Below are 288,358 nucleotides of genomic sequence, written 5' to 3'. Positions count from 1 at the left end.
TACTCGTCAGTGTTCAGCACAACAGAACAGAAAAGTGTAGCAATATCTGTTGTTTCTATTTGAACAAATCTAATACCACTATCTGTCTAATACGCCAGTCTTTGGGCAGCTTCATCGCCTCTAAGCACTTAAGTAAGTCATTTCAGTTCACGAAACGTCTTTCCTTTCATACTGGGCATGAGTTGCTAGCTTTGCTGCAACAGCTAGTTCTAAGTTTCTGTTTTCCAGACGCTCCTGTCTCTCATTTCCACTGGCTCTCGAAGAAGAAACTAACGAAAGGCACTTTGGACAGTTATGCAGAATCGATGATGTGGCTCCTGGTTTAAGGCGAGGTTTCGAAAGAGACAGACAATATTTCTTACCTGTGGAGCTGTCGAAATATTCACCACGTCTCAGAAGGAGGTCCTCAGTGAAGTGGAGCCTGAAGACCTTGAAATTGAAAAACTTTTATCAACTACATACGATAATGCACGAGGGAAATGATGCCACGAAGGAAACACGGGATTAGCGTCGGTTGCGTTCAGAGCAAATATACAGGGTGATTCAAAAAGAATACCACAACTTTAAAAATGTGTGTTTAATGAAAGAAACATAATATAACCTTCTGTTATACATCATTACAAAGAGTATTTAAAAAGGTTTTTTTTTCACTCAAAAACAAGTTCAGAGATGTTCAATATGGCCCCCTCCAGACACTCGAGCAATATCAACCCGATACTCCAACTAGTTCCACACTCTCTGTAGCATATCAGGCGTAACAGTTTGGATAGCTGCTGTTATTTCTCGTTTCAAATCATCAATGGTGGCTGGGAGAGGTGGCCGAAACACCATATCCTTAACATACCCCCATAAGAAAAAATCGCAGGGGGTAAGATCAGGGCTTCTTGGAGGCCAGTGATGAAGTGCTCTGTTACGGGCTGCCTGGCGGCCGATCCATCACCTCGGGTAGTTGACGTTCAGGTAGTTACGGACAGATAAGTGCCAATGTGGTGGCGCTCCATCCTGCTGAAATATGAATTGTTGTGCTTCTTGTTCGAGCTGAGGGAACAGCCAATTCTCTAACATCTCCAGATACTGTAGTCCAGTTACAGTAGCACCTTCGAAGAAGAAGGGACCAAAAACTTTATTGGCTGAAATGGCACAGTAAACGTTCACCTTAGGCGAGTCACGTTCATACTGAGTTGTTTCCCGCGGATTCTCAGTGCCCCATATACAGACATTGTGACGGTTGACTTTCCCGTTAGTGTGGAAAGTTGCTTCATCACTAAACACAATCTTTGAAACGAAAGATTCATCTGTTTCCATTTGAGCAAAGATAAAATCACAGAAATCGATTCTTTTAATCTTATCAGCTGCAGACAGTGCTTGAACCAATTTCAGACGATAAGGTTTCATAACTAACCTTTTTCGTAGGGCTCTCCATACAGTTGATTGTGGAATTTGCAGCTCTCTGCTAGCTCTGCGAGTCGATTTTCCTGGGCTGCGAACAAATGCTTGCTGGATGCGTGCTACATTTTCATCACTCGTTCTCGGCAGTCCAGAACTTTTCCCTTTGCACAAACACCCATTCTCTGTAAACTGTTTATACCAACGTTTAATACACCATACTTCGTTCGAAATGCACGCTGAACAACTATCGTCGATTCACTTCTGCCGTACTCAATACCACAAAAAGCTTTCTGTTGAGTGGTCGCCATCTTAGCATCAACTGACGCTGACGCCTAGTCAGCAGCGCCTCAAGCGAACAAATGTACAACTAAATGAAACTTAATAGCTCCCTTAATTCGCCGACAGATAGTGCTTAGCTCTGCCTTTTGTCGTTGCAGAGTTTTAAATTCCTAAAGTTGTGGTATTCTTTTTGAATCACCCTGTATTAATACTGACTCGATATTTTAAACTACAAAACTGTTGCTGCACATGTAAATCAGTGTGCCAGTGATTCAGTACTGTATAAAGCCAACTTGCTCTGCTATAGAAAGGCTTCACGTCAACCGAAATCACGTTGTTACCGAACAACTAGACTTTATCCTAACTTAAACAGACGACACGTTGCTCATGCTCTCTGTATTGAAGCACACGTACTCCGAGACAATCTCACTGAACGGTAAAGACGTTGAACTTGCCTTTGAATTCTGTGTAAGCTGGAAACTTTCGCGGTTTGTTGCAGTCAGCTATCCATTTCTGTTGGAGTTCTGTGCTTTTAGGAAACGAAAACACCGCCACCCGTAGCCCATTTTCATAATTTCCTCTTCCACGTGGCACGCAATACTTGTAAACCATTTCGAATAACGACATCGAAACTTCAGAATTGAAAACAGACGTATTTCTGTAGATCAAGTCTCACGATGAAACAGTATATTTTGAAATCAACGTAAACGGTAAACAAAGGTTTGTTTTACTGGGTAGGTTAGCCAATATAGAGACTAGGTTCCGAATTGCTTGTACAGATAAATCTACAGAAATTAACCACACTATTATGCACTGCAGATTTTTCACCGCATATTACCCTATAACCTTCGTTTCTTTTTCTTGCAGTGCTTCATATGTTAAGCTGGGTTTACACTAGCAAGTCGCTTGCAGAAGTTATTGCTGCAAGTTATTGCTAGCCTCTTGCAGCTGTGTTTACACAGCAGTGCAAGAATTAAGCAAGATTCTTCCACAAGTTCTTTGGCAAGAAACTTGCGTCAACAACTTGCTGATACTGTTTACATATGCTTTCAGTACCACTACAAGTGTGAGCCGAAGTGTAAAATGACAAGTAGGCGGGTGAGATATGCTGCAGCTCTTGTAATTGTAACGCAAAACGTGAAAAAGAAAAAGAGAAGTATTTGGGTTAGAGAGTAGATAATGAGAACATCGCAAATTGGTGCCTTTTGCAAGAACTTAGTATCGAGAACATGGATACTTTTGAAAACTTTTGCAGAATGTCCTCAAATGATCTGGAATATTTGTTGGTGTTAACAGCGCCCATCATATCAAAACGAGACACAAACTTCGGTACTGCTATTTCAGCAAAAGAACGTTTGCTAGTCACTCTGATTTATAGCTACCGGTGAGCTAGGAATAAAATAGGGATTTCATTTATTTATGTGAAACATACAACCAAAAATAGTTTGAATTTTGAAATCTTTTCTTTGTAGGAGACTCATACAAGTCCCTAATGTGCTTGTTTCATATTCCCGTCAGCACGATTTCTCTGATCGTACCCGATGTATGTAGATCCATTTTTAACGTCTTGAAAAGGGAAAATTATTTGAAGGTATGTGAAAACACAACAATGAATTTAAATTTGTATTGAAATAAACTGCATTTTACAGAATGATATGCTTATAAAAATGTTTTTTTTTATTCTAATGCTCATAAAATGGAAAGTGACAAGCTAAGTAAATAGAACATGTAATAATTACACATCGTCTTTTTCTAGACTCCTAAAACAACAAGCGAGTGGAGGCAGGTGGCAAAGGGGTTGTGTCTTCAAGTTATGCTACTTTCTATGTACTTCTTTTATAGATGTGTCGAAATCGACGAAATTTCATTTAATGCACTCATCTTCTTCACTCTATCCTTAAAGTCTCGGTTATGCACGTTCCGTATTTCGGGGTAGCTCTCCACGGCTTCAATAAAATGTTCTGTATCCTGCTTCATCCATTCCCGTTTCTTCCCCCTTTCTGAAATTTGTTTGCATATAATACATAAGATGGTTGCATAAAATTAAGTCACCACATTAGGTAAAATGTTAAATATGAGTGTTATGCAGACGACATGCTTACTATAACTTGCGCTTCCTACTTGCAGGAAATAGAAATAAATCCTAAAAGCTGCAAGTTACTTGCAGATACTTCTTGCGTGGTGTTTACACTGGAAACGGAAAACGTGTGCAAGTCACTTCCGCAATAAATTGCTACGGTCGCAAGTCGTCTTGGCGATATGTTTACACTCGCAAATCGCGCGGCAAGTTCCTCCGCGAATGTAAATTGCTGCAAAAACTTGTGAACAGCCTGCTCAATCGGTGTGCTTAGTTGCACTGTACGTACGGCCACCATTGGCAGTAGTAGTAATACACAAACTGCTTTATCACACATCTCCGTACTGTATCACGACGGCCAACATCGCTCACGCGATGTACTGCCTCCAAAAATTGCAGTAATCATAAGTATCATACAATATAAAATGTTAAAAGTCGAGCTGCGACTAATGAAACACACGTTGTAAAATGTTTGACTGAGCAAGAAGCATGCCCACGGAAAAGATTTAAGTATTAGAGTCACATATATGAAGCGTACAAATGAAAAGAGAGCAAGTAATGGACGCTACTGCGAAAACTTCAGTCGGTTGAGATATTTTCCTGTAAAAGTAGAAAAAACAAAATTAAGTCCGCTACGGCTGGTGGTGACATCTAACGGCGCGTTACGCAACTAACGCCCTGTTGCGAGCTATTGCCACGAGATGGCAGCACACTAGGCAGCTTTACAATTGTGCGCGATCGTTACTCGACGAAAGTTTCGACGTAGAGCGCGACGTCGTCAGGTTCCGGACTCTCAGAACTCTGACGCCTGTAATTCGCACAGCTTGGGACCGCGCCGCGGCCCCACCACTGCCGGTACTCCACGCAGCGCCGCGACTGGCGCCACAGCTCTGCGGAGGATGCTAAGTTCACCCCACCTGGATATAATGTGACGTCATTATGACGTATATATGCTTTACTCGATTAACACACCTATCGAATTCTACGAACGTTCGAGATTCTAAACTGTCGTCAGCTAGTGGTTTGTTTTGACACGTGCGATTCTGAAAACAGCTGTGTGGCAGCGTATATGTATTTCGCCAAAACAAAAGTAAATTAATAGAAATATTCCCGACCGTGGCCTTGAAAACACCATGGACAACACGTTTCGTAAAAAAGTGAAGTCTTCTTATGTCCCGACCAGATTAGATTGTGTGATTGTTGTATTGAATGCTTACGCCGAAAATAATATTTATTTATTATCAACATTTTAGTATGGTTTCATACAATTGGTCATGTCAGTACATATTAGATTGTAGCAGCATACTCTTGCTGACTTCTTTTTCTTAAATAATATAGCTGAAAGTGCAAGTTTGTTAGCTAAGTAATTTACATGTCCATCCCAAGATAGTCTTTTATCAAACATAATTCCAAGTAATTTTACACTCGGACCGCAGAGATAGGTACCTTAGTGTCCAGTAATAGAATGATTGAATTTCGAACTTAAAAATAAAAATATGAGGCATTGTTGAAGAAAAATCGTCGACCGGAGATGAAATACGAGGGGAAGTGGATTTCTCAATGTAATCTTAACCAAAGGTTAGTGTCTAGTACTGATTGACGTATGAAATGATTGAATGCAGTGTCAAAGCATTCCATGGTGGTATGATAAACCAGATGTACTGTATATTATGTCATGTATACAACCACAATAGTTTTAGCATTTACCTGGCCATGTCAATGTGGTTTATGTCAGCAGTATAATTTGCTAAGACAAGATTATGCAAAATACGAATTGTATTACAACATGAGCGGATAGCCACAATAATTAGAGACGATCAAACGAAAAACAACGCACAGGACACAAACACAGTGCAATACACGATTTAACCGCAAGGAACGCAAAACACATCTAAACGAATGGCGCAGAGCACAGCGCTACCCTGTCACAACCTCTCGAAAGTTCACAAAAGTCGAATAGTCGATATACGGTTTCTATCGTTTTCGATGTAGCGTGTATACGTCATAATGACGTCACATCGTATCCAAGTCCGGTGAACTTAGCATCCTCCCAGCTCTGCAGGCTGCGTGGCTGAGCGGTCGGCGTCTCCGTCACCCAGGCCTCCGCCTGCAACCAACCCACCAATGTTTAGGACTAAACGCCGACAGAATACTAACATGGAACACACACCTCGTCATCGCTCATCAGAAATCACTGCCATCGCTGGCAAATCCCTCCTAAGTCGCTGTCCCACAAAACTGAGCGGAGCTGATCCTGTCTGTGCCCTTGGCTGAACTGCTAAAGCTGCGCCGCCTCCACTCCCTCCTACCGAAAACTACTTCTCTTCAAATGGATGTATTTATGGACCTTTTTAAGTTGTAAGGTATCTTTAATAAAAAAGAAGCGTTATTGAAAAGTATTACTTGAATGCGCTTCATAAATGAAAAATTATGTATAATTCGTGCAAATAAAAAAACAAAATGTATAATAAATTTCCTAAAACAATTGCAAGCGAAACAAAGACTATTTATATTGTTGATGGAGCTATTACTGTATTTCGATATGATGTATTGTAGATAATTGGCCCTCATAAATTATAACTGGCCACGAATTATTAATCCATGCATATTATAAAATATATATATGTATGTTCCACATCTCGTAAACCGCTGGACCAATTTCAACCAAACTCGGTACACGTATCACACACCTATTGTCTCGAAATAAGGAGGAAGACTCCTTTCTTTTCCGTTCCTACACATCATTTGCAGTTCTCTTTAGTTAGGTAAACTATTCACGCATCGATTACTGTGGTCATCCCACACTTTTCTTTTTAAATTTTACGTGTATTGTCGCAGTTATTAAAAATTCACATGCAGAACTTTCAGAAAATTTACGAATGTATATGCGGCTAAGGGAAGTAATTTTATACATTTTAGTCCGTTTTAAAAACGTGTTAAATGAAGCGTTTCCTTAATTTTTAAATTTTTCTGATAAGAAATGGGAACTGGGTGAGCTGAATCACTCACGCCCCGCTTCTCTTCGTTGTTTGTCCGTTCCGTTGTGTTTCACTGTGCGGAACCATGAATGTAGAAAGCTGCAGGAGGCAATCGCAGGGATTTCACACTCTGACCGCTCCACATAGTGTACGGGCGCGATGCGAGGTAGCAGCAGCTCTTGGCCTCGGCTAACAGTCTGCACAACATAGTGAGAACTGCCACCGACAGGTGACAGAATAGACTCTTTGCCACCTCCTGAAAGTTCCTGGCCACCTGGTACTCCACAGCAAAACGCGATCTCACCAGCAAAAATGGATCCTTTTTTTTTTAATTCTTTTTTGGTTGGAGACTACAATTATTTGCTCAAAGTGAAACAAACACACACACACACGACCGCAGCTCGTGGTCGTGCGGTAGCGTTCTCGCTTACCACGCCCGGGTTCCCGGGTTCGATTCCCGGCGGGGTCAAGGATTTTCTCTGCCTCGTGATGACTGGGTGTTGTGTGTAGGTTAGTTAGGTTTAAGTACTTCTAAGTTCTAGGGGACTGATGACCATAGATGTTAAGTCCCATAGTGCTCAGAGCCATTTGAACCATTCACACACACACACAGATACCATGATTTTTTATTGTAAATTTTTGTTGTGAACAGGCAGAATACGGCCCAGCGGTCGGCAACGTCTATATAAGACAACAAGCGTCTGGCGCAGATGTTATATGGATTACTGCTGCTGCAGTGATGATGATGATGATGTTTAGTTTGTGGGACGCTCAACTGTGTGGTTATCAGCGCCCGTACAATTTCCCAACCTTTGCTCAGTCCAATTTCGCCACTTTCCTGGATGATGATGAAATGATGAGGACAACACAAACAGTCATCTCGAGGCAGGTGAAAATCCCTGACCCCGCCGGGAATCGAACCCGGGACCCCGTGCTCGGGAAGCGAGAACGCTACCGCGATACCACGAGCGGCGGACTGCTGCTGCTGCAGTGGTTGATTATCAAGATTTAAACGAGTTTGAAAGTGGTGTTAGAGTCGGCACACGAGCCATGGATGGATGGGACGCATCATCTGTGGGGTAGCGATGAAGTGGGGATTTTCCCATACGAACATTTGAGGAGGGTACCGTGAATATCAGGAATCCGGTAAAACATCAAGTCTCCGACGTCGCTGCGGCCGGGAAGACATTGCCCTGTGCGTCAGTGGGAGAGTGTTCCAGCTGGTGGAGGATGCTCTGGAGCGGTGTGGGGCGTGTGCAGCTGGAGTGGTATGGGACCCTGATTCGTCTAGATACGACTCTGACAGGTGACACGTACGTAAGTGTCCTGTGTCATCACCTACATCCATTCATGTCCGTTGTGCATTCCGACGAACTTGGGCAATTCCAGCAGGACAATGGGACACCCCTCACGTCCAGAATTGCTACAGAGTTTGTCGACGAACACTTTTCTGAGTTTAAACACTTCCGCTGGCCGCCTAACTGCCCAGACGTGAGCATAATTGAGCATATCTGGGATGACTTGCAACGTGCTGTTCAGAAGGATCTCCAGCCGCTCGTAATCTTACGGATTTATGGACAGCCCTGCAGGATTCATGGCGTCAGTTTCGTGCAACATTATTTCAGACACTAATCGAGTCCATGCGATTCGTATTGCGGCACTTCTGCATGCTCGCTGGTCTCTGCACGATATTAGGCAGGTGTACCAGTTTCTCTGGCTCTTACAGTGTGCTTGTGCAGTTGCAGTAACTGATGTTTACATTCCGTACTGCCACCTCAGGGTTCTCGGAAGAAGGACGAACGCATGAGCTGTGGCAAGCGTGCATCGTACATTATACCACAGGCGGGAAAAGGTTCAGCTGCGTACGGACGCGGTAGCTCGCCACTGGAGAGGCTGCAACCACGTTGCCGGAGACGGCCTCAGAGCCTTCTGTTGGCGACGCGAAGCTACAGCTGTGTAGCCCTCGCTCGGTAGCAGTCGATCGGTTGCAGTCGTTTCTGTTTCTCGCGTTTTGACGTTCTGTGGAACAGTAAATCAAGTTAGTGCACGGCAACTTTTGCACATTCCTTGTTCTTTAATGTTGCTGATATAAGTGAACACAGATTTGCAATGCTTTAGCCCAGAATGTTTCATACTCATTCTATTGATTCGTTGCGAATGCTATATACCCACACCTGCTCCGTTGTACGCACACCCCCACCCTCACCTACCTTGGCCTCACCATTGACCGTCACCTCACCTGGATCCCTCATCTCCGCTCCATCCAATCCAAAGCCCACAACCGCCTCCGACTCCTCAAACTCCTCTCTGGCCGGACGTGGGGGTTGCACCCCTCTACCATCCTCCACACCTACAAATCCTTAATCTGTCCCATCCTCTGTTATGCCAGTCCTGCCTGGATATCTGCCCCCCCCCCCAAATTCTATAAGTCCCTCCAAATCCTCGAGCGTCATGCACTCCGCCTCGCCTTCCGTATACGCCTCCCGTCCCCCACGCGGATCCTCTATGATCTCATTCCTTTCCCCCACCTGCTACTATTCCTCGAACATATCTGCATCCTCTACACATCCCGCCGTCTTGAACCCCCTCACCCCCTGGTTGCTCCTCTCCTCTCCCATCCCCGCCCCCTGCCACGTCTTCACCGTTGTGTCCCCCCTACCCTCCATCTCTACACCCTACATCTCCTTTCCCAAGGTGGCTTCCATCAACTCCCCATCCCAGATGATGCCCTCTCTCCCTCCATTTATCCCTCCTATGAACTCTGATCTTCACTCCCCCTCCTTTCCTCTGTCCTTTTCCCGGGCTCCCTCGCCCCCCCCCCTTCCATCCTCTTTCTTCCCCACCTCCCCTCTCTTTGCCCCCTTCTCACCCCCGCATCCTTTTACATTTCCCTCCTCTGCCTCCTCTCATTCCCTCTTGCGTCTGCCCTTCTCCCCCTTTATTGGTCCTCTCCCTCCTTGGTTTCCCCCCCTTTCCGTTTTTCCTCTCCTCCCTCCTTGTTTTTCCCCCTACTCCAGGTCCCCCCCCCCATCTGCCTTGGGTCGGGAGTGCCATCTTTGTGCCGCCTTTTTCGTGCAGTGTTTTACAGTGTGTTTTTCCAGTGCGTGCTCCGTGTTGTGTCTTTTGGGACGTGTAGCGAACAGCCATCATACTGTCGCCGGGTGTGCCTTTATTACTTGCGAACAGAAACCAGACTGTCGCCATGTTTTTTTAACTGTGTGTCTACTGTGTTACTTGTCTGATTCCTGTGTCTTTTATCTACATTGCCACCCCCTTTGCTTTCTGTTTTAACTTTCCGCAATTTTACGCCATTTTTCACTTTAAATCGCCATTTTATCGCCTGTTTTTTCTTGTTTCTTTCTCCTTCCTTTATTTTAAAAAAGTCTGTAGGCTGTAGAGCAGCGTAGTAAGCTGCTGCCGGCCCGCCCCCTTCGGGAGGAATTGAAAACCAATAAAGAAAAAAAAAGTTGTACCCACTTTCTTATGGATCGTGTGATAACTACTGGCGGTGCAGGACGGCAATGCAATCGTATGAGTAGTAAGGGACTTGTTGTTCTGTAACTGTGCACTTCGCCGTGCATCACAAGTGTTTGATAGTGACTCTCTGCAACTTTGCAGAGTTCAGTCCTAGGACTTCTCCTAAAAGTAATGGATCCGGCTTTAAATCAGCTACAGGCCTTTTTAAATAATAACTTACTTCCGTAGGTATATTGGTTTCACATTGTTCAACCATAACTCAGTAACAACTTTATAGTTATCACTTTCTGTGTCTGTGGCTTTTACTTGTGTTGTGGAATTCTCGGCAACCTTCGTTTTCAGTTTTTTTATGCAGCACAATTTCTGAAATCACCTCCTTGAAACTCTTAATGGTGCGTAAAGAGGCAAGTGCATCTCGGCAATGTGTAGTCTTGAACTGAGGAGCCGAGAGAGTGGCAACAGCAAGGATATTAAAATTATCAGTGTGTACCAATCGTTTTTTAATTTCGGCAGTTACATTATTTTTAACACTCTCTGCCATTTTTTCGGTTGAAAGTCAGGTACTTTTATAGTAAGTAATCTGGTAAGTGGTATTACTTTACTACAGGTTATAAATCATTTCCCAATGATTTTACGAGTCGTTATCTCAATTGGTCATAATATCTCGTACACTTCGGTTAAATCAATTATTTCTTTTACGTTTCTGGTGCACTTGTGTGGCAACTAATAATCTTGTTGATGTAATGTGGCAGTTTTAAACCTAGCATTACCAATGCGTTTTCCATAACCCGCAAAACCGTGGTTGCAATGGACTGGGGGGGGGGGGCACTTTAGGTTCACCAACAATAAAAAAATTACTTAGCAACACCAACGCATTTTTCATAACGCTTACGTCAAGTGGTGGGGTACTTTACAGTCACCAGAATAGATTCTAAAAACGTGAAAGTTTGTTCATTGGTTCATTGTATTTTTCGTTCAGTTATGCAGATGTGTAAGAAATTTTCTGAATCTGAAAATAAGAATAAGAAATTTATTGCATAATGCACATTAACTACTATTAAGAGAAATTGCCAGACGACGTTTTACTGAAAAATTTAAAACGGTTTCGGAATTTGATACAATAAACCAACAAAAGTAATAAATATGATTTTTTCAAAATTTTAGAATATAAGGTGCCAGATTAGATTACGATATTTTCAAAAGGTGCCCATGGAATTGTGAGGGAAAAATCTTTCAGTCATATGAAATGTTGAATTCCAAAGTGTGGGGACATCGTGAATAAACTTCAAATCGGATTCCTACCTCAACTCGTCATTAGCGGTAATACATTGTTTGAACCATTGTTGTTGTTTAACTGCTGCTACTGAGTGAAGCAAATTAGACGTTTCATCAACTGAGTCTTGTCGCACCAAATTCAACGTGTGTGTATAGCAGCGTATGTGGCGATTTCTACTATAAACAATATCTACTGCTTTTAAGGTGTTGACGCCAGTGTCATTAATTACCGGCTGAATTCTACTGATTTCAGTATTCCACTGTTCACTGGTCTTCAATAACGTATGTGCTAATTATTCCACACTATGGGATTTAGTTATTACGTTTGTGCATAAGTTTGTTAAGTTTTTGATTTTCATGTTGGTGTTCCGGTTGCTATGGGTTTATTTATCGTTTGTCATTTTTATCTTCAAATGGTTGTAAATTAAAAATAAATCATTAGCTGTAATTATTTACCACCTGAGAAAAGAAAGAAACTAAAAAACTGCTTTAAATAATTTAATTTACTGAAAAACGAGTAAATATTTAGTCTGTGCCAATTGAGGCAATGTAATCTAAAGAAGTAACAAGAAGTAATACAGTAATCAAACTGATGGCAAAATGTTTGATTTGTGCAAAACAATGATTTTAGTGGGCAAGGTAACAGAATGCAATACAGATTTATGTGTACCTATTTCGTTTGTGGCTTCATTTCCCAGAGTGTACGAAAGTTTTATTAGACTGTCAAATTGAGTGTGAAGGTATCGATGCTCCATTTATACTGTATTCTCATGCCATCAATGCGTCGATGTTTTATAGGGCTTAACAGCGATGTAAAGGCATTGATGTTTTCCTACTAAACATCGATGTATATCTAAGATAGATGGTTGACGATCATCCCTAGTTTGTGAGTGCTGCTACATGTTGGCGTACTGTCATGGATAACAAGCACTGATGAAGGTGAATGATGCCACAGTGTAACGCTGATGCCAGATGACATATGAAATAACTATCATGATGAGGGTGCGCTTATGTGGCCCTGCAGAACCGCATGTAGCGACTAGAAGTCAGCAGTGTGGGTGAAGGGGGAAGGAGAAAATAAGGGGGATGGTGTGAGGTGCAGCATTGTGATGAGGGTTGGAAGCGGGGTATATCTCCAGACGAATTCCATTGTTGGGGGGGTGGGGGAAGTTGGTTAAAATTCCGGCTGGAGAGGGTGGGTAAGGCATGGATGTGCATGGAAGCTGTAACATGGGTCTAGTGTCGCAACAGGATACCAGGATGGGTTATTAGTGGATGGGAAATCGTGTTCCGAGAATGGGTTTTGCGATTGATGTATCGCATCCGAAGATGCTCTAGGAAGAGAAATGTTGCGGGAAGTGGATGAGCTGCTAGGAATAAAGAAGGTTGCGACAACCTTTCATGTGTGGATAACAGACAGTTAAGTGCTGCCACTGATCAGCTTGATGTCAGGTGGTACAAGACATCCATTCTGGACCTGAGAGTAAGTGAGTGAATATGAAGATTAGCCGGTATCTTAGTATATAGGGGTGTTTGAAGCATACAGATTCATTTATACAAATTTAAGAGCCTGACAAAACATGACAACTGTTTTGTAGTGAAGAATGCTGCAGTTTTGTGCAGGAAACTGCTGTTCGAAAGCAGAGGGTGGTGGCAGTTCTTTCCAAAGGCGGAAGGACTGCCGAAATATGAAAGAGATGGCTGCATCGAATTTAGAGGAAAGATAGTTATCCGTACGAGTCTGATGGACCATGTAAAACAAATAAACATTTCTCTCTATGTGCAGTGCTTAACAATGAGCGTATGTATTCACTTACACGAAACTCACAATGTGTAAACACGTGTAGCGCAGTTATTAGCGTGCTGCAGCGCCACTGCACTATTCGCAAAACGGATACTCCGTTACACTAACCTTTTTTTAAATTTTGCTTTCCTGTCCTCTTCACTTAATACTGTCTCCTTAAGTTTACTTCTTTCGTTATACAGCTACGCAAGTGCTTTAAATTAGTTATCTATTACATTTTAATACCTATTTTAATTTATTAGCTTCATATTACACCTGATCTGTTTGAGGCGAATCACAAGGATGGTTCTGAGGAATTGTATTTCACGCCCGATGTAGCACTTTCTCCGAAGAATGTTGGAAACCATTTAACAATTTCTGACCACATTTATCTTCCCAAACAAGTAGTTGAAGACCACAAGTTGCCACATCCTACTGTCCCCACTCATCCTGTGGTAAAGCTGTATCATTTCCACAAAAGAGAAACAAACTGGTCATTGCTTGGAACCTATGAGAAATATCTAAGAAGACCAGGGCATTACGATCAAACGAAAGTTGGTCCCGCTTAAGCACTTTTTAATCGCAGTGTTTCGGCAGCACTTAAGTACGCAGTAGGGGAACAGGTAGTTCAAGACTCTACTGTGTCAACTGCGTGTTTTATAGACGTAGTTTAAGTTAATCACCCGGAGGAACACGACACTTGTAACGTGTCAAGGTATTAAACGAAAACGCCATGATGCTCTGCAGCTACACACGAATGTTATTAAGCTGTTTGCGAATTTAAAAATCTGGGAAAGAGGTACCTGGAAAACAGTAGCAGTTCTGGCAAAAACCACACCAATTAAAAATCACAATTAACTCTAGAATGAGAAAGGTTTGGACTGTATTTTATTGTGCATCTTTCGCAAGATGCATTGGAGCAGCTACTAGGCTTGTTTTGAGCATATAATGCAGTATTAAGACAATTGTGCAGTTTATTGATGTCATGGTAATTTCGTTCTAGTCACCATGGCAGTTATCAGACAAAGAATGCACAGTTCCTCATCGAGTGCCTAGAACACGTGCGCACTTGCGAGGTGTCACAAAGCAACAATGATGCCGCCGTGCCCGTAGGTGAAAATTTACACACAAGTGACGTAGATGACATTCCAGTCGAGGAAAAACTGTGGTGTCACCGCCAGACACCACACTTGCTAGGTGGTAGCCTTTAAATCGGCCGCGGTCCGTTAGTATACGACGGACCCGCGTGTCGCCACTGTCAGTGATTGCAGACCGAGCACCGCCACACGGCAGGTCTAGAGACACGTCCTAGCACTCGCCCCAGTTGTACAGCCGACTTTGCTAGAGATGGTTCACTGACAAATTACGCTCTCATTTGCCGAGACGATAGTTAGCATAGCCTTCAGCTACGTCATTTGCTACAACCTAGCAAGGCGCCATTATCATTTGCTATTTATCTTGTGATGCATGTACCGTCAGACCGATGTTCACCAATTATGAATTAAAGTTAAGTATTCCAGTAGTTACTTACGTTCTTTGCTACTATAAATTCCCTTAACTGTTCCAGACCTCACGCCAGCCTGCGTGAGCTTAAACGCGTGCCTTTCGGCTTCCTCTCATAGTGGCTTGGCTGTCTTGCCAAGTCACAACAGTTTGGCGACGAGAACTTTGCGTTCGTATTGATTTAGCCCTGATTTACTTGTGTCATGGCTTCGACACAATCTCCAGATGTACTGTCCGAATTTTAACACTTGCAGAATCAGCAGATGCAGGCCTTATTGGATGCCCTTGGACAGCTCGTCCAGGGTCAACGTGCACTGCAAAAAGATGCGGCAGCCGCCGCTTAACCACTACCGTGGCCACAAAACGCATTTGCGCCACCTTTTCATCCTTTTGATGAGGCACTGGAAAGCTGGTCAGAGTGGTCATGTCAATTTGGATTCCATCTCGCCGCCTACAGAATTCAAGGTAACGAGTGGCAGCCTTTCTTATTATCGTGTGTCGGCGTGTCCACGTACTGTGTGATAGTCAAATTGTTTCCCCAACACGACATAGCAACTCTGTCCTACGAAGAAATTTTGTCTGCATTAGATGCATATTTCAAAGAATCAGTCAATGTAGTTGTGAAAAGGTATACCTTCTTTCGTACAAAACGTACGGCCGGTCAGACTAATAGGGAGTGGGTTGCAACCTTGCAAGGCCTTACTAGGGATTGTGCTTTTGTGTGTCAATGTGGACTCCCTTATTCAGATACTATGGTGAATGATGCAATTGCACAGAACGTTTCTGATGTTCGTATACGGGAACAGATTTTGAAACTAATCAATCCCTCCCTTCAACAAGTGATGGACATATTGTATCAGCAGAACACACTTGACTTTGCTCAGGAATCATTTGAAACTTCGCCACCTGTGTGTCACGTTAACCGGCCTGCCGGGCGAGCTGCATGGAACAGTAAACAGTCCTCGCGCCCGACCGTGCCAAAGCCGCCTGGCTCTCAGCCACGAGTCCCGCGCCAGCATGCAAATGCAGTGAAATCATGCCCGCGGTGTGCTACTAGACATTCGCGTGAGAATAGCCCATCACGCCAAGCTATTTGCTTTTTCTGCAATAAAAAAGGACATGTTCAGAGTGTTTGCCAGAGAAAGCTCAAATCGGAAGCTCAAAACCATTCCAGGCCCTTTGCTTCGCGCCGGAATCGGAATCGAACCAAAAATACTCAGGCTCGTGACACTTCGCCCATGGAAATTCTTGTAGTTCATGCCACTCCGCCCAGTGCTACTCTCTCTAACAATGACTGTGTTCGTTCCACAACTAGTGTGCGTCGACATCGCCGGAAATCCCGCCAAGTTGCAAGTGATTCTGCACCTGTGTCAGTTCACGTTGCACGAGACAGTCGCTCTTGTCGTCAGCAGGACAATAAACTTTTGGGACATTAACGGCAAAGTGATACCGTTCCAGCTCGATACCAGAGCTGCAGTTTCACTACTCAATCACGACACGTACAAACAGCTGGACATACCTCTGTTGCGTGCCGCAAATGTTAAGCAGACTAGTTATTCCGGACAGGCGATCCCTGTGTTAGGACAGTGCAGCCTTCTTGCAACATACAAGGGACAAACAAAACTTGTTTCATTTTACGTCCTTCATTCTTCTTCTGCAGTGAACTTGTTTGGTTTCGAATTATTTCAGGTGTTTAACTTGTCTATAGTAAATCAGGTCCTATCAGTGAACCAGACTGTGCCTTCAGCCAGTGTTTCTCGTCTATGTGAAACTTTGCATACATTTTTGCACCGGGCCCGGTTGCGCAAAGAACTATAAAGCACATTTGGAACTGAAAGTCAACGCGCAACCGAAATTTTTCAGAGCGCGCAATGTTCCCCACGCATTGCGTGATGAGGTCGCAAAAACGTTACACGATTTGGAATCACAAGGTGTAATTAAATGTGTGCAGGCTTCTCTCTGGGCTTCACTCTTAGTAATTTTGCAAAAACCTTCCGGCAAATTCAGACTTTGTGTGGACTTCAAGGCAACAGTGAATCCACAACTAGTGACTGCAACTTTTCCTTTACCCCGCCCGGAAGATCTTTTTGACAAACTGTGCCCGGGTAACTATTTTTCGAAGTTGGACCTAGCAGACGCGCTCTTGCAAATAGCGATAGACGAAGAATCCCAGCGCGTATTGGTGGTTAACACGCATCTTGGTTTGTATCGATTCAAACGACTGCCATTCGGGTGTGCATCCGCCCCTGCATTGTTTCAGCACTATCTACAAACTGTTTGTGCGTCGGTCCCTACTGCAGCAAACTACCTGGACGATATTGTGATCTACGGAAAGACGGAAGAAGAACATTTGGACAATCTCAGAACATTATTTCAGGTCTTGCGACAAAATGGTCTTCGCTTGCGGAAGGACAAATGTGTGTTTTTTGCTCGTGACTTACCCTATCTGGGACACGTAATCAATGCCCAAGGCATACATCCCAGTCCAGAGCACCTCCGTGCCATACAAGAATTGCCTTCGCCGCAGAATTTGAAGCAGCTACAGAGTGTGCTGGGAAAAATAAATTACTATCATCGCTATGTGCGCCACGCCTCTTCCATTTCAGCTCCGCTTCATCGCTTACGCCGTAAAGCTGTTCCGTTCGTCTGGACGACGGAATGCGAACGCGCCTTTCGCCAGTTGAAATCGCCGTTGCTTTCCAATACCTGCCTTACGCCATTCGATCCCCAGAAACCCCTTTTGTTGATGGTGGATGCATCGGATTTCGGGATCGGTGCTGTGCTTGCGCACAAAGATGGTTCGCACGATCGCCCTATTGCCTTTGCGTCCAAACTGCTCTCGTCAGCGCTACGAAATTATTCACAGATCGGGAAGAAGCATTGGCTCTCGTATTTGGTGTTACAAAGTTTCATGATTTCTTGTATGGTCGTCACTTTACCACCATCACAGACCATAAACCTTTGACATCGCTTTTTCATCCGAACAAGCCTGTACCTCCACGTACAGTGCAGAAATTCATTCGCTGGTCTATTTTCCACTCACAGTACCGCTACGATAGCTTGTATCGGTCCACTGCTATGCACGGAAACGCCGATGCGTTGTCCCGTTTGCCTGTTGCTGAGGATAGAGCATTCGATTCCTCCGAACTTGCTTGCATGTTCATTGATTCGGAAACCAATGACGTGGTCGAATCGTTTCCGATTGATTTTCGTCGTGTAGCTACAGCTACAGCTGCCGACCCTGACCTTGCTACCGTTCTGCGTTTTGCTGCTACGCAATGGCCCTTGTCAAAGTCACGGATCGAGGATCCGTTGGTTCGCCGATTTTTTGCTCACAAGGAGAGACTTTTTGTACGACGTGGTGTTTTGCTGTTGCGTTCTGATAATGATCAGTCCAGGGTCGTGGTCCCACGTTCGTTACAGTCCTTTGTCTTACGTCTTCTCCACCAAGGACATTGGGGTATAGTGCGAACGAAACAACTTGCTCGTCAGCACTGTACTTGGTTCGGACTCGATTCTGCGATAACGAAAATGTGCTCTTCTTGCATGGTGTGTGCCGAACAACAATCAGCACCACCGCGGAAATTCTTTGTGTGGCCAAAAGCCACTTCCCCTTGGCAACGCTTACACATCGATTTTGCTGGTCCATTCTGGAATGCCCGATGGTTGGTTGTGGTAGATTCATTCAGTAATTTTCCTTTTGTTGTCCGGATGTCTTCCACAACGTCTTCTGCCACCATTCAAACGTTGTCCGCTATCTTTTGCATTGAAGGTCTTCCGCAGACTATTGTTTGCGACAATGGCCCACAATTCGTGTCCGCAGAATTTCAGTCATTCTGCGAGGCCAATGGTATTCAACATCTTCCGTCCGCGCCGTCTTCGCAACAGTCAAACGGTGCCGCTGAACGAGTGGTCCGGACTTTCAAGTCACAGATGTTGAAGTTGAAAGAGTCGCATTCTTGGGAAGACGCGTTATTGTTCTTTTTGTCCTCGAATCGCTCTCAGCCCCGAGATGGTCGCTCGCCGGCTGAGTTGCTCCATGGTCGTCCTCATCGAACCTTGATGTCTTTGCTACATCCGCCGCATCAGGTTCCTGTGCAGCGGCAGCCACCTGCATTTGCTTCAGGCGACGTTGTCTATTATCGCAACTATCGAGGTTCATGGCGTTGTCTCGCAGGGCGCATTCTTCGCTGCCTCGGCCGCGCGATGTATCTGGTTTTGGGGGCCTCTGGTGAGGTGCGTCGGCATCCCAATCAGCTGCGCCTCTGTCGTCGCACGGGATCTTCCGCTCCCCGTCTGCTTTCAGCGACGGTGCCATCCGGTCAGCGCCCTGGGGACCCATCTACTGGCTCGCCTCAGCCCCAGGTGTTACCGACGATGCCTTCCATTTTGCCCCATGGCGACGCGCCGCCGCCGCCGCCGCCTGTTCTCCCGCCGGCGACGCCCGCAGTGGACGCGTCGCTGCAACCGCCGGGCGCCTCCCTGGGCCGATTGCTTCCCGTGACCAGTTGTCCTCCGCCATGGAACTCTTGCCCGCTCCGGACCATCTGTCGTCTTCGCCCGTCGGGTGCTCCGACCCGATGGAGGTCGACCCTTCGCCCCCTCCTGACTATCTACTGGCACGTACACCGCATGTTGGCGTGCACCCTTGACTAGGTTTTCAGGCGCTTCCTAGCTCCTCTCGAACCGAATGGCAGGGTGCGGGTGGCACAGCCTCGCCTGTTGTTAGGCTCCCCACCTCGTCGCATACGTCGACATGGGGTACTCCCCACGGCGGGCGGAAGCCTTATAACACAACCGTTCGCCGATTTGCGGGGGAGGAATGTGGTGTCACCGCCAGACACCACACTTGCTAGGTGGTAGCCTTTAAATCGGTCTGTTAGTATACGACGGACCCGCGTGTCGCCACTGTCAGTGATTGCAGACCGGGCGCCGCCACACGGCAGGTCTAGAGACACGTCCTAGCATTCGCCCCAGTTGTACAGCCGACTCTGCTAGAGATGGTTCACTGACAAATTACGCTCTCATTTGCCGAGACGATAGTTAGCATAGCCTTCAGCTACGTCATTTGCTACGACCTAGCATTTCGCCATTATCATTTGCTATTTACCTTGTGATGCATGTACCGTCAGACCGATGTTCACCAATTATGAATTAAAGTTAAGTATACCAGAAGTTACGTACTTATATTTACTAGACTCAATTCCCCTAACTGTTCCAGACCTCACGCCAGCCTGCGTGAGCTTAGACGCGTGCCTTTCGGCTACCGGTCATAGTGGCTTGGCTGTCTTGCCAAGTCACAACAAAAACAGTCTCCAATATTATCTGCGTAGGAGAATGGTAAAACAAGTTAAGCTGAAATACGTGTTACTGATGTGTACCGTGCACCACTTTCAGTGTGAGTGAGAAAGAGTGCCGAGATTAACCGAACTCAAAATTATGTGACCGACAACAGCTTAGAACATGTATGAGAACTAGGGGTGGTGGTTGTCGCTGGAACAAGCGGTCCTCGGTTATTTGGCTTTCGTTTTTCCAGGTCTGTTTAACCTGATTGTTAAAAATGCTCAAAGTAACCGATTTCTGAAATAACCGATTTTCGATTTTTATTCTTATTTTTCTCCTGTAATGAACGTGAGGACTGACCAAATATTGAAAAAAAACTTTTGAACGTCTCAATTTGAAGATATGTAGAATCAAAACATTAAATGAGACAGGCAAATAAAAGAAAACATCCGTCCATCGTTCGCTCCTTTTCTCGAAAAGTGAGAAGCGCTTGAATCCTACAAAAAAATCAGGAGTGTTCTATTGTTTATTCCAATTTTTTGAAACTCTGCTCAAAAATCGAGTTGTAATCGGGGATCATAGCATTATTTCGGCGTCATGCGTAGTCAATGCTGAAGGATGAAAACTGAGGTCGACTCTGTTCTTTTTTTGTGCTAATTCGTCTGTTTTCGGGGGCTACAAGTAGATGAAGGTATGTTATGTAGACACGGGCAGTAGATTAGCTACTCCCTATATTTATTGTGTACCATGGATAAACTGTCGATAAGTTATTAATTTATTACTGTTACCATAATTTCCTTCCTCTTTTATTATTACATAGAAGTGACAGACAAATCATTGATGTTTTAAAGCAAATGAAGCATTGCACTTCAGTTGTACGTCATATCGTAAAAACATCTCCAGACTAGCGTCGACGCCATTCTGCGCTACAGCGGATGTCCACGGGCGGCAGCGAGGAACTGCCGCACAGAGCGCGTGTGGCTGAAGTCCTGCCCGCTGCACGCACAGCGACACAGGGCGACAGGGGTAGGCGGGCAGCACTGCCTCAGCGACGCCGTGCCAGTCCTTATGCAATGCGTTTGTTGCTCCTTCCTGTCGGCATTGTTAATAAAATAGTACTGATCGTTTTCCCGGTTTTCTACAATAGCGCAATATTTCTTACCACTGCCAGTTTTTCAAGTAAAACTTATTTCTTTCTTTTTTTTAAAAAAAATAATGTTTGTTTAAAACCGAAAAAAACTGTTTCACTGCTGGTCAGGGTAATTGATATTTCATTTATTTTGCTCGGTCATTAATAAAAAATAAAAAGCTCTGTGATTACCGAGACCAAACATATTCCGAAAAATACTGGTTATTCAGGTCTCAAATAACGGCATCGGGTTTAACTGATCGGTTTTTCCCATCCCTGAAAGTAAGCCTCAAAACAGGATAGATAAAATCATGACGACCAGGTCTCAGAAAAGGATTAAAAATCGAGAAATGAAATACTCAGGCGCTGCTACATAGAATATACATTCATGGAATAATAAAGGACAGGAAATTTTTGTGGAAATGGAAGAACATAAAATAAGCGTATGCACACTGACCGAGATGAAAAGAAACGGGAAAGGCTCAACCGTAAGAGGAAGTTACACACACTATTCTACTCCGGTGCTGACAAACATCTAGCAGCACATGCAGGAGTGGGAATTCTAATTCACAAGAAATTTAATATACCGAGCGAGGTGGCGCAGTGGTTAGCACGCTGGACTCGCATTCGGGAGGACGACGGTTCAATCCCGTCTCCGGCCATCCTGATTTAGGTTTTCCGTGATTTCCCTAAATCGCTTCAGGCAAATGCCGGGATGGTTCCTTTGAAAGGGCACGGCCGATTTCCTTCCCCATCCTTCCCTCACCCGAGCTTGCGCTCCGTCTCTAATGACCTCGTTGTCGACGGGATGTTAAACACTAAGAAATTTAATAATAACTTTACTGGCGTCAGCTGTGTCAATAAAAGGATAACCAAGATCACAATAAAGGAAAATAAATCTGTATGTGCAGATGATGTGGGAAGACGTAAACAAGAGACAATGAGCTATAATAATCTTCAAGCTGTAATTGACAGCCGGCGGGTGTGACCGAGCGGTTCTAGGCGCTTCAGTCTAGAACCGCGCCACCGCTACGGTCGCAGGTTCGAATCTTGCCTGAGTCATGGATGTGTGTGATGTCCTTAGGTTAGTTAGGTTTAAGTACTTCTAAGTTCTAGGGGACTGATGACCTCAGACGTTAATTCCCATAGTGCTCAGAGCCTTTTTTTTTTTTTTTTTTTTTTTTAAACTGTTCCCTGAACAGGGAAAGTTTTCCTCGTCGGAAATCTCAATGGACAAACTGCTGATTCGGTTATCCAAACCCCAAATAAAGATTTAACGTAACAGAAATAAATGAAAGTGGAGGAGAGCTGATTAATTTTTCATCGTCGAACTAACTGTGTATTAATATAGTAGAATGTAAATGATGTAGTAGAAAGCTTCGTGTGCCGTGTATGTCGCTTCCCTGCCAACGTTTACGTATTACATTTTTGTTGGTATGTTTTATTGCGAGGTATAGGAGGATTTTGCTACGGGAGGCTGGCGAGTTGGTAGGATCACCAGGCAGACCCGTCAGACAACGCGCCAGATGGTCGCATAGCGTGGGGAGGGCCGGGCGAGCGACAGCCGTGTAGCAGCCTACAGGGGCAGTGGGACAGGGGGAAGGGGGGGGGGGGGGGGGGACTCGGCCACCACGCTGGGCGCCAAGAAGCGGGTCTTTCATCAACTATATTTACTATTTAAACAGCCGTGCTGATGACGTTACTTGCACTGAAAACTTGTTAGTAATAATTTCAGTATCACTCCATTAGAAAATGATAGTTATAAATTTCAGTTACTGTCAGCGCTTATTGATGGAAAGGATGGACCAGGCGCCAAACTGTTAAGATAGCTCTCGACTAGTGGACGATCGGTTTCCAAAGTAGCAGCACGTGAACCGAAATGCGAAGTGCAATTCCGGATAAACATAGAGTAAACTGTTGCTATTGTCTCGGAAAATATATTTGTGCGATTTCATGTTGATTCTAAGATCGCGTGAAGCATTTTTGAGACTTTGTCGGTGTTTGGGAACTAATGAATAATGAGCGGGAAACTAATTTTTGTTATTAACGATAGACTGGCTCTAGAAATCATCTTACTAATTTTGTGTTTGATGAAATAAAACATAATTAGTTGGCATCCTAACATTTTACTACTCTTATTATGCTTACCATTTCAACCTACTCACTCGTCACATTATTATGGACTGTTTGTGGTAGAAACGTTACAGATCGCGACCGAAGGAGAAGAAACCTACTGGGGCAACGTCTATGAGACGCCAGGTAAGCAAGTCGACTACAAATGAGTTGCGAGAACTGTGGGGTGGACGTAAATCACTCGTAGCGTCACCGTGCGTCCCCGTGAAGGTATTGTGGCAGAACATTCACTCCCCTGTCTGCCGTGCGTGGGTGTGTGACCAAAGTGGCAGACTAAGTTGTGAACAAGCGCATCTGGAGCTCTCTGTCACATGAGAGCTCCAGAAGCGCTTGTTGCAGCTGGAAGCTCTTCAACACTGTTCGCGCACGATGTGGCTGCGCATAAGGAAGTAGTGACGCGAGGAGACAGCATCACTTAGCTGGAGGACCTGCAGAGGACTGACGAATGGTGCAGGCTCTGCCAGTTGACCCTGATCGTAGGTAAATGTAACATACTGCGAATACGTAGGAAAAGAAATCTACTACTGTACAACTACACTATTGATGACAAATTGCTGGAAACAATCTCTACCATAAAATATCTAGGACTATCTATCCAGAGCGATCTTATGTGGAACTACCATATAATCCAGTCAGTAGGAAAGCTGGACACGAGACAGATTAATAGGGAGAATGTTAAGCACATGTAACTCACCCACGCAAGACGTGGCTTACAAGGCGCTTGTGTGACCGATTCTTGAGTATTGTTCATCAGTCTGGGGCACGTACCAGGTAGGACTGACGAGTGGCTACCGTCCGCCACACGCTGTTACGTGGCTTGCGGAATGTGATGTAACTCCGTCCGAACAGGCATTGGAAGGCCCAACGGTACCGACCGGCCGCCGTGTCGTCGACAACCCACAGGGGTCACTGGATGCGGATATGGAGGGGCATGTGGCCAGTCATCAGACTGGGAATGTCTGAGCAGGACACTAAATCACCTTCTTGTTCAAAACATTTGGAAAGTTGCTGCTCTCTCTTTCTATACATTTATATACTGGTTCCAACTGGCAATAAGTTCTTCTCTTTTAATCTAGAGCCAAGCAATTCAGCTTTCCCGACTGTATGTCAGTTTACAAGACCCGAGCCGCTTCTTCTCAATCGAGTAGCTCCTCAGTTTGCCTCACAAGGGCTGGGAGCACCCCCCACTTGCCAACAGCGCTCGGCAGACCGGATGGTCACCCATCCAAATGCTAGCCCAGCCCAACAGCGCTTAACTTCGGTGATCTGACGGGAACAGGTGACACCACTGCAGCAAGGCCGTTGTCGGAGTATGACGTAGATGCAGATTAAATTTATGTGGTCGTTCCAGTTCGTATCGCTCTGTAAGCATACTCCGAGATGTTTTACGGAAGTAACTGCCTCCAGTGGTTGTTGTTTAACTTTGCAATCATACACTAAAGGTTTTCCCTGTGTCTGTATTCGTAATACGTCATTTTTGTTTGTGTTCAGGGTTAACTGCCACTTAACGCACCATACGTCGATGCTTTGCGGGCCTTCCTGCATTTCGCTACAGTTTTCTAGCATTTTGACGTCTCTGTCTATATCATCACCTGCAAAAAGCCTCAGTGAACTTCCGGCTTCATATACTAGGGCACGTATACGTGTATTGTGAAAAGTGACGGTCCTGTAACATTTCTCTGGGTAACACCCGAAGCTTGTTTTACGTGTGAAGACTTCTTTCCGTTCAGACTGATGTGTTGTGTTCTTTTGGTAACAACTCTTCAGTCCAGTCACACAGCTGGACTGATATTCCGTGCTCTCGTTATTTTGGTGATTACACGGCCGTACGAAACTGTACCGAATGAGTTTCGGAAGTCGAGGAAAATTTTTGAGTTAAAGCAGATGCTTTTCACCCATACTGGGCAATGATTTTGAAAGAAGAAGTAGATGTACGAGTCGCACCTGTATGCTTTTATTTAAATAGTTTCCTTCAGAATGTTACTATGTGCTTTGACGTATTCGTGGCAAAGTTACTGCAAAACTGACACATGCATTGTGATTTGCATTTTACATACACAATCATGCTCTTATTTTATAATTTGTATTTCTTATCATGATAATAATATACCTATTTTATTATTTGAATTGTAACTATGCATGTTTATGTGCACAAATATCGATTATTCTGGCAATATCTGATTGGCGCCAACAAGCACACACAGTTTTGATGTCTTCAAATGGTGACAGGCAAGCTTGAGCGTCTTTCAATATTTTTGTATTTTACATTTTCAATATGAAAAGTTACATTTATAATCAGGATGTAAAGACTTACGATCACTTTTTAACAAACATAATATCTATCGTTATCTTCTGCACTGACATATTTATTTATTTATTGTATGATGGAAACAAATAAGTGTATACAACATCTGCAAACAAATGTGCACAGTCACTAACTTGCACAGTCTTACATCTCCAGATCTAGCTGTCTTATCTATTAGTTTGCTTCATGTGATGCATGGTAAATGTCCATTATAGTTCCTTTGTTGGCTCGAAGACAATGGTCAGTTGCAATATGGTGGATTTACTGTTTGGAGGTACCACAGATGTAATGTGCATAAGTGGCTCATCCCCAATTGTCAGTTAGATAATAGAGGAGAGGTGCTCTTTTAAAGACAATTCAAGGTTCGTTTCTAATTACGCCAGTTGCAGTACTCTCAATACTGTCATAGCAACAACAAGGTCACACAATGACACAACTCTGCAAAGTGGTGAGACCTCTGGATCCTCAGATGTTTTGGTTCGATTACCTGCATTTTTAATTATCAAATTATGTTGTTACCCTCCTACTATGATGAATCCTGAAATATGTGTCATCAATTCATCAGGTAATTATGTAAGATATTACGCAGGCCAACGAAAAACTTTAAAAAAAACATTTTTTACTTTGATAGCTGATCTTTATAGATTTCCAAGAATTGAATCCCAATCTAGCCTTAGTTTTTCTGTATCTCCCGTAGTTTTCGAGCAATATGCTTTTTACTATATAGTATAAAAATCTTATGCTGTATGGTAAACAGAGAAATTAATTAAATGCTTTGTTACAACATAAGCATGGTCTGTATTTACAGTAAGCTACATAAAACAATGTTATGAGTTACTAGAGGTTTCACTTGTCAGCTGGTATTGGTTTCTATTTTCTTTCTCTTTTTCCTTTGAAGCTTCTTGTGCAGCTTTTTCTACGATGAGTGGCTTACTGAACTTCTCGGTAAAGTGGCCAACAGTAGTCCCCCTATCATGTTGGTGTTCCAGCGGCCTTGGTAGCATTCTTCCATCACTTTAAGGTCCTGGTGAAAACCAAACTCATTCATCAGACTGGGAATGTCTGAGCAGTACACTAAATCACTTTCTTGTTTAAAAAATTCGGAAAAATTGCTGCTCTCTCTTTTTATACATGTATATGCTGGTTCCAGCTTCTAATAAGTTCTTTTCTTTTAATCTAGAGCCAAGCAATTCAGCATTTCCTTTTGTTAACCCCAGATCCCTAACCAAATCGTTAAGCTGGGTCTAAGTAAATAATTTGGGCTCTAGACTTTCTGTGTTACAATGGAATTCATCATCGTTTGGTACATCTAAATCAGATTGTACATCAGAAAATACTTCTGTTGGAATAGAGTTTAAATCACCTGTTGGTTCAGGAACTGGCAAATGTACAGCACACCCTATTGGTCGGATGGCTGACGGAATGTTATGGTAGCTTATACCTTCATTTTTTCGAATTATGACCTGTAATATCAACAGTGCTAAGGTAGCAATCATTGGAATGATTTCTTGGCTCCCTCCATATCATAGGAACAGCAAATCTAAAGGCTTTTTTTTCCTTTTTGGACAATTTTCTCAGAACTTCTACACACATATAACATACCTTATGTGGCGCCTAACATTTTTTTGATCACTAAGTTTAGATTCAAAGTATGACAGACAAACCTTTTTCACTAAGTCTGTAATGTTTCTTTGTTGTTTTTTAATCACAAATTCACTACAAATATAACAAAAACTGTCAGCAGAGTTTTTACAACCACGATTAGACATTGTACTTAGCACATGTACAGGAAAGGGGAAAGTGAGGTTAGGTTGACAGTAAACAAGACACTATCTGTTAACAAAAAATAGAATCGGCCTTTTTTGCCAGCAAATGTTTTTCAGCAGTGCTACCAACGTCATCTCCATTCATTACACCTCTTTTTTAATTATTTTAACTGTATAAAATCTGTTAAATTCTTTAAAAATCGCTTAATTTTATAAATTTAGCTGTAAAACGTGAAGAAATGGTGGGTAATACAGTATCATATTTGGATTTCCCTCCCTAAAAACATAAGAATGAGGTATTTTCAGCAAAAGAGTTATTCCATCGTTGGGCTGTGAATTATCAGACAATTATGTTGCTCCTTGGGTGCTGGGATTGCGTCCTGAGATGTATGTCATAAGTTTGTCAGATAACTATGCTGTCCATAATGTGATATTTCCCTTTATACTCTTTGAAAATGAAATGCATTTTTCAGGTTCTTGGCTGTAACATTAACCGAATAATCAGGCAAACGTAATTCACTCAAGTTTTCAGTGAGGAAATGAACATGTTATCTGCTCAAATTGTATGTGCCAGGGAAGTTTATAACTCAAATTACACAAGTGTGTGCTGCACCACACAATTTAATAATTAAATAACAGTGATCTCTAACAACTTTTTCAGTTGTTTTGGTTCAAATGGTTCAAATGGCTCTGAGCACTATGGGACTCAACTGCTGTGGTCATAAGTCCCCTAGAACTTACAACTACTTAAACCTAACTAACCTAAGGACATCACACACATCCATGCCCGAGGCAGGATTCGAACCTGCAACTGTAGCGGTCGTGCGGTTCCAGACTGTAGCGCCTTTAACCGCTCGGCCACTCCGGCTGGCTCAGTTGTTTTATCTTACAGTTGACTGCAAACGCATTCTCATATAATGAATCACTTTCAGGTGTTTCGAGTATATGAACAGAGGTGTTATAAAGATCATCAGTCTCACAACAAGTCCTTCCAGCTCAGAGAGCAACCATCTTGCAGGACCTGTACCAATGTACAATTCGATATGGTGAAGAGATGGATCGTATGAACGTATGGCTTGCTATGCCACTATAAAGAGTACATGTTGGTCTGTGATAGCGGTTTGTGAAATATTGGGATCTTCTTCAGATTGCACTACAGGTGTGAGTACAAATTACAAGTCTGAGTAGACGGTGAATGGTAGTCGCTGTTTGAGGAGAAAATTTTTAAATTCTGTGTATTTATCATCACCTGTCTATACAAGGGGAAGCTTTTATAGAACTGTCGTGCTACTGCTCAGAAAAAGTTTCGCTCTTGTCAAGTGTACTGAAATATCTACTGTAGATGGTCTGTACACCATGACGTTTATTCAGTTGTGATGAAATAAGATGTGATAACAGGTTTTTCATGAAACAGTAATGCTGCTTTGTATTTTTTTCATCAGAAATGATCGGCAAATCTGTATGTTTTTCACGCTGCCTGACAAATTCTGAAAAATGCAGGGAGCCAACAACTTTATGAGCAATCTTACCATCATTATCCTTGGATGCTTCCAAGGTGTATACATGAACAGAGATATACATATTCTGCTCTTCAAATTTATCGATGTCCTGAATTTTCATAGGATAACCAATGCTTTCATGTTTATAATGACTGGGAACATCTTACATGCCATATTTACCAGGACATTCCAGATGGTCTCCAAATTATTCTCACAGCCCACACTATGCAAAACAGAATTCATCTTTATTTATTACTTTAATGGCCATATGTTTTGACACAGTATCTCCTGGAAGTTTTATGTACGAAGAACTCTCATTATGTTGATAATGGATGTATGCAAAAACGTCCAAAAACAACCTAAGCGGTCATAGACATACCTCTCTTACCATTCGGTGAGCGAGGTGCTTTGCAATACTACATTTATTCTGCTCTACAAATGTATGATTGCCATCTTGGTCACATTGTGAAGTGTAGGAATTGCAAACTCATAGCATAGCATAGCATTGCTTTAACTTAATTGAAGAATACTGAGAGTTCTTTAAATCTGAGACATCCTTGGCCTCCAAACAGGTTTACATGCACCAGAAATATAAGGGGGGGGGGGTTCCATATATCCAACAGCCCTCCTAATACGAGTTTGTGCAATTCTGTTTCTAATAGAATACCAGATCACTGAATAATTTAGGTTTGCGGTCTGGCTGATTGCAAGCAACTGGTCTTTATTACTGAAACTGCTGCTGGTACTTCTGTACTCACCACTGATGGAACTCTACTGCAGTCGCATCATTTGCACCGATTGTGCACCTCCAGCATGGGTGAGAGGTGGGTGTGTTTCCCAGAGTGAACATCCAGGTTGAGGTGATGTCACGCTGCTTCTGCCACTGCTATGTCACGTAGGTGTTGGAGTGAGAATAGCAGCGGACTTCCTACTGACATCATGCTGCAGCACTCACCATGGCCACCTCCTCGCCTATGTTGATGTAACGAGTTTACACACAGAAGTCTTGCTCTGCAATGTGCATATACCACATTTATAGCATATCCCCATCACTTTTTTTCAAATGTAATTGTAAAATTATTTCTTCTCCGCAGAAGTTGCAAGTTGACCGTCTCGGTCAACAACATTCACCTCAAGAATATGCAAAGTTTGAACAGTTACAGGGAGACACATAACATTAGACAGAGTCTCTAATATTTTGTATACAGCACAAACTGCAGGAAAAGAAAATAAAAACAGAAATTGTATGTAGCAGCTTATCCTTTAAATACATATCTCTTGCGACATTGCATTAAACATGAATTTTTATGAATATATTTACAGGCAGGTCATATTTGTAAACCTTTTCAGCATCTAATGCTAGATGTTCTCCTCTCAAAAAGCCTAAAGGTAGTGTTACTGAACCTTCATTCGCAAAGTCAATACCCTCTTTAGTTGCTCATATCTCTGCTTTAGGTGTCTTGGTATTTGCAAGTAACTTGAACCCTTTTTATGCTGTTTTAAATGTGTGTGTATATTGTCGAAACTTATTGACTCTCTGGCATACTCAAACTATTCACTCAGTGAGTGAGTACATTTGTGTATGTATGTTTGAATTTTTGCACAATAGTATGTCCTGTTTATCATATATGCAAGTATCTTGCATAATATTTGTTTCCCAATGCTTTTGTTGCAATAGAAACAAATATACATTGTAAATAATTATGTTTATTAACGTTTTTACATACAGAAAATAAAAAGACTGTTGTTGACACATTTCTTATTATTCATTCTGCCTTACATCTCTACATCATTGTTGAAATAGCATTTTTATACCCTATAAATGCTGCTTGCATTGTGTTCAAACAAACAGGATGAAGGATATATTTCGGTTCTCCATCTGTAAACCAAGTTCTACAGATTTAATATTTATAGGAGTTATGGTAGGATACTACGGTACTGCAAGCATACATACACTTATGCATTGGTCTAAATGATTTCGTATGGTACATTTCGTGTACATAACTTATAACATCGTTAAATAACGCTTTCACATATCGTTGCCACCGACTTTGCTGTTGCAATCCATATTGCATTTTATTGCCAATACAATTTCATAACACTTCAAAGTTTTGAATAAATACATTGTGAAGCCCTGTGATGATGATGAGAACTTCAATACAGGATTATCATACAGGTTGATGATGGTTGCTTATATCTACAGATGTTCATGTCAGGAGGAATTTGAGATAGAACATAGTCTGTTGTCATCGACTTCTCAGTGTGCTTCATCGGTTACATTGTTCTCCCTACTTCAACTCTGTAAATTATGTTTTAGCATTATGACGAACATTCTCAATTTCTACTATAATTTCACGAAGATATACTAATCTTACATTTGCATGTTTGGAACCATATGCTGTTAACATACATATCCTAATGATTAAACATGGAGATAATAGAATCTTTTTGAGGATAAAGGGATCTCTGGATTAGCACAATTGGATCATCATGTGATGTCATGACAGGGGGCAGGGCATGCACCAGCCTCAGAGGGTGTTGCAACATGTGACCTTTTTGTTGTTATGATAATATTGAGGCTAGGGCAAATGGAATATTTAGAAAGTGACATAGAATTCTCTATAAAAGAACACTGACTCACTACTTTAGATAAGCACATCTGCCTTGTCCAGTGCTAATCCATTTCATAATCCTCTACTGACGTCTTGGAAGACCGAATCCGTCTATCTGCATGAAAGGGTCCTTGACTAGATGTTTGTTGACTACTGATGACTGCTCTTACTGAATTTTCCATCAATGATTGACAATGAAAGAGGATACAACAAGGTTTCCTAGATTTCAAGCGTTGGTGTTCTGCTTGTGCAATGTCTCGATGAATGGATAGCTGAGAATTCTTGTGAATGTTCTTCCAGACCTTTAGGAGAGCTGATCTTCTTACAGCTGGAGGTGGAGTGATGCTGAGAACGTGAAGTTTTAAAGTGTTTGTGCGCTGAATACATCTCGTAATGCCTGATTGAGTTGCACATCTACCTTCTTAGTGTGAGCACTATTGATCCTGGTCGAAGATGAAAGAGAATTTGAAGTAGTAATTAAATTTCAGGGAGAAGAAATGAAAGCTTTGACGTTTTCTGATTAATTGTAATTCTGTGAGATATAGTAAAGGACTTAGAAGAACAGTTGAACGGAATGGACAGTGTCTTGAAAGGAGGATATAAGATGAAAATCAACAAAAGCAAAACGAGGATGATGGAGTGTAATCGAAGAAATCAGATAATTCATTAATTAAAACTTCCGGGATTAATTGCCGTGGTCCATACATAAAACTTCTTCTCCCTCCTGACGGTTCGTTGCCGGCTGCGGGCAACATCTTCTGAGGTGAGTCGGCGACTGGCTGCTAGGCGTTGGTGGTCCCGCTCATAGAGAGCGCTTAGCTGGCGCCACCACTCGTCACGTGCTTTCGACTTTAAAACTCTCTCTGGCTGGTGCCATCTCTGTCGATTACATGCAATTGATTGTCTCTTCGTTGGTACAAAGTCGACTGCCATATCTTGTCTAGTTTTAATCCTTCTTCTTTTCTATTAAATTTTTTTCCGTGCTTGTAGATCTCTATAGCTTCTCTATACATACGGGTATAACAATGTGAGGTCCTAGCTATTACGTTTGTCTCACTAAATTTTATTTCATGATCACCGTCTTTGAAAACGTGTTCTGCTACAGCTGATTTGTAAATCTGTCCCAATCTACAGTTCCTTTTGTGTTCCGTTAGACGGGTATTAACATTCCTTTTAGTTGTTCCAATATAAACTATACCACAGCTACACGGAATTTTATACACACCTGGGGTAGCTAAGGGGTGTCGTGCGTCTTTCACCAATCTTAAACTTTCACTGATTTCCTTGGTAGGTCGAAAGATTGTCTGCACTTGAAACTTGGCCAAAACTTTACCAATACGGTCCGTGATGTTAATTATAAATGGAAGAAAAACTTTTCCAGCCGACAGTTGTTGTTGTCGTGTATTTTCGGACACTTTTCTTCTAGGGTGGAGTGCACGATCTATTTCCTTGTCAGTGTATCCATTTCTCTTGAAAGCTGTTTGCAAGTGACTTAATTCGTCTTGCAAGTAAATTGGCTCACAGATGTTATTAGCTCTGTCCACTAAAGTTTTTATGACTCCTCTCTTCTGCCTAGGATGATGATTCGAATCCTTATGTAGGTAACGATCGGTGTGTGTGTCTTTCCTATATACCTTGTGCCCTAAAGTCCCATCTGCCCGTTTAATAACAAATACATCCAAAAAATTTAGTTGCCCATTACTCTCTTTCTCCATGGAGAATTGTATCTTTGGATTTAAACTGTTTATGTGCACCAAAAAATCACTCAGTTCCTCTTCAGCATGATTCCGTATCACAAAGATGTCATCCACGTATCGATACCATTTCAAAGGGCTTTTTTTGGCCGACTGCAGCACCTGTTCGAAAAATTCCATAAATAGATTAGCAATAGCGGGGCTTAGAGGACTACCCATGGCCACCCCATCAATTTGTTCATAAAACACGTTGTTATATTGAAAATAAGTCGAGGATGGACAATGTCGAAACAAAGCTATTATATCAGTAGGAAACATATCAGCTATGTAAGAATGAGCTTCGTCAACAGGGAACATGGTGAACAGGGATACTACATCGAAACTGACAGGGATGTCACTTGGACTAACTGTGATCTCCCTCAGTTTGTCGATAAAATGCATGGAATTTATGATATGAGTGTCAGTTTTACCTATATACGGTTGCAACAAAGAAGAAAGATGTCTAGCCATCTCTTGAGTAGGAGCCCCAGTGGCACTTACTATTGGTCTCAATGGGACATTGGGCTGGTGTATCTTAGGTAACCCATACAATCTAGGAGGGTAAGTTTCAGCTTTGCAAAGGTATCTTTTATCTTCTGTAGGAATGGAAGAGCTTTTTATTAATCGCTGGGTAGCATTTAACACTTTCGTTGTAGGTTCCTTTTTCAGTTTCTCATAGGTGGTAGGATTCAAGAGGTCACTGATCTTTCTATGATAATCCTCACTCTTCAGCACGACAGTAGCAGTAAAAAAAAGAAAAAAAATGAATGAGTGTGAGAATGTGTTACTGTAATATGTATGTGTGTGTACAATGTATATATTGTGCGAATGTGTGAGCGAATGGAAAAAAAAGAATAAAATAGAAAAAAAAGAAAAAAGATACAAAAAAATCTACCATACAGCTAATGTATTTCTAAATCATTCAAAAGCAGAAAAAATATGACAAACAAAAAGCTATCGTTTTAATGTCAATTTTTATTATAGAAAGCGTAGCCGCATGGCTTGAACTTCTATTCTCAGACTGGGCAATCCTTGATGCCCCAATATATTCTTCAGCGGCCTAGCAGCCAGTCGCCGACTCACCTCAGAAGATGCTGCCCGCAGTAGGCAACGAAACGTCAGGAAGGAGAAGAAGTTTTATGTATGGACAACGGCAATTCAGCCCAGAAGTTTTAATTAATGAAGACGCCGGCTGTGAAAGCTTACATGTTAAAATCAGATGATGTTAAGGAAATTAGATTAGGCAATGAAGCACTGAAAGTAGCAGATGAGTTTTGATGTTTGGGCAGCGAAATAGCTGGTGGTGGCCAAAGTAGAGAGGATATAAAATGTAGACTGGCAATGGCAAGAAAAGAATTTTTGAGAAAGAAAAATTTTTTAATTACAAATATAGACTTAAGTCTTTGGAAGTCTTTCCTGAAGCTATTTTTATGGGCTGTAGCCATGTATGGAAATGAAACGTGGATGATAACCAGTTTAGACAAAAAGAAAATAGCAGTTTTTCAGATGGGGTGCTATAGAAGAATTTTGAAGAGTAGATGGGTGAATCACGTAACTAGTGAGGATATACTGAGTAGAATTCTAGGGACAAGAAATCTGTGGCACAACTTGAAATAGAGGGATCGGTTGGTAGGACAGGTTCTCAAACATCAAGAGATAACCAATTTAGTCTTGAAGTGAAGTGTATGTGTGTGGGTGGGGTTAAAATCGTAGTGGAAGACAAAGTGGTGAATACAGTAAGCAGATTCAGGACATAGGGTGCAGTAGTTATTTGGAGATGAAGAGGCTTGCAAAGGATACAGTAGAATGGAGAGCTGTGTTTAAAACCAGCAGTCAGACTGAAGGCCACAACAACATCTTCCTCTGTTAAAATAACTTATTTCCCAGTTGGTGTATTTCTTCATTGTTTATAACTGACTGGCAGAATATGTCTGATGTAACTTCAAGGATGGTGTGTGGGAAATACAAATGTATTTAAAATATGGGTGGTTGAAGGTCCCAGGTTGGTGCTGAAGAATAGATTTCGTTGATCCAGTGTATTTTAATCTATTGAGCTTATATTTGCGTCTTTCCCTTTTTGGTATTGAGTGTGTCGTTAGAGATGCACTGGGAAAGTCATATGCTAGATTCTGAGTTACTCACAGGATCATCTTGTTGTTAGATACGATTTTCTTAGTTTGATTGCTTGTCATTAGCCATGCCTATATTGCATGTTCAAGTTCTGAGTGAACGAGAATTTGATTTGTAAACAATGACACTGGTTCAACATTGTATGTTTCACGAGTCATAATAGCATGAGTGTATTCTCTGCTTTTTTGGTCTGTTTTGTTTTTCACCCCATTTAATAGTTCGTCTAAGTGCATTCCAAGGGCTTTACATGGGTTTGTGGGGTGATCTTGGACAGAGAGTAGAATATTTAGCTTGTTTGGTTTCTGTGCTTGCAAATTAATATGGTGTCGGTGCTAGAACAATGTTAACTGACTTTTTGTGGGGTTGGCTCTTAACATCGACTTGCTTAGCGAAGGCTCCTGCTTGTTTGTGAAGGGCTGACTTGCTCGTTAATTCTGCCACATGTTGGGCCGTGACACCAGTATGCAGTGTCGTCTGTGTACAGGGCTGTTCTCTCATTCCTCGACCGAGCTTTAGCGTTGTCGTTTGTGTGTAGCAGTGGAGATGTGGCTGTTCCACGTGGCATCGCTGCGGCTGGCGTAATACTTATCGAATGATGATCGCCAAGCAGCGCTTATACTTACCTTGTTTCGAACAACATTTTTAATAAACTGCACAGTTTGGCATGGGAATTTCAAAATTAACGTCTCAGAGAGCAGCCCAGCATGCCACAACCAATGGAACGCGCGCTCGCTGTCCACCAGGAAGCGTGCTGCCGTTGCTTCTGCCGTGCTGCGTTGAGCCTGTGTCGCTTAGCTGCTCAGTCCTAGGACCGGGTTACCTGTGCTGTGGTTGCTGCTGAATCCGGCCTGTTCTTGGGGATTATATTGCTTTATTCCTTGAATTTTTTTAGTCTGTCTCGAAAGTTTTCCCTAAGAGCACGGTAATCTATGAGTTGAGGTCGTTTTTTGGTCTATCAGGTTTGGAATCCCCTTCATTTTAGCTTGCTTCTATTTCAGAGATACTGTTTTCAGTTTCATGGCCGGGATGAAGAAACTTTTTAATGTGTTTGAGGCAGGTGTCTTGTGAAAGGTGTGATTTACGTAGTTATCTTCCAGTTCCTCAGCTGCTTTTCTTCCACTTCAGATTCCTTATTCTTACGAAGTAGTGGATGTTAAGCGGTTGCATTCGGTGTTGGAGTGTCGTTTCTTCGTGAGTTTTGTCGAATTTTGGATACTACGGATGATCGCGACTCTTTTTTTCTAGCTCTTTGAGGAACTTTCTTGTGGTGGTCGGTAATGGTACGCCATGGTTCGTTTGAAATTTTTTCCGAAAAACGACTGCATTATGGGGCCTACGTCTTGTGATTTCCTCGCCCAGCACTTGGTGCGTTTCTCTTCTTATTAGGTCATTGAGACTAATCAAGCCAATCTTAGCACGTCTGTTTGGTTAGTGCTGTATTGTCTGGAGAATTTTCTTTCTATTTAATTTTGTTTATTATGCATGTGAGGTGTGTTTCTCTGTGTTATGTTTTTTTCTTTTTAGGGCCGTCATCAGATATACCAGGTTATATTGCTTGCACTATTTGTTGTTGTAATTGTTATAATAAGTGGTTTCAATAGTTGATACGTTAGGTTTTGTGCTGAACCTTCCCAATCTGAATTTTTCGATGATCCGATTTCGTGAGTCTATGGTTGTTTATTTTTTTCCTCTTTTTGTGGCTAATAGCTGAAGTTCATACAACAAATGGCAGGTACTCATTAGCTACATGTCGCCAAATTCAGTCTCGCTTCAGCACCTTGGTACTTATGGTGTACATATCATGTGATCTAAGATAGATGTGCCATAGTGATTGATAGTAGCTGGGGGCGAGTCATCTCTGAGTTTGGCGAGATTCAAAATGGCTACAAGAAGTTTACCATTTTTATTGTTCGATTCTGTCAGCAAATATCGTGTATTTAGCACTGAGTCTCCCGTGACTTTAGAGGGGCCGAGTGAGGGAATATAAATAATGAGGCAATAGGCAGTTCCTCGATACCAGCTACATATAGACTGCGCTCTAATTTTTAGGCCGGCCGGAGTAGCCGAGCGGTTCTAGGTGCTTCAGTCTGGAACCGCGCGACCGCTACGGTCACAGGTTCGAATCCTGTCTTGGGCATGGATGTGTGTGATGTCCTTAGGTTAGTTATTTCTAGTTAGTAGTTCTAAGTTCTAGTTAGTAGTTCTAAGTTCTAGGGGACTGATGACCTCAGATGTTAAGTCCCATAGTGCTTGGAGCCATTTCATTTTTTTTTCTAATTTTTAACTCGATTGCGTGGTGAATGCTTAGATTCTACTGCCGGTTGAATTGTATTGCAGCTAGGTGTTTAATATGAAACACCACAACGCATCTATTTCAACTTCTACCACGGACTGGTTTGGTTACGTCAAGTCGGTGACAGAAGTAGCTATGTAGATTGATTTCTTTGCCTGGGCATCAGGTATGTGCTACGACTATAATGCTAACTTCTTTTTCTCTTACTAAATGTTCAAGCGGTTTGTTTTCCGCACAGAAACCCAATGCATTGACAAAGCAGACAATGGCAATATCTTTCCTAGGCTTGATTGTGAGGGTTGAATCGTGTTTCCTGGTGTCTCATGCAAGGATAGGTCCGTCGCCTTGGCGATATAGATGTGGATCCGTGTTCGCCAAAGAACGTCGTAGGAACTTTTTAGAAACTGTTGTTATTCTTTTCCTCCTTTCAGATATAACGTTAAGAAGGGCTGTAGTGAAGGCTCAGAGAAAGTTTTCCGTTTGATTGCTTCCTTATGCTCTGGGTCAAAGATTATAGTGGTTTCGTCAATCCACTGAACATTCTCAGTTTCGTTATTGAGAAAGGCTTTTTTGGTCCTTCTTTGCAACTCTCATCGTTATTAAAGTTATCAGTGTAGCCGCTGCTGCATTTTGATGCTTCTTTTTTCGGGTATAACTTTCAATTAAAAATTCGGTGTGGTCTACTTCATTTTCCTCATTTCGCTCTATTATGGCTGTTTTTTGTGGCGTATTGGAAAGTGTTGCATCTTGGACCTTGCTGTTATTGAGGAGGTAGTGTTTTCGATGGTTTAAGCTTGTGAGGTGTACAGTGCATTCTGAAATGGTGAGCAAGTTGGCTGTTTCTTCTTGTACGTGACACGAATTTCTTAATAAATCTTGGAATGATGTCTGAAATGATGGCACGAAATTCTGATTTAGTCTCCTGGTACTTCTAGTTTCTCTTCAGTTTTCTCGTTTGTTATATCACAGTGAACCTCGGTTATCACAATGGTGAGCATGAGTCCGTGTGGTTTCTCTTTTGCTTGCTGTTTGGCGTGCTGTGTGATCACTGTTATGGTTGCCTCAGACCAGTAAGTAACTCAGTCTCTTTTCTGGGGTTTCGAAAAGTGATGGGTGTGCTGTGATGGTGGCAAAGTTTTTTCGGAATTTTTGGTGACGACTTGGAGGACGGCATCTGTTTTAGTGTAGGTTACAGCGATTTTGCGATTTCTTTACCACCTTCTTCGTTTATTGTTTATTTTAACGTTTGTTAAATTGCCATAAGGTGTGTTAGATGTGCAGGAATTCTAGCTGCAGCTAATCAGTTGTAAACCTTGTTCTTAGAGTAGGAGGTTAATGTAGTGGGAAGTTTGACAGGTTGTAGATCAATGAGTGTGAACGTTTTGTAATTCGAGTGTCACGTTTGTGGCTGCTTTGGCTGTTTACTTAGGATTTCGTGTTTGGGCTCTCGGCTGGTTCGCGTAGTTTTACGTTTTTGCAGATCTGGTGCACACGGAGTTCTTTGCTTTAGTTTGGTTTGTGGAAAGTTGATGTTGCATATCGGAAACAGGACGAGCCATACTCCTTACGCCCTACTTGCGAACCCTCGCACTCAGCCTTGAGTTGTACGTCCTTAGCCTCGCCAGATGCGGGTTGGTCGTCCCTCCCTGCCTGTGGCCGAGTGTGGCAGCTGTGCAGACTGCTGATCCCAAATCTGAAGGGCTCTGGCAATGCACGAGGCGGCGCCGCATTTGACGGCAATGGAACGAGTTACGCACGGTGTAGTTGGTAGCAGTCCTGTCTGTGATTCGTGTGTTGTGGAACAACTAGGTACATGTAACAACAGTTCAAGCATTTTCGGCTGCGAGAATGCTTGTCTCCAGGTATATTAGAGAAAAGGCCTTAATAGGTATATTGGTTGCAGAAGTTATGTTTGATACGCCACGAGTGAATGCGTTGTGACAGGTGATTCCCTGACCACCCGTGTCTGCTAGCTGGTTCGCCTTTTTGAAGATCAGAACGTGACAGAAGCGGCTGTAAGCAGCAGCTGGGAGTGGCCAGGGGTGCGGCTTCCAGACCTCTCCTGGTCCTGACTGGCTGAGAGGCCCACGTGTAGAATGATTTCGTGCAGAGGCTCGGAGCTCGGGAAGTCGACAAGTTGGCCGTCGGCACCCGTGTGGCTGACGTGGCGGGTCGCGGCTTCTCTGGAGCGGAGTTTTGTGGCGCGACGCGGTTACCACACCAGAGTTCTGGACTTTCAGGACGCGTTCTCGTTTGCGCGCATCGATTACCGCTTAAGGACTTTGCTGTCGTTCTCTGCGAATATTGTAGAGCAATGAGTGCGGGTATTTTCGGCGAGTTGTAGCTCAGGGAAAACTTGGTGATAATAGCTAAGTGGCAGTGATGGTTCGGTTCAAAGTGCCTGGCGTAATTTGATAGCTATAATCTCATCCAAATCATTCAAACCTGGGAGTGATGTTCTTTGACTGACAGACTTCCTATTGAGTTCGATCTGTATATTCCGTACAGCCAGTCGAAAGGAATTTCCTGAACTTAGCTGCGAATGTTACCAGTACTGTGGTCGGAACTCGTGCCGGGAGGTAAGTAGGTAGCATGAGGGCTGTCAATTACTGGCTTTTGAGCGATGAAGCTCGATCCTGTCCCGCGGGTCAAGACTTGGCTGGCGACCACTGTGTCGGGCTGACTTTACGCCTGTATCGGTGCAGGACACTTGTCTGGGTCCTCCAGTGCGCCACGTGACCAGGTGAGGGGGGGGGGGGGGTTGGGCAGCCCTGCAGCCTGCAGCCGGCACCTGCCTCGTGACGTGTCAGGGCGGCGGGTCACGCTGCAGCCTCTGGTTCCACTGCGTCCAATACGGCAACTGTCCCTTCACGAAATTCGCTGTTGACACTGCGCATGCTTACTAAATGAGTGATGACGGCTTTCCGAAAATCAGTCCACGTGATATTATTTGTTGCAGGATTTTCAGTTGGGCTGGATATTACATTCACACAGACAGTCCTTCACTTTCCTCACTCAGGTTTCATTTGAACAAATGCGAGATCGTCTATTGATTACGAATCACTATAACTAGAGTGTACTGTGTCCCTCTAGTTAAGCTACTATGGCACATGTGTTCCAAGACTCACACTACTGGGACATGTACTGTTTCTATAAATGCGCCTTTAGGTAATGTCTTCCTTGTGTAAGAGTAACGCAAGGAACACTAACTTTTAAAATATGCTACAGTACCCTTACAAACCTCTAGCTTAACAAATCACCATCTTGTCTCAGATCTCATATAACTCCGTCATTCGACACTGTGCGTTCACTTGAAGCCACATTTCACACAAGAAGTTATTGTTTACTTTTTTACTATACCTGTTTGAGCCACTCTATGGAATCGAACCACTAATAAGCTCAACAAACCCATTTACACGTTCGTCCACACACTACTTCAGCCATTGGATTCTCTTTCGATTTTATAAGGATATGACTGTCTCTTCTCATGGTACTTACATTACAAATCATATAAAAGTACAAGTTTCACGCACATATAGAAAATTTCCTTGTTTCAGACAACATATGTTATATACATACACACACACATATATATATATATATATATATAATGTTTGGGTACACAAAGCGTTTCCCAATAATTTTAGTAAGTAATATCAGTGCATTAGACAGAGGTTACCATTTGCAAGCAAGCACACAGTTATAAATGAAGAACATATTAGGAAACAGAAGTACTGGATGTACTATATCACATTTAATGACATTTAACATTCTCATATCAGGTAGATTCAATTTTTGTTCCTGGCTTTAATGCAGTCTACTGTGCAGACAGTTATTTGAGAAAAATACTGAACAGAGAGGATTCTGTAACCAGAGACTGTTCATTGTTTCTCCTGGCCAGATTCCCCTCAGCTGCTGAGCAGAGGTGCCCCCTGCAGGGATGTTAGTTGGGTTAAACCACGCTAGTATCCTGTTCTTCACTATGGGGAGCGTCGTTCCATTGCAAACGAAACAGACGAAAAGCACTGGTCCTTGCACCATTGTAGCTAGATGTACATAATACACAAACTGCGCTATCCCTTGAGCCTGGTGGAACCCAATTCTAATAATAATACCTAATCCACTTAAGATAACTGTCTTAACTGACATAAAAAGACATTCCTTCATTGAGGCAAATTTATTGTTATCAACAATTTTGAGTTGCTGCATTGAATACCGAGTACATAGGTACATGTATCCAACCAGGCCGAGACAAACCAAATTGAAAGCCACTGACAGTGAAATGCGCACAAGGACTAGCATACGATTGTGGATCAGGTAATATTTACTCGTCTTTTCGAAAGCAACAGCTGCCACACTTACTATACTCCACGGTATTAACACATACAACAACTGACGACGGAATAACTTGCTTGCTTCAGCAGGTAGCAGGTCGTTAGGAAGCCTGAGATGACGAACACAGGCATACATGTGGTAGCAGAATGAGTTCAGCCAGATACAGCTGAGAAGTGTGAGGGCGCTATCTACCAGCACTGCTGTAGGTAAGTCAGGGACGCCTGCCATACGATACACGACCTCAGAACACAGGATCTGGATTGTGCACGTGATCTGAAAGGACAAGAGTATCTTTCCAGGCAATTTACGTAACTGGGGAAGGTACATGTACACTCCGGCTGTCGAAAAGTGGAAAATAATATTTACCATTATAAATGACATTTCTAAAGGCTTAAAGCTGTCGATTTTGAAATCCTTGTATTTTAAGGTTGCGTTATTTAAACTGCTTTTGTAGTTCAGTGTGTCTTCTGTTACCTTTTGATGCAGTATGCTGTTAGTGCGATTGCTCGATAGAAATTGGAAATAAATGAGCGTACAATTATGGAAATGCTTAAAGGAGGAAAAATCGCGACACTTCAGCAAGAGAATAGCTCTGGAAACAAAGCAGATGGCATCTGTAACGTTCGATTGCAGACAAGATTGATCGTCAGGTCTATCGAAATAGCAACGAGCATCATGCACGGACTGTATCATACTGCATGGGACACCCTGACAAATGCTGTACGAGTTGACTGCCATCCAGGCCAGCAGACAGAGGTTGACGTTCACCCTCTGCGTGTAGGTCAGGTAGCTGGTCACGGGTATGTGGGGCGACCTCTGCACCATGTCGTCCCACAGCTGCACACAGCACTGCTCGCGATGCTTAACGGCTTCCAGAGGCAGGTCTTCCAGCGGACACGTGGGGTGGTCCAGGGCGTTCGCCAACAGCTACACGCAGTCAGTGTCCAATGAGAGCGTAGTGTGGCTTCTGTCCTCCAACTGCCACTCCTCGTCTGCAAAAAAAAAAAAAAATTACAGCAGGTAAGTGGTGCCCATACACTGCAGGTATGGAATGATCATATAATGTTGATTGTCGGTAAAGCAGATGCCAGACTGAGATTCATTGGAAGAATCCTAAGGAAATGCAATCCGAAAACAAAGGAAGTAGGTTACAGTACGCTTGTTCGCCCACTGCTTGAATACTGCTCAGCAGTGTGGGATCCGTACCAGATATGGTTGATACAAGACATAGAGAAGATCCAACGGAGAGCAGCGCGCTTCGTTACAGGATCATTTAGTAATCGCGAAAGCGTTACGGAGATGATAGATAAACTCCAGTGGAAGACTCTGCAGGAGAGACGCTCAATAGCTCGGTACGGGCTTTTGTCAAAGTTTCGAGAACATACCTTCACCGAAGAGTCAAGCAGTATATTGCTCCCTCCTACGTATATCTCGCAAAGAGACCATGAGGATAAAATCAGAGAGATTAGAGCCCACACAGAAGCATACCGACAATCCTTCTTTCCACGAACAATACGAGACTGGAATAGAAGGGAGAACCGATAGAGGTACTGAAGGTACCCTCCGCCACACACCGTCAGGTGGCTTGCGGAGTATGGATGTAGATGTAGATGTAGCTGAATCCAAGGCCTTCTCTGGATCAGAAAAAATTGGGCGTTGTTTTACTACATTATCCTGGAGCATTTACCCAGAATTATGTAAGGCGACAAGCCAACACAAGTTAAGAGTACTGACAAAGACAGACATCATTATTAATATGAAAGTCTATTTCATCTACAGGGTGTCCAAAAAGTCCTTGTAAGGCTCTTAATAAAAATGAGGAAGTAAATAGGTTTTATTGATATTCCTGCTTTGAAGATGGCCAAAAAAACAATGTTATCAGAGTTATATTTTTGTTTCAGCACTGCAGTCTTTGAGTTCCGAATCCATGGAGCAGCAGTTATATTGTAAAGGAGAGATTAGTGGCGGAGTTGTGGGTGCATGAACACCTGCATTAGTAAACACTACGACCGAGCGAGGTGGCGCAGTGGTTAGCACACTGGACTCGCATTCGGGAGGAAGACGGTTCAATCCCGTCTCCGGCCATCCTGATTTAGGTTTTCCGTGATTTCCCTAAATCGCTTCAGGCAAATGCCGGGATGGTTCCTTTGAATGGGCACGGCCGATTTCCTTCCCCATCCTTCCCTCACCCGAGCTTGCGCTCCGTCTCTAATGACCTCGTTGTCGACGGGACGTTAAACACTAATTCCCCCCCCCCCCCCCCCAGTAAACACTACGAAAGGCACGACGAGACCATTTGCCGCGGTCCACCTCGTAAAGCAGCCCCTCCTGATTGAGATAAATGTGCTGTATTTTCAGGCTGTCTCAAAGACAGGCCACGTATTGGAAGCAATAAAAAGTGAGAGGAAACGTGTGTCACGTCTCTTAATCAGATGAGCAGTCTCCAATGAAATACATTTGCGAAAGAGCAGTTCGACTTCAGTCATCTTGCTGAACAATGCACGACCACACTGAAAAAATTTGAATACGAAAGGATTTAGGGCGGTGATTGTTACGGAATTATCTGACAAAAATATGGAGCAACTATTTGTAGCCTACGGTGCTTCGTTGTGACAACTTCTGCCATGCCTCGCTCAAGAGTGTTGCATATTGATAAATGTGCCATATATAACAGTTTGCTCAGGAAAAATATTGTTTTCTTGTGTAAGGGAAATACCCATTATCAGCAAGAGCTGGTAAGGAACCCACCTCATCTTATGTGGGCCATTGTGTGATTACAATACCTGTTAGGACCACATTGTTTTGAAGCTTACATGAATGGGAACTTCCATTTCTCTGTACAACAGAAAAGCCCGGTACCTCAGCTCCATGACAATGCAGTCACGGATCGTGTGTGGTTGTAGTAGGAAGGAGCTTGAGTAACGTTTTGTTATTGAGGTGTGTGAGTTCCTTAATCAACAATGTGGCCTCGGATTGTGTACGGTTCTGCAACATTTGAAGCACATGAAACAGGTGAGCACGATATCCCAATATTACCACCTCAACAACCCTTGGAAATGGGCATGACAGATTTCAGATCTTACCACGCCAGAAACTCAATGATGATTAATTAAGTCCGATGTGGCTCAGCGTTAAGAGATAAATGGAAAATTGACGCAAGTGTTGAGGAAGTCTTCCTAAGCAGAAATACAAGGACGATCCACAATAAAGCAAAGGGGACAGCGAGACACATAGATCTCTGTGGAAAGTGTGACCGTCCATATACCGATCCGCTGGATACGTATTTTTTTATATCTAAGTACGTCAATATAGAACACACTCATTTGACATAACTCTATGGGCATGCTGTACACAGAAAGACGATGCAGGCTGAATTCTCGTCTTTCTGATATTTCGCTTTCCTCCATGAACTTTGTGACCCCATCACGCAGCGTAAAGAAAGGTGATGGAGCAGATTTGTCACCAGTTTGTTTCGCTAACGCGAGAATGTCGAGGAAAAGCACTACAAAATACAGTAGCTGACGATTTAGGGAGTACCTTTACCACAATGAACGGTTTACTCTTAGTATTCTGTTAGCATAAATTCAAAGACACGCAGAAAAATGCAATTACGTCGTCTCACCCGTCTCTTGTGTGATGATAATAATGCAGCAATAAACGCAATTGGGACATATATGCCTCGGATGCTGAGTGGATGAATGGGGGATAACAACTCCAGAGACTTGGGATTCAGGCATTGGTCCCGAGATTCCTTCTGTCACTTATCACTTCTTTCACCTCTGACACTGCTTTATCGAAATCGTAAATGTTGGAACTGCAGAATTGTTCGGAGACCCAATAATTAACTGTGTCCCACAATTATTAACTGGGATAGTTAGTTCAAAAGTAGGAAGACGGCGAGAGACCACAGCCTGCAGTAGAACAATGGCTCGCGAAGCACTGTGGTGACCAAACCAGGCCTCAGCTTGAGGACAGCTTTATCGACTGCAATCTGGGAAGTCCTGATAGTTGTTTTCCTCGAGCACTATTCATGTTCAGAGTACAAATCAAAGAAGAATGATACAGATACGGTATACATCATCCCATGTATATAGTTCATTGGAATGTTGAGCGCAAATGTAGATCCAGTAAGACGAAGAAATTCGGAAAGATTCTTATACACAGGCAGATTCTGTGAAAGGCGGAATATACGACTTTGATATAGACACTAATTTTTTTTTACTTATTTCACTCCCACCACATGATTGGGAGGTGGGCAAGCTGCAGACACGTTGTATAGTTTTTACGGTTAGAATGAATAAAATGATAGGTTAAAAAAAGGCATAGCGTCTCTAAAAAAAAAAGCACGTACATTGAAGTTGATGATGGTGCTGTGGTGAGGATAAAGCTAGTGCATCTGGCAAGTCATTGCGAGTCAGTTCCCAATAACTACTACGAGGGCAATACAGTATGAGGCTGGTGCAGGTCAGAAAGGGTGTATGTATTTCAAGGTGTTGGAGTGGGCTGGGAAGTATGATTGAGAAGTTGACGTGGGTACAGTGAGGTGTGAGGGAGAGATTACGGTAGTCAGGAGGCTGGAAACGGGAAAGTCTACATATTGAAGAGACATAGACGCTAGGATTATAGCTGGTTGGATGAATAAGTGTGTACATACTGTTCTGGTACAGGAAGAAACAGCCAGCTGACGTTTCGCTGGAATAGGATAAAGAAGGGGGGCAAATGGAGAGTAGGTATGACACGTTGGTATAGGCGCAGCAGAAGCCTAGGAATGCAGAGGATAGGCGAGAAAAAATCTGCTTTTGATCCCCACGTTTATGGAAGGTATACAATTTGTGACAAAGTTTGAGGAACTTCAGAAGAGAGGACAATCTAATCAGCTAGTAGAGGTTGCGTGTGAGACGCAAAAGACAATACAGAATGCAAAGGTGTTCCAAGACTGTAAGGAATGGTAAAATTTTGAGAGTGCTGAGATCGAAGCTATATTGGTGGAAGTAACACTGGGGCAGTTAAGGCTTTTGGAAAGACGAAGCAAGAAACAAGATAAGGGGTTAACATCCTGTTGATGAAACAGGTATTAGAGACAGAGCATAACCCGGAATTGGGAAGAATGGGGAAGGAGGACAGCTGTTTCCATCCATAGGAACCGTCGTATCATTCACCTTAAGCTGTGGAGGGACATCACAGAGAAACTAAATTTGGTCGAAAACCAAGTTTGGAGACACCTGCTAACCACAGTATTGCCTCAACCAGTGGGTTTTTCCAAGTACAGAGCATGGTTGAACGATGGAATCCCCACATTGTCGAGTTTGCTGTTTTCTTGATTTGAGTTTGTTGTAGGCTGGGGATGCATGATTACTCCAAGATATGAGAAAGAAAGTGAGAGTCCTCTCCCATGTCCGCAAAGAGAACGGGAGCAGCAGGTCCGCCGCCTTACTGTAAACGCTTATCTTCCTCCACGTAATTCGGCACTATCCTTGTATTGTGAGAGAACTGTGACACTAATTAATCTGTTGAGTGTAGGTGTGGATGCGTTAATAGCTTAATATCCACATCTGACACGCATGTTGTTGTGTATGCTTTTAATAAATTTACAAGTAGATAAATGAGACAGTCAATGAACAGAACGCCTTATTGTTTGGAAAGTAATACACGTATCTCTATCTCCTTGTGGTTGTGGCTGTATGAGCATGTGTGGTATTAACTGGGGTTCAAATACATAGGAGCTGCTGAAAACATTGAGCGGCATTACAGCACAAGTCTGCAGATGATGAACACTGAACGTTTACTGCAGCTGTGACAAGTATGTGTCTGTTGTTGGGCCTCGACACTCTGTACATGCATGCCTGGTCTAGGCTTGCCTGAGTGACGTTACACCAACACTGCACTCTGAAGGCAGAAGTGGAACTTTGTCACTTCTCTGCTGTCATCATGGAACTGTTGATACTCTCACCGACAGAACTCAGGCTGGTCTCTGACAGAACTCGTACCAGGCGCTGGCAGAGCTGGAAAAACTTGTCGTGTGTGATGCCTCAAAAGTACAGGAGGAGTGGCTTACTGTTTCTCTCTCACTGGTGCCTGGTGATGCTGCTTAGGCGTACAGCAACTCTGTGATGATCGATTGACGATTAGCTGCAGGCGATTATCGTGGATACCACAGGTGTCACCTTCAACAGTGTCTCAGGCACACATGCCATGATACACTGAGGAGAGGTAATTTAATGTAGAACACTGACGCAAGGCCCGGTGATGTGAAACTTTATGCTTGCATCCCCCCTCCCATTACTGGTGTTAGACCGTCAGCGAGAGCGCCCCTGAGTTCCTGCTACTAATAAGGCAAGTGCACCATCCGCTTGTTACATATTTTTTACGAGCTTCAAACAGGAGCGACTTATTTTCAGTTATCTGTGTAGTTACTAGTTTATTTTTGTAATTTCTTGTGTGTTCGAGTGCTTACAAGGTGCAGCCTTTTATTTCAATCACAGTGTAGTGTACAGTACCGCCGTTGCTATCGACCCTTGTATCGTACAGGATTTTGTTTCTTTGGTTATAGCAGCTGAGTGTCAGTTAGACTGTCAGTGAGAGAGCACTTCGATTTCCCTCTGCTAATAAGGCGAGTACACCGTCCGTCTGTTGCATATTTTTACGAGCTTCAAACAGGAGTCACTGCAGTAATGGATAGGAACCGTGACTGTTGTGTAGAGATGCGAGTTGAGTTGGCAACCCTTTGCTCACAACTCCAGGCTGCATCGGCTTCGATCACACAGCTTGAGGCTGCTGCCAAGGGGCGCCACTGTGGGGGACTGAACGCGGGGATGCGAGGGACGTCGAGCACATCTTACATGTCCTCCGATCGGTCCACTGCTGTGACCACCCTGGGTACTGCCTGCACTGAGGTTGATCCCTCACCCATGGTCGAGTGGAAGATCATTCCAAAGTCTGGCAGGCAGCGAAAAACATTCCGAGGGGCCGATCGTAGGGCTCCCCGGTTCATTTGAGGAGCAGGTTTCGGGTATTATCTGTGGCTGACCATGTCTGGGCATTCACAGAGGGTGGGTTTGCTGGTAGTTGGGGGCTCCAATGTTAGGCGAGTAATGGGGCCCCTTAGAAACATGGCTGCCAAGGAGGGGAAGGAATCCAGTGTGCACTTCGTGTGTGTGCATTCTGGGGTGGATTCATTTAGGATGTGGAAAGGGTGCTTCCGGATGCCATGAAGAGTACAGGGTGCTGCCAACTGCAGGTGATGGCTCATGTCGGTAGCAATGACGTGTGTCGCTTTGGATTGGAGAAGATTCTGTCTGGTTTCAGGCAGCTAGCTGAAATGGTAAAGACTGCCAGTCTTGCTTCCGAGATTAAGGATGAGCTCACCATATGCAGCATCGTCGATAGAACCGACTGTGGTCCTTTGGTACAGAGCCAAGTGGAGGGCCTGACTCAGAGGCTCAGGCGGTTCTCTGACTGTGTAGGCTGCGGATTCCTTGACTTGCGCCATTGGGTGGGTGGTTTCCGGGTTCCGCTTAATAGGTCAGGAGTTCACTAAACACAGGAGGTGGCTACACGGGTAGCGGGGGCTGTGTGGAAGAGACTGGGCGTTTTTTTTTTAGGTTATAATGTCTCAGGGAACCACGGAAGGGGCATCCATGTAAAAGTGAGCAGGTAAAACAAACTAAGGTAGGTGCAGAAACGATTGGTATTGTAGTTGTAAATTATCGTAGCTGTGTTGGGGAAGGAACCACAGCTCCAAGCCCTAAAAGAAGCACTGAAGCTCAAATAGTTGTAGGTACAGAGAGCTGGCTAAAGCCGGAAATAACTTCAGCCGAATTTTTTTCAAATGATCTAACAGTGTTCGGCAAAGGTAGATTGAATACAGTTGGTGGTGGAGTATTTATTGTTATCAGAGGTAGTTGGCCTTGAACGCAATTGAAGTAGATATCTCATGTGAAATAGTATGGGTAGAGGTTATACTTGACAATCAGATTAAACTATTAATTGGATCGTTTTACCGTCCCCCCGACTCAGAAAATATAGTTACTGAACAGTTCAAAGAAAATGTGAGTCTCATTTCAAATAAGTACTCCGCTCATACAGTTATAGTCTGTGGTGACTTCAATCTACCCTCGATATGCTGGAAAAATTACACGATTAAAGCCGGCGGCAGGCATAAAACATCCGAAATTGTACTGAATGCGTTCTCAGAAAATTATTTTGAACAATTAGTTCATGAGCCCACTCGAAGCGTAAATAGTTGCGAATGCATACTTGACCTTTTAGCAACACCTACAACCATAAAAAATAAACGCAAAGTATATCTATTTAAAGAAGCTGATAAAAATGCTCTTAACGCCTTTTTAAGAGACAGTCTTCACTCCTTCAGATCTGATCATGTAAGTGCAGAAAAGTTGTGGAATGTTTTCAAAGAGATAGTATCGACAGCAATTGAGAGATATAAACCACATATTTAATAAGTGATGGTACTGATCCCCCATGGTATACAATATGGGTTTGATCGTTGTTGCAGAAGCAACGAAAAAAGCATGCACAATTTAAAAGAACGCAAAATCTTCAAGACTGGCAAAGTTTTGCCGAAGTTCGAAATATAGCGCATAATTCAGTGCGATATGCATTTAATAATTTCGACAACGAAATTCTGTCTCGAAATCTGGCAGAAAACCCATAGAGATTCTGGTCATACATAAAGCACACCAGTGGCAAGACGCAATCAATACCTTCACTGCGCGATAACAACGGTGAAGTCCCTGATGACAGTGCCACTAAAGCAGAGTTATTAAGCACGGTTTTGCCGAAACTCTTTTCACCAAAGAAGACGAAGTAAATATTCCTGACTTCCAATCAAGAACAACTGCGAAGATGAGAAACATAGAAGTAGATATCCTCGGTATAACAAAGCAGCTTAAATCACTTAATAAAGGCAAGGCCTCTGGTCCAGATTGTATACAGTCAATTACAGGCCTATATCACTAACGTCGATTTGCAGTAGGGTTTTGCAACATATACTGTATTCGAACATTATGAAGTACCTCGAAGAAAACGATTTATTGACACATAGCACGGATACAGAAAATATCGTTCTTGTGAAACACAACTAGCTCTTTAGACTCATGAAATAATCAGTGCTATCGTCAGGGGATGTCAAATTAATTCCATATTTTTAGATTTCCAGAAGGCTTTCGACACCGTTCCTCACAAGCGTTTTCTAACCAAACTGCGTGCCTACGGAGTATCGCCTCAGTTGTGCGACTGGATTAGTGATTTCTATCAGAAAGGCCACAGTTCGTAGTAAAAGACGGAAAGTAATCGAGTAAAACAGAAGTAATATCCGGCGTTCCCCAAGGAAGGGTTATAGGCCCTCTATTGTTCCTGACCTATATTAACGACATAGGAGACAATCTGAGTAGCCGTCTTAGATTGTTTGCAGATGATGCTGTCATTTACCGTCTTGTAAAGTTATCAGATGATCAAAACGACTTGCAAAACGAATTAGATAAGATATCTGTATATTACGAAAAGTGCCAATTGCCCCTGAATAAAGAAAAGTGTGAAGTTATTCATATGAGTACTAAAAGAAATCAGCTCAATTTCGATTACGTGATAAGTAACACCAACGTGAAGGCTGTAAATTCAGCTAAATACAATTACAAATAACCTATATGGAAACGATGACGTAGATAGTATTGTGGGTAGAGCAGACCAAAGACTGCGATTCATTAGCAGAACAGTTAGAAGGTGCAACAGGTCTTCTAAAGAGACCGCTTACACCACGCTTGTCCGCCCTATTCTGTGGAGTAGTGCTGTGCGGTGTGGGATCCACGTCAGGTGGGACTGAGGGATGACATGGAAAAAGTTCAAAGAAGGGCAGCTCGTTTTGTATTATCGCGAAATAGGGGAGATAATGTCACAGACATGATACGCGAATTGGAGTGGCAATCATTAAAACAAAGGCGTTTTTCGTTGCGACGGGATCTTCTCATGAAATTTCAATCATCAGTTTTCTCCTTCGACTGTGAAAACACTCTGTTGGTACCCACCTACATAGGGAGAAATGATCACCACGATAAAATAAATCAGGGCTCGCACAGAAAAATTTAAGTGCTCGTTTTTCCCGCGTGCCGTTCGAGAGTGGAACGGTAGAGAGACAGCTTGAAGGTGGTTCACTGAACCCTCTGCCCGCCACTTTATTGTGAATAGCAGAGTAATCACGTAGATGTAGATGTAGATAAAATACTAGGGACGGAAATTTCTTCCATCACCTGGATTGGAGCCATCTTACCTCCGATGCGAGTGCCACCACACAACCATGTTTATGTGTGCCATGGTGGAAGTTAACGTAACTGATTTTGATGTAGCAGAGGCTACACCATGAGGTGAAGTTATTGAAGCAGATGAAGATATGCTGTTGAGTAAGATTTACAGTGACAAAAGAAGCGTGATGTGTAGGACAAACATAATTCATTGGGACACCTGCCCCTTGGCAATTTCCTCCCACAGTTCCGAATGGGGGACTAGTCTGGAATATTTCGCCAATGGAGGGGTCATCACAACACTTTTCAATTACAGGCCACATGCCCTGTGGATACAGATCAGTGGTTCCCATTACCTTCTGCATGCTCGTGCCTTTGAACACTGCTGACTCTTCAGGCTTTTAGGAGCAGTTACCCATGCTAAGGGCAAAAGAGCGTCCTGGAGCTCTGTCCGCCCCTGCACCACAACTGATTTACTGATGATTCTTTTCTAAATTTAAGCAGTAGCAATGTTCGAATCTGGCTTGATTAGTGTTCAGACACGCTACCCTTAAGTCATACGGATAGAAACTTGCATACAGTATGACACACACCTTTACTAGAGCTGGTAGGAAATAAAAGTTTTTTTTCAGATGGTTGAAAGTAATGTAATCACGAGCAGCGTCTCATCAGCATTTTCTGGAATGTGTCGTTTTAGTCTTGTGTTGTAAATGCTATATTTAATTCGCTTTGTGGCGTTATAGACAGGTATTTTAAACTGCGAGCAAAAGATGTGGTCGTCGTATTTGTGCGACACTGTATGTACCGAATTGTCGAGCAGTCATTAGGAACAATGAGGATCAATGAAGATTTCTTTAAGATATGAGGAACTGAGTCTCGCTTGTTGAGGTTGTTTCGCAACATGTGGTTGTCATGGACAAGAGGATAATGAACAGAATGAATCCTTTTTAATGCGTTGTTCAGATTATGCAAAATGTGGTAGTGGTTTTCTTCATGTGTGTCACCAATCCCAGGGATTTTTTGGTCTGTAGAACGAGAGGCTGGTATCAAGATATCTCACAAGCACCCATTCGCAACATCATCTGATGGTATGTTGTAGCAATTACCTGTGCTTTGTAGAGTGTAGGGTGACAATGGGATTGTGTTATGTGATTGTAACAATTTTCATTAAGGTATAGTTGTAGCATTGAGATAACATGTGAGTGATGATCATCTCGCTGGAGCTGATGAAACAGACATATGAATGGAATGCTACGCTACTGCTTTGTCTTGATGTGTTATGTGGCGAAATAAGGTTAGGTATAGGTTTTAAGCTCATGTTTTGGGGTGGCTGAAGATAAAGTAGGATTCGTTTTTGGAGTAGGTGAGTTAGATGTTAAAATGAAAGGTGAATGGGGATGTTATTATTATCTGTTGGACTATGTGTGGACGCTCAAAGAGACTGAATGTTGTGGAGAACAGTGGTTCTAAACTGAATGTCTTTCATGTTAGGGATGCGACACAAGAACCTGTTGGGATGATGACGGTGAGTTCGACTGATGGTGTGGAAAACTGTGGTTATGAACTCGATATTTTTGATGGTGGGGATGCAATGCATGGAGTTGTTGGGACGAGGATGGTAAGTTTAGTGTAGTGAATAATGCCCTTACTTTGCGTTTATTAGATCATGCGAGTTAAGGCTGTGTAGATGATGCAGTTGTGCAAGGATTGTACATTTGGGCACAGTCAACACGGGTGGTGTTACGAACTTCCACGATGCTGTAGTAGTTGGGTCAGCAACTCCTGTTAAGCAGTGAACGAAAAACAGGTCCAAGTTTTTATTCATTAGATGAGTTATCTGTATGCGCTGTAAATGTTCATTGCAAGTTTTTGACATCGTAAATGCCATTTTCGACTATGTTATGACGATTTGAAATGGGTCTCAGTCCGAAACATGCCATCGAATGAATAAAAAATAAAAAATTTGCAACTTGGACAGGTTTTCCGTTATACTGACGGGTGGTCCTGTTTGTAATTGGGATAGGTCAGGTGGTTCTGCGATTCTGGGACAGATAGTCGTCACACTGGAAGTATTTTTGACATCTGTAGGCTTGGATGTGCAATTTAGTTGATTCTACACAATGGCAGCGACAGCAAATCAGGGCGTTACATTGGTCAGTTGTGAGCGAGGTTCTAGTTCTGCTGGACACCATATGCGTAAAGAAGCCGACGTTAAAGCGCCGCGGTCTTAATGGTGGCGAGGGCAACTCATTCAGACAGGGGCGTTGTAGCAGCCTGCTGGACGGTGCAAGGCGCCTCCAACATCGCCACGTGCTCGGGAGAGATTCGCACCCGTTCCTTCTTCCCCCACCCCCCTCGTTTGCTATCTCGACGGAACTGCTACAGTCTCTCTGCATTATCATGACAACTTTCCCCTGACGATAACTTCAATATCGGGCTTAAAGTTAGCTTCCAGACAAACGGCTAGTTGTCCACAAGTCTGTAAGCTCTTGTCGCTGCTCACTCATTAATATCTTGTCGCCACTAGCTAGTAGCTCTGGCCCTGAGCACTATGGGACTTAACATCTGAGGTCATCAGTCCCCTAGAACTTAGAACTACTTGAACCCAACCAACCGAAGGACATCACACGCATCCATGCCCGAGACAGGATTCGAACCTGCGACCGTAGCGGTAGCGCGGTTCCAGACTGAAGCGCCTAGAACCGCTCGGCCACACCGGCCGGCCACTCGCTAGTATTTTAAGGAATTGAAACATTAACTTCAGCTAACACGTTTGTCTCCGCGTCCATTACAATTTCAGTCATAATTATAGACACGCTGCAGAGAGCAGCACAGTCTAGCAACAGATGGCGTAAGGGTCTCTCATTCGCCAAACGTCTACTAGTTTACTAACTTGCTAACAATGCCTATTTCCCTTTATGTGCCAGTACTATGCTTATAAGTGTCTGCAGAAAATTATTGGCAACAGCCGAAATTTTGTAAAGGCCCTTCTTTGAAGTATTAGATCTCTGGGTTCTAATATACGCATATTCTTATGATAACTTACTTCTTTATCTGTTGTAACTCATTTCGACCATCTTGGTTTCTTAATTAGTCGCTTTACTACCAATTAAAACCCTGCAAGTTCGATTGTCTGAAGCGGTCAAGAGGGACATTCTCACTCACTCACTCACTCACTGGTCATACTGAACTCGGGAGTCCATTACCGCAGCAACGTATTTTCGCCATCTGTCCCTGTCTTGGGCTATTTCCTTCCATTCACCTTCAATACCTAGGTTCCTCAAATCAGCCTTCACATTGTCCTCCCATCTACGCCTCAGTCTCCCCACAGGACATATTCCCTCTAAGTGCCCTACCAGTACTCTGTCTGCTGCCCTGCCCTCATCCATTCGAGCTACGTGACCTGCCCATCGCAGCCTACGTGATTTCATTACACTGATTACGTCAGGGCTTGAATAGAGTTCGTGAACCTCTTCGTTATGCAGTTTTCGTCACTCTCCGCTAATGTCATCCCTTTTTGCTCCGAAAATTTTCCTCAAAGTTTTGTTTTCAAATACTCGAAACGGCTTTTCATTTTGCACAGTGAGAGACCAAGTCTCACATCCATACAGCATAACTGGTAGAATAATAGTTTTGTATATTCTAATCTTTAAATTCCTAGACAATATCCGTGATCAAAGTAATCTATTCAGTGAGAAGTAGCACGCATTTCCCGCCCGTAATCTCTTCTTCAGTTCGGATTCAATCTCATTTCTCGAACTGATGTCCACGCCTAGATACTTAAATGTGTTCACTTTTTCAAACTGAATGTCTCCAACTCTTAACATATCCTGATCTACTGCTGTTGGCATTCTAGTAGTAACCAGGTATTTAGTTTTGTCTTCACTTATCCTTAGACCTATATCTTCACTAGCCTTGATTAACGCATTCGCATTTGCTGTTACAGATTCTTTCCTATAGCTAATGATGTTTAGATCATCTGCATACCCTAATATCTTAATATTTCGATTTAACTCCGCACCCTCTCAATTATCTGCTGCCATTCGTACAATATATTCTACGGCTAAATTAAAAAGTAGCGGAGACAGGGCATCTCCTTGCTTAAGCCCATTCTTTATTACAAATTCTTCTGACTCCAATTTCCCCACACGTTCTCTACCTTTTGTTTTTTTCAAACTCGCTTGTATAAGTCTAACATACTGCTTTGGTATTCCAAGTTCCAAAAGAATTCTGTACAATTTTGATTGCAATACTGAATCATATGCTTTTGTAAAATCTATGAAAAGATTATGAACTGGTTTATTGTATTCCCATTTCTTTTCCAAAATTTGACGCAGGGTGAATATTAGGTCTATAGTTGATCTGTCCCTCCGAAAGCCAGCTTGGTAATCCCCCACAATTTCATCTGCATATGGCGTAAGCCTGCTTAGCAGAATATTCGAGAAAATTTTGGAACAATCTGGTAATAGTGATATCCCTCTATAATTACTACAATCCATTTTGTCGCCCTTCTTAAAAATTGGGATCACAATCGACTCCTGCCACTCTTCAGGTATCATCTCTGAGTTCCATACTTTAGTTATCATTTTGTGAACTACTTCCACCAATTTCTGTCCCCCATTTTTAACTAATTCTGCAGTTATGCAGTGGAGGTTTATAGTTTTTCAATTTGTTGATTGTATCTCTTACTTCCTTTAACGTTGGCTTAGGTATCTGGGGTTCTGCTCATTTCCTGCTTCCTGGTGTACATTTAATAGATGCTCAAAATAAGCCCTCCATTTACTTAATATAACACTGGGGTCTGTCAGTATTCCCCCGGCATCCCCTTGAAGTGCATTTATCCTAGCCTTGAACCCCTTCCTATACCCATTTATGTCTAGGTAAAATTCCCTAATGTTTTTTGTTTTACTGTTTGTTTCCATTTTTTTTAATTTGGTTGTTCAAATAATCCCTCTTCTTTGCCCGTAGCCTACGACCAACTTCCCTTCTCATGTTCAAGAACGCTCGTTTCCTGTCTCCAATTCTATCCCAATCTAATCGCGCTTTTCTCCTTTCCTCTACAAATTTCTTGCATTCCTCATCAAACCACGGTTTGCTCCTGTTCTTCTTAATTGTACCTATTGTGACCTTCGCTGCCTCTTTGATATTATTCCTCACAGTGATCCACTGTTTAGTTACATCCTCGTCTTGATCTTCGTGTGTCCTGAGAGCATCAAACCTATTTGAAATTTCTATCATGTACCTTCTTCTAAAGTTTTCATCATGTAGCTTGTCAGTGTCGAACCTAACAAGTTCTGCATTGTGACACCTCGATGTTGCTGTAGATAGCCGTTGGTGAACTTTGGCAACTACAACAAAATGATCAGAATCGCAGTCTGCTCCCCTGAAAGTCCTAACATTTTCTATACTAGTGTGCCATCTCCGATCTACAAGAACATAATCAATTTGGTTTCGGGTGTGTTCATCTGGAGAGACCAAAGGTGCTTTATGAATGTCCTTCCTTTTGAAATATGTGCGCTCAACAATCATTTCTTTTGAAACAGCAAAATTAACCACCCTTGTGCCATCATCATTCGAAATTTTATGCAAACTTTCACTCCCAATTGTAGGCCGGAATACTTCCTCCTTCCCTATCTTTACATTAAAATCACCTATGATTAATTTTGTATCATACGAGGAGAACTCATCCCACAGTTGATCTAGTTCTTCATAAAAGCCGTCTTTAACAACCTCTTCTGTGTCCTCAGTTGGTGCGTGTACATTAATTACTACTAGTCTATTCCACTTGCCGGACAACACTATAACTGATAGTCGGCCACTAATGAACCTTATATCTCTGATTGCGTGAAGCATTTTTCTCTGTACTGCGAAACTCCTTCCGCACCTCCATAGGAAAACGTATAGTTACCCCCTCATTATGCTACCCTCCCTCTGCCACTGTGTTTCTTGAATAGCTGTAATGTCTACATCGTATGTATCTAATTCGTTTAATAATGTCTGGAATGTTCCTGGCCTGTTCAAACTTTTAACGTCCCATGTTCCCAACCTGAAAGTTCCTTTTGGCCTGAATCTCTTCGAAGCAGGTTCCACCCGGAGATCCGAATGGGAACCTAGTTTACCTCCAGAATATTTTACTTGAATGGGACCCATGCCCATTCGTGTTTCTGATTCTTGATGAATAGATTTGATAGTAAGAGAAGAAGAAACAGGGATGGTTCATCACGCCATCGCCTGCTCCCCACCGGTTATCCGCGACTGCTTATTTCTTGTATTCGCAGCTACCCTTCATATCTGAAGGCCGTATCCCCTATCTGCAACCTGGGACGCGCTGTGCCGCGGTGGTAGGGGCCCGCGACACAGCAAGAGCGACACTGGCAGGCATAATTAATTTTCCCGCGGAGAGAGCATAAGCTCCCTGTCCTCCCCTTTTCTCGTTTAAATGTAGTTACTCCCTACCGAGCAGGAAGCTATCAGGCAGTTACAAAGTGAGAAATGAACGATTGAAACTCCTTTAAAATCTGGTGCACGACAGATAGATGGAATGATCGAGTAAGAGATAAAGTCCAGCAACGAGAATAAAATAATGAATTAAAATATATAATGATTCGAACAAATAGAATTGTTTAACAGACATGTGCAACTGCTGAAATTAGTACTTAAGAGCTGATGGAAAAAGTAAATCACAGACGCAACTTCCCGAAATCGATTTACAAAATTTGCGTCGTGCTTCAGGCATATTTTCTGAGTGTTTTGTGGAGCGGACACTGTCTCCTGGGGCTTCTGTTGCTCACTGCTCGTCTCCGTAAACTAGAAAGTTGTCTACAAATGCTTCAAGCTCTGTCTCGACAGTACACGCGTAAATTATAGCTTTTGAATCTCGTAGATGTTACGAATTTTCTTGTTCCGTAACATCACCGATGTAGGGAAAAATGGAGGAAGACAGTGTGAGTGGATAGGTCACATATTGCACCACAACGGGACCCTTGTGAAATTCTAGAAGAAGCTGTACAAGCAAGCAAAGGGCGAGGAAGACTTGGAACAGAACGGCAACTAGATAATGTAATACAAGTAATATCAACTACATCAGTGTTCTGTACCGAAATCGTCGTTCGGAATTTTTTTAACTTTTACTTATGCATGTTATATGGTTTTCTAGTAGCTCTTAAAATGTGAATGATTGATCAGGACAGAGTAACTATGTGTTGTAATTGGTTAGTGTGTACTCTCAAAGTAGAACTGGTTTTATATTTATACACACATCAAAAAGAGTTTTGCATCACCTCGGTTCCGAGAGTTCCGGAACCTGTACAGAAAATTGGAATAGAGACCAACATTGCAACATGTTATTGCTCATGAAAACCACACATTGCATCTTGTACCACCATGCAGCGGGCCCTTCAGAGGTGGTGGTCCAGACTGCTGTACACACCGGTACCTCTAATACCCAACAGCACGGTCTCTCGCATTGATGCATACCTGTAGTCGTCATGGAATATTATCCACAAGTTCATCGAGGCACTCTTGGTCCAGATTGACCCACCCCTTAACGGCGATTCGGCGTAGATCCCTTAGAGTGGTTGATGGGTCACGTGTCCATAAACAGCCCTTTTCAATGTATCCCAGGCCTGTTCGATAGGGTTCATGTCTGGAGAGCATGCTGGCCACTCTATTCGAGCGATGTCGTTATCCTGAAGGAAGTTATTCACAAGATGTGGGCGCGAGCTGTCGTCCATGAAGACGAATGCCTCGCCAATATTATTGCACTATCGGTAGGAGGATGGCATTCACGTATCGACAACCATTACGGCGCCTTCCGTGAATACCAGCGTAGTACGTCGGCCCCACATAATGCCACACCAAAACATCAGGGAACCTCCACTTTCAAGCACTCGCTGGAGAGTGTCTCTATGGCGTTCAGCCTGACCAGGTTGCCTCCAAACACGTCTCCAAAGATTGTCCGGCTGAAGGCATATGCGACACTCATTAGTGAAGAGAATGTGATGCCAATCCTGAGCAATACATTCGGCATGTTGCTGGGTCCATGTGTACCATGCTGCATGGTGTCGTGGTTGCAGAGATGGACCTCACCATGGACGTCGGGAGTGAAGTTGCGCAGCATGCAGCCTATTGCGCACAGTTTGAGTCGTAACACGATGTCCTGTGGCTGCACGAAAAGCATTATTCAACATGGTGGCGTTGCTGTCAGGGTTACCCCGAGCCATAATCTGTAGGTAGCGGTCATCCGCTGCAGGAGTAACCCTTGTGCGGCCTGAGTGAGGCGTGTCATCGACAGTTTCTGACTCTCTGTATCTCCTCTATGTCTGAACAACATCGCTTTGGTTCACTCCAAGACGCCTGGACACTTCCCTTGTTGAGAGACCTTCCTGGCGCAAAGTAATGCGGACGCGATCGAACCGCGATATTGACTGTCTAGGCAGGGTTGAACTACAGGAAACACAAACTGTGTACCTCCTTCCAGGTGGGATGACTGGAACTGATGGGCTGTCGAGCCCCCTCCGTCTAGTAGGTACTGCTCATGCATGGTAGTTTACATCTTTGGGTGGGTTTAGTGACGTCTGTGAACAGCTAAATGGACTGTGTCCGTGATCCAATATCCACAGTCAACGTCTTTCTTCAGGAGTTCTGGGAACTGGGATGATGCAACACTTTTTTTGATGTGTGTATTTTACCTTATATACAGTGTGGTCCATTGAGAGTGACTGGGCCAAATACCTCACGAAATAAGCATCAAACGAAAAAACTACAAAGAACGAAACTCGTCTAGCTTGAAGGGGGAAACCAGATGTCGCTATTGTCGGCACGCTAGATGGCGCTGCCATAGGTCAAACGGATATCAACTGCGATTTTTAAAGTAGGAACCCCCATTTTTTATTACATATTCGTGTAGTACGCCAAGAAATATGAATGTTTTAGTTGTACCACTTTTTTCGCTTTGCGATAGATGGGCTGTAATAGTCACAGACGTGAAGTACGTGGTATCACGCAATATTCCGCCAGTGCGGACGGTATTTGCTTCGTGATACATTACCCGTGTTAAAATGGACCATTTACCAATTGCGGAAAAGGTCGATATCGTGGTGATGTATGGCTATTGTGATGAAAATGACCAACAGGCGTGTGCTATGTATGGTGCTCGGTATCCTGGACGACATCATCCAAGTGTCCGGACCGTTCGCCGGATAGTTACGTTATTTAAGGAAACAGGAAGTGTTCAGCCACATGTGAAACGTCAACCACGACCTGCAACAAACGATGATACCCAAGTAGGTGTTTTAGCTGTTGTCGCGGCTAATCCGCACATCAGTAGCAGACAAATTGCGCGAGAATCAGGAATCTCAAAAACGTCGGTGTTGAGAATGCTACACCAACATCGATTGCACCCATACCATATTTCTATGCACCAGTAATTGCATGGTTACGACTTTGAACGTCGTATACCGTTCTGCCACTAAGCGCAAGAGAAATTACGGGACGATGACAGATTTTTTGCACGCGTTCTATTTAGCGACGAAGCGTCATTCACCAGCAGCGGTAACGTAAACCGGCATAATATGCACTATTGGGGAACGGAAAATCCACGATGGCTGCGTCAAGTGGAACATCACCGACCTTGGTGGGTTAACGTATGGTGAGGCATTATGGGAGGAAGGATAATTGGCCCCCATTTTATCGATGGCAATCTAAATGGTGCCATGTATGCTGATTTCCTACGTAATGTTTTACCGATGTTACTACAAAATGTTTCACTGCATGACAGAATGGCGATGTACTTCCAACATGATGGATGTCCGGCACATAGCTTGCATGCGGTTGAAGCGGTATGGAATAGCATATTTCATGACCGGTAGATTGGTCGTTGAAGCACTATAGCACGGCCCGCACGTTCACCGGATCTGACGTCCCCAGATTTCTTTATGTGGGGAAAGTTGAAGGATATTTGCTATAGCAATGCACCGAATATGCCTGACAACATGCGTCAGCGCGTTGTCAATGCAGGAAGGTGAACTATTCGCTGTTGAGAGGAATGTCGTTACACGTAGTGCCAAATGCATTGAGGTTGGCGGACACCATTTTGAGCATTTATTGCATTAATGTGGTATGTACAGGTAATCACGCTGTAACAGCATGCGTTCTTGGAAATGATAAGTTCACATGTATCACATTGGAAAAACCGAAATAAAATGTTCAAACGTACCTACGTTCTGTATTTTAATTTAAAAAACGTACCTGTTACGAACCGTTCGTCTAAAATTGTGAGCCATATGTTTGTGACTATTACAGTGGCATCTATCACAAAGCGAAAAAAGTGCTCCAACTAAAACATTCATATTTCTTGACGCACTACATGAATATGTTATAAAAAATAGGGGTTTACGAATATCGCCATCTGGTTTCCCCCTTCAAGCTAGACAACTTTCGTTTTTTCTATTTTTTTTTTCATTTGACGCTAATTTCGTGAGATATTGGGCCCGGTCACGATCAATGGACCAGCCTGTATATATGTTTCAGCCTTTGTGAACGAGATGAGTGACCAAGTTTACAATTCAAATCTTATCATTGTAGTGGGACCAGTTCGGGGAGGGCACATCAGCGGAATGTTGGATTGAGGAAACCATACAGTCAGATTCGTTGAATGTGTGCCAACCTCTGCCTCCTCACATCCCCACCTCCACCTGACTGACTTCGCCCATGCCGGCCCCCTCCACCCGCCTCTCCCCCCTCCAGGCAGCCGAGCAGACAAGTCAGCAGCATGCACTGCACTCCCTCCCCCCCCCGCCCCCCCGCCCTACGCTGTGGGCGCGACCACAGCGCCGACCCCCCTCCCCCCTCCCTCCCCCTTCCACCCGTGAGTGCTCACTGTAGCGACTCGCGCCCGACTATCTCACTGGGCCGGCTGGTGTGGCCGAGCAGTTCTAGGCGCTTCAGTCTGGAACCGCGCGACCGCTACGTCGCAGGTTCGAATCCTGCTTCGGGCATGGATGTTTGTGATGTCCTTAGGTTAGTTAGGTTTAAGTACTTCTAAGTTCTAGGGGACTGATGACCTCAGATGTTTAAGTCCCATAGTGTTCAGAGCCATATCTCGCTGGTGCGCAACGCTTTAAGAGGAACTTCTTAAAACGATTCTCCATCACGATTACACATTCGTACAGAGTTTTCTCAGATCTACTACACATCCTAGTGTTAACATATGCAAGAATAATACTAACACCTGATCTTGTCTAATTAACTGTTCAATTACAAATCGAAATATTATTCGCCAAAGAAAATTAGTAAATACGAACAGTATCATACCATTATCATACATAAGAAATTTAGAACAATAAAACAGTTACAGCATTGACAAAAAATTAGTTTGTTTAGAATCCAGTCGCCATTTTTAAAACAAGCCTTATACTGGGTCTGAAAAAAACTACATGTACAGAATTTTAGAGTGTTTATAGAGGATAAAGAGGAACACTTTTTTATATGAAGCAAATGTCGCAGATGTATGAAGGTCTTACCTCCACTGATGTTCAGAGACGGTGTTCATAGTGCTGTGGGATGGACACCCTTTCAGAGATGTTGCGGGCCTCCTACGAGAGGGAGACGAGTTGTTCGGTGTACCAGACACTGGCAGACACCCCATTTGTGCCGGTTGCCTGTTAGGCTGAGGCTACAACCATTATTTGTGGAACATCCACTTATTTCGAGTGTGTCAGACAATCATTAGCGCCCAGCTCGCACTTGAGTAACGTCCCTAAAACATCACACAGTCTCTGTACATCACTGACGTCAGAACCTTCACGGACCACTACCAGGTAGAGGGTGCACCTGTGAAATGTGTGTTACATATAAATTGGTTCTTTTTTAATCTTCCCTAAACACTCGAAAATCTTGTTTACGTAGTCTTCTTTACTCCCTGTATAATTAAAGAGTCAATAATACATCTAAATGAAGTAGTTTGGTTGTAAGAGGTCCAGATGCAGAGTTGCGAAGCAGTCGGAAAACTGAATTTGGAAAGAGCACCAGTGATTATCTTGCGTAGCAACCAGAATCATGTAAGATCTAGAAGTAGATATTCAGAACGGTATTTGAACCTCTTTCCTCAAATAATTGGACAGTCGTCAGCGCATAACCGTAAAGTGGACGGGTCCCGGTATGAAACTTACCTACAGTCTTGAAATCATCTTCGTAGAACATATCGATGTACACAGCTACAGTGTACCAGTTGAAACGATAGGCGGCGTACAGTGAGGCAGCGACGCTGAACACCTGCGACGCCTCCGGCTGCCGCTCCTCGCACAGCACACTGAAGTCGTCGTGACAGGACAGGTTCCACGGCTGGTAGCACAGTAGGCGTTCACTCAACAGCGGCCGCCTGTAACACACAATTTGCGAGGATAAAAGTTAAAAACCAACTACTTACAGCGTATGCAAGAATGTAAAAGTATCCAGACTGGATTTCCACTCAGCAGTGGACTCGAAACTTCCTGCCAGACTGGCACTCAAATCGCTCAAATGGCTCTGAGCACTGTGGGACTTAACTTCTGAGGTCATCAGTCCCCTAGAACTTAGAACTACTTAAACCTAAGTAACCTAAGGACACCACATACATCCACGACCGAGGCAGGATTCGAAACTGCGACCATAGCGGTCGCGCGGTTCCAGACTGAAGCGCCTAGAACCGCTCGGTCACACAGGCCGGCACTGGAATTCAAACCTGGAACTTTTGAATTCTTTAAAGGAGGCATAAAAACACAGCAAACAATCGCTAACCCATTGGTTTTTTAGTATTCCAGCATATCGACATTTCAGCTTTAGATTCCAGAGCATTTGAGTGAGATACTGATTTTAACTATTTCTTGCACAACATTCGCTCCGTTCTGTGCTGTTATATCGTTATCGTTAAACAGCAGAACCGAAGCGCTGCTGCAGCATACGTCTTTCCTTTAAAGAAAAATTTCGCATGCATTCCACTTCTCCATTCCCTTTCAGCTAATCCAAGGCTTAAGGACAGCACGATATGAGGATTTAAGGTATTTCAAATCCATCTTTGCAACTACCAAAAGTGTGTGTTTATTTTACAATACGTTTTTTGTTTTACTCATTGAAAACAGTATGAATCGTGGCACTTTTATAATGTTTCTGCGTACGTCCGAAAGTGCGCAGTCGAGCGTGTCACACTGCTACGTCTGATCTACGCGCAGCTTGACGTGTAGAAGTACAGGGCTATTACAAATGATTGAAGCGATTTCATAAATTCACTGTAGCTCCATTCATTGACATATGGTCACGATACACTACAGATACGTAGAAAAACTCATAAAGTTTTGTTCGGCTGAAGCCACACTTCAGGTTTCTGCCGCCAGAGCGCTCGAGAGCGCAGTGAGACAAAATGGCGACAGGAGCCGAGAAAGCGTATGTCGTGCTTGAAATGCACTCACATCAGTCAGTCATAACAGTGCAGCGACACTTCAGGACGAAGTTCAACAAAGATCCACCAACTGCTAACTCCATTCGGCGATGGTATGCGCAGTTTAAAACTTCTGGATGCCTCTGTAAGGGGAAATCAATGGGTTGGCCTGCAGTGAGCGAAGAAACAGTTGAACGCGTGCGGGCAAGTTTCACGCATAGTGATGTGAAAGATTCAGTGTTTAAACCTCCTCTACCAAGAAACGTGCCAGAACTGCGAGCTCACATCAACAATGCTTTCGAACTCATTGATGGGGACATGCTGCGCCGAGTGTGGGAGGAACTCGATTAACTGCTTGATGTCTGCAGAATCACTAAAGGGGCACATATCGAACATTTGTGAATGCCTAAAAAAACTTTTTGAGTTTTTGTATGTGTGTGCAAAGCATTGTGAAAATATCTCAAATGATAAAGTTATTGTAGAGCTGTGAAATCGCTTCAATCATTTGTAATAACCCTGTACATGTTTTCTGACGTTAGTCGACAAAAGTTTGTTTACTTGGTTCTGCGCTATTCGCTGGGTCCCACTTCGTGAGTGGTTGGTGTCTCTTTTGACAGAGCGAGTTATCATACGGCAACCGTTGGCCGTAAAACGTGGTCCTAAAGTCAGAGTTCTGTACATCGTTTCGAAGCATCTGTATCAGGTACACAATCGATCTTGGCGTATGAGACTTTTTTTCCTAAATAAGCTGCGACTTCATTCCTTATAGCCCCATTAAGGATGGAACGTTTACATACAAAGCAAAAGAACCTGTACTCCTTGTATCATGGTCCTTGGTTATCACTGTTACTTGAGAACAACACTGTCAATTAAAGCACGAAGCTGCATGATGATGAGTTCCGTGTGACGTCTGGGTCCCCAGTTTCACCGTAAAGCAGTCCCTCCCAAGAAATGTGGTGCCATGCTGCTAAGGCTCGCAAATCATTTCCGTGCGAAGTATCTCAGCACGTTGTTCTGCTTGGATGTACTGTAGCACACCGACTCCAGTAACAAGTTGGGACTCAGAATCCGTGGAGTAATGAAGTTCATCATCTGCACACCACAAATGGAGGAAGTAGTGCATACCGACAATGGTCTGAATAATTATTATTCCATAAGGCAACGAAAGAACGGATTTAAGTGCAGGAAGGAGGTGAACGTACAATCTCCACTAAAACAAAGTGAAATGAAAGCCTCGAAACTTCTGGAGGATTTTCCAGTGTACCACACAGCAGGAACGATAAAATACAGACTACCATATTCAGTTTATGGTCGCGTGCATTGGCACACAAAGTGGCAAATCAACAGATGACGCAATAAATACTCGCCACATGGAGCTGGAGTGTCGACAAGCGAGGCAAACTACTATCATGGAAGACATCGTCGTCAATTTGTGTACAGATGCAGGGGTCAATGTGCGATCCACGGTTTTGGCTCGTAGTGCTGGAGCCATTACTGAAGGTGTCATGCGACTCCTGTAATTAAGTGGACTGGCGGAATTCAGAGATGACCCACTATAAATGGTGATATGTGAACTATAGATACACGAAATGATACGCTACCCAAACTAGAAGCGCGGTATCAAATCTCCACCACGGCCATTGGAGCTCTGTGGCCCCTGAAGCATCTCTGGTTTTCGACTTTGTACTGCTGACACCCAACAAACAATAAACAAGCTGGGTCGTATGAATAAACAAGAGGTCTTTCTCTGGAGAGGATTCTCAGAAGAAAAGAACATTCTCCGAGCAAGTTCGTATGAGTAAAAAATTCGAAACCATATACTCTGATGTTGTTCCTTCTCACTGCGCCGCGTCGGGTAGCCACGCTGTCTAGGGCGCCTCGCCACGGTTCGCTCGGCTCACCCCATCGGAGGTTCGACTCCTTCCCCGGGCAAGGGTGTGTGGGTTTTGTCCTTAGCCTAAGTTAGTTTAAGTTGGATTAAGTAGTGTGTAAGCCTTGGGACCTGTGATCTCAGCAGTTTGGTCCCATAAGAGTTTACCACCACCCCTTCTCTCTGCGTCCTCCCCCTCCCCCACTCCTTATTGAGTTCTCGGTGTGTGTCGTCTGTTGTGTCCGGCACAGAAAGCACGCGTAATGTTACATTTCATTCGGCTCGCTCAAACAGTCAAGCTATTCGGTGTACATATATGGAACTGGCATCAATTTGTTCTGGAAGATTTGCACTCAATTTTAAACAGTTTATGTACAACAGCAAATTGATGTTACAGAATTTTCATCATGCGGAAATCTTTTCTATTACTGAAATTAGGTGAACACATTATGCGAACTAAATGTGAAGATTACATGACATTTTATCTACTCCAAACCGGAACTCTGTCAGCGTTTCCTAACATGCGATAATTTTGGTTAATTACTGTGCACAATGGTCTGCTTGCGTGCTAAGTACATAAGCGGTCGCCCATGCAGTGCGTTACGAGAAACAGGCCCCTATGTTTGCAATGAACCAGTTACTAATTTTTCTGATCCTCCTACTTATTTCTAAGATAACAAATTATAAGACTTATGCTGTGAGAAGGCATTACGATGAACATCTGGAAATGTCAGTGATACGGTTGTCTGCTGTAGGCCTACACCTAAATCTTCTCGTACATCAGTCTGAAAACATGGGTCTACTAAATAGCAACACATATGTTTTGATTTTCACTTCGTATGAAAGGTCGCCCCCTCTTCTTTTGCGATTTTCTAGAAGGAAGTTCGTCCAGCAAATAATGTTCCTGTTGCCAAACCTGTATAAACTTCTACACTTTCTCTCTTCAGCATTTCGTTGAGCTACATATATATTTTTTTGCCTTCCAAGCAACATGAACTGCTGTTACGGCCAAAAAGTCAGTAAAACTTAACCTCAACAGAACTTACTCAGCTCGAGAATGCTACTCCAATGTTTTCCGGTTGTGAGAAGCTCCTCTAGTTTTTCTTTTTCGTACGAAATCGGGGAAAGTTCTTTGTTTTGAGCAAAATCCGTCACCCTATTACTGACGTTGAGAACATTATTGGGTGAAGTATATTCTCCTACTCGCTTTACTCATGCGAACCTGAGCATGTTCTCTCAATATTTCCAGTATAAAATACTGGGGATAGGCAAAATAATGTCGAGACCTGTACTTACTTTGGGATGGTTTATTAATAAAGTGTGGGCTGCTCATTCGCCCGTAATACAGCTATGATTCTTCTTGGAATACTGACATATAACGATTGTATAATCTCCAGTGTTATGCCAATTTTCAACCAGAACCCACAAGGGTTCGACGATGTTGAAGTCTGGAGTCTGTGCTAGCCAGGGAACGCGCTGCAGTTCAGCTGCATGTTCCTCACACGACGACTGTACTGTCCTGGCTGTGTGAATGGATGCATAATGGTCCTAAAATATGGCATCACTGTTGGGGAACGACACTGAATCATAGAGTGCACCTGTTCACCTAAAATGTTCACATAATAGTTGGCTGTAACACGGTATTCGAGAGTAACGATGGGACCAGCAGATTATCATGATATGGGTGCCCACAACATCACACTTCCGCCTCCATGCTTAACCACTGGAATCAAGCAATCAGGATTGTAGGCTTCTTTTGGCGTTCTCCAGACATAAACGTGGCCCATTGCAGGAAATAACGAAAACGTTGACTCGTCGGACCATATGACACTTTTCCACTGATATGGTTCCTGAAGAGGGGCAGCAACCTTTTCAGTAGTTGCAGGGGCAACAGTCTGGATGATTGACTGATCTGGCCTGGTAACAGTAACCAAAACGGCCTTGCTGTGCTGGTACTGCGAACGGCTGAAAGCAACGGGAAACTACGGCCGTAATTTTTCCCGAGGGAATGCAGCTTTACTGTATGGTTAAATGATGGCGTCCTCTTGGGTAAAATATTCCGGAGGTAAAATAGTCCCCCATTCGGATCTCTGGGCGGGGACTACTCCGGAGGACGTCGTTATCAGGAGAAAGAAAACTGGCGTGCTACGGACCGGAGTGTGGAATGTCAGATCCCTTAATCTGCCAGGTAGATTAGAAAATTTAAAAAGGGAAATGGATAGGTTAAAGTTAGATATAGTGGGAATTAGCGAAGTTCGGTGGCAGGAGGAACAAGACATTTGGTCAGGTGAATACAGGGTTATAAATACAAAATCAAGTAGGGGTAATGCAGGAGTAGGTTTAATAATGAATAAAAAATAGGAGTGCGGGTAAGCTACTACAAACAACATAGTGAACGCATTACTGTGGCGAAGATAAGACACGAAGCCCACGCCTACAATAGTAGTACAAGTTTATATGCCAACTAGCTCTGCAGATGACGAAGAAATTGATGAAATGTATGATGAGATAAAAGCAGTTATTCAGGTAGTGAAGGGAGACGAAAATTTAATAGTCATGGGTGATTGGAATTCGAGAGTAGGAAAAGGGAGAGAAGAAAACATAGTAGGTGAATATGGATTGGGGCTAAGAAATGAAACAGGAAGCCGCCTGGTAGAATTTTGCGCAGAGCATAACTTAATCATAGCTAACGCTTGGTTCAAGAATCATGAAAGAAGGTTTCACATCCATACATTTCTACACTCCATACAAATACTTTCAGAAACGACTTCCTGACACTTAAATATACACTCGATGTTAACAAATTTTTCTTTTTCATAATCGCTTTCCTTGCCATTGCCAGTCTACATTTTATATCCTCTCTACTTCGACCATCATCAGTTATTTTGCTCCCAAAATAGCAAAACTCATTTACTACTTTAAGTGTCTCATTTCCCAATCTAAATCCCTCAGCATCACTCGACTTAATTAGACTACATTCCATTATCCTAGTTTTGCTTTTGTTAATGTTCATCTTATACCCACCTTTCAAGACACCGTCCATTCCGTTAAACTGCTCTTCCAAGTCCTTTGCTGTCTCTGACAGAATTACAATGTCATCGGCAAACCTCAAAATTTTTCACAATGAGATTTTCACTCTGCAGCGGAGTGTACGCTAATATGGAACTTCCTGGCAGATTAAAACTGTGTGCCCGACCGAGACTCGAACTCGGGACCTTTGCCTTTCGCGGGCAAGTGCTCTACCATCTGAGCTACCGAACACGACTCACGTCCGGTACTCACAGCTTTACTTCTGCCATATCAGCGCACACTCCGTTGCAGAGTGAAAATCTCATTCTGGAAACATCCCCCAGGCTGTGGCTAAGCCATGTCTCCGCAATATCCTTTCTTTCAGGAGTGATAGTTCTGCAAGGTTCGCAGGAGAGCTTCTGTAAAGTTTGGAAGGTAGGAGACGAGGTACTGGCAGAAGTAAAGCTGTGAGTACCGGACGTGAGTCGCGCTTCGGTAGCTCAAATGGTAGAGCACTTGCCTGCGAAAGGCAAAGTACCCGAGTTCGAGTCTCGGTCGGGCACACAGTTTTAATCTGCCAGGAAGTTTCATATCAGCGCACACTCCGCTGCAGAGTGAAAATCTCATTCTGGAAACATCCCCCAGGCTGTGGCTAAGCCATGTCTCCGCAATATCCTTTCTTTCAGGAGTGATAGTTCTGCAAGGTTCGCAGGAGAGCTTCTGTAAAGTTTGGAAGGTAGGAGACGAGGTACTGGCAGAAGTACAGCTGTGAGTACCGGACGTGAGTCGTGCTTCGGTAGCTCAGATGGTTGAGCACTTGCCCGCGAAAGGCAAAGGTCCCGAGTTCGAGTCTCGGTCGGGCACACAGTTTTAATCTGCCAGGAAGTTTCATATCAGCGCACACTCCGCTGCAGAGTGAATATCTCATTCTGGAAACATCCCCCAGGCTGTGGCTAAGCCATGTCTCCGCAATATCCTTCTTTTCAGGAGTGCTGGTTCTGCAGGGTTCGCAGGAGAGCTTCTGTAAATTTTGGAAGGTAGGAGACGAGGTACTGGCAGAAGTAAAGCTGTGAGTACCGAACGTGAGTCGTGCTTCGGTAGCTCAGATGGTAGAGCACTTGCCCGCGAAAGGCAAAGGTCCCGAGTTCGAGTCTCTGTCTGGCACACAGTTTTAATCTGCCAGGAAGTTTCACTCAAAGTTTTGATTTCTTCTCCATGGATTTTAATTCCTACTCTGAACTTTTCTTTTGTCTCCTTTACTGCTTGCTCAATATACAGATTGAATAACATCGGGGATAGGCTACAACCCTGTCTCACTCCCTTCCCAACCACTGCTTCCCTTTCATACCCCTCGACTCTTATAACTGCCATCTGGTTTCTGTACAAATGGTAAATAGCCTTTCGCTCCCTGTATTTTACTCCTGCCACCTTAAGAATTTGAAAGAGATTATTCCAATCAACATTGTCAAAACTTTCTCTAAGTCTACAAATGCTAGAAACGTAGGTTTGCCTTTCCTGAATCTTTTTTCTAAGAGAAGTCGTAGGGTCAGTATTGCCTCAAGTGTTCCAACATTTCTATGAAATCCAAACTGATCTTCCCTGAGGTCGGCTTCTATCACTTTCTCCATTCGTCTATAAAGAATTCGCGTTAGTATTTTGCAGCTGTGACTTTTTAAATTGATAGTTTGGTAATTTTCACATCTGTCAACACCTGCTTTCTTTGGGATTGGAATTATTATATTCTTCTTGAAGTCTGAGGGTATTTTGCCTGTCTCATACATCTTGCTCACCAGATGGTAGTTTTGTCAGGACTGGCTCTCCCAAGGCTGTCAGTAGTTCTAATGGAATGTTGTCTACTCCGAGGGCCTTGTTTCGACTCAGGTCTTTCAGTGCTCTGTCAAACTCTTCACGCAGTATCATATCTCCCATTTCATTTTCATCTACATCCTCTTCCATTTCCATAATATTGTCCTCAAGAACATTGCCCTTGTATAGTCCCTCTACATACTCCTTCCAGCTTTCTGCTTTCCCTTATTTGGTTAGAACTGGGTTTCCATCTGAGCTCTTGATATTCATACAAGTGGTTCTCTTTTCTCCAAAGATCTCTTTAATTTTCCTATACACAGTATCTATCTTACCCCTAGTGAGATAATCCTCTACATCCTTACATTTGTCTTCTAGCCATCCCTGCTTAGCCATTTTGCACTACCTGTCGATCTCATTTTTGAGACGTTTGTATTCCTTTTTGCCTGCTTCATTTACTGCATTTTTATACTTTCTCCTTTCATCAATTAAATTCAGTATATCTTCTTTTACCCAGGGATTTCTACTAGCCCTCGTCTTTTTACCTACTTGTTCCTCTGCTGCCTTCACCACTTCATCCCTCAAAGCTACCCATTCTTCTTCTACTGTATTTCTTTCCCCCACTCCTGCCAACTGTTCCCTTATGCTGTCCCTGAAACTCTGTACAACCTCTGGTTTAATCAGTTTATCCAGGTCCCATCTCGTCAAATTCCCACCTTTTTGCAGTTTCTTCAGTTTTAATCTACAGTTCATAACCAATAGATTGTGGTCAGAGTCCACATCTGCCCCAGGAAATGTCTTAAAATTTAAATCCTGGTTCCTAAATCTCATGATCTGTATATGTATTAAATGTACAGATATCTCCGTTCATAACTTGAAGCAGTTGCAAGCACCTTCCCTTTACCAGTCGCCTGGGCAGCTGCTTTTGATTGTGTTTGGCAAACAAAGGATATCCTGATTGTTAGCAAGGATCATCAAACAGGATCTGTCATGTAGCTCGAGTTTCAACTGTGCATTCCACTAATTATTTCATTGTCCTACCTTATTACTCTGCAGCACTGTTGTGAATTGTGAAACTGCATTTTTTACAGGAAACTAAAGCATTCCCTTACTCTCACGCAGCCAATTGCAGAAGCTGTTCTTTGTTATGACCATGCATTTATGTCACAAACTAATTGGGTTTCTCTGATGGTGGACTTTAATTAAACAGTTCTTATTATGATGTATCATACCCACCATTACGTTATCTGCTCACTTAGCTTACAACATAATAGCTTTTAACCTTTTCTGCTATATTTACCTCAGACACCTTTTGTGCTGGCCCCAATTGACAGCTTGCCCACACAACCAAATAAATTGGACACTCGTCTTCTGCATCCATTGATGAATTATGAACACTCCACACATCACTGAATGGAATAAGCTGGAATACCTGCATGGAGTGGTTTTCCCCAGTGTTGTCTCTCGTCCAGTAACTGTAGCTGTCCTCAGAATCATTAAATGAACCATGTGTAATCAAGGAAACTATGAACTATTGAAATCACCAAACGTAGCTATGCTTGAACAGCAGCTGTTGGGATTATCATATTTACTGGCAATTTGGAACCTGGTGCAATTCAGTCATGGCTCTTCCTTATGACTAAGCATTAGGAGATGAGATGCTAGCATACATCAGTTTGATTTTGCTGTATAATTTTTTCTTTCTGCGTATTTTGTGATATTAAAGAGCATTTTATTCTACTTCGTTAAGGACCAAACCAATGACTTACGATTTAACAATCAATATTACTAGGTCTACAACTTTGCTTCTGCCGTATTTGGTCAAAGTTCGAGGCTTTATTGTGAAAAACGAAAAAAAAATGTACGATTCAAAGTATTGGCCATCGTTGGCCACTGTTTTCTCCTAGATTTAGGGCAGCATACGAATCCCACAGTTTATAAACTGGGCATCTTTTGAGGGGAGGCATGAATCGATCCAATTTTGCACTTGTTCGTATGGCTGCAAGTGCTAGTCAGCTAGGTCGTGTGTCATAGATCGAGAAATGTGGCAGTCAGAGGAAGGAATATCTGGAGAATACAGCAGGTGGGGTATAGCTTCTCATTTAAACGTTTCCAAGTTTGTTTTGACGGGATTTTCGACATGCGGTCGTCCACTGTCATGCAGCAAAATCATTTTTTCATGTCTATCGCTGTAGCGTGGCCGTTTGTTATTCAGTGCTCGGCTCAAACAAATCAATTGCTTTCGATAACGATCTCCTGTGATTTTTCCCGATGGTTGCATTAGCATCTAAACCGTTCTCTCGTTCACAACCATGCCGGTCTTCTTCTTGAAGCATGGAAACTATTTTCTGTGAAGTTCTGTCACTAACAGGCGTCTCATCATAGGTCTTACCCAGCATTTTATGAGACTCAGCCGCAGATATATTCAAATCAAAGCAGAAAATTAAAACCTCCCGCAGATGACAAGAATTGGGCTTATAAGTTGACGTTTTCAGTCGAGAATAACTTTATGATGCAATCAAAAATCGACTGATATTTTGATGGCGTTATGTTCTCAAATGCCTAAGTTTACTGTATGACACTTATGGCGAACGATTTGCACCACATCTTTCTACTGCCGTCTATTGCAAAACGGCGGAAGCAAAGTTGTAGACCTAATAGTTTTACTGAGACGCATATGAATCAAAATTTAATAAAACAATTATATAGTATTACTGCAGACAGCTGTAAATAGTCACATGGGTCCCCACAGCAAAACTAGAACCAATCTGACTTGCTCTTGGTTACGAGGTTTCAAATTGATGTGACATGCCTTCCATCCCTCTCTCGGGCAGTATGCCTCTCAGTGTGTTAGTGGCCTCCCAGGCAGGTCGATTACAAAAGTAAACACCAGTCAGTTGTCTTGAATAACAATCCTTCGTTCTCTTTTAAAGAATATGCTCGATTTTGATGCATTTCTGGATCCCACATCCTAAATTCTCTTGTCTGTGACAGTTATTATACAATGGGTTGTTCATCAGTTAGCATGCATTTCGTTTATGATTTCATTAGGTGCAGATACACTCACGAACTTATGAGTAACTATTTTGTTTCCTCAGGTCAAATTCTTTGAACTGTTTTCGACACAACCACAAAATATGATGTACATTTTCTGTTTACACTCCACATACCAGATAAACACTATATCACCAATCTTTAACTAACACAGATGGATATTCAGTACTTACTGTGATGCCTTTTTTATGTCACTACAAATTTGATTGTTTTTCTTGCACATTCATAATGTATAGTCGCCACATTTAGTAGGACATTTGCAGTTGCAACTGAAGAAGGGCCTGTTATCCTTAAACCTTGTTGTGCTTTCCTTTTATCGAAAAATAAAATTGAATAGAAATGTATGTGGTGTTAACAATTACGAATAATCTACACAGCAGTTGTGGATGTCCTACCAACAGAAAGACGGGATAAAACACAATCACTTCACTACCAAGTGTCACAGATGAAGCGTAGCAAATCTGATCAATACCAATCACTTAATGATAACTATCTCAAGTTGTTACACGTATGATGAAATACGCCAAACCATTTTCACTAATAACAAATACATAGTATATGAAAAACAAAAATAATCATTCTGAATTTAAAAACAAAGCTCAACACTTTCGCTGCAGCATCGGTGCAGGCGCGCAGCTCACCAGCGCGGCCCCAGCAGCGTGTGAGTGCGGGCCGGCGACGCCCGAGTGTGGGCCAGTGACACAAGAACTTGTAAGATCTGCAGGATCATGTTCTCTACTGACTTCATGATGACACCTTAGATGCGTTACTTCCAATGAACTTCGATTGTATTGTGGACATGTTTTAAAGTCAGTCTGCTGTCTGACACCTATAGGGGTCACAGGCGTCACTCAAATGTTCGTGATTTGTTGGTAATGTAACAAAAAATACAATTCAACCAAGCAACAAATCCACTGCATTCCGGAAAAATTTGGATTCCAAAACGCAAATTCTTAAGAAGGAAAGAAAAGAAAAAGGAAGATGGATTCATTTGAAATTATATTTACTTTAAATGGGCATTTTTAAGATTGACTCTGATAGAGGTCGTCAATTTAGTAGCATGTTTGCTCCTTGTATGAGAGAATTAGCCATCTACAATTTATCACAGACGCCCAGGGGATGCCAGGAAACGTGAAAATTAGTAAGCGAAACACACCCTATGTAGAGGCTTCTCTCGTGTCCCCTATCACTTCAACTGTGGTGCTATTAAAACAAATTTAGCACAACAAATTATTTCGCAAAAAACTGAAGTGAACGCTTTACAACGCAATAAGAAATAAGTCGACTTAACACAAAAGGAAACCTCATTTATGAGTACTCGAGGAAAAAAGTTCTAACCTTTCACGTCATAAAAAGAATCCATGAAATGTCAAAAGAAATAAAAGAAGTTGTCTTTGATAACCGGCATTTCCGCGATATTATGGCGCTTTTGGTACTTATGGAAAATTATACAGCAGTTCAAACAGTATCCAGGTTTGTCTGGGCAGGTTGTACACTCGTATAATGTATCAGTGCGCTTGCCTTGTTCCGCGCACTTCTTACACCACTTCCTCATAACTTGCTTCTTCCCTGCAGTAGCTTCCCGCTTTTGCACAACGTGTGTTTGTTTGTGATGCTTCTTGCTCACACTTCGCGGAACGTCCATTGGTGGAAGGAAGGCCTTTATAATGTTCAGTCTGTAATCGTACAACGTCATTTTATTTCCTGATACTTGTGTACAGATATAGAAAATGGAAAACTAGCATGTCAATGACATGAAAAAATAGTTTTTCGGCCAGAGAATAGTCTTTCGTTCACATAAATAATACAATAACATCTGATCTTTTTTATCAGTCGTAGACATACACGCATTGTGCCTAATAATAGGCACAGGTTTCGTGACTATTTGCTGGCGCACATTCATCACTTGCTCCATAACATTTAGATATTCTGTGGAAATGTAGGAAATCTCTCGTCGATCCTTCCATTTTCCAATCATAACTCCATTAGAATACTGCGCAATTGTCTCTCCTATACCAACTTTTGCCGATACAATGTCTTCAGGGGTGAATTTCCTATTTAATTTTAAAGTGCCATGGAAAGTGTTTTTTGGTTCAATAGAGTTGTAGCTAAATGAAAACTGAAACTTCCTGGCAGATTAAAACTGTGTGCCCGACCGAGACTCGAACTCGGGACCTTTGCCTTTCGCGGGCAAGTGCTCTACCATCTGAGCTACCGAAGCACGACTCACGCCCGGTACTCACAGCTTTACTTCTGCCAGTATCTCGTGTCCTACCTTCCAAACTTTACAGAAGCTCTCCTGCGAACCTTGCAGAACTAGCACTCCTGAAAGAAAGGATATAGCGGAGACATGGCTTAGCCACAGCCTGGGGGATGTTTCCAGAATGAGATTTTCACTCTGTAGTGGAGTGTGCGCTGATATGAAACCGGGCGTGAGTCGTGCTTCGGTAGCTCAGATGGTAGAGCACTTGCCCGCGAAAGGCAAAGGTCCCGAGTTCGAGTCTCGGTCGGGCACACAGTTTTAATCTGCCAGGAAGTTTCATACCAGCGCACACTCCGCTGCAGAGTGAAAATCTCATTCTGGAAACATCCCCCAGGCTGTGGCTAAGCCATGTCTCCGCTATATCCTTTCTTCCAGGAGTGCTAGTTCAGCAAGGTTCGCAGGAGAGCTTCTGTAAAGTTTGGAAGGTAGGAGACGAGATACTGGCAGAAGTAAAGCTGTGAGTACCGGGCGTGAGTCGTGCTTCGGTAGCTCAGAAGGTAGAGCACTTGCCCGCGAAAGGCAAAGGTCCCGAATTCGAGTGTCGGTCGGGCACACTGTTTTAATCTGCCAGGAAGTTTCATATCAGCGCACACTCCACTGCAGAGTGAAAATCTCATTCTGGTAAATGAAAACTGTTATAATAATTATCCAAGTAAATGTGATGACCAACATGCAGCTTTTCTGCCATCAAATGCATAACTACCTTTTCAGCGTGACCTTCGACCTTCCCCCCCCCCCCCCGAAATCTCCGCTACTTCCCGTGTACACAGCACACTTATTTCAGAAACCGTCTGGATTGTTGAGCATGTAGATCTTAATGCCATATTTATTATGTTTGCTTTTTATGTATTGTCTAAATGACAATCTTCCCCTCCAAAGAATCATTGATTCATCTATTAATAAATCTATTCCCGGGTAATACACTTTAGACATTCTCGTGTTAAAATAATCCAATGTAGGTCATATCTTATACAAACGATCGTCTGGTTTCGGGTTTCCTGGAAGTGGATTTTTTGCAAAATGCAGAGATCGTAATATGATCAGATACCAGTCTCTGCTTATACTTATCACTATTACTCCATACTCAAACAGCAGTTATTCCTTCCAGTAGTCTTTCAATCGCCGATATTTAACGTTGGTAACGAAAGACCCAGGAAAACTAGTAATTTGCCTATACTTAGTGATTTCCATTTATCCTAGTTCCCTCTTTTGTATTTTCGCTCAGCAATATGTTGACTGCGTTATCATTCATTTCGTCAACTACAAGTTGCAGTTTTTCGTCTGTTACCGATAATCTGAAGAAATCCACCGGAGAATTGCCAGCAGGACGAATTTTCAAAACTTCTTCCCTTGTAAATAGGTGATATGGCATATTATGTGGTTCTATATGCCAGGACTCACCTGGATTATCTCCGTGTGACAGGTCAGGCTCTTTTTTGTCGTCGATTTCCACACAATCGTCGTGATCCGTATCGTCAGATTCGGAACTGCCACGAAACAGATTCGAAAGCTGTGCTTCCACGCTATCACCACCCTGCAATTCTTCTGCAGCCTCTAAATGACAATCTCCGTGGTATGCCTCGTTCTCACTATACAGAAAATCACTGTTTTTTGTACACTAAGTAACTGTTCCTCTGTCAATTTAACACTTTTCCTACTCCTTTTCACATTGGAAGGTCCAGGTGTCGGTTCATTAGCCGCCACTACGAAAAATATAGTTCGATAACTGACCACACAAAACAAAAGTTTACACGCTTTGATGCTAGCTTAGATGCTACAACCAGACTGAGTAATACGACAGTGAGCGCAGACTCTTATAAGCGTCAGCCGCAGCGAAAGTGTTAAGTACAGAACTCCAAAAACATCATGTTTACATGTTTATTTACAGAAAGTATAAAAATAACCACAATGAAAAATTTTTAAACAACACAAGAAAAAACAAAAAAAATGCTCATTTGAAGCATTTATTTACTAGCATAAATATTATCCACTTGGATTAAATTCATGTAATTAATAATCACATTCTGAGCTGTCTAAAGTGTTGTTCTTATGTATACCAATACCTGGAACCAAACTGTATCATTAAACATTTACCTGTTTAATTTTGTATAGTGCTTACACAGTATTAAATGCTTAATATGTAATTAAGAGCTTTGGTGCATAACACATGTCTATGTTATATCTTAATCACGTACAAAGCTTTGTGAAACCCAAAAAGTATTTCACAGAAAATGTAGCTACTCTGCATTGGTGTGAAGGGCAACCAAAGATGACGAATTTGTTAGACTACACATTTTACCAACTGCCTCATTTATTTGATTATGCATGAATGAACAAAACGTTTATGAACACTGTCCACCAGGGGACTGAATGCCACATGTTGCAGGCACAAGACACTGTAAGCAGAGTGTGAGTATATAAGCAGACCACAGATCAACAAGGAATTATTCTAGCAATGATATGGGTTGCCAACATGCAACATTAATGATATAAGTGACTTTAACAAGGAGCAAATTGTTCCAGCTTGGCAGCTGGGAACTAGTGTCAAAGTGAAGCTGGCTGGTCTGATGGTATTATGCTACCACTGCAAACGTCTGTGGAAAGTTGTTGAAGGCTGATAAATCCAAAACCTGATGAAAAGGTGAAGAACACAACACCTGATAACAAAACATAGAGGTCAGGAGATGAAGATGGACAGGTGGCAATATGTGGCATATATAATGACAATAAGCAATGATGGTGCGGGCACACACATTTTGCAACACAACATTCAGAGCACATTGTTCAACATGGGTCTCCACAACATATGGCCACTGTGTATTCAATACTGATAAAACAGAATTTTCAATCACAATTGCATTTGGCAAGGGATCATTAAGACTGGAATGTAAGTCAATGTAAATGTCACCCACCAGAATGAGTGACATTTCGTCTTACACCAGGTCAGCAGTCACATTTAGATATGTCATCATCCAGGTGAACGGCACCACTTGCAGGCATTCACTTGGGCCCCTATGGGACACCTGTTAGCAAACGAATGCACCATTGTAGCTGCAGAGTAGATGACTGTTATTGCAACTGATTATATTCTTTCATGCATGAAGTGCTCTCAGATGGTGAAGGCATCTTACAGTAGAGTAACTGCCTATGTCAAGTGACTATGATCGCTCCACAGTGATGTCTCGCCCACGTAATGTATCCAAACTGAAGCTGATAGAATACATCTACAATACTGTCAGGCAATAGGTCTGCACTCACAAACGACCTGATGGAAATTTACAAGAAGTAAGAAAACTATGTACAGCCATCTCGTGCAACATACTTCCAGAAACCTGTCAACAACTGGTCAAGTTCATGCCATGCAGAATTGTTGTTGTATTGTATTCCAAAAGTGGACCAACGTGCTATTAAGCAAGTGCTCATAATATTTTGGCTTATAAGCATATATATGTCATTATAAGATTATTATTAATGGAGAATTAGTATTAAAACAACACAGATTGCACATACTATTAATTACATTAAACTTACATCTCTTGACAAAGCATACATGAATAGAATAATTGCCACAATCATCTTTGGTTGGCTGGTTTAAGGAGTAAAGGGAGCAAACTACAGTCATGAGTCCTAATTATCTACCTCCACCGTTTAGTTTACTAGCCTGAATTTAGGATGTGCCATAAATATATTTCGGCTGTCACTGTATCTAAATGCAGAACTGCATGTATTATATGATGACTATCTTTCGACTAATAAGAAGGAAACCATCACACTTCCTTACCCATACACTGAATACTGCATGGTGCTTCCGATTACTGACAAAGGTGAAGGATTAATCCAATACAAAAAATAGCAGCGTAAGTGACAAAAACACATTTGATTCACTTTTCAGTACAATTTAGTACTACAATTTCATGACGTTTCACAATATATATTTTTGTATTGTCACAATATCTATGAATCCTTTATAATACACATTTTTGCGTCTTTTTTCAAAATTCTGGCATATTTTAATGTTATTTCACAAGCAGCACCAATTTAATGTCTCTCTGAAATATCCATTATTCTATAGAATTTATGGGTACCAACTGGACAAACCTAATAGCTTTAAGTAACACTTCTTTGTGGCTTGTTCCTGATGTGAAGTAATGAATGTGTCTTGAGAGTACACAACACAGCAAAAGATTTGCCACAGATATCTCATCTGTATGATTCTGTTCTGGTGTGAATTAATGTGTGTCTGTTGAGAGTCGCCATCACACCAAAAGATTTGCCACAAATATAACATCTGTGAGATTTCTTTCCAGTGTGAATTAATGCATGTCTCTTGAGATTACCCACCTCAGTAAAACATTTGCCACAAATATCACACCTGTGAGATTTCGTTCCTGTGTGAATTAAAACATGTTTCTTGAGATTACCCAGCACAGCAAAAGATTTGCCACAAATATCACATCTGTGAGATTTCTTTCCTGTGTGAAATAATATGTGTGTCTTGAGATAACGTGACCAAGCAAAAGATTTGCCACAAATATTACATTTGTGTGGTCTCTCTGTAGTGTGTATTAATTCATGATTCTTCAGATAACCTGCACTACGAAACGATTTGCCACATATCTCACATTTGTGAGTTTTCTTTCCAGTATGAATTAATGTGTGTTGCTTGAGATATTCTGGCCTAGCAAAAGATTTATCACAAGTATCACATTTGTGAGATTTCTGTGCAGTGTGAATTACTGAAGCAAAAGATTTGTCACAAGTATCACATTTGTGAGATTTCTGTGCAGTGTGAATTACTGAATGTCTCTTGAGATAACCCAATACAGCAAACGATTTGTCACAAATACCACATTTGTGGGATCTGTTTGCTGTAAATAGAACAGTATGGGAACCAACTGTCAGTAAAGTTCCATGACCACCTGGTTTCTCAAGATCATGTCGTGTATGAGCGTTACATGTGTCATTACAGGACTTTTTAGAAGGTTTCCAAGTTTCCTTATGTGAAGATTGTTCAGCGTCTTCTGTGAGAGAACGTTCTATCTCGCTATCTAAGAGGATACTGTTCTCGTGATTGCCAGCAGTAAGGACTCGATAATTCTCACTCATTCTCAAATGTTTTTTCAAGCTAAAATTACTGTAAAATACCTCACCACACCATTTACAAACATACATAGGAGGTTTCGTGCCATCAATGTGCATGAACACATGCATTATGAGTCTGTATTTTGAAGGAAAGCTCTGTAGGCAGAAATTACAACTAAATACATTCAATTCCTTTTCCGTCATACTACATTCATATCTGGTGCTAAGCGAGCTATCCTCATCCATAGTTAATTCTTGTGTATGAGTACCACACTCATGTGTTGACTTCTCTCTCCCTCTCTCCAGCTCATTCTTGACCAGTCCATGGTGAACAGTTTCTTCAAACGAAATGCCACAGCTCCCACTAGTACATTGAATCAATCTGAGGAGTGAGGAGGAGAATGTTAAATATTGATATGTACAAACTATAGAAACTATACTTCAGTGTCCAGAAATCCAGGACCATAGGCCACAACTCATAGATATACTTACATACAAAATCAGACATTCAATAAATGTTAGCGATTTAAAATTATAATATTCTACCAGAAGGAAGGAAAGGTGAATCAAAGGCGGTTTAAAGAGAAAATAACCAGAGGTAATTCAATAATAATCAATATGATTCATTGATGATATGATTTGGAATTTTTAGGTAGAATTAAAATAATTAACTTTCAAGTGTTACAATTTTTTTAGTGTTCCTCTTCCATCATTATAGCTCTGCAAGTGCCTTTGATTTCTAAAGAAATTGATACAACCACCAATGATTAATTTATTTCACCAAGTAAAAAATAATTCTTTACTGTTTGATTCCTAGTGAGTCAACAACTAGCGCAATCTGGCTATCTAGTATAACTGCCAATCAGTTGGGTAATGACTGCCATAATTAAAAAAAAATTTAAAAAAGCAATTTGCATACTCATGAATGAGCGTGAAGACACATTTGTGGATCATTCAGTCTGTGTTTTTGGCACTGCTGCTTATGTGAAGCCTTGAGCAAATACAAATACTATTTGGAAAGGTGGAAACGATTGTAAATTTGCCAGTACACTTAGAGCTAGCCATTTTGAAACATATGTACATCTTCCCAACAGCTGGTCATGTGGCATTCGAGTAGAACCTTGAATGAATCAGACCCACATATCAATGGCCACATCACCACCCATCAGACACAGTGCAGGCTAACATACTCTACTGACTGTCAGCGATGGCTACTGGTGCACAAGCTACCCCTATAGTATTCAGGTGCAACCATTTTTCAGGTTCACATCATGTGCATCATGTTGGGAATTGAAGATTGCAAACTTGTGAGGGCATGCATGCTCCAGTGTTTTTCCATGTATTCTGATTGTAACTTGTGACTATTCTACATTGTATTGGATATATATACTTTTGTTTGGCATGGTATACAGTAAATTTAGGATGTTTTTTTAAACTATTACCTGGTATCATACGAATTTTTACTGTATCTGGCATCATTTTTGTCAGATTCTAGACGTTAACAAATGAATCAGTACATACTGTCTTAAATTTTTGGATTGTTTTCATTCAACTAGTTACAACATGTATTTTCATACACATGGAAGTGAAGCAACTGAATATTACACATGGAAGTGAAGCAACTGAATATTAATAACGAACAAGAAAATTAAAAAAATGCAAATAAGGTTCCAAATAAGTACTCCCCTATGCTTCTTAAGATACCAGAAATACAGTTTATAATCATAATTTTTATGCTATGCCAGTCTTTGATAAACAACCGAAAACAAGGAACAGAATTTCTGGAAAACTTTAAGAATAAACAAATTTTGATGTTAATTACCAATTTTTTAAGCAGTCAGAATGTAGATATTATGTAAGTACTGGGTCGTGGTGTCTGTCATACACTTAACCTTTACTCCGCTTTTCAGAAGTTTTCTTGGCAGGTACATCCATTAACTAATCATACATTAATCTGGAAATGTACAAGCACTTTATCAACATATATAGTACAGCCTGGAAAGTGATATTGCTGATAGTTTACAGTACTTCTATCAAAAAGTTTAACACTATGGCAGCTGCCTTTATTTCATTCCTTTATTTCTTTCCTTTCTCCTTCTCTCTATTCTCAAATTGAAGAGCTGTTGCTATGAACAAATACAGTTACTTTCCAATACTGTGTAAAATATTATATCTCATTCCACCTACTAAGAAAGGATTATCTATGTATTTGATTCCAGATTTGAAGACTGCTGTGAATACAAGGAATCCTATAAATGCTTAGAAACATCAATACCATGCATAAAAAATATATCCTTTTAAACGTGTTCTTATATTATCAAAATTTTGTTTCACCATTGTTAAATGTCATCTAAAATATCTTGAGTGGAAAGTATACCCATTTACTTGTTGAACATCGGGATTCCTATCTAATGCTTTACCACTAATTCACAGGCCAGGAATTGACAAGAGCAACAAATGGCTTGGCTCTGAGCACTATGGGACTTAACAGCTGAGGTCATCAGTCCCCTAGAACTTAGAACAACTTAAACCTAACTAACCTAAGGACATCACACACATCCATGCCCGAGGTAGGATTCGAAGCTGTGACAGTAGCGATCACGCAGTTCCAGACCGTAGCACCTAGAACTGCTCGGCCACTTCGGCTGGCCAAGAACAACATCATGCTGTCTTATGTCAGCATTGCAGCATTGGTTGGTGGTTGTACATTTCTCCATTTCAAAGTGTATCCCTGACCATAAAAGCACTCATTACTGTGATACGTCTTTGTTCTCTGTTCCTCTGTGGTCATCGTCATCATTATCATCCAGTTTGTGTTATGAATTGGTATCACCACCAATTTCTATTACATAGCCTTGATGAATATCACTGTCTTCAAGAACTTCATTTATCCTACATATATGTTGACGTAGGTTCACTTACTCTCACAGCTCATGGACAATAGTAAGCCTTTTCAGGCTGTTTTGAATGGTGAGACAGACGTGACACACACTCCAATATCGCGCAATTTAATTACAAGAGACTGACAGAGGTCACAATTATTACACTGTAATATTCAAGAAAACACGAACTGCTGATAAAAACGCCTGGTGAATGATAATCACAGAACTTGTATAATATGTTCCTGACATATCACAGCGCCTTTATTCTGAATTTACTAAAGGTAAAATTGTATGAAATGCACCCTACTCTCATAGCAAGAAGTCGATATTAAGCATACCAAGTGGTTGTAATTAAACTGACAGTGTTTCAAGCACTGCAGTGTGGGTTGTATACATGGCACAATGCTGAAACATCACAGAATGTTCAATAATTGGCGTCCTTGCAGAGTATGCTGAAAAATTGTAGTTACGCTACTGCCACAAGATGGAAATATGGCGCTGTAAGTAGTCAGAATGTGGAGTCGGTCCAGAAAAAGAGGAGAAACAATCAAACAAATGATAACAGAGGTTCTAGTATGTTTGTCAGGATATGGTCAGAAGTTGTGTGTTCAAAGTAGTCAGTGACTCAGCAACATGCTGCATACATAACATCGTATGGTCAACAGCTATGTGCAGCATATACAGTGTAATCAGACTGATATGTCATCATATACTATCCATCAGATCAAGAGTAATCTGAATACATCCCCAATAGATAGTTCAGATATCTCAACATCCACGTCACATGGATTTAGGTCGGGGATCTCTTGAAATTGCCTGGATATAATGTGACTGATACTGAAGGTTCTGCAAAGCATATATTTTACTTGGCAACTAACATGTGGTGTCACCCCATGGTGCAGACACTGCTGTGTCCCTGAAAAGGTGGAATCGTGTTTCATAGCAAAGTCATACAAAGCAGATGTCACTATATACCAAAAAGGCCTGTGAGGTCTCATCATCTCTAAGAAACAGATACTGAGAATTAAGACACTTGTGAAACCACACCACATGGTCGCATAAGCTGAGTGCAGTGTTCCTGTACAACATGTAGTAGAAGAGAAACCTGTATGTGACAGTTCTGTGCATTCACCGCCCCATGTGGCGTAAAATGTGCCTTGTCGTTTGAAAGAATATTTCCCAGCCACACGTCATCGATTTCTATTCACGCCACAAAAACGAAGGGCGAAGTCACAGCATTGTAGACTCTCTTGGGGCTTCGTTTGTAGCACATTCTGAATCTTGTAGAGATATGTCTAAAGTATCCCACAAACTCTTCTGAACTGATTAGCAGGGGTGAGAGCTATTTCCATGACGGAACTCTAGCCATTACTGCAGAATTTGAGTCATCTGCTGCATGGTCAGCCACAGCTAAAAGCAACTTCAACAACTGCCATGGGAGTGGGACACCTTCCTCTCCCTGCTGCATCACGTAATTCAATTGTTTCTCCAAATGTCTTGATCGTTCGTACTCCTTAGCACATATACTGACATGTGACCTCTTCACTGAGGTTTCTTCCAGCGAAATCCCTTCAATGTGGAGCTACCGCTCTGATAAAACAACTTTGCCAGCAGTGCACAGCCTTTTTTCTTCACAGCCACTGCATTTCACGTGGAAGACTTATACCTTCTTAACCAGGTTGTGTATGTGAAGAAGAAAAACAAATTCCCAGATTTTTCAAGATTTCCCAGTCAAAAACACACTTTCTCAGGCGAACAAACTTTTCACTTGGTGAAAGTACACTTTCCATGAAAAGTGATGATGTATTTTCATCAGAGCTGTAAAACTGATCACTCATTTAAATGGTGAAGGATTTATACACTAGTATACAACCTTCTGGCACTTCAGCAAACGCAATCTAGCAAAAAACAACGAGTTTTTGAAAGCTCTTTGATACACAGCATCACGTACACTGCATAATTTCATATTATGAAAGTATAAACAGGAATCCCAACAAATACACCGTGGCAGCTTCCAAAGCACTGAAATCAAGATTTTGATGCGCTTCTGTCTGCCTATCATAGCTTACGTAATGCGATATCTCCAGCCAATGACAGCAGATATTCAGAGCATATGAAATGTGATGTAGTCAGCCAACAACAACATCATTGTTAAGCAGTGCAAACACACAAATAAAAAAAGTTGATGACTTTAATTAATGTACATACAGCATCCTCCCTCCCCCCCCTCCATGAACCATGGTCCTTGCCATTGGTGGGAAGGCTTGCGTGTCTCAGTGATACAGATAGCCGTAATGTAGGTGCAGCCACAATGGACGGGTATCTGTTGAGAGGCCAGACAAACATGTGGTTCCTGAAGAGGGGCAGCAGCCTTTTCAGTAGTTGCATGGGCTATAGTCTGCATGATTGACTGATCTACCCTTGTAACACTAACCAAAATGGCCTTGCTCTGCTGGTACTGTGAACAGCTGAAAGCAAATACAGCTGTAATTTTTTCGAGGGAATACAGCTTTACTGTATGGTTAAATGATGATGGCGTCCTCTTGGGTAAAATATTCCAGAGGTAAAGCAGTCCCCCATGTGGATCTCCAGGCGGGGACTACTCAGGACGACATTGTTATCAGGAGAAAGAAAACTGCCATTCTACGGATTGGAGTGGGGAATGTCAGATCCCTTAATCAGGCAGGTAGGTTAGAAAATTTGAAAAGAGAAACTGATAGGTTAAAGTTACATATAGTGGGAATTAGTGAAGTTCAGTGGCAGGAAGAACAAGACTTCTGGTCAGGTGAATACAGGGCTATAAATACAAAATCAAATAGGGGTAATGCAGGAGTAGGTTTTATAATGAATACAAAAATAGGAATGCGGGTAAGCTACTACTAACAGCATAGTGAATGAATTACTGTGGCCAAGATAGATACGAAGCCCACGCCTACCACAGTAGTAAAAGTTTATATGCCAACTAGCTCCGCAGATGATAAAGAGATTGATGAAATGTATGATGAGATAAAAGAAATTATTCAGACAGTGAAGGGAGACGAAAATTTAATATTCATGGGTGACTGGAACTCGATAGTAGGAAAAGGAGGAGAAGGAAACGTAGTAGGTGAATATGGAATGGGAGTAAGGAATGAAGGAGGAAGCTGCCTGGTAGAATTTTGCACAGAGCATAGCTGAATCACAGCCAACACTTGGTTCAAGAATCATAAAAGAAGGTTGTATACATGGAAGAGGCCTGGAGATACTACGAGGTGCATTCAAGTTGTAAGGCCTCCGATTTTTTTTCTCTGGACTGGAAAGAGAGAGAAACATGCGCATTGTTTTAAAATGAGGCCGCATTAATTGTCAATACATCCCAGAGATGGCAGCACCATATGGCAGATGGAATTTTACCACCAGCGGCGAGAATGAGAACTGTTTTAAATACTTAAATTGGCGACGTTTTCCTTACTTGAACAGCGTGCAATCATTCGTTTTCTGCATTTTCGTGGTGTGAAACCAATTGAAATTAATCGACAGTTGAAGGAGACATGTGGTGATGAAGTTATGGATGTGTCGAAAGTGCGTTCGTGGGTGGAACAGTTTAATGAAGGCAGAACATCATGTGACAACAAACCGAAACAACGTTGGGCTCGCACAAGCTGGTCTGATGACATGATCGAGAAAGTGGAGAGAATTGTTTTGGGGGATCGCCGAATGACTGTTGAACAGAATGCCTCCAGAGTTGGCATTTCTGTAGGTTCTGTGCACACAATCCTGCATGACGACCTGAAAATGCGAAAAGTGTCATCCAGGTGGGTGCCACGAATGCTGACGGACGACCACATGGCTGCCTGTGTGGCATGTTGCCAAGCAATGTTGACACGCAATGACAGCATCAATGGGACTTTCTTTTCGTCGGTTGTGACAATGGATGAGACGTGGACGCCATTTTTCAATCCTGAAACAAAGCGCCAGTCAGCTCAATGGAAGCACACAGATTCACCGCCACCAAAAAAATTTCGGGTACCCGTCAGTGCTGAGAAAATGATGGTGTCCATGTTCTGGGACAGCGAGGGCGTAATCCTTACCCATTACGTTCCAAAAGGCACTACGGTAACAGGTGCATCCTACGAAAATGTTTTGAAGAACAAATTCCTTCCTGCACTGCAACGAAAACGTCCGGGAAGGGCTGCGCGTGTGCTGTTTCACCAAGACAACGCACCCATACATCGAGCTAACGTTACGCAACAGTTTCTTCGTGATAACAACTTTGAAGTGATTCCTCATGCTCCCTACACACCTGACCTGGCTCCTAGTGACTTTTGGCTTTTTCCAACAATGAAAGACACTCTCCGTGGCCGCACATTCACCAGCCGTGCTGCTATTGCCTCAGCAAATTTCCAGTGGTCAATACAGGCTCCTAAAGAAGCCTACGCCGCTGCCATGGAATCATGGCGTCAGCGTTGTGAAAAATGTGTACGTCTGCAGGGCGATTACGTCGAGAAGTAGGGCCAGTTTCATCGATTTCGGGTGAGTAGTTAACTAGAAAAAAATCGGAGGCCTTAGAACTTGAATGCACTTCGTAGGTCTCAGATGGATTATATAATGGTAAGACAGAGATTCAGGAACCCGTTTTAAATTGTAAGACATTTCCAGGGGCAGATGTGGACTCTGACCACAATCTATAGTTTATGAACTGTAGATTAAAACTGAAGAAACTGCAAAAAGGTGGGAACTTGAGGAGATGGGACCTGGATAAACTGAATGAACCAGAGGCTGTAGAGAGCTTCAGGGAGAGCATTAGGAAACGACAGACAAGAATGGGGGGAAAGAAAAACAGTAGAAGCAGAATGTGTAGCTTTGAGAGATGAAATAGTGAAGGTAGCAGAGGATCAAGTAGGTAAAAAGACGAGGGCAAAAAGAAATCCTTGGGTAACAGAAGAAATATTTAATTTAATTAATGAAAGGAGAAGATATAAAAATGCAGTAACTGAAGCAGACAAAATGGATTACAAACGTCTCAAAAATAAGATCGACAGGAAGTGCAAAATGGCTAAGCAGGGATGGCTAGAGGACAAATGTAAGGGTGTAGAGGCACATATCACTAGGGGTAAGATAGATACTGCCTACAGGAAAATTAAAGAGAATTTTGGAGAAAAGAGAACCACTTGCATGAATATCAAGAGCTCAGATGGAAACCCAGTTCTAAGCAAAGAAGAGAAGGCAAAAAGGTGGAAGGAGTATATAGAGGGTCTATACAGGGACGATGTTCTTGAGGACAATATTATAGAAATGGAAGAGAATGTAGATGAAGATGAAATAGGAGATATGATACTGCGTGATGAGTTTGATAGAGAACTGAAAGACGTAAGTCGAAACAAGGCCCAGGGAGTAGACAACATTCCATAAGAACTACTGACAGCCTTGGGAGAGCCAGCCTTAACAAAACTTTACCATCCAGTGAGCAAGATGTATCAGGCAGGCGAAATACCCTCAGACTTCAAGAAGAATATAATAATTCCAATCCCAAAGAAAGCAGATGTTGACAGATGTGAAAATTACCGAACTATCAGTTTAACACGCCACGGCTGCAAAATACTATCGCAAATTCTTTACAGACGAATGGAAAAACTGGAAGAAGCCGAACTTGGGGAAGATCAATTTGGATTCCACAGATATGTTGGAACATGTGAGAGGCAATACTGACCCTACGATTTATCTTAGAAGAGAGATTAAGGAAAGGTAAACCTACGTTTCTAGCATTTGTAGACTTAGAGAAATCTTTTCACAATGTTGACTGGAATACTCTCTTATAAATTCTGAAGGTGGCAGGGGTAAAATACAGGGAGAGAAAGGCTATTTACAGTTTGTAAAGAAACCAGATGGCAGCTACAAAAGTCGAGGAGCATGAAAGGGAAGCAGTGGTTGGGAAGGGAGTAAGACACAGTTGTAGCCTATCCCTGATGTTATTCAATGTGTATATTGAGCAAGCAGTAAAGGAAACAAAAGAAAAATTCGGAGGAGGAATTAAAATCCATGGAGCAGAAATAAAAACTTTGAGGTTCTCCGACGACATTGTAATTCTGTCAGAGATAGCAAAGGACCTGGAAGAGCAGCTGAATGGAATGGACAGTGTCTTGAAAGGAGGATATAAGATGAACATCAACAAAAACAAAACGAGGATAATCGAGTGATGCTGCGAGTATTAGATTAGGAAATGAGACACTTAAAGTAGTAAATGAGTTTTGCTATTTGGGGAGCAAAATAAATGATGATGGTCGAAGTAGAGAGGATATAAAATGTAGACTGGCAATGGCAAGGAAAGGGTTTCGGAAGAAGAGAAATTTGTTAACATCGAGTATAGACTGAGGTGTCAGGAAGTCATTTCTGGAAGTATTTGTATGGAGCGTAGCCATGTATGGAAGTGAAACGTGGATGATAAATAGTTTAGACAAGAAGAGAATAGAAGCTTTCGAAATGTGGTGCTACAGAAGAATGCTGAAGATTAGATGGGTACAGCACACAACTAATGAGGAGGTATTGAATAGAATTGGAGAGATGTTTGTGGCGCAACATGACTAGAAGAAGGGATCGGTTGGTAGGGCATATTCTGAGGAATGAAGGGATCACCAATTTAGTATTGGAGGGCAGTGTGGAGGGTAAAAATCGTAGAGAGAGACAAAGAGATGGATACACTGAACAGGGGGAGATGAAAAAGCTTGCACAAGATAGAGTAGCATGGAGAGCTGCATCAAACCAGTCTCTGGACTGAAGACAACAACAACAACAACAACAACAACAACAACAACAACAACAACACACAGCATAAGCACAAGGAAAACTTTCACATATAATACTGACTGTAAAAATTGTTTTGCTGTTTCTCTCTGAGGGTATGGTTAAGCTTATATTGCAGCAGATGAATACTTCTGACAAATAAGATTGTAAATTTCACTACTGTGAACCAGACACTTTGTGGGTTACAAGGCTGAATATATGTTCTATCGAGCACTTCGACTTTTTCCATAGTAATGCCAGTTACACATGAAATCGCTGAAGATCTCACTTCGCACGTTTTTTGAAAGATAGCGAAACTTTTTGCTGGAATTTTTGCTTAGTTTGTAATCTATGAAGCAACTTAAATAAAAGGGACAGACTAATCTTGAAACAGTGTCTTTTTTAGCATGTGTTACCTTTTATGACACATCAGATGGAAATGTGATAGTCAAATTCAACATAATTCAGAAAATCTTTTAATTTGATTAAATGTTGGTTGGCTAACTGTCATACTGTAAATGCTATTTAGGAAATGATCAAAGACTTCAGTCGCAGCATAATTCACCTCTTTTTGTGCCAAAGTCAGATTTAGCCCAGAGTAGTGAAGGTCATCCATTCCTCTGGTGTTGTAACAATGCTCTTTGCTATTACTTGTGAACTGGAATCCATTATTAATAATCAATTCCATAAATGAAGATAAAAATTGTGGAGGTACTGTGAATACCCCTAGTTCCTTAACCAAACATCGACAAGGTAATCTTGGGTGGACTCTAGCTACAATTCTCATCACACTCTTTTGTGCAATGAACATTTTTTCTCTTAATGATGAATTAACCCAAAATATGAAGCCATATTAAAACAGAGAATATGGCATAGTAGATTAATTTACTGATATGTTTATCACCAAAATTTGCAATAACCCAAAGAGTGTAAGAAGCTGAACTCAAATGTTTCATCAGATCATCAATGAGTTTCTTCAAATTCAATTTCTCATCAATACACACACCCAGAAATTTTGAAGATTCTGCCTTAGCAACAATCTTTTGTTCAACATCTATACTTACCAATGGTGTTATGCCATTTACTGTACAGGACTTTATACACTGTGTTTTCTCAAAATTTATTGAGTCCATTTGCAGAGACCCATGGTTTCCTGAAAGACGTCATTCATTCATAATTTCCTCAGATAATTCTTGTTTGTTCAGTGCAATTAGTATACTCACATCATCAGCAAAAAGAACTACTTTGTATCTTCAAGAATTTAGAGTGGCAACTCATTAGTATATTTTAAGATTAATAAGGGAACAAGACTGAACCCTGTTGGACACCGTTCTTCATACCTCTACAATTAGAAGACTGCTGACTTTTACAGACTACTGGACTGTTAATTTCATCCTTCTGCATTCCCCTGTTAAATATGAATTAACTCATTCGTGCACTGTCCTACTCGCATTACAAAACTGGAGTGCATATATAAGAATTTCATGATTCACACAGTCAAAAGCCTTTGAGAGATCACAAGAAATCCAAATATGTGACATTCAGTTATTCACAGCATTTTATGCCTTAACAGTGAAAGCATATGCAGCAAATTCTGTTGAAAACCGTTTCTGAAAATCAAACTGTCTTTTGTTAATACTGAATTTTTAAATATGTGAAACTACTCTTGAATAACTACTTCCTAAGAATTTTGCAAAATGCTGTCAGACACAATGCACACACCTATGGAGTTTTTAATAACTTTTCTTAATAGAATGCAACAGTTTTTGTAATGTTTGAGTCTTTCTGTATCATCACTCCTTCGAACTATAAGATAAACTGAAGAGCTAAAGAAAATGTAACACCTGCTTAAGATCGTCTAGCACCCCCACAAGCACACAGAAGTGCTGCAAAATGATATGGCAGGGCCTCAACTAACGTCTCAAGTAGTGCTGGAAGAACTGACACCATGAATTCTGCAGCATTGTCCATAAATCCATAAGAGTATGAGTGGGTGGAGATCCATTCTCAGCAGCACATTGCAAGGCATCCCAGATGTGATCAATAATGTTCATGTCTGGGGAGTTTGGTGGTCAGCAAAAGTGTTTAAACTCAGAAGAGTGTCCCTGGAGCCACTCTGTAGCAAATTTGGACTTGTGGGGTGTCATATTATCTTGCTGAAATTGCTCAAGTCTGTCAAAATGCACAATGGACATGAAGGGATGCATGTGATCAGACAGGATGCTTATGTACATGTCACCAGTCAGACTCATACCTAGACATATCAGGGGTTCCATATGACTAACTGCAGATCATCCGCCAGCTTGAGCAGTTGCTTGCTAACATGCAGGATCCATGGATTCATGGGACTGTCTCCATACTCGAACATGTCCATGCACTAAATACAATTTGAAACGAGACTCATCTGACCAGGCAACATGTTTACAGTCATCAACAAGCCAATGTCAGTGTTGATGGGTCCAGGCGAGGTGTAAAGCTTTGTGTCATGCAGTCATCAAGGGTACATAAATGGGTCTTCATCTCCCAAAGCCCATATCGATGATGCTTCATTGAATAGTTCACACACTAAGACTTGTTGATGGCCCAGCACTGAAATCTGCAGCAATTTGTGGAAGGGTTGCACTTCTGTCATGTTGAACAAATCTCTTCAGTTGTTGTTGGTCCCATTCTTCCAAGATATTTTCCTGGCCACAGCAATGTTGGAGATTTGATGATTTACCCAATTCCTATATTCATGATACACTCGTGAAATGGACACACAGGCAAATCCCCACTTCATCGCGACCTCAGAGATGCTGTCACATCGTTCGTGCACCAACTATAGCACTACATTCAAACCCACTTAAATCTTGATAACCTGCCACTGTAACAGCAGTAACCAATCTACCAACTTTGCTAGACACTTGCTGTCCTATATAGGAGTTGCCAACTGCAGTGCATTCTTCTTCCTGTTTACATATCTCTGTACTTAAATATGCAAGCATATACCATTTCTATGCTTCATCAGTGTTCATTCCACTTTTCTGTTTCAATGCATTTTTATCCCTTTAGTAAGCTACAGTATGCTAGATGCTTTCTAACAATTATGTTTCTCTGTTTTCTTAGGGAAATTGTTTTCAAATATATTCACAATGGTATCATGAAATAGGTTCAATTTTAAATTAGCATCAAGTTCATCGTACACCTCATCCCACTCTGTCACAAGGTTTCCCTAAAATTAGCTATTGTTAAATTGTTAATTCAATGCGTTTTGGAGTACTGTTTTGCATAACTGTGTGGAGCTATGTCATATACTGTAATTAGCTGTGCATCATAATCGGAACGGCCATTCTTAACTGGAAAAGCTTTTATTTGATTAAATTTATCTTGTGTCTATAAGAAAGCTGTCTATCTGTGTGCTGCTTTCCTGTACTACCTGAGTAGGAAAATAAGTAATTGATGTCCAGTTGAAAGAACCATGTAATACTTCAAGGTCATCCTTTCTACCCTACTCTTTCAGAAAATCTCCATTGAAATCCCCATAAATAATACTCTGCTTCCCACTGTGTAATAGATAGCACAACAAAGAATCCATATTTTTCAGAAGTAACTGAAAATTTCCCAATGCAGACCTATACACTGCTACAACTGCAAAAGTGCCATTATTTAGTTTGAGCTCACTGGCACATGCTTTTATATCTTGCTCCACACAATGTCTTTTAGTTTCTAAATTTTTCACACCATGATAAAATTTAGCATACACTCCTGGAAATGGAAAAAAGAACACATTGACACCGGTGTGTCAGACCCACCATACTTGCTCCGGACACTGCGAGAGGGCTGTACAAGCAATGATCACATGCACGGCACAACGGACACACCAGGAACCGCGGTGTTGGCCGTCGAATGGCGCTAGCTGCGCAGCATTTGTGCACCGCCGACGTCAGTGTCAGCCAGTTTGCCGTGGCATACAGAGCTCCATCGCAGTCTTTAACACTGGTAGCATGCTGCGACAGCGTGGACGTGAACCGTATGTGCAGTTGACGGACTTTGAGCGAGGGCGTATAGTGGGCATGCGGGAGGCCGGGTGGACGTACCGCCGAATTGCTCAACATGTGGGGCGTGAGGTCTCCACAGTACATCGATGTTGTCGCCAGTGGTCGGCGGAAGGTGCACGTGCCCGTCGACCTGGGACCGGACCGCAGCAATGCACGGATGCACGCCAAGACCGTAGGATCCTACGCAGTGCCGTAGGGGACCGCACTGCCACTTCCCAGCAAATTAGGGACACTGTTGCTCCTGGGGTATCGGCGAGGACCATTCGCAACCGTCTCCATGAAGCTGGGCTATGGTCCCGCACACCGTTAGGCCGTCTTCCGCTCACGCCCCAACATCGTGCAGCCCGCCTCCAGTGGTGTCGAGACAGGCGTGAATGGAGGGACGAATGGAGACGTGTCGTCTTCAGCGATGAGAGTCGCTTCTGCCTTCGTGCCAATGATGGTCGTATACGTGTTTGGCGCCGTGCAGGTGAGCGCCACAATCAGGACTGCATACGACCGAGGCACACAGGGCCAACACCCGGCATCATGGTGTGCTACACTGGCCGTACACCACTGGTGATCGTCGAGGGGACACTGAATAGTGCACGGTACATCCAAACCGTCATCGAACCCATCGTTCTACCATTCCTAGACCGGCAAGGGAACTTGCTGTTCCAACAGGACAATGCACGTCCGCATGTATCCCGTGCCACCCAACGTGCTCTAGAAGGTGTAAGTCAACTACCCTGGCCAGCAAGATCTCCGGATCTGTCCCCCATTGAGCATGTTTGGGACTGGATGAAGCGTCGTCTCGCGCGGTCTGCACGTCCAGCACGAACGCTGGTCCAATTGAGGTGCCAGGTGGAAATGGCATGGCAAGCCGTTCCACAGGACTACATCCAGCATCTCTACGATCGTCTCCATGGGAGAATAGCAGCCTGCATTGCTGCGAAAGGTGGATATACACTGTACTAGTGCCGACATTGTGCATGCTCTGTTGCCTGTGTCTATGTGCCTGTGGTTCTGTCAGTGTGATCATGTGATGTATCTGACCCCAGGAATGTGTCAATAAAGTTTCCCCTTCCTGGGACAATGAATTCACGGTGTTCTTATTTCAATTTCCAGGAGTGTATATGGCAACTCCTCCTCCCTCCACAATGTCTCTACTTACATGTGCTGAAAGCTTATATCCAACTACATTTTCCTTTTCCACATCTTTGACAATATGATGTTCACACAGGCATAGCACATGTATCTCACCTTCAATTTTTGAGTATTCTAAACAAACAAGAAGCTCATTTACTTTGTTTTTTTTAAATCCCTGATATTCTGATGCCATATACTAACATTATTTTTCACTGTACTTTTAAGAGAATTTTGTGATACACTAACATTTTTCACTGTGGTTTTATGAGATTCTTGTGATATCTTAACAACTCTAAGAGGTATTCCCATGAGCTTCTGTGACCCTCTAAAGATTTTGCTATCACCCCATCCCATTAACCTTCCCTCTTCTACTCAGATGCAGGCCATGCCTTGTGAAGTCCCACCTACTAATAGTATCAACATGAACCAAAACCATAGCTGACAAAGTTGCCACCCAAACCAGCTGATCTAACCAAATATTGACCCTCCTTACGAAGCTGTTCAATTGGGGCAAACCTAACCGCGTGATATGCACTAAGCTCACATTCCTATGGTTCAGATACCACTTTTACCAGGTCACAGTCAACACTGTAGCCCTGATTCTTGTCAATATTGTTTCCTGCTCCACCCATTACACATCATCATCCTGCTTTGTAAAAACCTTACACAAAAATCCTATATCTAAGACACACACTGGGCTTGCAAAAGCTTGTAACCTGTGACATGTACCAGGAAAAAAGATTGCTTGCTTTCATAAAATTTGTGCTTCTCTACATCAGGGAGCAACAAGTGTTCAGCTTTCACACCCTTGGCCTCCCCTCCATTTTTTCTTTTTTGGGTACCCATGAGAAGCCTTTGGCCTACTCTGGCTTGGACTGTGGCTCTAAGATCGCACTTTAGGCACAGTGTCATGTCTACCACAGGTGTCTTCAGAGTAGCATCATAAGAAGCAAAGACTACCATACACAGACACTCATCATTGGAAAGATCATGTGGTAATACTGTGCTTAATTCATGCAGCTGTTGGCATGGCTTTGCAGCTTTTTTTTATACAATCACTTACGCGCACTGGATGGAAGCATGTGTTTGCGAAGAGAGCAGCGATTTTCACTGGTTATTATTGCCATTTCTGTGTCAGATTTAAGATTACTGGGTTCCAAAACACAATGACAGCAAAGGGTAAACAAATTTCATCACCACATCAAAAACAATGCTTTTGGCATTGTTTTTAAGGTGGTGTGAAATCTTATAGGCATTACAGACTTCAAAAGCAAAGGCCCCTGGTGTTTGACAACGAATTTTACCACGAATATTTGCCCAAGCAGCAAAGAAAACCTTTTTTCAAGAAACCAAGTTTCAAGCTTCATGGAAAAATGTTAGTGGTAGAAGAACTTATCGATTTGGACGATTTTCAGGAAGACTTTTTTATTGTCCTATACTGGAATTATACGACCATGGAAAGTATCGTACAAGGCAAAAGATAGAAGATGTTATGAATTATAAGATTGCTTTCAGGGGGCCACCAATCGAGAGGAGGAATTCAGAAACCTATGGGATACACATACAGAAAACGCAATGATGAAAGCTGCAGTCTGATGGAGAATCTGATATTGTAGTATCACGTGATACTTCTCTAAGAAAAATACACGGCATCAGAAAAGGACATCATTGTTGCCCTACCATTTATTTTGGTAAGGCATAATAGAAATTAGGCCATAAACCACATCTTTCAGGATTCAAAGAGCAATGGTGGGTCGAAAGTATTGATTGACAAAGGAAATGCACTTACTCTCTGTCATGCAAGATGCTCTGCATATGGCTTTATCAAAAGTTATTATTTACATCCTGTAAATCCAATGATTATCATGGAGAAATCAACAGTTATTTATTTAAACACTTGTTTTTACCTCTATTGGTTTTTCAAAGAGAGTTGTGTGATCATCATGGAAACGCCTTTTATCATTCAAGCATAATGGAAAAATTTCCTAGTTCTAGAAAAGAGCGAAATTCCACAGTAGCTGGAAGAGAAAAACAACTCAATTGAATGCTGCTATAGCAAAGTGGAGATATTAGATAAAGTCAGGTGCCAGTGGCACCTTTATAATCGATACAAAGAAACTGACATCTTAGCAGCAGAAATGGACCACGAGGTTGTGAGACTGCCCCTGACTACTTTCATCACAACCTCAAACAAAACATGTACACCCTAGTGAAAGGAAATGCCGTTTCCGTAAGTTGCACACTCAGAATGAACAATGTTCAGAATTTACCTGAGGAATCAACTGGGTTAGGTGTGTAAAGTTTATCGATGTGGGGCAAGACAGCCATTAGGCATACACTGCCTGTGCTTGTATCTTTCTTGGTGTTACTTCCTGGGAGCACAAGATCTTCATTTTCTGCTTCAGATTAAGAATAACTGCTTTGGTATTCACATAACCAAAACTGAAATACCTTAAAATTAAACAAACGAGCAGTTATAATGTGTTTACCTGTATTATATCTTCTAAAACACACAAGAATACATTACTAGGGAGAGGTTGTTGTTTCACAATTTCTTACCATTTCCTTGATTTAAGGCTTTGGAGCTGTAATAAGTAGTTTGAAGTAGATCATTATCCGATTCTGATGGTGGTATCCTTACCGTAACATGTTATCTGCCAGTTTTGGATATTGCAGTTTTCAAACGAGTACCATTTAATGCCTTGAGCATCATGTGCTGGACATCATTGTCTGATTGTATAGTTTGCTGTGATCGGCTTGACAGGTGGGCCAAAGGCTTCCAACTTGTGGCAACTAAGCTGTGCAGTAAGCATATGGTTTGGGAAAGTGTGCAGAAGAGGTAAATGGGGTACCATTTACACTTATCCCTCTAGCCATCATTTTCGCTGCTCCAAGTACTGTTAGTCTACTTTTAATAAAAGAACACTAAGATTTTTTCTGACATTTAGTTTCTGCAACATTATACCTGGATGAGGTCGTTTCCAGGGGTGATGGGATTTATGTGACTTCTATGAATACTCTGTCTGAACAGGCCTTGGAAGGCCCAAAGGTACTGACCAACTGCCATGTCACCGTCAGCCAACAGGAGTAATTGGATGCAGATATGGTGGGGCATCTACTTGGTACACCATTCTCTCAGCTGTAACCAATTTTCACGCCCAGAGCTGCACTTCTCCATCACATTGCTCAACTGGCCTAATAAGGTATGAGTGCACACCACTTGCCAACACTGCTTGGCAGACCCAGATGGTCACCTGTCAAACTGCTAGCCAAGGCCATCAGCACAACTTCATTGGTCTGACAAACTGGTGTTACACTGTGGAATGGCTGTTTGCAGATTCCTGAAAATGCAGAATCCACATTCCACATGTGGCAATTATGTACATAACAGGTTTGTAACAGACGTATTAATTATCACTACTTGACAACCAAACGATATATCTAGATTTTCGTGGCCCTCTTTTCCCATTGTCTGGGTGCTGCCTTCATGTTTATGCCTTATATAGCATCTTGTATGAGCTATCATGGTTTTAATAAACCATGCTCGTTGCTTCTCATTCTGGTATATAGTTTGGTGAACAACTGATAAAATGTATGGAATGTACTTCACTATACAAAGGTTTTCTAGACCGGAAGTAGCATAATGTTCTCTGCAGATTATCAACATTTGAAGTGACACCAAGCTGTATGCAAGACTCCTGCTGTATATCAATACTTTTAATTCCACTACAAGCCAAGTGCACCAACAGTGAGGACTGCCTACATAACGGAAGGTGAGGGGAGATGGAGGTGGGCAGTGAGGGGAGGTGGGCAGTGAGGGGAGGTGGGCAGTGAGGGAAGTGAGGTAAGGCGGGAAGTGAGGTAAGGCGGGAAGTGAGGTAAGGCGGGAAGTGAGGTAAGGCGGGAAGTGAGGTAAGGCAGGAAGTGAGGTAAGGGTATTGTGATAGTGGGAAATCAGGCAAAGAGGAAAGTGAGGAAGGCCAGAGGGAGGGAGCAATGCCAGATATACAGGAGGAAGAGAGGGAGGTCAAAGGTAGGGAGGGGAGGGATGCCACAGGAAGAAAGGGGGGAGGGAGGGGAAGTTAGGCCAAAGTGAGGCCTGAGGTAAGGGTGGTGGGGGGGGAGAGAAAGAGAGGGAGGGAGAGAGAGAGAGAGAGAGAGAGAGAGAGAGGGAGGGAGGGAGGGAGGGAGGGAGGGAGAGAGGGAGAGAGGGAGAGAGGGAGAGAGGGAGAGAGGGAGAGAGGGAGAGAGGGAGAGAGAGAGAGAGAGAGAGAGAGACAGAGACAGAGACAGAGAGAGAGGGGGGGAGGGAGGGAGGGAGGGAGGGAGGGAGGGAGGGAGGGAGGGAGGGAGGGAGGGAGGGAGGGAAGCCACAGGCAAGAGAAAGAGAGGGAGGCCACAGGCAAGAGGAACAGAGGAAGGGAAGGAGGGAGGACGGGAGGGAGAACAGAAAGAGGAAAGGGTGAATGGGGTTAAGGGAGAAATAGGGTGGGGAATGAAAGTAAAGGGGGAAGTGGAGATAAAATGTAAAAGTGGGGCAAAGCAGGAAAAAGTGGAGCAAAGGGGTGATGAGTGGGGCAAAGGGGGGATAATTGGGGCAAAATGGGGAAAAGGAGGGAAGGGGGGAAAAGGCGGAAATGGGGGAAAAGGCGGAAATGGGGAAAAGGGGGGCAAATGGGGGAAAAGGGGGACAAAGGGGGGGAAAGAGGCAAATGGGGGGAAAGGGGGCAAACGGGGGGAAAGGGGGGGCAAATGGGGGGAAAAGTGCGGCAAATGGGGGAAAAGGGAGGCAAATGGGGGAAAGGGGGGGCAAATGGGGGGAAAGGGGGGGCAAAAGGGGGGCAAAAGGGCGGCAAAGGGGGGCAAAGGGCGGCAAAGGGGGGCAAAGGGGGGAAGCGGCAAACGGGGGGCAAAGGGGGGAAGCGGCAAACGGGGGGAAAAGGGCGGCAAACGGGGGGAAAAGGGCGGCAAACGGGGGGAAAAGGGCGGCAAACGGGGGGAAAAGGGCGGCAAACGGGGGGAAAAGGGCGGCAAACGGGGGGAAAAGGGCGGCAAACGGGGGGAAAAGGGCGGCAAACGGGGGGAAAAGGGCGGCAAACGGGGGGAAAAGGGCGGCAAACGGGGGGAAAAGGGCGGCAAACGGGGGGAAAAGGGCGGCAAACGGGGGGAAAAGGGCGGCAAACGGGGGGAAAAGGGCGGCAAACGGGGGGAAAAGGGCGGCAAACGGGGGGAAAAGGGCGGCAAACGGGGGGAAAAGGGCGGCAAACGGGGGGAAAAGGGCGGCAAACGGGGGGAAAAGGGCGGCAAACGGGGGGAAAAGGGCGGCAAACGGGGGGAAAAGGGCGGCAAACGGGGGGAAAAGGGCGGCAAACGGGGGGGAAAAGGGCGGCAAACGGGGGGAAAAGGGCGGCAAACGGGGGGAAAAGGGCGGCAAACGGGGGGAAAAGGGCGGCAAACGGGGGGAAAAGGGCGGCAAACGGGGGAGAAAGGGCGGCAAACGGGGGAGAAAGGGCGGCAAACGGGGGAAAAAGGGCGGCAAACGGGGGGAAAAGGGCGGCAAACGGGGGAAAAGGGGGGGAAAAGCGGCAAAAGGGGGGGCAAAAGGGGGGCAAAAGGGGGGCAAAAGGGGGGCAAAAGGGGGCAAAAGGGGGGCAAAAGGGGGGCAAAAGGGGGCAAAAGGGGGGCAAAAGGGGGGACAAACGGGGGGGACAAACGGGGTGCAAAGGGGGACAAACGGGGTGCAAAGGGGGACAAACGGGGTGCAAAGGGGGACAAACGGCGTGCAAAGGGGGACAAACGGCGTGCAAAGGGCGACAAACGGGGGCCAAAGGGCGACAAACGGGGGCCAAAGGGCGACAAACGGGGGCCAAAGGGCGACAAACGGGGGCCAAAGGGCGACAAACGGGGGCCAAAGGGCGACAAACGGGGGCCAAAGGGCGACAAACGGGGGCCAAAGGGCGACAAACGGGGGCCAAAGGGCGACAAACGGGGGGCCAAAGGGCGACAAACGGGGGCCAAAGGGCGACAAACGGGGGCCAAAGGGCGACAAACGGGGGCCAAAGGGCGACAAACGGGGGCCAAAGGGCGACAAACGGGGGCCAAAGGGCGACAAACGGGGGCCAAAGGGCGACAAACGGGGGCCAAAGGGCGACAAACGGGGGCCAAAGGGCGACAAACGGGGGCCAAAGGGCGACAAACGGGGGTCAAAGGGCGACAAACGGGGGTCAAAGGGCGACAAACGGGGGCCAAAGGGCGACAAACGGGGGGCCAAAGGGCGACAAACGGGGGCCAAAGGGCGACAAACGGGGGCCAAAGGGCGACAAACGGGGGCCAAAGGGCGACAAACGGGGGCCAAAGGGCGACAAACGGGGGCCAAAGGGCGACAAACGGGGGCCAAAGGGCGACAAACGGGGGCCAAAGGGCGACAAACGGGGGCCAAAGGGCGACAAACGGGGGCCAAAGGGCGACAAACGGGGGCCAAAGGGCGACAAACGGGGCCAAAGGGCGACAAACGGGGGCCAAAGGGCGACAAACGGGGGCCAAAGGGCGACAAACGGGGGCCAAAGGGCGACAAACGGGGGCCAAAGGGCGACAAACGGGGGCCAAAGGGCGATCCACGGGGGCCAAAGGGCGACAAACGGGGGGCAAAGGGCGACAAACGGGGGGCAAAGGGCGACAAACGGGGGGCAAAGGGCGACAAACAGGGGGCAAAGGGGGTCATCAAACGGGGGGGCAAAGGGGGACAAACGGGGGTCAAGAGGGGCAAAGGGGGGGCAACAGGGGCAAAGGGGGGAGATGGGGCAAAGGAGGCAAACTAGGCAAAAGGGGCAAACTGGGCAAAGGGGGCAAACTGGGCAAAGGGGGCAAACTGGGCAAAGGGGGCAAAGGGGGCAAACTGGGCAAAGGGGGCAAACTGGGCAAAGGGGGCAAACTGGGCAAAGGGGGCAAACTGGGCAAAGGGGGCAAACTGGGCAAAGGGGGCAAACTGGGCAAAGGGGGCAAACTGGGCAAAGGGGGCAAACTGGGCAAAGGGGGCAAACTGGGCAAACTGGGCAAAGGGGGCAAACTGGGCAAAGGGGGCAAACTGGGCAAAGGGGGCAAACTGGACAAAGGGGGCAAACTGGACAAAGGGGGCAAACTGGACAAAGGGGGCAAACTGGACAAAGGGGGCAAACTGGACAAAGGGGGCAAACTGGACAAAGGGGGCAAACTGGACAAAGGGGGCAAACTGGACAAAGGGGGCAAACTGGACAAAGGGGGCAAACTGGACAAAGGGGGCAAAGGGGGCAAACTGGGCAAAGGGGGCAAACTGGGCAAAGGGGGCAAACTGGGCAAAGGGGGCAAACTGGGCAATGGAGGAAATGGGGCAATGGAGGCAATGGGACAATGGAGAAAATGGGGCGAAAGGGGTAAATGGGACGAAAGGGGTAAATGGGGCGAAAGGGGTAAATGGGGCGAAAGGGGTAAATGGGGCGAAAGGGGTAAATGGAGCGAAATGGGTACATGGGGCGAAAGGGGTAAATGGAGCGAAATGGGTACATGGGGCGAAACGGGTACATGGGGCGAAACGGGTACATGGGGCGAAACGGGTACATGGGGCGAAACGGGTACATGGGGCGAAACGGGTACATGGGGCGAACGGGGTACATGGGGCGAACGGGGTACATGGGGCGAAAGGGGTAAATGGTGCGAAAGGGGTAAATGGTGCGAAATGGGTAAATGAGGGAAAGGGGAGAAAGGGTGGAAAGGGGAGAATGGGTGGAAAGGGGAGAATGGGTGGAAAGGGGAGAATGGGTGGAAAGGGGAGAATGGGTGGAAAGGGGAGAATGGGTGGGAAGGGGAGAATGGGTGGAAAGGGGAGAATGGGTGGAAAGGGGAGAATGGGTGGAAAGGGGAGAATGGGTGGAAAGGGGAGAAAGGGCGGGAAGGGGAGAAAGGGTGGGAAGAGGGGAAATGGTGAAAAACGTGGAACTGGGAGCAGGGAGGGCAGGGGGGATTGGGAAAGGGGGACAGGAGGAAAAGGGGGGGCAAAAGGGGTAGGGGGACAGGAGGGAAAGGGGGGACAAAAGGGGGGACAGGAAGGAAAGGGGGGACAGGAGGGAAAGGCAGGACAGCGGAGATGGGGAGAAGGGAGTACAGGGGAAAGGGGGGATGAAAAGAATTATGCTCCTGCCCCCTATTTGCACTACTACTAATTTTGCATAGACCACCTCCCATTGCAAACAGCCTTCGTCTTGGTATTTGTAGGAGCAAGATTTGGCTCCTGTTTGCATGTATGTTATATTTCACTCATATGAGCATCTGGATGCAGGCATGAGCACCACCACCCTGTGGCCTGTTCTCCAGCAATTTGCATGAAACACACCTCACCCTATGCACCTTACACCTCTGCACCCACGAGGTCATGGTGCTACAACTAACATGCATGGTGTGTTGTGTGTGTTGGAATTGTTTAAGATGTCTGCCCATGCAAGATATGTTCTAGTAGTGGTCTGCCTATAACTGTAATTATGATTTGTTGCTATTATATCAGCAATATGTTGTAGGTTTTTTTTAAATATCTATGCACAGCATTCTCTTACAACATTTGCATTCTGATGAAGGCATCTAATGAAAATACTTAGAAACAAAAAAAAAAAAAAATCTGCTATTCTTACATTTTACTGCTAAGTGTTCAATTTTCTATGTTGAATTTAGTTCTTGTCCCCAGCACGATGTAATGGGTGCACTGAGGTTGAAGATATTGAGGCAACTTGCTGCTGTTGGTGTGGTATTCTAGAAAATTTAATGAGAATATTGTTGGAAATGATGTAAACAGCAATTCGCTCTGAGACAATAGTCAGCTACAGCACCTGAAGGTCCTAATCCAATGTGCAACAAGTATGTAAGACGATGACTATGGTGATAATTATATTAATAATAATCGCCTACATCTGCATTTCACAATTACGGGCCTGGCAGAGGCTCACTGAAGTACCTCCACTCTACTTCTCAACTGTTCCACTCTCGAACTGCATCCAGGGAAAACCAACACTAAACATCTTACTGAGCAAGTTCTGTTTTCTCATATTTTATTGCAATGATCATTTCTCCTTATGTAGATGGGTGCCAACAATATATTTACACATTCTGACAACACAACTTGTGATTGAAATTTCATGTGAAAGACTTGCCACAGCAAAGACTGCCTTTGTTTGAATGACCACCACTGCAATTTGTGTATTTTAACACATTCTCCCTTATTTCACTATAATACAAAATGATCTGCCCTTCTTTGAACTTTTTCTATGTCCCACACCGCACTGCAATACTTCAGAAGAGTGATGACAAGCATAGTGTAAACAGTCTCTTCAGTTGACATGTTACATTTCCTAAGTGTTCTGCCAATAAATTGTAGTGTTTGCTTTGCTTTCCCCAGTGTATTATCTATGTGACTGTTACAATTTAAGTTATTCATAACTGTTATCCCTATGTATTTAGTTGAATTTACGGCTTTTATATTTAGTGGATTCGCTTTAAACTCCTGGATGACTTCACACTTTGACTATTTAGTCAATTGCCATTTTATGCACCATACAGATATCTTGTCTATCACTTTGCAATTACTTTTGATCATCTGATGGCATTACAAGGACGTAAATAACAGCCTCATCTGCAAACAATTTAAGAAAGCTGCTACATTGTCTCCTAAATCGTTTATGTAGATCAGGAACAACATAGGGTCTGTAACACGTCCTTGGGAATGCCAGGTATGAATTCTGTTTTGCTCGATGACCTACTCAGTTATTATAAACTGTGACATTTCCATCACGAAATTACGAATCAATTCACACAACCTGGAGGATACTCCACGGGCACACAATTTAATTAGAAGTTGCTTCTGAAGAAGTGTCAAAATCCTTTTGACAAATGTAAGGATGTGGTATCAATTTAGTATCAACTGCCCACAGCACAAATTACTTCATAAAATAGCTACTCCTGTTTCACAAAAATCATGTTTTCTGAACCCATGTCGGCTATTTACCAATAAATCGTTTTCTTAGAGGTAATACATAGTGTTCACCCACATCATATGTTCCAAAATCCCGCTACAAATTGGCGTTAGTGGTAGGAGTCTATATTTCCGCGGATTACTTGTTTTTCCTTTCTTGGGTGCTGGTGTTATCTGTGCAAGTTTCCAGTCTTTGCGAATGGATTTTTCTACAGTTGAGCAGTTGTATATGACTGCTAAGTATGGCACTATTGTATCAGCATACTCTAAAAGGAACCAGACTGGTATACAATCTAGATCTGAGGGTTTGCTTTTCTTAAGTGTCTTCAGCTGCTTCGCTACACTGAAGGTATCCACATCTAATTTACTCATTAAAGCAGTTCTTTTTGATTACAATTCTGGAATATTTACCCTGTCTTTTTGTGAAGGAATTTAGGAAAACCGTCTTCAGTAACTCTGCTTTAGTAGAACTGTCATCAATAACACCACCATTGTTATCATGCAGTGAAGGTATGACTGCACATTGTCACTGGTATACTTAACATACAATTAGAATTTCTGGTTTTGTGCCAGATTTCAAGACAGTTTCGTTTTGAAAGCTGTTAAAAGCCTCTCTCACTCAAGTTTGCGTTAAATTTGGAGCATCTGTAAAACATTGCCAATTCTGTGGATTACGCATTCTTTTAAGTTCGGTATGCCTTTTTCAGCAATAGTCTTGTGACCTGTTCTGTGTACCTTGCAGGACCAGTACCACCTCTTATTAATTTATTTGATACATGTCTTTTAGTTACAAACGATATTATTTCCTTGAATTTAAACCACATCTGGCCTAAGCTTACAAAGTCAGATCTGAAGGATTGGAGATTGTCTCTTGCAATGGCATCAAGCGAATTTTTATCTGTTTTGTTAAGTACATGTATCTTGCTTTTTATCTTTTCTTTTTCTTTTTTTTTTATGAGTTGGATGTTTCAGCATTTGCTCTTGCTACAGCAACCTTGTAGTCAATATTCCCTGTATCTGTCATCAAATTCCCTGTATCTGTCATCAAGTTCCCTGTTTGGTCAGGAATATTAAGAGGTCAGGCTACGTTGGGTTGGGTTGTTAGGGGAGAAGACCAAACAACAAGTTCATCGGTCTCATCGAATTAGGGAAGGAAGTTGGCTGTGCCCTATCAAAGGATCCATCCTGGCTTTTGCTTGGAGCGATTTAGGGAAATCACAGAAACCTAAATCAGGCTATGTTTTCGCCACCATTTACACATTGAGTGGGCTCCTGAACAAGTTGTTCAGAATAACTTTCCGAGACGCCACATTTTTGGATGACATTTTATGCTACCACCAACATTCTGGAAACATCCCCCGGGCTGTGGCTAAGCCATGTCTCTGTAATATCCTTTCTTTCAGGAGTGATAGTTCTGCAAGGTTCACAGGAGAGCTTCAATAAAGTTTGGAACGTAGGAGACGAGGTACTGGCAGAAGTAAAGCTGTAAGGACGGGGTGTGAGTCGTGCTTGGGTAGCTCAGTTGGTAGGGCACTTGCCCGCGAAAGACAAAGGTCCCGAGTTCGAGTCTTGGTCCGGCACAGAGTTTAATCTGCCAGGAAGTTTCAGATCAGTGCACACTCTGCTGCAGAGTGAAATTCTCATTCTGGAAATATTCATGTATTTTCACTTTGAGGGTAGATTGTAGTCACCACCAACTGTAATTGTATAGTGGGGTACCTATTTAAAATGACAATCAAGTTTCCTTTCAACTCACAGAAACTATCTACAACTTCACTTCAAGGCAAATTACTACTAACAGCAATGAACACTGTATTCCCTCCTCTCCTAAGGGTTGCCATTATGCACCTGACATTGGAGCTCCCAACTATGAGGTATATCACCCTCTGTGAGTGCCCACATCTTGCAGGTCGAGAGGCTTCCTCCGGAACAGGGCAAGCAACTTCATCTGGCTCATGTTATTCGTCAGCCACAGAAAGCACCTGAAATCTGTTCCTCAGACGAACTGCAGAGGTTCTCTCGTTGGCTCCTCGGAAAGTTTTTCACTGCCAGCCACACTGGAATGACTTCCCACTCAACCACAGGTGAGAGGTCAACCTCATTATGGGCAGTACTTGACGTGGCCACAGCAGTGGACTGATCGGGGACCATGTGGGTCATGCTAGATGTCATGTGACTGAAACCAACACTGCCTGGAGCTGTGAGCCAAGAGTCAACAACTTGGCTCACATCTGAACACAGAATTACTGTTTCTATCCATACTAAAGCTGGCACTATAAATACGCAGACACACATGATATATAGCAGTTGAATCTAGGGAATGCTGACAAAATTTAAAATAAATTGCTTCTCATGAAAACGTGTCAGCTCACAGCACTCTGATACACTGCTGCTGCCCTACCACTTGACTGGGCGACTGGGTAACTATTACAAGTGATTCTTGAAAAACAAAACAAATGGGTAACATAATGCAAACAGCACTTCTATGCACTACACAGTTAATCACGTGTAGAACTGTGCCTGTTAAATACAAAAGTGTGCACAAAATATGGGAGTTGAAGCTAAATAATAATAATAATAATAATAATAATAATAATAATAATAATAATAATTGTAGTAGTAGTAGTAGTAGTAGTAGTAGTAGTCAGAAAAATACATTCAGAGCAATTGATAGATAGTTCACTCACTTGGGAGAGAAACTTCAAATGTCATGTAATGGCAAGTCATGTATCAATAGTCCCTGCAGCTGTTGTTGATAACAGAGTGAAAAAAAAGCAGATGAGCTTAATTAACAATGTGTGCTATCCTTGTAGGTGAGGTGAATTAGTTTCAGCAGCAGGCACTTGATGTCAACACAATGCCATACAACCAAACCTACACTCCTGGAAATTGAAATAAGAACACCGTGAATTCATTGTCCCAGGAAGGGGAAACTTTATTGACACATTCCTGGGGTCAGATACATCACATGATCACACTGACAGAACCACAGGCACATAGACACAGGCAACAGAGCATGCACAATGTCGGCACTAGTACAGTGTATATCCACCTTTCGCAGCAATGCAGGCTGCTATTCCCCCATGGAGACGATCGTAGAGATGCTGGATGTAGTCCTGTGGAATGGCTTGCCATGCCATTTCCACCTGGCGCCTCAGTTGGACCAGCGTTCGTGCTGGACGTGCAGACCGCGTGAGACGACGCTTCATCCAGTCCCAAACATGCTCAATGGGGGACAGATCTGGAGATCTTGCTGGCCAGGGTAGTTGACTTACACCTTCTAGAGCACGTTGGGTGGCACGGGATACATGCAGACGTGCATTGTCCTGTTGGAACAGCAAGTTCCCTTGCCGGTCTAGGAATGGTAGAACGATGGGTTCGATGACGGTTTGGATGTACCGTGCACTATTCAGTGTCCCCTCACGATCACCAGTGGTGTACGGCCAGTGTAGGAGATCGCTCCCCACACCATGATGCCGGGTGTTGGCCCTGTGTGCCTCGGTCGTATGCAGTCCTGATTGTGGCGCTCACCTGCACGGCGCCAAACACGTATACGGCCATCATTGGCACGAAGGCAGAAGCGACTCTCATCGCTGAAGACGACACGTCTCCATTCGTCCCTCCATTCACGCCTGTCTCGACACCACTGGAGGTGGGCTGCACGATGTTGGGGCGTGAGCGGAAGACGGCCTAACGGTGTGCGGGACCGTAGCCCAGCTTCATGGAGACGGTTGCGAATGGTCCTCGCCGATACCCCAGGAGCAACAGTGTCCCTAATTTGCTGGGAAGTGGCGGTGCGGTCCCCTACGGCACTGCGTAGGATCCTACGGTCTTGGCGTGCATCCGTGCTTCGCTGCGGTCCGGTCCCAGGTCGATGGGCACGTGCACCTTCCGCCGACCACTAGCAAACATCGATGTACTGTGGAGACCTCACGCCCCACATGTTGAGCAATTCGGCGGTACATCCACCCGGCCTCCCGCATGCCCACTATACGCCCTCGCTCAAAGTCCGTCAACTGCACATACGGTTCACGTCCACACTGTCGCGGCATGCTACCAGTGTTAAAGACTGTGATGGAGCTCCGTATGCCACGGCAAACTGGCTGACACTGACGGCGGCGGTGCACAAATGCTGCGCAGCTAGCGCCATTCGACGGCCAACACCGCGGTTCCTGGTGTGTCCGCTGTGCCGTGCGTGTGATCATTGCTTGTACAGCCCTCTCGCAGTGTCCGGAGCAAGTATGTTGGGTCTGACACACCGGTGTCAATGTGTTCTTTTTTCCATTTCCAGGAGTGTATTATTCGAATACCAACGGCTGCAAGTTTATCAGTGTCAGTATGATATCAAATAGGGAGTTCTAAACAGTGGTAGTATTTGAAACCATCAATTTAGTGATACCAAAGTAATGTTACCCATGGATGAATGATGATAATTAAGTGATGAGACAATGCAGATTTCAGCTTTGTTCCACAGGTACATATCCTCTCCCTCAATGATACTGGGTGATCATAGAATCACTGTTGGTGACTTCCCTCACACAGTTAATATATTTAATAATAGAGAGTGCACCGATCTTATGGAGCAAACTTATATGAGTTTAATGAATGACAGGTAAGCAATACAACATGATCTAAAGTGTTGGGAAAGGTGGCAGTCACATATCTACCGATTCCATGACACTATGCAGTAATCTACTTTAGTTAGCTCACCAAACTTTCCATGCATTGGAAAAAAACATAGCTCAACTCCATGTTGCATTCTGTGCACTGATGGAGGTAGAAATGTATGATTTGACACTACCAGATGTGGGCAATGAACTACAATCTTCCTGAAGTTTGATTACATACCCAGCTATAAGTAAGAGTTTATAAAACACCTCCATTCAAATGTAAAGAAACAGTTACCACCATAGCGAAAACGTCTCACTACAAGGGTCTTGTTGCAAGTGACTGATCCTACAATGATGGTGGGAACCAGAATAACAATGCAAATGGATCATTACTTCCTGATACAACAGGTTTTTTGGTTGACGGAGTTTTGTGCTGGAGGAAAATAATCTAGTTCTCATGCAGTTGATATATCCTGAGGGATTCTGCTTCGACATTCAAATATATTTTTCAAAAACTGTGTTTCACTATAAATATCAGCTATTGCAGTAGATTTTACATGGAATTAAGAAACTAACATACTAGACAGTCAGCAGAAGCAGTGATATTCCACCACAAGAAAAAATAAAGCCAATTTTATATTTTGTGGCATCTATGTGGAAAATCAGGATGATGTCTGCAGATATTTCTGCTTTGGTTGCAATGTGCAGTTTAGCATATTTTATTTCAGCAACACATACTTCCTTAAGGATGTCAAAGCAGATTGCTTTCAAACAGGACAATCTGAATTTAAACCACATTTACCAAGCACATGTAGGCACTGACACGTCACTCAATGAATTTGTTACATGTGAGGATTGGTTGAACAACTCACTAAAATTGGCTCCAAGCACTATAGGACCAAAAATCTGAGGTCATCAGTCCCCTAGACTTAGAACTACTTAAACCTAGCTAACCTAAGGACATCACACACATCCATTCCTGAGGCAGGATTCAAGCCTGCAACCATAGCAGTCACACAGTTCCAGAGTAAAGTGCCTAGAACCACTTGGCCACAGCAGCTGGTGGAATAACTCACAGTATGGCTTTCTGGTGATAGATAAAACTAGTAATCTGAATGAAGGTCAATAGCGATGAAACTTCAATGATATTCTTCATGAAAGCCAGTGGCTCAAACAGCAACTCTATCAGTATACTGTAGACTATGGACAAATCTGCACGCATGTTGCACACATTCATTCAGATAGCACAAAGCAAATTCATTTATTTGACAGAAAAATTGAGGCAACCAACACTAAATTACTGGAACTAGAATGGCTGAATGAGCTGGCAAACACTATTGACAGAGTGACAGGAGCAGAAGAGGAGAAGGAGGAGGAGGAGGAGGAGGAGGAGGAGGAAGAAGAAGCAGAGTAAGACTGTTACAACAGAACATATGCGGTCACCAGGATGAAGCCATAGATGTTATGTAAGTACTCAATATGTTTAACCGAGAATGCAGTAAGAGCTGAGGATAAGGAATTTGAAAAAATGCGTTGTCTATTACAGTCAGTATTTTTGTAAACTGGAAATGTCAAAAAGTATACCTCAAAAGTATAAATACATATATTCAAATATCACACATAACCAACGCACATAGGATCCCAAAAGGATTACTGAAAATCTCAAAGGATGACAAATACAAGAATGCAATTAAACCAGCACTAGTAGCTTCACAAACTGCAGGTAAATTGGTTGAAATTCAGCATGAAAGACTGAACAATCTACCCCTAGAGTACACACATTATGATGACCCGAATGAAATCATAGATCAATTACGACTGCTTATATCTTCATGTACTGCAGGGGATGCAGGTCACAAGAACGAAATATTATTGATCACATCCAAGCTTTGAGAAAGACACACCATCGAGTAATTATGGAGACAGCTGCCCATGAGCTTCAGAGAATATTTCTGTGCAAACATGATGATACGAGGAAAGGACGATTTACAGCAGGCTGATCTCTAAGACATGAAAGACTACCCAAAATCCAATAGTGGTTCCAAATACATTCTAATGGTCAAGGATACATATTCCAAATTTGCTTGGACCTTACCTGTGAAGGCAAAGACAGGGAAGGAGGTTTTGAACAATTGTTGCAGACTGGAACAAACTGGTTGCCCAACAACCTTCAAACCTATTACAGAGGTGAAATTTACAACAGGCATTTCAAAGCACAAATGGAACAAAATGGGATAATGGGATAAATTGCTATTCAGCCATCTCCCATTTGAAGGCTAATACTGTTAATACTGTTAACTGGAATACTCTCTTTCAAATTCTGAAGGTGGCAGGGTAAAATACAGGGAGCGAAAGGCTATTTACAGTTTGTACAGAAACCAGATGGCAGTTATAAAAGTCGAGGGGCATGAAAGGGAAGCAGTGGTTGGGAAAGGAGTAAGACAGGGTTGTAGCCTCTCCCCGATGTTATTCAATCTGTATATTGAGCAAGCAGTAAAGGAAACAAAAGAAAAATTCGGAGTAGGTATTAAAATTCATGGAGAAGAAGTAAAAACTTTGATGTTCGCCGATGACATTGTAATTCTGTCAGAGACAGCAAAGGACTTGGAAGAGCAGTTGAACGGAATGGACAGTGTCTTGAAAGGAGGATATAAAATGAACATCAACAAAAGCAAAACGAGGATAATGGAATGTAGTCAAATTGAGTCGGGTGATGCTGAGGGAATTAGATTAGGAAATGAGACACTTAAAGTAGTAAAGGAGTTTTGCTATTTAGGGAGTAAAATAACCGATGATGGTCGAAGTAGAGAGGATATAAAATGTAGACTGGCAATGGCAATGAAAGCGTTTCTCAAGAAGAGGAATTTGTTGACATCGAGTATAGATTTAAGTGTCAGGAAGTCGTTTCTGAAAGTATTTGTATGGAGTGTAGCCATGTATGGAAGTGAAACATGGACGATAACTAGTTTGGACAAGAAGAGAATAGAAGCTTTCGAAATGTGGTGTTACAGAAGAATGCTGAAGATAAGGTGGGTAGATCACGTAACTAATGAGGAGGTATTGAATAGGATTGGGGAGAAGAGAAGTTTGTGGCACAACTTGACTAGAAGAAGGGATCGGTTGGTAGGACATGTTTTGAGGCATCAAGGGATCACAAATTTAGCATTGGAGGGCAGTGTGGAGGGTAAAAGTTGTAGAGGGAGACCAAGAGATGAATACACTAAGCAGATTCAGAAGGATGTAGGTTGCAGTAGATACTGGAAGATGAAGAAGCTTGCACAGGATAGAGTAGCATGGAGAGCTGCATCAAACCAGTCTCAGGACTGAAGACCACAACAACAACAACTGTTAAACTGTTGAACAGGATGATCAAAAACCAAATGTGGATGCAGTTTGGTTTTCAACATGTGTACAAATGGCTGACCATACTACCACAAATCATTGACAAGTATAATTGCATTACTCAGCATACAATTAAGAAGGAATCTATTGATGTCATGGAGGAACATAAAGAAATTACAGAAGAGCTCTGAACTGAAGGTGTTTCTCACAGAGCAGGTCATAAGACATTGAGGGAATTGTTGAAATGGCCAATTATTGGGCAAACACAATTTGATATGCAATCAGAAAAGTAAACCTCAAACCATGCTGTAGTGTGATATGAGAGCAAGGAGACATATGAACAGAGATGGAGGTGGTGTTCTTGAAAATCTGCCATTCGAACCTTACATCTCTGGATACAATTTCTGTGGACCTGGAACAAAACTGAAAGAGTGTCTAGCTTATAGTAATAAGGGATTTTAGGTACTGGACAGTACATGCAAAGGACACAATAGTTTACACTACAAATAAAGATTATCGTACTGCAGACCAAACATTCATTGATAAGGCTAGACATATATTCCAAGGAAAGAATATTGGCATAGTACAACATATCACTGCATTTGTGGTTGATAAGATAAAGTCAGTTAAACATAAGTTGCATACTGGAATAACTTCCAAACCAATAATGAAAGCAGCTAGTCACACACTAAAGAAGAAGAAAAGACCTAAGAGATATTTAAAAAAAATTGCATCCTATCAGTGATGTCAGTGGCGAAAGGTGCTTTGAACCAGAAAGGAGGAAGGAAATGATGTGTTTAAATGCCCAGGGTCCTGCCAATACCAAAGATGTCTGGCGGAAGAGTTCTGTTTCCAGTCCCTCAGTTTGATGGGCTGACAGCCACTGGTTGATTACTTGGTAGGGGAGATGGTGGGGGGGTGCCACTGCCATTTCTCAAGCTTTAAAGAATTCCCAAAACGCTGAAAAGCATTATATGACCATGGAAGCTATCGCTATCAGCAAAGGCCTATATTTAAAACCATACAGGAAAAGGATTGGGTTGTACATAAACAAGTCTATGACAATGCTACCGATGAGATGGCTTACATACATACATCTGCCTACACTTACCAAAAAATTTAAACAACGATACTTCGCAGTGTGTTCATGTAGGATACATTGCCTGAGGTAACACAGTACACGGTAATCCAAGAAATGTGGGACTGTCAGTTCAGATGTTGTGGGGGGATATGGAACTCTCAGTGATTTAAGGCTGCCTGAAGAATTGTGTCGTTACCTCACTGACAGAAACCAGGTGTTGTACAATTTTCGACGCTACCAAGACCAATTCATATCTCTGAGGAAATTTCTGCCTGATATTTCTCCTGAAAACTGCATAAAAACAAGCAGTATGCAAGTCTCTGCATCACTTTATCTTCTATCAAATGACATGGCCACAGTCCCGTTTTTCCGCAGGAAACCATTCATGACATTTGTTAACAAATTGACGAGATGGAAGATTGCCAAACAGTGCATTCAAAATCCACATTGTGCAGTGGTCAGGAGATTGTGAGACTCAAGCCACAAAACCAGGCGTCCACGAATCGTATGTTCCATCACCTTGCAAACAGTGGTGAAACAGGCGGTAGCTATAAGGGAGGTGTTTGTCCTTACTGGGATTTGGTATCGGTGTAACGGTGGCTTCATGCCAGCATCTGGTAAACGTGCCCTCTGCCCAAATGTGATTGCACGTACAAAGGAGAAAATGCTTACCCATGAAAGAAAGGTGCAGCAACATCTGCATGTGATTTCCATTTCGTACTGGGGCAGGAGACTTGGATGAAGTAAGACCATGGTCTAGCTGCCTCATAGTAAAGGTGAGATTGTAGCATTCCCTATTCTGAGAGCAGAAGGTATCAGCTAACTCTCCTCCATTCACTGTTGAGGCAGGAAGGTCAGATGATAGTGGCTAGAGCTCTAAATCTCTGCAAAGTAGTGGCCCAAGGTAACGGAGGTAGCAATAGGGTCCACAATAACATCATCCATCATGGTCATGTCACAAATCAAGGAACAGACATTGGTCACAGAGAGAGACTGTATGTTGCCTCACATGATGGAAGAGGAAGTGAAACTGTTAAAAGAAACAGTAATCAAAATCCAGCTAGCTTTTTTGGTACCATGACAAATGTGATGACACTGAGCATGCAACTGTTTATAATGAAGACAATTTGCCATCATAGGATGATTGTTAAAAATGCAGAGAGCATGTCTCCAGATGCAAATCACATCACTGGCTGCCTCAGTCCAAAACAGGACTGGGACATGCCATCACAGCTGCAGAAATGATGTTGATCGAAGGTTGCCAGAAAAAGGTAAATCCCCCAGTCAGCCTTAGAAAGCTGCCAACTGGGTCTACACTCACTTGGGGTAGGAGTCAGCAAATGGATAGCACATGGGAAATGGTCGATCAAGATTGTGTCAGAGAGACTAGCTGGATAGTGCAGAGCAAGAAGTTAAAATGGAAATAGGAGCATGTGAAATCTCAAAGGAATGTGGGTGCTCCAAGTTAACTGAAGTCTGCCAAGAGCGAACATCTTGGACAGGTTTTCCCATAGGCCTCAAGGGTGACAGTGAGAATTACAGTCACAAACAGCAATACGGGGTGAGGGAGCTGTCCGATGTGCTGGAGTATGTCTGCCCTGGTGACAGCAAATGACAGGGCTGTACACATTAAAAAGAGAAACGTGAAACGATGAAGGAAAATGCAGACTGCAACAGTTTGCAGCAGGGTGTTCGATGAGATGGTTTGGTTATGAACATCATCCCAGATGACCAGTATGAGATTGAATGCTGTCCTTGTATGGGAGAAGGTCAAATTGGACTGAAAGGAAATGCGAGAGTCGAAGCAGTTGCCATGATGCATTTTTGTTTCTTGGAAGCAGACAACAAGTGGACCTTGCAATTCCATGTGCAGCAATAGTTCCTCCTAATTGGATCTAATGCTGCCTATGTTGGTTCAAATGTCTCTGAGCACTATGGGACTTAACATCTGAGGTTATCAGTCCCCTAGAACTTAGAACTACTTAAACCTAACTAACCTAAGGACATCACACACATCCATGCCAGAGGCAGGATTCGAACCTGCGATCGTAGTGGTCGCAGCCTAGAACCGCTCAGCCACTCCGGCCGGTGCTGCCTATGTTCCATTGGGGAAGAGTCATAACAGGGATTGGGGAGGAGGGAGCAAGTGAAGGGTAGCCAGAGGAGAAAAATCATAGATGGTGTGCACGAAGCAAATGGGAGGTCAGCCATGTGAGGGTACCACATGGTCACACCATTGAAGAGAATCACCAATTCAGGGAAGGACAGAGCCGTCTGTCTTTCCTTGATTTCTTAGAGCTTTTACAGTTGGCAGTCGAAGACTCTGATGTTTGTCGGCTGGAAGAACGTAGAAAGTCTTCACAGGAGTATTCCTTTTCTCCTTACCGGCCTGCCAGTTGTGTAGCAAGTGATTTTGCTGCCAGGGCAAAGATATGGTGGCTTGTTGGGCACCTGCAGGAGAAGGAGATTGGGATACTAATGTGATACTTGGCGATTTCACAACTGCAGTACTGAACTGGAGATCACAAGTCTGCATGGCTATATCCTTTGTGAAGCAACAATGCATAGCAAGAATGGTACTAAAATACAGGGCTTTTGACTAGCTAACAATGTGCTAGTGACAGGGTACAGTAGTTTTTCCTTCACCTTTATCTTCTACATGGCCCACTCATTGAGGTACATGGGCTACTCATGGGATGAGGTGGCTTGGTCGCTATTACAACTGATACAGTGGAGAGAAGGAAGTGAGCAACCACCCTCATGCGCATCTCTACCCCAAGTAACACAACTGACAATGTTTTCACAGGGCAAGTGAGTGTGGTTATAATGTTGAGACTGGTAGCAACACATCTGTTTTGGATGCACGGCCGGACTGTGATGGCTTCATGACATCGTCATTGTCACTGTTGCTGTTGTGGTCTTCAGTCCAGATGTTTAGTGTATTCATGTCTTGTTCTCCCTCTACAATTTTTACCCTCAATGCTACCCTCCAATACTAAATCAATTATCTCTTCATGCCTCAGAACGTGTCCTACCTATTTATCCCTTCTTCAAAGCCTGCCTTAATCTTTGAGGAAAGCTCTACTCAATCAAATGACAGAAAAAAAGAGTGCATGTGTGCATTAAGTTTGCATCAATCTTTTTCATTACCAAATGGACTGCAGTGATGCAGTGATCAGAGAGGATTTCTCCCTCAATCAGACCATCAAACAGCTGAGTGCAAGTAACAACACACAAAGAATTCAGCATACAATGGTCCTCAACACAAACAGGATAACTATGGAGGAGCAAAGCTGTTTGCAGTTGCTGGGCTTAAACTCACAACTGGTTTCCAGAAGCAAAGTCAAAATATGTAAACGAGAACAAGATTTCACAGAGCCTGCAACTGCATCAACACCTTTCCAAATAATACAAGGATTAACTGTAGCAAAGGACTGATCTTAGGTACATGATACCATGAGGAACCAATGTGCAGCTAGGAGAGTCTTCAATCTTTAACCTCACTCTGTTTATGCTTAGTAGATGTAGACTGAGATGGTGACTGGCTCATTGCAAAAAAATCCCTCACAATTGCCAGCAGCTCCAACTGTGAGTCCCCTCAGAGGGGGGCTCAACCACTTAAGATGACTGTTCACACCCCAGGTCTCCGAACAGACGGACCAATTGACATCTGGGGAGGTAACAGATCAGGCAAGCAGCTCTCCCTGTGCCTAGCCTGTACCAGGGGTATATGCGAACCCTACCTGTCAACCGAGTGAGGTGGCACAGTGGTTAGCACACTGGTCTCAAATTCAGGAGGACAGTAGTTCAAGCACATGTCCAGCCATCCTGATTTAGGTTTTCTGTGGTTTTCCCTAAATTGCTTCAGTCAAATGCTGGAATGATTCCTGTGATAGGACACAACTGACTTCCATCCCCATCCTTCCTGAATCCAATTGGACCGATGACCTCACCTCGCAGACCAACCAACCTATCTGTCACCCCATGGCTGGGAATTACATATTACCCAGTTCCCTGTCATGCGTCAGATGGACCGGCCTTGAGGAATGCAGGAAGAAGAAGAATCAAAGAGACCTTGAACACCAAAGTGTAGGAAGGAGAGGAGATGGAGAACAAAGAGAGAAGGAAAAAATCAATCAGGGACTGTTCTGATGCCATGCTATTGAAACACATTCCTGAAATCATCCAAAAGATGAACATCAAGGATGGGGTAAAAGAATAGCAGGACGGACATGAAGCACATAGAATGATGAGGTGCTGCAAAGACTGGTGGCCCCATGGCAGAGCAAAAACTCACCAAAGTGTGGTGAGCCTCTGAGTAGGGGGGGGGATTTTTATTTTGATCCTATGGAAACATACTTTCCTCCTATGACCTGCACCTAATGATCAGTACACGTTTATTAGCACAGTTGGGTGAAACACTGGCCTTTGGCTCCACTTCTAAAGCACTAATGGTCATTGGGTCTCAAAACAAATAGTCAATGGCTCTTGCAATAGGTCCTTTAGTCTTTTTAGAGAATTTTTCTGTGGCAGATTTTCGAAACTGGACATCATCCAGGTGCCCTCAGTTAGGTATATGTGACAGAGGAACAATATTACTGTCTCTACAATCAATGAGGATTAATTAGTTAAGTCTTCATAACCTTACTGAAACTGTCTCCAGCTACTTAAGATACTTCTTGATGATGGCCTGTACACTGTCAATACTGCACGCTTGTGTGTTTCTTGAGCATTACTGCAGCAAAGCATTGAAAAAGATGCTCAACACTATATTCCGTAATGTATCATGGCTGGGAATTAACTCCAGTCTGTTGATATATAGCCACTCACCCTTTCTTCTTACTTGCTTTACAGTAGAATAACATTAGCCAATGCCCATCAAGATGAAATTGTTGAATTTGAGATTTTTTTATGTGACATTCTGTATTAGGCACACTACAGCTGCTGATATTCCACCTGAACTTCCATTTTTCTGTATGCGTATTATAAGCTGGTTCTATTTATTCATAAATGATCACATAATGACTGTTGTAGAGAATAGCATTACTGACTGTACTGCCTTGTTATGTTGTAGCTTACAGGTAATACTGAATAATTTTAAAAGTGCATTTCATATCTGAAGTACTTCCACATGCAGTAAATAAAAATTTATATTGCTCAAAAGGTTCTGCAGTAGATAACGAAAACTTACCTTGCATTACTGGATGCATATCTTGTTGAGGTTGCCACCTGAAATATTTCAAGAAATGTCCAGTGATTCACAACTGATAAGAGTAAATAAATAAAATTCTACTAACACCCACCAACATCTGATTGGTCCCTAAGATCCTGTATGTGGAACTTGAAAATATCATTAAAGAAAACATGATACACTAAATGTTGCCATTCGTTTTTGGTTCTGTAAATAACTATGCAAGTCAGCAGGGCAGTTGTAACCATACTTCTCACTAGATGACTCAAAAGAAAAGTGGCCAAAGACATCTTTCATCTGTCATGCACTTATGCCTTCCAGAAAATTTTCTTTTACTTATTTCATTATGAAAATTGTTATTCACAGAGGGGTAAATACATCATAACAAGTGACCCAGTTTGGCCTATTTGTTCTGGGCAGCTCCAAAATAACTTGCAAGGATGAGGAGTGTATTCTAAACCCAGCTGTAAAATTCAAACCCAGAACTAAGTACGAGCTTGAAACATTAAATATACCAATACTAATAAATATTAGCAAACTAAAAGTACTGTCTGACATTGTAAATTTGCTACAAATTAAAATATTACCATTACAAAATATCAGATTCATCGATGAAGAAATGCCAGTTACTCATGATTATATATTGTTCATGGGGAAAACTAGGAAGAAATTCATAAAGCTATGCCAAGAATAGGCTCTACAATCATAAATGGAAAATCTGTACTACAATCAGTTCCAAATTTTTCAGTGCCTTAAAAAACACACTCTCCCTGTAGCATTTTAATATACAAATGAAAGGCAGACAAAATTAATGGCCACACACCAATAAATCAGGATAACAAGAATAATGGAGACAAAGTAAAACAGTTTTGAAAACAATGTTGAGAAGAATTTGATGATGTACCAGAGATAAAATATAAAAATTTTATTACATTTTAATCCTCAAACTGGTAGACAATGGAGATTAAAACATTTCCTGCCTAAATGGCTATTAAATGTATTTACTCACTACTGGAATTTTGACTGTTATGCCATTCTCAAGTGACACCTCACTATGAAGTATATGACATTTGGAACAGTCTGCGCCGGCCACTGTGGCCGCATGGTTCTAGGTGCTCCAGTCTGGAACCGCGCGACCACTACGGTTGCAGGTTCTAATCCTGCCTCAGGCATGGATGTGTGTGATGTCCTTAGGTTAGTTAGGTTTAAGTAGATCTAAGTTATAGGGTACTCTTCACCTCAGATGTTAAGTCCCATAGTGCTCAGAGCCATTTGAACCACTGGAACAGTCTGCAGGAGAGGCAGTGCCTAGAGCTGTAAAACCTTCCAGATGTAGTGCTAGCTGTTCATATTGCCCTCATGATATAGAAGGTGAAATTGCACATTACATGCAATGGCACACCAAACTATCACACTTGGCATTTGTCTGCAGTGCATCTCAACAATACAGTCTGCCCAATCGTGTTCACCAAGGGAGAGTTGAGCATTTATGTAACCATCATGGCAAGAAAGTTCAAGCAGGACTCCTCTGCAACTACTACATTTTGCCACTCACCACACCACTGCCATCATTTACATGTTCTCATTGCAGTCTGCAGTGTTGGTGGGTTCTGGTCGATAGAAGCTAATGCAATGGCATGCATGTCACCAGTCCTGCCCAAAAAAGACAGTGCTAAACTGTCAACAAAGATGTGTCCATACACCTTGCAGGGCTCCAGAGTCACACCAACACTGTGTTCAAAGCAGTTCTGTCACTTATGGCCAAGCGAACAAGATGGTTGTCATCTCATGATAGGATCACATTGTGTCCCCCAATACCCATCACCTCTGGTTACACGTCTGCCTCACTGTTGAAGCAGTGTGTCCTGTTTGAGCTGCAATATCACAGAATGACGTATTACCTCCTGGATACCAATGCTACTGTGCCATTTCAACAAACTCACATGGCAATACTTCACCCTGCAAAACTGGCAAGGCATAGTGGCACTGGATTACACATTTCCATTTCGTATGACAACTCTGCATCAACTGAGTCTACATCTACAAGGGTAAGTCAGTTATTATCTGCAATTTAGTTATATTTTTGTTTATTTTGGTATTACTGTCATTTTACACTGATAATGCAGGTTTTGTTTATTTGTTGTTATATCTTTGCAATTTTCAAGCTGCTAGGTTAGTTTCGTTATCTCTGCCGTGCTGTTAATCATGGCTGCTCCACTGTCTATTTGCATCAAAGAAGAGCAACGTTCAGTGATCCGTTTTTTGTGGTCAGAAGGCATACCAGGGGCCAAAATTCATTGAAGACTTTCGGTACAGTAGGGGAACAGTGTTTTGCCACAACGGAGAGTCTACAAATGGATTGAAAAATTCCGAAATGGTCACACAAGTGTTACATACGATGAAGGAGCCAGATGACCACTTACCGCCAAAATGAAGAAACCATTGAGTGTTAATGTGAAATGATTCTCTTAGACAGACGATTAATTACTGACGAGGTGGCACATCATCTGTAAATTAGTCACAGTTCTGCCTATGAAACCATCCACAACAGACTTGGGTTTCATAAAGTTTGTGCAAGAAGGGTCTCAAAACAATCCACACAGTTGCATAAACAAATGTGCTTGGACATCTGCAAAAAAACTTTGGATCACTATAGATAACAAAGGGGACAACTTAGACGGGATCATTACTGGTGACAAAACATGGATCCATCATTACGAGCTGGATGGTAAACAGCACAGTATTGAATGGAAACATCCAAATTCGCCATGCAAGAAAAAGTTCAAGACCCTGCTGTTCACAAGAAAACTGATCCTTATGGCTTTTTGGGACACATAAGGTCCAGTACTGGAACATTATGGGGAAGGGGCACAACAATAAACAGTGTACATTACAGTGAGATGCTTACTGCCAGGCTAAAGCCTGCAATTTGAAGCAAACACCGAGGATTCCTGTCAAAAGGTGTTGTGTTGTTGCACGACAATGCCCGTCCACATATTGCTGCCCACATTGCTTAAACACTCCAGAAACTCCAATTCGAAAGTACTGGATCATCCTCCATAAAGTCCCAATCTTGCCCCTTCTGACTATCACTTGTTTGATCCACTCTAACAGGCATTAAGGTGCCGTCAATTTGCCTTGGATGAAACAGTGAAAAAAGTGATGCATTAATGGCTCGCATCTCAACCAAGAACCTTTATTTATGAGAGCATCAGGAAGCTTCTACGATGATGGACCAAGTGCATTGAAACACAAGGAGACTATGTTGAAAATTTATGTTCTTGTGAGTTTCCTATTTTATTAAATAAAATTTTATAACTACTTTGTGGATAATAATTGACTTACCCTCATACCTCATACATGGATACTCTGCAAATCACACTTAAGTGCGTGGCAACGAGTTCATCAAGCTGCCTTCACAATAATGCTCTATTATTCCAATCTTGAACAGTGTGTCGAAAAAACAAACACATCTTTCCGTGCAAGTTCTGATTTTCCTTATTTTATTATGACGATAATTTCTCCCTATACAGGTTAGTGTCAATAAAATATTTTTGCATTCAGAGGAGAAAGTTGGTGACTGAAGTTTCATGAGAAGATAGTGCTGCAATAAACAATGCCTTTGTGTTAATGATGTCCACCCCAAAGCCTGTATCATGTGTCAGTCTTATTCTCTCCCCCATTTCTCGATAATATTAAATGTGTTGATCTTCTCTGAATTTTCTCAGTGTACTCCATTAATCCCACCAGCCAACGATCCCACATTGCACAGTCATACCACAAAAGAGGAAGGACAAGCATAGAGCAGGCAGTGTCTTTAGTAGCTCTGTTGCATCTTCTCAGTTTTCTGCCAATAAAACACTCTCTTTGGTTCACCTTCCCCACAGCATTTCCTATCTGCTATTTCCAATTTGTTTGTAATTGTAATTCCCAGGTACTTAGTTGAATTTACAGCCTTCAGATTTGAGTGATTTCTCATGTAACTGACGTTTAATGGATTCTTTTTAGTGCACTCATGTGGATGACCTGACACTTTCCACTATTTAGGGTCAACTGCTCATTCTCACACCATACAGATAACTTTTCTGTATTGGTTGGCAGTTTGTTTTGATCTTCGGATGACTTTACTGACATAGATAAGGAAGAGTGAAGGGCTTGTAACACTACCCTGGGGAATGCCAGCAATCACTTCTGTTTCACTCGATGACTTTCTGTCAGTTACTATGAGCTGTGACTCCTATCACAGGAAATGTAAATCCAGTCACATACTAGATATGATATTCCACAAACATGCAATCTGACTACAAGCTGCTTGTAGGTATCGTGTCAAATCCTTTCTGGAAATCTAAAAATACAATATCAATTTGAAATACTCCATCTGTACCACTCAAACTTTCTATGAGTAAAGAGCTAGTTGTGTTTCACAAGAATAATATTTACTAAATTCGTATTGACTGTATTCCTATAGACATTCTCTTTCAGGTAATCCATTATGATCAAACACAATATATGTTCCAAAATCATGCTGCATATCAATGTTAATGATATGGGCCTATAATTTAGTGCACTACTCTTCCTGGCTTTTTTTGTGCATTGGTACGACTGTGCAGCTTTACAGTTGTTGGACACAGATCTTACATTGAGTGAGCAGTTGTATATGAATGTTAATTATGAAGATATTGCATCAACATGCCCTGAAAGGAACCTACCGTATTTACTCGAATCTAAGCCGCACTCGAATCTGAGCGACACATGAAAAATGAGACTCGAAATCAAGGAATAAAAATTTTCCCAAATCTAAGCCACACCTGAAATTTGAGACTCGAAATTCAAGGGGAGAGAAAAGTTTTAGACCCCACCTCCAAATCAAAACAAAGTTCGTCCATTGTAATATGAGACACAATTTAGGTCAAATGAATGATGATACAGCTACAGTAGTTTGGTTCGAGTCGTAAGCTGAGCAGTTAAGCTTTACCAGGTAGCCACTGCTATGCGTCAGGTGCTCCATCCTTATTTATATGGGTACCCTTCCTTTTTCACGTGCTTTGTTTAGTTCGAATTGATTCCTTATTTTTCTTTGATCTGATAAGTGCCGTTCTCTTTGTTATTGGTGTTTACACCACTCTAAGCTGAAAATGCATTACTGTACTATGTCATGCATTGTTTGTCGCATTCTGATGATGAGCGTTTATGACCTTTCGCCACTCGCGGCATCGCTTGCTTTTGTGTGCGCTACCGCAGCTTGCAAAAAATAAGAGAGAGGAATCGTCTCATTAGCGAAACAATGGCAAGAGACTGCTATTTGTTGTTACTTACACTGCTGCTTTCTTTGATAATGATCAACAAGAATTAAATAATAGACTGCGTATGATAGAAGATGTTCTGAATGAGAGTTCAGCGAAAATTTTTCTCCGTTTGAAAATCTTTGCAGATGCCTCTTTAGTACATTACATTCTGCACAGAAATTAGAGTCATCTTAGATTTAAAAATCTAGTCAACTGCCGTGCTTCATTTCTGACTGTATCACTATTACGCATAAGAATAATACAAATATAAACATGACATGTATGTATATTCATCCGCGTTTGCTGTTGTCTCACTCTAGTTTCGTAGTTTATTAGGCAGACAGGACTTAAATGAGATAGCAGCAAACATGAAAGAATACATGGCAAAATGTTTATATTCGTATTATTCTTATGGTGAAGAGAATACTGCATGTGAATCACAATTCATAAACGTTCCTATTAGCAACCATCTCTTCTCACAGGTAGGAAAGAATTCAGAACGTAGAGTTGGCCATATTGACACACATCCCAAACAGTCTCGCCAGTCGGATTTTCATAGTACATTGAAATGCTGCTACATTCGAAGATGAACAATACGGAATTTGCATTTACTTCATTGGATAATGTATGACAATGCAATGGTTGAAACTTGGGGCGGAGATAAAAGCTCGTCTTCCACCTCTTTTTTTTATTTTTTATTTATTTACTGACACAGAGGTTTTAGCGCCAGTATTTGTGCCTGCAAAGCATGCCTGCGTAGCGCTACATATATTCGATGGCAGAAGTTAGTTGTGGCGGCACCTACCAACATTTTTCAGAACTTCCACTTACTTTGCACTCGATTCAAAGCCGCAGGCGGTTTTTTGGATTACAAAAACCGGAAAAAAGTGCGGCTTAGATTCGAGTATATACAGTAATTGGTATGCAGTTAGGATCAGAAGACGTGCTTTTATTAAGTGATTTAAGTTGCTTCACTACTTTGGGGACACTGTGTTCAGTAACTCTGCTTTAGCACACTTACACTGATAATATTTCAATTACTATTGTGCAGAGAAGGCATTGATTGTGTCTTGCTGTTAGCATACTTCACATAAGATGAGATTCTCTCTGGATTTTCTGCCAGGTTTCAAGAAAAAGTTTTGTTGTGGAAACTACTATAAGCATCTCCCACTAGTGGTTTACTTTTCAGAATGAGTGGTGTATTATTTTAACAGCATCATTGTATCTATATTCTGAAGAAACACACACACACACACACACACACACACACACACACACACACACACACACACCTCGAAATCTAAATGAATAACCTAACCAAATTCAGAATTACTTTTGATTGTCGTTTTAAATCATCTCAATCACATTAAGAATAGCGCATCTCCTGCAAAATGAACTTCACTTTAACAGTGCCAGCTGTAAATTCTAAGGACACTAACATCCAACGGCACTGTTAATAGCAAAATAGTGCTATGCTACTACTTTAACATCACATTCATTCAAATATGCAGCATCTGTGAATTGCAACATGAGAATGTTCCCAAGCAAGGAGATTTCTGCCACCAGTTACAAGTTAGAGACCACACACTTTTACAAAATGAATTAAACATAAAATAAATGACAAAACAGTATTTCACAAACCTTTTACTCCCTCAACAATACAGTACTTGTTGCTCCAGCATTATGCAGATCCACTGGGGCAGAGCGACAGAATTTGTTCATGTGCATGTTAAAAGCTGTACTTTCAGCTGGTTGTAAATGCAAAATATTAGATTGCAAGTAAGATATTTTACACACTGTATGTATGGATTACAAGATGCACATTAATTTTTACAATTTTTTTTAAATTAACAGTTTTACCATTTTTATTGTTCAACTCAAAATCCAGACTACAAAACTTCTTAGTTTATAAAACCAAACTGACCTTTAAAATCCCTGAAAATCATACTTCTTCTTCTTCATCATCATCTTTGTCCTCTTAATAAGTAAGATGTTCTTCACTGCCATTGACAGCATTACTTATGCCACACTCCTTGATAGATTTAACAGCAATGTCTTCTCTCACTCCACACCACAACTGTTTTATCCACTGGCACACTTTTATGGGTCATTTTCAGTTCTCTTTGGTGTGAATTTATGTTGGGTTTCATCTGTAGCATATTGACTATATTCAGTCAAAAAATATACTAGAGCAGTGAGTTGCAACAGAGCCAGCCACAGTCTGGGGAGAGTGTTACACACTGTGAAGCAAAACACAGCCAACTTGCATTGCAAAGCAGAGCCAGCTGGGCACGGTATAGCAACAGCCAATGCTGCAAAATGCTAGTGGAAAGACGGAAGCCTTTCCTCACTTGTCACCAGAGAAGTGTTTAGAGTACGTGCCTGAAGCCCTCATGAACACAGTAAGGAGCATGCAAGTACTCAGCCATTCGTGTACTAAATGATTCTCGTCGCAGTATGACAGCCTACTCCATGAGACTGTGACACCTGGAGCAAGATCCAGGAATGCAGTATGGGAGATCCACTGTTCCACCACAAGATATGGCAGTCCACCCCAAATCAAGAGGAATCCCCTTGCTGGAGGAAGTTCAAATCCATCATCAGCTGTATTGCTGTGCTATCACCACAGTCATAGCCAGAGACATCACTGACAACAATATTCGAGTGATACCACACTTGGCCCTCTCCTTGCTCTGTCAGCAACGCTGGACATCTATAGTTTCACAGGAAAGGCAACTGGATGCCTCCACCAAGCTGTTCCTTATGTACTATGGCTGAGGGCTGGATTAATGAAATTAACTGAACAAATCCATGGTCACCCTGACATATAATTTCACTAAATGGAACAATTGGAGGTAATAACTAAGGGAAATACAGAAAGTGTGAAACAGTTTGCAGGTAGGATAAGGAAAATTAATGGATGTACCAGAAATGTCTAAATGTGTGTGGAAAGGGGTCCCACAGATTTGCACACAATAGTGCAATTAGCTATAGAGTTTGAGGAGATCGAATTGTTGACTGGAATGCAAGATAAATCGACAGCATTTGCAGATTATATATAATGTTTCAGGTGTGGAAGAACAAGGCATGTAAGGAGGCACTGTTGTCTGCCTCAGGGTAATGTGAATAAAGTAAGAAGAAGTAATAGTTTTAGAAATACAGAACCAGGTGCCAAATATCAGTGCAACTTCAGGTTCATGAACGGTCCTTTCCAGTAAGACTGGATGCTATGAAACCATATGCAGAGGAGGATTGTGCAATGAAAGGAATAGTAGGAAGAAATGGTTGCATGATATTACTGGACACAAGGGTGCATGTTTCAGTCACCAGTACTGATCTGGTAAAATATAAGCAATGGGATCCACCACCATACAGATTGTGTGGAGTTGGGGATGAAGATGTCACACTATTAGGATCAATGGACATAGACTTTCGCCTGGATATAGTTGAATTTAAGCAATGGGTAGAGATTACGCCACACGAGTGATGGCTATAACATGATTCTGTGGTTAGATTTGTTGTATCAGCATTATAACATAATCAGTCTTTGCAAACATAAGGTGGAAATGGTTGTGGTTAGGTGAAGTCATTGCCAGTGTAGTAATGTCACGAGGTGAGTCTGTAGCAAAAGATGAACCAATTAAACCATGAACAACCGCACTAATGCTTGATTCACATGACTGTGTATGTAAGAGTACTAGAAAATCACTTTCAGTCAGTGTTGAGTCTAGCTTGCAGGTAGGAATTTTGTGGGTGGTAGAACCATTGGAAAAGAATGAAATATATTGAGAGTGAAAAAAGGTATCTGCTTCTATTGATAGCACGTACAACACTGGATTAATAAAATGGTTATTAATCACTAATATGGACATCTTGGAGGAAGAATAATGGTATATGTGGAATGTTAGCCATGGATAATTGTGAGACACCATTGAAACAGCATTACAAGGAAAAATGAAGCATCTAGAAGGAAGCTGCAGGCAAGTGATGAAAAATTGCTTCTGGAATTTAAGGATTTGTTTTTTCCAAAAGGACCATTACCAGCTACACATATTATACAGCACCACATACCATTGGGAAATGAATCATGATACCGAATACCTTATTACTTGCTGCCAATTTTCAGAATACCTTATTACTTGCTGCCAATTTTCAGAATACCTAAGTACTTGCAGCCAATTTTGGAGCAATTTAATGATCAACGGCTGAAAGGTGGAATACCTGAAGAAAGTAATAGTCCATGGGGGGAGGGGGGGGGGGGAGGAATAGTCATCATGCAAAAAAATCACTAGGCAACACACAAAAAGAAAGGCATTTCTTTGGTTACAGACACCTATATGAGAAAACAATAATGGATGCCTACCTCTTCACAAACATCACAGAAACCTTCTATAGCTTAGGGCAATTCAAATATGTTTCAACAATGGATCTGAAGAGTGGTTAGCAAAATGGCTCTGAGCACTATGCGACTTAACTTCTGAGGTCATTAGTTGCCTAGAACTTAGAACAAATCAAACCTAACTAACGTAAGGACATCACACACATCCATGCCCGAGGCAGGATTCGAACCTGCGACCGTAGCGGTCGCTCGGCTCCAGACTGTAGCGCCTAGAACCGCACGGCCACTCCGGCCGGCAGAGTTGTTAGCACAAGACAGAGGTTGCACCATAGGAGTGACACAAACAATGTCTGGCACCCCGGGGACCCTATCAAATTTGTAAGTATGCCATTCAGATCAAAAAATGCACCTGAAATGGTTTCAGAGATTGCTGAATGGAGTACTTAGAGGTTTGAAACCACTGCAATGCTTAGTGTATTTTGATGACGTAATCATCTGTGGGAGTCATATGGAACAGCATACATAGCGATTAAGTATTCCAAAGGCCAAAAACAATGAAATTAACACTGAGTATGAAAAAGTGTAATTTTGTGATGGAAGAGATAGCATACCTTGGTCATATCACAAGTAAAGATAGGGTTAAGACAGACCCAAGATTAATTAAAACTGTACATGAATTTCCTGTACTAGAATCTGTAAAGGAGTTGCAATCATTCTTGGGACTCACAAACTATTACTGCTGGTTCATAAAATAATTTGCAGATATTGCACATTTGAAATGATTGTTAAAAATGGGTATTAAATTTGAGGGGTCAGAAGAATGGCAGTATGCTTCCGAGGAGCTAAAAGAAGCTTTAACATCTATTCCAATATTGATATTCTTGATTGTAATAGAGAATCTGTTTTATCACGTAATGCATAAAACAATGCACTTGACTGTATGGTGTTACAAGAGGCAAAAGGTGTAGAACATCCAATAGCGTACACTTCAATGCAATTAAATTCTCAGAAGGAAATTATTCTGCAACAAAGAAAGAGATGTTAAGCCTTATTTAAGGAATCGCATATATCAAATGTTATCTGTACACTAAAAAGTTTAGAGTAATAAGAGATAATATGGCATTAAAATGTTTGCTGGGGTTATAGGATCCTTTCGATAGGTTGACACGATGGGCAATAAGACTATGTGAATTTGGTTTGGAAGTTACACATAAACCTGGGAAAAAGCACAGAAATGCAGATATCTTAAGCAGAAAAGTAGCAATATTACATATTAATCAAAATAACAGGGAACTACAAATTCAGGCAGAAGTCTTAGATAGGAAAGTAGTAATGACAAAATGGATGCAGTCCATAGAGGAGTGTTTGTTAAGTATGAGGGAAAATAATAGAGCTACAAGAGGCTATGCGGCAGGCTGTAAGGGGTCAGAGAGCGAAACGCTTGTTTCTGCCAGAGCTGTATTCCAAGGGTCTAAGGATAATACTGAAGCAAATACCACTGGAGCTGAGGTTGGTTTTAAAACATGAGCACAAAATCTTGCTCTTTTGTTTCTGAGTAACCACAGTATCAGAGAGAATTGATAGAGCAAAAGTTTACATTTTTGTTTTTACACCAGTAGAAGGTAAACAAGCACATCATAAGTGTTACATAGTTCATGTATAACCCGTCAAGTGGGGAATGCTGAAGAAATTTGAAAGAGTAAAAATGCAGTGACTGTCAACTGCAAAAGACAAGTAAAGGTATGTACAAATGGAGAAAGTCAAGTTACAAAAATCCCACCAAGGGGATAACACATTATGTCCAAATATGGTAATGAGAGAGGGGCAGGATTTCTCCACAGTGAAATTGTTAATGGAACAAATGGAGGTAAGAAAATGCAATAAAGAAGTGATCGTATCAGAGTTGTATTTTCAGCTGGACAAGGTGCATTGGTTGTACTCTAGGTCTGAGAAGATGGTAGTAGTGGCTCGTTGTTTTAAGAAGTAGAATCTTATTACATTTAAAAGTGAGTGGTTTGTTATTAAATGGAATGGGAGCTACTTTCATCTGCCCACCATTATTTCAGGGATAGCTCACCTGAATAATTTTCAGCTGCATTTGTACTGGCCACAGAAGTCCTTGGAAGTGCTGCCAGCTGCAAATCTAACCAGCTTAAATCAAACACTAGAGCCAGAATTAACACAGTCTATACAGATGCTTCTGAACCAGCAGGAGGGATGAGTCTCCCAAGAAACCTTGTTGCTGCATTTAAATTTGTGTTGAGAAAACCCACACCAGAAGGAGACATTAGTGACTATTGTTATACCAACGACTACAGTAGCAAGTGTTCTGCTGAGTGTAGTCCTTATTTTGGTACACAGAAGATGAACCACAGGACTGAGCTTGGACTCAGCCATAGTTGAGGTTCCAGTGGACTGGATGTCTGGAGCATAAAAGCAGCAGAAGCAAGCCAAATGGACAAGGGGGTAGTATTAAGAATAATTGATTCATTTTAGCTTTAAAGTTGGGAATAGAGTGTTACATGTGATTGCGCAACAAGCCTGGTAATGAAATAAGTTCCATGGTGTTTGAGTTAAGGAGCAGGGTAACAGGCTCTATGGAAATGTGTAAGATTACGTGCTAAATGAATCTCATCTGAATATCACTGACTGTGCCATGGGCCTGTGACACCTGGAGAAACATCCTGGAATGCAGTACGGGGTCTGCTGTTCAACCATAAAACAGGGCATCCTGCCCTGAGTCATGAGGGAGCTGCTTGATTGCTAGTAGAAGTTCACAGTCATTGTCAGCTATGTTGTTGCACTGTCATCACTGACAGCAGCATTTGTGTGATGCCATCCTTGTGCTGTCAGGAATGCTGGACATCTATTGTTTCACATGAGAGGCAACTGGACACCTCCACCAAGTTGTCCCTGATGTAATATGGCTGAGGGCCAGAATAAAGAAATTAATTGAACAAATCTACTGTTGTCCTGACGTCTCATTTCAAGGGATCATTTAACACATTCATCATCCATTTGCTTCATTCCTGTCTCATATACACTTTAAATCATTTATTTCTCAAAACATCAACAGGTTGCAATTGCAAAGTGAGTCCTCCCGGAATAGCTGCAAGCTCTGTATTTCCCTATTGCAATTTCTCTTTCACAGAATTTTTCAAATGATTATGAGAATGATCTAGCATAAGAAGAGAATTCTTCTTCAACAAAGCATCTTTCCTTCTCTCCCACACATTATTAATCTGTAATTTCATAACAGCCTTGTCCATCCAACCCTCGTCATATACATGAACAACACCACGTGTCAGTATTTCAGAAGGTTTTGGCACTGTTTTGTGCTTGAAAATGATCACTGGATTAAGTTTAGTTCCATCAGCACAACATGAGAGGACAACAGTGTAGTACATTTTCTCATGTCAACTTGTTTTTATAGTTTGTAATATTATTGGTATTTCCGTCCTATGAAAGCTTTGAGTACCCTTTGAAAGACATTTGTTTTGTATAATTTACATAACTGTAAAGATGCGCATCTAGCGCGGACGCTAATACATCGATTGCGCAGTCAAAGAAACATTTTAACAGAAGCTGAACTGTCGTTCCGCTTCGATCTAAATGAAAGATGACAGTAAAAAAACGTTTGTAGATCTTCAGATTTTAATGTGCCTCTGCTTGTTATGTGAAAACGTAAAGGAGGTCGACTTTAAGTTAAAAAAGTGAGCAGTCTTGCTAGCGTGCAGACAACATTATTAATTAATAAAATTAAGGTAATTCATGATCGAAACTGTAAATCAGCAAGTTATTGTTATCGGAGGTGTTGAACAGTGCAAGAATTGTCTTCAACAAAAGGAGAAAAGTAGTGACTGTAATTTGTGAAAAAACGTGAACCAAGGAGACAGCACAGGACAGGCTGAAATCTGATCGCACCATACTGTTAGAAAAGTACTTATGTAAGTTATATTGTTTATAAATAAGCCCTAATTTGCTAGTGAGAATTGTTTGAATATATTCAGTGTTTACCAGACTTCTTATTCTGTTCTTTTCCTTTATACTTTTTTTATCCTCCATGCCATATCATTTTTATAAATGTCAAACAGCCTTTACTACAGCAGAGAATACTGCGGCATCCTGGTTGTAGACAGAAGGCCGCTCCTTGTCTTCTATACAATTCATAGCTGCCCCATTTATTAATGATTTCATTTGCAAATGCATTTTTTTTACTGTTCATTGTGAAAGGTCCCTTAGGTAATTATAAAATTCATACTAATTACGTAAAGAAATCCGGGTTGTTCTTTTCCAAATAATAGAAGTCTTTGCATAATCAGAAACTAGCCTCCTTCTGACAATGATCAGAAGCCGACCAGAAGACGGACGTCTTCGACCGCTTTCGTGTCTCGTGTGGCAAAGCTGTGCCAGACTGGAAACACGACATTCTAGTATGAAATACAGATTTAAAGTGATAGAATTGAAATATAATTAACGTAATACTAATAATAATATAAATTTTTTTTATCATACTAGATGTGGCGCCCAAACAGGGACTTGATAAAAAATTTTAATCTGTTCTGTTATTGTTTCATGACATCATCCGGTGGACATCGGGAAGCCGTAAAGGAAATACTGAACGAAACCGAGGAAGTATTAAAAAAAAAAAATCGATAAATAACAGCAGTGCGCAAAACGACTGATGTAAGTACGGTTTTCATTACGCATAAAATCTTGCGTCTTGTCAAAAAAAACTGATTTCCGGAATTTCTTTCCTTACTGCTTCATTTTATCCTATCGCTGTTATTTCCTTGCAGAGTTGCTTATTTACGTAGTTAGAATTCATTTCTGATCATCTCTTCATGCAAAGTTTATTTGTTAGCATTATTAGCATCTTCATTGTTGCTACGGTTAAGAACACAAGATGGATGCCATAATAGCTGGATTAAGTGTCTAGTAGGTGTTTGTCACTTATTTTCAAAGTTAGGTGCCATCTTGTCTTCTACCCGGTATAGCTCTGCAATTGTCACCTACCGCGGTGTGACGTTTGACTATCAGCGCGCGCATCTGAGAGTTGACGATCGGCGTGCCGCGAAATATTTCTTTGAGCAGTTACGTCACAAACTTGAAAATAAACATGGCAGATGACAAAGGAAAGCCGACAAACAGCGTGGATGACGGTGATGACACTGTTGTCAAGTCATAACCACTACGTTCGCGAACGGGAACAGGCAGACCCAATTCGCAAATGGAGAGAATGGCAGACGATGATGGTGTGCGTGACGTATCATCACAGCAATCATCGTCATAGCAAGCGGGAGAAAATTCGATGGTTGAAATGATGAGAATTTTTTTTTTCAAGAAAGAGAACAGGAGAAACGGGAAAGGGAAGCTTATAAATTACAAAAACGAGATAGACAAGAAAGGGAACAAAAAGAAAGGGAAAAGGAACGGGAGACAGAGCGAAAATGGTTTGACCTGAATACCATGATTGGTACAATGAAAAATAGGTTAGATAATATTGATGCCAACTTAGAGGCAAGAATAAGGACAGTCACGGTGGAATATATCTCGGAATTAAGTACTAAAGTTAATGAAAGGATAGAAGGTATTCTGCAGAAGGTAGATGCATGTGAGAGCACAGTAGGTAACGTGCACAAAGACATCAAAGTACAAATTGAAAGTTGCCAAGCAGTTACAACAGAAGTTTCAAAAAAGTCCGCTGAGGTCAGAGCTAAAGTAAACAAGCTTGCAGACAATGTCGTCACTCTGCAAGGCCAGGTCAATGACCTGACACAGGCGCTATCCGAAATAAACATTGAAACGAGGGTGAATGATGCTGCAGCCAATGTACGTTCCATGATAGGAAATGAATTTGTAGAATGGGTCGAGACTAAGGAACAGTACATAGAAAACAAGGTTCAACACGACTTAAAAGAAGCCGTTAAGTCAGCCACAGTTGAAGTTTTAGCTGCTCCAGGTACATCAGGAGATACGATTCTCACTGAATTAGGAGAGATTCGTAGAGTTTTTCACCGAGATCTTCCCGAGTGGAAACGACACCTCACTGAGGAAATCGAGCAGTTGAAACGACAAGTCAATGATTTTCCTAATGACAATAGAAGTGAGCATTCACACTTGCTTTCTTCAGAACACGAATACAATAATAATCCCGTGTCTCGTGTGCAATTCTCCCCACTTGTACATGGACACAGCAGTAAGAATCCGTTAGTACGCAACCAGAATGATCAAGTAACTCTTGTCGAGCTCATGAAAGAAGAAAGCGTTCTCAAGCACCGCATATTCCAGCCCTTTCTGCCAGAGAAACGCAACATCCACCCAATGGTTTTTCTAAAGTCATTTAATGGTGTTTTTCCTGAGAGCTGGAATGACAAGCAACGTATGTGCTTTATAGTAGGTTACATTCAAGGAGAGGGTTCTGTCTGGGGAACAGAAGTAATTGACAGATGTAATAATTACGCTGACTTCGAAAAGCAATTTCTGAACAAATTCTGGAGTTCAGGCATACAACAACGCCTTAGAAAGGAGGTATATAATGCTGAACCGTTTAATACCAGAAGTGCTGGTCTCCGTAGGTACTTCGAGAAATACCTGCGAAAAATACAATATTGGGACACGCCCATTTCCACGAAGGACGTAATTATGATCCTTAAGTCAAAGCTACCGGTATCAATCAGGGAGAAGTTAGTAAATGTCAGTGACGACGACATGGAGGCTTTTCTGTCAGTACTTGACAACCTTGACATGATTCACGAAGACGCGTGTGCTAGTGCGCGGAGTAATTGTAATCTTGGCCCGCACACTACACAGCCGCACGGTGTAGGCGCAGACTCAGGTATGTCATACCAACCCAACAACAGTAAAGGACACGACGTTCCGTGCGATAGTAACAACTACTATCGCCGTAACGGGACTAATAATTTCAATGGAAAAGGACGTTGGATTAACACCAACAGTCAACAGCAGTATGGTAACCAGCCTAGATTCCAGCACTGTTCTCAAGGGAGAAATCCTCCAGATCCTTCCAAGCAATACAAACAACAGTATGCTCCAAACTTTAGGAATAGTCCTCCACCTTTTACCAACTATCAAAGTCAAAATCATGAACCTCAAAATTCTCGCATCTATTATGCCAGAGCAAACCAGCCAACACACACCATCTCGGCTGAAATTCCGGCAAATAGCCCGCAACTTAGATGGAAAACGGAAGCAAACTTCGTACCGAGCGTACCGGCCGGTACTTCAAAGGTAAATGTGAGCGAAATTCAATCTAATGAACATGGGGAAAACTAAAAACACATTTCGACCGGTCTCACACCTTCAGAATTAATCTCCAGTCAAAAGGAAAGCAATGAATGGACTGATCCTATCCCCAAGATACAAGATCCAGAAGTCAACCTAGATCATAAGTTAAGACAAGCCCTGATCTCTCTCACAAGTCATGCCAATTTAAGAAAAAAGGCATTTGACAAGCATGTCAATAAAGTTCTGTCGTATCGCCTGAACGAGCGTGTTCTTCTGAGAACACACTTCAAACCATCTCTCATCTTACGTAAAAATCGTAAGTGGCAACACCTATACGAAGGACCGTTTGTTATAGTCAGGAAGCCACATATTGGTTGTTACGTGTTGGCAGATCCAGTTAGTGGACGAATAAAAGGACTTTACCACCATGTAGACCTAAAGAAGTACCATGAAAAACATTAAAAAATATATCATTTATTATGTTAAGCTGCAACTTGAAACAAGAGTGTGATCTGTTTAGAAAGTATGTGAATCAACAGCATGTACATGTATTCTGCAGGTGATGTAATCATTTGAGTGAGGTGGACACAAAGTAATGATGGAGCTTGAAAGATATGAAGTGATTGAAGAAGGTACTCTACGGATTTGGAAAATAAGATTTGCTTTAGTTTTAAGGTAGTTTTAAGTTTCTTGAGCAAATTGAGTAAGGGATGTGCCATAGTGCCACCTGCTGCTTTAGTTTTAAGTTATGGCAAATCTCCTTTTTACCAAGTAGTAAAGGTTTTCTTTAAATCCCTCATCCAGACCAGAATGTCCGTATATGTGAAGTATTAACCTAAGTTAAGCTTTCAAAGGATTGATATTTTAAGTCGCTAGAATCACATACGATGCAAAACTGTGTAGATTACACCGAGTATAAGCAGCAACATATAGTTAATGTACAAAGAAATTAATAATGGTAACCGCAACTGGAGAGCAACTTTAATTTATTTATTACTGTGAGTCAACCAGTTAAGAAATTTGCATTTATAATAAGAGTTAGGTCCTGTATTGGAGAAACTCAGAGAGACTATCCCTACGTCACGAGTATTATACAGAAACCTTCGATATTAAGACACCTAGTTGAGGACTGAGATAGTCTGCTTATATTCTTCTGCTATGTCCGCATGCCGTGATTTTGAAATATATTTGAAGATGCTTTGGAAGCGGATTTGTGTGACATTTTAATACTGAAGTCAAGTTACGCCGCGTGGATGACATTAAAAACGGTGGAGCCGAAGAATGAATTTGCTCAACTGATTATTTCATCTATTATCTATCTTCGTATCTTTCATTTCCTTGCACTATCCTATTGTAGTTTTCTTCTTTAGCATTCTTACCTTTCTACCCTACCCGGTAGGGGAAGAAATTTGGAAATTGGTTCAAAAGACTTGACGTGTGTTTATTGTGTGTATTGACGATCGTGGCTCGTTGGTTAATGCGTATCTACAGTTACTTATTGAAACATGATGTAAATCTGATTTGCTGTGAGCAAAAGCATCCTAGGAAATAGGAATAATTTTCTCGATTTCTGTTAGATGAAGTTTTGAACGTGAACTGTTCGGCACGCCAAAGAGGGTATATTTTACTGATTATTGATGTAACCGAGTAAATGAACAAAGAAACTAAAAAGAAGGCTGTTATAGAACAATAAGAAAAGGAAAAGAATCAGATTTAAAATACATGTAAAATCTAACGTGCATCAGAAGCACCATTCAGAATAGCAAACACGTTTTTTGTTAGGTCTTGGACAGTAATAAAAAAAAACTATGTATATTTGTAAATGATCCTTTCATGATAAGTAATTTTAGCATTACCTGTGCTACTCTGTGGTATAGAGACACCTATATGGACACGTATGGATTGCTGTGTGTGACTCAGTGACAAAATAATGGACACGTGTGTAAAATCGTAATTTGACACATGTATGGACACGAAAAACTAGTTATCTCTTGTGTGAATCAAAACTGTAATAAACTTATGGACGCGTGTGATGTTCCGCGTGTGATGTAGCATTACAAGTATTCTCACGTTGCAACGACGATACGGCGACTATCAGTCAAAGGATAGACAAGCTATTGTACTCATTGAAATAGGAGACAGTAGTCATTTTCATCGATGACTGTTCTTCGTCGCTGGTGCAGTCAATTTACCGTCCAGGTTGACCATGTCGCCTTGACGAGCTGCTCCAGTACCCACGATTCAACAAAATGCACAAGTTAAAAAAAAAAAAAAAAAAAAAGGGGGGGGGGGGGGGTGGCAGCCACAGAACTATCTGCCATCTGCCTCATGCAGGACGCGGACTGCCAACGCTGTCAAACCGCTAGTTCGTTACCATATGACTGTGAAGCACTCTGGCAACATTCAATGACTGCTCACCGGCCCGCACTCAACAATAAGCATTCCTCTCCATAACGGGCGCGAGCGTGCTCCAGATTTGAGATGAAAATGGACATAAAAATAATAAAACGTTGATGAACTGCGCACGATTTTACTATATTTACATTAAAAGGACACTAATGATGACTTTTCCTTAACTATGAAAATTGCTACGGCAATATTGCTAAATACATTGCTTAAGAAAGACCTGTACAAGACAAAACGTGTTTTGCTAATATTTGCTAACGAAAGAATATAAAACCTAGACACAAAATATGAATAATATACAATGTATATGTACATAGTCTATGTAGTAATTTTTATTGTCTTAAATTCTTACTCTATATTCCCTTAGATTAAGATGCTAGTTAATGAGCAAGTCCTAATACAGATTTTTTTTTTCTGTATTTTCATGTGCTGAAACATGAATTGGAATGAGATTAAGACAGCCACCAAACTGACTCATTCGTCATTGAACCAGTCATCAACTTTCCTGATTCCCGACATGACCCGATGGATCGTCGAGTCAAGAAGTATCACTTCCCCCTTCACATAGTGAAATTCCCAGTGTTTTTCCACCAGAATGTGAAAAGGTGATCGCCAGTTTTAGTGCAGTGAAAAGTGACAGGTAATGAAAGAATTCCCCTGTGAAAATCATCCGAGTTCATGGGAAATACTACCAACTACAAAGTGAAGAGTGATGTCGCTACGAGAAAGACTGATAAAAGTTTTATGTTCTGTTCACAATTGGCAGAAATGCACCAATACTGTAATATAATTTTTTTTATTGTCAATATTTATGTATATTTGTATCTGTATGTGTATTTAATTTGTACTTGTATCTATGTTAGTATTTCAATGTTTCAATTGACTGAATGAGAGTAATTCTTGAGAACCTATGTTAAATCGTTGAACACTTATGATGGCATCATGCCACAACCAAGTTTGTTAATGATCAAGCAACTGTGAGTAGCTTTGACGACTTAGTATGAAACGTATATAATTCTGTGCGCCTTATGTTATGTTTGTTTTGCTCCCTGCAAGCAGAGATCCTTAAATACTTCATTCACTAAGTACGTGAATCCAATAATATTACGACTGCGTGTGAGTCGTAACGATCTTTCAGACTCATTACTCCTCACGCAGGAAGCGATGTAATATTATTGGTATTTCCGTCCTATGATAGCTTTGAGTACCCTTTGAAAGACATTTGTTTTGTATAATTTACATAACTGTAAAGATGCGCATCTAGCGCGGACGCTAATACATCGATTGCGCATTCAAAGAAACATTTTAACAGAAGCTGAACTGTCGTTCCGCTTCGATCTAAATAAAAGATGACAGTAAAAAAACGTTTGTAGATCTTCAGATTTTAATGTGCTTCTGCTTGTTATGTGAAATGTAAAGGAGGTCTACTCTAAGTTAAAAAAGTGAGCGGTCTTGCTAGCGTGCAGACAACATTATTAATTAATAAAATTAAAGTAATTCATGTTCGAAACGGTAAATCAGCAAGTTATTGTTATCGGAGGTGTTGAACAGTGCAAGAATTGTCATCAACAAAAGGAGAAAAGTAGTGACTGTAATTTGCGAAAAAAAAAAAAAAAAACGTGAACCGAGGAGACAGCACAGGACAGGCTGAAATCTGATCGCACCATACTGTTAGAAAAGTACTTATGTAAGTTATATTGTTGATAAATAAGCCCTAATTTGCTAGTGAGAATTGTTTGAATATATTCAGTGTTTACCAGACTTCTTATTCTGTTCTTTTCCTTTATACTTTTTTTATCCTCCATGCCATATCATTTTTATAAATGTCAAACAGCCTTTACTTCAGCAGAGAATACTGCGGCATCCTGGTTGTAGACAGAAGGCCGCTCCTTGTCTTCTATACAATTCAAAGCTGCCCCATTTATTAATGATTTCATTTGCAAATGCATTTTTTTTCGTTCATTGTGAAAGGTCCCTTAGGTAATTATAAAATTCATACTAATTACGTAAAGAAATCCGGGTTGTTCTTTTCCAAATAATAGAAGTCTTTGCGAAATCAGAAACTAGCATCCTTCTGACAACGATCAGGGGCCGACCAGAAGACGGACGTCTTTGACCGCTTTCGTGTCTCGTGTGGCAAAGCTGTGCCAGACTGGAAACACGACATTCTAGTATGAAATACAGATTTAAAGTGATAGAACTGAAATATATTTAACGTAATACTAATAATAATATTAATTTTTTTATCATACTAGAAGTTACACTTTTAGCACATTTAATGGCAACAGGTCTGTACATCAAATGTCAGAAGAGTTTCATCCATATTTTCATTTTCTTGTGGCTCTTTCTGAGATGTTTTGGTTCACATGCTAAGTCCATGATGCTTCATAAACCTGTAGCCCTAACCAATTTCACTCTTAAAGTACCTTAAGTTCCACTTTAGTGCTAGCTTACAAGCATGTACTTTAATTATTTCTGTATTAATTCCAATGGCATTTTGACAGTGTCCTTGAATCCATTTCAGTTGGACAGGATCCAGTTTTGGTCATTTTACATTGAGTCCTCTATTAGCACACTTAGCCTTCTCAATTTTTTTTTTCAGTTCTTCTTTACTAGCCTGCCAGTTGCAGATTGCTTTTTCTGTTGGTGGGGGCCCGAAATGCTACACAGCTGCTCTCTTTCAATGTTGTTCTGCATATGCTATTACTTTCTCTTTACAGCCTGCATCATGGCCCAGTCAGTAGCTCCTGTTGAGACACTTGGTTTGGTGTCCCATCAAAGCTGCTAATAGTCTTGTACACTGGCATTCTCGAACGTCGATATACTCTTCTCCTCCTGCAACGCATGGCTGTGTGCTCCGTGCGGCTGCTACGAGTCGAATGAGCGTGCAGCTGCCTCTACGCACAGTTATCAAGCGATATGACGTCACGACTTCCGGTCCCACCGCCGTCACCGCGCCTTATCAGTGTTGCGCAATCACCAACTTCCAGGTTTTTCTGCAACACGGGCCTAGTAAAACTAGAGCCCGTGTTGCGCCCGGCAGCTCCCAGCGGCCAAGTCCACTTCAAGGTCACCCGCCTATACGGCAGCGCACACAGCCAGACTAGACCCGTGTTGCAGAATAATGTGGAAGTAGGTTGCGCAATGCCGCGCAATAAGGCTGATAACGCGCTCTAGGCGGCGCGTTTCCTGTACTTAATGAGGTGTACTTCCATTACAGAACTACACTAAAGAGCCAAAGAAACTGGTACACCTGCCTAATATTGTGTAGGGTCCTGCAAGCATGCAGAAGTGCCACAATATGACATGGCATGGACTCTACTAATGTCTGAAGTAGTGCTGGAAGAAATTGACACCATGAATCCTGCAGGGCTGTCCATAAATCCGTAAGAGCATGAGGGGGTGGAGATCCCTTCTGAACACCTCGTTGCAAGGCATCCCAGATATTCTCAATAATGTTCATGTCTGGAGAGTGTTTAAACTCAGAAGAGTGTTCCTGGAGCCACTCTGTAGCAATTCTTGATGTGTGGAGTGTCACATCATTCTGCTGGAATTGTCCAAGTCCATCAGAATGCACAATGGACATGAATGGATAAATGATGAAGTTGACTGATACAAAAGTAAAATGAAAACAATAGATTGATGTTAACTGACAACTAAAATTTGTAAATGTTAATGGTACACTACTGTTGATGTAGTGTCACAAATTGGAAAGCAAATTTTATATTTATTATTTTGCTACTTCGTTAAAAACTCATCATCTGCTGAACAGGGGATGAGTGCAAAATGGATCTCACAAAACTGAAGACCTACAGGTAGACTTTATAAACAATTTTTTTCTGGATAATGAAGACAAAATTCAAAGTGCTCATTCACAGCATGAGTGAGTGCAGGCTTCACAGGATGCATCTGGAGAGCTGATGAGACACTTTATCATGCCATCATCATTGATGAGATCTACTGCATGAAACAGTTTCCATTGCTGTGATCTTGTACAAATTATAGATGACCTAAAGCTAAAGTTCCCATGTCTTAACAACCTTACAATCTGTTCTGATTGATGTGCTATCCTATTTAAAACAAGTAAATGTTATCGAGTCCGTGTTTGAAAGTACTTGAAATGGAAATGGACTGCATTATGCTTTGCTGTATGTCATGGTAAAGATGTGATGGATGCTATTGGTGGTGCAATACACAGAGGAGTGTGGAACCAGATTGAACACATAAAATGGCATGTTGACTGGGCTAAAGATTTTTATGAATGTGCGCAAACTCAGATTCAAGCAAGAACTATGTTTTATGGTATTGAAAGAGGATTTCTGAACATCTGAGTAAGCAAAACTTACATTCAGGTCAAGCTTATTACTGTTATTCAAAACTATCATTATTTTCTTCCTTAAGTAATCATAATATTCTTGTCACAACAAGACTGAAGTTTGAAATAACCAAACATCCTGTAGTGATTGAGGATCCAACCCTTCAAAGATGTGCTGGCTATTCAGAAGTGTACAATTACTTTTTTGTGAAGAATCAGATGCTGCAGATGAAGACACAACTGGAACAGGTGTTGGCATGGATTTTGATCTGATAAAGCCTGGATTGCTTGTCACTGCAGAAATTTTATATGAGAAAGGTATAAAACAATTTTAATGGCATCTCTGAAAACGAAGTTAAGGTAATGTTTCAGAAATCCATTTCAAAAGACTAGAATTTATTCAAGCAACACAAAAGTGATAACACTTCTTTTGTTAGACCTGAATAAATGTTAACGCTAATAAAGTAACCAATAACTATTCAAAAGAGCAATAGATGGCATGGCATTTTGTCTTTAGAATTGGGACCTATGACAGTATTCTAAGATAAATACATATTTAAATTGTACAATTTATGTATACCTTCAGTTTAGTAGAGCACCAAAAATTGCATTAAGAATTATGCAATTTGCATGAGTCCTGTATGGAATCAAGGGTGTCCCAAGTGGGACCAGTTTTTAATATTTATCTTCACGATTTCAAGGTTTAGGTACAATTGTTGCATGCCTTAAGTATTTCATTCTTAATATAACTGTATTTTAAAGGAAGGTTCATCCCATGTAGGCTTTCACGGCCGGCGTCTTCATCAGTAAACACTTCCGGGCTAAGTTGCCGTGGTCGATCTGTAGAATTACTTCTCCCTGATGTTTCGTTCTCAACTATGGAGAACATCTTCCAAGGTGAGTCAACAACTGGCTGCTAGGAGCTGGGGCCGCCGCTTATATGGAGATCGTAGAGGGCGCCACCGCACGTCACGTGGTGTCGATGTGTAGCTATCTCTGGCTATCGTCTGTTCTCTCGATTGCAGGCAATCGATTGTCACGTGGTTGATGCAACGTCGACCCCCATATCTTGTCCAATTTTAATCCTTCTTCTTTACGATTAAAATTGTATTGATGTTTGTGGATTTCAATTGCTTCTCTATACATACGTGTATAATAATGTAACGTCCTCGCTAGCACGCTTGTCTCACCAAATTTTATTTCGTGATCTCCATCCTTAAAAACATGTTCTGCTACTGCCGATTTGTCGATATGTCCCAAGCGACAGTTTCTTTTGTGCTCCGTCAACCGTGTATTGATGCTTCTTTTTGTAGTTCCTATGTAAACCCTGCCACAACTACACGGAATTTTATATACTCCTGGGGTTGCTAGGGGGTGACGAGCTTCTTTTTTTTTTATCTTAGGTATTCTCTAATTTTCTTAGTAGGTCTGAAAATAGTCTAGACCTGAAACTTGGCTAGTACTTTCCCAATGCAATCCATTATGTTATGGATGAACGGAAGAAATACTTTTCCAGATGATGGTTGTTGCTGTCTCCTATTTTTAGGCATTTTTCTATTTGGGTGAAGTGCTCGGTTAATCTCGTTTTTCGTATAACCATTTTTCGCAAAAGCCATTCATAAATGATTTAGTTCTTCTTGTAAGTAGCCTGGTTCACAAATATTATTGGCCCTATCCACTAGTGTTTTTATGACCCCCCTCTTTTGCCTAGGGTGGTGGTTTGAGTTCTTATGGAGGTAGCGATCAGTATGTGTACCTTTCCTGTAGACCTTATGGCCTAAGGTCCCATCCGCCTGTTTGATAACTGATACATCCAAAAAGTTAAGTTGTCCATTCTTCTCTTTCTCCATAGTAAATTTGATCTTTGGGTTGATGCTATTTAAGTGTACCAGGAAATCATTCAAGTCTTCTTCCTCATGATTCCATATTACAAAGGTATCATCCACATACCGATACCACTTCGAGGCTTTTTTTGGCCGACTGCAGTGCTTGATGTTCAAAATATTCCATGAATAAATTCGCAATTGCGGGGCTTAGGGGGCTTCCCATGGCTACCCCATCAATCTGTTCATAAAATTCACCACTGTACTGAAAATAGGTCGAGGATAGACAGTGTTGAAACTAGGCCACTATGTCAGTAGGGAACATATCGGCTATATGAGAGAGAGCTTCATCAACTGGAACCATAGTGAACAAAGACACTATATCAAAACTGACAAGGATGTCATTAGGACCGACAGTAATTTGCCTCAATTTCTCAATGAAGTGTAGAGTGTTTTTAATATGACTCTCAGTTTTGCCTATGTAAGGTTGTAACAAAGAGGCAAGGTGTCTGACTAGTTCTTGGGTAGGAGCTCCAATTGCGCTGACTATTGGTCTCAAAGGAACATCAGGCTTATGTATCTTTGGTAATCCATATAATCTCGGAGGATAAGCCTCCGTTTTACAAAGGTACTTTTTAACTTCTGTAGGAATGGAAGACTGCTTTATCAGACGATGGTGGCATTCAGCACATTCGTTGTGGCATCCTTTTCCAACTTCTTGTATGAGCTGGGTTCCAGGAGATCATTGATCTTCTTGTGATAATCCTCAGTATTCATTAAAACAGTAACATTTCCCTTGTCAGCGGCAACTATAATAACATTCTTGTCCGCATTGATCTCCCACAATGCCTTCCTTTCCACTTGAGACAGATTGCTGCTGGGTGGCTTAGCTTTACGTAATATCCTGGAGGTTTCCATCCTAATTTCATCAGCAGAATATGATGGTAACTGACGAATTCCTGCCTCTATATTAGCAATAATGTCCTCCATAGGAACCTTGGATGGAGTGATTGCAAAATTCCCTCCTTTAGACAGAACAGAAAGTTCTTTCTTAGACAATTCTTTTTCCGATAAATTAATAACCGTTTGTGAATTGTTTGGAATCAGTGTTTCCTGTCGACCCTCTTGTAGATGATCAAACTTCTCCTTCTGCCTACTGCAAGACACTTCTGCACTAATTTCGATAGATCTAAATGTTAAACTGTCCACTTTGTTCCAATGACAAAACTGCATAGTTTTGCTAATAAGTAAATGAAGATTTAGCAGTTGACCATCACATACCGCCAGTCCTCGTCATGTCTGATATATCCGCTCACGTAGTAATGCCAGTTCCATACGAGAATAAATATGGTTAGCTTGTGCCAAATGAAACATTCTTCTCACTTTTAAAAACTTGGGAACTATACCGATATCACGGCAGCGTAGCAGAAAAGTGAGTGAGCAAAGTTGTTGACCTTTCTTCTAGCGAAGGTTCTCCAGTCGTTCGTACCCTAGTTGACATTTCCTCCCCGTAGAGGTGTCGAATCATCCCATGTAGGCTTTCACGGCTGGCATCTTCATCAGTAAACACTTCCGGGCTAAGTTGCCATGGTCGATCTGTAGAACTACTTCTCCCTGACATTTCGTTCTCAACTACGGAGAACATCTTCCAAGGTGAGTCGACGACTGGCTGCTAGGAGCTGGGGCCGCCGCTTATATGGAGATCATAGAGGGCGCCACCGCACGTCACGTGGCGTCGATGTGCAGCTATCTCTGGCTATCGTCTGTTCTCTCGATTGCAGGCAACCGATTGCCACGTGATTGATGCAACGTCGACCACCATATCTTGTCCAATTTTAATCCATCTTCTTTATGATTAAAATTGTATTGATGTTTGTGGATTTCAATTGCCTCTCTATACATATGTGTGTAATAATGTGACGTCCTTGCTAGCACGCTTGTCTCACCAAATTTCTTTGTAAAATGGAGGCTTATCCTCCGAGATTATATGGATTACCAAAGATACATAAGCCTGACGTTCCTTTGAGACAAATAGTCAGCGCAATTGGAGCTCCTACCCAAGAACTAGCCAGACACCTTGCCTCTTTGTTACAACCTTTCATAGGCAAAACTGAGAGTCATATTAAAAACTCTCTACACTTCATTGAGAAATTGAGGGAAATTACTGTCGGTCCTAATGACATCTTTGTTAGTTTTGATATAGTGTCTTTGTTCACTATGGTTCCAGTTGATGAAGCTCTCTCTCATATAGCCGATATGTTCCCTACTGACATAGTGGCCTTGTTCCAACACTGTCTATCCTCGACCTATTTTCAGTACAATGGTGAATTTTATGAACAGATTGATGGGGTAGCCATGGGAAGCCCCCTAAGCCCCGCAACTGTGAATTTATTCATGGAATATTTTGAACATCAAGCACCGCAGTTGGCCAAACAAAGCCCCTCGAAGTGGTATTGGTATGTGGATGATACCTTTGTGATATGGAATCATGAGGAAGAAGACTTGAATGATTTCTGGTACACTTAAATAGCATCAACCCAAAGATCAAATTTACTATGGAGAAAGAGAAGAAAGGACAACTTAACTTTTTGGATGTATCAGTTATCAAACGGGCGGATGGGACCTTAGGCCATAAGGTCTACAGGAAAGGTACACATATTGATCGCTACCTCCATAAGAACTCAAACCACCACCCTAGCCAAAAGACGAGGGTCATAAAAACACTAGTGGATAGGGCCAATAATATTTGTGAACCAGGCTACTTACAAGAAGAACTAAATCATTTACGAATGGCTTTGGCGAAAAATGGTTATATGACAAACAAGATTAAGTGAGCACTTCACCCAAATAGAAAAATGCCTAAAAATAGGAGACAGCAACAACCATCAGCTGGAAAAGTATTTCTTCCATTCATTCATAACATCACAGATCGCATTGGGAAGTACAAGCCAAGTTTCAGGTGGAGACTATTTTCAGACCTACTAAGAAAATTAGTGAATGCCTAAGATCAACAAAAGATGCTCGTCAGCCCCTAGACACCCCAGGGGTACATAAAATTCCATGTAGTTGTGGCAGGGTTTACATAGGAACTGCAAAAAGAAGCATCAATACACTGTTGACGGAGCACAAAAGAAACTGTTGCTTGGGACATATCGACAAATCGGCAGTAGCGGAACATGTTTTTAAGGATGGAGATCACGAAATAAAATTTGGTGAGACAAGCGTGCTAGCGAGGACATCGCATTATTATACACGTATGTATAGAGAGGCAATTGAAATCCACAAACATCATCAATACAATTTTAATCGTAAAGAAGAAGGATTAAAATTGGACAAGATATGGTGGTCGACCTTACATCAATCACATGGCAATCTATTGCCTGCAATCAAGAGAACAGACAATAGTAAGAGATAGCTACACATCGACGCCACATGACTGGTGGCGCCCTCTACAATCTCCATACAAGCGGCGGCCCCAGCTCCTAGCAGCCAGTCGTTGACTCACCTCGGAAGATGTTCTCCGTAGTTAAGAACGAAACATCAGGGAGAAGAAGTTATACAGATCGACCACGGCAACTTAGCCCAGAAGTGTTTACTGATGTTTAAAGAAAGCTTGTTATTCAAATAATTTCTGGAATCTGTATATTCTTGTGTGGTGTTAGGTAGGTACTTTTCATGTCCTGTGTGGAACATTTAATTTTCTGGTTTAATCATAGTTTTTAAGAATTATTTCATAAGTTACCTTTAATTCCACACAACCAATTATCTGAATGCATTGTCAATTATTTAGGAAAGGAACTGTTACTATAACAAGTAATGAACCATATTTTTCAATAGCCTGGTTGCCCAATATGAAACTTTCAATTGCTCTTTACTCAGTCGAATTTTACTTTTGATGCAACTGATCTTTAATGAGCAAGTCTACAATTTTATCCAGTTACAAACTCATTTTATATTTATGCACTAAAATACCAGGCCTATTGATCATGTGACAAATACAAATTACTTCAAACATTCATTGGTGAATATTGAGTGCTTCGGTCATTTCTACAATGAAGCAAACAAATTTACTAACTAATTTAGAGGTTCTGTCAATTCTTTATTGCATTTTCTTCATACAAAACTACTTTTAGAAGCTTTGCTCATTTATGGTAACCTACAAAGTATTTTACTGCATCCTCTGTGTTGCTCATTAAAATCATGTGGACAGAATAGAAAGGAAACATTTCATCATCTCAGAACAACCCTTTATGTTGTGCAACTGTCAAAATACATAACTGACCTACACACTGCTCATATTTTCTAAGAATCCATTAACCTCTCAATGAATAACTTGGGAATCAAAATTATTTCGAGGAAATACTAAATGCTTTGTAAACTTGACAACTAAAGACAATGATCATCAAACACTTAGCACAGATGCACCGAGTTAAATTTATTGGGAAAGATTTGTACAATATCTGTGTTCACTTTACCTATATCCAGACATTGGGCTTAACAGACCAAGTATTATTTTGAACGTTATACATAGTTGTTACACAGAGATGAGAGGAAACACAGTTTACTAGTGAAAAGAAAAAAGGTTATGTAGATGTATCTATTTGCAGCAAGCATGCAGCTGGTGTATAAGTTCATGGCATTTTTCCAGTTTTTTAATACACACCTCATATACCCATAACAAAGACTTTATTCATCAACGATACATTCTCCTTCACTATATACAGCAGTCTTTTTGATTCTGTGACTGTAGAAGTCACATCGTTTTGAGGTGAAAAACTCGTCAAGCCATTTTCAGAGTGCATTTTCATCTGGAAAGGAAGTCCCTTGAAGGTTATTTGGTACTTAGCGAAATGGCGAAAATTTGTGGGTGCATGATCAGATGATTAAGGTAGGTGTGGGTTTACTTCAAAATCAAAGTCCTGTGTATCATTTTTTTGTCAGGCTAGCAGAATGTGAGTGGGATTATTGTGAAGTAGCATCACTTCAGACAATCTTCTTGGTCATTGTTTTTGGACTGTGCCTGCAAGATATCTCAGTTGTTGACAGTAAATGTCAGCAATAGCGAGTGGTTACACGCCAGCAAAGCAGTTCATAGTACGCCACACCATCACTATTCCACCAGATGTATAACATTATCTTTTGTGGATACCTCTCGTTACAGTTTGTTTGGGCTCAACTAGTCCTTTCTTTTCCTTATTTCAGATTAAAGACACAATTTCTTGTCACCATAATGACACAGGACAGGAATGTTTGGTGCTGTTCATAAGCCAATTGATTACAAGCAATTGGGGATGTGCATATGGCCACTGACTGATTTTTGTGATTTTGGATTAGAGCATGTGGTACCCATGTGGTGGAATGATCACAGTTCATCACACTTGCCAGTTCTTGAGTACACTGACATGAATCACTGTAGATTAATACGTTTAGGTGATTATCATCAAATCCCAAACATCTTCCTGAATATGGAGGGTCACTACTGTCAAAACAACTCTCCTTAAAATGACAAAATCATTTTCTTGCTGAGCTCTGTCCAATGGCATTATGTACATCTATGGCACAGGTCTTTCTCACTGCCTCCACTACTGTTACCCCTCTATAGAATGCAAACAGAGTAATACGTCAGCAATGCTACAATTTCCCTACTCAGCACTCCACATTCTACTGACCACAGTTCTACTTACTATCTCCAATCGATGAAACAACAACATGTATACTCAAATAGTAACAGTGAACTGCAAATACAAAATGACAACTGATACATAAACTCACAGCAACTGGAATACCAACATACGAAACAAAAGTGTTACAAACTTATGCACCAAACTAGTATTTAGAAAAAAACTGGAAAATTTTGGGACATGAAAACAATAATTTCTCAAGAGTGGCTGAAATTACTGGGGAGAAAAGTGACCATAGAAATTAGATCCATTAGACTCGGTCAGGTAGTGAATACTCGACCAGCAGACATCAGTTTAATAAGGTGAACTGTTAAATCAATCACAAGAATCATCTGGTGACAGAAGCAGGAACTCTTCTTGTTATGATTGTAACCACCTAATTACTAAAATGTTGTACTGACTTTACAGCAAGAGTTAAAATATGCAGTAGAAACACTTATAACAAAAGTGGAGGAAAACTTACTGACAAATTACGACCTTGATCTCCCCTTTACTAGGGAAACTATAATGTTATGGTGTTAAAAGAATTACACTTACAAGAACTGAATCATAGCTTAACAACCAAAAACTGGGTCATAGTAACAAATGATACCTTCGGAGGAAAACTGAACTCAGAATGGGGGAACATTACCTCTGATTTTCCATAGGGTTCAGCATTTGACTCGTCTTAACTCACATAAATGGCATGCTAAAGCCATTGGAGGACCCTTCAAAAACTGCAATGTTTGCTGATGACACAAATATGCAGTTACCTGAGAGAAACAGATTCATGCCAAAAACTGCCAGGAGAATAATGGCCCTGATCACAATTAATTTACAGGCAACAAAAGAAAAATTCAGCCTTCATACTTACAAAAAACACACCATGCAGTTCCTAACAAATCCAAATGACTCACGGATACGAGGAGGATATATCACTGACAGATATTGGATGAGGAGCCACGCATGTGGACGGATGACAGATTAAAGAGATTCCAGCATGAGAATGAGTTAACAGAAAGCTCATATCTCTCCACCTTGCAATTATAAATGCTCCTCTAGTGTGTCAACCTGCCAAAATGCTCCCTAGCATACCTTGTACAGTTTCACTTAGTACTATCCTATAGTATAATCTTATAGTGCATGGCAGCAAAGATCAAATAAGTGTTTATCTTATAGAAGCATGCAGTAGAAATGTGATGTCATGTTGACAACTGAACATTGCATGAACCTCTTTGAAGACCCAGGGAATCTTGCAAATACACGCCATTATGTAGCTCCCATTGGTGTTATTGTTAAATAACAATATAAATATTTTATTTATTCGAGGAGGGCTGCCCCACAAGATAATTCCAAAAACAAATGAAAAATCCAAAAGGAAGCGTCATTATTGTCTTTAGGTGAGTGACAGAGAGTGGATCAACTTTATAAGTTGTTGACTGCATTCCAATTTGAAATCCAAGCAGACACCAAGGACTTGTATGCAACACATTTCATTTAGTGTATGACCAATAATATCTATTACTTACAGAGGCAGACCATTTTTCATTGCCTGAATTAATATACAATGAATCCTTGTGGGATTAAGACAAATTGGTACCTGTAAACCAGTGGTATGCATGATCAGCTATCATCTAATCTGTATCTTTTTAGGTTGAGGACAGGCATTTGATTCATATGCCTATATTATCAACAAAAAGTATAGTATGTAAAGAACTTTACAGGAAATTATTAAGATTTCTGAAATATCCCAGTGACAAATTATGTTAACAGCCACTATAGAAAGAACACTATTGGAGAAGAAGTCAAAGAGGACAACTATAATGGCAGTAAATGAGTCTACCTGGTGCCTAGCAGAGAACCATTAGGATGAAAGAGAACCAAGAAATTTAGTCAGTATGCCAGGAGGTGATCAACCAATGACAAACCTGTTTGATATAAACAAACCACAACAGATCTACAGTATGGAACTATGAAAGCAGATAGATTTAAGGTACAGACAAATGTTCATTTTGCCAGCTTTTAACACTTAGGCGCCGACGCCCATAAAAATACGGGCATGCACGGCCTGCCCGAAAGTTCAGCACCCATAATTTTACGGGTGCATGTTCTCGTTCTTCCCCTTCCTTCCTTTGTGTGTTCTTACGACACCCACTTGTCTGGGAGGCACTGCATGGACTGTGGTTTGAGTATTGGTCACTAAATGGTGTGGGCATGCTGTGAAAGGGTGTGCTTCCCTTTTTATTTGTCAGGTTTTGTGAGCGGCAATTTTTTCCCGTGCAGTCTCAGTAGTGTCAACATGACCACACAAAGAGCAAAATTGCATCCTAAAATAGTTACAGGAGGTTACTGTAGATAAGACATACTGTATCCATCATAATTACAATTTTTGTGTAAAATAAAAAAAAATTTCCTTCTAGAAAATAGAGTTAATATACCTTTGACCAATTCTTCCTTTTTTCAAAAACAATGTTATAACAATAACGCTTGTCAAAATAATTCAAGAGAAAGGTATTTATTATATATGGTTTTAAACAAGAAAGTCTAGGTTTTTCAATAAGAATAGTGTTATTGCTATAACTGAAACCTTTCATGATTTGTAGTAGTTTAAAATACATTAAAATCAACCCGTCTTTACGGTAGACACCCGCGCGCAATGGCTCAGGACCCAAAGTGTTAACTACTATTCTCAAAACAAGTACTAATGATAGCAAGGGTCACATGCTGTGCAGTAGGGAACTGGAAGTTTGTTGGTGATGATAATGATTTTTTATTCAACTTTGTAATTCAATAAAGGAACAGTTTGGTCAGATACACAGTGAACTGAATCTGAAGAGTAGGGAATTATGTAACAAATTAAAGGAAGTCAGAAAACACGTAAACAGACTGAAAATAGAAGGGATGGAAAATGATCAGAAATATAATTTTTTAACTGGATGGAGTACCACTCCTTTGGAATCTGCATGAAAGAGCACTTCTTAATTGTGAGCTATTAGGAGGATCAAGGGGCTGCGACTCTGAGCTTGACATTTGCTTGACCTCACACTACAGTATCTTTTTTTATTGGTGGGAGTTTGTGGAAGGTACCATCTGTTCAAAAAATTCCGGAATGTTCATAATTTTCTGTCAATGGTGTGTCAGAGAGAAAAGTGGTTGGCACCACTGCACATACCTCTGTTCAATGTGTATTGTCAGAAACTCCATTGTCATATGTCTGTTAGTTATTGTTCAGTGCCAAATGGAGTACAACAGGGAGTCACGCATTTTGCGAGTTTTGAGATGGTAGAGTTAGAGGAGCAATGAGGTGGACTTAAATTTTGCACAAAATTCAAGGAAACCTTTACAGAGACACACCAAATGATGCAGAAACCCTATGGTGGGGAATGCTTAAGCTGCACTTGGTGCTGAAAATGGCTGGACAGGTGTAAAGATGACCCTCATTCAGGACTGCTTCTACATCTACTGATGATGATTATGTCAGAAATGTCAAAGAAACTGTGCATGCCAATTGAAGACTGAGTGTCTGAGAGGTTGCAGAAGAATGTAACATTTCAGTTGGAACATGTCATGAAATTCTGACACAGCATCTTGGAACACATCATATTGCAGCTAAGTTCATTCCACGGCTCATGAGTCATGACCAGATGGACCTTTGACTTGCAATCTTTGAAGAGGAGGAGGAGGAGGAGATTAGTGTTTAACGTCCCGTCGACAACGAGGTCATTAGAGACGGAGCGCAAGCTCGGGTTAGGGAAGGACGGGGAAGGAAATCGGCCGTGCCCTTTCAAAGGAACCATCCTGGCATTTGCCTGAAAGGATTTAGGGAAATCACGGAAAACCTAAATCAGGATGGCCGGAGACGGGATTGAACCGTCGTCCTCCCGAATACGAGTCCAGTGTGCTAACCACTGCGCCACCCCGCTCGGTATCTTTGAAGAGCTTTTGGATTACACAAATGACAATCAGATGTTTCTTAAAGAATCATAGCTGGTGATGAGACGTGGGTCTATGGGTATGATGCTGAGGCCAAGATTCATTCTTCACAGTGGATCAGGAAAGGTTCTACAAGGCCAAAGAAAGCTCGTCAGTTCAGATCAAATGTCAAAGGCATGCTGATAGTTTTCTCCAACTTTGAAGGATTATTTCTTCATGAATTTGTGCCACAGTGACAAACTGTTAATCAACAGTACTGGCTGGACGTGTTGTGACACCTGCGAGAAAATGTGAGAGTGGCCTGAAATGCAGTGAGATAATTCACTTCTCTTGTATTACTATGTACACCAGCACATTCATTCCTGTTGGTGTATAACAATTGCACAAAAAACTGAATTACTGTGCTGCCTCATCCTCTGTACTCTCCACACCTAGCCCATGTAGACTTTTTTTTATTCCCAAAGTTGAAAACCCCATTGAAACGATGAAGATTTGTGAGGCTACAGGAGATACAATAAATCGCAGATGGTCCTTCATGCAATCCAGCGAGAAGCATACCATGACTACTTCTGGAAGTGTAAATGGTATTGGGAGTGGTGTATCAATTACAGAGGAGAGCATTTCAAAGGAGAACATGAACAGTAAGTAAAAGGTAAGCATACAAAGATTTTGTGGACAAAGTTCCAGAATTTTTTGAGCAGTCCTCGTATGTTCTTCCCTTCAAACAACTTGAGGTGAACTATGATGCTACATGGTAACAGTAGTGACTCTAGGAACTCCTGACATTCTTGAAAATGCATGGGTCAAGGATATCATCTTGATGATTAAGTTTGTTAAAAATATTGATATTTGTGGTCAGTAAATGGAGAATTTTATCCTGAACATAGTTGTGGAAAGTACCTTAATGTAGTATGCTTGTAAGTGATATACAACTGGAAAATCATATGGTTCTTCTGTAAATAAAAGCTTTGCAGGCATGCATAGGAGCAAAAATCTACCCCAAGTCTGTATACTCATTTAAGACACAGTTCTAGCCTTGTGAAATTTTATGATTTTAAACATCCTGAGGAATTGCTTATATAAGTATAATTTCCTTTAGTAAAATACAATAACCTTAATTTGTATTGATGTGTTGTACTCATTATTAAACATTTTAGAATTATTTCATAAAATTAAATTTGATTCTAACACTGTAAATTCTACCCTGGCTAAGGATGGAGGTTCTTTGATTTACACATTGCATTCCATAAACGGAAATGTGGTTGGATGTATAATAAGCCAGGCTGCAAATTTAAAGGGGAAACTGCCATAGCAATTTAATTCTGTGAAATATACTGGCAACCAGCAATTATGACTAGTGTTAATCTACTCACAATGCTCATTATGGGAACTGCTAATAGATTATTTTGTATGTTCATATGTATCTATATGTACATTAACTACTGTGAAAAATACCACTGTTGCTCCAGCAACATTACTCGACTACTTATTTTACCTAGTGTCTGCATCTACAACAATATTTCGCAATCCACTTTATGGCATGTGGCGGAGAATACCTCGTACCACTAGTATTCATTTTCTTTCTCATTCCATTCACAAACAGAATGAGGGAAAAATGACTATCTATGTGCCTCCATATGAGCCCTGGACTCATATTGTATCTTAGTGATCCTTATGAGGAATGTATGTTGGCAGCAAGAGAACTTTTGACAGTCAGCTTCAGATGCCACTTATCTAAATTTTCTCAATAGTGTTCCTTGAAAGGAACATTGCCTTTTCTCCAGGGATTCCCATTTGAGTTCCTGAAGCATACCCATGACACTTGTAGGTTTGAACAAAACACAAGTAATGATTCTAGCAGCCTGCCTCAGAATTGCTCCTCCAACAAAGGATTAATACAACTTTAAACAGAAATTATATCAGGTGTTTGCTTATAGCCTAAGTTGAAACCCATTCAATATAAACATTAAAGTTAAGTGGGACTTGCATCCATGAATCAAAATATTCTGATAAGCTCAAGAGTGGCTAATAATGTAGTACTGAACTTTGGTTTTAGATACATGATATCTGCTAGAAACTAAATTTTTCTGTTCATCCACTCTACAACCAATCAAAATAGCAAAACCACAACCTAACACTCTACACATATAACATGAAAGGACCTGCCTCACTGAATAAAAGAATGAAATCTACACCTTTGCTTAACTACATGTTCATTCATTATGAAACCATCCAGATGCATCTACAGAACATTGTCTCCTCTCTTATGTCACCCCTAGCTCACTATTTCTTTCCTATATCACTCCACTATGTTACACTTCACTCTGAAATTAGTTGTGTTCTACTGGAAGTGGCTGAAGGTCTTAACTCTCCCATTTATCTGAATATGCAACACCTGATACTCAATGTGTTGTCCAATTAGTCACTGCAAAGTCTTTCCATTGTTGTTCTCCAATGCATTCATAATCCATTCACTGAATTCTTTACCAGAAATAGTTGCTTCCAACTCAAATTTCTCACATCCACTTTCCCTTACAGTACTCGACAGTTCCAAAGGATGACTTTCCCCATTGCACTAAACACATTTGGGAATAAAATTCTCTACATGAGAAAAATCAAACAGCAGTCTAGCACTTTAAACCTACCATGCAACTAGTGGCACAGATTTGGACAACCATAACCAGCATTTCCAATCAAAAAAAAATTGCGAGACTATGTCTTACATTTCTTAAACCATGCCATTATGAACTGACCTCCACATTCAATCTTTCACACAATGCCACATCAGTCCATAATCACATTTAGCTGCTGGAATGTTATTGAACAACATGGGCTTTCCGTTAGTAGCACATATGTACCGGCCTGCAAGATCACCTAAACTTCAGTGAAATGTGAACAACTGAGAATTACTGTTCAACGGCATGCAAGTGGTAAAAATCAATAGAACTTCTTGATCGCAAAATCTAAACTCTTGACTTCATTTACTAGATGATGAGCCTATTTTACTATTCTCTTCCTCACTAATGCCACTTTCACATACAACAGCAATTACAATCTAGAAAACCATAACACACAAGGAAATAATATTTTGTCATTAATGCACATCAAAATTAAGCCTGGCAAACAAATGTCTAAAGCAGAAGGAACAAATCTGAGGTAGGAACCATTTCTGGCAGGTTTTCAGTAGAATTCCTCATTCCACAAATGATACAGAATCTTGCTGGCCATGTGCCAGTACTAAAATGGTGAGCCCTATTCTTCTGCATCATTAAGTCCCAGTATTTCACGTTAAAAATACTGAAAAATTTATAACTAATACAAGAGGTTCCACAGAATTAGCCACAATATGTATAGGTGGTGGCCAAGGTATCAGATGTGATCGAACACATACAAATTTTCTCTTTTTTTTCAAAACCCTAAAAATTTTGGTACTAACTCATGAATAGCTGTCATTCACACAAACATAAGAAAGTCCAAAATTCTTTTGAATTGTGTTACATAGAAGTTCTTGGAAAGATGAGTATTTCTCAAATGACTCACACCATTAGAATTTACACTTTGTCTAACTGTGAATCTAATGTATCCATCACACATAACAATTAAACAAGATGTTTGATGTCAACAAGGGCTACAGGGAATAGGATTATACCAGTCACCAGTCCTATTCCACTTCTGTTCACAACCCTCAGCAAATTATAGGTGATATGCAAGTCAATTGGAAGAGTACAAGAATGCTCTACAATTATGAACAGCAATAAGCTCCAGGAAAGTCACAATCTGGGCTATTTCCACTGCAATACATCCTTTACTTTACACAGTTAACAGAAGACTTTTTCCTGATCCAGCATAAGTCAGAGGTGGTAATACTTACAATGCTGTCAGTTATATCAACTTCCACATTTAGTTCAGGATCCTCCTTGATAAAATCGGTGGACCACGAGATTCCAGATCCATCTTCAACAAACTGAAAGAAGAAAACAATCTGTAAATTATAACTGCTTGCTAACTTTTGTATGTATGACAACTCTCAATATATTCTTTTTTATGTGTATATCCATCTTTACAGAGATTCATTTGGCTTGAGAAGAACCAGTGTCTGAATGCTTCCAAATTAGTTCTAATGTCACTGATTTTGCTATCCGCCATTGTGTAAGTGTTATATTGGCATACATTTACTTTCTTTTCCTGTCATATAATCCACTTTGATTTCAGTGGCACTAGGGCCTGCTCTTTTGGGTGGTCATACTCCCAAATATAAAAGATGCAAATAATCTGCCACCTATAAACCCATAAAAAAGAGGTCAATTAAATTGATATGGCATTCCATACATTATCACCAACATTTACCAAATTTAATGATATTTACACAGCTTTCTCCTCTGTCACCATCTATTTTCAGTGCCTGCTCTTTAGGAAACAATGCAAATTTATGTAGTGTACTGGAGAAAAATCATAAGGAATTACATACAGCCAATGCAGGATTTGAGTGATGATGGAAATACTTCAGTGAATAGTGATTGGGAGGTCTAAACTATACATCCACCACATATCTTACTTCCAGGTCTTCTGTTACAGCACCATGATACAGAGGCAGAAAACTAGATTAACAATTACTTCTAAAAGGAAGTCTTCACTGCTATATTGGTACCAAATATGTATTTAAAGACATTAATTACATACGAACATAATACAACATTGATGCGAGGGTAATAGCTAGCAAAAATATGCTTGTATCAAGTGCTGTTAAAATGCTATTGGTAATAACCAACATGTAACACACCTAACTTGAGCCAATTGAAATACTACAAAAATTCTTGAAAATAGCTGGTACCATAGGTTACAACTGCTCACATTCCCTGATAATTTAACTTGAATGCCCCATATTCATGTCATAGCATTTTTACTACACTTCATAGACAATACAGTGTCTCCATGAAAACTTACATTAAGCTCAGAGCAATCCATATGTTCCAATTCTGAATCTTGCTTTACCCCAACACTAGGCTCCTCATTCTTTAATGGATCTCCAGGAAACTGAAGAAAGGAAAACAAAGGTGATGCATTCAAGGCTTTCATGCCCTTCCCTTACATGGCCCTTTCTTAGAGAGAGGTAGGGGAGCATAGAGAGAGAGAGAGAGAGAGAGAGAGAGAGAGAGAGAGAGAGAGAATGCTTTCAAACAGATCTCAGGTAGAGGCTGACAAGGTCAAAACACTAATAATCATGCATATTCATCAGTTACCACCAGGCAGACAGAAAATGTGGTGCCACAATTCAAATATTTGAAATCAAAACTTTGTTTATTCTGAAAGCCAGGCACATCAGTAAGAGATTCTCAAACAAATATCAACGAAAATTATTTCTCACATGCCAAGCAACAACTAGTATACACAGTATCAATAAATATCATGAAAGTGGGTATATGTTCCACATCTCCTCATTAACCACTGCATCAACTTCAACCAAGCTAGATACACATATTACTTACCATCTAGACAAAATACTAAAAAGTACTAGCAACCTCCAATGGAGGTGGGTGTTATAATGTGGAGAGAGAGAGTGGGGGGGGGGGGGGGGGCTGGAACAGACTGTCAGAGAGAGAGGGACCTTGAAAGGATGGAGAGAGAGAGAGAGAGAGAGAGAGAGAGAGAGAGAGAGAGAGAGAGAGAGCAGCAGACAGACAGACAGGGAGAGAGCATAGCAGGCAGACACAGACGGCTGGCTGGTTGGTTGATTGGTTGTTTGGCTGGTTGAATGGACCCAACTCCTAGGTCATTAGTCCCTTTTTCCTCAAGCAGACAGGTCTAAACGAATGAAGTTAAGAGAGCACCTACCACACAAAACCCAGAGAAAGAAAACCTCAAATTCTACAAAACGTCAATTAAAGTGATTTAAGGGATAAAAAGAAGAAAAGGAGACAGAGGAAGAAAGGCAGGCAAGGTTGCCCATCAAGGGAGCAGCCACTGAACAGCCACAGTACTAAGAGCAGATGCAATGAGGAGATACACATCCCCCAGCCCCTGCCACTTACCAGAGGTACTCAACTCAGAAATTGACTAGGAAAGATTATCAACGGGGACAGGGGAAGATAAGCACAAACAGACAAAAGATGAAAAAGTCTAACAGACCATGTGAGAGAAGGGGAGAAGAACAAAAGAGTAGGTAGGGTGATGACCAGGCTGGACCACCAAGACTAGACAGCCACAGCCCATTCTGGGTGGAGGAATGAGCATATCGCCGTGAGTCAGCCACGCATGTCTGATGCAGAGCTGGCAAACTGCTGGACAATCATTGCAAGAGACCTGCATGGAGGACCTCCACAGATTCATAACCTTCTATATCAACCACAGTTTGTGTGGTAAAGTCAGAATAATCCATTCCATATTCCAAATTCCTAAAACTTCATGGTATCATACTGACTGGAGGTCTGCTTCCAGAATACCAATCTCAAGTTAGTTTGCTGGGAGCCAGCTTGCCCAGGCTATCTGCAACTTTATTGCCTGAGATCCCAATGTGACCAAGAGTCCAGACCAAGGTCACTGTGCATCCGCATTGTTCAAGGGCATACTGGGAACCCTAGATAGCAATGGCCAAGAGATGATGAGGGTAAAATTGGTTGAAGGCTTGAAAACTTCTGAAGGAATCACTGCAGATGAGAAAGGACCTACCGGTGAAGGAATAGATATGCTCAAGAGCATAAGTGATGGCTGTCAACTTCACAGTTGAAACACTACAGCCACCGGGCAAGGAACAGATTTCAGTACGTCCTGTGTGAGTATAAGCAAAGACCTTGGGACCAGCGGCTATCGAGCATCCAGTATAGACTACTTCTGATCTCCAGGATGCACAAAGGATGGAGAAAACTTTGTGGTGGCGGGCGGAGAGACTGAGCCTTTTGGACCTTGTGATAGGTCAAGACATAGTTGTGACCATGGAATGCACCTCAGAGGTGTACGTAAGTGGGCCTGGAGGTGGATTGTGATCATAATTCCTGATCCAGGCCACCACTGTGGGAAATGTATTTCCGTTTTTAGAAAGAGGAGATGGTAGTTTGGACACTTATGGGAGTTGTGAACATGGATAGCATAGATGACAAGCTGTTGTTGGCACCTGATCCACAATGGAGGTACCGTAGCCTCCATGAGTAAGCTGTTCACAGGCCTAGTTCAAAAGGCTCCTGTTGCAAGTCAAACCATGCAGTGGTGTACTGGATCCAGTATCTGCAATGCTGAGGGTGATGTGGAACAGTATGCAAGACATCCATAATCAAGACAGGAACGTATCACGGCTTTGTAAAGCTGCAGAATGGTTGTGCAATCTGCACACCTGCTGGTGTTACTCAGGCAGAGAAGAGTATTGAGGTGAAACCAGCACTTCCACTTATGCTGGCAGAGATGGGAAAACACATCAACCAGGAATCAAAGACCAGTCCTAAAAAGCGATAAGTATCCACCAAAATGAGTAGTTGGTCGTCGAAGTAAAGTTCTGGTTGTGGATTAATGGTACAGCATTGACAGAAGTGCATGATGCGAGTATTGGTGGCTCAAAACTGAAGGCCAAGAGTGTTGACCCATGACTGCACATTTTGTATGATGCCTTGCTGTCACATTCAGCAACACTCACACTAGAGAAGTAAATACTAGAGACAAAAGTCATCAGTGTACAAGAAGGGTGATACTGAGGACCCCACAGCTGCATCTAGAAAGAGAGGGACACTCAGTACAGAGCCCTGCATGATCCCATTCTCTTGTATATGAGGGGGAGGGGGGGTAGAGTGAGAAGCACCAACTCGAACCCAGAACATATGGTGCAAAAGGAAATTCTTCATAAAAATCAGGAGCATATCACAGAGACCCCACTTTTGTAAGGTAGCAAGTATGTGATGTCACCATGTTGTGTCATAAACCCTTTTCAGGTCGAAGAAGATGACTACAAGGCATTGACATCAGGCAAAAGCCATTCAGATGGCAGACTCCAGGTAAACCATATTATCAGTAGTGGAAAGGCCACAGCAAAAACCAACATGAGTTGAAGCCAGAAGACTCCGAGACTCAAGGAGACAACACAGCCACCGGCTCAGCATGCATTCAAGGAACTTAAGCCGTTGACACACAGGCCGGGCATTCCAACTTTGAGTGTGCTGAGTCCACCGTGCTGCTGAACGCTCAGAAACGATGCAACTTGTGCGTATGGTACATGCATCCCAGCGTGCTCACATGTGATGGCAGCATGCTCCAGCGGCAGTTGTTAGCTACAGTTGGCATGCATGAGCTAAATAGCATATAGACAAGTGTTCACGAAATGAAGCGTAAACTGGCTGCTTTGGCTTTACTAGCAATTATCAATGGTGAGAGGAGAGAAAAAGTAAAGGAGACAGTGGACAACAGAGTGGATTCAATGACACAATTCTGGGACAGGAGCGTTGCATATGCTCCACGATGAGCTGAGGTACGTAAACATAGCTAGTTTGTTTGCAGTTCTGTTTCAATTCCTGAATATTCTTCAAGCATTTCATATACTGTAGTTTTAGATTATGTCATCTACTTTGTCATGTTGTAGGTTTGAAGATCCAGATTCATTTAGGAATTTCACATGAACAGATTCGGAAGTTTTCATGAAACTGCTGATTATAATTGAAAATGATATCTGTAGGCAAGATATGAACATGCAGGAATCGATAAAACAAAGAGATAGGTACGTGTCTTACACACTGATTATTATAGAAGCAAGAAGTTAACATACGTAACTTTTATTTACTTCTTTTATAGACTCGCTGTTACCTTAAGATTTCTTGCCACTGGTGAAACTTTCCAGTTGCTGGCATGTGCTACCAGAATAGCACAAAATACTCTATCACAGATAATTCCAGATATCCTTCAAGCAATATTAAACAATTTGGAGGATACTTGCATAAAGGTATGTGTACGTATTAGGTATTTATTCATCCACAGATTTAGACTAACTGTATAATCTTATTATGCAGCTTTGACTAACAGCTGGAGAAGTCATGAAACAGGATATATTACAACTGGAGATCCACTATCTTACTCTAGCACCATCATGATTTAAGTGAAACAGCATTCATAACATTTAGTTTAAGCAAAAATCACTCTACAAATCTCGGTAATATGAAACCCACATTGCATTCCATGTGTAACTGATTTTGCACTCCTTGCAATAAGATGGTGAGTAGCAACACAGAATCTTTCTTTTGCACAGTGTACTACTCCGAAATATTTCCTTCATGCTAAGAATTGTAACTTTAAATGAGAGTACCTGTCATGTGAACCAAACCTTTAGTTTTGTGAGATAACGCTGCTTATAGACTATTTCAAGAAAAACATTTTGTTTCACAGAAACTGTTTCAAATACATCTCATTGTATTCAAATATGAGAGTCAATAACTGCATTTGTACAGCCATTTTAGTAAAAAAATATACATATATATATCTCTCTCGTTTCAGGTTCCAGCCTCTGCTAGTGAGTGGAAAACTATTGCTCATTCATTAAATGTGTCCTGGCAATTCCCTCATTGCAATGGTGCTATTGATGGAAAAAAGTTACCTTCAGGGCACCAAGATCTGAAGGTGCATACTTCAGAGACCGCAAAGCAAACAACAGCATTGTTCTTCTCACAATTGTTGATGCACTCTATAAATATGTATATGTAAATGTTGGTGCAAATGGGAGTGTGAATGATGGAGCAATTTTCAATAACAGTAAATTGACTGAAGCCTTGAATAATAAAAAACTGAATTTGCCAGCACCAGAGAAGATAGTGTGTTTCAGTGATGTGGAACTGCCTTACATATTTGTTGTTGATGATACATTTGCATTGAAAGAGTATATGATGAAGGGATATCCTGAAAAGAGACCTCTCAAAGGAAAAATGGTGTTCAATTACAGACTGAGCAGGGCTCGAAGAGTCGTTGAAAATGCATTTGGCATGATGTCAAATAAATTTGGGGTTCTGCTCAGTCCAATTCTACTCTCAGCAGAGAAGGTGGATATTGTTATAAGAGTTTGTTGTGTGCTGCACAGTTTCATTTTAGAACAGAAATCCAAATGCTACATTCCACCTGAAATTGGCAACAGCACATTCACATCTGTTATGGAAGGCATTCAGCAACAAAATTGACAGAATCCTACAGTAAATGCATTGAGAATGAGGGACCAATTCAGGAACAAACTTCAACACTGTAGGTTCTGTGCCATGGCAACAGGAGTGTGTTGATGCAGGAAGGTGGTAGATAAATGTTAAAGCTCAATGAAAGCTCATGGGTTGTAATGAAATATTTGTTACAATAAAATGATTGTATAGCAAATTAATTTTTTTAATTACATTATCTATAACCTTTTGAGACCAGATGTGCCCAAGTTCTATCCCACACAGATGTGTGTTGTATTATGTATGTTGCTGCTTATGACAAACCATTTTACATATGTGTAAAGAAATCTTAGTGGACTGCACAGTAACTGTTAACCAGTGCTACTGTTTTCAAGTACTTTGCTTTTATTGTGCAGCCGAGTGGAAAACCTAATATTTGTCTCTCAAGCATCCAAACTTTCAAATATTTACATAAGTAATTTACACTGACTCACAAAAATGGCTGCTCTCAATGTTGTGTTTAATAACATGGGTAAAGTCACTTAGCTGTGTGTCCCATAAATAACATTTACAATAAACATTATGATGTGGAACTTGTGAACTGAGCAAACATCAGACACATTTAAAAACAAAGTAAAAAATATTGATGGGTACATGCTGGTTGTTTACAGGCTTCTTTAGCAGTATGAATGCCTTTTTCTGTTCAAGAATTTCTCGAAGTTTAGGTGGCTTTCTTAAGGAGAAACATCTTTAACTTGCATTTGAAAACACTTATGACATTGCCAGACATTTTAATGCCAAGGGTAGATTGTCAGAGTTTTATAGCTGCACATTACAATCATTTCTGTGCAACAGATTCATTGAAGAGTAACTGAGATAATTTTTCCTTCTACTGTGATCCTTTTCAACATCTCTATTACTCTCAAACTCAAATTGTTACAGCTATATTTATTTTCTCTTGTCCAATAAATATTTCTGTCTAAGAGATGGGATACGCCAAGTATTATCTTGTAATACATCAATGAATGAAAATATATTAACTTACTGAATTTTGTATCCCCATTTTTGACATTATTATGACGAAAGTAACTAAACCCGAATGTTTCTAAAGCAGGGTTAGCCTACTGATAACAGCTTACATGTGATTGTAAGGCATTTGGGCAGACAACTGACAATCAGTTCCTTTCCAACCACTAGGATCTTCCAGATCAAATTAGCTACCCACTTATTTTGATATGTATCCCCTAATATTCTGGTGGAGGAAGTCAATTCCCCTTTCCCTCTATTCTTGGTATATCAACTGGGAGTCCTTAACTTAATTTCCTTTAACAATATCAGTCTAAATTTGACCTAAAGCAAGTATAGCACTTAGAAACAGTAACCACATAATGTGCTAGTGGACCCCCTTTTGTTTTCTGTTGCATTTGATAACCACACTGGTGAAATTTACCAAAAGACCTCTAGTTAAATGAACACAGCACACATTCACACTGTGCTTCTTGACTCACAACAGTAACCTATTGGAGTCTCATTGGGTAAAACTGAACAGGGAGCTCTCACCTTGAAATGTATGTTGCTAAAACCTGTCACAAGCTATAATGATGAGTTTCATATGGCAAACAGCTAGATCCAGAGAAATGGTGAATAGTGTAGTGATGTGCAAGATGAAGTTTATGAATGATATTTTTACCTGCTATAGAGCTGGACTGAAATGAAAACCATGACATATGTTCTCTGTCAGATATCTTTCAATACCATGATTTGGTAACAAGTTAATTGTTTTAATTACATTATCCACACTATTTTGAGGCCTCATGCATCTCAGTTATATTCCAAAATTGTTGTTATATATGTTGCTGCTAATGTATAATCAGTTTATTTAAATGCAAATAAATCTTGGGGCCACAGCAGTTATCAATGAATGACAGCTTTTTATGTGAATTGCATTCAGTGTACAACCATATAGGGAATTTAGCTATTGTGTGTGTGCCAAGCATCCAAATTTAGATGACACACATAATTGCCACAGTGCTAAAGAATACAAACAAGTTACACCATAAGACCTTCCTCATACATTCACCTCCTCCCACTTCAAAACCCTGGGCAGTTATCTTGGACTTTTATTTATACTGTCAAAAAAATCTGCTAGCAAGTGAATGATTTGTAGAGTATAATGAAAAAACCAACCCTCGTCTATTCATTTGTGTCTGGATTCAGCTCCTACAAGAGCAGCTGGCCCAATACTATCATCTATTGTACTATGTTTTCTGTTTTCGTCCCTACAATCCTGCACTTTTACCAGAAGACACAGCACATCAATACCTTCCTTAAGTACCACTGAAAAATCATTTCCATAGAAGCAAATTACATTACTTTGTTCAGTATATATTTGTGAGATTATATAATGTACTTGTACCTCTCTTCATCCAAAATTCATTATTTATTCTGTATATTGCTGGCTCAATGTTTCTACTAATTGGTGAGTTTTCTTTACTCCTACATTATTTAGAAACTAACAAAACTTTCTATGCCAGTTTGAGTACTGGAAGATGTAATCAGTCTTTGCAAACAACATATAAGCTTATTACAGTAAACTGCTGCCCTTAACATTGTAATTATCATTTGCAAACAGACACGACATGACCATACCACTAAATGAAGCAAAATGTTCAACAAGAATACTGAGGAACAGAGTGCACAATTTAAAAAAAAAAAAATAGATATTAAGAAAAGGGATGGTACACTGAGTCAAAATTACAAAGAAAGTCATAACAGATAAAGTGAAATTAAACATACTGCAAAAAACAAAAGGTGACTGGAAAATTGGTTATGTGGGAAGGATTATGGAACTATAGCTCCAAAATTGTGAAATAAACATGTAAGAAATAGGTGAACTTATGCACTAGTTAATATCAACAGGAGGACAGGAAATGTGACAATATTAGTTTTAAAAAATCTGAAAATGTCTGGTATTTTATATGTATGTAGTACTCACTGCAAAATTCCCTTTTATTTAGCTGAATAGAGAACTGCACTCATATTTTGGCCAACGCAAGTTACACAGCATGTTGCACCCACATTAACAATGACATTTTAAATGGAAATACAAGAAATGTTACCCTTTTATCATGTAGATGATTGAACTCATCATTTCACACTGTCAATGAAATAAGTACTAAAAAAAGAGCAGGTAAATTTCACCTCACTGACAGCATGTTGTCATACAAAACCAAAGTACATAAATACGGGAACTACCACTATTACATAATGTTGCTATTAACCTTGAATTTAATTCTACACAAATTAGGTTGTTATAATGCAATGTTTCATATGCTCCTATAATATGGTTCAGAATGGATGGCTGATTTACTTAGATAAACTGATCATAGTGCACAAAAAGAGTGATACAGCAGTCTGTTCTCCACCTGATCAGATTTAGAGAGATTTGCTGCACACTGTTAATTATTTACAACTGCCTGTGAATAATTGCAGTCAGGTTGATCATATGAAGGAACACTGCCTGGAGACACAAATGGTCCCATATTACTCCCTGTTTCAGAAGGTAATGTTAGGATACAGGTAGTGGGACAGGCACAGAATTTAATTCCTTAGCCTAGAAGCAAATTACATTTCAAAATTAAATTTATTCATCTAATGCTTGATACAGTACTCCCATTAGCTCTAATCATACACGTCTTTTCTTTTTGTCACAGTTAATTTTTTTTAATTTCTGCTCCCAGAAATTTAATGAACAGATCTGTTTCATCACTATCATCATCTTCCTGGAGTGCCTTCACAATCAGGTGAACTGCAGGCCCATAGTCTTCATTTTACTTTCTTTTCTTAGATGAAGACATAGGTGTGGACATTTGAATATATAGTGACTCCTGAACTGTCTGTGAGGATGCTTGATCATTTGCTACAAACCTACTGCTACTACTGTAACGGCAGACATCCTCAATGTTGTTAGTTGCACTGTCCGCCTCCAGTTCACAATATGCTGGAGCTGGATCACTATCCCTGGAGGTGCCACCATCATCTAACTGAAACATAAAATAAAGTGGTACACAAAACACCCAAGTTGATTTTAGTGAATACTGTATAGAAATTATTCACTGAAAATTGCAATGAACAGAAATAAAACTTTATGACAGTTAACGTTCGTTTGTTTGAGCTGGCTGTCTGACCAACCTCAACTGTAGTTTCTTCCGCACTTACTCATTACTTTACAACAGTACCACAAGCAATAATTGAAAAATAGACTGTAGTATATATTTATGCTGTCTGAACTGTCCCAATAAAATTAAAGTGTAATGTCATGGGAAATAAGGGCTTTACATATGAAACCAACAAACACATCTCCCTCCAAAAATATAATCAAAGTAACGGGACCAGTGCGGGAAATTGGGGGTTTTTGCATGGGAACAAACTAAATATAAATACATACACGCACCATGATCCCAATCGACAGGAATCGGTCACTTCCCTTCACATACATGGCTCAACCGCATTTGTTGATACCACAAAATAAAAACATATTACTACTAAAATTATAATCACACCACAATTATCGATACCACAAAACCAACACCTAAAACAACAAAAACTGGAATCGGACTCTTCCCTTGACCTATCTACATCAACAGCAGTTCACAAAACCCAAACACACATACCTATGATGACAAATTGGAATCGGACACATTCCATAATCTATATAGCTCAAATACTACTGACGATACCAAAAAATTGAAATCGGGTACTTCCCCTACAATACATAAATCAACCACTAGAGCTGATACCAAAACCTCAAGCACCAACACATGCAGTACATAACACCGACCCAACAACACACAAAAACCCCACCGAACATCATAACACGTGAATAATAGACTCAAAAAAGCGACTACTTACCACAAAAAAGTTCCAGCACTACACACTAGGTCAGCCACCCCAACCACACAGAGCTACAGCCTCAAACAAACAAACAAACACAAACACAAACACACACACAACACAAACACAAACCACTGTGCAGATGTCAAGATACATAAATATAGAAACTGCAACTTGAGTTTGTTCCCAAGTGACAGTACTCCATAGTCGTAATTTCTTTCAAACAAGTATGTTCTAGCAATAAATTAACATTAGTCTGTCAATTCCAAAATATGGAGAAACAGTTATACATACAAGTACTCAGTTGCCTTCGTTTTCCGTGGCACATAATGTTCCTCCAGGAATGGCAGATTTTTAAAATACCATAAGCTTGGTGTGTATACCTAAAACAAAGGTGCAGCAATTTATTTATTTCATTAGTAAATACTATAAAAACAAGCAGTGATTTATATCGCTAGTAAATGCTATGAAAACAACGTGTTGCGATTTACTTAGATCACTAGTAAATACAATATCATTATAACAGACAAATCTAAGAAAAATAAATACTTACATCATCTGTTCCTGATCTGGTTTTCATACTCTCTCTTCTCTTCTTGTTGTTGTCCATGTTGAACATGTTTCTCATATTGGAAAACTTTATCTGGCATTCCTTTGGGTCCTGTAACTGCGGCCGAACACTTTTCACTTTCTGGAACACTATACTTAGAGATTCCGACCGGGAATGTTTATCATGATAGTTCTTACATTTCACATTATATAAGCACTGCTCTTCCTTGAATGCGTCTATTAACACACACAATTCGTCATGTGTCCAGGCAGCCATATTTCTGCTTCTAAAGTTCTCACACTACTGAGTGGAGACGATCTGCCTGTGACATAGGTGGCGTTCTTCCATCTCATTGGTCAACATTCAAACGCAAGTTCAGAATATCTGACATGCTAAACGTTGCTCTGCACATTCAGAAAGACTCCCCAACGTGCTTTTTCCACACTGTGATGTCAGAAACTCGGCACGCTCAACGCTGGAGTGCACGGACCGTGTGCCGACGGCTTTACAGATAACATTGGCGAGACTTACTGGGTGATAACTGTCCATCTCTAGATAGTGCTTACCCAGTTTCACCACTGGGACAGTGATACTTCATTGTGATTGTGAAGGGAGCTCGCCCTCACTCCAGATGCAGTTAAAGATGGCAAGTATATGATGCTGAAAGTCCACTGATCGGTGCTTGATCATTTGCTTGTGGATACGGTCTGCCACTGGGGCTGTTTCAGGACAGTGGGCTTGGGCACTGACGTATTCCCACTCACTGAATGGAGTGTTACATGGCTCCAGGTTGAAACGCCGGAAATGCATATCCTCCTATTTCCATTTATTGTACTATAAATTTGTTTTCCTTATTTTTGTTACCTGAATATATAACATTTCTGTGTCTTCGTATATTATAATTGTTTTACTATTTGTATGTATATATATATTTATGCCGATGTATAATTGGTTTGTTTCGTAAATATTATTTGTATTTTTACGCTGGGTCTTGCCTAGGGAAAACTGCTATCGAACAATTACATCGATAGGTCGTGTGAAGAATAAAAGTGTGCAGGATCTTTGGTAGTGTTAACTCTGCCGCGTGGAGCGCGGGCTGAGCAGAGAGAGTCTGGGAGAGTAGCGAGTGGAGAGGTGTGTTGTGTGAAGCTCCCGCGAGTTGCCGCGCTTTCGGGGTTTGGCAGCATGTAATTGCGCTCGACTTGCGATGATAGTTTCCGACATGGTGTCGCAGACGGGAAGCATTAGCTGGCGCACATCAAGAGCCCGTTTCGTCTGGTGACCGTGTCGAGAGGAAGGCGCGCCAACATCCAGCTTCTGCAACAGCGACGGCCGACAATGAGTGACTGTCGCCACCTCCTCGATCGACGGCTTCAAACCTTCAATCAACCAACAAGGAAGACTGGAAGCACGTAAAGTTTTAGAACTGTATGGCAGACCTCAGCTTTTCAAACTTTTAAAATTTGTGTCACCAAATTACAGCAACGTAGCATGAACCTTTGTTTCTCATTGTCCCAATTGCATTATCAAGCAGGGTCCCTTCCTTTTCCGGAATGAACCCGAGTGTCATTGAAATTCAAACGCCAGCATTAAAGTAACATTATCCTATTTCACTGCTTTAATTTCAAAGTTCAGTTAAGGTATTCATAGCTGGCTACAATATTTAGATTGCACAAGCACAAATTAAGAGTGCGAGTTTTGTTACCGTATTTTAGCTTACCTGTGACTGCAGCTCAGCTTGGTACGTACTAAATTTTACTATTGTTCAGAATCATTTAATTCAAGTTCAAAGTTAAATCTCTTATTTCTAAATTGTGTAGATTCAAGTAGCTTTTGAAATGATTGTTGAGGTAGTCCTAGACTAACTGTATTTTACTGAATTTCGATGTGCTTCAGAAAGAAAGCTCACTATTAACTTCAGTCACTAAATTAACTTTTGATTTTCCTGTTTTATTAATTCTTTTGCTAAATTAAGTCAGGGTGTAGCGAAATTTATTACTTCTGACAAACTTTCAGTTTTCACACTACATGTGTCAACCTTCAGTTGCCACGCTTCTAGTGCTGATTATATGTGTAATAATCTTTCTTTTTCAGTTACCATAGTAATTGTCCTTAGGACTGGCGACCGTAATTTCCCCCAAATCTCATATATCTAATTATCGCTAGTTAACTGTTAACCTAACGGCCGCACATTTACTTTCTTTATTAACTTTACCCCTTTTCAAAATTAATTTCCACCAGTTTCATTAGCATTTTTCTTTTCATTTAGATGTAACCCTTTCCTCCCTCTTTACCGACAAATTAACTTCGGTGACGATTGCTTTTCCCAAATTTCCATTAGGTACACGCGGTTTAATTTTTCACTGTCATTAAGGTCGATAAGTGAGGGGGAGGTTACAATGTGGCATATAATAAAAGATAGGCAAGAGCATAATGCAGAGCAAAACGTTTTGTGACAGCATCTGTGCCAGTGGAGACAGTGCCATCCGAGGTAACGGCAGGTGTACCTACCGGTGTCTGGTATCATAGAGACCTCTTAGCCCAAGCATGCGAGGGAGAAGTACATCGTATGTGGTTTGATGGCTGAAACTTAGTGCTCCAGCATTCTTGTTTTCATCATTTTATCGGGTGGCTGACGAGGGTACGCAGCCATTTAACAACAGTGGGATGGTCCATCGACGGGAGGCACTTATGACACTGTGGAGACTGCCTACAATCTATAATGGCTTCTGCAATTTCTGATGACCACAAAGGTACTGTCTTGTGCCAGGGCAGGCCTGAGGAACAGGAGATCGCTAAATCAGCTGCCAAATCAATGGAAGTGCCTCATTGGTATCTCCATGCAGAGGCGAGTCAACGGTGACACCAGAAGCAAAAGCACCACAGAGCTCATCTCGGCACGCATGCAGGGGAGTGATGCTGAGGAAGGGACAGGAAAATTACGAAGTGGTCACTCCAGAAAGGTCATTCTGGACTTTCCTGTAGATGGATGGGAGGAGGCTGCAAATGATAAGGTCAATGGCCAAGAAATTTCCATGCACCACATTGAAGGGTATGGGGGGTACAAGCATTCAAGAGGCAAAGGTCAAGTTCAACCAGTAAGTTTGCAAGATCTTTATCATGAACAGTGATCGTGATTCCACCTCACAAAGGGTTATCAGCTTTGAAATCTAGTTCACTATAGAGAGTGTCTAGAATATAAGGGCAAATTCTTCCTGACACCATGTCATAGGTAGCCAGATAATTGTAATACCCCCAGTATCCACAAAGGGCTGGTGTTCACACTATTGGAAACCAAGTCTCCTGAAGGGCAATGCAAGGCAGGGGAAGTGCTTAAAAGATTTAACTCTGCCAAATAGTGGAAAAACTGCTTTGATTCCCCTGGAGGATAATGTTTATGTACTGTGAGGCCATGAAGAGACCAATGAAGCTACTTATGCCCGTACATAGGTTCCATGTTCCATTGTGTAATGTTAACTATGGCCTCAGAGGCTGTCAGAATCTCCAACTTGACCAAAGGAAATAAACAGATAGGATGTTGTGGCATGGGAGCCACCGGAAAGTCCTTCTTGGAGAATTTTTTTTTTTTTTGTCTTTTCTCCCCTTAGAGGATTTTTATGATGGCAAAGGGCTTCTCTTAATCAGTTTCACATAAAGATGATGACTGCAACCCTGTTACCAGCAGCCTGTGGCTCCTTTAGCTGCTGACTGGTGGAAATCTTGGAAGGAAATGTCCTGGGCGACCCCTTCCTGGCAATATAAGCTGGAGGAAGGTGATTCGTCTCCAGCTGGGAGGTGGAGACCAATGTCCCTAGTGGATGGGAGGGAGGCCATCAATCCCAGAGTATGTGTGAGGGAAGCAGGAAGAGGAGAGTCCCTAACCACCAAGAGAACAAGGCCTGGTTGTGCAGCCCAGAGGGCCCGCTGTGGGAGGTGTAATGGGCATGAGTACCACTGGCAAAGGGGGTGACGCTGTCGCAGCTGTAGCATAGAACATTGACGTACATGCTGGGTGCAACCACTTTTACTTCTTTTAAGCCTGTTGGTAAGCAAGTTTGTCCAGTATTTTATTCTCATATCTTCTTCACTCTCTGGGAAACAGTGCTATCTCGTGTGTGTGTGGGGGGGGGGGGGGGGGGGGAGTGGTGTTTTCTGCAAATGACAGATGGAGGGAGGGGAACAAGGACCATTTGCATGCAGCACTTGTCCACAATCTCTAGACAGGGTTAGTGCTGCAGCACTAAAATGTGTAGCTAAATTTCAGACATGAGGGGGGAGGATGTGAAGAGAACATATGGTTTATACCACATTGGTATACCATCACTTTAACATTTTCAGGCAGTGAATTGCCCTCAGAGGCCAAGATGAAGGCTCCAGCAGTGACCCTATTGTCCTGTGGCCCCCTACATACACGATGGACAAAGTGTACACCCCATCACTCCAGGATCACGCCCAGGTTGTGAGAGCAGGTCTCAGCGAGAAATGATGCCCTGGACCATATTAAGACTTCTGGGAAACAACAGTCACTGGTACATCACACAGCTTATTACAAGTGAGCAGTGGCTGTGGCTGGGTAGGGTACACTGCTTTGATTAAAATTAACCCAATCTTCATGTTGTAAATAGCTGCAACCTCCTCAAACTTGCCCTCTATAGTTTCTACATAGAATAAAAGCTTTGTGGCCAAGAATGAATCCCCACCAGTCCTTGTGCAAACTATGTATTGCAGGGAGTATTCTTCTGCTTGCTGCTTAGCTCTACATTCCTTCCATTGTATAACCATGGAAAGGGCTATTTTAGGGTCATATTTGTCAGCACTGAAAGAGGATTGTCCTTTCACAGAGACTGGTGTGGCTGTATTGCCAATAGCAGGAGATAACTTCATCCGCTTCATTTGCAGCTCATCTACCATGGTGCCACCCAATCAGAACGTGGGCTCTCCCTATGGGTGCCACCTAGCCTAGGCAATGGCTACCTGGCCAGTAATCCATTGCTTGGAGTCCCTGTGTACCTGACATCATGGGCACATATACCTTGGCATAGATGGGGAATTTTCAGCTCAGGCACCAACAGTGTGATGCTTGTGTGGTCAGGTACACTGATTCCACTGTACAGGTACTTCAGGAGCCACGACCACGAACACGACCACAACAGAATGGCTACCGTGCTTGGTTTTGACTATATTAACTTATTAAAGGTTGGATGGGGTATAAAGGGACCAAACTACAGGGTCATCGGTCCCCTTTTCCTGATGCAAACAAGGCTCAATATAAAGCAACACTCAAGGTACGTTTGGGAAAGTAAGAGGAGGAAAAGGAATGGGGAACCACACCTAAAAATAAATGAATGGAACGAATAAAAAACGGGCAACATGTTCACAACAAGCAAAAGTAGAACAAGGCATTACAGCCATAGAGCAGATGGACTGAGCTGGCTGATCACAAGAATAAAAGATGATGAGCCAGCCACTCTGCAACACATTAAAATGTCCACCCCAAAAAGGCAAGGCAAGCTGAACACATGTAGGGAAAAGATGAACACAAAGGCAAACAAATGCAAGAAAGGGTGACACACATAAAATGGAGGGCAGGTGGAGGCCTCAGAGAAAAGGCCAAATGCCCACCCTTAGATGGTATGATAAAAACCCTCTCACGAATAAAACATAAAACTAAATCTGCTGTTGGGGCATTTTCACCCAAGAAAGGAAGGGTGCTGGGAAGGTTAAAAGTCTGCCGCAAAGTGACTAAAATTGGGCAGTCCAGCAAGATGTGAATGACAGAAGGGAGCCACAGTGACACCAAGGTGGGTCCTCACGACGGAGGAGGTCACCATGTGTTATCCATGTATGGCCAATGCGGAGCCAGCAAAAGACAACAGATTCCCTGCAAGTGGCTCACATGGATGACCGCCACACATTAGTCATCTCCTTTACAGCATGGAGTTTACTTGGTGTACTCAGGGTGCACCATTCTGTATCCCATTTCGTGAAAACTTTGTGGGGGAAGACCAATAGCCAGTCGGTCTCCAGCAAGGCAAATCTTCAGAGATGGTTTACTGGTCGCCTGTTTGGCCAAGCGGTCAGCAAGTTCATTGCCTGGTATCCCAACATGTCCTGGGATCTGTATGAATGTCACTGAGCATCCATTGGTGCAGAGGGCACAAAGAGACTCCTGTATTAACAGTACCAAAGGATGCCTAGGGAAGCACTGGTTGAAAGCTTGTCGGCTGCCTAAGGTGACACTGCAAATGACGAAGGACTCATCAGAGCAGCAGCAGATATTATCAAGTGCGTGATAAATGGCAACTAACTCTTCAGTGGAAATGCTGCAGCCATCCAGCAAGGAGTGTTGTTCAGTATGGTCAATGTGAGCGTAAGTGAAGCCAACAAATCCGTCGGCCAGTGATTCATCTGTGTGCATTATTTCTGAGCCCTCAAACTCGCTAAGAAGAGAGAGAGTATGCTGGCGCATGGCTGTAGATTGGTCTGAGTCTTTGGGGCCTTGCAGTACGTCCAGCTGAACCTGTGGCTGAGGTATGGACCATGGAGGTGTACAGAAGTGGACCTACAAGAAAGATGATAAGGAAGAAGTGTCAAGTTCATGAAGAAATGACCGGACAAAAACGACGAAGGGATACCCAGTTCTGGGCCGCCATTGAGTGAGATGGACCACCGTATTGGGGAAAAGACAATGGTAATTTGGATGGCAAGACGAACTATGTATGTGGGCAGTATAATTTGCAAGCAATAGTTGCTGCCAGAGCTGCAATGGAGGAATGCCAGCTTCCACAAGGAATCTGTTCATGGGCCTCAATCGGAAGGCTCCTGTCACAAGTTGAACTCCACAGTGGTGGAGAGGGTCTAGTAGACTCAGTGCAGAGGGTGCTGCTGAACCATACACCACCTCCCTTAATCAATGTGGGACTGTACGAGGGCTTCGTGCAAGTAAAGCCGTGTATGATGATCAGCACTACAATCGGTGTGGCTCAGGCATCAAATAAGATTAAGGTGGCGCCAGCATTTGTCCTTAAGATGACGACGATGGGGAAGCCAACTTAAATGGGCATCGAAGACCAGTCCCAGAAAGCAGTAAGTATCCACTACATCTAGGAGATGGTCATCGAGGTAACGTTCTGGATGGGGGTGGGTGGAATGTTGACAGAAGTGCATGAAAAGTTTTGGGGGCCGAAAACTGAAAACTGTGAGTGAGGGCCCAAGACTGCACCTTCCATATAGCTCCCTGCAGCCGCAACAGTAGAAGAGGAGCACAACAAAGTACAAAAATTGTCAGCATATAAGAGGGGTAGATTGACGATCCTACTGCTAATGCAAGTCCATTAACGACAATTAAAAAGAGTGGGACACTCAGGACAGAGCCCTGTGGTTACTACCACTCAAGTCTTCATGTGATGTCCAGTAGATAGATGGGAGAAGGCCAGGATTGCAAACAGAGACATCAATGGCTGAATATGTGCCATATGCCACAGTTAAATGTGTGGGGGCACCTGTATTTAGGAGGCAAAGGTCAAGGTAAGTTAGTAGGTCCTCAACATCTTTGCCACAACTATTAACCTTGGCTCCTACCCACAAAGGATTATGGGCATTAAAATCACCTAGAAGCAGAAAAGGTGGGAGGCATTGCGAAATGAGTGCAGCCAAAACATGGGGTGGTGCTTCACCATCTGAAGGGAGACAGATGTTACAGATTATAATTACCTGTGTTGTCCTCACTCTGACAGCCACAGCTTCTAAAGGTGTTTGAAGGGGCCCAGGTTCACTACAGACAGAGGTAAGGATGAAAATACATACTCCATCTGACTATCTGTCACAGGCAAGACAGTTTTTTCAACCACTGGCTGGTGTCCATTGGACCCTGGATGCAGCGTACGTACGCAGTCTCTACATGTGGTGCTGGAAGGGCAATGGGAGGACATGTGCCCGAATTTCCAGCACTTTAAGCACTGCATTACACTAAACAGATACAGAAGGATGTAGGTTGCAGTAGGTACTGGGAGATGAAGAGGCTTGCACAGGATAGAGTAGCATGGAGAGCTGCATCAACCAGTCTCAGGACTGAAGACCACAACAACAACAAAGCACTGCATAGGGGGAGGGACATAGGGTTTGATGTCACATTGGCACACCATCACCTTGACTTTTTCAGGTAATGATCACCCTCAAAGGCCAAGATGAAGGCACCAATGGCAGCTCTACTGTCTTTGGGTACCCTGTGAACATGCCAGATGAAATGAACATCCCACCGTTCTAAATTGGTACGTTCAATGAATTTGAAAGTAAAGTTCTATGTACTGACTTGGCAGAAAATCCTAAGAAATTTTGGTCTTATGTCAAAGCGGTAGGTGGATCAAAACAAAATGTCCAGACACTCTGTGACCGAGATGGTACTGAAACAGAGGATGACGGACTAAAGGCCGAAATACTAAATGTCTTTTTCCAAAGTTGTTTCACAGAGGAAGATTGCAATGTAGTTCCTTCTCTAGATTGTCGCACAGATGACAAAATGGTAGATATCGAAATAGACGACAGAGGGATAGAGAAACAATTAAAATCGCTCAAAAGAGGAAAGGCCTCTGGACCTGATGGGATACCAGTTAAATTTTACACAGAGTACGCGAAGGAACTTGCCCCCTTTCTTGCAGCGGTGTACCGTAGGTCTCTAGAAGAGCGTAGCGTTCCAAAGGATTGGAAAAGGGCACAGGTCATCCCTGTTTTCAAGAAGGGACGTCGAACAGATGTACAGAACTATAGACCTATATCACTAACGTCGATCAGTTGTAGAATTTTGGAACACGTATTGTGTTCGAGTATAATGACTTTTCTGGAGACTAGAAATCTACTCTGTAGGAATCAGCATGGGTTTCGAAAAAGGCGGTCATGTGAAACCCAGCTCGCGCTATTCGTCCACGAGACTCAGAGGGCCATAGACACGGGTTCACAGGTAGATGCCGTGTTTCTTGACTTCCGCAAGGCGTTCGAAGCAGTTCCCCACAGTCGTTTAATGAACAAAGTAAGAGCATATGGACTATCAGACCAATTGTGTGATTGGATTGAGGAGTTCCTAGATAACAGGACGCAGCATGTCATTCTCAATGGAGAGAAGTCCTCCAAAGTAAGAGTGATTTCAGGTGTGCCGCAGGGGAGTGTCATAGGACTGTTGCTATTCACAATACACATAAATGACCTGGTGGATGACATCGGAAGTTCACTGAGGCTTTTTGCAGATGATGCTGTGGTGTATCGAGAGGTTGTAACAATGGAAAATTGTACTGAAATGCAGGAGGATCTGCAACGAATTGACGCATGGTGCAGGGAATGGCAATTGAATCTCAATGTAGACAAGTGTAATGTGCTGCGAATACACAGAAAGATAGATCCTTTATCATTTAGCTACAAAATAGCAGGTCAGCAACTGGAAGCAGTTAATACCATAAATTATCTGGGAGTACGCATTAGGAGTGATTTAAAATGGAATGATCATATAATGTTGACCATCGGTAAAGCAGATGCCAGACTGAGATTCATTGGAAGAATCCTAAGGAAATGCAATCCGAAAACAAGGGAAGTAGGTTACAGTACGCTTGTTCGCCCACTGCTTGAATACTGCTCAGCAGTGTGGGATCCGTACCAGATAGGGTTGATAGAAGATATAGAGAAGATCCAACGGAGAGCAGCGCGCTTCGTTACAGGATCATTCAGTAATCGCGAAAGCGTTACGGAGATGATAGATAAACTCCAGTGGAAGACTCTGCAGGAGAGACGCTCAGTAGCTCGGTACGGGCTTTTGTCAAAGTTTCGAGAACATACCTTCACCGAAGAGTCAAGCAGTATATTGCTCCCTCCTACGTATATCTCGCGAAGAGACCATGAGGATAAAATCAGAGAGATTAGAGCCCACACAGAGGCATGCCGACAATCCTTCTTTCCATGAACAATACGAGACTGGAATAGAAGGGAGAACCGATAGAGGTACTCAAAGTACCCTCTGCCACACACTGTCAGGTGGCTTGCGGAGTATGGATGTAGATGTAGATGTAGATGTAGCTTGTCATCTGACTGTAACAGGCGGTCGTGATGAAAAATAATTTCCTGGGGCATATTGAGGCTTTTGTGGGGAGCGACCAAAACAGGAGTATCACCCAACTTGTCACAGGCGAGTAACACCCAGGACTGGCTTGGGGATGCCATCTGAATCAAAAGTGACCCATTGCGCATTTTGAACAGCAGTCACTTCCACAAACTTATCCTCTAGGTGCTCAACAGAAAACAGAGGCTTTGTATCCAGAAAGGAGTACCCATCGGTTCTACTGCAAACTCAGTAATGTGGCGAATTTGGATCCAGTTGCTCTGAAGCCCTAGGTTCCTCCCCTAGGTGTTGCTAGGGAGGGGTACAATTTAGGGTCATACCTGTCAGCATTTAAATCAACATTCCCTTTCTTGGAGACTGTTCAGGCTATTCAGTCCCCAGCAGTCTGCTTCATTGTGGGTCATCCACCCTGATGCCACCCACTCCAATCAGGGGCTGTCCCCACAGGTGACACTCAGCCACAGCAAAGGCCACCTGGCATGATGGCTGTTGCCAGGAGTGCGGATGCCCCATGAAGACAGGCATCTACTCTTTGGCATATGTGGGGAGTTTACAGCTCAGGCATCAGCAGTGCGATTTGTGTGTTGGCAGGGGGCTACCACCAAATGGGTACATGATGGTCCCACCACAGCGGACTGGCTACCGTGCTGGAGATTGGGTACAGAGAAATCCAATATTGTGATGGGGGCGAAATAGGACAGGAGACAACAAAAGTTGACATACCCCACAAAGTGTCCTCGCCCAAATAGTTGAACTGGAGGTGGAGATGCAAAGCCATGAGGAGAAGAGGTTCAGGAGATCGAATCTCATAGAACTATGGATAACTGGGCACCATGTAAGGTGTCCTTCCCCATTGGCCTGCACTTCTGTAGAAGTTGGAAAAGGGCAGGTCAAACTATGAAATAGGACCTGAACTTATAGGGCCAAAAAGTGTGAGACTCCTTTTAGTCGCCTCTTATGACAGGTAGGATTATCTCGGTCCTATTCTAACCCCCAGACGTGGAGGGGGACACTTATTAAAGGCAAGGGTGCAAAGGTGGAGCATAAACCACATTGGGTGACCTTTCTTGCATGATCCACACTTCTGGAGAATTTTGGAAATTGCTAGCAAATCAAGTCCAACAATGAGGACCCTGTATTTATTTAATGAAAAGTTGTAGAAAATGCTAGAAGTGGAAACTCATGTCCCAATGACAAACCAGGTCCAAGTAGAGTCTGCACCAAGAAAACCATCTGATGGAGAGGCAGAGGAGGAAATGGATCACAGAAATGTAAGCTTGCAGTAAAAGAAAGGAAGTACTGCTCCAAAGGCTGGGGCCCCATGCTAGCCAAGCACAGTCACTAAAGAGTTGTGAGCCACGAGGGGGCAGATAGAGAGGATAGCAGGACAAAGAACAGTGGTGCAGGAGGTTGGAATTGGAATAACTACATGACCAGGAAAAGCCAAGTACTCAACTAGTTTTCCTTAGTTAAAAGTTCCTCCATTTTGCAAAACAATGGCACATATTTATTGCACAAAAATAAAATGTATAAGATGGGTAGATCACATAACTAATGAGGAGGCATTGACTAAAATTGGGGAGAAGAGAAATTTGTGGCACAACTTGACTAGAAGAAGGGATCAGTTGGTAGGACATGTTCTGAGGCATCAAGGGATCACCAATTTAGTATTGGAGGACAGCATGGAGGGTAAAAATCGTAAAGGGAGACCAAGAGATGAATACACTAAACAGATTCAGAAGGATGTAGGTTGCAGTAGATACTGGGAGATGAAGAAGCTTGCACAGAATAGAGTAGCATAGAGAGCTGCATCAAACCAGTCTCTGGACTGAAGACAACAATAACAACAACAAGATTTCATGACAACGTTCTCCTCCTCCCAAATATCACAGCCATGTTACTGATGTAGTGGACTACGGAGGCTTTATCAACTATAAAATTGCTTATTTAATGTCTAAATTTGATTGTGGAATTGTCCTAAATTTGTACAAATAAAAATAAATAAAATGGTTTTGATTGCACCACTAGCAATCCTCCAGAACTCTCAGTAAAGAGCGTACTCTATTCCATCTACAAAGATACTCTGCAAGCCACCATAAGGTGTGGCATTAAGGGTATCCTGTATCACTAGTCATTTCCTTTAATGCTCCACTCCCAAACACAACCTCAAAAAACAACACTTTGTACTATATTCCTCCATATGAGCCCTAATTACTCATATGTTATCTTCGTGGTCTGCATGTGCAATGTATGTCAGCAGTAGTAGAATAGTCTGGCAGTCAGCTTCAAATGATTGTTCTACAATTTTTTTCAATAGTGTTTCTCAAAAAGAATGTCACCTTCCCTGCAGGGATTCCCATTTGAGTTCCCAAAGCATCTCATTAACACTCATTTTGTTTGAACCTGCAAGTAACAAATCAATCAGCCTGTCACTGAATTGCTTCAATGTATTACTTCAATCTGATCCAGTACGGGTCGCAAACATTCAAGAATAGACCCCACCAGCATCCTAAATGCAGTCTCCTTTACAGGTGAACCATTCTCTTCTAAAATTCTTCCAATAAACTGAAATCGATCATTATCTCCCCTAGTACAGTTCTCACACGTTTGTTCCATTTCATATTGCTTTGCAACTTTCCACTCTGATATTTAAATACCTTGACTGCATCAAGCAGGACACTACCAATACTATTTTCAAAAATTGCAGGTTTATTCTTCCCATTCATTCATATTAACTTACATTTTTCCACATTTAGAGCCATCTGCCATCCATCACATCAATCAGAAATTTTTTCTTAGTTGTCTTGTATCTTCCTACAGTCACTAACCTTTGACACCTTACCATACACCACACCATGATCAGCAAGTAACCACAGTTTGCTGACCACCCAGTCCACCAAATCATTTACACATATAGAAAACAGCAACAGACCTATCACGCTTCCCTTGAGCAATCTTGATGATACCCCTGGCATCGAGAACTTCATACTGGGTTCGATTAAGCCACTCACATATCTGTGAACTTATTCCACATTCTTCATACTTTCTTTACCAGCCTGCAATGCCTTCCAGAAATCTAGAAGTATGGACTCTGCCTGTTGTAGTTCATTCATACTTCACAGTATATAATGTGAGAAAAAGCCAAGTTGAGTTTCACATAAGCGATGCTTTCTAAAACCATGCTGATTCATGGTCATAGGCTTCTCAGTATCAAGAAAGTTTAATATATTCAAACTGAGAATATGTTCAAGGACTCTGAAGCAAACTGAAGTTAGCAATATTGGGCTGTTATTTTGTGGGTCTGTTCTTTTACCCTTCTTATATACTGTGGTCACCAGTGCATTTTTCCCCTCACTTGGGACTTTGTTCTGGGTGAGAGATTCATGACAACTGTAGGCTAGGTAAGTGGCCAACACTGTTCAGTGCTCTTTGTAAAAACCAACTGGGATTCTATCCAGATATGGTGATTTATTTGCTTTAAAATCTTTCAGTTGTTTCTCTAGGCCATGGATGCTTATTACTATGTCATACATATGTGAGACTGACCCAGTGTCAAATGATGGTATGTTTGCACGGTTCTCCCACGGAATGATTTCTCGAACACAAAATTTAAAACTTTGGCTTTCGTTTTGCTATCTTCATATGTCACACCAAACTGATCAACAAAGGACTGAATGAAACCCATGGTTATTGTAATATTTACCCAAAACCAGAGACCAGGGTGTATACGTGGACAAGGAAAAAAAATACCCGGATTTCCCAGTTAAAAATACACTTTCTTCCAAGTTAAAACATACTTTTTCCCTGATAACTCACAGTATACTTTCTCTCGGAACTGTATAACTTATAAGTCCTTTAAACGATTATGGTTTTATACACGGGAGTAGAATTTCCTGGCACTTTAGAAAAATAAACACAGGGGAAAAACGCTTTCTCGAAAGATCTTTGATGTGCAGCAACATGTACGCTGCACATTTTCATATTATGAAAGTATAAATTCAAATTCCACCAAACACTGCATGTTACTTTCCGAAGCACTGAAATCGAGATTGCGAAGCCCTTTTGTAAGCCAGTCATAGCTCATGTCACGTGATCTCGCCAGCTGATGACAGCAGGTATTCAGAGTTTAGGACACGTGATGTGGTCACCCAATAGCAACATCACTGTTAAGTAGTGCAAACGCACAAACACAAAAAGTTAATGGTTTAAATTATTATACATAGTGTTGCTACACGAAACGCAAAGCTTTCACATATAATATTGGTCTGTAAGATTAATACGTTGCAAGACAAGCTAAGCTTTCACATAAAACGTTGGTCTTTTATGCACATATTACAATTTAAGATATATCACAAAAATGTGCCCGTAAAATTTTTAATGATGACATAAATGTCTGATCTTCTGGGCTCAACATTCATCTAAATGGCTTGACATCAAAGAGTTGATTTTTAAATGAGAGTCAAACGCTCTGTTATTTAAGAAATGCATTGTACATTATCGCACATAGCTCCGTTGTAACTGCCAGAATGGTACTTTGATGGTAACGCTTTTCAAACCACCATTCGGAATATTTTCCCGTGATCTGTTAGAAATAGGTTCGTTTCTGCAGTTGCCGGAGAGCGCCAGATGACAGGCGTCACCGCAGTTGCGCAGCTACGGTGTCGTAGGGAGCCCATATATTCGTACATGTAAAATATTAAAAGATCTTACATTATGTCATAAAAGAAACAAGACATCAGAGGATACACCAAGAGCATCGGAATTTCATGACCCATACTAAAATGTGCACATTTAAAGTGCACATTCATATGCCCATATTCCCAGTTAAGTAGGCCACGACCCGATATCAAGCTTTTCAATGTGGTTTTTGGGATGTAAATTTTCTTGCAGTACCAGTACTGTGTTATCTCATGTTTGGTTCTTTATTATGGCATAATGCCATACGTGCTTGAAGCTGAAAATATGCAGTGAACAGTGTGTGGAATTAAACACTTCATTTCAAATATATTGTCTGACTCAGCGGAAAAGATTAATAAAAGAATATTGCTTTAGAAAACTGACAAAAATAACTTCATTGTTCTGCAAGGCAATTAATGCTTGACTGTCAGAAAGGTGGAGATCAGAAATCTGTTTTGTTTTCATTTGACGTGAAAGCAGTAGACGAAAAGGAAACAGCAAAATCACTAAATGTAAACACGGGTCATGTGGAGACTACCCATTTCCCCAGTGTAACTAAGACTGCTCTGCACATCAGCCCCGGATCTACCATATTGCCGAACTGGTGCAATACTCCGCCACTCCCTCGAGCATTTGAGATAGGACGTCAAAAATTTTAAAAAATACACTCCTGGAAATGGAAAAAAGTACACATTGACACCGGTGTGTCAGACCCACCATACTTGCTCCGGACACTGCGAGAGGGCTGTACAAGCAATGATCACATGCACGGCACAGCGGACACACCAGGAACCGCGGTGTTGGCCGTCGAATGGCGCTAGCTGCGCAGCATTTGTGCACCGCCGCCGTCAGTGTCAGCCAGTTCGCCGTGGCGTACGGAGCTCCATCGCAGTCTTTAACACTGGTAGCATGCCGTGACAGCGTGGACGTGAACCGTATGTGCAGTTGACGGACTTTGAGCGAGGGCGTATAGTGGCCATGCGGGAGGCCGGGTGGACGTACCGCCGAATTGCTCAACACGTGGGGCGTGAGGTCTCCACAGTACATCGATGTTGTCACCAGTGGTCGGCGGAAGGTGCACGTGCCCGTCGACCTGGGACCGGACCGCAGCGACGCACGGATGCACGCCAAGACCGTAGGATCCTACACAGTGCTGTAGGGGACCGCACCGCCACTTCCCAGCAAATTAGGGACACTGTTGCTCCTGGGGTATCGGCGAGGACCATTCGCAACCGTCTCCATGAAGCTGGGCTACGGTCCGCACACCATTAGGCCGTCTTCCACTCACGCCCCAACATCGTGCAGCCCGCCTCCAGTGGTGTCGCGACAGGCATGAATGGAGGGACGAATGGAGACGTGTCATCTTCAGCGATGAGGTACCCTCCGCCATACACCGTCAGGTGGCTTGTGGAGTATGGATGTAGATGAAATATTATGAGTAGGAAAGTTGCTGATCACCATATAGTGGAGATCCTGAGTCACAGATAGGCACAACAAAGTGGAAAAGAAGAGCAAATGTACAAACTGGGTGTGGCGGTGGAATGACAGCTGTGTAGTGCTGGAATGGGACCAGAGAATGGGCTGGATGGGTGAGGACAGTGACTAACGAAGGATGAGGCCACAAGGGTTACTGGAACATAGGATGTATTGCAGGGAAAGTTCCCACCTGCGTGATTCAGAAAAGCTGGTGTTAGTGGAAAGGATCCCTATGGCGCACTGTGAAGCAGTCATTGAAATGAGGGATATCATATTTAGCAGCAAGTTGAGCAACAGGATAGTTCACTCATTTCTTGGTCACAGTTTGTCGGTGGCCACTCATGTGGACAACCAGCTTGTTGGTTGTCTTGCCTATATAGAATACAGCACAGTGGTTGCAGCTTAACTTGTAGACCACATGAATAGTTTCACAGGTAGCCCTCCCTGGCCTTGATGGGATAGGTGATGTTAGTGACTGGGCTGCTGCTGCTGGTGGTGGTGGTGGTGGTGGTGGTGGTGGTGGTGGTGGGAAAATGTATGGGACACACCTTTCATCTAGGTCTATTACAGGGGTATGGGCCATGAGGTAAGCAATTGGGAGCTGGGGTAGCTTAAGGATGGACGAGTATATTGTGTAGGTTCGGTGGATGGTAGAATAACCAGTGTGGGAGGGGTGGGAGGGATAGTGGGCAGGACGTTTCTCATTTCAGGGCAGGATGAAATGCAATCCAAACCCTGCCAGAGAATGTAATTCAGTTGCTCCAGCCCTGGGTGGAACTGAGTTACAAGGAGAATGCTCCTCTGTGGCCAGACAGTGGGACTTTGGGAGGTGGTGGGAGACTGGAAAGATAAGGCACAGGGGATTTGTTTTTGTATAAGGTTAGGAGGATAATTACAGTCAGTGAAGGCTTCAGTGAGACCCTCGGTATATTTCGAGAGGGACTGCTCACCACTGCAGATGCAACAACCACAGGTGGCTAGGCTGTACGGGAGGGACTTCTTGGTATGGAATGGGTGGCAGCTGTCGAAGTGGAGATATTGCTGGTGGTTAGTAGGTTTGATATGGACGGAGATACTGATGTAGTCACCTTTGAGGTGGAGGTCTGCCTCTACAAATGTGGCTTGTTGGAATGAGTAGGACCAGGTGAAGTGAAAGGAGGAAAGTTTTTGAGGTCCTGGAGGAATGTGGATAGGGTGTTCCAACCTTTGCTCCAAATAGCAAAGATATCATCATTGAATCTGAACCAGGTGAGGGGTTTAGGATTCTGGGTTTTTAGAAAGGATTCCTCTAGATGGCCCATGAATAGATTGGCATAGGATGGTGCCATGTGGGTGCCCAGAGCCATATCCTAGATTTGTTTGTAGGTAATGCCTTCAAAGGAGGGAAGTAATTGTGGATGAGAATACAGTTGGTCATGGTAACTAGAAATGAGGTTGTTGGTTTGGAATCCGTCGGGCATTAAGAATGATAGTTTTCAATAGTGGTAAGGCCATGGGCATTAGGAATGTTAGTGTAAAGGGAAGTGGAATCAATAATGATGAACAAGGCATCATGTGGTAAAAGGACAGGAACCATGGAGAGTCGGTGGAGGAAATGATTGGTATCTTTTAAATAAGAGGGTAGGTTCCGGGTAACAGGTTGAAGGTGTTGGTCTATGAGAGCAGAGATTCTCTCAGTGGGTGCACAGTAACTGGCCAAAATGGGGTGTCCTGGGTGATTAGGTTTATGGACTTTAGGAAGCATGTAGGAGGTTGGAGTACAGGGACTGGTAGGGATGAGTAGAGACATGGACTTTGGGGAGAGGTTCTGGGATAGACCTAAGGATTTGAGTAGTGACTAGAGATCCTGCTGGATTACTGGAATGGGGTCACTGTGGCAAGGTTTGTAGGTGGACATACCTGACAGTGGGTGGAGTCCTTTCACCAGGTAATCCTTGCAGTTCAAAACAACAGTGGTGGAGCCTCTGTCAGCAGGTAGTATTAAAATGTCATGATTAGTTTTTAGATGGTGGACTGTGGTTCTTTCTGAGGATGTAAGGTTAGTCTGCATGTTGAGGGATTTGAGGAATGATGGTGAGGCAAGGTTTGAGGTTAAGAAATTCTGGAAAGTTAACAGGGGTGGTTTGGGGACCATGGGGGTGAATCACAGTTGGATGGAGGAGTGAATTGAGTTAGGCAAGGTTCAATATTGGTCTTTGGCTGAGTCTGATTGGTAGGTTTGGTGGCAAGAAAGTATTTCCACTGTAGGGACAGGGGGAAGGAGAGAAGGTCTTTACCAACTACTGGATGTTTGAATTTGGGACTGAGGTAAAAGGTGAGGCCTTTGGAAAGGACTGATATTTCTGTGGAGCTAAGGCTTCTGGAGGAACAGTTCATGACTGTGTTGCGGGTCTGTTTAGGTTCTCGATTCTGTGTGGTGGTGGAAGGGAGTTTTGGAGGGTGGGTTAAGTGTGTAGGTCTGTGAGATAGGGTTTGTCAGCTATGAGGGAATGTGGGGGAGGTTTGGAGGCTGTTGTAGAGGTGGCGGGCAGTGGTACTCCAATGCGGAAGTAGGAAGTGAGCAAGATGGAGAACTTTTTGAGGTGACAGCAAGCATGTTGTTCAAGTTCCAGCTGGGCAAGAGTTGCAATGTGTGTTATGGGTTCCAGGAATTTGGGATTGCATAAATTTTGTGGATGGAGAGAAGATTATCCTAGGAGGTTTGGGATTGGTTGATATGGTTTCGCAGGACTATGTTAGTGAGGGCTAAGAATTGGTGGAATCTGAACAAATGGAGGTCATTGTGCAAGGAGAGGTGGCAGGCAGAAATGGGTAAATTGATGATCATGCCCTTAGGGGGGGATTCCACAAGCCAAGCACTGTATGTGGCACTGGGATCTGGACAGGGATAAGGAAACCTTTCTGTAATGATGCAGGTGGAAATAGCTAGGATCAATAGTGGTGGAAAAATTCGAAAAATTATATTAATGTATATTACATCTGAAAAAAAAGGATGGAAACAAAGGAAACAAGATTAAATCTGAGGGAGTTGACAATAGCAAAACACGAAACCTCAGTAAAATTGGCGTGAAGTCACGAGAATCAAACCAAATAACAACTAATAAAAACATACATATTACTGTGGGTAGCAGGTCAGAGGCTGGATAAGTATGAAGGAGGGGGATGGTAGATGTGACTGAATGGTGGAGTTAGTGGGTGCAAACTGGGATAGAACAGAACAGAGAACATGTTTGGTGGGGAGGGGTTCATAGGAAGAGATACAGTATCGTGTTGCACCGGAAAGGGGCGGGAGTTAACACGCACACCCTCAACCTCCGTTAGCCACTGTTGTCACCCACCCAGCCCCTTCCTGATTCCCATTCCAGCACTAAACAGCCATCATTCCACCAACACACTCAGTCTTTTTATTTCCCCCCTTTTCCATTACTCCCCCCCCCCCCCCCCAAAAGAAGAGGAGGAAGGACTGGATACATGTGATGTATAAAAGAAGCGAAGGATTAAGTACTAATCCAGGTAGATTCTATAATTATAACTCTGCAAACATCCAAGTAAATTCTGAGAAATGTGGAGTGCACTCTTAATAAGACCAGTAACTGCACAGTGAGTATTTGACAATTGTGGTGACTTCTAGAATCCACCATCTAATTGAAGCTTACCAGCAGTGACACACATTTAAAAACAAATTTTCAGAAGTTTTGTGTAAGTGACATGAGACAACATCTGGATATAGCATAAGTGTTATAATAACTGCTTTGGATTTTTCACATGTTCCAGACACTAAGTATAATTAATAATAGCATTATGCTGCATTAAGATTCTGCAACATTCTACTGTGTAATAAAAATCACTTTCAAAATAGTCATTTTAATGTTTCACTTTGTAAAAGGTACTGCAATTAAAACCACTTAGGGTTACGTTCATTTCAATGCAAAATTCCACCCATGTAAACCTTTGATATTCACAACGGTAACAGTTTCAATCCCTTTGGTCCCTTAATGAACTTGTATTCATCATTTAATAAACTTGTCAGTATCCATTGCACGCAACAGGCACACTGCACGACTGTTTCTAAAACCCAATCAGGATGGTATCTGCCTGTCTGTTGCGTGTATATGCATGTAGTAGTACTAGTGCTGACTTGCTTTCAGTTTGAGTGCTTCCAATGTTATGCGCATTTCAAACTGACAATTTTAAACGCGACTTGAGGTGACAGAGCTGTAAGACAACACTTTCAGTCTGAGTGCTACATTAATTACTGTGGACCGTGTTATGCTCTACCCGCTGGTGAAGCTGACCTGTTTTTAAACCGAATGGACGGCAGTGACAATGAAAATATGCTCGAGTGGTGGAAGCCTTACTGTAGTCTTTTTCCCAAAGTTGGTATTCTAGTGAAAATGTTATCTTATATTCCAGCCTCAACTGCAGCAACTGAAAGCAGTTTCAATGTGGTGTCTTGGATAGACTAAGTGAACTTCACCTGAAATGATTCCATATCATCACAATTCATTGTAAATACTATGCTAACACAGAACAATTAGGGCACTTTTTTTATTTGTAATTTCTTAAGTGATAAAACTAGCATGTGTAAATTTGCATCAATAAAGCAACTGGTGTTATGAAAACTTGCAATATATTTTTGCATTCAGATACAGATCATCATTATGAAAGTTGATAGTTACCTAGCTTTCTGCAGATCTTCACTATTTCCAAATCTTTGTTGTCATTCAAAGCAACCTTTTTTCTCCAGAGATCATAATCATGTTGCAATTAGTGGCTACTATGCACTTCACTGCAGATGGATACATAGCTCAAACTTTAGTGGGAATCAGTGAGATGTCATGCAAAATGAGGACATTGAGCAGGGGCACTACATCAGTTGTATGTGAATTTGTTGAGAACTGGGGTCTGACATACGCATGCTAGGGTAGTCCATGCAGTTGAGATTACCATTGTCTCTGGACGGTGTAGTGGTCAGTGTGTCTGCCTTGTGACTATGAGACCTGGGTTCAAATCATGGTCTGGCACAAATTTTCAACTTTCCTCAATGATGCAAATCAATGCCCATTGGCAGCTAATATCTTTAAAGCCCCCCAGAAAGCTGTATCTTCCAATTAAAATAGCACAAACTGTGTTTTCTCAGAAAGTATTTGAGCAAGGAAGTTGAAATTTTTATAGATTATTTATTGGAGTATTGGCTACAACTTAACACAGGGATTTTTAAGAATTTGAATTCAGTTGTTAGAGATTAATTTTTTCTATTTTAATGAAAATTCACTACTTTTTTGTGCCATTTTTTATTTATAAAGTCAACAATATACAGGTTTTTGGAAAAAGGTCGAGTGAAATTATGCAGAAGGTACTGTGTAACATTTCCTGAAAATTTGAAGCAAATTGGGTACGAAGATCCTGAGAAAACATGTTATTTGTATGAAAAAAAAAAACTTTTGCAAATCGAGTGACAAAGTTTGGATTGGCTTTTTAGTGCATTCCAGATTCATAGAATGAATTATCTTCATCTTCTGTTAACTTCTCCTCCAGCTTCGTCTTTCTCCTCCTCCTGTTTACTCTGGCTTGTATTTCTAGGCTATTTATAGCCCTATAATAGCCCAAAGATGTTCATGGCTAAAGCCAACATCGTTCTTGCCACATTGAAACTTATCTTCATTCCCATATTCTGAGATACTTTGCACCTTACAATGTTGCCATCTCTGAAAGTAGCAACAGCATCAACACACACCAAAGTGAAGTGATTTGAATCCAACAAACACATTCTTGGGGATTCTTGACCATATAACATTATTTACACTTTCATTGGGGTTTTGAGTTTTTTTCCATGAAGATACTTTTTTAAAAGTTCAGATGGTGCTAAGTATCTGAAAACAGGTTTCATCACATCCATTACTGCACAGGGCAGCGTATGTTTATGAGTGTACACTTCACCAGTTAGCAATCCCTTGGTGTACTTACAACTGTTTGGGGGAACTTTCATCAGTTGAAAACTATGAAAATAAAGAGCCCAAACAGCCTTCTTCATTTCATTTACACTGTGTGTGTGTTGACAAATAGCCATTCCATAATAGTTCTGTATTTTATCAATTACATTGTCAGTTAACCTTCCCTTCCCACCCAACCCTTTACCATCACCGAGTTTCTTTCTTTTTTCGTACAAAGTTTTCGGTCACCGAAGTCCTGATCCCATTTGTTTCTGTATTTGTCCAATACACACAAATTTCTGCACAACAACATCATCACCATAGGGCTTCAGTTCTTCAACATGTCTGAAACTTTCAGAATCACTGTCGCCAAGGTAATCCACATGTCAGGCTTTATCACAAACAACAAAATGTTGAAATATACTTTTAACACCAGCCACTTCCACTCCTCCACTACTGCCACTACAGTTAGCTGTGCAATTATTTTCATGTGTACCTATATTTTTTGTGAACACCTACAATATATAGATGTTACTGCTACATCTAAAGCTTTTCCTGTATACGTACTGGTGGCAGATACTACACCCAGAAGAGATGTGTGTCTCCCTTTATGCCAGGTACCATTGAATGCTGCAGTGAAGTCTCTATTACAACCTTATTCTATTACTGTCTCTTCCACAGCTTTCTTCACAGATTCTATATAGACATCATCTACTTTAGACCCAATAAATGTATTATTGTTCATAAATTTGGCTGGGGGATTTGGATGATTTATCATGCCACAGAAAACTGCACCTGCAGAAGCACTCTACCAACTATATGCAAGGCATAAATGAAACTTATGTTGTGTTCATAGATTTCGCTACCATTTTCTTCATTTGGTATTACTGGAATGCTGTTCCAAAAGAGGGTCATGTATGAACATTTACCACACACCAGTTCCATTTCACTGGAAAGTCCTACATGATTTTTTTGTAGAAAGTTCCAGACTGACTGTACTACACTGAATACACTTACACAATACGCAAAATTTCTGTTGAGAACTGACATATCAAATATTTCATTCACATCTGATTTGCCCATAAAAAATTCATACTTTTCACTAACTGAACCAAGCTTCCTTTGTGAAGTACTTTCCTTCTCACTTTCATTGCAATGGGCAGGTGTACCAGCAAGGTTAGGTTCACACACTTGGTTATCATCTTTATTGTTTACAGTAGCAACATCTACCTTTCGCTTTTCAACATTTCTCTTTTTCTTAAAAGCCTTCAGAGGATATCTAGCCACTTTACATTTACCCATAATTATCCTTTAATAAAGCACGTGCCACTGGTGGTAACAAGCCCCTCAGAAACTAGTGAAACTAAGCTTCTCAGATTCAATAATATGTTTGTGTTGCAAACATATCACTATACTTCAAACATTTTTTACCACACGTAACTACAGAGTTATGGAAACATTTATTTTGATTCCATGTGTGTTAGTTGTGACTGTTTGACATTTCTTTATTACATGAGAAAGTATTTGTTAGTTTGCCTGTGGTAATGGTGGGTGCTTTAAACCTATTTATTTGCATCGTTCAGTTCTAATATATCTTACAGCTTGCATGTAATTTAAGGCATAAGGTAACAACCAACTACATAGTACATATGCTGAGTCATTGAAAGGCACATCAACAATACTGAGTACTTTGCTACATTTCCCACAGACACTATTTCAGAACTACAACCTGGTTTCTCACGGGCTGACTACATTGTGCCAGCACTGGGAATAAGCATAGTAAACAATTCCCCATCATCAATGGTTATGGGACCCAGTCCTATTCTTGCAGAAGAATCGATTTTTTTCGAAAAGGCCATCATACAGAATTACAAAATCATTCAACAAGGTTTTTTTAAATCTACTAGATACATCTGTAGTTTTGTACAAATTTCCTTTGGCTTTTCCTACAAACTGGAATGACATTAGCCTCCTCCTATAACAAGACAAACCACTATCCAATAAATTAACAATTCTAGTGCCAGAGACGGGGGTCAGTTCAAAACATTTTTTACTGAATCTGGTAGCTATGTTTTTACATCATGTGGCCTCCTCTTTGTTCAGCATCTATGGTGAGTATCCCATATGGAATCTAAAATTATGTAGCTATTTATTCTAGTTTCTTTTTTCAAATATTATGTGTCAAATGCTACTCACACTTAATGAGAGTAACTCTGGACCTTATTGGTAAATGCTTCTGCACTTTTCTAGTAGTAAGTGGCTCAATGGGTAAGTGCAAGGCTTCAAATCTGAAGATCTTTATTCATTAAACTATAAGTACCTTGTAATTGGCTGCATAAATCAGTTCACAGGTAGAAAGAGAACAATTTCATACCACAGCCAGTAGGATTGTCCACAGTAGAAAACTGCAGTGCTGAAAACCTGCAGATTGGTGACAGCTTTACCTGTTTTATGTTTACTTTATCTGACATTTCACAACTATTCCCCTCAGTGACAAAAGCAGATGACCGATCCTTGGCTCTGTCACATACCCCTGTTAACTACTTATTAGCCTTGCAAAAGAGCTTTACAAATCTAAAACATATGAGGATGCATCCCACATGGAATCTGCAACATGATTAGCTTTCTGTACACCACAACGTCAGCAAACAGCAACAGAGAAGCTAAGAGCAGTCTTATAAAACATCTCTGAGGCACTTTCTCAGGAACTCTGGAGCAAATGACTGTTAAGGATATTGGTATGTCATTTCACAGGTATATTCTTCTACCATCTCTATATAAGAAAGTCACCTGCACCTTTTCCCAACCACTTGGGACTTTGCACTAGGCAAGATATTTGTATTAAATGCAAATGAAGTTCAGAGCCAATGCTGTAGAGTGCTCTCTGGAAAACTGATTTGTTATTCCATTCGGACATGGCAACTATTTTGTTATCAATTATTCCAGCTGCTTCTCTACACCTGGGGCTCATTGCTATGTCCCCAATACAGGAGTCTGTGTGACAGTCTAACAGTACATTTGTATGATCCTGTGCGAAATTTAAAACTTCAGTTTTCCCGTTGCTGTAGTCCAAAGCTACACCAGACAGGTCAATGATTGACTGGATAGAAGCCTTCAACTAACTTAGTGATTTTATGTAGAACCAGAAATGTCTCGTGTTTTCAGCAAAATCTGTTGCTGAAGTATGATTGTGGCAATTGTATGCTTCATGCATAGACTTTACAGACACATCAATTTCCACTAACTTCTGCCTGTCTTCACCGTGCGTACTTTATTTCACCAGGAGTACAGCAGTCTGCTTCGTCAGCATTTACCAAATTTTGTTATTAAATCACAGTGGATATTTTCTGTCTGTACTCCAGTTACCTTTGCCTTTTGAGGGCAAGGGCTCTACCATCTGAGCTACCCAAGCACGACTCATGCCCCGTCCTCACAGCTTCACTTCTGCCAGTACCTTATCTCCTACCTTCCAAACTTTACAGAAGCTCTCCTGCGAACCTTGCAGAACTAGCACTGCTGAAAGAAAGGATATTGTGGAGACACAGCTTAGCCACAGCCTGGGGGATGTTTCCAGAATGAGAAGCTATGAGGACGGGGTGTGAGTCGTTCTTGGGAAGCTCAGATGGTAGAGCTCTTGCCCATGGAAGGCAATGGTCATGAGTTTGAGTCTCGGTCCGGCACACAGTTTGAATCTGCCAGGAAGTTTCATATCAGCATACACTCTGCTGCAAGTGAAAATCTCATTCTAAAGTCCATTCAATGTTTGCCAATATTCCTCATGTACATCATGTTGGAAGTAAATGACATCCACTTGTCATCTAAGTGGGATGCTAACAACTGTTTATCTGCTCTTTCTAGCAAAGCTATTCTCCTAGCCTTCTTGAAGGATTCATTAACTATGGTAACCATCGTCAGTGTGCTGACATCTTCACTCATGCATCTCTGTACTGATACTGTCTATAAAGAAAAGCCTGTTCATAGCAACAAAGTCTAAAATATTTCAAATGTGTACGGGCTATCAAACTAGCTGCTCAGGAGTGTTGTCAGAAAACTGTTCAAATGTACATCACAAGACCGCCTGTCCATACTAGCTGCTTAGTCTCTACTCAGTAGGTTAAAATCACCTGTTATTTCTGCACTGAGCGCAGTTTTTTTTAATGATTCTGTAACTGTCACAGGAGTATTGCATAGTGAATAAAAACATCCCATTTTGAGTTCACATAGACAAATTATGGTTTGAGTCTTGCACTTGGCACCAATTTTAGTCACTTCATCAACACAATCTCATCTAATTCTTATTTATGCTTATAATGTAAAGAAGCAATTCTACAAACATACATGCTATACTGCTTCACCTCCTCAAAGATAATTGCTTAAATCCATATAGCATAAAGTGTAAAAATTATTCTATTTTGCATACTGTGAGTCCACCGTGTTTACCCCAAAGCAAAAACATGACTGCTATTGTGAGTATATACACATTTGTCAGTCATCTCATTATTCTCACCACAACTCAGCAATGCTTAATTCCATGCAGTCACATAAATTCTAAAATTACCTCTTTATTCGCACCAACCTCCAACTCTTCTTTTACATTCATGCTGGATGGGTAAACCTGATCCTGTGGGAACAATAACAAACTGTAATGAGTGCATTTAAGCAGTCACAATCCCCACATATTATATAAATTATCATCTATATTAAGTTCAGCCATGGTACTTCTTAACAATTAATTAGTATTGGGTGGTTATAATTAAACTTTCCCTATTTAACACATTATAACATGGGATCTAATTACTGTACACGTACCAAACTTGGTAGTGTTAATGTCGAAAGTATGGGGTGCATGATTTCCATATTATCAAAACAACAGTAACTCTGAAGTTGCACTTCGAGAACATTGCCAGCTAAAAGGGTATGAAAGGGTCATCTTTTTCCACCTGCTGTGTGGAGCATGTAGTAGTAGTAGTTCAAATCAACTGGAAAACTGGGCATCACTCCAGGAAGAGGCTGATGACCAGTTGCACCACAGCACTGTGTGTGCTGTGCCACGACAGTTGGACATCCCAGGGTTCACTGTACTGAAGGTGCTTTAGACCATTCTCAAATGATATCCACGCAAGACCCCTATAATACAGCAGCTTGCACCACAGGACACACAACGCCATATTGACTTCACTCTCCACTTTCTCGAAAGCACTGAAGTTGATGAGGGCTGGCTCTGGACCATCCTATGAACAGATGAAACTTATTTTTCTCTGACAGGTGAGGTGAACATACACAACTGCTGATTGAGGGGATCTTCACCTCCAATCACTGTGCATGAAGCTCCTTTGTATGGTGAACGTATCACCATATCGTGTGACTTCACGGCTAGTCATCATTGGCCCATTCTTTTTTAAAAAGATTGGCACCCACAGAGCAAAGATGTGCAGTGTGACTGGCCAAAACTACTGTGATATGCTTTGCCAGCATGTCATACCCAACCTATAGAAGAGATGCATTGAACTCAACAGTTTTGATGCAACATGGGTCCCCACCGAACATTACTCGTTTAGTTCATCTGCTTCTTCTAAACACATTTGGAAACAATTGCACTATCAGTTGACTGTTTCAAATGCTTCACCAGCATGATCACCTGATTACTTTCCCTGTGATTTCTGGTCATGGGGCTACCTGAAGGACAGAGTTTGCCAGGGGGAACACACACACGTGCTGATATGAAGCCCAGCATATCAAGAGAGGTAGCCAGCATACCTATGGACACGCTTCATTCGGCTGTGCACAATGCAATCCTGCGCATTCAGACTCTTCTGGACACTGATGGGTGCCATACTGAGCCCCTTTTGTAGCAGTAGTAGTGCCCATATGTAATGGTATGATGTTCCGTAGCAGCCCATCAAAAGTGCTTCAACTGAATAGATTCTGCATTATTTCTCTTCCCTTTGTCCTTGACATTAATGCAACCAAGTTTGGTACTTGAATGGTAATTAAATTCCATGTCATAATATGTTAAATATGGAAAGTTTAATTGTAAGCACTCCGTAGATCTGGCAAAGTGTTCCCTCCAGAGTGCAAAAACTTGTACAACTCATTAATGACAAAACATCTGAAAATTCATTATGATCTTGCATTTCAGCCCTTTCCCTCTGCTATTATTTTCAATCACATTTTCTAGTTTCATAATCTCCACATGTAAATAGTGGTAGCATTATCAAATAAAATAATAAAGCTAAAATCTGAAACATTAAAATCAATGTTGTTCATATCAAGTAAGAGAATACAATGTACGCTACTGTTTGAGGGAGAAGAAACTGAACTGTCATGTACCACACCACTCTTCCTACTTTTAAGATCAGAATCGTGGTATGTCTATAACAGTTAAATCAAAACCTTTTTCTTCACTGAACACTTATTTCTGATAACAAACAATTAATGCACACACAAATATTTAACACTTATTTACTTAGCACTCCTATTACTTTTCTAACATCAAAAAATTCTATGTTAAACCACCCATCACACTAGCTGTAACTCCACTCCAAACATAATACAAAGAACTCCACACTACTCTTACATTCCCTTCTACATCTTTTTCCAGACTTGTCCAAAAATTTAGGAAGCAAAGGAAAAACAATAAAGCGTTCAGGGCAGGGAATTACAATTTCCACTAACTGATGATGTTAATGATTCACTATGCCATCATGCACCACTATTACAGTGCCATTATGAAAATCATCCATTACTCACACATTCCCTTTTATTAGGTGACATTCTAATATTATTTATTTTCTAAAGAGTATCAATCAAATCAACTTAATGCAGAAAGTCAGGCTCCCTGCATCAAGAAACTATCTGTTAATAAAAGCAGGATATACTACTAGCAGGAAAAAATGAAATATTACTTTGGTAACAACTCAAATGTGCCAAAATATTAGGCCCTACACATATTGTGAGGGTACTAAAATATTGTACCTCCAGAAACACCTAATACAAACCCTAAGACACAATTAAGTTCTAATTTTACATACTCTTTGCAGACATTTGTGTCAATAATCTGTAGGAAAATAATAAACTCTTATGTCTTGGTCTTTATGAGGTGGCAAGGGCAGCACATAATAATGCTGGTCCGCAGGTTGCAAAAAACAGAAGCACTTTATCATTAAAGACATAAATGAAATGTTCACTGTTCTGGCATGAAACAGGAAATAACATTCACTTCTGGTACAATGATAATGTCTTTCCCTTTAGCTGATCAAGTGGCTCACTGTTGTGCAACTTGGTGTCCTTTTCTGGTGTCTGATTGATGTTATACAATGTGGTAGAGCCAGTATCCAGACTTGTGTCCATCTCAGTGAGTGCACACGCTGGGTGGTTTCTTTGGTGGAGTCCTTGATCACAGTAGTGGGTTAACATCCCATCAGTGATCTGAGTGGTGCTTAAGACTGCCACTAACGAAGCTAACAATGAGCTACGGGAGAGAGACGGGGCCCCAGACTGAGAAGACATAAAGAGAGAGAGAGAGAGAGAGAGAGAGAGAGAGAGAGAGAGAGAGAGAGAGAGAGAGGGGGGGGGGGGGGGGGGTCACAACCGCAACCATCCTGCCCTGCTCCACTACAAATGCAGAACATTATATTTCGAAATAAAAACCACTTTCATGGAGGAAACTGAGGACCAGCTCAACCAAGCATGAATTGTCTGGTAAAATTAAAATTAAAGTAAGTATCTGGAAGGCTGTACTTAGCACAAAAGGCCAAAAAAAGGGGACATCCCACCAATATGTGGGATACCGTCAGTTCAGCTTCAGAACCACATTGTGAGGGTGATTTGTTTCACAGAAGCAAACAATGGGTGGAGCCTGGTAACACCAATGCATAAACGGCATGAAACACTGGACTCCTTCCCAGAAGAGCAGAAGGAAGAGTGCCAAACTGCAGTAGATCACTGATTGTGCAGAGTTTATTACAGGGAGCAGAAGTGCACCAGATGTCATTCCACTTTTGGGCAGAGAGAGATTTGACATAGATCCACTGATCTGCAGCTGGAGTCACAGAAGGGAATGAGGCGTAAATGCTTTTCTAGCCAAACAGTCAGCCAGTTCATTCCCTTGGGATGCCCACATGACTTGGGACCCAGAGAAAGACATCTGAGCAGGTGGCACGGCCATGGACAGAGGAAAGGCAATAGGTAGCAGAGACCAAAGGGTGATGGGTGTAGCATCAGTTGATAGCTTGCAGGTTGCTGATTGAGTTGGCACAAATTAAAACACTGTGGACGAAGGCCTCATAAACAAAATGCTCTGTGAATGGCTAGAAGCTCTGCTGTGAAGACACTACATGATCCTGAAAATAAATGGTGTTCTAAGCTAGCACGAGATGTGAAAGCGTATCCCAACTTATCTATCATCTTAGAACCATCAGTGTAGAAAATGGTGGCACCCTGAAACTCTGCAAGGTCAGCAGATAGAAGACACCGGAAAACCATAGGTATGGCAGAGACCTTATGTCCCTGGAATAGGTAGGTCCTAATCCACGGTCTAGGCTCCATCGAAGGGGGGGGGGGGGGGGAAGGGAGGGGGGGAGGAAATGCGTGGGGGCGCAGATGAGGTGTAGGGCACAGATGAGGTGTAGGGTGGAGCTGGCATTGAGCCCGAATTGTGAGCACTATCAGCTAGCTGCCCTGTAGTATCATAAGTAATCTGGTGAAAGGGTTTCTGTGAGGTGTCATGTAACATGTGAACAAGTGTCATATGGCATGCAGATGAAATGTGCTGTGTTCGTGGCACCACCATCAGGTGCCTGGTTTGTTGGCAGATGATACTGGTGCCACTCGTGAGCCTGCTGGAGTCTGGCAGGTACACAGAAGGATGTGTTGCTGCTGTTGTCTGCTACTATTCGTAAGTACTTGTCTTGCCTTGGTGAATGATACCTTGGGGAATGCCAACCTGGTGGCCACAGATGTGTTCCATGGTGAGTGGCCTCATATTACATAAAACAAAAAATGTAAATAACCTTAAAATTCACTTCACACACACAGAATAATTTTGTTTATTTGCATGAAGACATGTTTCTTCATCCATAGACAGGTGCTGTAACACAAGCAGACGGAGGTCAATATTCCTGTATGTCAACCAGCACTGGCAGCATGCCTTATTGTGTGATGACCTTACCCCGTACATGTGCTGAGCCATGTCTGGTGGTGCGTCTTGTAGTTGGTTGCATTTGTGAGGAAAGAGCAGACTCATCCTACGTCTGCACAGAGTTTATGTATAAACCCGGCACAGCTTGTTGCATTGAAGGAGTGGATAGCCCTGCTTCACACATGCACCAAGTGCTTTATTATTTTTTCTCCCTTCTGACATCACTTTTTGTTGCATCTTTTCTTCTTAGTTACTGCCGTGGCGTGCACAGCCATGCAAATAAAATGGGTGGGTACCGCTGCAGAATAAGCCGCACCTGCAACATAGTTCTGGCTTGTTCCGCCAGCCGGCACTAGAGGCGGTTCCCACCAAACATGAAAGCAGCCGCGGAATACGGACGCGCGCAACCCCTTTTTCCGGCACGGATAGTAATACAATGACATCACCATCCGCCAATAGAGTATTGCCAACGGACGCCAATCCTCACGACAGAATCCGCGGAGAAAGACTAGAGCTGCCAGGTTAAATAGCTGGCAGGAAAGCAAACAGGCGTCTTTCGACCCACTGCAGACTGCTGCCATGAGGAAACATCGTCGCAGCCGTATCAGCCAGGTGCCCGTCTTCAATACGCCAGTCTTCGACCCGGAAGCGGCGCCCGACTAACACCTCGGCATCCATGGAAGAGCATCGAGAGAGCATTACCAAGGAACGTAAAATCAGTTCAGTTATAAAAGTCAATTTTATTAAGGTTGTATATTCATGTTACGATACAAAATTTTTCGGCAGGAGAAAAACCTTTTTATTTTCCAAAGAAGGTTATCTGTTGTAAAATTAAGTGGCGTCCTGGCTACACCTAATAAAGCAAATTTCATTACCACGTGGGTGTTGATCAGTGTATACAACAGTTACACATCTGGTGTTCTTGAAATGGTCAGGGACCTTTTGTTCAATTCTGCTTCCCCATTTTGTTCCTGTTTCATTCTTCTTTCAAAACCACAGATTATTTCTAGGATTTTGGTCCACTCTCTAAAGTCAAAATTATCTCACTGTATTTCTTCTCAAAATCTGTGTAGCTTTCTACCATCATTCCTACACGAGTGCACCTGGCAACTACATCTTCTGTTACCTTCCTTGTACTGAAAGTGAGCTGCTCTACAGTTCAACAAATCCCATTAGCCTCCTCTAAACTTAGCTAAATGTGTGACAATATGGATTGAACCATTTGGATAAAACTTGGCATTCTTGAGTCTTGATACCCTATGACTGTAGCTCCACTACGTATGCTACATAGCTGTGAAACTGTCTTTTTAGCACATTCCTCTATGATTTCTTCAATCTTGTTGTTATTCTTGGTGATTTCACACTTCATAGTTTACACTTTGTTATAGAGCCCATCATATTTCATGTGTTTCCACTACAGTCTTCTCAATTTTGGCAAACACATTTTATTTCTTACCTATATATGTATTCACCTGGACTTCCCTCCCTGTATATCCATCTGTTTCAATCTGATTTTGTAGTCCTGCACCCAATTCAGAAATTCTTTCCTGGCTGTTTGTTCCAGAATTATTTGTCTTTGTTCTGGCCTATCGACTACTGACAATTTCCATATTCTCTACTATCTGCTTTTCATACATTCTCTAAGTTCTTCTTTCTCCTTTAGCCACTGTACCTTTCAATCTTCCTCTTCTTATCTGCTGAGCCTGCCATTCTTCCTTCTCCTTTAGCCACTGTGCCTTCTGATCTTCAACCTTATCATCTGATCAACCTGCAATTCCTCCTTCTTCTAGGTTCTTCCATCCCTCACCTTGTTAAACACATTAATGTTTTAATTTTATTTTATGGTTTCACTTTAATACTAGACACTTTCAGCTTTTTATGATCTTTGCACAACCCTGAGGAAGGTGTAGTACTGTATGTAACAATATCTTCCCCTCCAATTTCACAGCTGTCCAACAAGCCCAAATCAGATTGGTCATTTGTTTCATTTGCCGCCATTCTTGTCATTTATTTTTCCCATTATACTCTTAACAATCACCACTGAACTTCATTAATAACTAACATGTGTTTCCAACACCATTACTTCAAATCTTCAGACAATACATCAAAAATAAAAATATTACTCATGAAAATTCTAGGGCAATAATGCTGGGCAAAATTACAACGTTGGTTCTTGTTAGGTGATGGGGCATAGTGTACATGTTCTGCAATCCTGAAAATCGCTCCATGGTGTTTTGTGACTCCTGTAATTATTGAATGTATAAATGTATTTCAGTTTATAATGACACGGTTCCTTGAATGCTTCAGTCATGTGGTTCACTACACTGGCCCCTACTGGTTCAACAATGTGCACTCCCCTACCTACTGCCAGTATATAATGTTAAAATCTTCACCGTCACTTAATTTTAACACAGCAACTTCAGTTTGTCCTCTCCTGCATTTTCCCTCATTCAAGATTATCCTGCCACTATTAACACTTTTCTAAAACAACAGTAACATCAAAACCTTTCATTTCACTGAACACTTATTTCTGATACAATTATTAAAAAAACAAACATACACCCTACCTTGGCACACCATTTAATACTATTCCAACATCATTAATTCCTTTTCATGGGACAAGAACATTTCTAACAGAAAGAAAAGAGTGCCTAGGCTAAAGGTTACACCAGTCCTATGCTGTCAGTAAGAACTATGGATTATACATGTTGGTCTCAGAAGAAGAAAAAGTCCTGGAACTGTGTTATTTATGTAGGAGCATTAGCATATCAAGACTGAAAAAACCAGTCATATTGAATAAGTGCTGAAATGAGGACAAATGAAACAGCGATAGCACAGAAAGAAAAATCATTAAACTGGTATGGTCATTTGTTGAAAACGCTACATAATTGGTAGCCAAAGACTAGATTTTGACTGGAAACTACCTTACTGACAGAAACACAGTAGACAACTTAAGTTTTGGAAACACAGTATCAATGAAACTATGAGGCGGCATGGCATATGCAAGGAGGATGTATTGGAGAGAGCTACTTGGCAGAAGATAGGAAGAATACAACAAAATAATGTTGTTAATTGATCTTTGTATTAACTGACTGCATATAATAATAATACAAATATACTAATGCAAATAATGATAACAATGATATTATATAAACATCATCATAACAAAACCATTTTTCTTCAATAATGGGAACTGCCATACTCTGATCTGCTAGACCATCATGACCACCTTCCTAAAAGCCAGTATGTCCATCTTTTGCACAGAAAGGTGGGAACACATTGTGTGGGGCCTTGGCAGGTCACTGAAAGGAGTAGGTCACATAATTCCCATAAATTCTGAGGGGTGTGTGAGTGGGGGGGGGGGGGGCAGGGCAATGAGCTTTGATGCCACGTTCTATGACATCCCAGATGTGTTCAATCAGGCACAGATCTTGCGACATGGGGAACCAGTACATCAACTGGAAATCACCACTGTGTTGCTCGAACCACTATTACATTCCCAACATTGTATCACAGTGCATCTCATTGAAAAATGCCACTGCCATCAGGACATATGGATCCTCATGAAAAAGTATATGTGGTCTGCAACCAGTTTACAATATGCCTTGGCCGACAATGCCTTGCATGAGCTCCACTCATCCCTTGATTGCCCACGTCAATGTTCCCCAGAGCATAATGCAGCTGCCACCAACTTGTCTCTGCCCCACGGTACAGGTGTCAAGGAGCTGCTCCCCTAGAATGTGATGGATACGCACATTCTCACTGGCTTGATGGGGAAGGTATCGCCTTGCATCAGACCATGCAATGCTCTGGCACTGTATCAACCTCCAGTGCTGATGGTCACATGGCTATTTCAGTCATAGTTGTCATGTTGTGGCAATAACACTGGCACAAGCACAGGTCATTGGCTGCACAGACCCATCGTTATAAGTGTTTGGTTTATTCTGTTCAAATATGCTTGTATTCTGCCCAACATTGAAGACTGATGTTAGTTCCACCTCAGTTCGCGACCTGTCCTGCCCAGCCATCGATGCCCAACATCTGTCATGAGGAGTGGCTGCCCAACACCACAATGTCTGGATGTGTTTCACCTTAGTTTCACCACGTGTTGAAGACACTCACCACGTGTTGAGGACAGTCACCACAGCACTCCTCAAACACTCAACAAGTTGTACAGTTTCTGAAATGCTCATGCCGAGTGTCCGGGCAATCACAATTTGCCCTAGGTCAAACCAGACACATTGCGCACCTTCTCCAGTCTACACATGGACATCATGCTCACTGATAGTACATGGATGGTGTCTGTGTCCGACTACCAGTCATTCCTCACCAGAGGACACTGCTATTGACTGGACAGGTTTATATTGACTGTATGTCACTGGTCAATGAATATGCATGATCAGTGAACATGCATTCAGTATTATGACTTCCAAATGGATGCTTCCCAAATCCAAGGGAATCATGCCACAATTTAGGAAGGGATGGTCAAAGGCATCTATTTATTACAATGGTATACTGGGAAGTAATGCCTCCTAAATTTTTATTCTGTTCTCAATATCAGCTGTAACCCTCTGCTGTTAGAGTGCTCCAAACTGCACTGTGTGTGTGTGTGGGTGTGTGTGTGTGTGTGTGTGTTTTGTAACTACGTCGGCACATGACAAAACCCTCAGGAAAGAGAGCACAAATTCAATATTCCATCCACACATGGAGCACCCACCCTCTTCTTCAGTATGACAATGCCAGACCATACATGAGCCTTCCGGCACCAGCAATAGTCTGACACCTTTGATTCATTATTATCGATCATCCTCCACACGGTCCCGGCTTGACCCCAACGAATTTTCATCTGCTTCCAAAACTCTAAAAACATCTTCAAGGACTTCACTTTCACAGAGACGAATTGCTTTGAGAGGAGGTGAGGCAGTAGTTCTGCCAACAAAGTCAAACATTCTACAATAATTGTACCAACAAACTGGTATCTCACTGGGAGTAAGGTGTTTGTCACCAGGGTGACTATGTTGAGAAACAAATATATAAACACAAAGAATAAATATGTAGCATGTTAATGAATTTTGTTTAAATTGAAAATCTTTAATAATATTCATATATGAGGGGGGACCCAAAATAAACCGGACTCCGAGGGCGCTGCCATTTGTAGACGTAGTGCAGGGTTCTCATGCTAGATGGTGTTAGTAGAAAGCTTCATGAAACAGCTGTGCAGATGGCATCAGTGTAGAGCTGAATATGCAAGTGTGGTATTGTGTTTCTCTGACTGTTGGCGGGCTACCTCTGCGAAGTCGTTATGGTAACTTTAAAAGAACAAGGAGTGTGGGTGAAATTTTGTTTCCTGCTTTAAAAAACTGCAACAGAGACACACCAAATGCTCCAGGAAGCTTTCCAGGAGGACACTATGAGCCGCACACAGGTTTTCGAGAGGTTTGGGCACTTTAAACGTGGTGAGATGTGTGTTGAAGACCAAGCTCGTTATGGATGCCCTTTAACATCGCAAAATGAGAACATTGAAAAGGTCCGCCAAAAGATCAACGAGGATCGTCGCCAAACAATCGACCAAATTTCAGCAGAAATAGGAATCAGTTGGAGCTCGTGCCAGTGGATTTTGAGTGAGGATTTGCACATGAGACGTGTTGCTGCTAAATTTGTTCTGCGCCTTCTCACACAGGAGCAAAAAACCACACACATGAATGTGTGTCAGGACTTGAAAACAGAGATTGCACGTCATCCAAACTTCTTGAACAAAGTCATTACACAGGATGAGAGTTAGTGTTTCATGTATGACCCAGAAACAAAGCAAGAGTCAAGCCAGTGGAGGACTCCCAACTCTCCCAGACCAAAAAAAGCAAGGCAAGTGAGGTCACATGAGAAGACATCTTTTTTGATGTTCGTGGAATTGTGCATCGGGAACTCGTATCCCCTGGCTAGACTGTTAACCACTACTTTTACTTGCATGTTTCAAGGCGCCTGCAGGAGGATGTGAGGAGGAAACGCCCGGAACTTTGGCGATCAGGTGACTGGTTTTTGCATCACGACAACGCTCCAGCACACACGGCCTTACGAGTGACCCACTATTTGGCATCTAAGAGGTGGTCTGTCATTCCCCACACTCCGTATTCGCTGGACCTAGCCCCGTGCGACTTTTTCCTATTTCCACGAATAAAAGAAAACGCTAAAAGTGGAGCATTATGATGATGATGTGGAGGCGGTAAAAGCAGCTTCACAAAGGGCACTGGACAATATCAAACATGAAGAGTTCCAAACATGCTTCAACAGTGGGAAAAAGAGACTTGACAAGTGCATCACATGTAATGGAGAGTATTTTGAAGGTGACTGAAGTAATTTTGAAAAAAGGTTTATCAATACATTTTTTATGACAACAATCCGGTTTCCTTTGGGTGCCCCCTCGTAAAAATTCTGAGGCACTACTTTTTGGCATGTCCTCATTCCCAAAACATACACCAATCAAAAATTATGTTTTAATTAGTTTTGCAAGAAGGTGGCTTTCAATTCATATAATATCTCTAAAGGTCATAGGGAACTTCAGTCCATCAGCTAACATGGCATGCAATGTAAGAAGACTTCATATAGGTGAAAGTTACATTCTGGGCACCCATTGCATTTTTTGGTAAACATGGGGCTGTACTACTGGTCAGTTTGTTACCCCAAACTTTATTTGGTTTTCACATTTGTTGGCTTTGCCAGCTCACAACCACACTGTTGTCTTTCAACCTAACATAGCCCTCGACCTGCACTATAGATCAGTCCATCACCACAACCAAGGCTTCAAGTGCGGGGGATTCTAACACCAAATTTTAACCTTCATGTGGCCTTTCAATACCTTTGAGGTTCAGGTCCAAGGACAATGAGTACTCAATTGCCTTTTGTTCATTCTAGACCTTTAAAATATTCAGTTAATTTGGAAACACAACTCTTTTAAAATGCCAAATTGTAATATACAGTTTCTTTGCTAATACTTACTGGATAATTTTGACCTGCCAGTAGAATCTATCTGGACTAACTCCTGACATTATAAAAATGGTGGTGATGTTCACCAGACTAGAAATGTAACAGGCCTAAAATATATGCCACCACAAGAATCGTACTTATTCTGATGATATGCCATTTGTTGGCTCTGACAAGTCACGAACTGACACATTTCAAATTAACCTACATGTCAGGCTCTGCTACAGATCACTACATCGCCACAACTATTAATTTTTATTCTCATTTGTTGATGTTCTCCGAACTTCCTTACAGGCCAGTTGGGTTGTATAGATATCCTTCTACCACAACAATTTTCATTCCACAAAAAGAACATAATTGCAAAATAAATCACATGTAATGTGTTGTTGTGCATACGTATCATGCCATACGCCAAACCATCATTACAGCAAGGGTAAAGGCCAAAGCTTCAGCTATGTTGGTTCTAACCACCCTATTACTGTGTTTAATAAAATTTAGTATACTTACTTACATTCCTGTAATCACACCACAGAGATGGTTTAGGATTACTGTTATGATATGGCTGGTCAAATTAATCACAAGCTTTACACCCCATTTGTACAAACTACAATGAAGCACTTGCATATAATCAAATGCAAATGCTGCATTAAAGCTATCCAATGCTTCTGAAGTTGAGCCCAGTGTCCAAGGTGGATAGCACTCATTTATATTCCAATACAAATGCTATTTTAATGCTGTCAAAATACTTCTGCAGTTGCACCTAAGATGGATGTCAGAGCAAACAGATTTTTTCAGTGCAGATAGGGTCAGGAACCTCAATGCTGCCTGGCAGGTTAAAAGAACCACTGGCACCCGGTGAAATTGTTTACCTGCTAATAGTTGACAACCTTCAAATTATTCTGCACTGCATCAAATTTCAAGTGACATGTATATGTAATATTATTTACACCAGTAATAGTAACAACCTTACAATTTTAAAAACAATATTTATAACAATGTGCAGTAAATGTAGGAAGTGGTTGTGAACAAACATGTCACTATTTAATGTGTAACCTCATGGCTTCATCAAAACTTTGCTGCCAGCATACAAATTAATTCTGCAGATACATGCTGAGTAACAATTTATGTCTCTGAATGACATCCATCTGAAATTGAACTTAACTGCTGTCAGTCCTACTTACACTTTGTTTACATATTCAGAGTCCACATTTAATGCAAATATAACAATGAAACTTACTTCTCATAGTAGTTACCACATAAATGTCACATGAATATTATTTACAAAGTATTTATTTTGAATAATCAATAAAGAAATTATAATTCTTATTCAACTCTATGGTATGCTAAAATAATGCACTTATGGCATGTGTCCCATTCTTAAATTTAGTGGCACTGCTAACATCCACTATATTCGCAGTTGTTCTTAAGGTGTGCATTCAGATTGTCATTTAAAAGAAGTACATCACAGCAGAATATAAACCAATTTAAGGCAATGATCTTATCAGTATAATTGGGTGGGGCACTAAAAAATTTTCCCTGTTTATTGAACATTAACTTTTAATCCTTGCCTCAATTCCACGTAATGTTTAACACAAGGCTCATTTCAACACACTGTGAAAAATGATGTTTAGCACTGAAAAACTTTTTTTTTTTTTAGTAGACTGTATTACTCATGGTTCCAGCAGTATGACATGAATTGCATGTATTCACACACCATACTGCACAAAGAAATTAATGAAACATTGGTAAGAAATAGAAGTAAGCCACTTACCATGGAGCCTGACTTCGATGGTACTTCATCTGTTTCCTCTTTTTTCATCCACACAGGTGGCTTCTGGTCCATAGCTGCAATTCTATACATCTGAAAAACAAGCAATCAGATAAAAACAGTTTTACTCATGTTACCATCATGTACAACTCAAAGGCAGTAGTTTCACTTGCCTACTGAGTGCATAGAAAATGGGTTTTTACACAGGAAAAAGTTCAACAGTGGACGAGGAAAAGACTGTTCAGTGATATCAACTCGTTTACATTTCTCAGGTTATGAAGAGACATAACACTCAATCTTAAAATCACATTCAATAGAAACTAAGTAGTATCAATTGTTGCTACTGCTCCTTTGTGATACTGGCTTATGACATACTGTCCCACAGAGAATTATGAAAGATGTGTATTTTTTGTGAGTACACTAACTTCAGCATGGTCATCAATTAAAGCAACCAATAAATTGTAGTGAAATTACTGAATAAAACCAAACATTTCATTCTACACTCTGTTTGCTGTATTGTTTAATTTTAGTCTGATACACAAACAATGTTCACCCACCAGTGAATATGCAATTGGAGTAAGCACCGATACTCTGCAATCTTTACCTGCTCACTGAAGAAAAACATATACACTGCACTATGTAACTTCTGATTCTTGATTACCATCAAGATTTAACATCGTTTAGTTTTCTGTTACACAACTAATTCAGTGAAACCATTTCCTATTAACCATATCATGACAAATGCTCTGATGAGTTCTGATGATGTGTAATGCTTTTTGTTAAAGAAATTAGACTTCAGTTAATTAATACCTCGTCCTGGCCAAATTTTCTGCCACTTCCTAAATAATGTCACGATATTCTTATACAAGAATGCATTAAAACCCACACACTGCAACACACTGGTATTTACATGCGATTTACTACACTATGGAAGAAAATGTAGATAAATAATAAAAGCACACTGAAAACAAACAGAAAATGGGACACAACTAATTCCTTCTAAAGCATCTCCTTTCATGCGAACATGCCCAAATCATGAAATCATGTAAGAGTTGGCACTTTTAAAATTGCTGAACGGTAGCAGCCATATCCATGCATCGGATCACAGAAAACTATATTCACAAACATTATTAAGGCTGAGCAAGTCAACATAACCATGCTAACATGGTAAATGTGCGAACTTTAATGTCCGCCTTTTCCATCAGTCACGAAGTACACAAAATTGACATTCACTTTCTCTAGAGGTCTTTACGTGGACAAACTGCTTCAGTAACTTCTGACAACACCTCACAATCTCAAAGTTTGTTTTGCGAAGATACACGTAGCGATTTTACCGGACAGGCGAAAAACAGAAAGCACTGAACTGGACGCTTTACAATCTCGACCTAGCATTTTTCGTAATGGATGAACCATGTAGACACGAAGTGCAGCAGACTACTTGTTTAAGAACCATCTACCTACGTTTCGCAATTCGAAAACTCATAAGCTCACTGAACATAACCCAGGTGCTTGGTTGTGACGAACATAACCTGAAAAAATTACATACAACATTCACACATCGTCCCAGACTGTCACCATGGGCACCACAGGTAATGTTCGCCATTAAATACTGAGTAAAATCCCACTCATGCGCGCCTATTAAAAAATGGAAAAAAATAGTGTCAGGAATAGTTACCACAGCGTCATCACAAGATATGGGCGACAAAACACATCAAAATCAGCTGTTATCATAGCAGAAAAGACGTGCCGCGTTAAATTAATCCCCAAACAAATTTTCATATTTCATTTATTCATGTTTGTACTTTCTAAAGGCTTATTTATTACCTGGAAGATGCAACACACACATTTCCTCAAAACCACGAGACGGCGCCAGATTAAGATCAGTCAACAACATAGTGGTGGGCAGGAAATCGCGTTAGAAATCACAGTGATCGAGAAGTCACAGATATCACAATAACAACTTTACATAATTTAACTGTGATTTCAGTCACAGTTAGCAGTCGCAAGTAGCTTAGTTTTCACATTCAACGCCATGAGCCATCTTTTGGCCGAAGTTCGTACGAACTCTCTGCGATTTCAGTAACAAGTAGCAACTAAAAAGCGCAGTTAACAGTGCCATCTGTTGGCCAAAGTTCGTACTACACTCATCCCTGCGATTCGCTATGGTGCCCAGCTGCGATTTCTGTGACAAATCGCAACTAGAAATCGCAAGTAGCAACTAAAAAGCGCAGTAAACATTCTTTTTCTAGTGCCATCTGTTGACCGACGTTCGTACTTCGTTATGAGAGCCTTGTGCCTCACGAGAGCGATGTGCTGTGTGTGCATATAAATGAGATGCACTTCAGCACCAGTTAAGGTTGGTCAAACACAGCTGTGACTCTGAATGTATTAAATTAATAAGAAGCAACATTGACTTTTTCTCCTGAAAATATCAAGTAACTTAAAAAATGTGTTTGATTCTTCTTCCAATATGACAGTGTTGGTTAATACTCCACATGCCTACAGGACTTCTCCAATGTTAACACAGCAGAACTCAGTGTAAGTGTAATGAATGAAAACAGTAGTATTGAGTCATATGAATGCCTCACTTTTGTTCCGACACAGTTCAAGACTCTGGAGAAAAGTTTTACACCTGGTGTTCTACACGACAACTGCAGATACAAGGACGTTTTGCCGACACTACAACCACCTACATAAGTAAGCTTTTCCTGTGTTACTTTGAAGTACTGCACTTAAACTTCTCCTGATTTAACTAGAAGATATGTACTTCTCAATTTCATATCAACAGCCTCCAAATGCAAATTCTAGACCTCAGGATATTTTACAGGTCAGTGTCACACCAAGATTGCGCGGCAAGGGTGGGGGAGGGGGCGTTGTGTCACTCTCCAACAAGTGTTTACCAATATATAAATGGCGGAAAATTTGCGGGTATAGGACGGCTTAACATGTGGAAAATGAGATTTTCATTATTCACTCACTGTATTTAACATTTATTATTCCTTTAATATCGCATAACAACTTCAATAAAACACAGTTTAATCACTCATTCTGCACACTTATTTCATAATTATGGCACTTTTAAGCTGCAAATCCTCTAAGAGCTGTCCTGAATCTTCATGATTCTCTCTCAAGAGCATTGATGTGCACAGATACATACAGCAACCAGTAATCAGTCGGAACTGCATCTGCAAAATCATGAGGATTATTAAACATATTTGGTGGCATTAATTACAAGCATTGTAATTGACAGAGTAGTGTTTGCTAATATTTGCTGTAATGAAAGCCACTCAATGGGGTGTATTTCACATTTACAAGAACGACCTCACATAAGTAATTAAGTTCATCGAAACACTTGGAAACTAACCTCTCGTCTGACACAGACAGTCTAAAGACGCAGTGGCAATTTCTCCAGATCTGCTGACAATGATATTTTGAATTATCACTTTACTGAGTGACTGAAATGTAGTTCGGGTACCGGTAAACATAACAATATGTCAGAATTCATTTTCTAAACACGAACTATTACGGTACTGTATGGCTACATACATATTAATTACACTACTAATATTTTCAGTTGTTTCTTTAATACAAAATTAAAGCCAACAGAAGAACAAACGTAAAACATACTTACTACTGACAGTTTTGTTGAGATGCAATTTTCTGTGTGGACAAATGTAACTTTTTCATACGGTGGTAAGTCACAGAAATCGCAGAAGAGGCAGAAATCGCAGGACTAGCAGAAATCGCAGAAGTCGCAGAAATCGCGGAAGTAGCAGAAATCGCAGTGGTAGAGTGCGGAGGGATACATCATCTGGATTCCTTAACTGCGACAAATCACAGCTAAGAATAACAGATACTGAAAAGTAGCATTCACAGAAATCACTGACATCGGAAAATCGCAGTTTAGCCTTCGACTGGCCCTGACGTCATTTTCGCGGCTCCAACACCTCTGGGCTGAAGTCACGTGAATGTTGGCGAAACATGGTTGTTACGTGTTGCGCTTATGGCTGTACTCAGCGTTTTGTCGGGGGAAATGGCATTGCATTTCACGTGTAAGTGTTTCTATGATAGTGCGGATGCGTTTATTGAAATCACCTGAAGTGACTTTTATATGTTTTATACACTTGAAATAGAATATCACGTAAATTAAAGTGTTGAAAGTGGTGCCTGTAAAGTCAGACTCATACTACATTTTGGAAAGTATCTGTGATAATTCGGTTACAGAAGTAAGTATAACTGTTTCGCGTTCCTACTCATAGGTTCCTTAAGGATGAAAACTGAAGACAGCTTTGGATACAGGCCGTGAAGCGGAAAAACTTTAAGCCGTCTGCACATACGCGCCATTGCTCGAAACACTTCGAGGAGAAATGTTTTGATAGGTTAGTTATTATTTACAATGTATATTTATAATTTGTATTTACAATGCCTGTCATTTTTAAACCCGATGTTTGTATAGGGCTAAAACTGGAGGGAATTGGCTAAGTAGTGATGCTATCCCGACACTTTTCGATTTTCCGGAGCATATGAAATCGAAGGAGCCTAAGCTCCAAAATCACACTCTAGAAGGCGTTCGTTAGATGATGCCTCGTCTTCAGAAATCTGTGCTTCCAATGCCTGTAAGTCTGAATGTTCTTAGAATGTGTGTAACAACTGCGAGTTAGTAAAATATTATATTAGAATAGAACTGTAGCACGTTACGTTAAGTGCCATTTCAGACATGCTTCGCCCACAAATTATACCTCAAAACATGCATTTTTGATTTGTTTACAGTGACGTTATGCGATATGGAAACGAACACCCCGAAAAACAAAAGTTTCAGGTATATTGGGGACTTTTCAAATAGCGATTTGTGCACTCCTGGCATAGCAGAAAAAGTGATAGATGTGGCAAGACGGCAGATTAGCATCAAAGCCAGAAAGTTAAAGAATTTGCAGCGGTCATCTCGTGGGATGAAGAAGAAAGTCTTGTCTTTGAAATCTTTGATAAATAATCTTGAAAATAATCGTGTTATAAATGAATCCCTGGCTAATTTACTAAAGGCAAGTATATTTACAATGCCTGTCATTTTTAAAATGTATAAATGATTGCAGGTTGGAATACTTATGCTTAAATGATGTGGCTTTTTGCTATCAGATGCTGCCACCTGCCGGCCGCGGTGGTCTCATGGTTCTAGGCGCGCAGTCTGGAACCGCGCGACTGCTACGGTCGCTGGTTCGAATCCTGCCTCAGGCATGGATGTGTGTGATGTCCTTAGGTTAGTTAGGTTTAAGTAGTTCTAAGTTCTAGGGGATTGATGACCACAACTGTTAAGTCCCATAGTGCTCAGAGCCATTTGAACCATTTTTTTTGCTGCCACCTGGTACTTCGGAGTTGCTCCAATGTGTCAGTAAAGGTAAAGAAGCAAATATGTATCCAGCAGCTCTTCGGACCTTTGCTCTAACACTAAATTTTTACAGTAGCAAGGCATATAGCTATGTAAGGAAAAATTTTAAAACATCACTGCCACATCCACGAACATTAAGAAAATGGTACAGTGTTGTTGATGGGGATCCTGGTTTCAGTAAAGAAGCAGCAATGGCACTTAGAATAAAAAGTCAGGAACTCACTAGCAAAGGTAAGAAATTGCTTTGTGCCATGTCATTTGATGAGATTGCCATAAGGAAACATGTTGAATTTTGTGGAAATAAGTTTATTGGTTACATAGATTATGGTACAGACCTTGACAATGACAATCTGCCTGTTGCAAATGAGGCATTAAAATTCATGTTGACTGCTGTTAATGGTTCATGGAAAATTCCAATTGGCTACTTTTTAGTCAATGGCCTGGGTGCTGTTGAAAAATCAAACCTACTTAAGGAGGCATTGAAATTTACATATGATGCTGGAGTAGAAGTAATTTCTGTTACTTTTGATGGTGCTCACGTAAACACTGCAATGGTAGACAAGCTAGGGGCCTGTCTTTCAACGTGCAGAATGAAATCTTTTTTTAAACACCCCCTATGTAAGGATGATGTTTGCATATTCCTTCATCCATGTCACATGTTCAAGTTAATACGCAATACATTAGCTGGTAAAGGTGTCATTTTTTATGGAAACAGAAATCCAATAAAATGGGATTATGTGTTAAAATTTCATGAGTTGCAAAAAGTGGAGAACTTCTGGCTGCTACAAAAGTAAGAACAAAACACATTGAGTGGTATCGTCATAAAATGAATGTAAGGATTGCTGTGCAAACAGTTAGTGGTAGTGTAGCTAATGCTCTAGAATTCCTTGACAAAGATTTGCAACTAGCTGACTTTAAAGGATGTGAACATACAGTTAAATTTATAAGGACAATGAACAACCTTTTTGATTGTTTCAATAGTAGGAATCTCCTGTCCAAAGGGTATAAATCACCTCTGTCAATGCAGACAGCTGGCCATATTTTACCATTTCTTGATGAAGTGGAAAAATTTATTCAGGAGCGGAGACTTGAGGCTAATGGGCCATCTATTTTGTATACTAACAGAAAGACTGGTTTCCTTGGCTTTCTTGTATGTATACAGAGCCTAAGAAAATTATATGTTTCCCTCATAGACAGCTCTCAACCAAAACTAAATTTCTTGCTTACATATAAATTTCTACAGGACCACATAGAGACATTTTTCAGCTCAATCAGAAGATATGGTGGTGATAACAACAATCCCACAGCAGCTCAATTCATAGCAGCCTACAAACGATTGCTTATCCATCAGCAAGTAAGAGGGTCAGAGTTTGGATCTACTTTGGATACTGCAGATTGTTCCATTCTCAGTGTATCTTCTGGACTGGATGTGATGCAATCTAACCCATTTACATCAGTTATCAATTGTAATTCAGAGAAGTTAGGCCTAGATGTTGCATCAGTCGCTCATGATCACTCATACAGCATTCCTGCTGTCTCATTTGAACAGCTGTCAAATTATGTACAGAATGTTGTTGCATACACAGCAGGATTCATTGTACATAAATTGACTAAGTCAGTACATTGTGTAGAATGTGCAAATTCCTTGTGTGGGGCAGTGGACAGTGACATTGGACTAATCAGAAGAAAGAATGTGGGAGGTTTAGTTACACCTTCTGCTGACGTTATTAAAATTTGCAAACCACCAGAGCAAGCTTATCGGTTACAACAGGCGAAGGGAATGTTGCAAAAGAAAAATGTTATGCTTGTTCTTGTTTCATGTGCTATGGCAGATGTTGATTGTAGTGTTTTTCAATCTATCAACAAACATATTATGGACTTTGAGCCCACAGGAAATCACAGAAATGCTCTAATTAAATCAATTTTATTTGAGTATTAAAAATTAGAAATCACCATTTTGGAAAGTCTGTGACAGAAACATTCCAGAAAGGTTGTGTGAGGAGTTTATACACAAAAACTGTGCTGTTTAAGGGACATTAAATATTCTATGCCTGATCCCTATTACATTAGAGTTAATAATTGCCAAGGTTATGTTGTTTATTATTATTAATGTTTGAACCTTGATGTCTATACAAAGTACACACAGAGGTATCTGGAGTTCTTAGCCTTCTAAGTGCCCATACTGCACCCACAAAGCCTTTTTCAATATATGTTTGGACTTTACTTCTATTTTCAGACCAATTGGATTCATTTCTTTTATGTAAACCTAGATATTCTTTTGCTCTTAACAGAATATTTATTTATGTTCTGTCTTTTATTTTTTGTTCCTTCTAGGTCTGTATGTTGTGTTGTTAATTTGTTTGGGCCCTTATATTTTTACTAGATTTATTCTCTTGTCAGTGTCTTCTATATCTTTTTACCTGTTAAACATTGTTCTGTCCTCTTAGAATATGGGCTTAAGAAATTAATCTGTGGGAAAATATTGTGTTGTAAGAAAGAAAATGTGAAATAAAATTTTGTAAGAAATATAATAATGTTGTGAAATAAAATATTAAGTTAATTTTTTCGGAATATCCATTTTTCCCCCAAGATATGTTAGTTTTCTTTGAATACTTGCAGCAACTGAGAAAAAAGTGTAATAAATTTAAAATGAGAAAAGCACTTGAAAGAATCAACATTTATTTCTTTTCATGTTATCTATGGAAACTCAAACACCCAAGAGTTGTTTCACGTAATAGTTTAAACCAGTTTCTTGATTCTTAGTCAACTGTAGTTGGTGCAATGGATTGTGTTCACTTCGGTAAAATGTGTCTGCTATAGATACATAATAACCACCAGGTAGCAAGGATTTGTCACATGAGATTGTAATACAAAATTCAGTAGGCTCTGAGTGAAGCATGTACAGGTACATATATTTCATTCATATGCAACAGCTTTCAAAATTTGCTAAGGAACTTAGTGAAAATGTGAGATTATGCATGGTGTTGGCAGTGCATGTTTGTAAATATCATTGGAGTGTCAAGCACAAAAGTATTTCTATTACCTCAGTTATTACTGCAATGGATAGTGTTCACCTCTGGCAATATGCATCCACTATAGACACCAGGTACTAAGGATTTGTTGCATAAGCTTGCAATAAAAAATTCAGAATGCTGTTTGAGTGAAGCAAGTACAGGTTTGCTGTTTGAGTGAAGCAAGTACAGGTATAAATATTTCATTCATATGCAACAATTTCCAAAATTTGGTACAAAACATCATGAAAATGTGACATTGTGCATGGCATTGGCAGTTTATGAACTCTGCAGAAAATAGACCTCACTTTTCAGTGTAAGAACAACTTTTCCTATCTTTAAAGGTTACTCTTAAGGTAAGCCTAAAATTTCTGTTAAAAAAGTGAGTTTTTAAGCTCTAGGTTGACTAATTGTCTTCTGCTGCATTTGTAGTAAGCTATTCAAATTGTTCACAAACTGCAATGATAATCATTAATATGTAATTAAAGGGGAGTTTTGATTTATGCCCACATGATTATTATTCAGAGGCAAGGAAAAATTTCCTCATGATCCCACACAGTGTCAGAACAAAATCAGATCACTGTACAGGTATTATTTTTCTAAAATAGAGCCCCTATTCTTATTGTACTGAGAGACTGCCAAATGTTTTTGTTTTGGCAGATGAGCTCTAACCTGTTTGTGCCCTGGGAAATAGCCCTTAATCTGGATGAGGGTCAGTACAGTTTTGCAATATTAGGAATGGAAAGTGTCCCTTAGATAGTTTTCTTAAAAAATTATATACTGTCACAGTTCATTGTGGGAATTATTTTGAAGTTTGTTTCCCCACAGAATGACTATCTTAAGACAGAAGTTGACAACAGTGTTTTAACCCTGAAAAGAGTTTTCCTTGAGATTGTTTTCATCAACTGTGAAGAAATACCTGTAAAAAATTAAAATCATTGCATAATTTCTTGGAACTTTTAATTTATGGCCTGCCCTGGTTAAATTGATTGCTGTAACGACTGTTTCAGTTGAAATTTTGTAGGTGTTTCTGGAGTCATAATTGACATCTTTTATGGCGCACAATATTCACTTTGGTATATGCATTATTCGTTTTGAGGCACTTAATAGCCCACAGGTAGCAAGGATTTGTATATTCAAGTGAGATTATAATAAGGTAAGAGCACCTATAGTCGACACATTAAGAGAATTTTTTCTACCTTCTAATACAGGGTTATTACAAATGATTGAAGCGATTTCACAGCTCTACAATAACTTTATTATTTGAGAATATTTCCAAAATGCTTTGCACACACATACAAAAACTCAAAAAGTTTTTTTAGGCATTCACAAATGTTCGATATGTGCACCTTTAGTGATTCAGCAGACATCAAGCCGATAACCAAGTTCCTCCCACACTCGGTGCAGCATGTCCCCATCAATGAGTTCGAAAGCATCGTTGATGCGAGCTCGCAGTTCTGGCACGTTTCCTGGTAGAGGAGGTTTAAAGACTGAGTCTTTCACATAACCCCACAGAAAGAAATCGCATGGGGTTAAGTCGGGAGAGCGTGGAGGCAATGACATGAATTGTCGATCATGATCTCCACCACGACCGATCCATCGGTTTTCAAATCTCCTGTTTAAGAAATGCTGAATATCATGATGGAAGTGCGGTGGAGCACCATCCTGTTGAAAGATGAAGTTGGCGGTGTCAGTCTCCAGTTGTGGCATGAGCCAATTTTCCGCGGGCTACGCGTGAAACTTGCCCGCACACGTTCAACCGTTTCTTCGCTCAGTGCAGGCCGACCCGTTGATTTCCCCTTACAGAGGCATCCAGAAGCTTTAAACTGCGCATACCATCGCCGAATGGAGTTATCAGTTGGTGGATCTTTGTTGAACTTCGTCCTGAAGTGTCGTTGCACTGTTATGACTGACTGATGTGAGTGCATTTCAAGCACGACATACGCTTTCTCGGCTCCTGTCGCCATTTTGTCTCCCTGCGCTCTCGAGTGCTCTGACGGCAGAAACCTGAAGTGTGGCTGCAGCCGAACAAAACTTTATGAGTTTTTCTACGTATCTGTATTGTGTCGTGACCATATGTTAATGAATGGAGCTACAGTGAATTTATGAAATCGTTTCAATCATTTGTAATAGCCCTGTACTATTAAATAAACGTAGGATCCAAAATTATTTTCTGAAACTTCAAAGTCTCACCTTTCATCTAAAATATTTTTTTAAACTCATAGTTTAAACTTTTGTAAAAATATTGGGAAATGAACCTTTGAAGTGCACCTAAAATTGATACTCTAAAATGGACCTGCTCCTAAAGTCGACAATTTGGCACCTATAGTTGACATAATTCCCATATCCCATTTTCTTTTTTAACTGAATAGAGCTCAAACCACGGCGAATCCAATGTTTAAAGTTTTGACATGAGCCCACTCTTACTGTTTAAAAGAATTTTAACGACATTTTACTTTAATTGATAGTTTATGATAATTTCGTCCCACTGGGCACCAGAGTGGCGTTCGATGTATTTTTTAGATTTTATAAATGGTACTGTGAACAAATCCGGGTCAAATGTAGTTCTGGCATAATTTTTCGCAAATAAAAAGTAATTTTTGTTGGAAGCGTTTGGCAGTCAATTGAGAAATGTGGGGAAAATACGATACAAACATAGGATGGCAGACTGCTGATTTGAAATCCCGCCACGTTTTGCCAACAGTCACGTGGTTTATGTTGGAGCCACACCAGCTCTATAGCTTCTGCACAGCAAGGCCAGTCTACTAGTATCTATGGTCGAAGAGTTTAGCCCATCAGTGAACAACAGAACCAAAGAATTTGCAACAAGACAGAACACTGTACTTAGTGTGCAATACGAAAACATTATGGAAGATCGTCCATGTGGCTAATTTGCTAGACTGGAAAGATAAAAAGCGAAAAATAAACACTGACCACTATAGGTTAGTCTGTCTCTTTGGTAAATGCTTACCTCCATACTAGTACAACACCTAGATAATTTACAATAACTGTTATTGAAGGAAATGCGTTTGAAAATTTCTTGGAATTTGAAAGCTTCACTGTGCACAAAGTGCTTGAAATTATTATGATCTCATGTGCTCAATTAGTTTGAAAAGGCCAGTACTTCACTTTTAGATTTGTTCTGTTTCTCCTTTAAAAATTGATTTCTTTTGAATAAAAAAAGAAGATATATAATTGTTGCCCTACTCCACATTATGAGGTACCTACTTATGATTTCCAAAATATACCAGCCGCTAACTATCATAAACATACTTATTTCCAAAGAAATGCATAGCAATACTGAATTATGCAAGAACTGTTTTAAACCTGCTGCTCTGTTCGCTTTCACTATACAAATGTGCTGTTCACTACACAACATAATAAAATGCTGAAAATTCTACTCATGTATTTTTCGTACAGTTATAAGCCATTGACATTGTTATTATATTACAGTATGTTGTTAACGACCATAGCGGTAATAATAATAGTAATAATAACAATAATAGACATAATTTCACTAAAGAAAATTTACTATTTTAGTATTCATTCAGAGTATATTAGTAGCAGCAGACATTTCCACCAGAAAGTCATTCTCAATAACCACCTGTCTGTCTGCTCATATCACTTCCTTTCCTTCTTCCTCACTGCAGTTTGGACACACGTAAGTAATGTGTGTTTTGCACGTTTGTTCATTACATTTTCCACACAATATATTTGTTTTATTGTCATTGCTTCAAGGACAGAACTTACACCATGCACATTTAACAGAGTTTTTGTTGCTAATGATTTAGCCACACTTGCCATTCCTTCAGGGTCTTGGATGCTCCTGACCATTCTCAAAGAATCTTCTGTTCTTGGAAAATGCTTCCTTGATGCAATGTGCTCTGCAACCAGTGATTTTCCAAGCTCCTTCAAAAATATTCTCCTTCTAGTCAATTTTCTTGCATTCCAGTTAGGGTCAATCGAAGTCCAGAAGACACATGCATTATAAGCATCAACATCAAGAATATTCTAAAGAACTATCATCGGCCATCTATTGGTATTTCGTTTGCATGTATATGTATCTGTTAGCTGATGGGGGTTGTCTACAGCCCCTTTGGTGGAATTATAAGCCGAAATCATTTTTGTCTTCTTATTAGCGCTGTCAGTTATTTTCCCACCATAGTGGAGAGTAGTCATTAGTACAACATTCATATTCTTCTTAGGGATATAATTGACCATTGTAGTGTCATTGTGAAGTAAAATGAACAGCTATGAACCTCGTTATTGGTCATATTTTGTGGAAGCTCTGGTTTATTTTTACATACAGTTCCTCACATTGGTAGTTTTCTTTTCAGGAACAGTTGTCCCGAATTGTATGAGAAAAAAACTGTCACATTCTATATCCTGACCTCTCAAATTAGAGGTCACATCAGCAACTACTCTCATTCCCTGATTTTTTCTGGCACCACTCCACTCTCCTTTATTGCATAAATTTGGCCTTTCAGTATGAAGATTTGCTGTCACACAGAGTCCATTCCTTGATTCCATATTTTGCCAGTTTGCTTGGGATGTACTGCTTGAATGGACAATGGCCCATAAATGCCACCAGCTGCTCGACAACGGTCACATTTTCCCCTAGATTATATAGTATAAGAAGGGCCTGTAACCACTTCTCCCAGATACTGCGAATTGCAGCGAGGATATGAGTACAGCATCTTCCCTCTCTTGTGGATTTCTTATTAAATCGCAAGACACGCGATATTTCACTTGATGTTTCTAGAGACGTGGTTGCTGTAAATATGTTCCACCCAGTATCCTTAACCCACAAACTTTCTGTAGATTTCCCATGTGAGCGTTATACACCCACAAGGAACAGGAATTCTATGCATGTGTGAAAAAGAGAATCATCAATGTTTGTCCATAGTTTACCATAAACTCGTTGCTCCTCAGTATTTAATACCCCCCCCCCCATTATTTCATTAAAAGTGCTGTAGAAACGAACACTCCAAATGAACTTTTTACGTCACTTATTCTGCTGCTTGCATACCTGGTAACTTCATGGACACTCCTGTGACATTCGAAACAGGTAGGCGGCCATGTTGTGCCCATGGTTGCAACAATCATTCTGTGTCCCCATTTTTAGAGACTGAAGTCTGCACACTACTTTCAACAGGCTGTGGACCGTCTTCAGTGTCATCAGATCATTCGCTGTCAGATGCATTACTGACATGATTTTTGAACTTGGAAAGTGATCCTTCGCCTGTTGAGCCATTTATTAATTCTCCCAACTCAGCGTCAGTCAATGATGTAATCGTCATGATGTCACAATTCAGACTGATCACAAACGAAAGAGAACACGAACTGAGCTGAAACAATGGATAATTCGAACAGTTCACAATTCGTAATGGCAATTCAATTGTTATAAATGCAGCCCCTTGTTGACTTGTTGAATGTTGACAGAAGTTATGAACCATGAAAGTCATTACCACTATAAAATACGAGATAACCAGAAAGTATTTGGCTTTAGAGTAATCATATTAACGTCAGGTTACACTGACTCGAACACAATGTATGTAACTCTTAAGGTTTATGACCAGATGACTTAAAATATTTTGAAAAGATTTGAACCACATACTGCCCTTGCATTTTCAGATAAAATCACCAAATTTCCTAAATTATTTTGATGTTTAAGTAATAAGTAACGAAATTTACAAGCATTTTGGGCCATACAGACCTGAACAGAACAGCAAGGTTACTCATACGATACAGTGTCGGATCTTCTGAAATACAGTGTTTTTCATTCACTTTTTCACCTTACAGAATTTCAAAAGTAACTGTCATTATCAGAAGACATGTATTGAATCTTCAGAAGAGGTGATGTACATCCTTCTAGATCTCTTTGGTGCTGTAGGTTTCGTAAGATGGCCGATAGTCCGCTTGTAGTGTGCACAGACTTGAACAGCGACATCAGATTGTTGTAGTTTTCCTTTGTTACGGGCTGGACAGTCTAATCTTGTTGACTTTTCTTGATACAGGTCAGAGCCCTAAACTTTTGGCTAAAGTTTTCTTCAAATCACATAACAAATGGATGCTGTTTTATGATGTTTACCCTGAACCTCCTTAACCATATGGAGAAGGAAGGGGTATTGGATGTAACATCCTATCCACATCAATGCCATTACAGACAGTGCACAAGCTAAGATTGTGTTAATGATGAGGGAGGAAATCAGCTGTGTCCTTTCGAAGAAACCATCCCACCATTTGCTTGGAACAATTAAGGGAAATAATAGAACAAATAAATCTAGATTGCTGGACACAGGTTTTGAACTGTCATCCTCCCAAATCCGAGTCCAGTGTGCTAACCGCTGTATTCCCTCACCAGGTCACAGCCACGACTGCCTTCCAGTACACATCTTTTCTCCTAATATTCATGGGTCGATTCAGATGATACTTCCAATCCATGATCTTCTCGTGGGTTATTTTCTGAACAACATAAGGCTTCTCACCCCTCCTTCTTTCTCTTTCAGCAATAGTATTCCAGCCAGCAGACCAGTTCAGTTTTACCATCATTGTTTTTTTTTATTCTCTAGTGAAATCCATACAAACATCTTGCTATCTAACAGCTTCCTCATTTTCCTTCTGTTCCTGAACACAGGGAACAGTTTCCTTGTTTCTAATTTATGTCATAGTCTGTAAAATTCAGTCGCTGCTTATAAAACAAAGCATTGTTGATGGGATCAGTTCGTGCCAACAAAATTTGGTGCAAATACAATTTACAACTCACAAAGGTCCCATATAAGTTTTGAGCTCCACAATCCTCTGAAAATATATTTCTGTAAATATGGTCTTTAGCTATTTCAAGACCATTTCCTGTATGCATAGATTTGTACAGGGACCACTGAGTGTAAAACTATATTTTTGTTGCAGACTGATAAGCTTTCAGCGTGATTTCTCAAATTATTCCAAATTTCTGATGAACTAATTTTCTTTACATGACGGTCCTGCTGACTTTTTCAGTTGTGTTTTAGAATATTCTTTTCTTCCTTGCTATAGTATCTATTTGTTGCAGAACACAAGAATATATTCAGAGCTCAAACATAATGAGGAATATTGAACAGAATAACCTCCTCAATGCCAAGCTGCGTGGATTACGAAAACATCGATCATGTGAAACCCAACTTGCACTTTTCTCAAATGACATATTGAAAACTTTGGGTCAAAGCAGTCAGGTAGATGCAGTATTTCTTGATTTCCAAAAAAACATTTCACTCAGTACCAATCTATGCTTATTGCCAGAAGCTCTTTCATGTGTGATATCATGCGGAATCTGTGGCTGTCCTGAAGACATATTGGTACAGAGGACACAGCATGTTATCTTGAGAGGAGAGTCATCCTCAGATGTAGAAGTAATTTTGGGTGTGCCCCAGGAAAGTGTGATGGAACACTTGCTGTTCATGTTGTATATTAATGAATTTAACAGACAATATTAATAGTAACATCAGGATTTCTGCAGATGATGCCGTTATCTATAATGAAGTACTATCTGAAAAAAGCTGCATAAATATTCAATCAGACCTATTCTTGATAAGATTTCACAGTGGTGCAAAGACTGACGACTTGCTTTAAATGTTCAGAAATGTAAAATTGTACACTTAAAAAAATGAAAAAACGTAGTATCGTATGACTATAATATCAATGAGTCTCTGTTGGAATCGACCAACTCATACAAATAGCTGGATGTAACACTTTGTATAGGGATATGAAATGGAATGATCACATAGGCTCAGTCGTGGGTAGAGCAGGTGGTAGACTTAGGTTTATTGACAGAAAACTAGGGAAGTGCAGTCAATCTACATAGAAGATTGCTTACAAATCATTCATGCAACCGATTCTAGAACATTGCTCAAGTGTATGGGCCCCATATGAGATAGGGTGAACAGCAGAAATTGAATGTATAAAGAGAAGGGCAGCAATAATGGTCACAGGTTTGTTTAATCCAACAGAGAGTGTCACAGAGATAGTGAAGAAACTGAACTAGGAGACTTTTGAAGATCAACATAAACTAGCCTGAGAAAGTCTATTAACAAAGTTTCAAGAATTGGCTTTAAATGGTGACTCTATGAATATACTACAATCCACTACATATCATGCACATCGGGATCGTTAGAATAAGATCAGAATAATTACTGCATGCACAGAGGCATTGAAACAGTCATTCCTCCCACACTCCATACATGGATAGAATGTGAAGGAATCCTAATAACTGGTACAATTGAATGAACTCTCAGCCATGCACCTCAGGGTGGTTTGTTGAGTATACATGTAGATGTAGAACCACAACACCTTTACAGATTCCAAGTTTTATTCAGAAATGTGACTTTACAGACTTTGATTGGTTCCATTCTTTCTGGCAAGTAGTACATAAGAGTGAAATTTTTGTGTCCACCCATGTTCTTTAAAGATCTTACCTGTGTTACTGCAAATACAGCCTCTTTTCCTCTCATACATCCCTAATTTTATAAGCTAGTTCGGTGTAAAGCTAGTTCGCGTCCGTAGTAGAATACTACACGTGCACCCTGGGTAACGCTAAATGAACTAGCAAAGTACAGGCGACCAGATAATCCTTAGTTGATCTCCTGGTCACGGCAAATCACGATGAATTCTTGCAAAACGAACCCTTTGACTAGAGAACTCGGATCGATGATTCGAGTCTGCCACCTGAATATTGAAGGCATAAGTAGAGCCAAATGCATGTACTTGCATAAAGTTTTAACAAAGAACGACATTGACGTAGTCGCAATTCAGGAGAGCCATACTGAAGATGACGAGCAGCTAAGATCAAGGGGCATAATATCTGGCTATGACCTAATAGGCGCCACACACCACAGACATTATGACACGGAAACATACGTCAGGAGAAATATCGAAGAAGTGGCTCTCGTATCAACATCTACCACAAACGAGATTCACGAAGTCATTATAAAAGTGGGTGAAGTCACAATAAATAATATATACAAGCCTCCAGGGCAATCGTGGCCCCCACAAGCCCTTCAAACCCTGCCTCGCCCAGCAATATACGTGGGTGACTTTAATAGCCACCATGAACTGTGGAAATATCGAATATCTGACCAAAACGGTGAAGACCTGGTGAAATGGACAGAAGATCATAATACTCAACTAATCTTTGACGCCAAAGACCGAGGTACATTTAAATCAGCCGCTTGGCTAACTGAGACCTGCCCTGACCTCAGTTTTGTTACAACTGACAAGAACAACAAACTCCTGCCGGTCTCTCGCAGGGTACTTGAGGATTTCCCCCACTCTCAGCATCGCTCAGTGCTCTTAGAAATAGGTCTTACTATTCCCCTGATATCCTCTTATCCTCGTCCTAGATGGAACTTTGGGAGGGCAGATTGGGCTGCTTTCTCAGAAAACTTGATAAATGCCTTGGATGGATACCCCCAACGTATAAGAACTACGAAAGATTTGTTGGAGCCGTCATCAGCTCAGCTAAAGTTAGTATGCCCAGAGGATTCAGAAAAGAATATGTGCCAGGATGGAGCGAGGAAAGTGAACGGCTTTATAGACAGTTTCTGGACAATGGGGATAAAGAAATTGCAGACGATCTATTACATAGCCTAGATGCGGCCAGGCGTGCTAAGTGGATGGAGACCGTGGAACAAATGGATTTTACAAGATTAAGCAGAAGGGCGTGGTCTTTGCTTCGGAGACTTGGAGGTGGAGGTAAAAATCTGCGAATGACCAGTGCTATGTCCCCAAATATAGTTGCGGTTCACATCAGCAAGACGTCCAGGGCCCCAAAGGAACGAGCCCATACTATAAAAATTAAAAAGGAGCTTAAAGAGCTAAAATCGACAGCAGAGAACAATACATCTTATTCCCAACCCTTTTCAGTCGAAGAGTTAAATATGGCCCTCAACTATATAAAACCAGGAAAGGCCCCAGGGTTTGATGGGATTCACCCAGAATTTCTGCTCCACTGTGGTAAATTTGCAAGATTATGGCTTGCGCGATTCTTCTCTAACATGTTGCAAACTGGAAAAATTCCGCACACTCTCAAAAAGGCTAAAATTGTTGCCATATTAAAACCGGGCAAACCGAGTGACCAACCTCAGAGCTACCGCCAAATCGCCTTACTCAGCATGATCTATAAATTACTGGAGAGACTTATGTACAACAGAATGAGCGAAGTCATCCTGGAGGCTGTACCGGTAGAACAGGCGGGCTTCCGGCCGAAAAGAAGCTGCACGGATCAGGTCCTCGCTCTAACAACCTACATCGAGGCGGGCTTCCAAAGACAGCAAAAAACATCAGTGGTATTTGTTGACCTGACGGCGGCGTTCGACACTGTCTGGAGACAGGGCCTGATTTATAAGCTCCTCCGCATCATGCCATGTCTAAAAATGGCTAACCTTATCAACGAAATGCTCTGCAATAGACCATTCCAGGTTGTCATCGGTAACAACAGAAGTAAATTCATGAAACTTAATAATGGCCTGCCCCAAGGTTCAGTACTGGCTCCACTGCTTTTCAGCATGTATATAGCCGATATGCCTAGGACGAGATCCAAAATGTTCGGATATGCGGACGACTGGGCCTTGGCCACACAACATCGAGTGATGGAGGAAACTGAGATCACACTATCCAGCGATTTGACCACTCTAGGAAAATACTTCCGTGACTGGAGGCTCCAACCCAGCCAATCCAAAACAGAGGCCACTTGTTTCCACCTGAATAACAAATTAGCAAACAAAGAGCTCAAGATCCGCTTTGATGGCGGCATTCGTCCATATAATAGAACACCAAAGTATCTGGGCGTGACACTCGACAGAACATTGAGCTATAAACACCTTGTAAACACTGCTGAAAAAGTCAGAACTAGAAACAACATTATCCAAAAGCTTTGTGGCACTAGTTGGGGGTCCACTGCCTCCGTTCTGCGTAGCTCTGCGCTAGGACTTGTCTATTCTGCAGCAGAGTACTGTTCCCCAATATGGTTAAATAGTGCTCACATCAAGAAGGTAGATGCAGTCTTGAACCAAACGATGAGGATTATCTCTGGAACGATCAGGTCAACTCCTGTCCAATGGCTGCCTGTATTGAGCCATATCCCGCCGCCACATTTGCGCAGAGAACACGCACTTGTCAGGGAGTGTCGAAAAATCCAAAATAGCCCAGATCTTCCTATCCACACCCTGAGTAATGGAATTGAGCAAAATAGATTGAAATCCAGACACCCCCCTCTCGCAAGTGCCAAAGATCTGGTAAAGAACGCTTTTATTCTTGAGGACCGCTGGAGAGAAGAATGGGAGGAAAAGACACCGCCTCAGGTTAACACCTTATTGGGAACATCTAACAGACCTCGGGGCTTTGACTTGCCCCGCAAAATCTGGTCTACCCTTAACAGGATCAGGACGAGCCACGGCCGATGTGCGGACTCCTTGTACAAATGGAGCAGAGTGCCATCACCACAGTGCGACTGCGGCGCCGACAGGCAGACAATTCACCATATCGTGGTAGAATGCCCTCTGAGGGCCTACCCTGGGCCAACAAGGGACTTCATGGATGCGACTAACAGTGCAATCGATTATATTTCTAACCTAGATGTTTGTTTGTGATATTGTAACTGTTTTGTGTGTTACTGTATGTACTTTTAGATTTTTCATACGTGATTTGTACTTGCCATACGCTAAATAAAAATAAATTTTATAATATCTTTCAAAAATTTTCTGCCTTTCTTTATGGATTAACTTCTTATGACACTTTCTTCTGCAGTTGTCTCAACATGGATCTTTCATGTAGGGTCCTGAAACATGGAGTCCCATGGATGAGATGTAGGATTCTTTGCACTCCCACCTGATTTTAAAGATATTTCTATCCCACTGTTGTTGATGTTTATATTTTTTATTGCGTTGATTGTACTTGCAGGTGTTTCTTCTATGGCTTTTAAATTATTCTGTTCATTAAAAGGCTGCACATCAGTAATGTCATCATGAGTGACTCTCTCCAAAGGCTCTTGTCCTGCTTTGTTACCATCATCTGGCTTTAAATATATCAAATTAACTTCTACTCTTCTTTGACCTTCTTCATCTGATTTATTGGCATTCCAAAATAGGAGGAGAGATATCTGATGATCAATGTGAATCTAGATTGTCATCACTGGGAGGCAAAGCAGAAGGTGAAGTGACTGATTCAAGTTGGTTATCACTCAGGAAACAGGAAGAATCAAGGCTACCTACAGAAAAACAGATACTTCAAATATTCCTTACTGTTCAGCTTAATAACAAATTAAAAAAGTGTTTCCAGTTAGTGTCCATAGAAAATGAAGAAAACAGAAAAGAGAAATAAAGCTTTGAAATCTGATTTCAGAGTTAGAGTATTTCAAAACAATATCCTAACTCATATGGGCACAAGACTCTAAATTATATAGAACAAATTCCATCATATTTTTCCTCTGAAACTAATATTTAACGAATTAACACTATAAGACAGTTGTGAAATCAAACCAACACACCTGATTTCTTGACTTAACTGGACAAAACAGAAAGAATGGGGGGAAAAGTGCTTACCATATATTATGGACGATGGAAACAGTATTCCTGTCACACATAGGAAACATAAATAACTCAACAGTGTATACTGGTTAGGTATTACAGTTACATAGTTCAAGATACCTACTTCTGGCGATACATTTATCTTATAATTGGAAGCTCTTATTATGGAACACCTGGGCAATTCAAGGTATTGATTTGCAGCAGAGAAATTCTCCGTAATATAATACTTACATATTTGTTCAAATTAATATTGTGATCCCACAGTAAAAACTGAGAGATACCTAGTTGTAGCAGATGGTAGAGACATACTAAAGATTCAAAAGTGTAAAAAATAGGATTACCTGGTTGCTGTACTAATGTGGCGACATTTTTCAGCATTTGTAAAGATATGTATGAAAGATTATGAATAATTGTACAGCAACTATAGACCCTATGACCACACTAGTAGAAATGACCTTATTCACGACAGACAGCAATATTTCAGAGTCTCAACCAAAATAATATTACAAAAAATATATACTAAGTTACAAAATTTATTACAAAGAAAATAGACACTATCACGTCTAGAAAGTATGATGTGTACTAAGGTATGATATTCCAGCTTAACACTTTACATGAAAGCATCTATCAAAATTTAAAGAAATTCAAGTAATTATACCATTTTAGAAAATTAATTATACCATTTTAGCAGTAGGATCCTTATTCAAAAAATCGTTCACCCAGAATTTAAGTGTATATTAATTTTAATAAATGTGTATTTTTGAAAGTTTTCAGAGTCTGGAAGTGTTGTAAGAAGCATATTTCGTAATAAACCAGTGTTTGTGTTTATAGGAACAGTTTTATGTTCAGATGGAATTTGATGTCACATGAAATGTGGCTTTAAATATCTGAAAGCACTAATACATATTGTCACCATTTCATTGTAACATTTGTGAGAAAAAATAAAATGAATTTATTATGCTGGAACTAAGACAGTTTTAAAATAATGATAGTTGTGCAGTAATGTGAATATCAGTATGCCTATACTCAATGTACTCCAAAATTATTTTCACTGATTCTCATAGAAAATGAAACTGCGTTACCTTACTAAAAAGAATTGATTGAAACTAAATGCTAAAATATTGAATCAGATTCCTTTCACAAAGTTTAAGTGTATTTTTCCACTTAAAATTCTGTTTACATTTTATAATTGCAAAATTATAGCTCAAAGAACACGTTAAAACTGTGTCTCTTCATTAATTACATAGTATCAGAATGCAATACTAGAACATTACAATTCAGTTACATCTAAGCTGACATGCTTAGTTTCTTTTTCTTGGCAGGGCTACAGGTTTCCTCCTTCTGCAGTGCTTAAAAAGATACTCATATTTTAGGCCAGTGTAAAATACACACCACAAAGCTAATCATCTTAGTCTCAATATAGTTTACAAATAGAAAAGAGTTGCTTTTTCTTTTAAATATATATGTGCCAGTTATGCACCAAATCAAAACTGATTGTAATGTCTACTAATTTAGTAACAAAACTTACCTACTGACAACAGATACAAGAACATCAAAATCATTGTTTAGATGGAACATGTCATTTTTTGTTGCATGACTGCTATAGCAACGAACAGGCAAATATATACTAATTAAAAATACTGGATAAAAATGCATTTAGAATGATAGTTGTCTACTGCAAATCTGAATGCTCATTCGGAATTTTCTGTTGTTCATAAATAAAGTTAGCTGGTATTTTATTCTGTTAGGTTACAATTTAATCACTGAGTCACAGTTTCTGGCAAAATCTGAAATAAGGCACAAAAGTATGCTACTGCAATGTTGAACATATATGTCAGGCTACACCACACATTTGGTTTTTAATTTCAGCCATACTGTCATCTTGAGCTTTGTTGGCTTTGGTAACTCACTACCAAACTGTCATATTCCAACATTTTTAGGCCTTGGGCTAGCGGTATTCTGCAGGTCAGACTGTCAACACCTAAGTTTTCCCATTCGTTGGCCTCACAACCTAGTTGTAACACTCCATCTTGACCTAGGGCTCAGACTTCGCCTAAGATCACTGCATCAACACATGTACTTTTTTCATTCACCAAACAAATATTAAAATCAGTAACCAACCTTAAAATTCAAAACAATGAGGCATGTAAAAGTTATTCTGACACTATGTGTCTTAAAAACAAATGTAATCAATTTGTACCATCTGCTGAAAGAAATGGTTAGGTTCAGTGATTGTCATTGTCTACCATAAGCTACCATCCAACTGGCTGTGGTCATCATCAACAGATTTCGATCAGCACACAATGCAAGAGCCACGAAGTGTGTAAGTGTACTCTAGCCGAATTCTGTAATGAAATATTAATCTTAACCACCTGTTACATATCAGAAAGAACCAAAATTTCTTCACAACTTGCAAACATGCATCCATTGTACTTGTACCAAAAGAGAGAGACAGTCTGTGCACACATACCAAACAGAGCTGATAGTTTGCTTCACACACAGCAGAGATGCAATGTGCCAGCCAAATACTATTTGTTAACCTTGAGACACACCATCTTCTACAAGGTAGCTCCCACCGCCCCCCCCCCCCCCCCCCAGTAGTTGAGCAGACATCCAAAATGTACGGGAATATGTGTCAAACTTGATGACCAATCCTCATGCAAACAGCTGTTGGGGGTTGTGTAACACATAGGGTGTCCTCAGTACAGTATGGTGATGTAGGTGTTGCTGCGACCTGTGGTTTGATAAAATGGGTCGTTGCTTTTTGTGGCAAACGAGAATAATACGGAGTTGGTAGGTGGTCGGTCATTGGGTAACATGTAAACTGGTTTTACCCTTTCGAGGGACACTGTTTATGGGTTATCATTATATACTATTAGCAGTTTATACAGAAAACAAGCTCATTATTTCACTTTTACAACGCCTAAGGAGACCTTTCACCAATATGGATTCGGCAATTAGAATTTATTAGTCAGTTGTCTACAAATGTGAAACACATTAAAGGGGCTGACAATATGGTGTCAATTATTTTTCAAAGCTCAACGGGGGGATATCACTGATTGTCAATAACTCGTGTCAAAACAAGCAACCAACATGCAGATAGAGGAGCCCATGTGACTGAAGAGATGGGAATTCAGCTGAAAAAACTGTATTCAAAGTGATCATAGACTTTGTTGCAGTGCAGTATCTCTATGATACTTCCACACCTGATCATGCCTGCTGCTACTTTTCGTATGCAAGCGTTCATTCCAGTGCCACCATGGACTTAATAGCACAATCAAACTTCTCAAAGGCAGGTAAGCCTGGAGGGAAAATCTTGGCGATTAAATGTTTCACCTGTTGTAATAGTAATGGTGTTTACTGTACAAATGGTTACTGCTGTGGCACCAAAAATTCCGTCAGGAGATGTAGCGATCCCTGTAGATCACCTTGGCTGTTGACGAATTAATATCCTGTTTTATGTGGAAGTCAAGTAACTTCAGTGGTAGTGCCACCATCCAGACTGTATCGTGGCAAGTGAGTGCAACTTTTAGGATCCCGTTCCAATGCTCCACCACTATGTACATATCTGGGTGGTAGCTGTTAGGGTGATGGTGGCGAAACTACACAACTTATACAGTTCATGGAGCAATCGTGACTCGAACTGTTGTCCTTGGTCCTTTGTGATATGTAACACAGCCAAATCAGGTGGGTCATGTAGTAAGGAAAGTTTTGACTGGTTTTCCCACAGAAATGTACATAGTTGGAGCCATGTTAGTCTAACACTCGCCATAAATACTTATCAGAACCCTTCTGCTAGAAGTCAGTGTGCACATGGTAAAAATGCTGTGTGGTACCGTAAAAATAAATTATTGGGTAAAGTACATTGTGGTTGCTTTTGCTACCTGGAGCACCACACATGCTCTAGTCCATAAGGAACAGTCTTCTTTAGTACTTGGCCAAATGTTTCTGTCCTGAACAAGTTTAATTGTGGCATTAGCTCCAGGGACATTGTATACTGGAATGAACACTTGCTTGTGAAAAACAGCAGTAGGCATGAAACAGTGTGGGAGGTTGTTTAGAGACATCACACTGCAAGGAAGTTTTTTGATCCCTTTGAATACAGTTTTTTCAGTTGAATTCCCATGCCTTCAGTCTTATGAGCTCCTCTATATGCATGTTGACTGCTTGTTCTAACATGAGTTTTTCACAGTCAGTGGTATAGGATAGTTGCCCAGAAAGTAATGCACTGCATTTTTTTTCTCAGCCAAAAACAATGCTATGAATGCGAAACTTTACGTATGTATTATCTGAAGTCTGCTGAGTGAGTGCGCCAAGTTTCCATCACTTCCAACAGGTAGCATAGCTGTAGGACAGTTTCAAAATGGTGTCTGTAGGTGATGTATGTTGCAAGCAACACGCCATCATCGAATTTCTCACTGTAGAAAATAAGAAACTGTGGGGAATATACACAAACACTTTCGCAAAGTCTATGGAGCTAGTCACTGGGCACGGAGGGTGAGGTCATCATAAGGCAGTTCAGTGGAGCTTCACGATTTGCAGCGGTCAGTGAGACTATCCACGGCTGTCACACCTGACAGCCCAGACCTAGCTCCCTCAGACTCCCACTTGTTTGGGCCATTAAAGGTTCCCATTCGTGGGAGACATTTTGAGGATGATGAGGTGATTCACGTAGTGCAGCACTGGCTTCGCCACCAGGACAAGGACTGGTGCCGACAGGGCATACACGCCCTGGTTTCGCACTGTGGGAAGGTCACAGAACAGAATGGAGATTACGTGGGAAAATAGGGTGTGTAGATAAAACACCATTCCTTCATGTGTGTAATTCTGATTATATTCAATAAGGAAATGTCGAAGAAAAAAGTGCAGTGCACTACCTTCTAGGAAACCCTGTAGAAAATTTCGTTGAGCTTCGAAAAATAGTTGGCCACCATGTCATCAACCCCTTTAAGGGGCTCCGGAACGCCCTACAATTGCAATGTTAAAATAACGCTTATAAATTACATCTTTCCTCACAAAGTGTTTGAGGTAGGAAGTTGAACTTTTTACAGATTATTTATTGGATTATGGGCTACAACTTAACACAGGGATTTTATAAAATTTTAGTTCACTTATTAAAGATGATTTTTTTTCAATTGTAATGAACATTCACAACATTTTTTTGCAATTTTTTATTTATATATTCAAAAATATACAGTTTTTTGGAAAAAGTCTGTGTTAAATTATGCAGAAGGTACTTTGTAACATTTACTGAAAGTCTGAAACAAATATGTTTGGAAGATCCTTAGAAAACATGTAATTAGTAAGAGAAAATAAAAGTTTTGGGAATCGAGCGACAAAGATTGGATTAACTTTTTAGTGCATTCCAGGTCCATAGGATGGATTATCTTCATCCTCTGCAAACTCCTCCTCCAGCTTCCTCTTGTTCCTCCTCCTGTTTACTGTTGCTTGTATTTCTAGATTCTTTACAGCCCTGTCTGCAGCCCGAAGGCGTTCCTTGTCAAAAGCAAGCATCGCTCGTACCATGTTAGAACCTATCTTCATTCCCATATTTCTAAATACCTTGCACCTTACAATGTTGCCATCATTGAAAGTCGCAACAGCCACTTTACTTTTACTCATTATTATACTTCAATAAAACAGAGACTCAAGAAACAGAATTAATTACGAATATTTTCGAGATAACGACAGAGTAAATAAACATGAAACAATCGACAATCACACCAGCGATATATATTGAACCATCACAGGTTAGCCACAACACATACTTTATCTCACATCACTAAAATGTACCTGATGAACACGGACGTTAATAACAACACCATTTGACAGCAGTTTAACAGCGCCTCAGTGGGTCACGCCCATGTAGAACACATTTCAAAAAAAATTTAAAAATAGTTGTAGTCTTCGGAATTGAATAAATTATATATCTATTAAAAGGTAATAGTCTGCAGATTCAGAAAACGCAAAAAAGTAAAAATTGAACTTAATGTGTCTCACATCTGTGGAAAATTGACTAATAAATTCTAACTAGCGAAACTATGTTGGGAAAAGTTTTCCTTAGTCGTTGTAAAAGCACAGCTAATGGGTTTGTTGCCTGTATAGGCTAAACTGAAAATGGTCTTCCTTCCACATTACGGCAGAAGTGACTTATTGCCTAATACACTGCGAGCAACTCCGAATCGTAAGCACTCCACCCGCTATTGGTATTAGTTAGCTCTTCAGCGAAAAAGAAAGAACAGAGCAGCTAACATGTGCTGTTGTCGTACTTTTGTAGTGAATCGCCGACTGCGAGTTCACTTGCATCCACCATTGCAGTGTGGGAAGTTGCGTGTATGTGGTGTGCCAGAAGAAGCGTCTTGCGTTGCCTGGCCGTTATCCACCACAAAGTGCCCTGTATCTCCTCAGTTCCTGTCAGTCGGCAGTGAACATTCTGTTTGGCCCACTAAAGCTGCTGTCAGCCATACATGCACTGCAGTTTCTCCGCGTCATTTCCGCCAGTAGAAATATATCATCCCTAAAATCCTCGTAACTGTTGAGAAGTCGACAGCACGTGGCACGCTCTAAACTGCTTCTGTTTTTTCTTGTAGCGAGTGCTCATAAAGAATTATTTGCAAGTAAGCGTCGCTCAAGTCAATTTAAAAAGTGACGACCGGTACTCAATTTATCCATCAGTTCTTCTGGGGAGCGAGGTGGCGCAGTGGTTAGATACTGGACTCGCATTCGGGAGGACGACGGTTCAATCCCGCGTCCGGCCATCCTGATTTAGGTTTTCCGTGATTTCCCTAAATCGCTCCAGGCAAATGCCGCGATGGTTCCTTTCAAAGGGCACGGCCGACTTCCTTCCCCGTCCTTCCCTAATCCGATGAGACCGATGACCTCGCTGTCTGGTCTCCTTCCCCGAAACAACCAACCAACCAGTTCTTCTGGGCACAGCAGGGAATAACTGTAAATGGCTGTTTGATGATTCACAGTTTCCTTAAAATTGACGCACAGCCGGAGTCTGCTGGACAGCTTCTTTAGGATAAGAAGTGTGGATGCCGCCTGAGAGGCAGTAATGGGTGCTACAACACCACTGTCTTGTGAAGCAGTAAGTTCCTGAACCACCTGTTCTCGGAGAGCCTGTGGGACAGTGGCTGTGCATTGTCTGTCATCTGACATCAGCAACAAAGTTGATGGCTTTGCCCAAACCCACAGATAACAAATGCTGAAACTTTGCACGTAATCTAGAAACACTATCCTGAGAATCAAAAGAAGAAACGGACAGTACATTGTCCTGAACGCTTAACCTAAACAAATCAAAAGAGCCTATGCCAAAATTACTGGCACTGTCTTTGGAGGAAAGCGCTGTAAAACTCACTGTCTTCGTCAAAATTCGAGAAGTTGCACGAAGATGACATATTCCTATGACAGGAACGTCTTGGCTCTTGTACACCATCAGCATATGGCGCAATGTGCACAACTTAGCTTTTCCAAGCAAATTGTAAGTGCTACAGTTGAGCAAAGTCACTAGAATTACATTGTCAGATTGCAAAAGGACTGGTTGCCCTGCAGTAGTAAGGGACACAAAAGTCTGCTCCCCACGCACTGCAGGTGAGTTGGGAGCCTTTCCTGCGTGGCTCTTACACTGCTGTTTCACACTAACGGCACTGTGGAGCTCTGAAAACAGACTTCACACTGTCTGTGACTCAGACATGTGTGAAGGAGTGTCTGAAGTGGGTGCCTTACGTTGCTGTAAGCAGGCAGGCTGTAAATGTTAAATGTTCCCGTTTGCCCCCCCCCCCCCCCCCTTCCCAAAAAAGGAAGTCGCTTCACGCGAGGGCAAGATCAGCGATAATGTGGCGTTTTACAGCGCTTTGTGCTAGCCAAACATGTGTTCACGTGAACACTGTGGCCAGCCAGGCCGCTGTTTGCGAAGCCTATTTTCCGTGGCAGCATACAGAACAGACAGTCGCTACCTCATAACTGTCAGCTGTGCTTTCACAGTATTCGTGATAGGCTAAAATCTGTAGAATCTGTTGCAAGAAAGGACACGGATAGTTAATTATCTGTTCCTAAATGCGAGACTCAGCTACATAGCATCACGAACCATTGTATCACTGTAACATTTGCGTCAGTCATATTTGAATGTACACTCTCTAGTAAGGCCTTGCAACAGTCACCCACTTACAGTCTTTTTATCCTTGTTGCTTGTGCAACCTAAAGAATTTGTAACAGGCAGCCACCACTTGAAGCCTGTCCTGATTGCAATTTGTAAGTGCCTGCAATAGATTCTCAAATTGTATTAGTTCGAGGTGGGCCGCGGGAAACAACTCAGCGCGCAGCTGATAAATAATCACTCCTATCATTGCCAAGATGTAAGAATGTTTGTCAGTACCTCACATGTGAGCTGAACTGTGCGAAGTACTCTGTCCAGACTTCCTTCAGCCAATCAAACTCAAAAATGGAGGCACATACATAGGCAGCGCAGGCACTGGTACTGCCATTGGGCCTGGCGTCTTGTGTAGAGTTGTCTGCGTCATCATACATCACATGAAGCAGTTGCGCAATTTGTTGACTCTGAAACTGAAGAAAGAGCGCTAGATCAACTGCAAGTGGCGCAGTAGGTAATTGCGGCTTTGTAGCCATATCCATTTAAGCAACACACAAGATAACAAGACAAATAGCAACATAGAGAGGAAAACGGGGAGGGGGGGGGGGGTTGTCCAAAGAGAAACCTCAGAACCTAGAACACAAAAGACAATCAATAACAGAAAAAACCAATCAAAAAAGCTACAGAACAGAAAGAAGTCAACTTGAAGGCTTGAAGAGGGTCTGACGGACTCGAGTGTTAATATCTGTAAATTATAGCTCTGAGCTTTGTTTACATTCCTGTTACTTAGAAACTTATCATCTACAATGTTTTGAGTGTTCATTAAACGTGTAAATACATCATTTCTTGTCTTTTATGGACCACAAACCATACACCATATTGGTGACCCCCACGTGAGTAATAAGAAGAGGAACGCATTTTGGGGTTAGTGAAGTGTAAAAAAGATCGGTGACAGCAACGACCCAAATCCAACGGCCGCATCAGTACGGAACGAAGCTGATATCGCTCGTGTTTCAGCGAAGTTTCCACTCATCTGGAAGCAAAACATAAAGGTATGGTTCCTTCAAGTTGAAGCACAGTTTACCACGTTGGGTATCACTAACGAAATCACGAAATTCAATCATGTTGTTGCGTCAGTGGAAGCGGATGTTGTAGAATTAATTTCCCACTTTTTCACTCGACCATTATCTGCCACTCCGTTCACTGAGCTTAAAACAAGACAAATTTAGGAATTTGAAGAATCAGAAAATATAAAAGTTACGAATTTATTAACAGAAGTGGAATTAGGTGATATGAGGTCAACTCAGCTGTTGTGAAATGCGAATTTTAGCTGGTACGCAAGTCAAGGACGATTTTTTGAAAACCATATTTATGCAACGGTTTCCTATGACCGCACGTTTTGTACTAGCTACAAGTAAAGATGATCTTGACACCATAGCCACTATGGATGACAAAATTGTCGAATTTTCACAAAAGGGGTCATCCACTATTGCAGTCAGTAAAATAAATGGTACCGGTAACTATAATCTCAAGACATGAAACGCAGATTTCTGAATTAAAGCTGACAATCAATGAATTGAAAACAGTGTCACATTAAAGAGGCAGCTCACGTTCGCCTCGCTCCTCACCAAGTACACACCATGAGGCAGGTCGCGGTCAGCCCAGCGTATTAATCCTAATGGAGCACTACGTTGGTATCACTTTAAATACCGCCGAAAGAAAACAGATCGAAACATTATGCTGCAAATGGCACTGGTATTAATATCTACGGAGAGCGTCTATTATTACTCAGTTTGGGTTTACGCTGCAACTTCACATGGAATTTTGTAATTGCACATAAGCAAGTGCCGATTATCGGAGCCGACTTCATTCACCATTGTTATTTTTTAGTAGAATTCAAGAACAGACGACTCATTGACCCGGTAATGTCAGCAGCAACAAAGCAGCTAAAGCAGAGTTCCAACAGATAACTAATATGAAAATCTGGCAGCCGTCAAAGAGCGCCAAGGCAAGCTCCCACCCCCTAGTTCCCAAAAAAGACGGACGGATCCTGGAGGCCCTGCGGAGACTACCGTGCTCTCAACAAAATCACCAACCTGTCAGGTATCCTATTCCTAACCTTCAAGATTTTAACAGCCAACTGCATGGAAAACAAATATTTTCAAAGATAGATCTGGTCAGAGCTTATTATCACATCCCTGTACGTCTAGACAATGTACCTAAGACCGCAGTGATAACTCCATTTGGTTTGTTTGAGTTTTTGCCGACTTCCTTTTGAACTCTGAAACACAGCACAAACTTTTCAAAGGTATATGAACTACACACTGAGAGACCTCGATTTCGTGTACTATTGTGTAGATGACATTCCAGTGGCATCACAAGATGAAGAAGAGCACAAGAAGCATCTACAATTTCTTTTCGAATGCCTCAGTAAATTCAAGATCATAACCAATCTTAACAAATGCATTTTCGGTTCGAGAATGTTAAAGTTCTGAGGAATTCCAATCTGAATTCAGATCACTATGTTTCAAAGTTTAAAATTAAACTAATTCCATGAAATTTGAGAAAAACTCTGGCAAAGAAGATAGATTTTACATGGAAAAGCTGATGTTCACTCGAGAATTCACTCGTAAACTTGAATCCTCAGATTCAGAGTGCCGGGAAGAATTGAAACAAGCCCTGCTCAGAACAGCAAAGGAAACTGTTCCGCGTCTGAATCTGGAGAAGCATGCTTGTTGGAACAGTGATTGTGAGGCAGCAGTGAAGCAGAGACAGCATACGTGGCAGAGGTGGAATGCCAGGAAAAATGATGCTAACAAAACCAACTTCCTGGATGCTAGAAAACACGCTGCAAAGATCACACGGCGAGTGAAGCGTACATTTGAGAAAATGCAGTTGGCACAAACTGAACAAGAGTTCCGGAAGACATCCTCCAAGCTCACACTTCAAAGCTCCAAATGGGAAGCTAGCTCACAATGATAAAGACAACTGCCAGATGTTAGTGAATTACTTTACAGCTCTTCTGAATTGTGAACCCTCAAACTCCACATTCCCCTTTACCGACTATGTAAAAGTACACCCAAATTTATCACCACCCATAAAAGAGGAAACCAAGATAATTATTCACTCGCTTAAAAACAACAAAGCACCAGGGGAAGATTCTGTAATTGCTGAGCTTTGGAAGTATGCAGGGGATAAGGCAGTAGATAAACTAACAGAAATTATCAGCCAGATTTGGGAAACTGAAAGACTCCCACATGGCTGGAATTCTGCTTTAATTCATCCTCATCATAAGAATAGCGACTGAACAGATGTAAATAACTATCGTGGTATCTCTCTAATATTAATAACCTATAAGATTCTGTCGAAAGCTCTGCAAACTAGGACAGAAGAACAGCTAGATCCCCAGCTGGGAGAGTATCAAGGAGGTTCCAGGAAGGGGCGATCATGCGTCGAACAGATAATGAAGCTCGAATCCATCCTTTAGGACCTGAATCTCAGGAATAAAAATTTTGTTGTGACCTTTGTGGATTTCAAAATGGCATACGACTCGATTGATCGTAAAACCCTGATCAGAATTCTAGAAGAACTTGGCCTGGACAAGAAGATCAAAGCGATAATCCAGCAAACACTAACCAACACAACATCAAAAGGGAAATTTAGAGGAGAAACATCAGTAGTTTTAAAAATATAACCTGGAGTGAGACAAGGAGATGGGCTCTCACCTCTTCTCTTCAACTGCGCTCTCGAGAAGGTGATTTGTGAGTGGCGCAAAGAACTGGAAAACCGAGGAATTAAAAATGATGTCAGGTTGGGTTACAAGAAACAAAACCTAGAAATCGATTGTCTCGCTTTTGCAGATGATCTTGGAATTTTTTTATGATTACATGGAAACAGCTGAGACACAGATTAATGAGCTTAACGTACAAGCACAGGGCCTCCAAATTTCATTTCAGAAAACCGAGTTTACAACGAACATAAATTCACGACCAAGGTAGGTAGGAGTGGGTCAAGGCAAATTTAAGCATGTTGAAAAGTTTAAACATCTGTGAGAATGGATAACCACCACCTTATCAGGGAAAGAACCCTCCATATCACGCATGAACAAAATGGAAATGGCATTCCATTTAACCAAAAACATCCACAACAAAAGATCAGTATCGTTCAATGCAAAGTTAAGGCATTACTGCAGTGTTATCCGTCCGGAGGTCTTGTACGCTTCTGAATGCATAGTAATGAAGAAAAAGCGGCTAATAGAAAAACTGGAAGCCAAGGAAAGGAAGATTTTGACAAAGATCTTAGGTCCCATCAAAGAGAATGGGGAATATAGAGGACGTCATAATCATGAACTGTATTCCCACATAGAGAAGATAACCGATACAATCCGGAAAAAGGATTATGTTTTATGGACATTATGACCCGAAGGATCCCTGGAAGACTCACCAGTCGTATGATCACCTACTTTCAGGAGAAGAAAACAAAATGCACCTGGTTCACAGAGGTGGAGAAAGATCTTAAGGAAGTGGGGATCACCCATGATGACATCTTTGAGCCTGTCTCACTCAAGGACAAGCTTATGGCGTGGCAGGGTTTCCAAGATAACCCAAAACTAAAAACAGGAAAGGCTTGGACCCAGGAGAGGAAGGAGAAACACCGAGAACGAATGTGGGAACAGTGGGCAAACATCAGAACACGTAAAGCAAGACAGTTGAAATAACGTGGTCCAAATATGACCTATACGAAACGAATGAATGAACAATAAAATATACAAAATGTTGTAATGGAACAATAACGTCTTGTTTACACCAGTGCTCAGTACAGCTACATCTATGTACATTACCTACAAAATGTTCGAAGCATGTAGCAATGGTGCTTAGCATGGCACCACGTGCTGCAGATTCTTCCCACTGAATTCACGTACGGAGCACGATGGGAAGAAGGACTGCCTAAACGCCTGCGTGTTCGCTATGATCAGTCTTACATTGCCTTCACGGCCACTGCGGAAACGACACGGAGGTGGTTGTTTTGTACTGCTACATTCCAGACTTCATATCATCATCATCTTCTTCGTTTCCCCTCTATGCAACATCTGGGTGGGTTAGGGTATCAATGGTACTTCGCCACTTTACTCGGTCTTTCCACCATTCTTCTTCCACAATTTGGTTCCATAGTAGGTTTCTCATCCTTAAACTCATCTTTATTGTATCAGTCCATCTTGTTCTCGGTCTTCCTCTTGGCCTCTTGCTCTCAATCTTGAACTCCGTCATTCTTCTGGTATTCTTCCCTCTCCCATCCTCTTCACATACCAAACCATTTTAATCTATTCTTTTCAATTCTCTCAGTCAATTTTTCCACTCCAATTTGCCTCCTAACATCTTCATTTTTCACTCTGTCTCTCCTCGTCTTCCCTAGAATACTCCTCAGATTCTTAATTTCAGTGGATTACATCCTACTCTCCTCTCTTCTAGTCATAGGCCAAGTCTCTGAGCCGTAAATTAGTATGGGTATGAAGTAAGTCTTGTATAGCACCAGCTTGCACCTCATTGGCACTTCCCTTCCCCACACCAAGCCCCTCACACACTGGTAAAAGGTACTACTCTGGTGTATTATTTTGCTAATTTCTGTCTTCAAAGGAACATTCCCCATTAATACACTTCCCAAATATTTAAAGTTGTCCACTATTTCAATATCCTGTCCCTTAATATCAATTTGTCCCTTGCCCTCTCTATCCCTTCTGGTTACCACTATGATCTTGCTTTTATCCACACTAAATTTCAGTCCATATTTTTCGACCTTACTGTTTGTTCCCCACACCAGAATATCGTCAGCAAATACTAACAGCTTCATCTCCCATTCCAGACTTCATAATGATTCTCTAAACGTCGTAAACAGGCTCTCTCAGTATAGCTGTCGTCTATCCCCGGACGTCTACCACTTCACGTTCTTGAGCATTTCCGTGATGCAGTCCCGTTTCCAAACAAATGCATGGCCATTCGAGCTGGTCCCATGCTAATTAACAACATTGTAGGAAAGGCCCTGCCAACGACTTTCAAACAATCTCCGTTCTATCCTGACTGCATTCTATTGATATCCTGCCAGTGAAGCGAAATATACCAGCTGCTGTAGTTACGGCTGATCAGTTGAATTAATGCCACTTAAGCGGCCCCTAGACGGTCTACAATATTGCGCAATACTTCCTGAGGCGCAATAATACGGAGACTGAGATTGTGATATCAAAAACATCAGAACAATATTGGGCTACCCGGAGACAATTCTTCCGTATATGGGCAGAATCGTGAATACAGTAATCCTGCCAGCCTCTCGCATGCAGCGCAGACCGTGGAGGTCAGGCTGGGCTAGCTTTTCTTTCCCGTTGTATGGTGGGTCCAAAGCAAGACGGAAGAGCGTTATTATGAGTCCATCGAAATGTGTAAATCTTTGCCGGCGCTGTCGGATGTTAGGGAAGGTGAATACTGAAACAGAAGTGTGGAGAATGAAAATAATCATTTTGTGCACATTTCCGTAATTGTGTCTCAAACAATACAAGATGAACTGTGCTTATAAATTCCAAGCCCTTGAAAGAGTTTCCAGTTAGTAAGATAGTGTGGGTGACAGATAAACTTTGACTTGGTGGTTTTGCGTGCCTCATTGGCTCATTGGGCTTTTTTTTTTGTGATGTGGATATGGACGATGGCAGAAATTTATCCAGGAGGAGGGATGGGTTGGAGCTAAGTGCCTATTTATGGGGACGACAATGTTTGGGGAGAAGCGTTTTCAGCAATGTACCTGCGCAAATTGGTGGACGATGAACACGCAAAACGTTATGATAGGCTTTTCTTTCGGGTTCTCTCGACAAGCATTCGCGAGTGGTCTTTGACTCTCGCTAAACGAGTTTTGCAGTCCTTCTTTCCTGGTTGCAACAAAGTAGAGCCATTATCACAACAGCAGCGTCTTTATAGCCTGATATTACGAACGACAGTATCACTGCACAATATTATTCACAAAATAATTGACAATGTTATTGAGCCGTCTAGGCAGTACGTCATTAACATTGCACAGTATTATTGTGCAGTATTGTTGACCGTCTAGATGAAAGAGATGTAGGTAACAATAATGAACTTTACCAAGATGCGATGACACAAATTACGCTGGGAAATGGTGAATTGAACTGTAACGTACACTAAGAGGCAAAGAATCTGGTACACCTGTCTAATAATGTGTAGGGTCCCACGAGCACACAGAAGCGGCGATAAGTTGTGGCATGGACTTGACTAGTGTGTGAAGTAGTGCTGGAGGGTCCTGACACCATGAATCCTGCACGGCTGTCCATAAATCCGTAGGAGTACGAGAGGGTGGAGATCTCTTACGAATAGCACTTTGCAAGACAGCCCACATATGCTCGATAATGTTCATCCCTGAGGAATTTGGTGGCCAGCTGAAGTGTTTAAACTCAGAAGAGTGTTCCTGGAACCACTCTGAAGCAGTACTTGACCTGTGAGATGTCGCATTGTCCTGCTGAAATTGAACAAGCCCATCGGAATGCATAACGGATGCAGATGATGAGACAGGACGCCTACATACGGGTCACCTGTTAGCGTCGTATCTAGACATATTAGAAGTACCATATCACTCCAACTGCACGCATTCCACACCATTACAGAACCTCCACCAGCTTGAACACTCCCCCTACTGATGTCCTGGGTCCATTGATTCATGAGGTTGTCTCCATGCCCGTACATATCCATCCGATCGATATAATTTGAAACACGACTCGTCTGACCAGGTAACATATTTCCAGTCATCAACAGTCCAATATTGGTGTTGACGGGAACAGGCGAGACCTAAAGCTTCGTGTCATGCAGTCAACCAGGGTACAGGAATGAGCCTTCGGTTCCGAAAGCCCATATATATGACGTTTCGTTGAATAGTTCGCACGTTGACACTTGTTGATGGCACAGCACTGAAATCTGCAGCAGTTTGTGGAAGGGTTGCACTTCCATCACGTTCAACGATTCTCTTCAGCCTTGGTTGATCCCATTCCTACAGGATCTTTTTCCAGCCGCAACGATGTAGGAGATTTCATGTTTTACCACATTCCAGATATTCAGAGTACACTCGTGAAATGGTAGTACTGGAAAATCCCTATTTCATCACTATCTCGCAGATAAAGTGTCCCATCGCCGGGTCACTTGTTAGAGTCGTATCTAGACATATTAGAAGTACCATATCACTTCAACTGCACGCATTCCACACCAAACCCACTTAAACCTTGATAACCTGCCATTGTAGTAGCAGTAAATGAACTAACAACTGCGCCAGACACTTGTCATAGATGCACTGTCGGCTGCCGTGCTCTAGTCTCCCTGTTTATGTATCTCTGTATTTGAATCTGCATGCCTATACCAGTTTCTTTGGCGCTTGAGTGTATATTACGTTGGTAATTTAAATTTGTGTCAGGCTGTAGCTCATGAATGATAAAGTGAACTGTCCTCGAGGCCTGACTGAAATTAGCATCACCTTTAATGTTCCTTGCTGTCAGTTCTGAAAAGATATGCACAGTTCGCCATTCTGGGATAGCGTCACAACAGCAAGAGGGGTGGACGTGGGGCAGTCTCGTGGCCCTCTCCGCCAAGAGGTTGCTTTGCCAAGACGCTGTGTGTGGCCGATGACCAGCGCAGGCGAGGGGGGCGCCTGTTGGTGAGGGGGGCGCGTCAGCAGGCCGTAGGCGGACAGAGCCATGGAGGCAAGAATGAGGGGAGATGGCGCTACGTATCCCAGCCGTACTACGTTTTGAAGTCATGGGGGCGTGGCACGCTGCCATGACACTCTGACCAAAACATTGCCAGTGTGCTATAGCGCTGCGTGTATTACAGTCGCTAATTGCACCATATACGCATGTAACGTCATCAGATTGGTTGTTTCAAAGATTTTGTTTAAAATAAAATCTCGTAAAGACGAAATTCCGCGTTTCTTCTGATTAAAAATAGTTTTTAATGTAATATTACGAATAGCTAGCCTTCAATGTAAAAGATACAATTTTGTTAATTCAGTAATAAACCTGTATCACAAACCAAATAATAGAAACTGAAAACTAAGTTAGTTATACCCTCCCTCCAAAGCCCCATAAATACATCTTGTTTGTAATACGTACTGGGACATTTCAGTTACGTTACACTACTGGGAAACGCTGTTCATTACCACCAATATTTACTGAAATACGGTACATAGAATGGCAAATCTACACAGTGTCCTGTTTAGGCCTATACTTCACGCCAGGTAATGTAGTGTTAGCTTTTAATTTGGTACATGATGAAGACAAAGTGAGTTACTTAACACTTCGATTATCGACGATACGTACGTATTATACTGAAACGTGAACTTGAAAACTAAGAAACTAACTTTGAATTAACATACCTTTTGCAAATGTTTTGGGTGTATAGGGAAAACTGATGGTACAGCATTTTCTCGGAGCCTTACTGTTGAAAGGGAAGTTCGGTCTATGTCCTCTTCTCGGAAATGCTGAGAACATATAGTGCTCCATTTAGACGCACGCCAATTCTTCCTCCTCACGGCATTCTCCCACAGAGCTTTCCGACTTAGAAAAACACGCTATAGTACAAGTACCGATGTAGCACACGTTCATTCACAATGAAGTTGTAAAATCACACTTAACGAGACAACTTACACATGAAATGTTATTCCCTTCGATTTCGCATCACAATCAGAACGATTCGTACATCCGAACACCACACAAGTCACCATAATAGCGCAAAATCCTTCCAAAAGCGAGCGACAAGCCTATGCACACAAGCTTACAGCAGCAATGTTTTGGTCGGATTGAGATGGCTACCCTCAGCTTCACATAGCTTCACAGCTGTGACGTCACGGCGTCTCCCTCTATTCTTACCTCCATGGACAGAGCGGCAGTACGGTACGGACCTCTAGTGGGGGAACGGACTGACGCCAGTGACTCACAAAGGGCAGGTTGTGGTGGCCCAGCGCCTGGGAACGGGAGTCCTCGAATCGGCGATGTGGCTGTGGACGTGCTGCTGTCGTCAGCAGCAACGGATCGTGGCTGAAGGACTGTGAGATCACGAGCAGCCGAAGGGTGTTGGTGCTCCACGCCTCATCACAGAGCCTTCTCTGCAGAGCAGCATAGGTGGCCATCTGAGGCAGATCTGTCGACAGAATACCATACTAGTCTGGGCACTGTTCAGCATCTTGCTGTTGTCGTGGTCTTCAGTCCTGAGACTGGTTTGATGCAGCTCTCCATGCTACTCTATCCTGTGCAAGCTTCTTCATCTCCCAGTACCTACTGCAACCTACATCCTTCTGAATCTGCTTAGTGTATTCGTCTCTTGGTCTCCCCCTACCGATTTTCACCCTCCACACTGCCCTCCAATACTAAATTGGTGATCCCTTGATGCCTCAGAACATGTCCTACCAACCGATCCCCTCTTCTGGTCAAGTTATGCCACAAACTTCTCTTCTCCCAAATCCTGTTCAATACTTCCTCATTAGTTATGTGATCTACCCATCTAATCTTCAGCATTCTTCTGTAGCACCACATTTCGAAAGCTTCTATTCTCTTCTTGTCCAAACTATTTACCGTCCATGTTTCACTTCCATACATGGCTACACTCCATACAAATACTTTCTGAAATGACTTCCTGACACTTAAATCTATACTCGATGTTAACAAATTTCTCTTCTTCAGAAACGCTTTCCTTGCCATTGCCAGTCTACATTTTATATCCTCTCTACTTCGACCATCATCAGTTATTTTGCTCCCCAAATAGCAAAACTCCTTTACTACTTTAAGTGTCTCATTTCCTAATCTAATACCCTCAACATCACCCGACTTAATTTGACTACATTCCATTATTCTCGTTTTGTTTTTGTTGATGTTCATCTTATATCCTCCCTTCAAGACACCATCCATTCCGTTCAACTGCTCTTCCAAGTCCTTTGCTGTCTCTGACAGAATTACAATGTCATCGGCGAACCTCAAAGTTTTTATTTCTTCTCCATGGATTTTAATACCTACCCCGAATTTTTCTTTTGTTTCCTTTACTGCTTGCTCAATATACAGATTGAATAACATCGGGGAGAGGCTACAACCCTGTCTTACTCCCTTCCCAACCACTGCTTCCCTTTCATGTCCCTCGACTGTTATAACTGCCATCTGGTTTCTGTACAAATTGTATATAGCCTTTCGCTCCCTGTATTTTACCCCTGCCACCTTTAGAATTTGAAAGAGAGTATTCAGCATACATTGTTGAATATGCTCTGCTGCAGACTACAACAATGTGTCCCCACACTCATCCAACGACACCATCAGTTACTTCTGCCGAAGGCACGGTGTATCGAGATAGGACCGTGGACTATCAGAGATCAGTCACCTAGTGGGATGCCTCACGTTTCTCGTTACACCATGCAGATGGTCATCTCCATATACCCCCTCACCCAGGCAAATGGTTGCACCAAACCTGCAGCAAACCTCACAGTTAGGCCAGAAGGGACAGTTCCGTTCTGTGGGTGGGATACACCTCGTTATTCGTCGCACGTTTTGGACTGAGGGAAGGCACCATTATAGCTGTGGGTTACATGAACATCACTGTGAACCACAGGCGGTCATTCACACTCGACGTCTTACGCAACGGCGATGGCACCTTGCCACAGGGTAGCTGTCGGTGTAACGAGGCCAGAATCGTGTCACGGTAAATTGGGGAGCACGATAGTGAACTCGTGTTGATATGTCGTCCAGCAAAACAGGCCGATATGAACCCAGTGGAACACACCAGGGAGGCGACCGGATAGCAGCTCTGCACACACAAACCACCAGATCGAAATTTGCTTGTACTGCTTGATGTGTGCGTAGACATCTGGTGTGATACAGATTCAAAATCCTACCAAGGACTTGTGGTATCCATGCTGGGCACAATCGCTTCTGTATTGCGTACTGAATGTGGAGAAACACTCTATTATGCGCAGAAGTAATGGGACGAAACATTACAGGATATGGAATTTTAGTTGTGTTCAGGCATGTTTCTGCCGTAAGTTATCTGGATATCCAGGTTCGATTCCGAACCTACATCTATATCTACAGAAAACACTCTCCGAATCACATTGAAGTACCTGGCAGAGGGTCCATCAATCCACCTTCACAATAACTATATTATTCCAGTCTCGTCCAGTGTGAAGAGAAACTGACCACCTATATCAGTTCGTGCGAGCTCTGATTTCCATTATTTTATTATGATGATCGTGTCTCCCTGCGTAGGTCGACGTCAAGAAAACGGAGGAGAAAATTGGTGATTGCAATTTAGTGAGAAGATTCTGCCGGAACGAAAAATGACTTTCTTTTAATGATGTCCACCCCAAATCCTGTATCATTTCAGTGACACTATCTCCCCTATTCAGCGATAATACAACACGTGCTGCCCTTCTTTGATCTTTCTGGATGAACTCCTTCAATCCTAACTATTAAGGATCTCACAGTGTGCACCAGTATTCTAAAAGAAGACGGACAAGCGCAGTATAGGCAGTCTCCTTAGTAGACTTGTTACATTTTCTAAGTGTCCTGCCAATAAAAAGCAGTCTTTGGTTAGCTTTCCCCCACGACATTTTTTACGTGTTCCTTCCAACTGAAGTTGCTCATAACTGTAATTCCTAGGTATTTAGTTGAATTTACGGCCTTTAAATTTGACTGATTTGTCGTGTAACCGACGTCTAACGGATTCATTTGGCACTCATGCACATGACCTCACACTTTTTGTTATTTAAGGTCAGTTGCCAATTTTTGCACCATACGGGTACAGTATATTTTCTAAATCTTTTTACAGTTTGTTTTGATCTTGTGATGACTTTACTAGTCGATATACGACAGCATCGTCTGCAAACGCCGTAAGACTACTGCTCAGATTGTCTGCTAAACGTTTACATGATAAGGAACAGCAAAGAGCCTGAAACACTACCTTGGGGAACGCCGGAAATGGCTTATGTTTTACTCGATAATTTTCCGTCAATCACTACGAACTTTGTTCTCTGACAGAAAATCACAAATCAATTCACATAGCTAAGGCGATATTCCGTAAGCATGCAATTTCACTACAAGCAGCTCATGTGGTGCAGTGCCAAAAGCTTTCTGGAAATCTAGAAATACGAATTCAGTTTGAAAACCCATGTCAATAGCACTCACACTTTATGTGAGTAAAGAACTAGTTGTGTTTCTCTAGAACGATGTTTTCTAAATCCGTGTTCACTTTGTGTCAATACACCGTTCTCTTCAAGGTAATTCATAATGTTCGAGCACGATATACACTACTGGCCATTAAATTTGTTACACCAAGAAGAAATGCAGATGATAAACGGGTATTCATTGGACAAATATATTTTACTAGAACGGACATGTGATTACATTTTCACGCAATTTGGGTGCATAAATCCTGAGAAATCAGTACCCTGAACAACCACCTATGGCCGCAATAACGGCCTTGATACGCCTGTGCATTGAGTCAAACAGAGCTTGGATGGCGCGTAGAGGTACAGCAGCCCATGCAGCTTCAACACGATGCCACAGTTCATCAAAAGTAGTAACTGGCGAATTGTGACGAGCCAGTTGCTCGGCCGCCTTGACCAGACGTTTTAAATTGATGAGAGATCTGGAGAATATCGAACATCTTCTGTATCCAGAAAGGCCCGTACAGGACCTGCAACATGCGGTCGTGCATTATCGTGCTGTAGTGTAGGGTTTCGCTGGGATTGAATGAAGGGTAGAGCCACGGGTCGCAACACATGTAAAATGTAACGTCCACTGTTCAAAGTGCCGTCAATGCGAACAAGAGGTGACCGAGACGTGTAACCAATGGCACCCCATACCATCACGCCGGGTGATACGCCAGTATGGCGATGACGAATACACGCTTCCAATGTGCGTACACCGCGATGTCGCCAAACACGGATGCGACCATCATGATGCTGTAAACAGAACCTGGATTCTTCCGAAAAAATGACGTTTTGCCATTCGTGCACCCAGGTTCGTCGTCGAGTATACCATCGTAGGCGCTCCTGTCTGTGATGCAGCGTATAGGGTAACCGCAGCCATCGTCCCCGAGCTGATAGTCCATGCTGCTTCAAACGTCGTCGAACTGTTGTTGTCTTGCAAACGTCCCTATCCGTTGACTCAGGGATCGAGACGTGGCTGCACGATCCGTTACAGCCATGCGGATAAGATGCCTGTCATCTCGACTGCTAGTGATACGAGGCCGTCGGGATCCAGCACAGCGTTCCGTATTACCCTCCTGAACCCGCCGATTCCATATTCTGCTAACAGTCATTGGAACTCGACCAACGCGAGCAGCAATGTCGCGATACGATAAACCGCGAGCGCGATAGGCTACAATCCGACCTTTATCGAAGTCGGAAACGTGATGGTACGCATTTCTCCTCAGACAAGGCATCACAACAACGTTTCACCAGGCAACGTCGGTTAACTGCTGTTTGTGTATGAGAAATCGGTTGGAAACTTTCCTCATGTAAGCACGTTGTAGATGCCGCCACCGGCTCCAACCTTGTGTGAATGCTCTGAAAAGCTAATCATTTGCATATCACAGTATTTTCTTCCTGTCGGTTAAATTTCGCGTCTGTAGCACGTCATCTTCGTGGTATAGCAATTTTAATGGCCAGTAGTGTATGTTTAGTGGATTACTCCTACTACCTATCTCGAATATTGGTGTGACCTGTGCAACTTTCCAGCCTTTGGGTACGGATCTTTCGTCGAGCGAACGGTTGTTTACCATTGTTGAGTAGGGAGCTATTGCATCAGCATACTCTGAAAGGAACCTAACTGGTACACAGTCTGGACCGGAAGTGTCAAGTGAATTAAGTTGCTTCATTACTCTGAGGATATCTACTTTTACGTTATCCATGTTGGCAGCTGTTCTTGGTTGGAATTCTGGAATATTTACATAGCCTTCTTTGCTGAAGGAATTTTGCAAGGCCGTGTTTGGTAGCTCTGCTTTGGCAGCACTGTCGTCTATAGTGTCTCCACTTCTATGGCGCAGAGAAGGCGTTCATCGTATACTGCCGCTAACATGCTTCACATACGACCAGAACCTCGCTGGATTTTCTGTCAGGTTTCGAGACAAAGTTTCGTCTTGGAAACTATTATAAGCATCTCGCATTGCAGTCCGCGCTAAATTTCGAGCTTGTGTAAAGGATCGTCGATCTTGGAGATTTTGCGCCCGTTTAAGTTTGGCATTTTCTTTTATTGTTTCTGATACCAGATTTCATTAGCCAAGAAATATTCTTTTAATTACTTGACCATCTGTCGGGCTCCGAATGCCAGTCTGGTAAATACGGGAATTAATCACGAAAGTACCCAGACTGTCACTGGGTTGTGTTGTAGCATAACGGCAACCTCCTTTCTGTATAAGTCGCAGATAACCCTTCATCCCTGTAGCGCTTTCCGAACAAATAGCGCCAGAGATCCACCACTCTTCCGTCATTCTGTTCACTTTAAATCACAGGAGACGGTGAACGATGTGTGCGTGTTTCGCACTCTTTTCATATTTTTTATCATTTTTAATCTTGCAGTGGCATGACCTTGTAGCTCTTGATTTGCTATATCTGTCACGCTGATAGTTAAGGGAGGGTCGATGAAAGGTATTTTGTTTTATTCTTCCTTAAACTCATCTGTCTTTCTCCTGTAGCCATAATACGAGGGTCGTTCCAATAAGTAATGCTCCATATTTAAAAAAAAAATTAATTTGGATAGACAAACGTCCTTGTTGGTGTTTCACATTTCATGTTTGTTCTGTGCGCTGGTGAAGTTTCTAACTGTTCTGGCAGATGGCAGATCCCTAGTACAGCGCCTACATACGACTCACGTTACAAGCAGAGTGCTGTTATTGAATTCTTGTGTGCAGAAAAAGAAACAGTAGTGAACATCCTTAAACGTTTGTGCGCAGTGTATGGCGATGCTTCAGCTGATAGAAGTACAGTTGGGCGATGGGTAAATGAAAATTCACTCTACAGTTGTCGGTCAACGTTGGAAGTGCGTCTGCAATGATCGAGACTCCCGGATATTCAGAGAGGTGCTCACGATGGGTTCCACGAATGCTCACAGTGGACCACAAGGTTGAAAGGAAGGCCATTTCATCTGAATTGTAGGAGCGTTTTGAGACCGACGGAGTGGCCTTTCTGTCATGGATCGTAACCGGAGACGAAAACTGGGTGCAGCACTTTGCGCCGGAAACAAACATGCAGTTCATGGAGTTGCATCATCCTTATTCACCACAAAAGAAGAAACTCATGAGAAACCCCTCTGCCGCAAAAGTCATGGTGACAGTCTTCTGGGATTGTGATGGCGTCATTCTCGTGGATGTGATGCCAAGAGGGTCAACCATCAATTGAGAGGCATACGTGAAGACTCTAAATAAACTGAAGAACTGTTAAACTCAAGAACTATTTCCGAAGTGTTCGATCGGACAAGAATCCAGCAAAAATGTTGCTCCAACACGATAATGCACGTCCACACACAAGTCTGAGAACCCGGGAAGACATTGCCAAATTGGGTCGGACATCACTGCTTCATCCACCCTACAGTTCAGACCTGGCACCCTTGGATTTACACCTCTTTGGGCCGCTTGAATAAGATTCTGTACGGGGAAAGCACTTTGAAGATGACGAGAGTGTCGGACATGCAGTGAAAACATGGTTACACCTACAGGACAAGAGCTTTTACCAGCAGGGAATACATGTTCTTCCACAACGTTGACGTACGGCCATAGAACGTGATGGAAAATATGTAGGACATGGGCAAGGCATTTGGATGTATATTTTCACCAAATTCTGACTCTTAAGGGGCTCCGGAACGCCCTATACTTGCAATGTTAAAATAACGCTTATAAATTACATCTTTCCTCACAAAGTATTTGAGGTAGGAAGTTGAACTTTTTACAGTTTATTTATTGGAATATGGGCTACAACTTAACACAGGGATTTTACAAAATTTTTGTTCACTTATTAAAGATGATTTTTTTTCAATTGTAATGAAAATTCACAACATTTTTTTGCAATTTTTTATTTATATATTCAAAAATATACAGTTTTTTGGAAAAAGTCTGTGATAAATTATGCAGAAGGTACTGTGTAACATTTACTGAAAGTTTGAAACAAATATGTTTGGAAGATCCTTAGAAAACATGTAATTAGTATCAGAAAATAAAAGTTTTGGGAATCGAGCGACAAAGATTGGATTAACTTTTTAGTGCATTCCAGGTCCATAGGATGGATTATCTTCAGCCTCTGCAAACTCCTCCTCCAGCTTCCTCTTGTTCCTCCTCCTGTTTACTGTTGCTTGTATTTCTAGACTCTTTACAGCCCTGTCTGCAGCCCGAAGGCGTTCCTTGTCTAAAGCAAGCATCGCTCGTGCCATGTTAGAATGTTATTATTTACAGTAATAACACATACTTTTGGCTTTCCAACATTTCTCCTTTTCTTAAAAGCCTTCAGAGGATTTCTAATAACTTTACTTTTACTCATTATTACACTTCAACAAAACAGAGACTCAAGAAACAGAATTAATTACGAATATTTTCGAGATAACGACAGAGTAAATAAACATGAAACAATCGACAATCACACCAGCGATATATATTGAACCATCACAGGTTAGCCACAACACATACTTTATCTCACATCACTAAAATGTACCTAATGAACACGGACGTTAATAATAACACCATTTGACAGCAGTTTAACAGCGCCACAGTGGGTCACGCCCATGTAGAACACATTTCAAAAAAAAATTAAAAATAGTTGTAGTCTTCGGAATTGAATAAATTATTTATCTATTAAAAGGTAATAGTCTGCAGATTCAGAAAACGCAAAAAAGTAAAAATCGAACTTTTCATGATTTTGAGCCTTTCCGGAGCCCCTTAACAATAAATATGTTATGAGAAAAAGAAATGTGTGGCATTACTTATTGAACGACCCACGTAGTTTCCTCTCTCTCTTTGACCGTATAGTGTCAAAGCATGAGCGCTCTGAAGGTCTTCTAGAGGCTAAACAAGTCCATTTACTTAGTCTCCCAAGCACTTGTACCAACCTTTAAAATTTCGATTTTTCCGTATTTCTGATGCCGCAAACAGGTCTCCCTGATTAAACTTTGACGAATAACTTGGCCGTTCCGCCTAGTTCGGTCTGTCTGGTAAAACAGCGACCAGCTTTGGCGACTTCTCTGCCCGTCCTCAGTGGCTATGGGAGCGGGAGCCTCCTCCTTACGTGCAAAGATACGGTACCCGCTGTGAACAATGGACAGAGACTGACTTCGCTGAGGAGTCATGCCCCGGCCTCTGATCCGTAAGCATTTCTCTTCCTGATGGACACGAAATGAGATTAAGTCGCGATGCGTTTACTGAGTTAGGAAGTCAGTAAACTCGAAAGCATCAGCTCTTTTTTGTTTCTCTTATTTTTTTCTCCGCATTCTTATATTTATTGCGTGTGCAGTTCGCTGAGTTTTGAGCCGTACAGGACTTCTTGTTAAAACTGTGACCATTAGTCAGCTTTCGTACGTGTGGATCCACTTGGTACCCACATTGAGCAACGTCTCTCACACGGAATGTAATTGTTTTTGGCCCTACCGATTTTCAGTCGTATTGTGTAATCCGTAGACGAATTGATTCTTTGCGATTTAGTGATTTTCGAAAGACCGAATTTTGTCGCTTTGTGTACGAGGTACTGAGACCACTCGCCGAATTGTTGCCTCTTTACAGTAGCGGGATTAACCGATAAAATTTCGCGCTCGCATTAATAATAATAATAATAATAAATTTCTATTTAAATAATCCGAAAATCGTAAGATGAATTTGGTCTCGAAATTCATGTGAGTCGTGGATGGGAGGCCACTTTGTGGTTTTACCCATCCTGCATTGAGTTATTTCTTAGTCTATCTGTCCATGCATCAGCACGGATTTAGAAAGCATCGCTCCTGCGAAACGCAACTCGCCCTTTTTTCACATTATATCTTCCGAACCATGGATGAAGGGTATCAGACTGATGCCATATTTCTTGACTTTCGGAAAGCATTTGACTCGGTGCCCCACTGCAGACTCCTAACTAAGGTACGAGCATATGGGATTGGTTCCCAAATATGTGAGTGGCTCGAAGATTTCTTAAGTAATAGAACCCAGTACGTTGTCCTCGACGGTGAGTGTTTATCGGCAGTGAGGGTATCATCTGGAGTGACCCAGGGAAGTGTGGTAGGTCCGCTGTTGTTTTCTATCTGCATAAATGATCTTTTGGATAGGGTGGACAGCAATGTGCGGCTGTTTGCTGATGATGCTGTGGTGTACGGGAAGGTGTCGTCGTGGAGTGACTGTAGGAGGATACAAGATGACTTGTACAGGATTTGTGGTTGGTGTAAAGAATGGCAGCTAACTCTAAATATAGATAAATGTAAATTAATGCAGATAAATAGGAAAAAGAATCCTGTAATGTTTGAATACTCCATTAGTAGTGTAGCGTTTAACACAGTCACGTCGATTAAATATTTGGGCGTAACATTGCAGAGCGATATGAAGTGGGACAAACATGTAATGGCAGTTGTGGGGAAGGCGAGTTGTCTTCGGTTCATTGGTAGAATTTTGGGAAGATGTGGTTCATCTGTAAAGGAGACCGCTTATAAAACACTAAACGATCTATTCTTGAGTACTGCTCGAGCGTTTGGGATCCCTATCAGGTCGGATTGAGGGAGGACATAGAAGCAATTCAGAGGCGGGCTGCTAGATTTGTTACTGGTAGGTTTGATCATCACGCGAGTGTTACGGAAATACTTCAGGAACTCGAGTGGGAGTCTCTAGAGGAAAGGAGGCGTTCTTTTCGTAAATCGCTACAGAGGAAATTTTGAAAATCAGCATTTGAGGCTGACTGCAGTACAATTTTACTGCCACCAACTTATATTTCGCGGAAAGACCACAAAGATAAGATAAGAGAGATAGGGGTCGTACAGAGGCATATAGGCAATCATTTTCCCTCGTTCGGTTTGGGAGTGCAGCAGGGAGAGAAGATGCTTGTTGTGGTACGAGGTACCCTCCGTCACGCACCGTATGGTGGATTGCGGAGTATGTATGTAGATGTAGATATCTCCTATCAGTATGGTGTTCATGCTAACAGTTCTCATCTCCCTGCAATCACCAGCATGATTTCCACTCCGTAACGGCCTAGCTCCCGCATACACTTTCCCTTTGCCGCCTAATCATTTTAGCTGTTTCCTTATTGAAATGTACTACTGCTGAAATGTGTGCTAGACCAGTTTTATCGGGCTAAACTGTGAAAGAATAAAGTGGATTTCATACACTGCCTTGTTCATATCCTTTGTATTAGAGAGTGAGATACTTCCTAACAAATTTGATGTATGTTCATAAACTCTTCATTTAATGCTCATTCAACACCCCCCCCCCCCACTACCCCCAGAGAAATAGTTTAACGAGGAAGACTTTGCAAAGCACTTAAAAAACCTATAAGCCCTTTTTTATAGAAAAATGAAACTTGAATTATGTCGTCGTGTGGTCGGTCGGACCTTGCGTATCCACTGCGTTGTTGCTGTGCTGAATTAGATTCAGATGATAGAGCTTAGCCTTTCTCTGATCCGTCACGACCACTGCACATACAATAGACAAAATACAGATGAACTATTTGTCATTCCTCCATTCACACAGGTAAACATGTCCCATTAGTTGGCACTAAATGAACATCCACGCCATGTGGTGAAAGACAATGCTTTCTTAGGAAGGTTATAATGACGTACATTTTAATTAAAATCCTTGTAGGAATTTTCCTTGATCTTTTCCTGTGAAACACATACCATTTTTTATCGAGTGATTTTGCGAATTGAACGTCACCTACCTTGTAAATCTCATTACCCTCTTTCTCACTACTAGGCACCTCTTATAATGGGAACAACAGAAAAATAACTGCGTGTAACAGTTGCAGCCGCCCTCTGTCGACCTGCTCTCGTCGACTTCTCTGACGTAAGAAGTTGATGATGTTATCTACCGTGTATGCCAGACTTTTCGTTATATCTGCACATCAGATGGAGCAGCCACAAACATCTTCACTGTAACGGCGACTAAATTTCGAATTTTCATAGTGATAATTCATGATGACTTTTTGCAGAGTCGATCACGCTTCATTTGTTGCTGTGGTTACCGAAGACAAGATAGTCACTAACGTTTTAGGATGTTAGTTATTATTTCAATTTCCTATTTCCGACATTACTAGTTATCCGCACTGATTCTGTCCGATTAGAAATGAAATGTTAAATAGCTTTTAAGTCACAATTTGCAGTTCGTAATATTTAATAATGGAACCTTTCGTCATCCAGAGATACAGGCTGTAACTTGCCTACGATTATCGTTGACTAATACACACGCAATCGTGGAAATCACTTCAATTTTTTATTAACAAAATTAAATAATAATTATATGATCATGAGTGATTGCGTTTTGTATATAGAGAAAGGGAGGGTTGATTCTACAATTACTCTCAGCAATTACGGCAACTAAAATGTCCGTGGTTTTTATAGCTCGTCAGTCAAAGATAATACAGCAAGAACTGTGCTCCATTACTACGATACAGTCATTCAAACTTCGTACGCTTTTACTTTCACAAAGCTAAGTGTCCAGTTCTGTTCTTATATTCAATGTAACGTCCCTTCGTATATTCCACAGATCCTATTATCTGTTATTCGGCATGTAGTAGAGTTTGATTTTGAGTGCTAATTTCTCTCGCGAACACAATTCCTGAGATAAGTTTCAACCTAAGTCTGCCCGTATAAGTTAACTATAGTCACTTTTCTTGCAGTTTAAGAAAAGATCCCTGATCCCTTCCGTAGCATATGACACGGAAATGCCGGCTATATGTCACGCAGCAGCTATGTAGACTTAACTCAGAGCGCAGAAAACAAGACAAGGGAGCTTACAATGCCCGCGCATGGTTTATATAGTAGAATATAGAAACTAAAGTGGCCACGTTTAATCCTCCTTGATTTCCCTGAGGCGCTACTTTGCGAAGGGTGTTATTCTCATGAGAGATTACATATCGATAATTTCAATTAAAACTTTTGGAGTACTATTAATTATTTCCGATATTATCGATCACCTCTTCCCTGTATGAGAATAAGCGTGGTAACATTGTTCTCAGTTAAAAGAGCGGTTATACCGTCCAGAACTACCCAAACTGAAACGAAGACGTAAAAATAGATGTAATGCTGGCATTAGAAAGAATCTTAAGGAAATACTTCGCTGTGACGTCACAGCTAAATCCATTTGTGTTGGAGCTGAGCCGACAGAATGTTCACGGCAGAAGAACGAAGCGCTGTTGTTTGCGACCCGTCGTGTGGGTCGACATACCAAAAGGTGGGGAACGTCTACACACACAAATTCTGACAGCCGGCCCGCACAATGTTGACTATGAAGTATTTGCTTTAATAAGTTCTGACGTCTTTCTGAATCTTCTGGGTGAATTTTGTGAGCACGGAGCTGGTCTGTCGACAACACAGAGTTGTGAAAAACCCTGCGATGTACGGCGAAGAAACGTGCACACCGCATCCAGATGCCGCACAAACTTGGAGCTGGGGATCTCAGGGCACCCGTGTCACTCAGTGACAAAGCAACGATCCACGCATTTCGGCGCGTGAATATACTGAGCTGCAGAATATGGGCAAACGAGCAACCACACATTTACAGCAAGAGTAGCGAGAAGACACACTCTAAGTGAATACGTGGTTAGGGATGGGAAAGACAATCACCTATGTATCATTTTGGATCATTTGCAGAGTAAACGATTACCGGTGACACGGAGCCTGATATGTTTCAACTCTATCTGGAGCCACAGTTGGTACAGATTCAGATTAAGTACTCAGCTGCTTTCCAGCAGGGCTTTCGTGTCCGAGGTTGTCTGGGTGCCGCTTTTGCCTTATACCTGTACTGGGCGTGCTCTTCAATGGCTCTGGATTCCTCGCTGTCCCTCCCCCCGCCCCTCCCCCCTCAGATAACTCTGCGTGCGGGTTTATCGAGCCTAAAGTGAAGACAAACAGCACAGTACAACTGAAATGGCGACTCACGCAGTCGACCAAATAGTCTCCGCTATGTCGAACAGAGTGTTCGGACCGTGGAAGACAGATGGCAGATATGTCTAGTCTTTGAGGGCAAGCACATGAAATTTACTGATTTGCCTTTCTGTTGCCGTAGTTGCTTCATTACATATCACAAATATATAACAAGTTCGCTTTTCACGGAAAACAGGGTGATTCAAAAAGAATACCACAACTTAAAAAATGTGTATTTAATGAAAGAAACATAATATAACCTTCTGTTATACATCATTACAAAGAGTATTTAAAAATGTTTTTTTTTCACTCAAAAACAAGTTCAGAGATGTTCAATATGGCCCCCTCCAGACACTCGAGCAATATCAACCCGATACTCCAACTCGTTCCACACTCACTGTAGCATATCAGTTGGATAGCTGCTGTTATTTCTGGTTTCAAATCATCAATGGTGGCTGGGAGAGGTGGCCGAAACACCATATCCTTAACATACCCCCATAAGAAAAAATCGCAGGGGGTAAGATCAGGGCTTCTTGGAGGCCAGTGATGAAGTGCTCTGTCACGGGCTGCCTGGCGGCCGATCCATCGCCTCGGGTAGTTGACGTTCAGGTTTCATAACTAACCTTTTTCGTAGGACTCTCCATACAGTTGATTGTGGAATTTGCAGCTCTCTGCTAGCTCTGCGAGTCGATTTTCCTGGGCTGCGAACAAATGCTTGCTGGATGCGTGCTACATTTTCATCACTCGTTCTCAGCCGTCCAGAACTTTTCCCTTTGCACAAACACCCATTCTCTGTAAACTGTTTATACCAACGTTTAATACACCACCTATCAGGAGGTTTAACACCATACTTCGTTCGAAATGCACGCTGAACAAGTGTCGTGGATTCACTTCTGCCGTACTCAATAACACAAAAAGCTTTCTGTTGAGCGGTCGCCAACTTAGCATCAACTGACGCTGGCGCCTAGTCAACAGCGCCTCAAGCGAACAAATGTACAACTAAATGAAACTTTATAGCTCCCTTAATTCGCCGACAGATAGTGCTTAGCTCTGCCTTTTGTCGTTGCAGAGTTTTAAATTCCTAAAGTTGTGGTATTCTTTTTGAATCACCCTGTGTAACAGACTTTATTTTCAGCCCGTATAATTCACACACACGACTACCAGAGTAGGCAGAGAAGATACAAAGAGGAGCGATGCGTTTCGTGACTGGTTTGCCTGGTCGGCGCGAGGGCGTCACGAAAAATGCGCAACAGACGCTGCAACAGAGGCGTTGAGCGTCCTCGAGGGGATCGCAGTCATAATTCCGGGAGCCTGCGCGTGTTGAGTGACCAGTAAGTACATTGCTCAAATAACTTAGGGAAATGCAGCCGGGTGACGTCATAGACAACCACCGATATTCCGGCAGTAGCACACTCTGGCATTTCTGTAGGCAAAACTGCAGCAAGTGAATTTAAAACTGCGGGAGATAACACACACACTCAGTAAGCACTAGCACCATCACAATCCAAAGATGATCGACGTCAGAACTTACCGACAGTGAAATCAATAATCAACGGGGAAGGTAGTACAAACTGTGTACCACTGTTTTTTGACAAAAACAGAAGTTCGTACGGAAAGATATAGGTGTTCGTTCTTTCCGTGTGCTATACGACATTGGACTAATAGAGAATTGTGAAGGTGGTACGATGAACCCTTTGCCAGGCGCTTAAATGTGATTTCCAGAGTATCGATATGGATGTAGATGTAGATGTAGAAGAGAGCAGGATTCCACGCAGAATTCGAGCAGAAACCATCATCCCTATTTATAAAGTTATTTGGTAATTTAATTGCAACAAGATCTTTAATAGCCGGCTGCGGTGGTCTAGCGGTTCTGGCGCTGCAGTCCGGAACCGCGAGACCGCTACGGTCGCAGGTTCGAATCCTGCCTCGGGCATGGGTGTGTGTGATGTCCTTAGGTTAGTTAGGTTTAAGTAGTTCTAAGTTCTAGGGGACTTATGACCTAAGATGTTGAGTCCCATAGTGCTCAGAGCCATTTGAACCGAGATCCTTAATAACACTATTCAAATAGCTCGACGTACATGCTGGAATCTCCGAGTTGTTATATTCCATACGGTGACGGTGCCAAGACAATGTTTTGCCAGGGTGGATTTGCTCGGCTGCTGTAAGCGTGTGTGTACCGGTCATCCACAGTCCTGATAATCTGACCAGTCGCAACTGCAAGAAATACGGCAGACGCCCGCCATACGCAAATCGAGATCATCGTTTACGGAACCTAAAAGGACCCTTGATCTAGGATGGTGGTCCAAAAGCACACATCTCCGGAAAACACGTCCAATTCTCTTCGATATGCCCTCTGCGTAAGGGAAAGACGTCGTTGATGTGGATGGTACATTGGGACGCGTCGTTCATAGGGAGCCTAATCACACTCACTTCTATTTGCACGCTGATAGTTGTCACCATGCAGCTCAGCGTGAAGGGGTTACTTAGTATCATCTTGGACTCTGGGAATTTTCAGCTGAGCTGTCCCATCTCGTGGTCACCTTTCGTCAGAATGGTTATAGTGAAAGAGAGACCAGACATTCGCCGCGCTATCGACCAGCCGTGCACCGGGTGAGTGATGACAATACCGAGGTGACACGCTCGCATGCACCATTCGCGAGAGTAACAGCGGAGGGGATGAGCCATTCTCGGTAGCAGAATTGCCCTCCAGCGCTCACCGACAAGTGGCTTTTGCAGCAGGTACGTGTAAGCAGAAACAGTCCCGCAAAACATTAAAAACTGTATGGTGCAACTAGAGCTGCATGTTGGAGCAACATTAAATAAAAGTGTCTCGTTGTCTAATGAAGGTTAGAGCGCAGGGTGAATCAACGTCCGCGCACGAGCACGCCACAGCCCGATTGCTCGCATGCTGATAGCACAAAAATGTCTTTAACAAAATTTCGTACTGTCAATATTTTAGGTAGAAAATGGACGTAAAAAGGGGGGGTGGGGCGGCAGTTTGCTTACACTGCAACCACAGCTCCGACAAGTATCTTCGCTTTCTTCTGCACATTTACACTGCACAGTTGGGGGACAATGACTGTTCGCGTACGTGACATACCACATGTTACACGTGTTCTCCGAGTGGTGATAAAGAACAGTCGTTTCAAGCCAAACATCTAAAGCCAAGAAGTAGAAGCAGCTAGATAATCTCATAGATCTCCAGGATAAAATGAATCTGTCACAAGACATGGACTCACGAGGTTCTTCTTGGGATCCTCAGCTATAAATTTTTACCGGTCGTCAGGATATCTCAAATCAACATTGGAGGCATAAGTAAACCCAAATGGCAACGCTTACGAAAGATTTTGTGAAAGTATAACATCGATGTTGTTGTTCAGGAAAGTCATACTGAAAATCAAGAGCAAATGTATGAGAGAGGAAAAAATTCCTGGCTTTGAATTACGCCGCTCCGTGTACACCACCGTGCTGACGGAGCGGCAATATACGTTCGATCTTCACTCAAGAATGCTCATCTATTCTCTGTACCTGACCTCAGTGACATCCGCGAAGTTACCGTAAAAATAAGATAACAAACAGTAATTAGCGTATACAAACCCCCTGCTATCTGTTGACCTCCACTGGTCATTCCGGTATCAAAACACCCTGCCATATACCCCAGAGATCTTAATAGTCACCATACTCAATGGAAGTGTAAAGAAAGAGACGAAAATGGTGCAGCCATTGTAAATTGAGCAGCAGACAATAGCTTATACTTGATGTTTGATGCAAAGGATAAAGGAACGTTCGTTCCAGCAGCTTGGAGCCAGGATTACAATCCAGATCTGTGATTTGTAACAACTAATGAAAATAAATTACCTCTCCAATGTTGGCGGTTCGTATTACAAGACTTCCCACACAGCCAACACCGGCCAATCTTAATTCGAATAGGGATAAATATCCCACTCGTTTCATCCTTTCCACGATCTAGATGGAACTTCAGGAAAGCAATGTAAGATGTATCTGCTAAAAATCGGACAAATGTCTTGGTTGGATTCTCCCAATAGCAAAAAACTACGAGAGGTTTGTTGGAGCTATGATATGTGCAGCAAAGAACGCAATCCTTAGGGACAACCAGAAGCAATATATCCCATGTTGGGATGAAACTACTGAGAAACAGTATGATGGATTTCAAAAAAGCGGGAACCCGGAAATAGCGGATAACCTACTTCATAACCTCAACACAGCCAGACAAATTAGATGGACAGAGACTGTTGAGTCACTCAATTTTCAGACATCAAGTGGAAAAGCATGGCCATTACTAAGGAAGTTGGACGGAAACAAAGTAAGGAACAACACTCAGTTATCAGCTAACAGGATTCCTTCACAACTACTGTCCACATCAAGAGCACCAAGGGATAAAACTCATACTAGATACATCAAACGAAAACTTAAATTGCTCAAAAAGAACACGAAGGAACAATCTGACTTCTCAAGAACTTTCTCTGTACCTGAAGTTTCCGCTGCTCTTAAAACTCTAAAACCCGAAAAGGCACTGGGAAGTGAGGGAATCCACCCAGAAATTTTTATGCATGGTGGGAACTGTGCAAAATGATGGCTGGCGGATTTCTTCTCTGATATTATGATGTCTGGTTCAGTCCCACAAGAAATGAAGCAATCAAAAATCGTAGCAATACTCAAGCCCAGTGAGGCACCAGACCAGCCTAAGAACTATCGCCCAGTGGCACTGCTGAGTACTCTTTATAAATTCCATGAAAGAATTTTATACAATCGCATTAGTCCAGTAATCTTTCAGAATCGTCCTCTTGAGCTAGTTGGATTTCGTCCAGGAAGGAGCTGCACTGAATAAATCCTATCTTTAAGAACGTTTATAGAAGCAAGATACCAAATGAAACAGAAAACATCAGTTCCTTTCGTCGATCTAGGTGCAGCATATGATACAGTTTCGAGGCTTGGACTGCTTTATAAATTATTGCCGCTTGTCCAATGCAAACGGACAACAAAACTAATTGACAACATGTTAACTGGAAGGGCATTTACAGTAACTAGAGAAAAAGGCACTAGCTGCCCAAAAGTATTGAATAATTACTTGCCGCCGGCCGGTGTGGCCGTGCGGTTCTAAGCGCGTCAGTTTGGAACCGCGTGACCGCTACGGTCGCAGGTTCGAATCCTGCCTCGGGCATGGATGTGTGTGATGTCCTTAGATTAGTTAGGTTTAAGTAGTTCTAAGTTCTAGGGGACTGATGACCTAAGATGTTAAGTCCCATAGTGCTCAGAGCCAATTACTTGCCACAGGTATATGTCCTTGGTCCTCTCTCGTTTAGTCTATGTATATCTGATATCCCTCCAACGCAGTCCAGAAAGGCTGGCCATGTAGACGACTGGGCAATAGCTAGCCCACACCAAACTTTTTAAGGAACGGAATAAATCCTAACTTCTGATGCACATATCTTAAGCCACTGTTTCCGGAAGCAGAGGTAACTCAACTAAAACAGACGTTTCATATTCTCATCTGTCCAATAGACTGGCACACAGAGCCCTCGATGCCTGTTTTGAAGGAGACAAACTTCATGATCATATGCACCCGAAATACCTCGGGATCACGTTAGATAGGACAATTTCTTATCAGGAGCGCTTGACAGAACTTGTGCTACGCTCAAAACCAGAAGCAATATTCTCCATAAACTCTGCGGCTCTCGTTGGTGATCGTCAGCAGACACTCTCCGGGTATCAACACTGGGTTTGGTGTACTCAGCAGCGGAGTACTGAGCGCCTGTCTGGCTTAATGGTTCACGCGTAAAAAACACAGACGCACAACTTAACAAGGCCATGTGCGTTGTGAGTGGGTGAATACTACAGGGCTATTACAAATGATTGAAGCGATTTCATAAATTCACTGTAGCTCCATTCATTGATATATGGTCACGACACACTACAGATACGTAGAAAAACTCATAAAGTTTTGTTCGGCTGAAGCCGCACTTCAGATTTGTGCCGCCAGAGCGCTCGAGAGCGCAGTGAGACAAAATGGCGACAGGAGCCGAGAAAGCGTATGTCGTGCTTGAAATGCACTCACATCAGTCAGTCATAACAGTGCAACGACACTTCAGGACGAAGTTCAACAAAGATCCACCAACTGCTAACTCCATTCGGCGATGGTATGCGCAGTTTAAAGCTTCTGGATGCCTCTGTAAGGGGAAATCAACAGGTCGGCCTGCAGCGAGTGAAGAAACGGTTGAACGCGTGCTGGCAAGTTTCACGCATAGTGATGTGAAAGATTCAGTGTTTAAACCTCATCTACCAAGAAACGTGCCACAACTGCGAGCTCGCATCAACAATGCTTTCGAACTCATTGATGGGGACATGCTGCGCCGAGTGTGGGAGGAACTTGATTATCGGCTTGATGTCTGCCGAATCACTAAAGGGGCACATATCGAACATGTGCGAATGCCTAAAAAAACTTTTTGAGTTTTTGTATGTGTGTGCAAAGCATTGTGAAAATATCTCAAATAATAAAGTTATTGTAGAGCTGTGAAATCGCTTCAATCATTTGTAATAACCCTGTATTTACTCCAACATACTGGCTACCTATCTTGAGCCACGGTCAATCTCTTGATGTGAGACGGAAGAGCGCCCTGCTGCGTGAATACCAGAAGACAGCATATTCCAATAGTCGACGACGTATTCCTTGCGGTGGGAAAAATACTGAGATCAAACCACCCACTGTAATCACAGCCAGGACTCTCGTGGAAACTGAATTCAATCCCATCGACAAGTGAGAACACTGCTGGCAACAAAACTGTTTCCTACCATTCTCTCAAGCTGCGCCGGCCGCGGTGGTCTCGCGGTTCTAGGCGCGCAGTCCGGAACCGCGCGACTGCTACGGTCGCAGGTTCGAATCCTGCCTCGGGCATGGGTGTGCGTGATGTCCTTAGGTTAGTTAGGTTTAAGTAGTTCTAAGTTGTAGGGGACTGATGACCACAGCAGTTGAGTCCCATAGTGCTCAGAGCCATTTGAACCATCTGAAGCTGCCGTGCATCCAGAAGATAGCCCCTGGATCAGACCAGCCTCGTGCAGTTTGGACTACCCTGAACCGCATCCGAACGGGTCGTGGACGACGTCCAGGCACTCTCTACAAGTGGGCCAAATCTTCATCGCCATCGAGTGGCCGTGGGGCGGAACGAGAGGCAAATGCTGGTGTTGTATCCACATGTCCCGCGCGGGCCGGTAAGGTTCCTTTCGACGATTTCCTCACAGCGACGAGTGATGTCATAAAATACATAAAAGACCTTGATATCCGTCTATAGCTATTTCATTTGTGCTATTTTATGCTCGAGAGCTGTGCTTAAATGTTGATGTGTAACAATGTGTAATCCTTATATATGTATTGACATACAATAAGTAAGTAAATACTGCACAGTTACTGCGGTGGGTAGAGTTTTGTGTTACAATGCTCGAGTTAGCGAGTTCGATTCTGAATCGCGTAGCATTCTTTACTTTCCTAATCTTGGGCAGTGTTATGTGAAAACTGGCTTCTTAACGGTTATAAAGCAATTACAGCAGGTCTCACACAAAAGACGTCCAGTTATTTTGTACTAACACAGAAAGGAGAATGCAGTCGTTTTCATTACTCCACTTTTAATCGAATAATTCGGAGAAACATGATCCAGCGAGACGCTACTTGTTTTCAGATGCTGGGAGGTAAAAGTGAGCATCTGCTCTGAGATCTAGGTACGTTCTGTGAGTGACATGCCGTCGCCGATACCGTATCTAAAATATTGCAGCTGGTCGCTCTTAATGAATATATTAAATATGCGTGTGATGTCCTCTCATCGATAAATTTAGTAGTACTCTCTTTGCTGTAAGAGGTAATTTATTTGCAACTCATTATTTATCTTCACGAATATTTGTAACGTGTGTGATCATCAACTACTACATTTAACGGTTAAAAAATTGTATTTATAGGATGCATACCGTTTAAAAAACAGCGTACACTGCACGATTATTAGGTAGACGAAAATTCTAAAATTAAAAAAAGGATACACATATATACGGAATCGAACTAACTCGTTATTTCGAGTATTTAACGAAAAACTCTACCCACGTTCCTAAATGGACAGCATGGAAGTTTTGACTGAATGAAGATTCCTGTCGGGCGCGTGGCTAAAAGTGTTGCAAAACTGCCTTTCTACAGAAAATATGCGAGGGAGGAAATTTTATCACAAACGTTTTCGTAGTTTTACTACGCAAGGAATTGCCCTGTGGTGTCCGACTGCGCCAATTTTCGTTCATCCCGTGTATAAAAATTAGCTCTCTGAATACGTGGCTGACAAACAGTCTATGATGATCTTAAAAACCTAGCTACAACCAGTCATCGGACTGACAGTTTACAACAAGTGTAATTTTCCTCATATGGTGGTGACTGTTAGGTCGTGGTCGTGGTCAAGCGGCCAGTGTTGCTGGCTGCTAATGCCGCCGTCCCAGGATCGACCTCGCTTTCCCCTTTAATCACTAACTGAGTGCTGTTACGGAAACAACGTACCGACATTGCAATTCAGTGATTATGAAATACTGCTGCCGCACCAGACGAGTGAATTCGGCTGTTTTATTCCATCCTAGGCTGAAGCCATGGGGGCTGTTTGAAATCTAGACCCACGTAGAGATTGTTACTGCTCAACCAATCACCGGACGAGCCGTCTTACTGTGCCAGATGGGACCCCGACTGGCGTTTACTTCAGTGGGGACTGTGGTGAGGGGGTTTGGGGGGGGGCGGAATGGGGGGGGGAGGGGAGGAGAAATTACCAGTTTCGATATTTGCCTTAAGACCAAAGAAAACATTCGAAAAATACCTCGGTCGGATTCTGGACTAAGAGCGTATCCAGAATCTGTAATACGTGAGGGGGGGGGGGGGGAGAAGGGTAGCTGTCGTATTAGTTTAGTGGGAGGAGCAGGGTTGGGGGGAATAAAGCACGATTCGTTACAAAATCAAACTCAAACTACTTAAAACTAGTGTTTAGTAAACACCAGACAAACTAACCCAACCATTTCACAGTAGACACACACTTTTTTAAAATACGAAAACTAGGAGGAGTAAGAAACACAGAGCAAAAGGCCATCTACAATGCTGTCATTGCATCAAAAGGACGTTGAATGAAGATCAAATCACTTAGAAGCCCCTGAGCTGCCTCCATCCTAAAATTACATTTACATATGATGTGGAAAATCAGCATCATAAGCTTACCTTTCTGGACCTCAGACGACGTTTAGTAGAAGCTCAAAGCGGCGTTCTATCACGCGATGTTCCACCATTTTACTGAGAGCCATCTACGCCCTACTGCTATTTCAACTGAACTTAATAACTTAAAGTATACTGCGATGAAAATCAGATATCAAGGAAACCTCGTACAAAAGCTTTGTCAAAATAAAACCAGTAAAAATATAAAATCCTCTACACTCAATAAAACTCGCTTTACTATTATAACACAGAGTACAATCCCGTTTCTAGGTGACATTTCATATGGTATAGCTAATTTGTTTTTAAAAATGTAAGACCTCACTGTATGCTTCACCATCAACAACGTCACCAGATTGCTGTGGATACATAATGAGAAGCCTCCAACTGAAAAATTTCTCAAATCTAGACCACTGTAGAAAGCAAACAATTTATGTCTTGAGTGTATTTTGTTTTCGGCTAGAGAATTTGCTCAGTGTACTACATGTCCGAGTTTTTATGTAGGACATAGAGCGAGGGCATTTAAAACCCGCTTTCGTGAGCACTTGCTCGACAAAGACGGTGAAAATTCGTATGAGTAAACCGCTGCAGAGCATCTCAAAATCGAGAAACACATTCTTCCTCCCCCTTCCTTGTTCAACATGCAAATTTTTGCATATAGCTGACAAGGGCTACAAAGAGAACATTTTAGAAGAGTTTGAAATTCCTGCCTACATTCAAAAGATTTGCTCATGTGTCAGCTTGTATTAAAAAACTAGATACTATCTTGATTCTATATAATTTTTTACAAAATGGAGAAAATTCTCCCATTCCTTTCAGATAATAAGGTCAGCAAAAGTTATCATGAAACTGTCTGCCGTACTTTTCAAAGATATTACATGTAGCTTCCTTTATATACCTTAGTTACATTTTTACATGCTTTTATTTATGTTACTTGCTGCTAACATAATAACTTGACCATGTTCTGTACATAAATGTGATTCACGTACTGTAAATAAGCAATCAGCCAGGCTATGTTTAAAATTATAACATACAATACGCAAATTTTGGGACATATTATAGCATTATAAGGAAGGTATTGATACCCGTTAAGCCAATATTAAGCAAAGTTCAGCAACACCTTTCTTCTACTTTACATAAATCCATGGCCAAGGTATAATGATTTATAAACACCCAAATTTTATAGACTTGTAAAGATGACGGACCAATCTGTTGAAACCAACAACGCGAAAGGATAAAAATTCTGCAACTGACGACAGAATTTTATGTTGAAATGTATGCTGCAGTCGCTGAGAAAATAGCAGGTATGAATAAAATCATACGCTCTATGACAAAAAAAAGACGTTTTATGAAGTAATTATCTGAACGGGGTGAATACCGGTAGGTGTGATGTACACGTACAGACAAACAAATGATTATAATTTCAGAAAAAAATGGATAATTTGTTGAAGTGAAAGAGCTTTAGAAATTGAGCAAGTCAATAACGCGCTGGTCCACCTGTGGCCGTTATGCAAGCGGTCATTCGGCTTGGCGTTCATTGATAAGAGTTGTTGTATGTCCACATGAGGGATTTAGTGCCAACTTCTGTGCAGTTGGCGCGCAGGGTTTGCAAAGCAGAAAGACAAGCAGTAGAAACTCTTGTCACATTCGTATGGGCACAACCTTACTGAAATGTAAGCCCTCGATGGCCTGCCATAAAGGCCAACCAGATGGGGCGTACAGTACCATCGATGTGCCACTGTGCTCCAATGGTGCTGCGGGTGACAACCAAAGGGGTATAAAACGAAACTGCACTCCACTCCATCACACATCGTTGTCAGGGCGTATGGCTGGCGGTAGCCAGGTTGGTATCCCAACCCTGTCCAGGGCTTCACCAGACACGTCTTCTGCCTGCAGTCTCATTGACTGGAGCAGAATTTTCTCTACACATAAATCCCGCTTCGAATTGAGCCAAAATAGTGATGGGAATAGGATACCCACCTGTCTGTCACCTGCCACAAGGCCCGAAAGCCTGGAGTTATGGTCTGGGGCGCCACTTCATTTCGCTTCACAACAAGAGCCCTCTCGTTCTCGTACCAGCAGCCGTGCAACACAGTGGTACGTCGGCGATACTCTACGCCGGGCTATGTTGTCCTTCACGGCAAGCCACCCTACTCTTACATTTCAGGAAGATAATGCACACCCGCACGCGCCGAAAGTTTCTACTGCCTGTTTTCGTGCTTGCCAAACTCTATCTTGGTCAGCAAGGTCGCCGGATGTCTCCCCAATTGAGAACATTTACAGTATAATAGGCAGGGCCCTGCACCCAGCTGCGGATTTTGACGATCTAACGCGCCAGTTGCATATAATTTGGCACGATATCCACCAGGTGGCCGAATAATCCCTTGTATAGGGGCCAGAGATGGATCAACGCGTTATTGATTTGCTCACTTTGTGAAGCTCTTTCTCTTGAATAAATCATCCAATTTTTTCCGAATTTCTTATAATCTGTTTGCCTGTACATGCGCATCGCATATACCGATATCAGTCCCACTGAGATAATTCCTTTGTGGTGCGTCTTCGTTTTTCCTTAAAGTGTTTATCTACAATTGGTTCAGCAACCAGAGTCCAATTACAAAGAATCGAAGGACATGAAAGAAGAAAAGTCAGCAGTAAAGGAGAAGGGAATGGTACATGCTTGTAGTCCTTCGTGTATAATCATCTTGTGGTGCAGTTCTTCTTGTTGTCTCCGTGCTTGCTAAGAAAATGGGATGAGAAGTTCCGCCTTATGCAAGACACCTTTTTTGTTTTCTTTCACCCATACATGTTTCAGCACTTTTGTGCTTCGTCAGTGGGTTCTATTTTTTATTTTTAACTGTAAATTTGTTGTTAACATATTAACATTTGTGTTGTTTACAACATTACGTAGAAGTTGCATTTATAACTTAATTGGCGAAAACTGGGTGTAAGCATTAGTTAACATACCTTACATGATGTTATTGTCCATTTATTTTGGTAGCTGTTCTGCTACACAATATACAACTTGTCATCTGTAAACAGCAAAACGTAATTTATATTTCTGTTTGTTATGCATTTACGAACGGAAATAAGACTGTATCACGTGTTCTGTCTGTAACTTACAGTTTTGAAGTTGTGGTGCGTTCTCCTACGTTGTTGGCGAAGCAAACAGGCTTACTTCTTTGCCTATGTTCGCGTGGAAATGCACTTTTTCCGATTACTCAAAACATAGTCGGTGTTTTCGCTCTCATTACGTGTTGTTGTGGCAGTTTGGCGTTGCTTTGTTTCGTAGCGTATTTTGCTGGGTGAGGCGCGCGAGTTTGAATTGTATTTGGCGTCAGTGGTGTGTGGTTTGTGTGGGTTTGCATGTGTGTGATGTGTGTGTTGAGTACTGGGGCAGAGAGAGAGAGATAGAAAGAAAGAAAGAGAGAGAGGGAGAGAGAGAGGGAGAGAGAGTTGTTTTTTTTTTTTTCATTTGTAGTTTTGGTGCGTGGTGTGGGTGTTATTTGTATAGTTCTTCTATTGTGGCGAAGAGGGTTTTGTTGCATAGTGATGTGTATTCATTGAGTACTTTCTTTCCTTGGGCTATTGATTTTTGGATGTGATAGTTTTCTTCTATAGTTAATTTTTGGTATAGGCTGCTGCTAGTTTTTAAGATGTGAAGGTCAGGTTCAAGGTTTGTTGGGTGGTGGTTGTGTGCTACCAGGTGGTCTGAAAATGTTGAATGTGTGCTATTCTTTTTCAGTGCTCTGAGGTGTTCATTATATCTTGTTCTGAAGGTCCTACATGTTTGGCCCACGTATATAGATTGACAGCAGTTGCAAGTAAGTTGGTAGATACAGGACTGGCTGTATTTGTCAGTGTTGGTGTTATTTCTTCCGAGTCTGCTCTGTATTGTGTTGTTGGCCCTGTGTGCTATGTTGAGTCCTTGTTTCTTTAGTATATTACCCACCCTGTGTGTGACTTTGTTGTTGTAAGTCATTATGTACCATTTGTTGCTTACTGTCTGCTGATTTGTTGTGTGTTGAGTTGTGTTTGTATGTGTGTGTGTTTCATGGTTATGTGTTGTTTGTTTTTATATTCTGTAGTTTATTTTATCTACTCTCTTGCGTCATATCCATTCTCCTGCGCAATTTGTTTTATCGTGTTCAGTTCTTGTGTGTAATCATGCTTGGTCGTGGGTATTTTGTTCAGCCTGTGCAGTAAATATCTGAAGCTGGCTTCTTTGTGAGTTATGAGGTGATTGGATTGGTTATGAATAATGGTGCTGGTGATTGTGGGTTTTCTGTATATTGTGAATTCATGTTTGTTGTTTCTCTTGTGTATAGTGAGATCTAAGAAATTAAGTTTTTCATCTGTTTGTGTTTCAATGGTGAATTGTATTTGTGGGGGGATGGAGTTTATGTTATCATGAAGTTCTTTTATGCGAGACTGTGGTTCATCTATTAAGCAAATTATGTCATCTACGTATCTGTACCAATATATTATTTTGTACTGTTTTGGTATTACTATTTAGTCAAAGCTGGCCAGAAAGGACATATCAGAAAAGACGTTTAAGATGGACAGCAACAAAATGTGAAACAGAGATAATGGAATTTGATTGAAATTTCTTTGTTCTTAGGGAATTATATTAGGAAATGAGGCAAACACGTCGTAGACGTGTTTTCAGTTTGGTCATGAAAACAACTGATGACAGCTGGTGTAGATGATATAGGTTTAGCAATCGCTTTTTCATTTCGCAAAAGGCGGTGTACACGATGCGAAGTTAAATGGCGACTGCAAAACCGAAAAAACGCAAAGTACATTTAATAAGTGTGTGCAGTGCCCTCGGAACGAGGAAGAAGAAGGATCGGTCACAACAAAACACGGCAGGCGACCAGTGCAGGAGACCACACAAGTGGTCCTGCAAAACCGTTTAAAGTGAAATCAAGTTATTCGATGAACAAAAGCCACTGATGGTGGCACAGAGATGCTGAAACATGTTTGGGTAACGAGAAAAAACAGTGTTTTGCATAAAAGGCGGAACCTATAGCCAATAATTTTAACTGCAAACACGGAAGAAAAACGAGAGCTACAGGTTCAAAAGATGAATGGGTTCGTTAATGTTAACACTGTTGTTGTTGTGTGGTCTTCAGTCCTGAGACTGGTTTGATGCAGCTCTCCATGCTACTCTATCCCGTGCAAGCTTCTTCATCTCCCAGTACCTACTGCAGCCTACATACTTCTGAATCTGCTTAGTGTATTCGTCTCTTGGTCTCCCTCTACGATTTTTACCCTCCACGCTGCCCTCCAATACTAAACTGGTGATCCGTTGATGCCTCAGAACATGTCCTACCAACCGATCCCTTCTTCTAGTCAAGTTGCGCCACAAACTTCTCTTCTCTCCAATCCTATTGAATACTTCCTCATCAGTAATGTGATCTACCCATTTAATCTTCAGCATTCTTCTGTAGCACCACACTTCGAAAGCTTGTAGTCTCTTCTTGTCCAAACTGTTTTTCGTCCACGTTTCACTTCCATACATGGCTACACTCCATACAAATACTTTCAGAAACGACTTCCTGACACTTAAATCTATACTCGATGTTAACAAATTTCTCTTCTTCAGAAACGCTTTCCTTGCCATTGCCAGTCTACATTTTATATCCTCTCTACTTCGACCATCATCAGTTATTTTGCTCCCCAAATAGCAAAACTCCTTTACTACTTCAAGTGTCTCATTTCCTAATCTAACTCCCTCAGCATCACCCGACTTAATTCCACTACATTCCATTATCCTCGTTTTGCTTTTGTTGATGTTCATCTTATATCCTCCTTTCAAGACACTATCCATTCCGTTAAACTGCTCTTCCAAGTCCTTTGCTGTCTCTGACAGAATTACAATGTCATCGGCGAACCTCAAAGTTTTTATTTCTTCTCCATGGATTTTAATACCTACTCGGAATTTTTCTTTTGTTTCCTTTACTGCTTGCTCAATATACGGATTGAATAACATCGGGGAGAGGCTACAACCCTGTCTCACTGCCTTCCCAATCGCTGCTTCCCTTTCATGCGCCTCATAAGAGTCGAGATGGCAGTTATAACTGCCATCTGGTTTCTGTACAAATTGTAAATATCATTTCGCTCCCTGCATTTTACCCCAGCCACCTTTAGAATTTGAAAGAGAGTATTCCAGTCAACATTGTCAAAAGCTATCTCTAAGTCCACAAATGCTAGAAATGTAGGTTTGCCTTTCCTTAATCTATTTTCTAAGATAAGTCGTAGGGTCAGTATTGCCCTAGAACTTAGAACTACTTAAACCTAACTAACCGAAGGACATCACACACATCCATGCCCGAGGCAGGAGTCGAACTTGCGACCGTAGCGGTCGCGCGGTTCCACACTGAAGCGCCTAGAACCGCTCGGCCACAGCGGCCGCCTCCCGATTACACCTTGGAGAGGAAGCACCCGAACGTCAACTAGCGAGTAGTGTGGAGGGCGATGCACCACGTGACACTGGACACTGGCGATGTTGTACATCACTGTCAGAGACAAGCAGGTGACCACACCAAAGCTACATACGGTCCATACGGTGGGTGGACTCACCCATGTGCACGAGCTGTGGCGTTCAAGACAACCATGAACACCGTCTTAGCTGTGCCGACTCTACGGCGGTGTGGCACTCAGTGAAGCAAATGTCAGCGTACTTCCTTCGAGTAACGCTGAATCATATCGAACCAAAGACTATATTATTCCCGGATGAGACATATTACCCACGCAGGAAAACTAATGGCGTGACGCGTCTTCGTGGACATGCAGTGCATTATTTGTTTCAAGACGGCATTAACGATACTTTAGACTTTTGGAACTATTTGCAGGACCGACATTGCAAGATCCTCCGTAACCCAAAGTACCGACAATATTTTTCCAATTATCTGTGGAGTGCGTTCCACGACCCTCCACGCAGCTGGATCATCACAGGTAAGATAAGCTAAGATTACAAGACGATGATAGAATACTAGGCGGTATCAACGTTGGATCTACCTTGGTCATTGCGAGAAGTCACACCTGGACGGTAAAGCGGATGGAGAGTTCCGCAGTGACCCCTCGCACTATGCAGCAGTATTTGCCTCGTCTCCTCTTTCTGTCCCCATTGCAAAAGGTTCTTTGCAGTTCTTGTTTCCCTTCCGATGCAAAATGTAGTACCAGTTAATGGTGGTACATATTCCACCCTTAGGTTTTATTTAATGGTTTGCTTAGCCTCACTTTGCTCTCTTTCTTTTTGCCCTTTGTTGCAACTGTAGGCACTTTTCAGTCCCCTGCTCGACGCAACGAGTGTACTTACTTGTTTCAGTTACGAGGATTGGAACTTTAACAGTGGCAACTATTTGTTTACAGCTCGTACAAAATAAATACGTGTTTCAAAGTTTTACTGACCTTTAAAGTAGTCACTAGCATTGTGTATAACCCGTTGCCAGTGATGTGGAAGTGGTAGGATACTGTTAGCAGTGCCAGTTGTGTTGAGAGTTCGAACGGCGCCCAGCGAATTTGTAGCAGTTCTGAACCGAATGCAGTGAAGCGTTTCCTTCAGTTTAGAAATCGAGATGAACTCACGAGGGCTTAAGTCAGGGGAGTGCAGTAGGTGGTACAGCACTTAGCAGCCCCATCAGTCAGACAAATCAGTTAACAGCTTGCAGTGTACGTGATTGAGCATTGTCCTGCAAAATGGTGGTCAGGTCCTGCAGAAAGTGTCATCACTTCTGTCTCTAATCTGATCGTAGGTTGTGTTCCAAAAATGAACAGCATAGAGTGCTCGAACTGGCACTGCTAAGAGTATCCTACGACTTACACATAGCTGGCAACGGGCTATACACAATGCCGGTGACTACTTTGAAGGTCAGTAAAACTTTGAAACACACATGTATTTTGTACGAGCTGTAAATAAATAGTTACCACTACTAAAGTTCCAACCCTCGTACTTGCTGCATAAAAAACAAATTAACTAAAAAAAGAATAAGAAAAAGAGAAAAAAATGGTCACTATGTTGTATTGTAATGCGGACGAGGAGTGTTCAAAACTCCGACATGCTATTTTTTTTTCTCACATCATTATGAGCTATCCGTCCGGTCACTGAAACGTTCCTTCTCTTTCTGTAGTCGTGGCAGTTGTCATACTATACACTGGTTATAGAATGTGAGTCACGTGGTAAGAAAACGTTACCGGCGCAAGTAGACGTGACGAACAGTGGGAGCACGAGAGATGCTACGTAGATGTCTCACAGAAATGAAAACAATAAATAAACGAGTGTGAACTGTATTTAAAAAAAGGAATTTAAGAATCACAACTTCCAAAATGGAACGCAACGCAACTTCAAAAACCTTAAAAACATGTTTTAACAGACCACAGTGGAACTGTCTGACTGTGAAACTATTGCATTCATTTGTTGCTCCTTATGTAACAAACTATTATGTTTTCATCATTTCCTTGCGAATGATGACATGCATACGAACACCTGAATCGGGCAAGGAGGCGTCTCTCACTCACTGTACTTGGCGCACAAATTAGGTGCGTCGGTAAGAGATTCCTGTCATGTGACACAACATTCTGTCACTAATGCCGTGTTTGACCCACCAGACGTGTTTTCCGGTGGAGGATTCGGTTCGCCTGGTCATCAAACGTTTGCGGTTCCCATTCGAAAGCCACTTCTTTTCGGCTGCTAATAGAGTAGTCGTGCAAAATCAACTGTCATTATAGGTCCCTTCCTTACACGTCGTTGTTGCAAAAGAACATTACACTACGACACAGATAAAAATTTGAATACAGCGAACACCGAAAGAAAGAAACAAAAAAAACAAAAAAGATGATTGGCGCGTGGGAGGTTTGAACACGGGTCGCTCGGTTCGCGGTCTGTCATCGTTACCACTTTTCTTTTTAATCTCGTTTTGTTCGTTATGGCTCGTTGCATGTGTTCGGGGCGCACATTCCATGATATCCATTCAAGCTCATGGTCGATCCGTCCACTCTGTTTTTTTATTGCAGAGGGCAGCTAACCCTCTGACCGAACACGTTGAACTATCGTGCCGGCGTAACCACGGAGCCATTGTTCTTTCAGGCTGTTCCTTATTGCACTTCTTGTCCTCGGACCGTTCACTGTTTCTATTTTGCTTCTTTTTTCACAGTTCAATACTCCTTCTTTCTGTTTTGATGTTTGATTTGTGTTCCGTTTTTTTTTGCGGTTTGTCCACTGGGCCCTCTTACAACCAGATATGAGGGGAGTGCGACGGGGTGTTTCCCTTGTCAATACGGAGTCTCCAGTTCTGCATGCTGTGACATAAACATTGCTTTAGGCCTATCAGTGGTGGATTGCTTCGTATCCTTTATGTTTTCTAGCACTGATGATAGCTATACTGTAGCCGAAACCTACAGTATATCTGCAATAAAGTACAGACTGGATCGCGACTGATGGCTGACTCCCTTCTTGTCTCAATCCCATCACACTCACTGTGCGCAACGGTTCCAATAGAGTCGATCCTGATGAGCGAGAAATTTGTTAACATCGACTACAGTGTTCGAGTATTATAAAGTCTTTTACTACGGTATTTTCCTAGAGTGCAGCGTTGTACAGAAATGAAAGGTGGACAGTGAAGAGTCGAGAGAAGATGACAATGGAAACTTTCAAGAGGTGGTGCTTTGGGTGAACGCTGAACATTGGATGGATACATCGAACGTGTTAGGCGTGTGGAAAGGAAGATGGAGCAAGGCGAAACTTTAGGGGAACGTCCTGTATGATGGGACAAATATCATAGTGTGGTCTTTAACCAGCCCTGTAAGAGAAGTTTAATATATCTCCTTATTTCCTGTTGAAATGGCAGCATTCATTTTATATGACATCATTCCCGCTTTTGGCTGTTAAAATATTATTTATTGCGATTGCAATTTCGGCAAGTCATTTTCAGGCACTGTGGGATGTTGTAATCCGCTCAGTAATATAAATCTATGCCACATGCTGTGTAAGAGCAGTTGCATGAGGTGTTGTCAATTTACCAGCTGTTCCGTATGTCACACGCATTATAGGGCTGGTGAAATAATTATGCAAACACTGAAGTTCATATTTCATGTAGCAGGAGTGGTAACTGGATCACGGATAACAGTCACAAGCAGAAGCGATTTCGTTTAAAAATTTCACAAAGGCTGTGGACCGAGTTATCATCAAACTTTTGTATTCACATTAAGTCTGTCGCAGTCTTTTTCTGAAATCACAAAAATTACTCTATAGAGGTAAGGTTTTCTTCCAAACGTGAAAAACTGTTCCAAAACGCAACATGGTCGGCATCCAGGAACACGTTTTCAGCTCCAGTTTGAAACAGTGGCAATCGAGAAAGTCCTACCAGTACTCTATTTAGCAGTATGGACGAGGCGTGTTTTTTAAGTGAATACCGTTTTGAAATTAAAAAAATACGTGTTAAGATATCTCAATAATTTTGTTTTTACATGGAAGCCTGTACCTTAATCTACGCACTGACGCCATTACAGTCTGATTCTTCCTTGTTTCCGTTGTGTACTGAGTGTTTGAGATGCCTCCGATAATCGTGAGTCCCGCCGACTGTGAAGTACGGCCTGTTGTAAGATTTCTTGTGCTAAAGGCCTAAAAGCGATCCATATTCATCGTGAGATCTGTTAGTTTACAGAGAAAACACTATGAGTGGTGGAATGGTAAGAAAGTGGGTGAGAGCATTTAAAGATGGCCGCACAATGTGCATGACGAACAACGGAGTCGGCGTCCTTCGGTCGTTGATGAAAGTTTGGTGCACGAGGTGGACAATAAGGTGGGAGAAAACAGACGCCTTACGGTTTCCTCCCTGCGGGATGATTTTCCTAATGTTTCTCGTAGTGTTTTGTAGGGCCTGGTGACCGAGCACTTGAATTACCGAAGATTGGGCGCACCGTTGGGTACCGAAAATGTTGACGGATGTGCACAAAACCAAACGTTTAGACCGTGCATTCACTTTCCTTGAGCGGTACCACAACGACGGTGATGATTTCTTAAGCTAAATTGCTACGGGCGATGAAACATGGATGGCCTACGTCACACCAGAATCAAAGCAACAGTCCACGGAAGTTGAGTAAGGGCATCGTTTTGCTGCAAGACAATTCCCGTCCGCATGTGGCGAATCAGACCAAAACATCTCATCACATCATTTCGATGGGAAACTCTAGATCATCCTCCGTATAGTCCTGATCTTGCGCCCAGTGACTACCATCTGTTCCTGCACTTGAAGAAACACCTGGGCGGTCATTGTCTTCAAGACGATGACGAAATCAAAACAGTGGTGATGCAGTGGTTAACAAGCCAGGCGGCAGACTTCTATGAGGAGGGTATTCAAAAAATGGTACAACGTTATGACAAGTGCCTCAATATTGACAGAAATTGTGTAGAAAAGTAGATTAAGGTACAGGCTTTCATGTAAAAATAAAATTATTGAGATATCTTAGCACGTCTTTTTTTTAATTTCAAAACGGTACGCCCCGTATGTTTCGTTATTAGGCTACAACACACCGATAATCAGTAAGTGAAATCAAATTAAGATCAGGTGTTTGTAAATATTACGAGTTCTACATATTTAAGTGCTGTACAATATACGTATAAGAGCTATTTCGAAGATGTTGCTTATGCTTCTGTTATACAGTTTTAAAGTCAGTAAAATTCTCTATAGTTTTAAAAACCGTGCGAGGTGGCGCAGTGGTTAGCACACTGGACTCGCATTCGGGAGGACGACGGTTCAATCCCGCATCCGGCCATCCTGATTTCGGTTCTCTGTGACTTCCCTAAATCGCTTTAGACAAATGCCGGGATCGTTCCTTTGACAGGCCACGACCGACTGCCTTCACCATCCTTCCCTACTCCGATGAGATCGATGAACTCGCTGTTTGGTCTCTTCCCCCAAATCACTCCCCGGTTTTAAAACTATAATCTGATTAAAACTACTTGATAGCTGGTTTCTTCCAGTCAGAGCGCTCAACGTCAACCCCGAACCGTTCAACGTAACTAAAATGCCGCAACAGTTGGTGATCAGTTCACCTTGTCTGGCTTTCTTTTTTATTGTGTTTGGATCCCGAATACTGGATATGGCTCTTTAATTTCGTATTTCATCACACAAGGTAACCAGAAAACACACGCTCATGTAACGATGCTAACGATATACATGCGTTTGACAGACAGCACTAACCAAACAAGTTAAAAATATATAGGAACAGAAGCAGATTCAAGCTAACACATATTTCGACTTTGAAGGCAAGGAAAATTGTTAAGACATGAAAGAAGCTCAGTTCGTTTGCACATGTCACGTTTCCACAGTAAAAAACGCCTTTTGTTTGAAGGTACAAGGTGGTACACAGCTGACGAAGTCTGGATTAACGTCCCATACGTTATATAGCCGCAGTCTGATTAAAATTACCTCATACAGGCTGGCCGGCCGATGAGGCCGAGAGGTTCTAGGCGCTTCAGTCTGGAGCCGCGCGACCGCTACGGTTGCAGGTCGAATCCTGCCTCGGGCATGGATGTGTGTGATGTCCTTAGGTTAGTTTGGTTTAAGTAGTCTAAGTTCTAGGGGACTGATGACCTCAGATGTTAAGTCCCATAGTGCTCAGACCCATTTTTACCATTTGATACAGGCTATGATGAAAAGTATCCGGACACCTTCAAAAACATACGTTTTTGATATTAGGTGCATTGTGCTGCCACCTATTGTCAGGTAGTCCATATCAGCGACCTCAGTAGACATTAGACATCGTGACAGAGTAGAATGGGGCGCTCCGCGGAACTCACGGAAGTCGAACGTGGTCAGATGACTGGGTGTCACTTGTGTCATACGTCTGTACGCGAGATTTCCACACTCCTAGACATCCATAGGTCCACTGTATCCGATGTGATAGTGAAGTGGAAACGAGAAGGGAGACGTACACACAAAAGCGTACAGGCCGACCTCGTCTGTTGACTGACAGAGACTGCCGACAGTTGAAGAGGGTCGTACTGTGTAATAGGCAGACATCTATCCAGACCATCGCACAGGAACTCCAGACTGCATCAGGGTCCACTGCGAGTACTACGGCAGGTAGGCGGGAGGTGAGAAAGCTTGGATTTCATTGTCGAGCAGCTGCTCATAAGCCACACATGACGCCGGCAAATGCCAAACGACGCCTCGCTTGGTGTAAGGAGCGTCAACATTGGAAGACTGAACAGTGGAAAAACGTTGTGTCGAGTGACGAATCACGGTACACAATGTGGCAATCCGATAGCAGAGTGTAGGTATAGGGAATGCCTGATGAACGTCATCTGTCAGCGTGTGTCCTGCCAACAGTAAAATTCGGAGGCGGCGGTGTTATGGTGTGGTCGTGTTTTTCATGGAGGGGGCTTGCACCCCTTGTTGTTTGACGTGGCACTATCACAGCACAGGCCTACACTGATGTTTTAAGGACCTTCTTGCTTCCCTCTGTTGAAGAGCAATAAGGGAATGGTGGTTGAATCTTTCAACACGATCGAGCGCCTGTTCATAATGCACGGCCTGTATCGGAGTGGTTACACGACAGGACCATCCCTGTAATGGACTGGTCTGCACAGAGTCCTGAGCTGAATCCTACAAACACCTTTGGGATGTTTTGGAACGCCGACTTCGTGCTAGGCCTCACCGACCGACATCGATACGTCTCCTCAGTTCAGCACTCGGGAAAGAATGGGCTGCCATTCCCCAAGAAAGCTTCTGTCACCTGATTGAACGTATGCTTGCGAGAGTGGAAGCTGTCATCAAGACTAAGAGTGGGCCAACACCATATTGAATGCCAGCATTACCGATGAAGGGCGCCAGAAACTTGTAAGTAATTTTGAGTCAGGTGTCCGGATACTTTTTTTCACATAGTGTAGTTGTCGTCTGTCACTTGGTGGTGCAGTGTTGCCAAATCGGCAGCCGGCTACCGTTCGGCTACAGGCGACACAGAAACACGGCAAGTCACTTCACACGTGCTGTTAACGTGTATTGCGGAGCAGTGTTGGAAGCGGCCCCCGAGAGGTGTGACGGAAATTCGAGGTGCTGTGTTGTCAGCTGGTGCTGAGTGACCAGTCAGTCACCGGAACTGCGGCAGGCGGCGCGTATTCTAGTCCGGAACTTAAACTAACGTCCTAACCTAACCACAGACTCGTGATGCGCAATGTATCCGATCGAGAACCTGCTAAAACCGTCACTGCTTTATTCATGGTTATAAAAGCTAACAACTACGAGTAAACTCAAGACATAAAAATTTCAGCTTCAGCGCTAAAAAACGAACTGTGATTAATCGCTATCGTCGACCTGTTACCTCAGACTATCCTTATACTGGCTGCAGGACCTGCCGCTTAACCAACCGATGAGTAGTCTTGTTCGGCGATACTGGCAGATTCCAAATGAAAAAGGAATGACAGGAAGGAAAATAAAGGCGAATAAAAAAGCCAATCTGATGGTGAAAATGACGCGATAAAGTATTGGAAATTGAAAAAAAAAAACATTTAAATCACTTAACTGAATAATAACAATAATGAAAGTCTTTTCATTAATCTTTAACCAAAGAAACTTCTTTGCTAT

General features: G+C 41.8%; 1 protein-coding gene and 1 long non-coding RNA gene across 4 annotated transcripts; one reads left to right on the top strand and one right to left on the bottom strand.

Moving 5' to 3' along the window:
• Positions 1-83,018: 83,018 nt before the first annotated feature.
• LOC126108733 (uncharacterized) lies at positions 83,019-214,442 on the bottom strand. 3 transcript variants are annotated; one of them, XM_049914069.1, is made up of 7 exons: positions 214,207-214,442; positions 212,386-212,475; positions 199,056-199,118; positions 161,705-161,794; positions 160,632-160,724; positions 121,752-121,789; positions 84,169-84,684 (listed from the first exon to the last, which is right to left on the bottom strand). In XM_049914069.1, exons 2-7 carry the CDS (start codon positions 212,473-212,475, stop codon positions 84,669-84,671), a joined length of 390 nt encoding a protein of 129 aa, XP_049770026.1. In that variant the 5' UTR covers positions 214,207-214,442; the 3' UTR covers positions 84,169-84,668. The 3 variants fall into 3 exon arrangements, with proteins under 3 accessions (XP_049770028.1, XP_049770026.1, XP_049770027.1); XM_049914071.1 differs by lacking the exons at positions 84,169-84,684; positions 121,752-121,789 and adding an exon at positions 83,019-83,112; XM_049914070.1 differs by lacking the exons at positions 84,169-84,684; positions 121,752-121,789; positions 160,632-160,724; positions 161,705-161,794 and adding an exon at positions 169,875-170,909 and having other exon boundaries at positions 214,207-214,431.
• Positions 214,443-216,355: 1,913 nt separating this feature from the next.
• On the top strand, positions 216,356-217,415 carry LOC126108951 (uncharacterized). The gene is made up of 4 exons (XR_007523660.1): positions 216,356-216,434; positions 216,642-216,761; positions 216,839-216,998; positions 217,153-217,415. It is a non-coding gene; the product is annotated as an uncharacterized LOC126108951 (long non-coding RNA).
• The last annotated feature ends 70,943 nt before the right edge of the window (positions 217,416-288,358 follow it).

This window comes from Schistocerca cancellata, chromosome 11 (genome assembly GCF_023864275.1).
Source record: "Schistocerca cancellata isolate TAMUIC-IGC-003103 chromosome 11, iqSchCanc2.1, whole genome shotgun sequence".
Classification (NCBI taxonomy): Eukaryota; Metazoa; Arthropoda; class Insecta; order Orthoptera; family Acrididae; genus Schistocerca; species Schistocerca cancellata.
This window is presented reverse-complemented; position numbering and strand designations above follow the sequence as displayed.

Coding starts and splice junctions, on each gene's coding strand:
- LOC126108733 (XM_049914069.1), bottom strand. CDS start 212,475: ATGTATAGAATTGCAGCTATGGACCAGAAGCCACCTGTGTGGATGAAA. Junction 199,119..212,385: donor CATCGAAGTCAGGCTCCATG/GTAAGTGGCTTA, acceptor TTGTTCCCACAG/GATCAGGTTTACCCATCCAG. Junction 161,795..199,055: donor AGGTTGGTGCGAATAAAGAG/GTAATTTTAGAA, acceptor TCCTTTCTTCAG/TTTCCTGGAGATCCATTAAA.